At 37.4% G+C, this 288,358-nt stretch overlaps 1 pseudogene; it reads right to left on the reverse strand.

Moving 5' to 3' along the window:
* Positions 1-102,500: 102,500 nt before the first annotated feature.
* On the reverse strand, positions 102,501-230,006 carry LOC147357328 (peptidyl-prolyl cis-trans isomerase A pseudogene; annotated as a pseudogene).
* Positions 230,007-288,358: the final 58,352 nt, after the last annotated feature.

Raw genomic sequence — 288,358 nt, forward strand, 5'->3', positions numbered from 1 at the left:
AATAAGCATACAGTGTAAGCTCACTGATACTTATGTAAGTAATACTATTTTGGATATGGCTTCAATGGAAAAAAAAAGAAAAGTCAAACACAAACAAATGGTACTACCTCAAATTAAAAGCTTTTGCCCAGTGAAGGAAACTATCAATGAAATGAAAAGGCCACCTACTGAACAGTAGAACATATTTGAAAATAATATATTGTATAATTGGTTAACATTTAAACATACAAAGAAATAATTCAACTCAATATCAAAAAAAATTCAATTAAAAAGTGATCAGAGGTTCTGAATAAAGTTTTCAAAGAATACATGTAAATGAATAACAGTCTGGTAAAAAGATGTTCAACATCACTAGTCATCTGAGAAATGCAAAACCACAATGAAATATCACTTAATACATATCACAATGGCTATCATCAAAAAGACATCAAATAACAAATGTTGGGCAAGGATGAGGAGCAAAAGAAACTCTTGTGCAGTGATTTTTGAAATGTTTACTTCTGCAGCCACTATACCTCAAAAAATTAAAAATAGAACTCTGATATAAGCCAGTATTTCAACTTCTGGGTATTTATCTGAAGAAAATGAAAGCAATGTTTGATAATATATGCACCTTTATATTCATTACAGTATTACTAAAATAGCCAAGATATGGAAGCAACCTAAGTACCCATCAAGGAACAAATGAATAAAGAACATTTCTTGTCCAAATCATTCTGTCTTTGGTCATTGAGAGCTCTTTTGGTTGGCTTATTTGTCTCTCTGCTATATCTCCATCAAAACACATGTTATTTTTTCAAGTATTTCATTATTTTCAGGTATTTTGTTACTGCAGGCTCATCCTGTATATTTTATGCCGCATTGCCACAATCAGCTATCTTTCTTTCCTGAGAAATTCTGATTCATTTTTTGCAGAATGTTATTAGAAACCAAGGCCTAGGTGCTGGGATGTGCTCATTTTTAATGAGATAGCATTTCTTCTAGGCTTTCTCAGAACAAAAGCAAAAAAGTGACTGTGTGCATCCTAACAAGTACATGTTCACACACACAATATGTTTCTATATATAACCATTTATGTCCATGAATTCACACTGATATCTTCTAATGTAATCCATTAACACATGGATTACTCTGGCTTCCTCCCTGCCTATGTGTATACTCCCACTCTAAGACTGAAAAGCCAGGCTTCCATTATCTACCATTTGCTTAACTGATCAGTTCTAATTTACATATATAAAATTTGTATCAATATTGTTAACCTGTACCATCTTGGTGAAGGGGAAAATCTATATGCTAAGCTAGGGTATAGAAAGAAACAATACTAAAGATCAATGAAACTAAAAATTTCTTCTTTCAGAAGATAAAGAAAATTGATAAATCTTTAGCTAGACTCGTCAAGAAAGAAAGGAGGAGAACATAAATCAGTAATAATAGAAAAGAAAACGGAGAAGCTACAAGTGACTCCACAAAAATCCAAAGGATCATAAAAGACTATTATACACTACTAATATAGTCAATTTGGAAGAAATGGATAAATTCCTTGAAAATTGCAACCTTCTAAAACTGAACTGAACTGAACTGAAGACTGAACCAAAGAAAGGCAATGTCAAAGAATGCTCAAACTACCGCACAATTGCACTCATCTCACACACTAGTAAAGTAATGCTCAAAATTTTCCAGGGCAGGTTTCAGCAATACATGAACCATGAACTCCAAGATGTTCAAGCTGGTTTTAGAAAAAGCAGAGGAACCAGAGATCAAATTGCCAACATCCACTGGATCATCAAAAAAGCAAGAGAGTTCCAGAAAAACATCTATTTCTGCATTATTAAGTATGCCAAAGCCTTTGACTGTGTGGGTCACAATAAAGTGTGGACAATTCTGAAAAAAACTGAAAGCATTTACTCTAACAAGAGGAACAAGATAATTGTGTCCACTCTCACTACTCTTATTCAGCATAGTTTTGGAAATCTTAGTCTTGATAATCAGACAAGAAAAAGGAACAAAAAGGAGTGCAAATTGGAAAAGAAGTAAAACTGTAACTATTTGCAGGTGATGTGATCCTTTACATATAAAATTCTAAAGACATCACTGGAAAACTACTTGTTGTTGTCCAGTTGCTCAGTCGTGTCTGACTCTTTGTGACCCCATGGTGCAGCATGCCAGACTTCCCTGCCCTTCACCATCTCCCATAGCTTGCTCAAACTCATGTCCATTGAGTCAGTGATGCCATTAAACTGTCTCATCCTCTGTCATCCCCTTCTCTGCCTGCCTTCAATATTTCTTATTCAATGAATATAATAAAATTGCAAGATACAAAGTTACTCTTCAGAAATTTCTTACATTTCTATATACTAACAACACATGATTAGAAACAAAAATTTAGGAAACTATCTCATTTATGATTGAAACAAGAAGGGTAAAATATCTAGGAATAAACTGACCTAGAGAAACAAAATAACTGTACTGCAAAAATTATCAAAGAATGGTGAAAGAAATCAAAGACAAACAGATGAAGAGATATACTGTATTTTTTCAAATTATCAATAGTATTTTTTCAGAGAATTAGAACAAAAAGTTTTACAATTTTTGTGGAAGCACATAAGGTCCCAAATACATAGAACAAACTTGAGAAAGAAAAATGGAGGTAGAGGAATCAGACTCCCTGACTTCAGACTATATGAAAACCTACAATAACCAAGGCAGTGTGCCACAGACCATAAAAGAGAGATATAGATCAATAGAACAGGATGAAAACCCCAGAGATAAATGCACACTCCTACTGTCACCTATCCTCTGAAAATTTATCAAGAATATACAGTGGAGAAAGAAGTCTCTTCGATAAGTGGTGTGGGGAAAGCAAAAAAGCTACATGTAAAACAATGAGATTAGATTGCTATCCAATAGCATCTTGCGGCTGTTCTTCAGTCGCTCTGTCATGTCCAACTCTTTGCGACCCCATGGACTGCAGCACAGCAGGCTTCCTGAACTTCACCATCTCTCAGAGCCTGCTCAAACTCATGTCCATTGAGTCAGTGATGCCATCCAACCATCTTGTCCTCTGTCATCCTCTTCTTCTGTCCTCAATCTATCCCTGAATCAGGGTCTTTTCTAATGAGTCAGCTCTTCACACCAAGTGGTCAAAGTATTGTAACTTCAGCTTCAGCAACAGTCCTTCCAATTCAGGATTGATTTCCATTAGGACTGACTTGTTTGATCTCCTTGCAGTCCGAGGGATTCTAAAAAGTCTTCTGCAAGACCACAGTTCAAAAGTATCAATTCTTTGGAACTCAGCCTTTTTTATGGTCCAACTCTCACATCCACACATGACTGCTGGAAAAAAACATGCCTTTGATCAGACGGATCTTTGTTAATAAAATAATGTCTCTGCTTTTTAATATGCTGTCTGGTTGGTCATAGCTTTTCTTCCAAGGAGCAAGCAGCTTTTAATTTCATGGCTGCAGTCATGGTCTGCAGTGATTTTGAAGTCCAAAAAAATTAAGTGTCTCACCATTTCCATTGTTTCCCCATCTATTTTCCATGAAGTGATGGGACCAGATGCCATGATCTTCATTTTTTGAATGTTGAGTTTTAAGCCAGCTTTTTCCTCTCTCCTCTTTCACCTTTCTCAAGAGGCCCTTAGTTCCTCTTCATTTTTGCCATAAGTATGCTATCAATTGCATATCTGAGGTTATTGATATTTCTCCCTGAATTCTTGATTTCAGCTTGTGCTTCATCCAGCCTGACATTTTGCATGATGTATTCTGCATATAAGTCAAATATGCTGGGTGACAATGTACAAACTTGGTGTACTGCTTTCCAAATTTGGACCCAGTCCACTGTTCCATGTCAGGTTCTAACTGTTGTTTCTTGACCTACATTCAGTTTTCACAGAAGGCAGGTAAGGTATCCCCATCTCTTGAAGAATTTTTCACCGTTTGTTGTGATCTACACTGTCTAAGGCTTTAGCACAGTCAATGAATCAGAAATAGATGCTTTTCTGGAATTATCTTGCTTTTTCTATTATCCAATGGATGTTGGGAATGTGATCTCTGGTTCCTCTGCCTTTTCTAAATCCAGCTTGTATATCTGGAAGTTCTTGGTTTATGTACTGTTGAAGCCTAGCATGGAGAATTTTGAGCATTACTTTGCTAGCATGTGAAATAAGAGCAATTATGTGGTAGTTTGAGCATTCTTTCCAATATATCTAATAGCATACAGACAAATAAAGTGGATTAAAGATGTAAATGTAAGACCAGACACTGTAGAACACTTAGAGGAAAGCATAAATGGAACACTCTTTGACATAAATACAGCAAGATCTTTTCTGACTTACTACTAGAGTAAGAAAAATTAAAAAATAAACAAGTTGGACCTAACTAAACTTAAAATCTTTTGCATAGCAAAGGAAACCATCAGTTCAGTTCGGATCAGTTCAGTCACTCAGTCCTGTCCAACTCTTTGCAACCCCATGAATTGCAGCATGCCAGGCCTCCCTGTTCATCACCAACTCACGGAGTCCACCCAGACTCATGTCCATCGAGTCAGTGATGCCATCCAGCCATCTCATCCTCTGCTGTCCCCTTCTCCTGCCCCCAATCCCTCCCAGCATCAGAGTCTTTTCCAATGAGTCAACTCTTCGCATGAGGTGGCCAAAGTACTGGAGTTTCAGCTTTAGCATCATTCCTCCCAAAGAAATCCCAGGGAAGGAAACCATAAACAAGACACAAAGACAAACCAGAGAGTGGGAGAAAATATTTGCAAATGAAAAATCTGACAAGGGATAAATCTCCAAAATATACAAACAGCTCATTGCAGCTCAAAAAAAAAAAAAAAAAAAAAAAAAAGCAGCCCAATCAAAAAATAGTCTGAAGACCTAAATAATTATTTCTGAAAGAAATACATACAGATGGCTAATAAACACATGAAAGATTCTCAACATCACTTATTATTAGAGAAATGCAAATGAAAACTACAATGAGTTATCATCTCATATTTGTCAGAATGACCACCATCAAAATATCTATAAACAATAAATTCTGAAGAAGATATGGAGAAAAAGAAACCTTCTTACACTGTTAGTAGGAATGTAAATTGATATAGCCACCATGAAGAAAAGTACGGAGTTTCCATAAAAACTAAAAATAGAACTATTATATGACTCAGCAACCCATTCCTGGGTATATAACCAGAAAAAAAAAAAGATTCAAAATTATGCATACACCCCAATTGTCATTGCAGCATTATTTGCAATAGCCAGGACATGAAGTCAGCTTAAATATCCATAAATAAAAGAATGGATAAAATAGATATGGTACTTATATACATGGGATATTACTTAGCCTTTACTATTACTCGTAAACATAGAACAAAATTGTGTCATTTGCAGAGACAGGATGAACCTAGAGACTGTCATTCAGAGTAAAGTATCTCACAAAGGAAAAATATCTGCACATATATGTGGAATCTAGAAAAATGGTATTGATAATCTTATTTGTGAAGCAGAAATGGAGACATTGATGTAGAGAACAAATCTATGCTACTAAGGGGAAATAGGGACGTGGGATTAATTAGGAATTTGTGATGGACATATTCATACTTCTATGTATAAGATAGATAACTATTGAGAGCCTACTGTGTAGCACTCAATGCTGTATGGTAATCTAAATGGGAAGGAAATCCAAAAAGATAGGTTATATATATACAAGAGTACATCATGAGAAATGCTGGGCTGGAAGAAGCACAAGCTGGAATCAAGATTGTCGGGAGAAATCTCAATAACCTCATATATGCAGAAGACACCACCCTTATGGCAGAAAGTGAAGTGGAACGAAAAAGCCTCTTGAAGAAAGTGAAAGAGGAGAGTGAAAAAGTTGGCTTAAAGCTCAACATTCAGAAAACTAAAATCATGGTATCTGGTCCCATGACTTCATGGAAAATAGATGGGGAAACAGTGAAAACAGTGGCAGACTTTATTTTGGGGGGCTCCAAAATCACTTCAGATGGTGATTGCAGCCATGAAATTAAAAGACGCTTACTCCTTGGAAGGAAATTAATGACCAACCTAGATAGCGTATTCAAAAGGAGAGACATTACTTTGCCAACAATGGTCCGTCTAGTCAAGGCTATGGTTTTTCCAGTAGTCATGTATGGATGTGAGAGTTGGACTGTGAAGAAAGCTGAGCACCAAAGAATTGATGCTTTTGAACTGTAGTGTTGGAAAAGACTCCTGAGAGTACCTTGGACTGCAAGGAGATCCAACCAGTCCATTCTAAAGGAGATCACTCCTGGATGTTCTTTGGAAGGAATGATGCTAAAGCTGAAACTCCAGTACTTTGACCACCTCATGCAAAGAGCTGACTCATTGGAAAAGACTCTGATGCTGGGAGGGATGGGGGGCAGGAGGAGTAGGGGATGACAGAGGATGAGATGGCTGGATGGTATCATTGACTTGATGGATGTGAGTCTGAGTTAACTCTGGGAGTTGGTGATGGACAGGGAGGCCTGGCGTGCTGCGATTCATGGGGTCACATAGAGTCGGACATGACTGAGTGACTGAACTGAACTGAACTGATGGCTGATTCACTTTGCTGTAGAGATACAACTGACACAGCAGTGTAAAGCAACTATAATCCAATAAATAAATAAAAGATGGATTGCATACATTCAGTGGAATAATACACAGTCAAAGAAATAATAAAATAATGTCATTTTTAGCAACATGGATGGACCTAGAGATAAGAGAAGTACAAATATCATATGATATTGGTTATATATGAAATCTTTAAAAAATGGTACAAATTAACTTATTTGTAGATCATAAATAGAGTTATCAATGTAGAAAACTATATTATAGTTTCTGAGGGAAATGAAGGGAGAAATATATGGGAGATTAGGATCAACATAGGCACACTACTATATATATATATAGATATAGATATATAAAACTGATAACTAATAGATAAGGATCTACTGTATATCAAAGAGAACTATACTCAGTAATCTGTTATGTCCTATATGGGAAAATAATCTAAAAACCAGTGGATATATGTTCATGCATAACTGACTCATTTTATTGTACCATGGAAAGTAACACAACATTACCAATAATCTATACACCAATAAAAATAAAAAATTAATGAAAATTATTTTTATTTCCCTATTCATGAAAACACTTTTACTCGAAACACAAAAAATTTAAAACAAAAGCAATTTGCCACTTAAACCCTTCTTACAATGTATCATAATTTTATTACTATTCCATTTTTTACTTCTGCTTGGAGTCAAATAATCTTTGATTCAGTCTGTTCTTTAGTTAACTTTTATAAGAAATTTTGTCACATGTCAAGCATTAGATGCTAACTGGAAATATAATTAAAATAGCAATACTTGAAAAAAGCATTTTCTTTCTCAGCTATTTGACTCATGTTTGCTATATCAACTGAATGCAGCAATATTATTTCCTACCTTTTAAATTCATTCACATTATTCATTTGTGAGTTCATTAATTATAGAAGGACATTATTTTATACCTCTTTTTAGGCCCCAGTACAATTTGTTATGAATTCCATGTGATATAATCTAATTTCCAATTAGAGACAAAATTAAAATTACCTAAGAGGTTTATAATTTCTTTGAAAACGGTGAAGACAATACAAAGCAATCAGTAGGAGCAGGAACATTAATTAAAATGATGGTCAAATAATTTATTAATCCTCATTCAATAAGACATTGCATTTTTATCATCAAGAATTTTAATTATAAATAATAAAAGATTTGTATACATACCACAATAAGGAAGTATTATTAGACACAAACACTATCATGAATTTTAAATCCCAAATCACAATATGAATACTTACATATGCTGTGTGGGTGTGTTCATTAGTTAATCTAATGCCATTATATATATATATATATATATATATATATATATAAACTCACTAAAGCACTGCATACATTCATATCAGTATACATATAGATATATAATATATATATATATATCTTATAGATATATAAATATACATATAATTTAGTATACTCATAACATATATAATAATCACAAACACTGAATGTTGATGTAAAATCAATATGCCTTTATATTTGACATTTGTCACATCAACCATTTCAACTGTATGAACTTATTGCATTCTTTACCCTAATCCATCCCATCTCCAGGTCCTTTGCTTTGTTTTCACATATATTTCTGAAAAAAGACTAAGAAAATCATCTTTTGGGAAGCCTTTCTCACCATCCCACTTTCATTATGAAATTCTTTCAAGGTAATCTTAGTATCTCTCTATGTTTAGATGTATCTGAGGACAGGTATCTATTTTCTACATCAGAAATATCATCTAACTGAAAACACTGTTTTGCATCACAATTTGCTTATCTTCTAGAGCAATGTTTCTCAAAGCTTAATTCTCATACCAAAAAGCATACACCTTGTTACATAGGAGGCAAGAATATAAAATGGAGAAAAGATAATCTTTTTAAAAAGTTGTTTTGAGAAAGCTGGACAGCTAAATCAATGATATTGGAACATTCCTTCACATCATCTATGAAAATAGACCTACATGTAAGAAGTAACTATAAAAGACATAGAAGAGAACATAGGCAACACTTTCTTTAACAAAAACCATGGCAATATTTTCTTAGAGTCATCTCCCAAGGCAAAAGGAACAAATATAAACAAACAGGACATAATGCTAATCAAACTTAAAAGTTTTATTTATTTATTTATTTTATTTTTTACAGCAAAGGAAACCATCAACAAAACAAAAAGATAACCTATGAAATGGGAGAAAATATTTGTAAATGAATTGAGTTACAATGCATTAATATCTAAAATATACAAACAGCTCATACAACTCAATGTCAAAAAAAAAAAAGCCCTATTTAAAAAAAAAAGAGAGAGAGAGAGAGAGGGAGAAAAGATTGGGCAGAGGACCTAAATAGACATTTCTCCAAAGAACACATATAGATGGCAGCACATGAAAAGTTGCCCAAATTATTAATTACTAGGTCAATATTAATCAAAACTACAATAAGCTATCACCTCACATTAGTTAGAATGGCTATCATCAAAACGTCTACAAATAATAAATGCTGGAGAGGGTGCGGAGAAAACTAAACCCTTCTACACTGTTGGTAAGAATGTAAACTGGTGTAGTCAATTAATTAAGTAGATAGTCTGTGTAAAGCAAAATGCCAAAGGATAAAGGAAAAGATGGTTAGAGCACAGGGCATTTTTAGGACACAACATATTCTGCGTGACTATAGTGATAGGAATGTATCATTGTACATTTATTAAAAACCACACATGTACTACAACCAAGGATGACTTTAGATGATGATCTGTATTAATGTTGTTTCATCAATTGTAATAAATGCATCACTCTGGTAGGGTTGTTTAGGTCATGAAGTTGAAAATTGTACATGTATGGGGGAAGGTGGGGTATGGGAACTGTCTGTGCTTTCTAATCAGTTTTGCTGTGAGCATAAAACTTTACTTTAAAAACTCTATATACTAAAAAGGGAGAGATCCCTAAGTTTGATTGATGTTTATGTTTTTTGTCCATAGCTATGCATGGCAGTCCACTCCAGTATTCTTGCCTGGAGAATCCCATAGGCGGAGGAGCCTGGTGGGCTACAGTCCACGGGGTTGCAAAGAGTTGGACATGACTGAGTGTCTTCACTTTCACTTTCATGCTTTAACAAACTAATTAATTTTGAATATTAGCGACTGAACTGAACTGAACTTGTCAGCCTGTTGGTTCTGACTTGTGTAATAGCCCCATGCCTTTTCAGAATACTCAACCTAAGTGTTTCTGCTTTATCTACTGAGTTTCATACTTATGCTCCAAAAAATAAGAAAAGGGGAGATGTTGGGAGCCGCATTAGGCATTACTGACAAAATGGAGGCATGGCCCTAACTCCCTCTCCTCATTCCACAGGCACCGTCCCAGGATAAAGGAGTTAGGTCTTGTGATTCTGACTTGTTCTTTCCTTTCTTTGGTTGAGTTGGCTGGAAAGAATGTTAAGGTGCTTACTGTTCTTGAGAGAAGCATGAGAAAGCACAAAGCCTTCTGCAGTTGTGCCCAGAAAATAATCTATAAAGTAACCATTGACATTTGTTCAAGGATCTTTACAAAGAATGTTCCAGGATGAGCACGTAGGCTGCAGCTTGAGACCATGGGAAGGATTGTTATCTGAGACCTGTTTGTGAGGGGAATGTTTATGGCAAAGGAAGTTTGCTGAGCTTAGGGTTTAGGAATAATTAAAAATAGCTAAAAGCCTTTTTAAGAGACAGTGAGCTTAGGATACTAGGGACAAAAAAGATTTAAAAAGATAAAAAATAAACTGAGGGATGTGGTACGCAGGGTAGACATAAGCATGAGTTACAATGTAACTCTGGTTGAAGGACAACAATGATTTATGGAGACAATTAATCTGGGTGAGGGGGAACTGAAAATGTAAAACCTCTGACCGGATGCTTTTTTCAAAGTGTAAAAAAAGACCTGATGCTTAAAATAAACATGCAGTCTGGCACCTTGAGTCAGAGGCTGCATTATTCTCTGCCGACACCGCTCATCTCTTCAGGCTGATTCCCTGGATACTGTAGCTGGACTCTCACATGAACTGATAAATAAAATTCAATTAAATTCAATTTAGTCTCTCAGTCATGTCTGACTCTTTGAGGCCCCATGAATTGCAGCACGCCAGGCCTTCCTGTCCATCACCAACTCCCGGAGTTTACTCAAGTCCATCAAGTCGGTGACGCCATCCAGCCATCTCATCCTCTGTTGTCCCCTTCTCCTCCTGCCCCCAATCCCTCCCAGCATCATAGTCTTTTCCAATGAGTCAACTCTTCACATGAGGTGGCCAAAGTATTGGAGTTTCAGCTTTAGCATCAGTCCTTCCAAAGAACACCCAGGACAGATCTCCTTTAGAATGGACTGGTTGGATCTCCTTGCAGTCCAAGGGACTCTCAAGAGTCTTCTCCAACACCACAGTTCAAAAGCATCAATTCTTTGTGCTCAGCTTTCTTCACAGTCCAATTCTCACATCCATACATGACTACTGGAAAAACCATAGCCTTGACTAGATGGACCTTTGTTGGCAAAGTAATGTCTCTCCTTTTGAATATGCTATCTAGGTTGGTCATAACTTTCCTTCCAAGGAGTAAGTGTCTTAACTTCAGGGCTGCAATCTCCATCTTCAGTGATTTTGGAGCCCAAAAAATAAAGTCTGACACTGTTTTCACTGTTTTCCCATCTATTTCCCATGAAATGATGGAATCAGATGCCATGATCTTCGTTTTCTGAATGTTGAGCTTTAAACCAACTTTTTCACTCTCCTCTTTCCCTTTCATCAAGAGGTTCTTTAGTTCCACTTCACTTTCTGCCATAAGGGTGTTGTCATCTGCATATCTGAAGTTATTGATATTTTTCCTGGCAATCTTGAGTCCAGCTTGTGCTTCTTCCAGCCCAGCGTTTCTCATGATGTACTCTGCATATAAGTTAATTAAGCAGAGTGACAATATACAGCCTTGACGTACTCCTTTTCCTATTTGGAACCCAGTCTGTTGTTCCATGTCCAGTTCTAACTGTTGCTTCCTGACCTGCATATAGGTTTCTCAAGAGGCATGTCAGGTGGTCTGGTATTCCCATCTCTTTCAGAATTTTCCAGAGTTTATTGTGATCCACACAGTCAAAGGCTTTGGCATAGTCAATAAAGCAGAAATAGATGTTTTTCTGGAACTCTCTTGCTTTTTCCATGATCCAGTGGATGTTGGCAATTTGATCTCTGGTTCCTCTGCCTTTTCTAAAACCAAGTTTATCATATGGAAATTCATGGTTCACATACTGCTGAAGCCAGGCTTGGAGAATTTTGAGCACTACTTTACTAGCATGTGAGATGAGTACAATTGTGCAGTAGTTTGAGCATTCTTTGGCATTGCCTTTCTTTGGGATTTGAATGAAAACTGATCTTTTCCAGTCCTGTGGCCACTGCTGAGTTTTCCAAAATTGCTTGCATATTGAGTGCAGCTCTTTCACAGCATCATCTTTCAGGATGAAATAGCTCAACTGGAATTCCATCACATACATAGCTTTGTTCATAGTGAATCTTTCTAAGGCCCACTTGACTTCACATTCCAGGATGTCTGGCTCTAGGTGAGTGATCACACCATCGTGATTATCTTGGCTTGGAGAATTTTGACAGAAAAGTGAGTCAGTTAAGCATATACTTTTAGCCACTCTTTTATAGGTTACTTTCTTACATAGGCAAACACAAATACATGGAGTTCTCAGAACTCTACCCAATACTTTGTATTTGCCTATGTAAGAAAGTAACATATAAAAGAGTGGATATATGTATATGATTAACTGGCTCACTTTTCTATACACCTCAAGTTAACATAACATTATAAATCATATGAACTCCAATATTAGAAAATAAAATAAAAAGGAAAAATGAAACATTCAAATATATGAAAGTTTACCATTCCCAATTTTGCAATACTTATATTATTCTAATTTCCTAGCAGAATTTCAGCTTCTCTATATAGCTCACCCACTTCATCTTAACCATATCTATTATACCTGCATAAGCTTTTCTAATTTAGCAAAAAAGTTTTATTAATGTGGAGACGTGACTTAATACAGATTATTAAATAAAGAAATTGCTTTTCTTGTTCAGTTGTTTGTTAAAAATCAAATAGTTTTAATGTCAGTACATTTCTCATCTCGCAAGTCTTAACTACATGCATTTATTTCATATCTGGAATGCCATACCTGATAATACAATGTAGGTGACAGAGCAAAGCTTATAAGACAGAAGACAAAATGACTAAAATTCATAAAGCTTTTATTTGAATACAGGCGATTTCCTTAAGATTTTTGAGAGTGATTGTTAGAAAAAAGTTAGTTTACTTAATGATATAGATTCACATTCATTTGAATCCCAAGCATAAATTTTATTATCTGCATAACTCTGTATACTGTCTTTTAGAAGAATAAATCTGAGATATTATGAAGACAACAACCATAATTTTGTTCTATGTGACACTTCAAATGTTCATGCTCGATAAATGTTTGTTAAAAATAACATGTCTGCAATCACAAAACATTTGCAGTGTTCAGTAGGACAATTAGCCTGCTGTTATCCATTTACAAATACAGGGTGATTTAACTGGGTGCTAAGTTTAACACACTCATCATGTAAAAATAATTTCTTATCCCTGCATAACCATAAAAGCTAATCAATCATTTCCACAATCAAAAGCTAATTGATACATAATAGTTTAGATTTATGTGTGCTTAACTATGTATATATAAATAAGAATAAAATTTAAATGAAAAGTGTCTATTCTACTCTGTCAGTATTATTATTATTATAAGAACTGCCCGTTTTCAAAACTCATCTCCATATTTCCCAGTTAACATCATGATCAAGACATAATTTTTGGTATCACAACTGCTTGTGATAATGAGATGTCATCTCTTGCTCATTTTGTAGTTTATATTTTTAAAAATAATTGCTCAATTTTGCTATAATGTCAACAGTACTTTCTCAGTAAACAACTCCAAAGGCTTGTTGATAACAAAAGTGTTTCACAGTTTGTGAGCCTCTTAGAATTGTTTTAACCCTTTCTCATTCAAGCTTCTCACATCCAGCAAGAGGAAGCTGACAGGGGCTACGTCTAGCTAGTTTTGCATAAAAAGTTCATCCTTATCAGAAAAACTGTGCATCTATAATTTTCTCCCTGTAATTTTCTTTCCTTGGTCTAACTCCTAAATAGAAACATTAATTGAATGCCTTATTGTGCAAGCCATATGTTAAGCATTGATCATGTAAATATGAAGAAAATTTGTTCCTCCTCCAAGAATTCATAAACTAATGGAATAAAAAGTAAAGTTGCAGACTTTTCTGGTGGTCCAGTGGTTAAGAATCCACCTTCCACTGCAAGGGACACAGGTTTAATCCCTGGTCCAAGAAGATTCAGCATGTCCCGGGTAACTAAGTTCCTGTGCCACAATTACTGAACCCATGCACCTAGAGATTGTGATCTACAACAAGGGAAGTCCACCCACCTCAAGGAAGAGTAACCCCTGCTCATGGCAACTAGAAAAAGCTTGCACACAGCAACAAAGACCCAATGCAGCCAAAAATAAATAAATGGGAAATAAAGTTGCAAAACTAGTGGTAGAGCAAATAAAATACATAAGTAATAAAAGTAAATCACAACTAATAGCAGCCAAATGTCTAATATTGAGACTCTCTTTAAGTATGCAAATTAAGCATGCTAAGAATGATGTCAAAGAAACCAAAGCAATCTAATGATTGTAAGCTTATATATATAGACCTATGGCACCCACAAAACTTTCATGATTATTGCTTTGTACTCATTTGTCAAAATGTATGTTTGAATATATTGAAGTGAACCTTCATGTGTGTGTTTATATTCATAAATATGTGCATTAGTGAACTCTTGCTGAAGGAGCACCTTTGTTTCCTCATATTTATAAACTTTAGTCTTTGGAAGGAAGTCAATATAACAAAAATGATGTAAATCTGACTTTTAAAAGTTTTTTCATTTCATTAATAAAATAAACGATCATAATCAAATGAAGCTTTTTTATTGATGACCTGTTTAAAAGACTGAACAGAATCTGCTAAATGCTTGTAAATTCAAGTTCTCTAATTTTTTCCTTCAATAAATCAAAATTATTGATACCTCAATTTTAAAAGTTAAAATAGCATTAAAATTCAGGCCTAACTAAAATTTTATAGAATTTTGATGGCTAAAATATCCTATGTTTAAAGACTTTAGAATTCCTATAGATAGCATATCTGACAAATAATTTACTTAATATTAACAAAAGATAGGAGAAGGCAATGGCACCCCACTCCAGTACTCTTGCCTGGAAAATCTCATGGATGGAGGAGCCCGGTAGGCTGCAGTCCACCCGGTCGCTAAGAGTCAGACATGACTGAGCAACTTCACTTTCACTTTCATGCATTGGAGAAGGAAATGACAACCCACTCCAATGTTCTTGCCTGGAGAATCCCAGGGACAGGGGAGCCTAATGGGCTGCCGTCTATGGGGTCGCACAGAGTCGGACACAACTGAAGCAACTTAGCAGCAGCAATATAAGATATATTTAATATTAAATGAACATATAGCATAATCAGTTACTAAAAACAAGTGTTTTTCACAAGTCATTTTCCAGTCTGTCCCTCTACTTCATTCCTGCACCATATACCTTAAATAGTAAGGTGAATAGTACAGGAAAGATATACAAACCACCAGAACACTGAAAAAGTACGGTCTCCAAATTCACTCAGTTTTCCGACGTCTTTTAACATGTTCCAAATGTCTTCTGCTCTGCTCATCAAAATTTCTATTCTAAAATATCTCTGCTCTCTTTGAACTCTCTGTCCTACCATTATGCCCACTTAATTTTATCAATGATTTCACTTGCAAATTTATGAAAGAAGTAATATCTGAGACACATATCCAAAAAGGTCTCTCCCCTATTTAAAGCCAATTATATACCTAAAATGGCTGCATTTTCAAACACTACCTGACTGATTTCATGAAATTCATGTTTCAGAAGTTTGGCAACCATGGAGGCATTATCTAGCTTTCCTGCTATTCTTTGATACACTTTAATGAATATAAGAGATTTCCTACTTTCTGGGCCTCATGTCTTGAATATTGAAAAAAGAATCAAAATTTATCTTGAGTAGTTAGAGTTTTGGTCTCAAATTTAGCTTTCCTTCTTCTGTTTTATTTCTTAAATTAAGTTACTTAACAAAACTTTTTTTTTATCCCCCATAGAGGAAATAATAAAGAGCAAAAATGGATTCTGAGTGATGTCACGTTAGGTTCGCTCTTCAAGTCAGCTACCAGTTTACAGTAGTAAATTGGATTTGCCCAGGTTTCAGGTAGTAACCCGTTAGGTTTTGTTTTTGTTACAAATGCATACCAGTCCCTGAGGACCACGAACAATCTATTTTTGTAATGCTTTGACACTTCTCATTTATTGAGTGACCCAGTGACAAGCAGTAAAATCTGTACTACTGATGCCACATGGTATATTTAAAACAAAAAAAGTAGTACATTTAATATTTAACAAAAAAGAAGTAGTACATCTTACTTTAAGATATACAAAATTACAGCATCCTTCGTATGTACAAAATCACAAACAAAAGTCCTTTCTTAGTTCTCTTTCAATTATTATTTCTGTGAAAGTTGTACTACAAACCTAGTTCCTTCAAAAGGTCCATGAACATTAATTTAGGGGATGAAGGAGCCTTTTCCTAAGAATGATGTGAGAGCCAGTTTTAGACTTCTGGATCACCTGACTAACTGTACAGTTTGTCATTGAAAATATCATCTAACAATTGAGTATTAGGACCCAGAAAATAACTAATTCATTACAAGAAAAGAAAGAAAGAAACAGAGGCCAACAAACAAACAAAAAACACAAAAACTGTTACCAAGGGAAGGCACAAAACACCCATTAGAAAATGTGTAAAATATCACCAGTTGCATTGTATACTTTAATCCTTTCATGAGCAAATTTGAGCCAGATATTGTTTTCAAATCAGGAGAGATTAAGGAGTCAGAAAAAAAAAAAAAATCAGTTGTTGTTAAGTCACTCAGTCATGTCTGACTCTGTGACTCCATGGACTGCAGCACACCAGGCTTCCCTGTCCATCACCATCTTCCATAACTTGCTCAAGCTCATGTCCTTTGAGTCAGTGATGCCATCAACCCGTCTCATCCTCTGTCCTCCCTTTCTCCTCTTGCCTTCAATATTGCCCAGCATCCTGGTCTTTTCCAATGAGTCAGCTCTTCTCAACAAGTGGCCAAAGTATTGGAGCTTCAGCCTCAACAGCAGTCCTTCCTCTGAGTATTCAGGGTTGATTTCCTTTTGGATTGACTGGTTTGGTCTCCTTGCAGCTGAAGGGACTCTGAGTCTTGTCTGACACCAAAGTTTGAAACCATCAGTTCTTTGGTGCTCAACTTTCTTTATGCTTCAGCTCTTACATCCATACATGACTACCAAAAAAAAAAACATAGCTTTGACTATAAGGAACTGAGAGGTTAATAGGCAGGAAGGCCAGGGGTCTCCAAACAGAGGAAATAGGCTAAAAATGTCAGACATTTTTTCCCTCTCTCTTAGGCAGCAAGAGGAAACAAACAAGTGTTATATTTTTCCCCCCTCTCTATACAAATTTAAAAAGAAGTTTCTTTTAAAATTCTATGTTGCCATAACTACACCTGGTTCCACCTGAACTTAACTTTTCTCAAACACTGAGCTAATCAATGCTTTTTTCTTATGGAAATGTTTGTCTTAAGCTATGTTAATGAACTTTGTGTTTACCCTAGACTTTGTCTTCAAGTAGGTTTCACCTAAGATTCAGAACTGACTTGACAAACCAGTATATCTTACTCATACATTGTTCTCCTAATCTATGTTAATGAAACTCTATATTTACTTGGAAACCTGTAATTTCTTCAAGATTTGAATTTCTTCAAGATTCATGTCAATCATTTTATGACCCAGGATGACTCACCTAATGCCAATATTATCTCAAAATGCATGTTGTGGGTGAGGGGCCTGGTGCCACTCTGAGTTTTGAGACATCTCCTTTCTATAACTAACAGCTTGCCCTAGTGGCTAAGATGGTAAAGTGTCTGCCTACAATGCGGGAGACCCGGGTTCCATCCCTGGGTCGGGACGATCCCCTGGAAAAGGAAATGGCCACCCACTCCAGTACTCTTGCCTGGAAAATCCCATGGACAGAGAAGCCTGGTAGGCTACAGTCCATGGGGTCGCAAAGAGTCAGGCACAACTGAACAACTTCACTTCACTTCAGTAGCTATATAACATGGGCCTAAAGACTAGCAGAGGGGCACTCTTTCTGCCCCTTCTGATGTCTATGTCATAAGCTTTCTCTATCTCTTTTATAATTCAATAAAACTTTATCACACAAAAGCTCTGAGCGATCAACCCTCATCACTGTCCCTGGATTGAATTCTTCTCTTCTGGAGGCCAAGAATCCTGGTGTCTTTCGTGGTTCAGCAACAACCTTTCATCTTGGGGGCTCATCTGGGATTCTTCAGGACAAGGTAAGGATGCTTGGAGCTTTAGTTCATTGTTCTCCTAGCAAACACATTTTCTGCTGTAGTTTACTAAGTCTACTGTGTGCTTATGTGAATGAATGACATGTCCTGTGGGAAGCGAGTGAGAAGCCCTGCTCTGCAGTACCTTGATGACCTCATATGGCTTATGGCAGAAACCTTTTGGGTAATTATACCGACCTGCAAATGCCAAGAGACACCCAACCTCCCTGTGAGAGGAGAAGCAAGAGATGGACGAAGCATGTGGACTGAACTCTCATTTCTCGGTCAAACTTTCAGTCTCTTTGACCATTTCATAACTTTCTGGGAATTTTAACTACTAACCTAATCTGTCAGATCATAGACTTTCAAGGGACTTGTGATCTATGCTGTTACTGGGTACTGTGACTTAGGTGCCAAACTTGGATTGGTAGTTAGGAGGCATGTAGCCTCACTAGGACTCAAAAGTTTGAAAGCTAGATGGAGCTCTAGCTCCAAGAACATCTTTCAGGTTAAAGGTTACTCAGATAGGAACTACAGTGAGCTTCTTACTTTAGTAACACTAGCTCTTAGTGGACCTGAGAGGCTCTCCAGTAACTTTTGTCACAACTGCTCAGATATTCTTTCTGTGGAATCTGTGGGAATGAACTGAAGGACTGGCCCTAATAACTCTAGGGCAAAAATCTCTTTTTCCTCACTGGCCAGCCCTTCACCATCTCTTTTGCTATTGCTTATACTGGTGTGGTGATGCTTGGAAGGAACATATCAGTTTTATATTCATACCGGTCTTATTGTGGTCAGGAATATACTCAGAGTCATGCAAAGGCAGGAGATGAATGTTTCTCCTACCGGTCTTAGCTCAGGAGGTATTCTAGAAGGTTATTCTCATTGAACCCTGGGTGACATCAGAGGCAACCAAGGTTTTAATGGTGAGGAACTGGACATCAGTCTGGGATGCCATCAGGTCTACCCCTGGTGCATCTCCACCCCACCTCAGTGGTAGAACCGGGAGGGATGAGTACAGGACCTATGTCAGTAATGGACTAAGTCCAACCAGGGAAGGAAAGTTTCAGTGTAAAATCTGTCTACACCCTCATCTAGAGCAGAGAGGGATGCCTCTGGTAGAAAGAGGGTACTGGTCCCTTTTTTTCTCTCTTACATATGGGAGCTAACAATTTTAACCTCACTCCTTTGAACTGTATCCTGAAAATCTGGGATAGATTTGATCATCAGAGCTTAAAGAAGACATACCTTGTCTTCCTATGTGATACTGCATGACCATGGTATCCACTGAAGGATGAAAAACGGTGGCTGGTTGGAGGGTCTCTTAATTATAACACTGTTTTACAATTAGACCGGTTGTAGAAAACAAGGGAAATGGGTAGAAGTAGCATATGTATCAAGTAGTCCATGATCTCTCTGTGAGACATGCCAGACTTGTGTCCTAAGGATACAGATTTGGGTATGAAACCTTCAGCTCCCTCCTGCCCTCCTACTTTGCTCCCTTACCTGAGGCTCCAAGCTGACCAATCTGAAAGTCAGAGAACACTCCCACCTCCAGGAAGGGTTTCCTTGGTCTCAGTAGAAACTCAAGTTCAGTTCAGTTCAGTCGCTTAGTCGCGTCCGACTCTTTGCGACCCCATGAAACGCAGCATGCCAGGCCTCCCTGTCCATCACCAACTCCAAGAGTCCACTCAAACTCACGTCCATCAAGTAGGTGATGTCATCCAGCCATCTCATCCTCTGTCGTCCCCTTCTCCTCCTGCCCTCAACCCTCCCAGCATCAGAGTCTTTTCCAATGAGTCAACTCTTCCCATGAGGTGGCCAAAGTACTGGGGTTTCAGCTTTAGCATCATTCCTTCCAAAGAAATCCCAGGGCTGATCTTCAGAATGGACTGGTTGGATCTCCTTGCAGTCCAAGGGACTCTCAAGAGTCGTCTCCAACACCACAGTTCAAAAGCATCAATTCTTCAGTGCTCAGCTTTCTTCACAGTCCAACTATCACTTCCATACATGACCACTGGAAAAACCATAGCCTTGACTAGATGGACCTTTGTTGGCAAAGTAATGTCTCTGCTTTTCAATATGCTATCTAGGTTGGTCATAACTTTTCTTCCAAGGAGTAAGCGTCTTTTAATTTCATGGCTGCAGTCACCATCTGCAGTGATTTTGGAGCCCCCCCAAAATAAATTCTGACACTGTTTCCACTATTTTCTGATCTATTTCTCATGAAGTGATGGGACCAGATGACATGATCTTCGTTTTCTGAATGTTGAGTTTTAAGCCAACTTTTCACTCTCCTCTTTCACCTTCATCAAGAGGCTTTTTAGTTCCTCTTCACTTTCTGCCATAAGGGTGGTGTCGTCTGCATATCTGAGGTTATTGATATTTCTCCCTGCAATCTTGAGTCCAGCTTGTGCTTCTTCCAGCACAAGTATTCTCATGATGTACTCTGCATATAAGTTAAATAAATAGGGTGACAATATACAGCCTTGACTAACTCCTTTTCCTATTTGGAACCAGTCTGTTGTTCCATGTCCAGTTTTAACTGTTGCTTCCTGACCTGTATACAAATTTCTCAAGAGGCAGGTCAGGTGGTCTGGTATTTCCATCTCTTTCAGAATTTTCCACAGTTTATTGTGAAACTCAAACTGAGATTCAAATGGCCCAAGTAGAGGTCCAAACAACCCTTTCTCAGTACGACCTCAATCTACTCTGGTTTAAATAGAAACTCAGACAATTGAAGTAAGAGACGCTCAGACAGCAAAAACTAAGTGTGAAATACAGGATGAGATGGAAGATAGGGGACAAAGAGATAAAGAAAAGCAGGTTTCTCCAATCTATCCCTGGAATCATATGCACTGAGCAGCCAGAGAGCCTGAGGAACAGTCACACAAGCTGTTGCCTCTTCATGAAGCGCCCACCGGGAGAAATAATCAATCTATGAGAGTTAATAAGCCCTTTTCTTATCAAGAAATACAAAGAATCAAGGAGGGTATGGGAGATTATTTAGAGGACCCAGAAAAATATGTATAATATAGTTTTTAAGGGTGTTACTCTGCTTTATGACCTTACTTGGAAAGACGTGATGTATATACTGGGACAAATGCTAACACCCAACTCAAAAACTCGAGTTTTGGGGGATAGTGATTGCCTATGGAGATGAATGACTTGATAATGAATCAGTAGGGAAGAGGGTGGATGAGATAGCCACCCTCTCCATTGGGAATCAGGTAGTCCCAACTATAGAACCAGATTGAGACTATAATATGGCTAAAGGAAGATGGGATCAGAGTCATTTTGTCAGATGTGTTCTTGAAGGACTCACGCAAGCGCTTGCTAAGACTTTAAACTATGTCAAACTGGCAAGCATAGAACAGGAAGAGAAGGAAGTTCCTGGTAAATTCCTAGATAGACTGAGAGAAAGTGAAAGTGAAGTCCCTCAGTAGTGTCCGACTCTTTGCAACCCGATGAACTGGGACCTACCAGGCTCCTCCGTCTATAGGATTTTCCAGGCAAGAGTACAGAAATGCGTTGCCATTTCCTTCTCCAGGGTATCTTCCCAACCCAGGGATTGAACCCAGGTCTCCAGAACTGTAGGCAGATGCTTTACCATCTGAGCCACCAGGGAAAAGCCCTTCACAAATTTCACTGAGATTGATACCAAAAGTGAAGAGGGAAGAGTGATCTTAAAAGATATATTTCTCACTCAGTCAGCTCCAGATATATGTCATAAGCTATACCAAATCTGTCTTTAGATAATCTGTTGCAACTGGCTCAGTCTATTATGGTAGGGAATATGAGGAAAAGAAAAAAAGCAAAGAAAGACAAAGGAACAGGTGAAAGCCCTTGTAATGGCTGTCAGAACCATTCTTAAACAGCCTGAGAAAAATGCTCAGAGGGACCCAGGTGAAAAGGGATGGGCTTGCTATTACTGTGGAAAGGAGGGGAACCTCAAGCAGGATTGTTCTCAGCATCTAAGCCACCCCTGGCTCCACGTCCAGTGTGCAAGTGACCACACTGGAAGAGAGACTGCCCACAGAGGTGTAGATTTCCTACCCATGAAATCTCTCAGGACAATCAGGACTGGAGGTGCCTGGGGGTCCCCACACAAGCCCCTATCCTAATTACACCTGAGGAACCCTGAGTATCAATAACTGTGGGTGGGGGCAGTCGCTGATTTCCTTTTAGACACTGGGGCAACTTACTCTGTGCTTACTGATGCCCCTGACCCACTTTCTTTCCTATCCACTTCCATAATGGGACTGTCTGGATGAGCCAAATGGTATTATTTAAGTTGTTCTTTAAGCTGCAACTGGGACTCTTTGCTAGTTTCACATGAGTTTCTAATCATGCTGGAGTCTCCCTCACCCTTTTTGGGGAGGGATATACTGAATAAGGTCCATGCCTCTGTTTTCATGAATATGGAGTCCTCCCTTTCTGTCAGGAGCCACGTTAGGCATTACTGACAAAATGGAGGCATGGCCCCAACCCCCTCTCCTCATCTCACAGGCACGGCCCCTGGATGAAGGAGTTAGGCCTTGTTATTCTGATTTATTCTTTCCTTTTTTCAGTTGAGTTGTCTGGAAAGACTGTTAAGGTGCTTATTGTTCTTGAGAGAAGCATGAGAAAGCACAAAGCCTTCTGCAGTTGTGCCCAGAAAATAATCTATAAAATAACCATTGACATTTGTTCAAGGATCTTTACAAAGAATGTCCCAGGATGAGCGCTTAGGCTGTAGTTTGAGGCCATGGGAAGGATTGTTATCTGAGACCTGTTTGTGAGGGAAATATTTATGGCAAAATCAGCTTGCTGAGTTTAGGGTTTAGGATTAATTAAGAATAGCTAGAAGCCTTTTTAGAAGATGGGAATACCAGACTATCTGACCTGCCTCTTGAGAAACCTATATGCAGGTCAGGAAGCAACAGTTAGAACTGGACATGGAACAACAGACTGATTCCAAATAGGAAAAGCAGTACGTCAAAGCTGTATATTGTCACCCTGCTTAATTAACTTATATGCAAAGTTCATCATGAGAAACGCTGGACTGGAAGAAGCACAAGCTGGAATCAAGATTTCTGGGAGAAATATCAATAACCTCAGATATGCAGACGACACCACCCTTATGGCAGAAAGTGAAGTGGAACTAAAAAGCCTCTTGAAGAAAGTGAAAGAGGAGAGTGAAAAAGTTGGCTTAAAGCTCAACATTCAGAAGACGAAGATCATGGCACCTGGTCCCAGGACTTCATGGGAAATAGATGAGGAAACAGTGGAAACAGTGGCGGACTTTATTTTTGGGGGGCTCCAAAATCACTGATGATGACTGCAGCCATGAAATTAAAAGACGCTTACTCCTTGGAAGGAAAGTTATGACCAACCCATATAGCATATTGAAAAGCAGAGATATTGCCTTGCCAACAAATGTCTGTCTAGGCAAGGCTATGGTTTTTCCAGTGGTCATGTATGGATGTGAGAATTGGACTGTGAAGAAAGCTGAGCACTGAAGAATTGATGCTTCTGAACTGTGGTGTTGGAGACGACTCTTGAGAGTCCCTTGGACTGCAAGGAGATTCAACCAGTCCATTCTGAAGGAGATCAGCCCTGGGATTTCTTTGGAAGGAATGATGCTAAAGCTGAAACTCCAGTACTTTGGCCACCTCATGGGAAGAGTTGACTCATTGGAAAAGACTCTGATGCTGGGAGGGATTGGGGGCAGGAGGAGAAGGGGACGACAGAGGATGAGATGGCTGGATGGCATCACTGACTTGATTGACGTGAGTTTGAGTGAACTCTGGGAGTTCGTGATGGACCGGGAGGCCTGGCATGCTGCGATTCATGGGGTCGCAAAGAGTCGGACATGACTGAGTGACTGAACTGAACTGAACTGAACTAAACTGATCTTAAGATGCTAGGGGCAAACAGGATTTAGAAAGATAAGAAATAAACTGAGTAATGTAGCATGAGTTATAATGTATTCACATGTTAAGTACAGTAAATCTGTGCGGGGAAAACTAAAAACTTCAAACCTCTGACATAATGCTTTTGTCAAAGTATAAAGGAGAACCTGAGGCTTGAAATAAACATGTAGTTCCATACTTTGAGTCAAAGACTACATCATCATCGTCTGCTGACACCACTCACCCTTTCAGGCTGATTCCCTGGTTGCTGGAGCTGGACTCCAGCACCTTTCTCTCCCTTTAATTGAGCAAAATGTAAGTCCTAGAGTGTGGGCTGATGGAAAATCCATGCGTCATGCACAAAATATTACTCCTGCAGTTGTCAAGCCCAAAGACCTTTACTTATTTCCACATATAAAGCAGTATCCACTGAAACCTGAGGTTAAGGAAGGGTTAAAATCCATCATTGGGAATTTAAAAGAGCAGGGGCTATTAATTCCCTGTACCAGTCCATACAACACTCCTATTTGGGGTATAAAGAAATCAAATGATGAATGGAAACTAATTCAATATTTATGAAGAATAAATGAGGCTGTAGTTCTTTACACTCTATGGTGCCTAATCCTTATACTCTATTGTCTGATATTCCTGAATGAGCCAAATATTTTTCAGTATGCTTTCTAGAATTAAACCTACACTAAATCATCCCCCACCTATGACTTTAAGACAATTGAGAGGATTCTTAGGAATTACAGGCTACTGCCGCATTTGAATTCCAGGTAATAGGGAATTGTCCAGCCTTTATATAAACTTATAACTGAAACTCAGCAAGCCCAAACTGACAAACTGGTTTGGTCTCCAGATACTAAAGCCTTTTAGGGCTCTTCAGGCTGCTCTCCTGCAAGCTCCTGCTTTGAGTTTGCCCACAGGCTCAGAATTTAATTTGTCACTGAAAGAAAAGGTATGGCTTTGGGAGTTTTGACACAACCCTGAAGGCCTCACCAGCAGCATATAGGAGTGTATTATTAAACTCTAAAGTTAATATTTCAATGACAGACAGTCATCTTCTTAAATATCAGTCATTGTTGTTAGGAGGACTAATAGCTATGTTTAAAGTTTGTGGAAATTTAATTCCTGCCACTTTCCTTCCTGAGAAGTAAAATTAAAAACCTGATCACGATTGTTCCCTATTTCTAACTTTAAACTATGCAGTTTGGGAAGATCTGATGGATACCCCATTAGGCAATCCTGACATGGAAATATATACAGCTGGTAGTTCTTTTGTTCGGGATGGGAAGTGTAAAGCAGGTTATGCCGTGGTGATGGCTGAACAGGTTTTAGAAGCAAAATCTCTCCCTCAGGGAATGAGTGCTCAGCTAGCAGAGCTTGTGGCTCTGACCTGAGCTTTAGAGTTAAGCAAAGGGCAGTGAGTAAATATCTACACTGATTCCAAGTATGCTTATTTGACTTTACAAGCTCATGCTGCAATATGGAAAGAAAGATAGTTTAAAACAGCAACAGGAGAACCTATAAAGCATTTCAGAGAGATCAAGAGACTTTTAACTGCTATATATTGTCTTAAAGAAGTAGCTGTTATGCATTGCAAAGGGCATAGCAGGGACAGGAGTAAAGTAGCTGAAGGGAATCAGCTGGCTGACTGTCAAGCCAGAAAAGTGGCACTTTATGAAACCCCATCACTGCAGATGCCTTTGATCTGGACAGGCCCTGTAAAACAGGAAGAACCCTAATATGCTGAGGAAGAATTATAAAGAAATGAGAAAAGAGGAGCAAAGATTACTGATAAAGGATGGTTACAGTCCAAAAATGGACAATTAATAATTCCTGAAAATGCTCAATGAAAAAGTTTTCCTAAAGCCTTGGAATTAACTAATTATTTAACTTAGCTCTCAGCTTTTCAACAGGCATTAACAGAACTCTGGGAGGTGACTCCTGACCCTGACTCAAGCAAGCCTCTGAGTAAAACAAGCCTCTATTTGAGCCAGGAACCGAGGTCCTGATAAAAACACTGGAATCTGGGGGCCAAACCCTGGAGCCCCTCTGGGAAGGCCCTTACCAGGTTATTTTTTCTTCTTGTAAGAATTGATTGCATCACACTCAAGTTAAAAAGTCTCACCTTGACCAGAACTAAGTGATGTCATTTTATGTCTTTACTTTCTATGCTCTGACATTGTACTCTTCAGATGGGCCTGATAATCTATATGAGCCTGTTTCTGCTGTCTCCAAAAACCCTGTGTCTGCCATTTGATCCTCAAGACAATGCCTTTCTGTCCTGGGCTCACTTCTATGCACATTCCACAATCTGTCTAACTCCTGGGTCTGTGGAACACTCCCCTCTTCATCAGAGGAAGACTTCCCGTGGTGCACATCTCCACTTCAGGGAAAACACTTTCTCCAAGTTTGTGACTACCTTCAATAACCACAATCATATGTGATGCCTCTTATTAATCTGATGACATCTAACAATCTTAAAACTGGCTGGTGCAACAATTTGTACCTTAAATATGGATATAATGTGACTTTTAACTTTGCTTATTGTTCTGTTTTTGCTGTTTGCTCCCTGCATCTGTAACTGTGTAGCTGGATTTGTTTCTAGTCACATGAAGTCTTTTAAGTTACAAATGGTTGCTCAAACTCCTATGACTGCAGCAACTTCCTCCAACTACTACTTGGGGCCCCGGGATCAGAGACCCTCAATATGAGGGTTAGGAGAATATGTCACCTCACTAATTTAGGGACAATGCCCCTTATCAGCTCGGGAGCAGTTATAGAATGAGAACGATGACCCTTTCCCTAGGCAACATAGTTCTTCTAAAAGAAATGGGGGAATGAGAGGGTAACAGACAGGAAGGCCAGGGGTCTCCAAACAGAGGAAATAGGCTACAAGTGTCAGACATTTTTTATCTCTCTCTTAAGCCACAGGAGGAAACAAATAAGTGTTAGGATTTTTTCTTCTTCTATATACAAATTTAAAATGAGGTTTATTTTACAATTCTGTGTTGTTATAATGATACCTGATTCCACCTGAACTTAACTTTTCTCAAACATTGAGCTAACCAATGCGTTTTTCTTATGGAAATATTTGTCTTAAGCTATGTTAATGAACTATGTATTTACCCTAGACTCTGGAGAAGGCAATGGCAACCCACTCCAGTACTCTTGCCTGGAAAATCCCATGGATGGCAGAGCCTGGTAGGCTGCAGTCCATGGGGTCGCTAAGAGCCGGACACGGCTGAATGACTTCACTTTCACTTTTCACTTTCATGCATTGGAGAAGGAAATGGCAGCCCACTCCAGTACTCTTGCCTGGAGAATCCCAGGGATGGGGGAGCCTGGTTGGTTTCCATCTATGGGATCGCACAGAGTTGGACACGACTGAAGCGACTTAGCAGCAGCTGTCTTCAAGTAAGTTCCCCATAAGACTCAGAACCAACTTGGCAAACCAATATGTTTTACTCATATATTGTTCTCCTAATCAATGTTAATGAAACTATATTTACTTGGAAACCTGCCTTTCTTCAAGATTCATGTCAATCATTTTATGGCTCAGGATGACTCACCTGGTGCTGATGTTATCTCAAAATGCATGTTGTGGGTGAGGGGCCTGGTGCCACTCTGAGTTTTGAGACATGTCATTTCTATAAATAACAGCTTGCTAGTAGCTATATAACATCTGGCTAAAGCCATGAGAAGCAACTGAACTGGACTGAACTGAACTGAAAGACTACCAGAGGGGTATTCTTCCCACCCCCTTCTGATGTCTATGTCAGAAGCTTCCTCTATATCTTTTATACTTTAATAAAACTTTATTACACAAAAGCTCTGAGCAATCAAGCCTCATCACTGGCCCCAGATTGAATTCTTCTTGTCCAGAGGCCAAGAATCTCTGTCTTTCATGGTTCAGTGACAACCATTCAGAACTCTGTCAGCAAAGTAATGTCTCTGCTTTTTAATACGCTAAGTTTGTCATAGTTTTTCTTCCAAGAGGCAAGCATACTTTTATTTCATGGCAGGAGTCAATGTTTGCAGTGATTTTGGAGCCCAGGAAAATAAAGTCTGTCTCTGTTTCCACTGTTTTCCCAACTATTTGCCATGAAGTCATGGGGATCTTAGTGTTTTGAATGTTGAGTTTTAAGTCAGTTTTTCACACTCTTCTGTTTCACTTTCATCAAGAGGCTCTTTAGTTTCTCCTCACTTTCAGCTATAAGGGTGGTGTCATCTGCATATCTAAGGTTATTGAGATTTCTGCCAGCAATCTTATTACAACTTGTAATTCATCTAATCGGGCATTTCTCATAATGTACTCTGAATATAAGTTAAATAAGCGGGGTGATAATGTACAGCCTTGATATAGTCCTTTCCCAATTTTGAGCCAGTCTGTTGTTCCATGTCCAGTTCTAACTGGTGTTTCTTGACCTGCATATAAGTTTCTCAAGAGACAGGTAAGATGGTCTGGTAATCCCATCTTTTAAAGAATTTTCCACAGTTTGTTGTGCTCCAAACAGTCAAAGGTCTTAACATAGTCAATGAAGCACAATTAGATGTTTTATTTATTTATTTTTTTCCTGGAATTATCTTGCTTTTTTGATGATCCAAATAATGTTGGCAATTTGGTCTCTGGTTCCTCTGCATTTTCTAAATCCAGCTTGTACATATGGAAGTTCTCTGTTATGTATTGATGAAGCTTGGATAATTTGAACATTATTTTGTTAGAATGTGAAATGAGTGTAATTGTGCAGTTGTTTGAACATTTTTTGGCACTGCCTTTCTTTGCTATTTAAATAAAAACTGACCTTTTCCAGTCCTGTGGGCACTGCTGAGTTTTCTACAATTGCTGACATATTGAGTGCAGCACTTTAACAGCATTATCTTTTAGGATTTTAAATAGCTCAGCTGGAATTCCATCACCTCAGCTTGTTTTGTTTTCAGTAATGCTTCAAAAGGCCCCTCTTGATTTCACACTCTGGGATATTTGACTCTAGGTGGGAGATCACACCATCATGGCTATCCAGGTTATTAGGATCTTTTTTTGTACAGTTCTTCTGCAGGTTCTTGCCACCTCTTCGTCATATCTTCTGCTTTTTTAGATTCATACCATTTCTGTTCTTTTTTGTTTCCATGTTCACATGAAATGTTCCTTGGTATCTCTAAGTTTCTTGAAGAGATCACTAGATTTTCCCATTCTATTGTTTTCCTCAATTTCTTTACATTATTCATTTAGGGCCTTCTTATCTCTCCTTGCTATTTTCTGGAGGTCCACATGCAGTTGGGTATATCTTTCCTTTTCTCCCTTGCTTTTTCCTTTTCTTATTTCAGCTAGTTGTAGGGCCTCCTCAGAAACTGTTTTGCCTTTCTGCATTTTTTTTTCTTGGGGATGGTTTTGATCACTGCCTCCTGTATCACACCAGGGCTTCTCTGGTGGCTCATCTGCAGTGTGGGAGAGAGGGTTTGATCGCTGGGTTTGAAAGATCTCATGGAGAAGGGAACAGCTACCCACTCCAATATTCTGGCCTGAGTAATTCCATGGACTATATAGTCCATGGGGTCCTAGAGTTGGACATGACTGAGCAACTTTCACTTCACTTCCTGTACAATATTATGAACCTCTGTCCATAATTCTTCAGGCACTCTGTCTATCAGATCTAATCATTTGGATTTTTTTTTTGTCACTTCCACTGTAAAATTTTAAGAGATCTGATTTATGTCATACCTTAATGACCTAGTGTTTTTTCCTGCTTTCGTCATTTTAATTCTGGATTTGGCAATAAGGATTTCATGATCTGAGCCACAGTCAGCTCCTGGTATTATTTTTGCTGGTTGTATAGAGCTTATCCATCTTTGGCTCCAAAGAATATAATAAACCGGATTTCTGTTGACCATCTAATGATGTCTATGTGTAGCAATGTCTCTTGTGTTGGAAGAAGGTATTTGTTATGGCCAGTCCATTATTTTGGCAAAACTCTGTTGGCCTTTGCCCTATTTCATTTTGTACTCCAAGGCCAAGTTTGTCTGTTACTCCAGATATCTCTTGAGTTCCTACTTTTGCATTCCAGGCCCCTCTGATGAAAAACACATCTTTTTTTGGTGTTAGTTCTAGAAAGTTTTGTAGATCTTCATAGAACCATTCAACTTCAGCTTCTTCAGCCTTTCTGGTTGGGGCATAGACTTAGATTACTGTGATATTGAACAGTTTGCCTTGGCAATTAACTGAGATCAATTAGACATTTTTGAGATTGCACTGAAGTTCTGTATTTGACTCTTTTATTAACTATCAGTGTTACTTCATTTATTCTAAGGGATTCTTGTCCATAGTAGTAGATATAACAGTCATCTGAATTGAATTCACCCATTCCGGTCCATTTTACATCACTGATTCCTAAAATGAACATTGCAAGATGTTCACTCTTGCAATTTCCTGCTTGACCATTTCCAATTTACTTTGATTCATGGACCTAACTTTCCAGATTCCTATGCAATATTGTTCTTTACAGCCTCACACTTTACTTTCACCACCAGACACATCCAGAACTGGGGATCATTTCTGCTTTGGCTCAGCCTCTTCATTCCTTCTGGAGCTATTTCTCTTCTCCAGTAGCCTCTTGGACACTTACTGACCTGTGGAGTCCATCTTTCAGTGTTATCTTTTTTGCCTTTTCATACTGTTCATATGCTTCTCAAGGGAAGCATGCTGAAGGTGTTTGACATTCCCTTTTCCAGTGGACCACGTTTTGTCAGAACTCTCCACCATAACCTGTCTGTCTTGGGAGCCCTACGCAGCATGGCTCATAGTTTCATTTAGCTAGACGAGGCTGTGAGCCAGTTGATTGGTTTGGCTAGCTTTATTTGATTGTGGTTTTCACTAGCCTCCCTTCTGATGGATGAGGATAAGAGGCTTGTGGAAGCTTCTTGGTCAGAAGGACTGGTGATATTTATGCATTAAAAGTAAGCACATAAGCATTAAAAGTAAGATACATAAAGGAAGCTTTAGACTAGAAAAGCACAAGGATTCATAGCAGAAAGAATAAATTAGTGCATACTAAACTATCACTCTCTGTGTTAGTGCTTCATGAATCTTGGATGGAAAATGCCTACATCTACTGTAGTTGTTGAAATCTGGAAATTTTGGATAGAAACTACCTCTTTCCAAAAGTATCTATTGCTGTAGAGTTCTTAATAATGTTCAGTTTGAGGTCTCTGGTAGGAATCAACTTTTTGTGATTCTGTGAGAAAAACACGTTTATTTTAATTGAGATATATAAACCCAAGGACTGATTCATTAGAATATTACTATTACACTAATGATTACTGTTTGACAGGATCTTCTCTGTCAAAATTCATGAGGCTTGAATTTTGTTTTTCACTGATTTATCTTACTTGAATACAAAATTTTGATAATTTATGAAAAATTGCACATACATATGTGTTTCAACCATATATTAACTCATAGGGGAAAAGTTATGAACAGAAGGATTTATCTTATTGTCTGAAAAACCAGTGTAAATATCTTAGTTAGGTCAGAAGTCAGAAAACTGCAACCCACATGCCAAATCTGACTTGTGTCCTATTTTTGTATGACCCTACCTCTGCATCTAACTCTTCATGAGTACTCTTTCTTAGCACTTAGAAATCCTTAAAGTTCTCTTTATGTTATACTTCCTCTCCAATCAAAGCTGAAGAATTAATTTTATTAAATTTCACATTTAATTCACTATGAGGTTTCTTTTTCATGATTGGAATCAAACTAATATACTAACCAAAATTTGTGGAGGGTGCAAGTAATTATTTGACAATTTTTGCCTGTGGTTAGGGATATTATTCTGGTAAAGTGACATCTAATACAAAACATCCTGCTTAATATTTTCATGTTTCAGTCTTCACATATGACCCATCAACAAACACCTTAAATCTATGTAACACAAAGGAATTTCTAATAAACCTACTTATGGCAGGAATAGCTTGCAATCAGAGGCCAGACAGTTATGAGTTTTCTCTTTATCCAACAATAGAAGAAGAAATTCTTTAAATGTTACAATATGGAAGGAAATGTAAAGAAACGGAAACACAATTTCATTGGAGGTAAGCTTATTTATTGAATAATGTGGTATTAGTTTCAATAAGCAGCAGAAAAAAAGTCAGTCTTAAGAAAACAAACAACAGCAACAATAACAGCCTAAAATCCAGCTAGCAAATACATCCGATAGTTTGATGTTTTTGGGTATTGCCTTTGGCAAGATGGATGAAGAGTGAAACTATAGTAAAATTCTGGTTTCTAATGGCTATCGCGACATTGAGCCAGAGCTGCAGTGGCTTATCCAGACCTCTAATATAAGAGATAAGAATATTTATGATAATTAGAGAAAAAGGAAGGAGGGTCGCGGCATTGAGCCAGAGCTGCAGTGGCTTATCCAGACCTCTAATATAAGAGATAAAAATATTTATGATAATTAAAGAAAAAGGAAGGAGGGAATAAATCAGAGCTTGGATCCAATAGAAGTGTATGTCACCAGCACAGCCATAATGTCTCCTAGGTGGGAGGCTCAAGGAGACTCAGACGAGTGTACTATTTCCCAGACAGGACCTTTGAGAAGGTTTTGGTTACAATTTTATGGAAGTTGGGATTTGTCAAACATTTGTCCCCACAAAATACCACTAAAATAATTTGTCAACAATGTAATTATAAGCTTATTTTTAGTACAGAATGGGAAAGAGCAGCCTGGATAGATTCTTAATGTCTTAGGTAAGGTTGGGCAAATTTGGGATATTTACATCACTTTCAATTCTGCTGTAAAATGTGCATTCCAACATGAAATCGTGATTAGGATTGAGAAAAAGATCATGAGAGAGTTGTTACATAGTGGAGAACAGAGAGAAAAGGATTTTAAAACAAGGGTTTTTAAGAGGCTTGGGAATAAACAGTCATTTAATGCTGTCTAGTCCAGGCTATGGTTTTTCCAGTATGCATGTATGGATGTGAGAGTTGGAATGTGAAGAAAGCTGAGCACTGAAGAATTTGTGCTTTTGAACTGTGGTGTTGGAGAAGACTCTTGAGAGACCCTTGGACTGCAAGGAGATCCAACCAGTCCATCCTAAAGGAGATCAGTCCTGGGTGTTCATTAGAAGGACTGATGTTGAAGCTGAAACTCCAATACTTTGGCCACCTCATGCGAAGAGTTGATTCATTGGAAAAGACTCTGATGCTGAGAGGGATTGGGGAGCAGGAGAAGAAGGGGACGACAGAGGATGAGATGGCTGGATGGCATCACTGACACTATGGACATGAGTTTGGGTAAACTCCGGGAGTTGGTGATGGACAGGGAGGCCTGGTGTGCTGTGATTCATGGGGTTGCAAAGAGTCAGACACGACTGAGCAACTGAATTGAACTGATAGCATATTGAATAAATTTTGCTGCTGACAAAATTTTGGAAGGGAAATTGTTAGAGAAAACTTTTTCATGACACTTGTTAAAAGCAGCAGAAATGACTTTATTAAAAAGTGACTATTTCAATGAGGGTTTTGTAGGAAAGAGTCATTAAGCTTAAATTTGCATATAATAAGGACAAGTAAGAATTTATAGACACGGAACAGGGTCTGTGGATGGAAAATTACTAAGAGGAAATTTCAGGAGTAGGGAGGGTTCTTACTAAACTAACTTCACAAAATCCTTGCTGCAGGTAGGCCAGAGCGATAAGATATCCAGGGATAAGCAATTTGACCAGATGAAGTGGGGATCATCTCAACTTAGCAAGATTCTTGCTAAACTGGACTAACTGGGCAAGGGACAGAACTAAACAGGGCTAAGAGGAGCTGGACTCAAGTTTGGTCCAAGAGAGAGTCTTCACAAGGGTGACTGAGGGAGTTGGAAGGGTTATGTATAATGGACAGTAAAGTCATTGACAATTATTTATCTTTCTTAGAAGAGTTTCCAAAAAAAAAAAAAAAAGAATTTCCTGAAGTACTCAAGTCAGGTTATTAGATATGGTGGAATAATAAAATTATGTGACTGTCATGGTCTGTACATGGGTTGGAAAAGAATTTACAGAAATGAGACAGAATGAGAGGGAAATAAAATTTATTAGAGTGGGCGACACTGTTAGAACAGTGGGCCAGCTCAAGGGCGAACCGATGTTGAACAAGGGTCCTTTATGCATTTTTATACCCAGGGTACAAGGAGCAGGATAGGGTCTTTGCAGATCATTGGCTGATTGGAAAAGGCAGGTATACTGGGTGGGGGGGGGGGGGCGGTGTGGGGGAAGTAAGGCAAATACTTTCTCCCTATGGGGTAGAAAGGAAGACAAGTCATACTACTCAGCAGAACCTTGAATCTGTTAATAGTTACAACATGGTTGGGGGCTGTCGGGAGAAGTACTATAAGGGTCTGTTTTTTTCTGTTCCTGCATTCTGCATTCCAAGGTCCTCGTTTTTTTTTTTCTCTCTTTTTTTCCTTTCTTTCTTTCTGTTCTTTCGTCCTTGGGACCGCACAGTGACTAGCTGAAAGTTGAAGTAATATAATGTAAATAATATGTTGCCTGGGAATAGATGATTTCTACGTTTAAGACTCATATAAATAGCATTTGACAATCCAAATTAAGGGGAATAAGAATACCTTTCAGTGCTTCACTTCAGGGCTCATTGGCTGGGAGTGGAGAAGGTCCTTTTAATCCCGCCTTATATACTAAAGTTGCATGTTAGGCTAAGTGTCTCAAACTCATTTTTTTTTAAATAATATTTTATTTATTTAATTTAATTTTTATTTATTTTATTTTTTAACGTTACAATATTGTATTGGTTTTGCCATATATCAACATGAATCCACCACAGGTATACACATGTTCCCCATCCTGAACCCTCCTCCCTCCTCCCTCCCCGTACCATCCCTCTGGGTCGTCCCAGTGCACCAATCATAAGCATCCAGTATTGTGCCTTGAACCTGGACTGGTGACTCGTTTCATATATGATATTATACATATGCCATGCTCCCAAATCATCACACCCTCTCCCTCTCCCACAGAGTCCATTTTAAATGTTTGTTTTGAAATACTGTAAAAATGGTATAGCCGCTCACTTTAGAATGAAGACACACATTGCAGCAATTGCTTCGTTTTCAGGTTCAGGAGCTAGGGAAAACCTAGCTAAGAATCAAGCACTAATATCCTTTAATAAAAACTGGACTGATAATTTCACAAGAACATCATTACTGGAATACAACTTCCCCTAATTTCTTGTCTCATTCAGTTCAGTTCAGTCGCTCAGCCGTATTTGACCCTTTGAGACTCCATGAACTGCAACACGCCAGACCTCCCTGTCCATCACCAACTCCTGGAGTTCAACCAAATCCATTTCCATTGAGTCAGTGGTGCCATCCAACCATCTCATCCTCTGTCGTCCCCTTCTCCTCCTGCCCTCAATCTTTCCCAGCATCAGAGTTTTTTCAAATGAGCCAGCTCTGTGCATCAGGTGGCCAAGGAATTGGAGTCTCAGCTTCAGCATCAGTCCTTCCAAAGAACACCCAGGGCTGATCTCCTTCAGAATGGACTGGTTGGATCTCCTTGCAGTCCAAGGGACTCTCAAGACTCTTCTCCAACACCACGGTTCAAAAGCATTAATTATTCTGTTCTAAGCATTCCTTATAGTCCAACTCTCATATCCATACATGACCACAGGAAAAACCTTAGCTTTGACTGGATGGACCTTTGTTGGCAAAGTAATGTCTCTCCTTTTCAATATGCTGTCTAGGAAGATCATAACTTTCCTTCCAAGGAGTAAATGTCTTTTAATTTCATAGCTGCAATCACCATCTGAAATGATTTTGGAGTCCCAAAAAATAAAGTCAGCCACTGTTTCCCCTGTTTCCCATCTATTTGCCATGAAGTGATGGGACCAGATGTGATGATCTTAGTTTCCTGAATGTTGAGCTTTAAGCCAACTTTTTCACTCATTCACCTTCATCAAGAGGCGTTTTAGTTCCTCTTCACTTTCTGCCATAAGGGTGGTGTCATCTGAATATCTGAGGTTATTGATATATCTCCTGGCAGTCTTGATTCCACCCTGTGCTTCTTCCAGCCCAGAGTTTCTCATGATGTACTCTGCATATAAGTTAAATAAGCAGGGTGACAATATATAGCCTTGACATACTCATTTTCCTATTTGAAACCAGTCTGTTGTTCTATGTCCAGTACAAACTGTTGCTTCCTGACCTGCATACAGGTTTCTCAAGAGGCAGGTCAGGTAGTCTGGTATTCCCATCTTTCAGAATTTTCCACAGTTTATTATGATCCACACAGTCAAAGGCTTTGGCATAGTCAATAAAGCAGAAATAGATGTTTTTCTGGTATGGCAACCCATTTCAGTACTCTTGCCTGGAGAATCCCATGGATGCAGGAGCCTGGTAGCCTGCAGTCCATGGGGTCGCTAAGGGTCGGACACGACTGAGTGACTTCACTTTCACTTTCACTTGCTTTTTTGATTATCCCTTGGATGTTGGCAATTTGATCTCTGGTTCCTCTGCCTTTTCTAAAACCAGCTTGAACATCTGGAAGTTCACGGTTCACATATTGCTGAAGCCTGGCTTGCAGAATTTTAAGCATTACTTTACTACCATGTGAGATGAGCGCAATTGTGCAGTAGTTTGAGCATTCTTTGTCACTGCCTTTCTTTGGGATTGGAATGAAAACTGACCTTTTCTAGTCCTTTGGCCACTGCTGAGTTTTCCAAATTTACTGGTATATTGAGTGCAGCACTTTCACAGCATCATCTTTTAGGATTTGAAATAGCTCAACTGGAATTCTATCACCTCCACTAGCTTTGTTCATAGTGATGCTTCCTAAGGCCCATTTGACTTCACATTCCAGGATGTCTGGCTCTAGGTGAGTGATCACACCATTGTGATTATCTGGGTCATGAAGATCTTTTTTGTACAGTTCTTCTGGGTATTCTTGCCACCTCTTCTTAATATCTTCTGCTTATTTTAGGTTCCTACCATTTCTGTCCTTTATTGAGCCCATCTTTGCATGAAATATTCCCTTGCTATCTCTAATTTTCTTGAAGAGATCTCTAGTCTTTCCCATTCTATTGTTTTCCTCTATTTCTTTGTATTGATTGCTGAGGAAGGCTTTCTTATCTCTTGTATCATTAACACATAGCTATTAATGCTTCTTAATTAGTCTAGTTAAGGAAGATAATACCTAACTTGCTGACCTAAAATTTTAATGCTGTTAATTGAGGATACCTGTTTTAAAGCCACTTATAATTGCATCTTTATATTTGAAATTACTGTATGCACAGTTACAAAATTTGCATTGTTTTAACTTAGTTATATAATTTCTCAATTGCAGTAAGTATATATTTATTTTGACTTTAAGATGTTAACTTATCTCACAAGCCTTTATAACATGTGACAATATTTAAGGAATTTTCATATACATCAACTCATTTGAACCATACAACAGTTCTTGACACAGGAAAGGAAGGAAGATTTTTGTACTCCAGTGTACAAGGCTGAACTGTGAAATACAGAATAAAAAATATCATATCTGACCAGCAAAGTATTAAATAATAAAGTGCTTTTCATATATTTATTCTTCATCTATACCTCAATTCTATAATTTTAAAATTAACATGTATGATAAATGAAGGACTCTTCATAGGTAGTTTTATAAAGATGTTTTTCTCAAGAAAAACATGCACATGTATATGGTGAAATTTAAAATGTGCTCTCTGATCATAAAGAAAGTTGGCAGATTTCCAGGTTTTCTCAGGACTCTAAGATTTCAACAAAAACTGCCAATAAAAATGAAAGAGATTTCCATTTTCCCCCCTATTAATGTCAAGCTTTTTTTGTATAATAAGAAAGCAGACTAAGTTTCTTAATCATTATTATTATTCTAGAACTTTGAGGTGGACACATAATTAAAATTTTATTTTAAATTGCAGACACTACTATAGCAAAGCATTTAAAGAACTCATTGAAATTCCTTACTCTTTCAGGTTGTTACCATTAGCTAGACACATTCATTGTCAATGAAAATGAAGAAGAAGAAAAATTTGGGTTTTGACATGCAAATGAATCCCCTAAGCTCCTCACTTTGCTTTAGAAATTATATATCTCAGATGTCACAACATCAATTCCTGAAGCAAAGTAGATGTATTGTGGCATCACTTAATATAGGGATTCTAAGTTAAATAAGGTGTGTGATGTGGCTATTTGTACATAACATGCAAAATATTCATCCCAGTTTTTGCTTGAATCTAAAAGATTTAGAAGGACAGGCCTAAATGTAAATGGATTACCATGCTAAACCAGAGCCATGGTCCATCTAGTACTGCAATAAGTAATCAACAGAAGCTTTAAATATCTTTATGTTTGCCTTCCCTCAAGCAATATTGAATGCTAAACTCCCAGGGTATCAATGTATGGAAGCAACATGTATGGAAAAAAGCCACCATCAATTTTCAGATATAAACTGAAGTCTGAATTTTCTAGTGAGTTACACTGGTTACTTCTCACAGACCGTTTTATGTAGATGATTTTATTATAATATTATTTTTTTTCTTTTTTGCTTTCAATACTTTTTATAACATTATACCAATGGAGACTCTATGATACAATTTAAGGAATAGACACATTCATCATTAAAACATAGTGGAGAGTCCCGAAAAAACAGACTTATTCAAATAAAAGATTAGTGTATAAGAATGCCAACACTGCAGATGATTTTTAAATTACTTTTTCATATTCTTTTCCCATTTAGGTTGTTACATAATATTGAGTATAATTCCCTGTATATAATATTTTGATAGATGAGGAAACAGACATTTGGGGAAGTCAGGAAAGTATCCAGTGTCTCAAAGTTACTCACGTGGCAGAGTAAATATTCAAATCATATTTGTATTTTTCACCACAAAATTCCCCAATTTCCTCCTTAAAGTTCTTTTATCTAGAATGTTCTTCCCCATCATCTTAATTGGACTAAAATTTAATCTCTCTATGAAATTAAAAATAAATCTGATACTTATATCTATACCCATATATATGCTTTCTGATAAAACTGTCCCTAACTCCAGTACTCTTGCCTGGAAAATCCCATGGACGGAGGAGCCTGGAGGGTTGCAGTCCATGGGCTCGCTGAGGGTCGGACACGACTGAGCGACTTCACTTTCACTTTTCACTTTCATGCATTAGAGAAGTAAATGGCAACCCACTGAAGTGTTCTTGCCTAGAGAACCCCAGGGACAGGAGAGCCTGGTGGGCTGCTGTCTATGGGGTCACACACAGTCAGACACGACTGAAGTGACTTAACAGCAGCAGCAACTTCCTACAAAGGAGTTGATGCTTCTTTTTGATGATCTCATGTTCTTAATAAACATATAACATATTTAATAATAGTTAAGTGTATATGCCTTTCTTTCTCACTAGATAGTTTGTTCCTTGATTGCTAGAATAGTCAGTCTCAATCTTTAATCACGATTATGTTAGGTAGTTAAAATAGGAAAAGGAGTTCAAAATGGTTGTGGCTAAAAAACAGGGGAAAAGCCCAAGAAAAGGAAACAAAGAAAAAGTCCCCAGATCTGAATGAAAACCTCAGGTGAAACAAACACACCCCCTTCCCTGCTAACCCTAATGTTCATAGGGCAGGCTCAGCGGGGAGAAAACCAAACATATAAAAAGAGGGGGCTAAAACAGGTTGAGGCCTCTCCTTCATGGTTAGTCCAATCTCAGGCCTCAAGGGTATACTATGCTTTGTTTACTGAATAAAACTCAAGATGCAACTTAGCTGTAACATTTGTCCACCATTTCAAATATTTGTTTGGTGAGGTTGAACCAAGGAAATTAAACACTCTCCTGACAATTATACTCCAGTTAGCTAACAGTAGTTTGTCACTTAGAAGATACTCATTACATGTTTAATTTATGAATGAATGAACTAATGTCTCAAATGTGTTGTAGAAGAAACTGCACCACTTTATTAGCTCTGATAAATTTCAGTTTTTCTTTTTTAAACTAAATGTGGAATTAAAGACCATCCACCATTCATTTGGTTTGGTCATGTCATTTAAGACTTACATGACTCATCAATTTCCTTTTAATTTATATATGAAAGAGTTCTGTTATGAGAGTGTATTCATGAGTATTATTTGCTTGTAAGTCCCACAGAGTTAGCCTAGACACTCAACTAACACATTCAGCTATATCAGTTCAGTTCAGTTCAGTCGCTCAGTCGTGTCTGACTATTTGTGACCCCATGAATTGTAACACGCCAGGCCTTCATGTCTATCATCAACTCCCAGAGTTCACTCAGATTCGCGTCCATCAAGTCAGTGATGCCATCCAGCCATCTCATCCTCTGTCGTCCCCTTCTCCTCCTGCCCCTAATCCCTCCCAGCATCAGAGTCTTTTCCAATGAGTCAACTCTTCGCATGAGGTGGCCAAAGTACTGGAGTTTCAGCTTTAGCATCATTCCTTCCAAAGAAATCCCAGGGCTGATCTCCCTCAGAATGGACTGGTTGGATCTCCTTGCAGTCCAAGGGACTCTCAAGAGTCTTCTCCAACACCACAGTTCAAAAGCATTAATTCTTCAGTGCTCAGCCTTCTTCACAGTCAAACTCTCACATCCATACATGACCACTGGAAAAACCATAGCCTTGACTAGACGGACCTTAGTTGGCAAAGTAATGTCTCTGCTTTTGAATATACTATCTAGTTTGGCCATAACTTTTCTTCCAAAGAGTAAGCGTCTTTTAATTTCATGGCTGCAGTCACCATCTGCAGTGATTTTGGAGCCCAAAAAATAAGGTCTGACACTGTTTCCACTGTTTCTCCATCTATTTCCCATGAAGTGATGGGACCAGATGAGTACTGTACTATAATATGTTTATAATATTTTTTTCACACAAATAATAAATGAAAAGCAAACACAAAAATAAGTAAAACATTTTAAACCTTACAGTACAATATTTTGAAAAATACAGTAATACAGTACCAACAGCTGGCATACATGGGCTGACATTGAGTGAATAGGCAAAAAGAGTTACGACTAGAGAAGGGAGGAGATGTGGGAGATAACAGAGCTAAAGGATCATGAGAAATAGGAGATGGGCAAGCTATAATTTCACTTATGCCTGAAATTGATGGAATGCATGCTCACATCTTTGAAATTTCACAACTTGATGGTTCATACATAGGGGATTTATTTTACCAAGACACTCAGGTCCCCTCCAGGTTGTCAGCTATTCATGTTATTCATCCATGAACTCTTGTAAAACGTATTCCAGCCTCTCTAATCCTTATCCTGCAACAACTTATGTAGTGCTCAACAAAAAATTTATAGCTCGATACTCATGATTTGGTGCTATTTTTAAGGTATTTATCTGGTGGCAAATGTAAGGATGGTAAGTATAATGAATCAAGCTGAACATTGAATATCTTTTTACCACTTAATTGATAAGAACACTACAGGATTTTACTGAGTGATGGCATTAACTTCATAATTAGACTAATGAATCCATTTGAAGTACAGTGTATTGTATGACCTAGGATAAATAAAATGAAATCTCTTCAACCTCACTTTTCCAATATAAAAACAGAAAGACAAATAACTATAGCTCAGAATTGTCTTGAAAATTAATAAATAATGTGTGTGTAACTCTGTGCTCCAAAGATGGTACTCAATGTCATGGTTCTTTTTCTCAAAAATTATTTTTAATTTAAGAGGTCTCTTTGTTCAGAATTTCTGGTTTATAACAGCCTTCGTTGTAGGTAAAGCCAAAATAAATACTGGCATTTTTAAATACTTTTTTCTCCACTTCCACACACTACTGTTAACAATATTCTCCTCCCTTTTATTTTCTTTCCCAAAATTTCATATTAAAAGTGGTCATTGTGTCTCCATCTTGAGCTAGACCAGAGTGAATATGTGGGGCGCAAGAGGAACTGATGAGGCTGCTTGTCCTAATATTTTTCCTTCAACATTTCTTTCTCTTCATAGATTCTCATTTACACAGCTTTTTCTTACTGTTCTCTTTCCCCTCTCTTCATTTGTATTGATGCTTGCAATATCTCCTAAAGTAGCCAAGCTTTTCCAGAGATTTCTCTCAGTATGTACCCTTCATTTGAGAAAATAAAAGTGATGAGTGTAGTTTTTTAAAATATGAAGTCATCCCAGTTGTAGGGCAATTATTATTTATAGATCCCAAACTTGCTCAGATCCACCAAACTATTTACTGGCTGACAATTCCAGGCCTTTCTTCCAGGTCAGTTGATCAGTAAGTGTCAAAATAGTTTAATGATGTATTTTCTTCTCTATATTGTACCAGAAATCCTCACTTTTCATTAAGTCAAATATATAGAACTTGAGACTCTAGTTCTTCATTTTCAATTCTAGGTGATCCTTAATGTTATTATGTCTAGATATTGAGACACTATCAAATAAGAAAGAGAATGTTGGAAGAAGGAGATATGATTCAAACAACTGGGCAAATAAATGCAACAAGAAAAGAAAAAATATTTCTATAGGCATCTCGGTTTGTTTAAACGTTGTGGTCGAGTTAGTGTTACACCTGACTGTCAGGAGATGTCAATATTATCACAAGCAGGGAATACACCTTATTAAGCACAGTTAGTATGTGTAGTCCTCTTCATGGATCATAGCCTTGTCATGGTGAAAGAACTTGCAAAATTCAGGTAACTTGGATGGGGTCAAGCAGGAATATCTGAGGAATCAATGAACTAAAATGAATGGAAATGAGTTAATTTAATTCAGAAGAACATTATATCTACTACTGTGGACAATAATCTCTTAGTAGAAACAGAATAGACCTATTAGTCCACAAAAGAGTCTGAAAGGCAGTACTTGGGTGCAATCTCAAAAATGACAAAATGAACTCTGTTCGTTTCCAAAGCAAACCATTCAACATCACAGTAATCCAAGTCTATGCCTCAACCAGTGATTCTGAATAAGCTGAAGTTGAATGGTTCTATAAAAACCTACAAGACCTTCTAGAACTAAAAAAAAAAAAAAAAAAAAATCCTTTTCAACACAAGGGATTGGAATGCAAAAGTAGGAAGGCAAGAGATAACTGGAGTAACAGGCAGGTTTGGCCATGGAATACAAAATGAAGCAGGGCAAAAGCTAACAGAGATTTCTCAAGAAAAGACACTGGTCATAGCAAATACACCTCTCCAACAATGCATGAGACAACTCTATACAAAGACATCACCAAATGGTCAATATTGAAATTGGATTGATTACATTCTTTGCAGCTGAAGATGGAGAACTGAATTTGGAAATCTCAGCAGTGGCCACAAAACTGGAAAAGTATAGTGTCATTCCAATCCCAAAGAAAGGCAATGACAAAGAATGCTCAAACTACCTCACAATTGCACTCATCTCACACACTAGTAAAGTAATGCTCAAAATTCTCCAAGTCAGGCTTCAACAATACATGAACCATGAACTTCCAGATGTTCAAGCTGGTTTTAGAAAAGGCAGAGGAACCAGAGATCAAATTGCCAACATCCACTGGAATACAGAAAAAGCAAGAGAGTTCCAGAAAAATATCCTGCTTTATTGACTATGCTAAAGCCTTTGACTGTGTGGATCACAATAAATGGTGGACAATTCTGAAAGAGATGGGAATATCAGACCACCTGACCTGCCTGTTGAGAAATCTGTATGCAGGTCGGGAAGTAACAGTTAGAATTGGACATGGAACAACAGACTAGTTCCAAATAGGAGAAGGAGTACATCAAGGCTGTATATTGTCACCTTGCCTATTTAACTTATATGCAGAGTACATCATGAGAAACACTGGGCTGGATGAAGCACAAGTTTCATCTTGAAGCACAAGCTTCAGGATTGATGGGAGAAATATCAATAACCTCAGATATGCAGATGACACCACCCTTATAGCAGAAAGTGAAGAAGAACTAAAGAATCTCTTGATGAAAGTGAAAGAGGAGAGTGAAAATGTTGGCTTAAAGCTCAACATTCAGAATACTAAGATCATGGCATCCGGTCCCATCACTTCATGGCAAATAGATGGGGAAACAGTGGAAACAGTGGCTGACTTTATTTTTTTGGGCTCCAAAATCCCTGCAGATGGTGACTGCAGCCATAAAATTAAGACACTTTCTCCTTGGAAGGAAAGTTATGACCAAACTAGACAGCATATTAAAAAGCAGAGTCATTACTTTGCCAACAAAGTTCCGTCTAGTCAAGGCTATGGTTTTCCAGTAGTCATGGATGGATGTGAGAGTTTGTCTTTAAAGAAAGCTGAACACCAAATAATTGATGCTTTTGAACCATGATGTTGGAGAAGACTCTTGAGAGTCCCTTATACTGCAAGGAGATCCAACCAGTTCATCCTAAAGGAAAGCAGTCCTGAATATTCATTGGAAGGACTGATGTTTAAGCTAAAACTCCAATACTTTGACCACTTTATGCAAAGAGATGACTCATTTGAAAAGACCCTGATGCTGGAATAATTGAAGACAGTAGGAGAAGGGGAAAACAGGATTAGATGGTTGGATGGCATCACTGACTCAATGGACATGAGTTTGAGTAAACTCTGGGAGTTGATGATGGACAGGGAGGCCTGGCGTACTGCAATCGATGGGATTGCAGAATCAGATATGACTGAGCCACTGAACTGAACTGAACTGAGGATGGAGAAACTCTATACAGTCAGCAAAGCCAAGACCTGAAGCTGAATGGCTCAGATCATAAATTCTGTAGAGTAAATATCAGATTTAAATTGAAAATGGTACAGAAAACCACTAGGGTATTCAGTTCAGTTCAGTTGCTCAGTTCAGTTCAGTTCAGTACAGTCACTCAGTTGTATCTGACTCTTTGCGATCCCAAAGAACCGCAACATGCCAGGCCTCCCTGTCCATCACCAACTCCTGGAATCCACCCAAACCCATGCCCATTGAGTTGATGATGCTCAGTTCAGTTCAGTTTATTCGCTCAGTAGTGTCCAACTCTTTGCGACCCCATGAATCGCAGCAAGCCAGGCCTCCCTTTCCATCACCATCTCCTGGAGTTCACTCAAACTCACGTCCATCGAGCTGGTGATGACATCCAGCCATCTCATCCTCTGTCGCCCCCTTTTCTTCCTGCCTCCAATCCCTCCCATCATCAAAGTCTTTTGCAATGAGTCAATTCTTTGCATGAGGTGGCCAAAGTACTGGTGATGCTCAATTATGTCCAATTCTTTTACATGCCATGGACCTCAGCATACTAGGCTTCCCTGTCCATCACCAACTCCTGGAGCCTGCTCAGACTCACAGCCATTGAGTCAGTGATATGATCCAACCATCTCATCTTCTGTTGTCCTCTTCTCCTCCCACCTTCAGTCTTTCCCAGAGTCAGGGTCTTTTTCAATGAGTCAGTTCTTTGCATCCAAAGGTTTCCAAAGTACTGGAGCTTCAACTTCAGCATCAGTCCTTCCAATGAATTTTCAGGACTGATTTCTTTTAGGATTGACTGGTTTGATCTCCTTGTAGTCCAAGGGACTCTTATGAGTATTCTCCAACACCACAGTTGAAAAGCATCAATTTGTACAGCACTCAGTTTTCTTTACAGCCCAACTCTCACATCCATACGTGACTACTAGAAAAACCATAGCTTTGATTAGATGGACTTTTGTCTGCAGAGCAATGTATCTGCTTTTTAATATGCTGTCTAGGTTTGTCATAGCTTTTATTCCAAGTAGCAAATGTCTTTTAATTTCATGGTACCAGTCACCATCTGCAGTGATTTTGGAGCCCAAGAAAATAAAGACTCTCATGGTTTCCACTGTGTCCCCATCTATTTGCCATAAAGTGATGGGACCAGATGCATGATTAGTTTTTTGAAAGTTGAATTTTAAGCTAGCTTTTTCATTCTCATCTTTCACTTTCATCAATAGGCTCTTTAGTTCCTTTTCACTTTCTGCCATAAGCATGGTGCATATCTGAGTTTATTGATATTTTTTCTAGCAATCTTGATTCCAGATTGTGCTTCATCCAGCCCTGCCCACCTAAGCAAGCACAAGAGACTTGCTGGCCTTCACCTAAGAGCTCTCATACTTTTTTTTCTGTACTCAGCTTTGTAAGAGGGTATAAAATATACTCACTTGTGAACTGCTTTTCATACTATATTCCTCTAGTTATCAAATCATAAGTTTTCTTTGTTTTAAGTGTTGCCTTTTTTGATAGCTCAGTTGGTAAAGAATCTGCCTTCAATTCAGGAGACCCTGGTTTGATTCCTGGGTCAGGAAGATCCCCTGGAGTAGGGATAGGCTACCCACTCCAGTATTCTTGGGCTTCCCTTGTGACTCAGCCAGTAAAGAACCTACCTGCAATGAGGGAAACTTGGGTGCGATTCCTGGGTTGGGAAGATTCCCTGGAGAAGAGAAAGGCTACCCACTCCTGTATTCTGACATGGAGAATTCCATGGACTGCTGTATAGTCCATTGGATTGCAAAGAGTTAGATATGAATGAGTGACTTTCACTAGGATATTCAGGTATGACCTAAATCAAATCCCTATAATCATGCAGTGGAGGTGACTAATCAGTAAGATCTGGTAGACAGAGTGACTGGAAAGCTGTGGACACAATGGAGTATTACTCAGCCATTAAAAAGAATACATTTGAATCAGTTCTAATGAGGTGGATGAAACTGGAGACTATTATACAGAGTGAAGTAAGCCAGAAGGAAAAACATAAATACAGTATACTAACGCATGTATATGGAATTTAGAAAGATGGTAACGATAACCCTGTGTACGAGACAGCAAAAGAGACACTGATGTATAGAACAGTCTTATGGACTCTGTGGGAGAGGGTGGGAAGATTTGGGAGAATGTCATTGAAATATGTGAAATGTCATGTATGAAACGAGATGCCAGTCCAGGTTCAGTGCACGATGCTGGATGCTTGGGGCTGGTGCGCTGGGAAGGCCCAGGGGGATGGTATGGGGAGGTTGGGAGGGAGGAGGGTTCAGGATGGGGAGCATGTGATTTTTTTTTAAATATTTAATAAACAACAACAACAAAAAAATATTGTACAGGAGGCAGTGACCAAAATCATCCCAAAGAAAAATAAATGCAAGAAGGCAAAGTGGTTGTCTGAGAAAGTTTTATAATAGCTAAGGAAAGAAGAGAAGTGAAAGGCAAGGTAGAAAGGGAAACATATCAAATCAATGTGAATTTCCAGAGAATAGAAAGGATAGATAAGAAGGACTTCCTAAGTGAACAATGCAAAGAAATATAGGAAAACAATAAATCGGAAGGACTAGAGATATCTTCAAGGAAATTAGAGACAACAAAAAAATATTTCAAACAGGGATGGGCATGATAAAGGAAAGAAATGGTAAGGAATTAACCAAAGCAGAAGATATTAAGAAGAGGTGGCAAACATACACAGAAAACTGTATAAAAAGGGTCTTAATGACCCAGATAATCACAATGGTGTGGTTACTCATCTAGAGCCAGAAACCTGGGTTGTAAAGTCAAGTGGGCCTTAGGTAGCATTACTAAGAACAATGCTAATGGACGTGATGAAATCCCAGTTAAGCTATCTAAAACCCTAAAAGAGAATGTTGCTAAAGTGCTATACTACATATGTCAGCAAATTTGGAAAACTTAGCATTGGTCATAGGACTGGAAAAGTCCAGTTTCATTCTAGTTCAAAAGAAGGGCAATGACAAAGATTGTTCAGATTGCCATATGGTTGTCCTCATTTCACATGCTAGTAAGATTATGTTCAAAAACCTTCAAACTGGGCTTCAGCCGTATGTGAATGAAGACCTTCCAGATGTACAAACTGCGTTTAGAAAAGGTAGAGAAATCACAGATCAAATTGCCTACATTCATTGGATAATACAGAAAGCTAGGGAATTCCTGTAAAATATCTACTCATCCTTCACTGACTTTATGAAAGTCTTTGACTGTGTGGATCACAGCGGAGTGTGGAAAATTCTTCAAGAGATGGAAATATCAGACCATCTTACCTGTCTCTTGAAAAACCTGTATACCAGTCAAGAAGCAACAATTGGAGCCAGATATGCAATGATGGTCTGGTTCAAAATTGGGGATGGAGTATGACAAGGTGTATATTGTCACCTTGCTTATTTAACATATATACAGAATACGTGGTGCAAAGTGCTGGATGAATCACAAGCTAGAACTGAGATTGCCAGGAGAAATTTTGACAACCTCAAATATGCAGATAATAGCACTCTAAAGGCAGAAAGTGAAGAGGAATTAAAGAACCTGACTTAATATTAAAAAAATTAAGATAATGGGATTTGTTCCCATCATTTCACAGCAAATAGAAAGAGGAAAAGTGGAAGCAGTGGCAGATTTTCTTTTCTTGAGCTCTAGAATCACTGCAGGTTAGACTATAGCCATGAAATTAAAAAAAAATGTTTGCTCCTTGGAAGAAAAGCTGACAAACCTAGACAGCATATTAAAAAGCAGAGACATCACTTTGCCAACAAAATCCTTCTAGTCAAAGCTGTGTTTTTTCCAGTTGTCATGCATGGATGTGAGATTTGGTCCATAAAGAAGTTTCAGCGCCAAAGAATTGATGCTTTCAAACTGTGGTGCTGGAGAAGATTCTTTTTTTTAATTTTTTAAAACATAAATTTATTTATTTTAATTGGAGGCTAATTACAATATTGTATTGGTTGACGTAAAAGATTCTTAAGAGTCCTTTAGACTGTAAGATCAAACCAGTCAATCCTAAATGAGCTCAACCCTGAATATTCATTGGAAAGACTGATGTTGAGGCTGAAGCTCCAATACTCTGGCCACCTGTTGTGAATAGCCTACTCACTGGAAAAGACTCTGGTGCTGGAAAAGATTGAAAGAAAAGGGGAAGGTGGTGGCAGAAGATTAGCTAGCATCATTGACTCAGTGGAAATGAATTTGTGCAAATTCTGGGAGACAGTGAAGGACAAGAGAACCTTGCATGTTGCAGTCAGGGGTCACAAAGAGTTAGACACTACTTAGGGCCTGAAAAGCATCAATAATCCCTGGTGGCTTAGTGGTAAAGAATCTGCCTGTGATGCAGGTGACATAAGAGAGGTGGGTTTGTTCCCTGGGTCGAGAAGATCCCCTGGAGAAGGAAATGACAAGTCATTTCAGCATTCTTGCCTGGGATATCCTATGGACAGAGGAACTTGGCAGGCAACAGTCCATAGGGTCACAAAAATAGACACGAATTAACAACTAAACTACCATCACCACCACCACCTAGAATAATGATTTAAAAGTCAAAGGCCTCAGTTCTGAGCTTTATTTCAGTGAATTCCTTAATTGGTGTTATACTCTATTTGCCAACAGACTTGAGTTCACCTTCATGAAGACCTAAGGAAACATCAGAGCACTTTGTTCACTCATTTGTTTCCTTATCTAGTCTGCTTATTTTCCTGTTTGGTATTAAAGTGCAGCAAACATTAATTGAGCCTAAGATGTCATTCCAATCAACTTTTGATTAGAAACCAGGTTCATGAACTGGTTTGACTCATTCCTTTTGTTAGCACCTTGGTTTACTTTCTAAGTAAACTTTAGTGGAGCCTCTGTTTCTTTACTTGTGAAGTAGGTATATTATCTTTCTGCCTTTACTACTTTCATTTGGGAAAATAAAAATTAGTGTGCATGTATTAGTATACCTATTTGTTGAAAAAGGAAATGGCAACCCACTCCGGTGTTCTTGCCTGGGAAATTCCAAGGATAGAGGAGCCTCAGTTCAGTTCAGTTCAGTTCAGTCGCTCAGTTGTGTCTGACTCTTTGCGACCGCATGAATCGCAGCACGCCAAGCCTCCCTGTCCATCACCAGCTCCCGGAGTTCATTCAGATTCACGTCCATCGAGTCAGTGCTGCCATCCAGCCATCTCATCCTCTGTCATCCCCTTCTCCTCCTGCCCCCAATCCCTCCCAACATCAGAGTCTTTTCCAATGAGTCAACTCTTCGCATGAGGTGGCCAAAGTACTGGAGTTTCAGCTTTAGCATCATTCCTTCCAAAGAAATCCCAGGGCTGATCTCCTTCAGAATGGACTGGTTGGATCTCCTTGCAGTCCAAGGGACTCTCAAGAGTCTTCTCCAACACCACAGTTCAAAAGGATCAATTCTTCAGCACTCAGCTTTCTTTATAGTCAAACTCTCACATCCATACATGACTACTGGAAAAAACCATAACCTTGACTAGATGGAACTTTGTTGGCAAAGTATTGACTCTGCTTTTTAATATGCTGTCTAATTTGGTCATAACTTTCCTTCCAAGGAGAAAGTGTCTTTTAATTTCATGGCTGCAGTCACCATCTGCAGCAATTTTGGAGCCCCCAAAAATAAAGTCTGACACTGTTGCCACTGTTTCCCCATCTCTTTCCCATGAAGTGAGGTGGGTTGCAAAGAGTTGGACATTACTGAGCACACAAGAACACACATACATATTTGTATATTAGTGTATCATAAAAGGAAGCATTAGCTTTGAGTTTTACTTTGAAAATCCTTAAAAACAAGCAAATTCAAATAAAGAAGACCTGTACTAATGTTCAAAGAACATATAATCTAATAAAGAAAAGGAACACTGAGCAATGTGGTATGTTGTATTTCTGTTAAAGCTCACATGTTCCTTATTCTGCCAGTTATGCTTTTGAATAACTCAGGTGGATTTTTAATTTCACTTATTGCATCTGTCACGTCTAGAATTTACATTTTGTTCTTTTTTGTAAATGCTAAATATTCATTAATAGTCTCCACTTGTTTGTGAATTGTCTTCATGCCTGTCTTTACTTCTTTATCTGTATTTGACCAATTTTATAGTGGTTGCTTTTAAAATCTAAAACAGGCAGTTTTAGTTGTCTACATGTTTATCTTGTGTATGTTTCACATGTTCCTGTTTCTGTGCATGTCTCATTATTTAGTTGAAAGCTGGGCCTTTAAGTAATATCTTATAGAATCTCTGGATACTAGCTCCACCCTCTTCTTTCTGGTATTGTTTACCTGTTTAGTGACTTGGCTAGACTATTTTATTGAAGTACATTTTACCTACTCGATGAAGCTTTTGATCTTGCTCATCAAAGGTCCTAGTCTTGGCTATATACACAGTCTCCTTGGGATGATTGTAGTTTCAGTAGAGGATCTCTGATTGTCTTTCTCTTGAACCTCTCCATTAAGCAGTCTGCTTCATTTGGCATTGCACCCCACATGTGCATCTCAACTAATCATCAGTGCAGTACTCTATCATTTTTGACAATGCCCTGGAGCACATATTTCTCAGTAATCTAATCCAACAAAATTTGGGCAAAGGCCAGTCTATGAGAATTTTTTCCTGACTTCATCCTGTTTCTTCATCACTGTCTCACTGGTTCTCTCTGATGGATTAGCTAACCTATGGTTTAGTTTATTGCTCTTAATTAACACAGAGTGTTGTTTTTGTTTTGGCTTCCCTGGTGGCTCAGATGGTAAAGAATCTCCCTGTAATGTGAGAGACCTGGGTTCAATCCCTGGGTTGGGAAGATCCCCTGGAGGAGGGCATGGCAACCCACTCCAGTATTCTTGTTGGGAGAATCCCCATGGACAGAGGAACCTGGCGTGCTACAGCCCATGGGGTGGTAAAGAGTTGGACACGACAGCTACTAAGCACATTGTTTTTGAGAATGATGTTAGTCTTCACCTTCCTCACATTCTGTTTCTAATGAAGTTAGTTCCTTTGGGGAGAGTATTGGAGTTCTCTTTCTTATGGACAACTTTCTTCCTATAATTTTTCTTTCTTCCTTTCTTCCTTCCTTTTCCCTTCTTTCTCTTTCTCCCCTTCTTTCTTTCTTCTTTCATACTTTCTTTCCTTCTATGTTTCTTTCTTAAGGGATGGGACTGACAAGACCACATGAAGGCAATTGGTCCCAATGTGGAACTGTTGGAACCAAAGAGATCCTAGCCCATATTGCAAGTGTGTGTAAGTTCAAGTGTCTTTCTTGTGTCCAGTGCCCGCCTCCCACATGACTTCTGGAATCATCTTTGAACTTTTACCTTAAATAATACTTTGAGCACTAGACAGGGAAAAAGTCTCTGGTATTCTTGACCTTGGATGAAGCCTTTACTCTATGAGATGAAAGTATTCAAGGTCTCATTTTTATCAGCTGGCCTTACATGGGGCTGTTGCTGTTCAGTCACTAAGTCATGTCCGACTCTTTGCAACCCCATGGACTCCAGCACACTAGGCTTCCCTGTCCTTCACTGTCTCCCAGAGTTTCTCAAACTCATGCCCATTGAGTCAGTGATGCTGTCCAACTATCTCATCCTCAGGGGTAGGTCCTCAGTCTTGTGGGTAATGGGTGATCGGTAGAAAGAAGCTCCCAACTCTCAACTGCACTCACCAGGAATTTAATCTCTTTAAATTGGAACTGGAGGAGATGAGAAATACTGGTATTTCACTTCTTCTGGTGATACAGAGTAAGCTTTAGCTTAGAAAAGAAGACAGTGAATCCTTTGGCCACATCCACCCAGATCTAGGGTGCAGTTTCTGTCAGTCTGAGTTGTCTGTTGCAGGAGAGAGTAATGTATTAAGCACCAAAGAATCTTGTTCTCCTTACTGAGTCTCAGTAGGATTTTTTGATTTTTTTTTTTTTTCATTTTCTGCATATCCTTCGGATGATTTTGAGAGGATTTGAATGGTTGCTTTTTTATTTTTTTTTAATAGTTTGTTAGTTTTACTTGCTTTGCAGGTGAGTGGGTCTGTGGAACTCTTTATGCTGAGATCCAAGAAGTGGAACTCCTAGTACTAGTTTTCATCATTTATGAAATGGAGAAGCAATACCTACCTCACTTATTTAATTTATACTTAAATGTGATAATATATGGTAAAGATTTTATAAACAAACAAACAAAAAAAAAAGGCACATGAATTAATATATTATTGTTGGTGAGCCAGCATCTGTAAAACATTTATAAAGGCAAGCATTAACGTTTTTATATTGATAAATGTGAATGTTTGAGTCAGACTTTAGAAAGAATGATGGCAAATTACCAATTAGGTACAAGAATTTAAGCTAAAGATCACATACCTTCTTCCTATTTTTAATAAAGGTAAAATAAAACTGTTCCAGTACTTGTTTTCTGGAGCTTAAGATGGAACATTTGAGTAAATGTGTCCTTTCAAAGAACTATTTTATAGATTTTGGTAAGATTTTCATAGAGGAGAAAGGATATTAAAATCACAAAGAATGCATTGCAGGATTTCTTTATATTCTCATCAGTTGAATTAGAGATAAAATTATCTTTATTAGACAGAGATGCATATTAAATCATTTTTGAGTGGAATTACATTTGTCAACGTTCAAACGCTAAGTCATGTCTGGCGACTTGCAACCTCATGGACTGCAGCATGCAAGGCTTCTCTGTCCACTGTCTAGCAGAGTTTGCTCAAATTCATGTCCACTGAGTCGGTAATGCTATCTAATTATTTCATCCCCTGCTGCCCCCTTCTCCTTTTGCCTTCAATTTTTTTCCCCAGCATCAGGGTCTTTCCCAATGAGTCAGCTCTTTGCATCAGGTGGCTAAAGAAAGTATCGGAGCTTCAACTTCAGCACAGTCCTTGAAATGAATATTCAGGGTTGATTTGCTTTAGCTTTGACTGATTTGATCATGCAGTCCAAGGGACTTTCAGGAGTCTTTTTTACACCACAATTCAAAGCACCAATTCTTTGACACTCAGCATTTCTTATGGTCGAATTCTCACATCCATACATGACTGCTATGTAGGATTTTCCTCAAATACTTTCACAACACCAAAGGTATGTTGGAGGAAGAGGCATAAACAAAATTGTTTGGCAAATCTTGGATGATTATGGAAGAGGGATGGTGGAAAAATAGACTTTTATTGTAAAATTTTCTCTATTTCTGTATATGTTGAGATTAAAAAAGAAATAGCTTTAAGAGCATAGAGTAATTCCTGGAAATTGGGACACAAGATAGACCTTTTAAATCTAGAGGCCATGACAAAATATGCCAGACATCTTCCAGTCATGGAAGGGTTTTCTTTTGTTTCTTTGTTTTTATTGTGGTAAGGGTTCAAGATGGCTACTTACTTTGTTCCCTTGTTCTCTTTTACTGGTATACAGACTTTATTCACAAATAATCAGATGCAAATTTACCAGGGTCTTCATTTTCAAAACCCACAAATTTTTACACACTAGATACTAATGATGTTTACAGAGCACAATAAAAGCTTCTTATATTTTACTTTATTTAGTTAGTTTTATATATTTTATTTAGTTTTACTTTATTTGATATTTGGTCTGAGTTGCATGCTGAAGGAATTAGCTTGCAGTAGTATACAGACTTAAGATCAACACATAATTTGTCATTTAAACTGAGACATGTAATTACTAGCTATACAAAAACATAGATGTAGGTTGGACAAAGTGGGTCATTGGGTCATATGAACACCTACACATTCTTGATAGGAGAAAGACAGCATATAAAAATATTCCTCCAAAAATTAAATAAAATATTAGATAGAATCAAGTATATAATCTGATTCAAATCACTCACTATCTCTCTGTCTCTGTCTCTCTAGTTCAATACATTAATACATTTCAAAACTGGGTCCCAAGATGTTGGATTTTTTTTGTTGTTGTTGTTAAAAGTCATATAACTCACAAGTAACCCAAGATCATAATTTCTGGATTTTTATAACCAATACAATCCTTTTTCCACTCAGTGAATAGAAACAATAAATTTGAAAACATCAAAAATCTATTTATGAGTTCAACTTTACAACAGCAATTACATATTTTAACTAAGTGATAGCTAGAAAGAAATTTTATGTGCTGATGATTAAAGCACATAAATTCTACCTGCTGAATATAAATTTAAAGTTTTATAATTAAAGAAAATTGGTAAGGAGTTGATATAACACATAAAAAGAAATTTCAAGCTCAATGTCAGAAATTATTTCTGTCAATGGACACATTAGGTAAATTAGGACAATATAAACATGCAGGATAGAGCAGTTTATTTTCATGTGATCTCATGGATATTGCTCTTTATTTCCTATAATTTCATAATAAATTACTTAGAACCTTCTTATTTAGTAAGTGTTCTTTAGTGTAAGCAAGTACTTTTTTTTTTTTTTCATAATTGTTAAAACAGTATGCTCAGAATTCTAACATTACTTCCAATATTTCCTTGACAGAGCTTTGTTTCAGGGATGGATTCCATTTTATGCAGCTCTGAGAAATTGTTCTGACAAAGAATTAGAGTACAGGTCTAATAATCCCTTCCTCCTGCAAAGAGAATTTGCCAGAAGAGCTTCTTTTCCAAATAGTCTATGGTATCATCATTGGTACTGACAGTTTTCTCTTTGCAGCACTGAAGGATTGATAGCAGCAGCAGCCATATTCCCTGTAATCTGAAAATCAAGACAATGTTACTGATCTCAAATAACTAAAAATACAGAAGAGCTTTGTCTGCAAAATCTGGTTCATTCTCACAATTTCAAGTATTAGACTTGAATCTAAATTACTTGTCCTATGAAAGTGCCACATTCATTCAATGTCTGACTTTGATACCCATGGTGCATACTACATAGTAAAATGACAATAACTGAGAATCTTAATCGTACACCTTCTACCTGGGAAATGGATTAAACACACACACACACACACACTCACACACTTCTCCATGAAAAAAGTAGTAATATTTTTAATTTAATGACATGATGGGAAGTAAGGCTAAATTAGTCAAAGTACACCCCTTCATGTTATGGGTCAACTGGCTCAATTTAGTAGGGTAAGCCACTCCAGTAGGCACACTGGAAACGTATTCCCCCCTCAATTTGGACTTTTCCTTTACAAGGCAAGCCAATTTGTTTGTGGTACCCTGTTGGAGGGGGGAAGTGTTGTTGGACTACCTAAGTTGGAATCAGTATTTTGGGAACTAATTCTTATGGGGGTAAGCCTATCCTAGTTGGAACTAGTTCATTTTTGTAGGGTAAATTTATTTACCTGATTTGAGAACCAGTTAATCTGTGCATTGATACAATTTGTTTGTTCTAGTTTTGTTGAAATTTGCCTAGGTCTTTTGTGTTTTGGTGTTATCAAACCTATAAAAATGGGAAATATTTCAACTATTCCAAAGGAAAACTCTTTGTGGTGTATATTAGATATATTAAGACCAAACAAGCAATGGCACCTGAATGGCTCAAATTGTACAATCTGACAGTTGGAAGTGCTTTGCAAGGGAGAGGAACACATTGATAATAAATGAAGAGGCCCTTGGATATGAGGCGTCTGATTCTAATTTCCTTATAGGAGTCCCAGGTAACTTTGACAATAGGGAACTTCAGCTCCACTTTGGGGAGCTTCCCCTGTGAAGGAGAACTCCAAGCTTTTGGAGAAAAGTCTCAGCTGAATGGACAAAGAATCCACCTGCAGTGCTGGAGATGTAGGAGACATGGGTTTGATCCTTAGGTCAGGAAGACCCCCTAGAGGAAGAAAATGGCAGAGGAACCTGGTGAGTTACAGTTCAAACGGTCAAAAGAGTCAGACATGACTAATTAACAATTTTTTTTTCTCAAGAATGAATATGACATTGATTATAATTGATTAAATTATATATTTATGGCCAAAAAGTTTATACTGTTAAAGAGTTCAAAAAAGGATAAATCATCAAATGATATTATTTACAATCTAGATAACCCTAAACCACCAAAACAGGAAAAAAAAAAGTAGCTTCATTCATCAAATAACTGATTTTTATGGAAAAAATATAGTATCTTAAAGAGCTGTTGTATGATTTCTAATACTGGTAAATTATATTTTACTTACTGACAGGTCTATATTTCTTACCAGGCTTGACAGGTTTAGTATTTCTTAAATAGAAAAAGGAGGGGGAAAGAAATGTTGAACAAGAAGAGTACTGATGACTTTTGTTTCCTACCAAAATTCTAAATGACAACAAGCAAGAATTTCACAACTCACCTATAGAAAGGTTAATAAATATTTTGAATCTGTTATTCATTTATTTATCCTAAACTATTTTATAGAAAGTCTGCTTTGTATTGAGTACTCTGTAAATCAAATACTCTGTAAATCACTTCCAGACACCATGCATTTAAAAAGGTCACATGGATATCCTAGTATATACCATCATCTTGCTTCTGCCAAAAAAAGTTACACATAAAAATTAAGCTAAGCTTTACTTTCCCACCATTAGTCCTTGTTCCACAAAACATTCTTTGACTCGCTCATTTCTTCTCTTTAGCTCCCACACAATGTGATTTGGTATCTTTTAAGCATCTGTTATCTTCCCTCTTTAAGCATATATGTTTTTTTTGTTTGTTTGTTTGTTTTCTAAGAGACGTGAATCAACCTTCAAATCTTAGAGTGACTTTTCAGAATATAACTCTTGTTTCAGTTTTTGTTTTCTTTTTTTCTTTTCCCTAGCCCTTGCTGGAATACTGGAATCTGAATGAAATGGTAAATCTCACTCCTTGAAGTCTAGTGATGTCTGAATGAAATATAAGATCCTTTTTATTCCCTCTCATTTTATAGCACTTAACACTCATGGAAGGAACATAAAATAAATAAAAGATATGTGGTTAGTTCATAAACAGTTCACATTTTAGAAGAATCCAAATATACTGATTTTTTTTTTTAAACTAAGAGTTAAGGAGGTTAAAATCCTGCCTGCTGAAAAGAAGTCTTTTTTTCCTAATTATTATTAATTGATGTTTCATAGTTGCAAAGTTAATATGATCATTTATGCAGAGGAATATGCAAAACTAAAACATGACAGGTTGAATGTATCTGCCTTCTAGGAACTTCAATCAGCAAAATTAAACATAACATTAACTGAAAGTCATTTTCAATGGGTACATTTACTGGGTATATTGAAGCAACCCCATCTCTTATGTAACAAATATATTTTAAAACAAGTCTGTAGCAGTGGAAAATTGAAAAAATTATCCTGCTGTTCAGGTATTTAAAAACATAGATGATTTGAAAGTATTATGCAAATTTCTTGAAAATAATACTGCTTGGCTATTTAATTTAAAATAGAGCATATTTTAAAGTGATATAATGTGAAACTTATATAGGAACAAATTAAAGATTGTGAAAATATTTGTGACAATTTAGAATAATCAACATAGAAGAATTCAGATTGTGGTTATGAAATGACATGAAATAATGATGGTGAAAAATAACCATTATCTACAATATACCAATAAAAATATTTTGATCATCATAAGTGCAGAAAATTTAATATGTATATATATATATATATATCTTATCTTTGCATAAGTTAAACTGGGTCAAAATACTGATGGGTTGATTTTGTACATTGTATTTTTAAAACTCATCAAGTGATTCTTGTATCAGGCAATGATTATCGACTAGATCTGATAGACAGAGTGCCTGAAGAACTATAGACGGAGGTTCATGACATTGTACAGGAAACAGGAACCAAGACCATCCCCAAGAAGAAGAAATGCAAAAAAGCAAAATGGCTGTCTGAGGAGGCCTTACATATAGCTGGGAAAAGAAGGGAAGTCAAAAAAAAAAAAAAAAAGGAGAAAAGGAAAGATATATCCATTTGAATGCAGAGTTCCAAAGAATAGTAAGGAGAGATAAGAAAGCCTTCCTCGACTATCAGCGCAAAGAAATAGAGGAAAACAATAGAATGGGAAAGATTAGAGATGTCTTCAAGAAAATTAGAGATAGTAAGGGAATATTTCACACAAAGATGGGCTCAATAAAGGACAGAAATGGTAGGGACCTGACAGAAAAAGAAGATAAAACTGTACAAAAAACATTTTCATGACTCAGTTAATCACAATGGTATATTCACTCACCTAGAGCCAGACATCCTGGAATGTGAAGTCAAATGGGCCTTAGGAAGCATCACTATGAACAAAGCAAGTGGAGGTAATGGAATTCCATTGAGCTATTGCAAATCCTAAAAGATGATGCTGTGAAAGTGCTGCACTCAATATGCCAGCAAACTTGAAAAACTCAGCAGTGGCCACAGGACTGGAAAAAGTTAGTTTTCATTCCAATCCCAAAGAAAGGCAGTGCCAAAGAATGCACAAACTACTGCACAATTGCACTCATCTCACATGGTAGTAAAGTAATGCTCAAAATCCTCCAAGCCAGGCTTCAGCAATACGTGAACCATGAACTTCCAGATGTTCAAGCTGGTTTTAGAAAAGGCAGGGGAACCAGAGATCAAATTGCCAACATCCGCTGGATCAGCAAAAAAGCAAGAGAGAAAAACATCTATTTCTGCTTTATTGACCATGCCAAAGCCTTTGACCATGTGGATCACAATAAACTGTGGAAAATTCTGAAAGGGATGGGAATACGAGAACACCTGACTTGCCTCTTGAGAAACCTATATGCAGGTTAGGAAGCAACAGTTAGAACTGGACATGGCACAACAGACTGGTTCCAAGTAGGAAAAGGAGTATGTCAAGGCTGTATATTGTCACCCTGCTTATTTAACTTCTATGCAGAGTACATCATGAGAAACACTGGGCTGGAAGAAGTACAAGCTGGAATCAAGATTGCTGGGAGAAATATCAATAACCTCAGATATGCACTTGACATTACCCTTATGACAGAAAGTGAAGAAAAACTAAAGAACTTCTTGATGAAAGAGAAAGAGGAGAGTGAAAACATTGGCTTAAAGCTCAACATTCAAAAAACTAAGATCATGGCATCTGGTCCCATCACTTCATGGGAAATAGATGGGGAAACAGTGGAAACAGTGGCTGACTTTATTTTTCTGGGCCCCGCAATTACTGCAGATGGTGGTTTCAGTCATGAAATTAAAAGACATTTACTCCTTGCAAGGAAAATTATGACTAACCTAGACAGTATATTAAAAGAGAGAGACATTACTTTGTCAACAAAGGTCCATCTAGTCAAGGCTATGGTTTTTCCAGTGGTCACATATGGACGTGAGAGTTGGACTATAAAGAAAGCTGAGTGAAGAAGAATTGATGCTTTTGAATTGTGGTGTTGAAGGCTCTTGAGAGTCCTTGGACTGCAAGGAGATCCAACCAGTTCATTCTAAAGGAGATCAGTCCTGGGTGTTCTTTGGAAGGACTGATGCTAAAGCTGAAACTCCCATACTTTGGCCACCTGATGGGAAGACCTGACTCATTGGAAAAGACCCTGATGCTGGGAAAGATTGAGGGCAGGAGGAGAAGGGGATGACAGAGGATGAGATGGTTGGATGGTATCACTGACTCAATGGATATGGGTTTAGGTGGACTCCAGGAGTTGGTGATGAAGAGGGAGGCCTGGTGTGCTGCAGTTCATGGGGTCACAAAATTCGGACATGACTGAGCTACTGAACTGATTGGTTGATCTCTAAAAATACAGATTATATTTCATAAGGATCTTAAATAATGAATCTAGTTTTTGTAATCTCTATTGTGCATGAATAGTGGTAGCCAAATAGTGGACACAGAGAAAGCATGCTGTTTAATTTTAATTTGAGAAACAAGTGAAAGGGTAGCGCTTAACAAAGATAGTTGTGCATTTTCCTGTATTACTATTTTATATAGTACATAAGTCTTTGAAAACATTTTCTTTGTCATAAACACATCTGAGTTTACACACACAAACTCTCTCACAACACAAACAAATAGATTCTCAAATGAGCTTCTGTAGGCAAATGTCTGGAATAGGAAAATAAATGACAACATGTTAACAAATAGTAACTTAGAACACCCCAAATTGGGTGGCATGGCAAATGTAATAGAAAAAAGAAGTGAGATATGGAACAGAGAACTGAGGAATAGCTTAAGGTTTATTTACAGGCAGGGATTCTGCAATTCTATACTTACCCACGAGAAAAAACAATGTGTGTGTTTTAGTTGTGTGTGAGACTGTGACTCCAAAGACTGTAACCCATCATGTTCCTCTGTCTATGGAATTCAGTTCACGGTAATGTGTGTGTTTTAGTTGTGTGTGAGACTGTGACTCCAAGGACTGTAACCCATCATGTTCCTCTGTCTATGGAATTCAGTTCACGGTATTCAGTGATCTTCCTGACCCAGGGAACAAACCCACATCACTATGTCTCCTGCATTGGCAAGTAGGCTCTTTGCCATTAGTTCCACCTGAGAAGCCCACTGGGCAACATACACCAATAAAATTAGGGTAAAATTTACAAATATCAAACCTGATATATAAAAGAAGAGAATGAGGTAAAGAATGTTCATGACGTGACAGCAAAATAAAAAGCTTCAAAATGTCACTAAGTGCCAGTTCTCAAACCCTACCAGTCTGGATAGGAGCAGAAGGTTTTTAAGACCCCATAAGGGATAATCTTCAGGGAGCAACTAATACAAAAAATTATACAATATTATGATATGATATAGAGAAGGCAATGGCACTCCACTCTAGTACGCTGCCTGGAAAATCCCATGGGTGGAGGAGCCTGGTAGGCTGAAGTCCATGGGGTCGCTTAAGAGTCCTACAAGACTGAGTGACTTCACTTTCACTTTTAGAGAAGGAAATGGCAACCCACTCTAGTGTTCTTGCCTGGAGAATCCCAGGGACGAGGGAGCCTGGTGGGCTACCATCTATGGGGTCTCACAGAGTCGGAGATGACTGCAGTGACTTAGCTGCAGCAGTAGCAGCAGCAATAATATGAGTGACTGAGTTGAGAAATGGTTTATAGAGCTACAGGGTGTTAAGGGAAAACATTACCAGATAGCCATTGCAGGGAATATTTGAAAACATAGCTTATCAGAGAGATAAAGGGAGAGAGGATAGAGACAGAATATGAATGTTTAACTCCAGGAAAAAATGCCTAAAATTTGTGTGAGTAAGGAAATTTATTTAATATACTACTTGAGGGAAAAATAGATAACTACACCAACATAATAAAGAAAATAAATTCAACCAAAATTAAGATATAATTTATTGGGAGGATGAGGTTTAAGGAAAATGGGATATAGCTTGGTATTAATAAAGAAGAAGAATTAGGACACCTATCACCACCATCAGTTGATTGATTATCATTTGTTTGCTGCAAACATAATTGTGGTTTTAAATTATAAGTAGACTATACACATCTTTATTAATCAAAATGGGAACCATTACAATCCACACATTTTTATCTGCAAGAAACAAATTTGTTCATTCCTGTAACATAAAAGCCCATGCTTTGGGTTTCAGCAAACTATAGGAAAGCATTTTCTGCCTCCTGATGTTTGAGGAAACATTTTCCCTGCAAAAAGTTGCCTAAATGCCTGAAGAAGTGGTAGTCAGTTGGTGAGAAGTCAGGTAAATATGGTAGATGAGGCAAACTTCATAGCCCAATTTGTTCAACTTTTGAAGTCTTGCTTGTGTGACATGTGGTTGGGCGTTTTGTGGCAAAGAATTGGGCCCTTTCTGTTGACCAATGTCAACTGTAAGCATTGCAGCTTTTGGTGCATTTCATTGATTTGCTGAGGATCTTTCTCACGTATAATGGTTTTACTGGAATTCAGAAAGCTGTAGTGGATCAGACTGGCAGCAAGCAACCAAACAGTGACCATGGCCTTTTTTTGGTGTATGTTTAGCTTTGGGAAATGCTTTGGAGCTTCTTCTCCATCCAACCACTGAGTTGGTTATCCACAGTTGTTGTATAAAATCTATTTTTTTTTTTTTTTTGTCACACATCACAATCCAATTGAGAAATGGTTTGTTGTTTTGTAGAATAAGAGAAGATGGCACTTCAAAATGATGCATTCTGTAAATTTTCAGGCAGCTCATGAGGCACCCATTTCTCAAGCTTTTTCACCTTTTCAATCTGATTCAAATGGCAAATGACCCTAGAATGGTTGATGTTGAGTTCTTCAGCAAATTCTCCTGTAGTTGTAACAGATCAGCTTCAATGATTACTCTCAGTTGGTCATTGTCAACTTCCAATGGCCAGCCACAATGCTCCTCAGCTTCAAGATTCTCTTTTCCTCTGCAAAACTTCTTGAACCATCATTGCACTGTATGTTCATTAGCAATTCTTGGGAAAAAAAGCATTGCTGATTTTGCGAGTTGTCTCCACTGCTCCACCCATTTGAACTCAAAGAAAACTGTTCAAATTTGTTTTTCTGTCTAACATCATTACCTTAGACTAAAATAAATATAAAATAAATATCAAGTTTTTCAACATCAAGCAAGATTCCTTATGACCCACCTCCTACAGTAACAGAAACAAAAACAAAAGTAAACAAGTGGGACCTGATTAAACTTAAAAGCTTGGGGCTGGTGCACTGGGATGACCCAGAGGGATGGTATGGGGAGGGAGGTGGGAGGGGGGTTCAGGATGGGGAACACGTGTACACTGTGGTGGATGCATGTTGATGTATGGCAAAACCAATACAATATTGTAAAGCTTAAAAAAAAGAAAAGCTTTTTCACAGCAAAGAAAATTATGAGGAAGGTGAAGAGACAACCCTCAGAATGGGAGAAAATAATAGCAAATGAAACAACTGACAAAGGATTAATTACCAAAATATACAAGCAGCTCATACAATTCAATGCCAGGAAAACAAATAACCCAATCAAAATGTGGGGAAAAGACCTAAACAGACATTTATCCAAAGAAGACATCCAGATGGCTAAGAAACACATGAAAAGATCTTCAACATCACTCATTATTAGAGAAATGCAATTCAAAACCACAATGAGATATCACTTCACACTGGTCATAATGGCCCTCATCAAAAAGTCTACAAACAAGAAATACTGGAAAGGGTGTGGAGAAAAGGGGACACTCTTGCACTGTTGGTGGAAATGTAAATTGATACAGCCACTATGGAAGATGGTATGGAGATTCCTTAAAAGCTAGAAATAAAACCACCATGTGACACAGCAATCCCACCCCTAGGCATATACCCTGAGGAAACCCAAAATTAAGAGACACATTTATCCCATTGTTCACTGCAGAACTATTTACAATAGCTAGAACATGGAAGCAACCTAGATGTCCACTGACAGATGAATGGATAAAGAAGTTGTGGCCTATATACACAATGGAATATTACTCAGCCTTAAAAAAGTACACATTTGAGTCAGTTCTAATGAGGTGGATGAACCTAGAACCTATTATACAGAATGAAATTATTCAGAAAGAGAAAGATAAATATCATATTCCAATACATATATATGGAATCTAGAAAAATGGTACTGAAGACTTTATTTAGAGGGCAACAATGGGGAAAGAGACATAGAGAATAGACTTATGGACATGGGGAGAGGGGAGGATAGGATGAGATATATGGAAAGAGTAACATGGAAACTTACATTACCATATGTAAAATAGATAGAAAAAAATAAACATCAAGTAATGTCATTAGTAAAATAATAATAATAAAGCAAGAAGTATGTGCTAAAATGGTATATAACATAATCACATTTATTTAAGAATGTGTTCTAATATTAAATGGCAAAGTCCAACACTGAATAATAAGATTATTTTTCCATCAACTTAATATGAGTTATATAATGTTCTAGGTAATTTAAATGCATTAACTTAACCAACCCACGTGAAAGAAAGGGGTAAAGTTACTATCTCCACTTACAGATGAGGAAACATACAGAATAAAATTAAATGGCAAGTCCTATATCACTTTGGTAATAAATATCTGGGTTAAAATATGATAGACTGGTTTTTCTCAAGAAATTAATGAAGACATAGCTATACATTAATATTAATTAACAATATGAATGTAATAGCAAAACACGTGAGAGTGCTTTCCTAGTATGGTAGTGATGAGAGTAGAGTTTATAAAATGTTTGGAGATAAGGGATTGCTTCTTTCTGTTTTTAACCTTATCACAGTTTGATTTTTCTTTAATTCCATGAAATACTTTGACAAAATTTGATTTGTTAAGATTTTGTGAAACCATTAGCCATTCTAACCATTCTGCAAAGCAAATTAGGTCTCAACACATGAAACTGAGGAACATAATAAAATAAAAAGAAACTGAACTACACACTTACATAGAATTAAAGTCAGAGTGATAAGGGAAACAATAAGTTACTTTATTTCAGAAAGGCACGACTTGTACTCAGATAGCATTGAGTTCATTTATACCTCTAAAACAGTCTTTCTGTATACTAGCTTAGTTGTTTTTTCTCATGGATTTCCTATCTATACCTTAAGCACTAAATTTACAGTTGAGCATCCTGAAGTGAGTAAAGGAAATGTTCATTAGTTGCCTTCCCAGATTTGCCAGTTAGACCAATACCAAGGTTAGTAACTAAGAATCTTGACTCCAATTGTAGTGTATTTACTCCTAAAGTACAATGCTGATATCAGCTTTTAGAGATAAAAGAATGTAGGAAGTACTTAGGAAAGATGATAATTCTTATAAAATTCAAGTAATCTAAAAAGGAAGTATTCACACACTTCCTTCACAGGCCTACTTTTTGGAAGTGTTTAAGTCTTCACTATGGCAGTGTGAACTCTTTATGGAGAGCTGGGGCACTCATTTCAATAGAAATATGGATTTCTCCATGTATTTTCAGTGAAACCTTTATGATATGTAATACTTATTATTCAGTTGCTAAGTCGTATCTGACTCTTTGCAACCCCATGGACTGCAGCAGACCAGGTTTCCCTGTCCTCCACTATGTTCTGTTTCAGTTCAGTTCAGTCACTTAGTCGTGTCCAATTCTTTGCGACCCCATGAACCACAGCATGCCAGGCCTGCCTGTGTATCACCAACTCCCAGAGATTACCCAAACCCATGTAATGTTGAGCTTTAATTGTTCTGGAGTTTGCACAAATTCACTTTGGTTGAGTCTGTTGCTAGGTAACCATATCATCCTCTCAGCCCTTTTCTCCTTTTGCCTTCAATCTTTCCCAATTTCAGGGTTTTTTCCAACAAGTCAGCTCTTCACATCAGGTGGCAAAAGCATTGGAGCTTCAACAACAGTCCTTCAATGAATATTCAGGTTTGATCTCTATGCAGTCCAAGATACTCTCAAGATCTTAGTGAGCTCAGTTCAGTCCCTCAGTCATGTCCGACTCTTTGTGACCCCATGGACTGTAGCTCACCAGGTTTCCCATCCAACCATCTCATCCTCTGCCGAAAACTTCTCCCCCTGCCTTCAATCTTTCCCAGCATCAGGGTCTTTTCCAGTGAGTCAGTTCTTATACTCAGGTGGCCAAAGTATTGGAGTTTCAGCATCAGTCCTTCCAATGAATATTCAGGACTGATTTCCTTTAGGATTGATTGGGTTGCTCTCCTGGCAGTCCGAAGGACTCTCAGGAGTCTTCTTAAACCACAGTACAAAAACATCAATTCTTCAGCACTCAGCTTTATTTATGGTCCAACTCTCACATTCATACATGACTACTGGAAAAACCATAGCTTTGATGAGACAGAACATTGTCAGCAAATGTCAGCAAAGTAATGTCTCTGCTTTTTAATATGCTATCTAAGTTGGTCATAACTTTTCATCTAAGGATCAAGTGTCCTTTAATTTCATGTTGGCAGTCACCATCTGCAATGATTTTGGAGAACAAGAAAATAGTCTGTCACTGTTTCTATTGTTTCTCCATCTATTTGCCATGGAGTGATGGGACTGGATGCCATGATCTTCGCTTTTTGAATACTGAGTTTTAAGCCAACTTTTTCCCTCTCCTCCTTCACTTTCATCAAGAGACTCTTTAGTTCTTCTTTGCATTCTGCCATTATGGTGGTGTCATCTGTGTATTTGAGGTTATTGATATTTCTCCTGGCAATCTTGATTCTAGCTTATGCTTCATCCAGCCCTGCATTTCATATGATATACTCTGCAAATAAGTTAAATAATTAGGGTGACAATATACAGCCTTGATGTATTCCTTTCCCAATTTTGAAACAGTTCCATTGTTCCATGACCAGTTATAACTGTTGCTTCTTCACCAGCATACAGATTTCTCAGGTGGCAGGTAAGGTGATCTGGCATTCCCATCTCTTTAAGAATTTTCCAGTTTGTTGTCATTCACACAGTCAAAGGCTTTAGTGTAGCCAATGAAGAAAATAAAGATGTTTTTTCTGGAATTCTCTTGCTTTTTTAGTGATCAAATGGATGTTGTCAATTTGATTTCTGATTCCTCTGCCTTTTCTAGATCCATGTCAAACATTTGGAAGTTCTAGGTTCACACACTGTTGAAGCCTAGCTTGGAGAATTTTGAGCATTACTTTGCTAGCATATAGCACCGCAATTTGAAAGCAACAATTCTTTGACACTTAGCCTTCTTTATGGTCCAACTAACACATCCATACATGACCACTGGAAAAACCATTGCTTTGACTATATGGAACTTTGTGGACAAAGTGATATCTTTGCTTTTTGGTGCACTGTCTTGATTTGTCATTGTTTTCTTTCCAAAGAGCAAGCATCTTTTAATATCATGGGTGAAGTCATTGTCCACAGTATTTATGGAGACCAAGAAAATAAAATCTGTCACTGTTTCCACTTCTTTCCCTTATATTTGTAATGAAGTAAAGGGATTGGATGCCATGATCATAAGTTTTTGAATATTGTCTTCTAAACCAGTTTTTTTTTTTTTTCACTGTCCTCTTTCACTCTCCTCAAGAGGATCTTAAGTTCCTCTCTACTTTCTGCCGTTAGAGTGGTATCATCCACAAATCTGAGGTTATTGATGTTTCTCCTGTAGTCTTGATTCCAGCTTGTGCTTCATCCAGCCTGACATTTTGCATAATGTACTCTGCACAGGGTGCAGAGTAGTTAAATAAACAGGGTGTCAATATATAGCCTTCTTATACATCTTTCTTATTTTGAGCCAATCAGCTGTTCTTTGTAAGGTTCTAAGTCTTCCTTCTTGACCCAAATACAGATTTCTCAGGAGACAGGTAATGTAGTCTGGTATTCCTTCTTCTTTAAGAAGTTTCCACATTTTGTTGTGATCCACACAGTCAAAAACTTCAGCATAATCAATGAAAGAGAAGCAGAGGTTTTTCTGGAATTCCCTTTCTTTCTCTGTGATCCAACAAATGTTGGCAATTTGATATCTGGTTCCTCTGCTTTTTCTAAACCCAGCATGCTCATCTGGAAATTCTTGGTTCATGTACTGCTGAAGTCTAGCTTGAAGGATTTTGAACATAAACTTACTAACATGTGAAATGAGTATAAATGGATCATAGCTTGAACATTCCTTGGTATTGCCTTTCTTTGGGATTTGAATGAAAACTACCTTTTCCAGTCCTGTGGCCACTGCTGAGTTTTCCAAATTTGAGGCATATTGAGCACAGCACTTTAACACCATCATCCTTTTAGAATTTTTTTTCTTTTTTTTTTTTCTCTCAATTTTAATTTTATTTTTAAACTTTACAATATTGTATTTAAAATTATAAATTTATTTATTTTAATTGAAGGCTAATTACTGTATAATATTGTATTGGTTTTGCCATACATCAACATGAGTCTGCCATGGGTATAAAACATGTTCCCCATCCTGAATCCCTCTCCCTCCTCCCTCCCTGTACCATCCATCTGGGTCTATGTGAGACATCTTTTAGAATTTTAAATGGCTCAACTGGAATTCCATCACCTCCACTAACTTTGTTTTTATTAATGTTTCCTAAGCTCCATGTGTCTTCACACTCCAGGATGACTGGCTGTTACTGAGTGGCCACACCATTATGGTTATCTGAGACCTTTTTTTTGTGTAGTTTTTTCTGTACATTCCTGCCACCTCTTCTTATTCTCTTCCTCCTCTATTAGATCCTTACCATTTCTGTCTTTTATCATGCCTGTCCTTGCATGAAATATTCTCTTGATATCTCCAATTTTCTTGGAGAGATCTTCACTTTCCAATTCTATTACTTTCTTCTACTTCTTTGCTTCTGTCATTGAAGAAGACCTTATTATCTCTCCTTATATTCTCTGGAATTCTGCATTCAGTTGGGTATATTTTTGCCTTTTTCCCATGCCTTTCACTTCTCTTCTTTCCTTAGATCTTTGTAAAGCCTCCTCAGACAGCCACTTTGCCTTCTTGCATATTTTTTCCCCTTGGGATGGTTTTAGTCACTGCTTCCTGTACAATGCTAGGAACCTCTGTCTATAATTCTTCAGACACTCTCTTTACCAGATCTAATCCCTTGAGTCTTCAACACCTCCACTGTTTAATACCTGAATGGCCTAGTGATTTTATCTACTTTTTTAATTTAAGCCTGAATTTTGCAATAACATGCTGATGATCTGAGCCACAGTCAACTCCAATTCTTGTTTTTGATGATTGTATAGAGTTTTTCTATCTTTGGCTGCAAAAAATATAATAAATCTGATTTTGTTATTGTTTATTTAGTGATGTCCATGTGCAGAGTCATCTCTTGTGTCATTGGAAAAGGGTTTTGATATGCCCAGTGTACTTTCGTGACAAAATATGGCACAGTAAGTAATCCATCTCAGTACAGAGATATAATCATCAATTCCTGTTAGAGTTCAGTGAAAGATCAATGGTTATATACAGTAGTGTTCTGGCATTCTCTGGTGTAAAACAAAGTAGGAATTTCGGAAAGTCTAGAGTTTGTGAAGTATAGCCTCCAATGAATGTTTTTGTTACTGTTGTTCAGTTGTCAAGTCATGTCCAACTCTCTGTGACCCCATAGGCTGCAGCATGCCAGGCTTCCCTGTCCCTTACCATCTCCTGGAGTTTGCCCAAGTTCATGTCCATTGAATTGGTGATGCTATCCAACCATCTCATCTTCTATCTCATTCATAAACAATGAATGTTTATCCCTTCTTTATATAACAGAAAACATAGTAGGCAATGGGGCCATAGTATTGTACAAGACAAACTAGGCACTATCTTTCATCAGCTGACATTCTACATGAGAGAGAAAAGTAACAAATAAGGAAAACAAGATAAACCCAGGTAGCCTTAAACACTAGGAAGAAAATAAGGCAAAGCAAGGGATGTGATGAGTGAGTGAAGTTGCTCAGTCATGTCCAACTCTTTGCCACCCCATGGACTGTAGCCCACCAGGCTCCCCAATCCATGGGATTTTCCAGGCAAGAGTACTGGAGTGGGTTGCCATTTCCTTCTCCAGGGTATCTTCCTGACCCAGGGACTGAACCCAGGTCTCTCACATTGCAGGCTGACACTTTACTGTCTGGGCCAACAGGGAAGCTAGAAGGGATGTGATAGATGATGAATAAATTATTATTTTAGATTTGATTGTCAGACAAATCTCTCTCTCAAGCTGATATTTGACCTGATACTTGAATTGATAGAGAACTATGTAAGGTTCCAAAAAATAAGCATCCAAAGCAAACAGTAGATGCAAATACTTTAACCAGGAGAATAAGCTCAGTACATGAGGAATAGAAAGAAGGGCAGCTTCCCAAATGGACCAAGTCACAACAGCATGATGAAAACGTCTTAAAGATATATGGAGACATCAATACACTTGTTCCTCCAGACAGCTGGGCATGGTACCTGTGTCCTAAGCTCCTGGGCCCAAATTCACTGATCTTGAGCAGTGTCCACCTCAGTGTACCTTTTCTATGTGTGTCAAACTTGATGAAAAGTTGAAAAGCATAGAATTCATAAAAGAATGAACCTGGGATACAGGTGAGTGTGCAGAGTGGGCTGAGGTCAATTTATATAAAGTCTCCTAGTTCATGGGAAAGAGTTTAGAATTTGAGTGGGAAGGCATTTATAAGATTGACATAATTTAATTTGTGTTTTGATAAGATCCCTCCAGGTATTATATGGAGACTGTAGAAAGCAAGATATTAGTATCAGGAAATCTCTCATGTTCATCCTTAAAGTGACCTTGGGGTTGTCACTTGCTATCTCAGTACCTCTGCTTCTTTATCAAATCATCAAAGATAATAGCCTTTTTCCTTGGGTTTGCATCACAGTTGTCCTATAAAGGGAAGCTGGATGATGTCAGTGACTGCCCTGAGAAAGATAACATGTAAAAGGGAGATTGTTATTTGTGCTACTGACACCACACATTCCAACCTGACAACTATCTCTCACATATCAGTTTGTGAACAAGAGCAGATTAGTATATTAACTTCCCAGAAGGAGAGAGATAACAGGAGCAGTGAGTCACTGGGGATTGCTTTGACACTTATCAGTTCCCACTGGCCAAGCTACTCAGAATGAAGAAAAATGTATTCATCCTTGACCATTTTCTATCAATTAAGATTCCTGAATAAATGACAAGGACATCTTTTACCTCACTGCTCTGTTACTGTATGATAGTTAAGTACTTAAGGATAAGACATGACCTCTACCTATTCAGTTAACAGTCACACTTGTAGGTATTAAAGAGAACAAATATCACATATCTATCTTAAATGGCACATAGCAATCTGTAGACCTTATATAGATGAGGTTTTCAAGATATCTAAAGATAAAAAACCAAGAGCAAAAATTTCTGTTTTGTTTCACAGAGTCTAGCCTTTTCTTCTTGAATATATAAAATAAAATTCTTATTCCATTTCCTCAAACTCTAAAAATAAAAAAAGTATGACATCATAGTAATATCAAACTGAAAAGAGTTTATTTTATATTTATGTTTAATGTAGATACAAGCATGATTCTCTATTTCTTTCAAAATGCAAACTATTTTCAGTTGGTAGATAGCACTTGAAGGCAGTAAAGAAAGGGGTTTTAAAGTGACAAAAACCTAGAACAAAAGAATGCTGAGGAGGTGCAATGGAAGTTTTCAGGACAGAGAGAAATTAATGAGGGGTAAGATTATTCAATCTCTGGGATAATCCTGACTCAATGGATATGAGTTTGAGGAAGCTCTGGGAGATGGTGATGGACAGGGAAGGCTGGCATGCTTCAGCCCATGGGTTTCAAAGAGTCAGACAAGACTGAACAACTGAACAACAACAACAGAATAATCCATGAGATTCAAAGGAAATGAAAGGTTAATTTTAGGAATAATGTCCTTAAATAAGTGACTGAACACAATGAAATTTTTGCCTTTTGGTCATAGTAAGGATGCTTCATTATTATAGGAAGGAAGGCAAAAATCTAGTTATGCTTTCATCAAGTAGACATATGATTTAGAGAGATGTTGAGTTTCTATATCTGCCCACCTTCATTTTCTCTTCTGATTTTGAAGCAAGATTATTAGCTGTGAGTCCATTGAGAAGAGTGTCAGGGGAGATTTGGGGAGAAAAAGAGGCTGGAAATAAGTTCAAATTCAGGAACATAAGCAATCTCATTGAGTGCTGCAGTTTCAACTTTCCTAAACTCATTTCACTGGGCTATCACTGCTCACAGAACAGTGTTTTTAAATAAGAAACTTTCCAACATTAGGGGGAAGACCATTTGTTCTCATGCAGAGATTTCTCAGAAGAGTTCTGGTTATTCAAATGTGAGTAATAAAATAATGCAATGAAAATAAGTAATGAAATAATGAAAATAACACTCGTTTAAAAATCAGACTATAATTCAAACATTAATTCCACTATATGTAGGCAATGTTGATCTTTGCCAAGTTTCTTAATTTCTTTTAAGGGTAATTTGTAACTGAGCTATAATTCTGGAAAGCAGATATGCAGTTGGCCAGAGATAAGGGAAGGAGGCACTACAAAGTGCACAAGAAAACTTTTAGGGGTGATATATATTACATGTTCATTATTGGGATTGTGGTGTTGGTTCCTTGATACATACATAAGACAAAACTTATCAAATATAGACTTTAAAAGTGTGCAGTATACTGTATTCAACTACATATCAATAAAACTCAGGAAAGAAATAAAGTTAGCTTGTAGGATATGACCTGTTTAACTCATATAGAGTTTTAATAAATTCCAAATAATGGTGCATATACAAATAAGTTAAATTCTTTTTTATTTTGCATTGGAATACATTTGATTGACAATGCTATGTTAATTTTAGGTGTACAGAAAAGTGATTGACTTACACATGTATGTGTAGGTATTCTTTTTCAAATTCTTCTTCCATTTACATTACTGCAGAATATTAAAAATAACTCGAGTTCTTAAGTGCTCTAAAATGTAAATGCTTTTTTGAAAGTAGAGCTTTATAATATGAAAAGTTCCTCAACCTTAAAAACATAAATTCTTGTATCTGAGACTATACAGTTGAAGGAACATGAAGGAGGTTTCTTCTACTAGAACAAAGGAGTAGCTAAAGTGGTCTAGAAGTTCACTATCTTAGCCCAAGCTTTCAGTTAGTACAAGAAATATCCATGTATGAGGGTGCTACATAGACTGTTATTAGGGAAATTTCATGAGAGGATTTAACCGATAATTCAAATTTCAAGCTTAGTTTTACTTTCTGTGTGATTTTTTTTTTTCCTGCTCTCAACTTATTATGCATTTAAAATTGGGACCATATTTTCTGACATCTAATTACTGAAGTTCATTTTACACAAGTAAAAGATATGTCATGGTAGAACCTCTCTTTAGTTAGTATATAAAATATCTAATGCACATTACCAAACAATAAAAATATTTTCTTGAAATTAAAATTGTAATATTTATCATGCATAAAATATTATACATAATATTTCACAAAGGAAATTATGCAAGTTCTCCTGAGTCAGCTCCTTCATGTTTCAAATGTAATATTCCTCCACACTATACATTTATAATTTTTTATTGTCTTTTATATTCCCAATGAAATCAGTACATATATGTGCAGTTCCTGGCACATATTATTACATTTATGTTTTTACATTTTTATATTATGCCCTTAATGCAGGATGTATATTTTATTCATTTTTATATCCTCAGTACCAGGAACAGTTCCTAGTACTTAGTGATTTATAACTTGTAAAAACAAAATGGAGGAAGGGGAGGAGGAAGTAGAGGAAAGGTAAGAAAGAAAGGAAGGAAAAAAGGAAAGAAAGAAGGAAGGCACTATCCTATTGGTAAGATAGTTCCTTATCAACAGGTTATCAACAGAGTACATTAGGAAATAGAAATGATTAAAAAAAAAAAAAAAAAGTCCATGGAGTCACAAAGAGTCAGACATGAGTTAGCTGTTGAACAACAAAAACCTCACAGAATTTCAGAATTTACCTTCAAACTGGTCTGTTTTTGTGTGTGTGTGTATATATATATATATATATGTATATATATGTATATATGTGTGTATATATATGTATATATGTATCAGTTCAGTTCAGTTCAGTCGTGTCCAACTCCTTGAGATCCCATGGACTGCAGCCTACCAGGCCCCTCCATTCATGGGATTTTCCAGGCAAGAGTACTTGAGTGGGGTGCCATCGCCTTCTGCTTTAAACCTATTTTAATCTAAATGTATCTTTTATAGACATACAGTTGGATCTTGCTTTTTTATTCACTTTGAAACTATCTTTTCACTGAGACATATCTTTGATTCATAATTAGTGTAATCACTAATATTGTGGATTTTATCTGCCATTCAGCTAAATTATTTTAAGATATATTTATTCATTTCCATATCCCTTCTCCACTGTTTTCCTTTATTAAACAGAATTTATTTTTTGTATACCATTAAAGTTCATTTATTTATCTTTCTTATATACGTTACATTGATTTAGTAAGAAATCTCAGGATTGCTGTTAGTAATTCTTTCTTTTCAATGGCTGAGTAATGTTCCTTTGTATATATGTACTACGTTTCCTTTATTCACTCTATCAGTGAACATCTAAGTCATTTTCATGCCCTGGTTATTGTAAATAGTGCTGTATGTGCAATATTTCATGATCCTTTGCTGAAGAGAAATGAACAGGTGGTTCTTATAATTTACACAACTTACTGCTTATTGAAAGCATGAATAGGAAGATCCCCAAAGTGAGGATAGAATTCTTGTTTAGCTGATGAAAAATAGATTGGATTTCAGGGTAGATAAGGTAGCTATAAATTTCAGGATAGATTACTAGAGAGCAAGAGTTATGTAAGTGCACATACAAGCAAAGGAATTTAAAAACAATTCAATAAAGTGTTTCTCTTAAGCATTGGACTGTGAATGACTACACACTCATACAAGGAAAATATTCCAGGCTGGAGAAGAAACCATTGAAAAACAGTAGATCAAACAATTCTCAGAGCTCACACGGGGATAAGACCTTTTGGAATTTCTGTGCATGAAGATGGGGGTGCATGTGCCTTTTTGAATTAAGGCTTTCTCCTGGTATATGGTCAAGGGTGAGATTGCTCACCCTTGCTCACTCATAGTTATCAGTTATTAGTTATCAGTTCAGTTCAGTTCAGTCACTCAGTTGTGCCTGATTCTTTGCGACCCCATGAAATACAGGATGCCAGGCCTCCTTGTCCATCACCAACTCCCGGAGTCCATGCAAACCCTTGTCAATTGAGTCGGTGAAGCCATCCAACAATCTCATCCTCTGTCATCCCCTTCTCTTCCTGCCCTCAATATTTCCCAGCATCAGGGACTTTTCAAATAAGCCAGCTCTTTGCATCAGGGGGCCAAATTATTGGAGTTTCAGCTTCAAAATCAGTCCTTCCAATGAATACCCAAGACTGATCTACTTTAGGATGCACTGGTTGGATCTCCTTGCAGTCCAAGGGACTCTCAAGAGTCTTTTCCAACACCACAGTTCAAAAGCATCAATTCTTCGGTGCTCAGCTTTCTTCACAGTCCAACTCTCATATCCATACATGACAATGGAAAAATCATAGCCTTGACTAGACACCTTTTTTGACAAAGTAATGTTTCTGCTTTTTAATATGCTATCTAGGTTGGTGATAACTTTCCTTCAAAGGAGTCTTTTAATTTCATGGCTGCAATCACCATCTTCAGGGATTTTGGAGCACAGAAAAATAAAGTCAGCCACTCTTTCCACTGTTTCCCCATCTATTTGCCATGAAGTGACGGTACTGGATGCCTTGATCTTAGTTTTCTGAGTGTTGAGCTTTAAGCCAACTTTTTCACTCTCTTTCACTTTCATCAAGAGGCTCTTTAGTTCTTCTTCACTTTCTGCCATAAGGATGGTGTCATCTGCATATCTGAGGTTATTGATATTTCTCCCAGCAATCTTGATTCCAGCTTGTGCTTCTTCCAGCCCAACATTTCTCATGATGTACTCTGCGTATAAGTTAAATAAGCAGGGTGACAATATACAGCCTTGATGTACTCCTTTTCCTATTTGGAACCAGTCTGTTGTTCCATGTCCAGTTCTAACTGTTGCTTCCTGACCTGCATACAAGTTTCTCAAGAGGCAGGTTAGGTGATCAGGTATTCCCATTTCTTACAGAATTTTCCACAGTTTATTGTGATCCACACAGTCAAAGGCTTTGGCATCGTCAATAAAGCAGAAATAGATGTTTTTTTTTTTTTTTTCCTGGAACTCTCTTGCTTTTTCAATGATCCAGTGGATGCTGGCAATTTGATCTCTGGTTCCTCTGCCTTTCCTAAAATCAGCTGGAACATCTGGAAATTCACAGTTCACGTATTGCTGAAGCCTGGCTTGGAGAATTTTAAGCATCACTTTACTAGTGTGTGAGTTGAGTGCAACTGTGTGGTACTTTGAGCACTCTTTGGCATTGTCTTTCTTTGGGATTGGAATGAAAACGAACCTTTTCCAGCCCTGTGGCCACTGCTGAGTTTTCCAAATTTGCTGGCCTATTGATTGTGGCACTTTCACAGCATCAACTTCCAGGATTTGAAATAGCTCAACTGGAATTCTATCACCTCCACTAGCTGTCTTTGTAGTGATGCTTCCTAAGGCCCAATTGATTCCACATTCCAGGATGTTTGGCTTTAGGTGAGTGATCACACCATTGTGATAATCTGGGTAGTGAAGATCTTTTTGTGTAGTTGTTCTGTGTATTCTTGCCACCTCTTCTTAATATATTCTGCTTCTTTTAGATCCCTACCATTTTTGTCCTTTATTGAGCCAATCTTTGCATAAAATATTCCTTTGGTATCTCTAATTATCTTGACGAGATCTCTAGTCTTTCCCATTCTACTGTTTTCCTTAATTTCTTTGTGCTGATCACTGAGGAAAGCCTTCTTATCTCTGCTTAAGAGCATCAGATGGCAGACAGATGGGAACCACAGTCACAGACAACTAGCCAATCTGATCACGTGGACCACAGCCTTGTCTAACTCAATGAAACTAAGCCATGCTTTGTGCGGCCACCTAAGATGGACAGGTCATGGTGGAGAATTTTGACAGAATGTGGTCTACTGGAGAAGGGAATGGCAAACCACTTGAGTATTCTTGCCTTGGGAACCCCATGAACAGCATGAAAAGGCAAAAAGATAGGACACTTAAAGATGAACTCCCCAGATTGGTAGGTACCCAATATGCTACTGGAGATCAGTGGAGAAATAACTCCAGAAAGAATGAAGGGATGCAGCAAAGAAAAAACAACACCCAGCTGTGGATAGGACTGGTGATAGAAGCAAGTTTCAATGCTGTAAAAAGCAATATTGCATAGGATCCTAGAATTCTAGGTCCATGAATCAAGGCAAATTGGAAGTGGTCAAACAGGAGATGGAAAGAGTGAACATTGACAAACTAAGATGGACTGGAATGGGTGAAGTTAACTCAGATGACCATTATATCTACTAGTGTGGTAGGAATCCCTTAGAAGAAATGGAGTGGCCATCATGGTCAACAAAAGATTCCAAAATGCAGTACTTGGATGCAATCTCAAAAACGACATAATGATCTCTGTTTGTTTCCAAGGCAAACCATTCAATATCACGGTAATCCAAGTCTATGCCCCAGCCAGTAACGCTGAAGAAGCTGAAAGTGAACAGTTCTATGAAGACTTACAAGATCTTCTAGAACTGACACCCAAAAAAGATGTCCTTTTCATTATAGGGGACTTGAATGCAAAAGAAGGAAGTCAAGAAACACCTGGAGTAACAGGCAAATTTGGCCTTGGAGTACAGAATAAACCAGGGCAAAGGCTAATAGAGTTCTGCCAAGAGAATGCACTGGTCATAGGAAACACCCTCTTCCAAAAACACAAGAGAAGACTCTACACATGGACCTTACCAGATGGTCAACACCAAAATCAGATTGATTATTTTCTTTGCAGCCAAATATGGAGAAGCTCTATACAGTCAGCAAAAACAAGACCAGGAGCTGACTGTGGCTCATATCATGAACTCCTTATTGCCAAATTCAGTCTTAAATTGGAGAAAATAGGGAAAACCACTAGACCAAAAGCTACAAACAAGAAATGCTGGACAGGGTGTGGAGAAAAGGGAAACCTCCTACACTGTTGGTGGGAATGTAAATTAGTACTGTCATTATATAGAACCTTATGAAGTTCCTTTAAAAAATAAAACTATAACTAACATTCAAGTGGATGTATCTTTCCTTTCCTCTTTTGCTTTTTGCTTCCCTTCTTTTCATAGCTATTTGTAAGGCTTCCTCAGACAGCCATTTTGCTTTTACACATTTCTTTTTCTTGTGGATGGTCTTGATATCTGTCTCCTGTACAATGTCATGAAACTCTGTCCATAGTTCATCAGGCAGTCTCTCTGTCAGATCTAGTCCCTTAAATCTATTTCTCACTTCTACTGTATAATCATAAGGGATTTGCTTTAGCTCATACCTGAATGGTCTACTGGTTTTCCCTACTTTCTTCAATTTAAGTCTGAATTGAAGAAATTTGCTATCATCTATTTGCTTCTCTGTACTAAATTTCTCTTCATTTTTCATTTCTCTATGCTCTTATGTTGTACTTTTTCAGTTTCATCAAAATCTATCAATCTTGTAATGTCTATACCTGCTTCCATTGATGGATTTATTGCATTCTGATGAGTGTTCTTTGTGCTTCTCTTCATGCTTTAGAATGCTTGCTTAGATGAAAAGAGTTTTAATCATTTTTTTGTTTTTTATCTTTTAAAAAAAATATTACTCTATGCTAAATTTTGTTTAGCCAGAGTTGCTGCTGCTGCTAAGTTGCGTCAGTCGTGTCCGACTCTGTGCGACCCCGTAGACAGAAGCCTACCAGGTCCCCCGTCCCTAGGATTCTCCAGGCAAGAACCCTGGAGTGGGTTGCCATTTCCTTCTCCAATGCATGAAAGTGAAAAGTGAAAGGGAAGTCGCTCAGTTATGTCTGACTCCTAGCGACCCCATGGACTGCAGCCTACCAGGCTCCTCTGTCCATGGTATTTTCCAGGCAAGAGTACTGGAATGGGGTGCCATTGCCTTATTTGAAATCACCTGAATACTTCTTTTGTTTGTTTGTTTGTTTGCATTTCAGAGTTGCTAGTGTGGTTTCACAGCAGCTGTTGGCTTATAGCTAATTTAGTTCTATTATTAAGATAAGCCTCTGAGGATTTTATTTGATACTCTGCGTATTTGAATTCTTTCCACTCTGACAGAAATTCCAAAAGGTCTTAGCCCCGTGTGAGCTCTTAGAATTATTTGGTCTACTGTTTTTTTCTTGTACAAGTGTGCAGTCATTCACAGCCAAACGCTTGAGAGAAACCATCTATTGATTTTTTTTTTAATTCCTCTGCTTATATGTGCATTTACATAGCTCTCTGCTCTTTAGTAATCTATCCTGAAATTTATAGCTACCTTCTCCACCCTGAAATCTAATCCGTTTTTCCTCAACTAAATAAGAATTCTATCCTCACTTTGGGGATCCTTATTCTCATGCTGTAGAGAAGCAGCAAGCTGTATAAATTATAAGGCCCACTTGTTTGTTTCACTTCATCAAGGAATCACATTCCTGTGATACCTGTTATTCATCTGAAAATCATTGTGTCATGTATTTTATATTTGTTTTTTAATTAATTAATTTTAATTGGAGGCTACTTACAATATTGTAAGTTTTGCCATATATTGACATGAATCAACCATGAGTGCACATGTGTCCCCCATCCCGAACCCTTCTCCAACCTCTCTCCCCATTCCATCCCTCTGGGTTGTCCCAATACACCAGTTTTGAGTGCCCTGCTTCATCTATTGAACTTGGACTGGTCATCTATTTCACATATGGTATAATAAACATGTTTCAGTGCTATTCTCTCAAATCATCCCAACGTTGCCTTCTTCCACAGAGTCTAAAAGTCTGTTCTTTATATCTGTGTCTCTTTTGCTGTCTTGTGTATAAGGTTGTGATTACCGTCTTTGCAAATGCCATATAATGCCATATATATGCATCAGTATACCACATTGGTGTTTTTCTTTCTGACTTACTTCACTCTGTTTAATAGGCTCCAGTTTCATCCACCTGATTAAAACTGATTCAAAAGTTTTCTTTTTAACAGTTGAACAATATCCCATTGTGTATATGTACCACAACTTTCTTATCCATTCATCTGCCAATGGACATCTAGGTTGCTTCCATGTCCTAGATATTGTAAACAGTACTGTGATGAACATTGGGATACACATGTTTCTTTCAGTTCTGGTTTCCTTGGTGTGTATGCTCAGCAGCAGGATTGCTGGGTCGTATGGCAGTTCTTTTCCATGGGGATGGTCTTGACCTTGTCTCCTGTACAATGTCATGAACCTCAGTCCATAATTCATCAGGCACTCTATCTATCAGATCTAGTCCCTTGAATCTATTTCTCACTTCCACTGTATAATCATAAGGGATTTGCTTTAGCTCATACCTGAATGGTCTAGTGGTTTTCCCTACTTTCTTCAATGTAAGTCTGAATTTGGCAATAAGGAGTTCATGATCTGAGCCACAGTCAGCTCCTGGTCTTGTTTTTGCTGACTGTATAGAGCTTCTCCATCTTTGGCTGCAAAGAATATAATCAATCTGATTTTGGTGTTGACCATCTGGTTATGTCAATGTGTAGAGTCTTCTCTTGTGTTGCTGGAAGAGGGTGTTTGCTATGACCAGTGCGTTATCTTGGCAAAATTCTATTAGCCTTTGTCCTGCTTCATTCCATATTCCAAGGCCAATTTGCCTGTTCCTCCAGGTGTTTCTTCACTTCCTACTTTTGCATTCCAGTCCCCTATAATGAAAAGGACATTTTTTGGGGTGTTAGTTCTAAAACGTCTTGTAGGTCTTCATAGAACTATCCAACTTCAGCTTCTTCAGTGTTACTCATTGGGGCATAGACTTGGATTACCGAAATATTGAATGGTTTGCCTTGGAAATGAACAGAGATCATTCTGTTGTTTTTGAGATCACATCCAAGTACTGCATTTTGGACTCCAGTTGAGCTATTTCAAATCCTGAAAGATGATGCTGTGAGAGTGCTGCACTGAGTATGCCAGCAAATTTGGAAAACGCAGCAGTGGCCACAGGACTGGAAAACGTCAGTTCTCATTCGAATCCCAAAGAAAGGCAATGCCAAAGGATGTTCAAACTACCGCACAATTGCACTCATCTCACACGCTAGTAAAGCAACGCTCAAAATTCTCCAAGCCAGGCTTCAGCAATACATGAACCGTGAACTTCCTGATGTTCAAGCTGGTTTTAGAAAAGGCAGAGGAACCAGAGATCAAATTGCCAACATCCACTGAATCATTGAAAAAGCAAGAGAGTTCCAGAAAAATACATCTATTTCTGCTTTATTGACTATGCCAAAGCCTTTGACTGTGTGGATCCCAATAAGCTGTGAAAAATTCTGAAAGAGATGGGAATACCAGACCACCTGACCTGCCTCTTGAGAAACCTGTAGGCAGGTCAGGAAGCAGCAGTTAGAACTGGACATAGCCAGCAGTGGGATTGCTGGATCATAAGGCAGTTCTATTTCCAGTTTTTTAAGGAATCTCCACACTGTTCTCCATAGTGGCTATACTAGTTTGCATTCCCACCAACAGTGTAAGAGGGTTCCTTTTTCTCCACACCCTCTCCAGCATTTATTGCTTGTAGACTTTTGGATCACAGCCATTCTGACTGGTGTGAAATGGTACCTCATAGTGGTTTTGATTTGCATTTCTCTGATAATGAGTGATGTTGAGCATCTTTTCATGTGTTTGTTAGCCATCTGTATGTCTTCTTTGCAGAAATGTCTATTTAGTTCTTTGGCCCACTTTTTGATTGGTTCATTTATTTTTCTGGAGTTGAGCTGTAGGAGTTGCTTGTATATTTTTGATATTAGTTGTTTGTCAGTTGCTTCATTTGCTATTATTTTCTCCCATTCTGAAGGCTGTCATTTCACCTTGCTAATAGTTTCCTTTGTTGTGCAGAAGCTTTTAAGGTTAATTAGGTCCCATTTGTTTATTTTTGCTTTTATTTCCAATATTCTGGGAGGTGGATCATAGAGGATCCTGCTGTGATGTATGGTATGGCGAGGGAGTTGGGAGGAGGGTTCAGGATGGGGAACACATGTATACCTGTGGCGGGTTCATTCTGATATTTGGCAAAACTAATACAATTTTGTAAAGTTAAAAAAAAAAAAAAAAAAAAAGAACTGGACATGAAACAACAGACAGGTTCCAAATAGGAAAAGGAGTACATCAAGGCTGTATATTGTCACCCTGCTTATTTAAGTTCTATGCAGAGTACATCATGAGAAACTTTGGGCTGGAAGAAGCACAAGTTGGAATCAAGATTGCCAGGTGAAATATCAATAACCTCAGATATGCAGATGACACCACCCTTATGCAGAAAGTGAAGAGGAAATAAAAAGGTTCTTGATGAAAGTGAATGTGGAGAGTGAAAAAGTTGGTTTAAAGCTCAACATTCAGAAAATTAAGATCATGGCATCTGGTCCCATCACTTCATGGGAAATAGATGGAGAAACAGTGGAAACAGTGTCAGACTTTATTTTTCTGGGCTCCAAAATCACTGCAGATGGTGACTGCAGCCATGAAATTAAAAGACGCTTACTCCTTGGAAGGAAAGTTATGACCAACCTAGACAACATATTGAAAAGCAGAGATATTACTTTGCCAACAAAGGTCCGTTTAGTCAAGGCTATGGTTTTTCCTGTGGTCATGTATGGATGTGAGAGTTGGACTGTGAAGAAAGCTGAGTGCCGAAGAATTGATGCTTTTGAACTGTGGTGTTGGAGAAGACTCTTGAGAGTCCCTTGGACTGCAAGGAGATCCAACCAGTCCACTCTAAAGGAGCTCAGCCCTGGGTATTCTTTGGAGGGAATGATGCTAAAGCTGAAATTCCAATACCTTGGCTACCTCATGTGAAGAGTTGACTCATTGGAAAAGACTCTGATGCTGGGAGGGATTAGGGGGAGGAGGAGAAGGGGACAATAGAGGATGAGATGACTGGGTAGCATCACTGACTCGATGGACGTGAGTTTAAATGAACCCCGGGAGATGGTGACAGGTAGGCCTGGCATGCTGTGATTCATGGGGTCATAAATAGTCGGACATGACTGAGCGACTGAACTGACTTATGGCAGTTTTATTTCCAGGCTTTAAGGAATCTCCATACTGTTCTCCATAGTGGCCATAGTAGTTTGCATTCCCACCAACAGTGTAAGAGTGTTCTCTTTTCTCCACACCCTCTCTAACATTTATTGTTTGTAGACTTTTTGATAGCGACATTCTGACCAATGTAGGATGGTACCTCATCGTGGCTTTTGTTTGAATTTCTCTGATATTTAGTGATGTTGAGCATCTATTGATGTTTTATAATTTTTTTTTAATTATATGAAGATAAATCCTATACTTATAAAATATCTTGACCAAAGCTTCTGATTTTGACTTTTGTGAGGGTTCAATTAAAACTATAAAGAAACTGGAGGATAATTAACATCTTGATAATGCTGAGACTATCAGTCAAAGAATATTGTACTTCTCTATGATTGTTTTAATTTTATTTTTAAAAATTTTTGCTTAATTTTTGTAGCCATCTGGTCCATATGAATTTTTTTAAATTTTATTTTATTTTTAAACTTTACAATATTGTATTAGTTTTGCCAAAAATCGAAATGAATCCACCACAGGTATACCTGTGTTTCCCATCCTGAACCCTCCTCCCTCCTCCCTCCCCAAACCCTCCCTCTGGGTCGTCCCAGTGCACCAGCCCCAAGCATCCAGTATCGTGCATCGAACCTGGACTGGTGACTCATTTCTTACATGATATTATACATTTTACACTGCTATTCTCTCAAATCTCCCCACCCTCTCCCTCTCCCACAGAGTCCATAAGACTGATCTATACATCGGTGTCTCTTTTGCTGTCTCGTACACAGGGTTATTGTTACTGGCTTTCTAAATTCCATATATATGCATTAGTATACTGTATTGGTGTTTTCTTTCTGGGTTACTTCACTCTGTATAATAGGTTCCAGTTTCATCCATCTCATTAGAACTGATTCAAATGTATTCTTTTTAATGGCTGAGTAATACTCCATTGTGTATATGTACCATAGCTTTCTTATCCATTCATCTGCTGATGGACATCTAGGTTGCTTCCATGTCCTGGCTATTATAAACAGTGCTGCGATGAACATTGGGGTACACGTGTCTCTTTCAATTCTGGTTTCCTCGGTGTGTATGCCCAGCAGTGGGATTGCTGGATCATAAGGCAGTTCTATTTCCAGTTTTTTAAGGAATTTCCACACTGTTCTCCATAGTGGCTATACTAGTTTGCATTCCCACCAACAGTGTAAGAGGGTTCCCTTTTCTCCACACCCTCTCCAGCATTTATTGCTTGTAGACTTATGGATCGCAGCCATTCTGACTGGCGTGAAATGGTACCTCATAGTGGTTTTGATTTGCATTTCTCTGATAATGAGTGATGTTGAGCATCTTTTCATGTGTTTGTTAGCCATCTGTATGTCTTCTTTGCAGAAATGTCTATTTAGTTCTTTGGCCCACTTTTTGATTGGGTCATTTATTTTTCTGGAGTTGAGCTGTAGGAGTTGCTTGTATATTTTTGAGATTAGTTGTTTGTCAGTTGCTTCATTTGCTATTATTTTCTCCCATTATGAAGGCTGCCTTTTCACCTTGCTAATAGTTTCCTTTGTTGTGCAGAAGCTTTTAAGTTTAATTAGGTCCCATTTGTTTATTTTTGCTTTTATTTCCAATATTCTGGGAGGTGGATCATAGAGGATCCTGCTGTGATGTATGTCGGAGAGTGTTTTGCCTATGTTCTCCTCTAGGAGTTTTATAGTTTCTGGTCTTATGTTGAGATCTTTAATCCATTTTGAGTTTATTTTTGTGTATGGTGTTAGAAAGTGCTCTAGTTTCATTCTTTTACAAGTGGTTGACCAGTTTTCCCAGCACCACTTGTTAAAGAGATTTTCTTTAATCCATTGTATATTCTTGCCTCCTTTGTCGAAGATAAGGTGTCCATATGTGTGTGGATTTATCTCTGGGCTTTCTATTTTGTTCCATTGATCAATATTTCTGTCTTTGTGCCAGTACCATACTGTCTTGATAACTGTGGCTTTGTAGTAGAGCCTGAAGTCAGGTAGGTTGATTCCTCCAGTTCCATTCTTCTTTCTCAAGATTGCTTTGGCTATTCGAGGTTTTTTGTATTTCCATACAAATTGTGAAATTATTTGTTCTAGCTCTGTGAAGAATACCGTTGGTAGCTTGATAGGGATTGCATTGAATCTATAAATTGCTTTGGGTAGTATACTCATTTTCACTATATTGATTCTTCCAATCCATGAACATGGTATATTTCTCCATCTATTAGTGTCCTCTTTGATTTCTTTCGCCAGTGTTTTATAGTTTTCTATATATAGGTCTTTAGTTTCTTTAGGTAGATATATTCCTAAGTATTTTATTCTTTCTGTTGCAATGGTGAAAGGAATTGTTTCCTTAATTTCTCTTTCAGTTTTCTCATTATTAGTGTATAGGAATGCAAGGGATTTCTGTGTGTTGATTTTATATCCTGCAACTTTACTATAATCATTGATTAGTTCTAGTAATTTTCTGGTGGAGTATTTAGGGTTTTCTATGTAGAGCATCATGTCATCTGCAAACAGTGAGAGTTTTACTTCTTCTTTTCCAATTTGGATTCCTTTTATTTCTTTTTCTGCTCTGATAGCTGCGGCCAAAACTTCCAAAACTATGTTGAATAGTAATGGTGAAAGTGGGCACCCTTGTCTTGTTCCTTACTTTAGAGGGAATGCTTTCAATTTTTCACCATTGAGGATAATGTTTGCTGTGGGTTTGTCATATATAGCTTTTATTATGTTGAGGTATGTTCCTTCTATTCCTGCTTTCTGAAGAGTTTTATCATAAATGATCCATATTAATTTTTCATACTGTCTAACAATTGAGCTGAATTAGTTAACTGTAAAGACTCATGAAACTCAACACAGCATATTCCAAAAGATTTTAATAATGATAACATATACAATATAGTAGAAGAAAAAGGGTATGGTAATTGTTGAAAAGTTCATGAATTCCAGGCACAATCTCCTGGGTTCTCTCTCAGTATCACAGAATATATTTAATCTTTGGATTATGGACCAAAAAGTAATATGTCTGCTATATTAGTTCCAGGGATGCCTATGCACAACTTTACTGAGAGATTCTATCCCCTGATATTTGCATAGTTAAAAGTAAGCTGTGTAAATTGTTAAACCAACTGAAACTCAACAATCCATACATTTTCAATAATGTAAATAAGCTAGAACAGGGCACTATACAAGGAGTATCAACTCTGGATTGTATATTATAAATCACTAACTAGATCACCTCATCCTTATCTTGAGTCAAGATCAAGAGTCAAGATCAAGTCTTTGGGTCTACTGAAGATAAACATAAAGCTATGCCAGACACTTGCAAGATGCAAACCACTTTAATATTTCGATTCAATTGTAAGTGATATATTTTATGTTTATTTTCCTCATTGTTTATGATATACAAAAAAGTGATTTTTAACAAAAAGAGTTCATATTTAATGAATACAATTTGACAAATTTAGGCATACGTATACATCAATGACGGAGAAGGCATTGGAGAAGGAAATGGCAATCCACCCCCGACCACTCAGGGATGGGGAAGCCTGATGGGCTGCCATCTATGGGGTCACACAGAGTCAGACACGACTGAAGCGACAGCAGCAGCACCAGCAGCAGCTACTGTCTTATTGGAGAAGGAAATGGCAACCCACTCCAGTGTTCTTGCTTGGAGAATCCCAGGGACGGGGGAGCACCGTGGGCTACCGTTTATAGGGTCGCACAGAGTTGGACACGACTGAAGCGACTTAGCCACAGCAGCAGCAGCAACAGCATACATCAATGATATTATGTATTAACAAGATCAAGGTAGTAAATGCATCCATCATTTTCAAAAGTTTCCTTCGTCCTTTTGCTGTTTATACCCTTTAAACAACTCTTTCCCATCTTCTCCATTTCCATCCTATGAAACCACCATTGTTTTCTGCTTCTATAAGTTTATCTTACATATATCATACAAATGTGTAGTTATGTAGTATTTGTCCTTTTGTGAATCACTTATCTTACTTAGCCTAATGCCTTCCAGGTACATCTGTTTTGTAACAAATGGTAGAATTTCCTTCTAAGACTGAATAAAACTCCATTGTATGTATATGCCACATTTTCTATGTTTATTTTCTGTCAGCAGACATTTGAATTGTTTCCATATCTTCACTGCTGTGAATAATGCTTCTATGAACAAGGGAGTGTAGACATCTCTTTAAGTCCATAATTTCAATTATTTTGTACATAATAAGTGCTGGATCATGTAGTATGCTATTAGAAAATTTTTATGAACATTCATTGTTTTCCAGAATGGATGCACCATTTTTCATCCTATCAATACTGTACAATGTCTTAGTCACTCAGTTGGGTTCAACTCTTTGTGACCACATGGACTGTAGTGCACCAGGATCTTCTGTCAATGGAATTGTCCAGGCAAGAATACTAGATTGGTTGCCATTTCCTTCTCCAGGGGAACTTCCAGACCTAGGAATCAAATCCAGGTCTCCTGCCATGTAGGAAGATTCTTTAAATCTGAGCAACACAGGAAACCCCACCAAGAGTATACAAATGTTCCAATTTTTCAACATGCTCACCAATACTTGTTGTTTTTTATGATAATAATCACCCTAACAAGTGTGATATATTTATTGTGATTTTAATTTGAAAATGTAATTGTGTTTTGTATCTGTTGATTTTAATCAATCAGCACATTGATTAAAGTCAATAGTAATTGAAGAAATTTATCAGTAAGCTTTTTTTCTTTTTAACAATTCCTATATTTCCAATCATATCATCTGGGGGGGGGGGAATTGATAGATTTGTTTTCCAACAGTTGTGCCTATTCTTTTTCTTAATTTTTCATTTTCTTCTCTACTTATTTGTATCTGTAGCATTTAATTGAATTAAATCAATAAAGACACATATTCCTTATTTGTTCTTAATCTCAAAAGGAAAGCTTTGATAGTTCTACATTAATTATAGTGTTTGCTGTTGATTCTCTGTAGTTATAACTTATCTAAATAGTAATGTTACACCTTTATTCCTAGTTTGATGAGATCTATTTTTATCATGGATTAAAGTTGAAATTCATCAAGCAAATTTAGTTATGCCTTAAAGGAACAAAAAAAGAAAGGAATGAAAAAGAACTACAAAACAACCCCATACAATTAACAATATGACAATAAGTACATACATATCAATAACTACTTTAAATGTTAATGGACTATATTCTCCAATAGAAAGGCATAAAGTGGCTGAATGGATACAAAAATAAGACCCATATATATGCTGCCTATAGGAGACTCACTTCAGATCAAAAACTCACACAGACTAAAAGTGAGAGGATGAAATTATTTGTTCTAGCTCTGTGAAGAATACTGTTGGTAGCTTGATAGGGATTGCGTTGAATCTATAAATTGCTTTGGGTAGTATACTCATTTTCACTATATTGATTCTTCCAATCCATGAACATGGTATATTTCACAATTTGTATGGAAATACAAAAAACCTCGAATAGCCAAAGCGATCTTGAGAAAGAAGAATGGAACTGGAGGAATCAACCTACCTGACTTCAGGCTCTACTACAAAGCCACAGTTATCAAGACAGTATGGTACTGGCACAAAGACAGAAATATTGATCAATGGAATAAAATAGAAAGCCCAGAGATAAATCCACGCACATATGGACACCTTATCTTTGACAAAGGAGGCAAGAATATACAATGGATTAAAGACAATCTCTTTAACAAGTGGTGCTGGGAAATCTGGTCAACCACTTGTAAAAGAATGAAACTGGACCACCTTCTAACACGATACACAAAAATAAACTCAAAATGGATTAAAGATCTCAACATAAGACCAGAAACTATAAAACTCCTAGAGGAGAACATAGGCAAAACACTCTCTGACATACATCACAGCAGGATCCTCTATGACCCACCTCCCAGAATATTGGAAATAAAAGCAAAAATAAACAAATGGGACCTAATTAACCTTAAAAGCTTCTGCACAACAAAGGAAACTATTAGCAAGGTGAAAAGACAGCCTTCAGAATGGGAGAAAATAATAGCAAATGAAGCAACCGACAAACAACTAATCTCAACAATATATAAGCAACTCCTACAGCTCACCTCCAGAAAAATAAACGACCCAATCAAAAAATGGGCCAAAGAACTAAATAGACATTTCTGCAAAGAAGACATACAGATGGCTAACAAACACATGAAAAGATGCTCAACATCACTCATTATCAGAGAAATGCAAATCAAAACCACTATGAGGTACCATTTCACACCAGTCAGAATGGCTGTGATCCAAAAGTCTACAAATAATAAATGCTGGAGAGGGTGTGGAGAAAAGGGGACCCTCTTACACTGTTGGTGGGAATGCAAACTAGTACAGCCACTATGGAGAACAGTGTGGAGATTCCTTAAAAAACTGGAAATAGAACTGCCTTATGATCCAGCAATCCCACTGCTGGGCATACACACTGAGGAAACCAGAAGGGAAAGAGACACGTGTACCCCAATGTTCATCGCAGCACTGTTTATAATAGCCAAGACATGGAAGCAACCTAGATGTCCATCAGCAGATGAATGGATAAGAAAGCAGTGGTACATATACACAATGGAGTATCACTCAGCCATTAAAAAGAATACATCTGAATCAGTTCTAATGAGGTGGATGAAACTGGAGCCTATTATACAGAGTGAAGTAAGCCAGAAGGAAAAACATAAATACAGTATACTAACGCATATATATGGAATTTAGAAAGATGGTAACAATAACCCAGTGTATGAGACAGCAAAAGAGACACTGATGTATAGAACAGTCTTATGGACTCTGTGGGAGAGGGAGAGGGTGGGAAGATTTGGGAGAATGGCAATGAAACATGTAAAATATCATGTAGGAAACGAATTGCCAGTCCAGGTTCGATGCATGACGCTGGATGCTTGGGGCTGGTGCACTGGGATGGCCCAGAGGGATGGTATGGGGAGGGAGGAGGGAGGAGGGTTCGGGATGGGGAACACATGTATACCTGTGGCGGATTCATTTTGATATTTGGCAAAACTAATACAATTATGTAAAGTTTAAAAATAAAATAAAATTAGAAAAAAAAAATAAATAAAAGTGAGAGGATGGAAAACAGTATACCATGCAAATGAAACCCTGGATACTAATACTTACATCAGAAAACATAGACTTTAAGCAAAGGCTGTAGCAAAATAGAAGGGCATTACATAATGTCAGGGAATCAACCCAAAGAAGATATGAAAATCTAAATGTATCCCGCTTACATTAGTGGACCGATCATCCATACAAGAAATACAAAAGTGAACAGAGGCCTTGAAAGACACGTTATTCAAGATGAACTTCACAGATATATAGAGAGCAGTCCAGCCAAAAGCAAGAGCAGAAGCTGCCAAGTTGCTTCAGTCATGTCCGATCCCGTGTGACCCCCATAGACGGTGGCCCACCAGGCTCCTCCGTTCCTGGGATTCTCCAGGCAAGAATACTGGAGTGGGTTGACATTTCCTTCTCCAATGCATGCATGCTAAGTTGCTTCAGTCATGTCCGATTGTGTGTGACACTATGGACAGCAGCCCACCAGTCTCCTCTGTCCACAGGATTCTCTAGGCAATAATACTGGAGTGGGTTGCCATTTCCTTCTCCAGACAAAAGGAGAAGAAAATATATATTTTCCAAGCGCACATGGAACATTTTCCATGATAGACAGGTCACATGCTGGAACATGAAACAACCCTCAGTATAATCAACAAAATTGAAATCCTCTTAAGCAACATTTCTGACCACAACATTATGAAAGTTGAAATCAACTGCAAGATAAAAGTTAAAAAAAAAAAATACACAAACATATGGAGGCTAAATAATATGCTACTAAACAACAAATTTATCACTGAAGAAATCAAAGAACAACTAAAGAAACACTTGAAGACAAAATAAAATGAAAACACAGTGGGCAGATAAGCAGTTACAAGAGGAAAGTTTATTAGGAATACAAGCCTACCTTAATAAACAAGGAAAACCTCAATGAGCAATCTAAACTTATACCAAAAACAGTCAGAAGAAGAAGAAAAAATGAAACCCAAGCTTCGAGGAAAAGAAATCATAAAGATCAGAGAATAAATAAATAAAATGCAGACTGAAAAAATTAATAAAAATGATCAATGAAACTAACAGCTGATTATTTAAAAAGATAAACCAAATTGATGAACTTTTAGCCAGACTTATGAGAGAGAGAGCAAGGGCCCAAGTCAATCATATCAGAAACAGCAAAGAAATTACAACTGATATCACCGTAATACAAAGAATCATAAGAAATTACTGTGAAAACATTTATTCTGATAAAATAGACAAAATAGGAGAAATGGACAATCACACACAGTGGAACTTTGAGAAATAGAAAATATAAGCAAATCAATTATAAGTATGAAATTAAATCAGTAATAATAATTTAAAAACCTTTTGACAAACACAACTCAAGAATAAGATGGTTTCATCAGTGAATTTTACAAAACATTTAGAGAAGAGTTAACAGGTATAATTTTCAAACTATTTGAAAAAAGATGCAGAGAAAGGATTACTTCCAGACTCATTCTGCATGTCCTACATCACTCCGATAACAAAACTAGAAAAAGATATCACAAAAAAGTAAACCACAAGTCAATAACCTTAATGACTGTAGATGCAGAAATTCACAGGAAAATATAAACAAATGTAACTATTCAGCAACATATTAAAAGGATCATACAATGTGAATAAGTGGGATTTATCCCACAGATCCATGGATGGTTCAATATTAATAAACCAATCAATTTGAGACATGATATTAACAAATTAAACAATAAATATTTATGGTCATCCCAATAGATACACACACACACACACACACAAACTTTGACAAAATTTGATGTTGTTTCATTGATAAAAACTCTCAACAAAATGAGTATGGGGACAATACCTCAATATAACATAGCCTGTATGTTAAGCCCACATGTAACATTATACTCAATGATGAAAAGCTGAAACCATTTCCGATAAGATCAAAAACAAGACAAAAATAATCACACTGACCACTTTTGTTCAATAAAGTATTGGAAATTCTAGCCAAAATGTATAGTTCAAAAAATAGAAATAAAAGAAATTCAACTTGGAAATAAAGAAGTAAAACTGTAACTGTTTGAATATAACATGAGACAGAGAATTATAATGGCACTGCCAAAAAATTCCTAGTTTTCATCAGGAAATTTGGTAAAGTTGCAGGATACAAAATTAATATAGAGAAGTATATTGCACTTCTATAAGCTAAGAACAAACTGTTAGAAAAAGAAATTAAGAAAATGATTCTAATAACAATTGCATCAAAACTAATGAAATATCTAGCGATAAATCTAACTAAGGAAGTTAACCCAGCTTGGACATCTGGAAGTTCCTAATTCACATAAGGCTGAAGCCTAGCATGCAAGATTTTAAGCATGACCTTATTAGCATGGGAGATAAGTGCAATTGTCCAGTGTTTAGCACATTCTTTGGTACTATCCTGCTTGGGAATTGGGATGAGGCCAATTTGCAGTCCTGTGGCCTCTCCTGAGTTGTCTAGATCTGCTGATATAATGAATGCAAAACCCTGATGGCATCATCCTTAGGGATTTGAATAGTACTGCTTTGCTTTATTAACAGCTGCTGCTGCTAAGGCCCTTCAGTCGTGTCCAACTCTGTGCAACCCCATAGACGGCAGCTCACCAGGATCCCCCAACCCTGGGATTCTCCAGGCAAGAACACTGGAGTGGGTTGCCATTTCCTTCTCCAATGCATGAAAGGGAAAAGTGAAAGTGAAGTCGCTCAGTCGTGTCCGAATCTTAGCGACTCCATGGACTGCAGCCTACAAGGCTCCTCCATCCATGGGATTTTTCAGGCAAGAGTACTGGAGTGGGGTGCCATTGCCTTCTCCGTTATTAACAGCGGTGCATCTTAAAGCCCACTTGACCTCACACTCCAGAATGTCTGGCTCTGGGTGACTAACCACACCATCATAGTAATCCAATTCATTAAGATCTTTTCTTAGACAGTTCTTCCATATATTCTTTCCTTCTCTTCTTGATCTCTTCAGCATCTACTAGGTCTCTACCATTTTTATCCTTTATTGTGCCCATTTTTGGATGGAATATTCCCTGATGCTTCCAGTTTTCCTGAAGAGACCTTTAATCTTTCCCCTTTTGTTGTTTCCTTCTATTATTAAAGTTTGTTGTTGAAAGAAGGCCTTCTTGTCTCTTCTAGCTACTTTTTGCAACTCTGCATTTAAATGGATGTACCTTTTCCTCTCTTTGTTATTCCGCTATTTGTAAAGCCTCCTCAAATCACCGCTTTGTCTTCCTGCCTTTCTTTTCCTTTGGGATGGTTTTGTTTGCTGTCTCCTCTAAAATAGTACAGATCTCTGTCCATAGTTTTTCAAGCACACCGTTAACTATATCTGATCCCTTGAATCTATTTGTTACCTCTATTGTGAATTCAAATGGGATTTGATTTAAATTATATCTGCCTGGCCTATTGTTTTTCCCAATTTTCTTTAGTTTAAGCTTGACTTTTGCTAGGGGAAGCTGATGATCTGAACCAGTCAACTCCAGGTCTTGTTTTTGTTGACTGTAAACAGCTTCTCCATCTCCAACTACAAAGAATGTAACCAGTTTGATTTTGGTATTGACCATTTGGTGATGCCCATGTGTAAAGTTACCTCTTGTGTCGCTGAAAAAGGGTAAATTCTGTGACTAGTGCATTCTCTTGTGGGAATTCAGTTAACTGATGCCCTGTCTCCTTTTGTTATCCAAGGCCAAACTTGCCTGTTACTTCAGGTTTATCTTGACTTCTTAATTTTTCATTCCAGTTAACATATTTTTTACATGTTAGTTCTAGATCTGCTAGGTCTTTATAGAACTGATCAACTTGTTTCTTTAGCACTGGGTTAGGGGAATAGACATGGATTATTGTGATATTGAATGGCTTTCCTTGGAAATGAACTGAGATCATGCTGTCATTTTTAAAGTTTGCATCCAAGTACTGTATTTTGGACTCTTTTGTTGATTATTAGGGATATTCCATTTCTTCTTGGGATTATTGCCTACAGTAGTAGATATAATGGTCAACTGAATTAAATTTGTCCATTCCCATCCATTTTAGTTTGATGATTACTAGCATGTTGATCAGAGAAGGTGATGGCACCCCACTCCAGTACTCTTGCCTGGAAAATACCATGGACAGAGGAGCCTGGTAGGCTGCAGTCCATGGGGTCGCAAAGAGTTGGACACGACTGAGCGACTTCACTTTCACTTTCCACTTTCATGCATTGGAGAAGGAAATGGCAACCCACTCCAGTGTTCTTGCCTGGAGAATCCCAGGGACAGGGGAGCCTGGTGGGCTGCCATCTGTAGGGTCGCACAGAGTCGGACACGACTGAAGCGACTTAGCAGCAGCAGCAGCAGCAGCATGTTGATGTTTATTCTTACTATCTCCTGCTTGACTATGTCCAACTTTCCTTGATTTATGGACCTAATATTCAAGGTCTTTACAGCATTATATTTTACTTTCATCACCACACACATTCACAACTGAGCATTGTATCTGCTTTGGTCCAGGCACTTCATTCATTCTGGAACTATTGGTAATTCTCTTCTGGTCTTCCCCAGTAGCATACTCGACACTTTCAGACCTGGGGGACTCATCTTTTTGTGTCATATCTTTTTGGCCTTTTATACAATTCATGAGGTTCTCATGGCAAGTATAATGAAGTGGTTTGCCATTCCCTCCATTAATGAATCATGTTTTTTGTCAGAATTCTCTGCCATGACCCATCTGTCTTGGATGGCCCTGCACGTCATGGTTCACAGACTCATTGAGTTATGCAAGCCCTTTCAGCACAACAAGTCCATGAAGTGATCCATGTAGGAATCACTGAAGCATTTTTGCCTTTGAACTGTGGTCCTGGAAAGACTCTTAAAAGTCCCTTGAACAGCAAGGAGATCAAACCAGTCAATCTTAAAGGAGACCAACCCTGAATATTTACTGGAAGAACTGTTGCTGAAGCTGAAGCTCCAGTATTTTTGTCATCTTATGTGAACAGACGACTCATTGGAAAAGTCCCTGATGTTGGGAAAGATTGAGGGCAGAAGGAAAAGAGGGCATCAGAGGATGAGATGACTGGATGGTGTAACCAATGCAATGAACATGAACTTGGGCAAACTCCAAAAGATAATTAGGGACAGGGAGGCCTGGTGTGCTGCAATTAACGGAGTTGCAAAGAGTTGGACATGACTGGGCAACTGAACAACAACAACAATAAAGGAAGTAAAAAACTTACGCTTGGAAAAGTATAAGACACTGAAAGAAAAACTGAACAAGAGAAAAGCAGATATGAATAAATACTGTGTTAATGGATTGGAAGAATTAACACTGTTAAAATAAGCATACTACTCAAGGAAATCTATAGGCTTAATACAATGCCTATTTAAATACCAATGGCAGTTTTTCACAGAACTAGAACAAATGACTCTAAAATTTGTATGGAGTCACAAAATATCTCAAATAGTTAAAACCATCTTGAAAATAATGAACAAAGCTGGAGGTGTCATACTCCCTTATTTCAAAAAGATACTTTAAAGGTATGGTACTGACATAACCAGGTGCATAGATAAACGGAGCAGAATAAAGAGACCAGAAGTGAACCCACACTTTTATGGACAATTAAATCTATAACAAAGAAGGTAAAAATGTACAATGGAGAAAGACAGCTTCTTAAATAAATGGTGGTGTGAACACAGGATAGCTATATTACAAAGAATCAAACTGGACTACTTTCCATCATGCATGAAAATGCAATTCAAAATGAATTATAGACTGAAGTATAAGACCCAAAACCATAAAATTTACATAAGAAAACAGTAAGTAGTGAGCTCTTTGACACAGATCCTCAAAATAATTTGTGAATGTCTCCTCAAGTAAGGGAACAAAAGCAAACATAAACTAGTGGGACTAAATCAAACTAAAAAGGTTTTACACAGTGAAGGAAACTATTCAGAAAAAACAAAAGCCTACTGAAGGGAGAAGATATTTGTAAATGATATATTCATTAAAGTAATGATATCCAAAATATAAGAGGAACTTATACAACTCAACATCAAAAGCAAATAAAAAACCCAATTATAAATGGGGAAAGGATCTGAATAGATATTTTTTCCAAGGAAGACAGACAGAGAGCCAACAGACACATGAAAATATTGTAAGCATCCCTAATCAACAAGAATGTGCAAATCAATATTTGAGACCACTTCACACCTTTCAGAATGACTATTTATCAAAAGACAAAAAAAAAAAAAATGTGTTGGTGAGGATATGGAGAAAAGAGAAGCCTCATGTTTTGTTAATGGGGATGAGTGTTGATGCAGCCACTATGGAAAACAGCATGTATATTCCTCAAAAAATTAAAATAGAAGCACTATATGATCTGGTATTTCCATATCTTTGTGCTTATTCAAGAAACAAAAACATTAATTAGAAAAGGTATATGTTCTCCATGTTCATTGCAACAATAGTCAAGAAACTGAAGCAGTACACGATGAAATATTACTTAGCCATAAAATAAAATCTTGCCTTTGTTTACATCATTCATGGACATAGAAGGTGTTAAACTAAGTGAAATAACTCAAACAGATAAAGACACATACTATATGCTCTCATTTTTCCAGAAAGTGGGAGGTAGAGGAGGAAAAACAAACAAACAAAAAAAGATGAAGGATATTAGGAAGCATGTAGCCTGAAAAAAGATGTACAACTTGAGAGCTGTGAATTAAGTTTTGTTTGGGGCAAAATGAGGACTGTAGCTTGGGAGGCAGCATCTCTGATAGCTCTGAGAGACTGTGCCAAAGTGGCAGTGGGGGAAAGTCAATACATAAGGTTTTGGTGAAGGGAACCTTCAATACCATGAAGCACATATTTTACAAAAGGGTTTTTGTTAGGATCATGAGGATCTGATGTCACCGTGAAGGGATTTAGTGCTTCTCTCTAGATATGAGGAGATGCAAGGATCCTGGTCATGAAATCTGCTCCTAGAAACATCCAACTATCTTAAGACCTGTCCCACCAGATTCCCTGAAGCACAGAGTGCCTCACTCCACCCTAAACTCCCTCAGAAGTTGTTGAAGGTCAACAGCTATAACAGCATTGGGTTCAATCTCCATGGCAGATGGCAAATGCCTTTATAGTTCAGTCATTGGCAATGCTCTTGTAAGTGCCAATTTGTAGTTGACAAGTACATACCTGTACCTTCAAATTAAATGCTACAAGCATGAAATGTAGAGTGTGGGAAATATAGTCAATTACTGGGTGATATTTTTCATCAGGAACAGATTGTACCTAGACTCATGGTGATAATCATTTTGTATAAACTTATTCAATTACTGTGTTTTGTATGAGGAATTAACACAGTGTTGTAACTCAATTATATTTCAAAAAAAAAGCAAGCAATCTCATAGAAAAAGAGACCATATTCATAGTTACCAGAGGTAGGGAATGGGGCAATGGGAATTGGATGAAGACAATCAAAAGGCACTAACTTCTAGTTATAAGGTAAATAAGTACTAGTGGATAATGTACAACAGGATAAATATAAATAACACTGCTGTCTATTACATACAAAAAATGTTCAGAGTAAATCCTAAGAATTCTGAACCTCCCAAAATGTTTTTATATTTAATTTTTATTTATGTGAGATGATGGATGTTTGCTTAACTTATTGTTATAATCATTTTATGCTATTGGGTTCACCAAAATTTTAGTTCATTTTTATTTTTTTCATAAGATGGCTGTACCAGCAATTAGTTGTCTTTAATTTCTTTTGAAACAATTTTGTTAGATTGTATTGAGACAGCTGTATATAGATTGTATAATGTATAATTGTATATAGATCATATAATGCCATTGTGCATTAAAAAAAATAAAACATCAAAATGGATGAATTTTTGTGTAGCCACTTTATATTGAAGATGGAAGAAAAAACATTGGCCTATTGGCATATTATTGTTTATTATTTCAAGAAAGGCAAAAATAAAAGTAAAATGCAAAAAAAAAAAAAAAAAAAAAAAGATTTGTGCCATGAATGGAGAAGATGTTGTGACTGCATCAAATGTCTCAGAAGGGGTTTTGAAGTTTCATGTTGGAGATTTCTTGCTGGACAATGCTCCATTGTATGGTAGACCAGTTGAAGTTTATATTGATTAAATGGAAACATTAATTGAGAACAGTCAATATTATACACCACAGGAGATAGCCAGCACACTCAAAATATCCAAATTAAGCACTGAAAATAATCTGTAGCAGCTTTGTTATGTTCATTTTTTGATGTTTCAATTTCACATAAATTAAGTGAAAAAAAAATTGACTATATTTCTACATATGATTCTCTACTGAAATGTAACCAAAGTGTTACATTTGTTTTTGTTTTTGTTTTGAGGGGGGGTGGGTGGAGCAGCTCATAGCATGCAAGATCTTAGTTCCCAGATCAGGGATCAAACCTGTGTTCCCTTGCATTGGAAGTTCAGAGTCTTAACCACTAGGCCACCAGGGAAGTCACCTGAATATTCTGTTTTTAAAACAAACTGTGACAAAAGTGGATACTGTACAATAATGTGGAATGGAAGAGATCATGGGGCAAGAGAAAGGAACCACCATCTACCATACCAAATGCTAATCTTTATCCAAAGAAAGCGATGCTATGTATATGGTGAAATTGGAAGAAAGTCCTCTATTATAAGCTCCTTTTGGAAAACCAAATGATTAGTTCCAAAAATTACTGCTCCCATTTAGACTAACTGAAAGCAGCACTTAGTGTAAAGCATACAGAATTAGCAGAAAACACATAATCTTCCATGAAGACGATGCAAGGTCACATATTTCTTTGATGACAAGCAAAAACTTTTACAACTTGACTGGGAAGTTCTGATTCATATGCTGTATTTGCCTGACATTGCACCTTCAGATGTTCTTTTACTTCAGTGTTTACAAAATTCTGTTATTGCAAAAAATCAAAATAAAAAATAATTCCCTGAAATACTATAAATGGGACCTGGAACAGGTCTTTGTTCAAAAGATAAAAAATGTTGGGAAGATGGAATTATGAAGTTTCCTGAAAAATAGCTGAAGATAGTGGGGGAAAAAAAGGTAATTACGTTGTTCAATAAAGTTCTTGGTAAAAAGAAAATATATATATATTATTTTAACTGAAAAAAACAAAGGAAGTTTTTTCCCAGCACAAATATGTACATCAAGTAATTACACTGTGTACTTTAAAGTTTTATAGTGCCGTATGTTAATTATATCTCAATAAAATTGGAAGACAAGATCAAAATTACAGAAAACATTTTTCTTTTTTTTTTTGTTTGGTTTGTTTATTTTCTTTTGATCTTAGTTTCAGAAGACATATGTTCTCATATATCTCTCCCTTTTAAAAAGTTCGTTTTATTTTGTTCACCTATATAATGCCGTGGTTGAATTATATGATGATTTTCTAATGTTATCAGTTTAAAAATTCTATGTAGTGGATTGACATGGTTATTTACATCATAATTTTATTTTTACTAGAATATAGGTTTCATAAAACCTGAAACAGTGTGTGTTTGTGTGTGTGTGGTGTGTGTTTGTGTGTATGTGTTTGTGTGTGCATGCATGTGCAGGTGTATGTGTGCTTTTGAAGAGCTGTCCTTGGAGTCTCTAGAGATCTACTGGCACTTCGTTGGCACTCAATAAACATCTGTTGACAGGATGAATGAATTCTTACTATATCCATCCAAAATTTGAAACTTGATAATCAATTTCATACCTATAGCTCTATGATGTATGAATTTTGTTCCCAGCTTGCTTTCATGTTGGTAAATATATCAGTGTCTTTCATCAGAGCTTTGCACTGCAGTAAAAATAGGGGTCTTGCTTTTGAACAAAGTCTATTAATTCAAAATAATCATTTAAAAGGATCTAATTATATCTCAACAGTAAACTGTTTCTGTGATCAAATTTACATTCATATTCTTAATGTTGTGGCATATTATATTATATTCTAGTAGTACTAGTATATAATCTATTGTGCTTTCATTAAAGTGGATAAACATTTTAAAAATGTTGCATTGTATTCCTAAATTATGGTTTCTAAAATCACAACTGTTTATCTTTCCATTGTTCCTTTTAATCTAAAGGAACCATTCAATTATAAAGTTGTTTTTTTTTTTTCATTTTATTTTATTTTTAAACTTTACATAATTGTATTAGTTTTGCCAAATATCAAAATGAATCTGCCACAGGTATACATGTGTTCCCCATTCTGAACCCTCCTTCCTCCTCCCTCACCATACCATCCCTCTGGGTCGTCCCAGTGCTCTAGCCCCAAGCATCCAGTATCGTGCATCAAACCTGGACTGGCAGCTCGTTTCTTACATGATATTTTACATGTTTCAATGCCATTCTCCCAAATCTTCCCACCCTCTCCCTCTCCCACAGAGTCCATAAGACTGTTCTATACATCAGTGTCTCTTTTGCTGTCTCGTACACTGGGTTACTGTTACCATCTTTCTAAATTCCATATATATGCGTTAGTATACTGTATTGGTGTTTTTCCTTCTGGCTTACTTCACTCTGTATAATAGGCTCCAGTTTCATCCACCTCATTAGAACTGATTCAGATGTATTCTTTTTAATGGCTGAGTAATACTCCATTGTGTATATGTACCACAGCTTTCTTATCCATTCATCTGCTGATGGACATCTAGGTTGCAGTTTTTGTTTTTGTTTTTTAATGTAAGCTACAAATGATGTATGTTAAGTTCATCTGATCTAATACTGATATTTTCTCACTGATTTTCTTTTTGGATCATCAATCAACTGATGTAAGTGAGGTATTAAAGTATGCTATTTTTTACCGTTTCACTGTTTATTTCTCTATTTAGGTCTGCTAATGTTTCTTTTATATTTAGGTGCTCTTATATTGGAGCTTTTACATTGGTTGCATACATATTTACAAATTGTCATATCCTCTTGTTAATTTCTTTGTCACTAGGCAATGTTCTTGTGTCTTTCTTTATAATCATTGTTTTAAAGTGTATTTCATCTAAGTATAGCTACCTCAGCTATATTTTGGTTTCCATTTGTATAAAATATCTTTTTCCATCCATTCATTTTCAACATGTATGTTCCTTTACAGTTCAAGCTGACACTGTGATCAACATAAAATAGACTGCTTTACATATGTTACTGTATATATGCTTTGTGGTAACTACAAAGCAAAATGATGTTTAACTGATACTGAAGCTGAAGCTCCAATACTTTGGCCACCTGATATGAACTGACTCACTGGAAAAGACCCTGATGCTGGGAAAGGTTGAAGACAGGAGAAGAAGGAAACAACAGAAGATGAGATGGTTGGATGGAATCACTGACTCGACGGACATGAGTTTGAGAAAGCTCCAGGAGCTGGTGATGGCCAGGGAAGCCTGAGGTGCTGCAGTCCATGGGGTAGCAGAGAGTCGGACACAACTGAGCAACTGAACTGAACTAAACAAAGCAAAAACCTATAGTAGATACAAAAATGATAAAGAAATCTAAGCATACCACTAAAGATAGCCATGATACCACAAAGGGGAAGAGCAAGAGAAGAAGAAAAGTACAGAGAGGAACTACAAATTAGTCAGAAAATGATGAACCAAATGCCAATAGAAGCATTTCTTTGAGTAATTTCTTTAAATTCAAGTGAACTAAATTCTCAAATCAGCAGACATAGAGTAGCTGAATTGATAATAATGAAAAACAACAATGGCAACAATAAGAAGACATATATGCTGCCTACAGAAGACAGTGAATTATTTGAGTAGTGGAATGGGATCCAAATAGAGCCAATGATATTTAATTCTCAAAATCTTTTGACTAGTGTTTTTGTTGTTGCTTAGTTTTTATTTCATAATCATAAACTTAAATCTGCAATACAGCTAAACTTAGAGAAAGATAAGGAAAATATGGAACTCAAAGAACTTCAGTGAGAACAAAACTTATAAGATATATTGAGCAGATGGAATTGAAGGGGTGCTCTCATCAGCTATAAAAGGGATGTTTTGATGGTTAAGACAAAACACAAGTCAAATTTATGAGATTTGTACACAGTCAGCAATGGTGATCTTCTTTCAGGTTTTGCCATTCCTGGACTCAAAGCATTCCATGGCTTCCACTATATTCATGCTTTCAGCTTGCCAAAGACTACAAGCTTTGGTAGTAGTCTTTAAACCACTCGGTCTTGACAATGCATGTAAAAAACTGGAAACTGTTTGTCTAGGGGCCAGTGTTTGCCATGGACAAGGTACTAGGACCCACATGTTACAGGATGAAATTTTCATCAATTTTCTCCCCACAGATGAACTCACCACTAGTGCCATTATGGCATGTGAAGGCCCCACCCTGGCATATAATTACAAGAATTATTCTGTGAAGGCAGGAACTTTTATAATCAAATCCTCTCTCCCCAGTGCTCAGAATATGAAGGTTTCTGCTGTCTTTGGAAGTTTGTCTGCAGCTAGAAGGAGATGCAGCAGAAATGTCAAAGAACTCAGGGGGGCTGACCATGGCTGGGCAGCACAGGAGGCTGTGGGCTGGCAGTGTCTGCAAGGCCTGGAAAAGTGAAAGTGTTAGTGTCTCAGTTGTGTCTGACTCTGAGACCCAGTGGACTGCCAGGCTCCTCTGTCCATGGAATTCTCCAGGTGAGAATACTAGAATAGGTAGCCATGCCCTTCTCCAGGGGATCTTCCCGATGCAGAGATCAAGCCTGGGTCTCCCACATTACAGACAGATTCTTTGCCATCTAATTCTTTACCACCAGCAAATCCCCATGCCAGACCTGTAGGTAATGTTAGAGAGACCATTCCTTTTCACTTGTGCTGCCAATAGAGAGGTCCAACATTGGGGGAAGCATGTCTGAAAATATCTCAGACATGTGAAAGGGAAAATGGGGGAAAATACCCTGAATATATTCACTATCTGTACATCATATCTCACACAGAGCTACTACTACATTTTTTTTTTGTTGGTTGTTTGATTTATTTTCTCTTGTTTTATTCAGCTTGAGCTGGTTGTTGTTGTTGTTGTTTTGGTGACTTGCATCTAAAAGAATCCTGACAGGAGCACATTAATGACTGTAAGTTTTTAATTATTATTTGAAACTCTGGACTGCATTATCAAGAAATTTGGAGATTTTAATCCTGAGCAGAGAAACTCTAAGAGCAGGATAGAGTGATCTCATTGGGTCCTGGAAATTATTCTCTGACAAGCTAAGATATAATGACAGCAATACTGCTATTGGAAGTGAAGCTAATTGAGTTTCCCATTCTACCACTTCTTCAGTGGCATCCTGATCTTCATGTATAGTTAAGTGGAGCCAGATAGGACAGGAAACTGGGCCAGATAGCTAGTGATAATTATAAATCTACTGACTGCCTTATATTGTGTTTTGTGACAATTCCATTAGGATGTATCAAACATGGTTATTAAATGCTAATTTGTATGAAAACAAATTTAGATTATAGGATCTTGCTCTTAGATTAAATAACCAAAAGGTCTGATACAATTTATTTCTGTTATTATCAAGGACATTTATATTCAAGAGACTAAATTTTGTGTGGAGGATACAGTAGTAAGAAAAAATAGTTATAGAGCTTACAATCAAGTGGAAAAACAGAAAATGAAACATAGGGTAAAGTATATAAGGGATTGAATTTTCCACATCTGTTCCAATTTTCTTCTAATGGCTTTCCTGTACAAATTCTGAAATTAGTAGATGCATTTTCTAGTCTATCTTGATGCCAGGGATTTAGATGTAAATGTGGTTCAAATCAATTTTGTTGCTGTTGTTCAGTCACTGAGTTATGTCCTATTCTCTGGGACCCCATGGACTGCGTACACCAGGCTTCCCTGTCCTGCAGTATCTCCCAGAGTTCGCTAAAACTCATGCCCATTGAGATAGCATTGATAGTGATGCTATCTAACCATCTCATTCTCTGCTACCCTCTTCTTTTGCCATCAATCTTTCCCAGCATCAGAGTCTTTTGAAATGAGTCAGCTTTCCACATCAAGTGGACAAAGTATTGGAGATTCAGCTTTAACATCAGTCTTTTCAATGCATATTCAGGATTTATTTGCTTTAGGATTGACTAGTTTAATCTCTTTGCAGTCCGAGTCTTTTCCAGCACCACAGTTCAAAAGCATCAATTCAGCTCTCAACCTTCTATATAGTCCAACTCTCACATCCGTACAGGACTATTGGAAAAAGCATAGCTTTGATTATATGGACTTTTGCTGGCAAAGTGATTTTTTGCCATGAAGTGATGCAACTGGATGCCAGGATCTTAGTTTTTTGAATGTTGAATTTAAACCAGTTTTTTTTTTTTTTTTTTTTTTTAAATAGCATTTAATATGATGCACTCTGCATAGAAGTAAAATAAGCAGGGTGACATTACACAGCCTTGTACACATTTCACAATTTGTAAACAGTCTATTGTTCCATGTCCAGTTCTAACTGTTGTTTCTTGACCTACATATAGATTTCTCAGGAGACAGGAAATGTGGTCTGAAATTCCCATCTCTTTAAGAATTTTCCACAGTTTGTTATGAGCCACACAGTCAAAGGCTTTAGCCTGGTCAGTTAGGCAGAAGTAGATGATTTTTTTTTTTTTTTCTGGAATTATCTTGCTTTTTCTATGATCCAACAAATGTTGGCAATTTGACCTTTTGTACTTCTGCGTTTTCTAAATCCAGATTGTACATCTGAAAGTTCTCACTTAAGGTACTGTTGAAGCCTAGCTTGAAGAATTTTCAGCATAACCTTGTTATCATGTGAAATGAGTGAAATTGTATGGTAGTTTGAACATTCTTTGCCATTGTTCTTCTTTGGGATTGGAGTGAAAACTGACAGTCCTGTGGCTACTACTGAGTTTTCTAAATTTCCTGACGTATTGACCGCAGTGCTTTAATAGCATATTCTTTTAGGATTTGAAATAGCTCAGTTGGAGTTCCATCATCTCCACTAGTTTTGTTTGAGGTAATATGTCCTAAGTCAAGGCCCACTTGACTTCACATTCCAGGATGCCTGGCTCTAGGTGAGTGACTACACCATTGTGGTTATCTGGATCATAAGACCTTATATAGAACTGAACTCCATTGGAAAGGAATGGAAATTGCAGGAATGTGGTGTCCTTTCTGTTGCTGTATATTGTAGCAGGCAAGGTGTTGATTTGGAGGTAAAGACTGGTGGAAGTTTTTATGTTTGAGTCATGGATACGATTATATGTCTTTTCTCCCATAATTTTTATTTTCTAAGTATCTAAAGATCTCTTTAAAATTATTATTGCTCAAACTATGTTAATTAGACTCTAACAGATTTGGTATTAGATCTAATCCCTTCAATCTATTTGTCATTTCCACTATATAATCATAAGGGATTTGATTTAGGTTATACCTGAATAGTCTAGTGGTTTTCCCTAATTTCTTCAATTTAAGTCTGAATTTGGCAATAAGGAGTTCATGATCTGAGCCACAGTCAGATCCTGGTGTTTTTGCTGACTGTATAGAGCTTCTCATTCTTTGGTTACAAAGAATATAATCAATCTCATTATGGTATTGACCATCTGGTGTTGTCCATGTGTAGAGTCTTCTCTTGTGTTGTTGGAAGAGGGTGTTTGCTATGACCAGTGGGTTTTCTTGGCAAAACTCTGTTAGCCTTTGCCCTATTTCATTTTGTACTCCAAGGCCAAATTTGCCTGTTACTCTGGATAACTCTTGACTTCTTACTTTTGCACTCCAGTCCTCTATGATGAAAAGGACATCTTTTTTGGGTGTTAGTTCTAGAGGGTCTTGTAGTTCTTCATAAAACTGTTCAACTTCAGCTTCTTCAGCACTACTGGTTGGGGCATAGACTTGGATCACTGTGATATTGAATGGTTTGCCTTGGAAACGAACAGAGATTATTCTGTCATTTTTGAGACTGCACCCAAATACTGCATTTCAGACTCTTTTGTTGATTATGAGGGCTACTCCATTTCTTCTAAGAGATTATTGCCCACAGTAGTAGATACAATGGTCATATAAATTAAATCTGCCCACTCTAGTATATTTTAATTCATTGATTCCTAAAATGTTGATGTTCACTTTTGCTATCTCCTGCTTGACCATGTCCAATTTACCTTGATTTATGGACCTAACATTTCGTGTTCCTATGCAATATTGTTCTTTACAGAATCAAACTTTATTTCCATCACCAGTCACATATATTTTGCCTTTTCATACTGTTCATGGGGTTCTCAAGGCAAGAATACTGAAGCAGTTTACTGTTTTCTTCTCCAGTGGACTATGTTTTGTCAGAACTCTCTACCATGAGCCATCAGTATTGGGTGGCCTTACATGACATGGCTCATAATTTCATATTTATAACTAATAAGTTCCAAATCTGAAGGAAAATTTTACACATCAATGGTTTCAGAGAGGAATTATGAGGTTTAAAATCATATTTGTCATTCTTAATAGTGATTAGATATAGAGGAGACTTGAGGTCAAATATAAATACAAGCTACTACTCTTTGTGCATCTTAATTTCTCTCATCTAAGCCATATGTGGTATTTCATAATACAAAATAACTCAGAACCCTCCAACTTCTTCCTGTCTTCTCTCCCATACTTTTATTTTTAAAATGAAGTCTCCCACATGCTCCTTTAATGGAAGGGAAAGTGATCAGAATGAGACTTTTCTCTCTAGAGGAGGTGAAATGTTGGTTCTCAGCGAGAACAATTTTGAGTGGGAAATGGCCGAAGTTTCCTTTGTTTTTTGTATCTCTATTTTGAAGGAAAAGTTGATAAATGGATCAGGAAGGGCAAAAGGAATGCCATCTCTGTGAAGGAAATTTTCTTCATCATGGTAGTTATGCTGGTCATAAAAAAAGAAAGGAAAAGTTAAAATGCAGAAACAAGAAAATAGAACCTTGTTTTTATTGTCAGCTTGCTTAGTATTTTATTTCTTTTGAAAAGTATTTAGTTATGTATTACCATTTTTAAACTTATTTCCTTATCATTGATGTTCTTTAAGAGTCTCTGTGAAAAGCCAATTAAGTTTTTCCAACCAACTGGCTACCAATGTATCTTTGAAGGACAGTTACTAAAATGAGGATCTAGAGAATAGAAGTCAAGCCAGAATTTCTAATCTCTAGTTGAAAGCACCACCTACTGGGTAACAGAAACATCTACTGCTTTTAGCCTCTCTGACCACAATGCCAGTAAATGAAACCTGAGTCAAGAGGAAAGTCTAACAAAATTATAATTCTGTTTATAGAAAAAATAAATTCCTTCCATATGATTGTATCTATCTGCAAACAAAATGGCAAAAGAAACTTCTTGCATCATTCCAATTATTCTTTCTGGCATTCTTGCCACAAAAATCATGATTCCTAAAACTACTTAGAGTTTGAATAAAAACACTCAGGAAAATAGGTTTTCAAAATCATAGAACATTCTGTCAATAAATGTAATAATTCTTAAGCAATCTTTGAAATGACAGGAACATTATCAATGCATTTCCTACCTAGTCAGGAGGTATTTGATTCTCAAGTCACACTATTTTTTCTTTTATAAGCCAGGAGAATGATAAAGAGAAATTTCATAGACACATTTTGACAAAAATGAAGAAAATAGTTTTCACAATTCTATGAGTCCTAAAGGCTTTTCTTTTTACTATCGTTGGTGATGGAAAATTCCAAGTTATCCCCAGTTTATCTGGCAAACGAATATGAATCACAAATGCATTTAAATATGAACATTCTCAGGTGCAATTTAGATCTGATGTTGACAAGTACAATTCAAGGATTTTAGCTATAGCCTAAAACATTGTGAACAGACTTTTCTTTTTAGCCAAGTACAGTGTTTTGCTTTGAATAGGAAATTACTCTGGGAATTTTTACTATTAATTGGTAGAGACTGTGCTATCATACTGTCTGTTCAAATAGATTGTGAAACTGAGAGAAAATTCAATACCACTGAGCAAGACTCTGTTAAATTCAGAAAGTTGTGGAACAATCAATCAAACAGTTAATCAGAATGAACTCAGAAATAACTTGTCCTTTAAAATATCTGAGTCCCAATATTCATCACTGTCTTTAATGTATAATGATTATAGTGCAGTATTGCATTATCAGAAATTTGTAATTTCTTATTACACCTTCCATTCTAACTTCCCTCTTTCTTAGCTATGTAGTTACAAGAGTAAAGAAAACACAGAGGGATGGTACGGGGAGGGAGGAGGGAGGAGGGTTCAGGATGGGGAACACGTGTATACCTGTGGCGGATTCATGTTGATATATGGCAAAACCAATACAATATTGTAAAGTTAAAAAATAAAATAAAATTTTAAAAAAAGAAAACACATAAAAATAGTTAATCATACAAAATCTAAATTTCTTTATTTTTTCATTGTGGATAGCATGTCTTCCTCTAGTTTGGATAATATTCATTCAATATCAAATACTTATGAGACAGGTTATGAGATTTTTCCACTTCTTTCCTCTTCTCAGTGTTTCCTTTCTAGGAAGAGCCATTCACTGACACATCAATGATTTAGAATCCCACTTGTGATTTAGGTAATATTTTAAATACCAAATTTTTAAAGAAAGTGCCAGGTAACTTCTGTTAATCCCTGTTTCCTAAAATATTATTCTCTTCAACAAACTTACTCTCTTCCACCTCTCTTTTTCTTCCATCTCCTTTACCAAGTTTTCCTCTTTAATCTCACTGCTAAATATAGGATTTCTTCAGAATTTGACAAAATGGAAACTCTTTACTTATATGATTGCATCCATTCTTACATATTGTGTAGAAATTCTGTACTGAAAGTGTCGGTCGCTCAGTTATACGATTCTTTGCGAGCCCATGGACTGTAGCCCACCAAGCTCCTCTGTCCATGGGATTCTCCAGCCAAAAATCCTAGAATGGGTTGACATGACTGTCTCCAGGAGATCTTCCTGACCCAGGGATCGAACTGAGGTCTCCTGGATTGCAACCAGATTCTTTACTGTCTGAGCCACGAGGGAAGCTCTATACTGATAATACCCAAATGTATGTTTCTAGACTGTTCCTCTCATTTGAACTTCAGATACACATATACAGCAGCATAATTGATTGATGTATTTTTCAATATTTGAAGGCATTTAACATAAAACTTTCTAATTTTTCTACTATCCTGCCCTTACCCTCATTCTCCTTACCCAAATCTGCTACTTCACCAAACATTCTATCCCCATCAATGGCCCCCACCCTTAGGTATAGAGAAAAAAACTATAGCATCATCCTTAACATCATCTTCCTGGCAACATATCAGACCACCAGCAAATCTCCATTAATTCTATTGATATATCCAAAACATTACAGACCTGTCTGTTGTCTATTTCACCACTGTCTCCTTGTTAATCTGAAGTCTCAGAAGAGAAGCTTAATAAGTATTTGTTAAATACGTTTATATATGACTGAATCCAGTCAGTTAGTCAATTCCCTTCAAGTCATGCCAATCCTCTTCTTCCCTTACACATATAATTCTTTGTGCTTCTTATCAGATATTTCACTCTGAAAGACTGAATTTTACTTTCTTTCTTCATTTCTGTACTTTTACCAGTTCTCAAATTCATTGAGAATTTCTCTCTTGATATCCAGTATCTAATTCTTATTCTGAAAACCGAATTTTAAATATCTATTAAAATAAATTAAGTAGTTAAAATAAATATCCCAAACAGTGGTAACCTAACCCTTTCGGTCTCCACCAACAACTATTCTTTTCTTGCTATTTGAAAGGTTGCCAATATGAGCCATGAACGACGCTGGGATTCTTGGCCTGCACAGGTGAGGAATTCAATCTGGGGCCAGTGACGAGACTTAATCACTCAGAGCTTTTGTGTGATCAAGATTTATTAAAATACAAAAGATGTAGAGAAAGCTTCTGACATAGACATCAGAAGGGGACCAAAAGAGTGCCCCCTTGCTAGTTTTTAGCAAGAAGTTATAAACCTATTGCTATTGCTAAGCCACTTCAGTCGTGTCCGACTCTATGCGACCCCATAGACGGCAGCCCACCAGGCTCCCCCATCCCTGGGATTCTCCAGGCAAGAACACTGGAGTGGGTTGCCATTTCCTTCTCCAATGCATGAAAGGGAAAAGCGAAAGTGAAGTCGCTTAGCCGTGTCCAACTCTTAGCGACTCCATGGACTGCAGCCTACCATGCTCCTCCACCCATGGGATTTTCCAGGCAGGAGTACTGAAGTGGGGTGCCATTGCCTTCTCCTATAAACCTATTAGCAGGCTGCTAATTAGAGAAAAGAAATGTCTCAAAACTCAGAGAATAGCACCAGGTCCCTCACCCACAACATGCATTTTGAGACAACATTGGCACAAGGTGAGTCATCCTGCGCCATAAAACAATTGACATGATTCTTGAAGAAAGGCAGATTTCCAAGCAAATATACAGTCTCATAAACATAGCTTAAGACAACATTTCCATGAATAAAACATACTGGTTTGTTGAGTATGGGTTCTGAGTCTTGAAGAAAAACAGAATCTAAGGTAAATACATAGTTATTTATCATAGCTGAAGAAAAAATATTTCCATAAGAAAAACACATTGGTTAGCTCAAGGTTTGAGAAAAGTTAAGTTTAGGTGGAACCAGGTGTCATCATGGCAATATAGAATTTTAGAAGAAACCTTTTAATTTTGTATATGAAGTGAAGTCGCTCAGTTTTGTCTGACTCTTTGCAACCCCATGGACTGTACTACCAGGCTCCTCAGTCCATGGGATTTTCCAGGGAAGAGTACTGGAGTGGGTTGCTATTTTCTTCTCCAGGGGATCTTCTCGACCCAGGGATCGAACCTGGGTCTCTCACATTGTAGGCAGATGCTTTACCGTCTGAGCTACTAGGGAAGCCCAATTAGAAGGGGAAAAAATCTGACACTGGTAGTTTGTTTCTTCCTGCCTCTTTAGAGAGAGATTAAACAACAACAACAACAACAAAAAACTTCTGATGCTTGCAGTCTATTTCCTCCGTTTGGAGACCCCTAGCCTTCCTGCCTGTTACCCTCTCACTGATTATTTATTGTCCTAACTTTTGTAATAAGTATTTCCTTCATTTTTAGTTTCAACAATTATTAAGAAAATTATAAACAATGCAATTGAATTTTCACTATTGTGGTTTATTTATTCTTATAATCTTACTGTGCATATTCTTTTTTAATTTGTATAATTCACTCAACATTTTATTACAGATGTGGTCATTTTGCTTTGTGTAGTATTATCTAATTTATTTCTTTTTCAATATGAAATGCCACTGGGCAAAATTAATACAATATTGTAAAGTTTAAAAATAAAATAAAATAAATAAAAGAAAAGAAAAGAAAAAAAAGAAATTAAAGTATTAAGTGGATGTATTTCTAGTTATATTTTCTATGACTATTCCTAGTTATGTTTGCCTTCACTTCCTTTTCAGCTTTTAGTCAAACTACTTTTTTCCCCTAATGGTAAAATCGTTGGAAATGGCCTTATTCTTCTGCAGTTTCAAATTAAATATAGCAATAAAGTCACAATTAAGAAGAAGATTTTGTAACCCATGTTGATGATCTTGATCTTTACATATTTTTCATCTTTAACATTGACAGTGTAATTTCTAAGTATGCTGCAGAGCATTAAATATTGTCAGCATTTCCTTAAAGACTGAATCATAATTTCACTTTTTTCCTCGTTTGCATCATGTGTTGTTGGAAGTTAGTCTCTGTTCAAAATGAGAAAATATTTTCTAACAAAACAGTGTTTATTTTCTTGTTGACAGTTATATATAAACAATAAATTGGACAATAAATAAATAAATAAAGAATATATCACTTCTTCTTTTTATATCATTTATTCTTATTCTTTTTAAATGATCCCTTGGGTTATTCTGCTTTTAATTGTTATCAGTGATATTGAAGGAGGAAACAGTCAGAACAGGCTCCATCTTGAAAGCAAGACTCTATCTTGGGCAAGAATGTGGTCTTTGAGTTATATGCCCAGTATCTATGGAAATGACATGCCAACTGGAAAATCAGAACCCCCAGTGGAAGAGCCCCAGGGCTCATACCTAGAGTCTCCATCACCTAAAAGAATATGCTAATTATCTGTGTAACCAAATATAATAATAAATTCTATTATTCTTATTGGGGTATGGCCACAGGCCTATTGATAATTGTCCACTGTTAACTACCTAGGTTTAAGGCATACGAATCACGAGTTTAAGGCATACAAATCATGGATTAACTTTTATGGTGTCTTTCTTTTTCTTTGTTCAGACTAGTTTCAGAGAATTTGGGAGGTGGGTTTGGGCACGTACACTTAGTATATATAAGGTTTCCACAAAAACTGGTCGGGGACCTTGGCTAAGAGGAAACTCTGTAATATACTGGTGTAATAAACTGCAGTCCACTATCTGTATTGTCCTTCTGAGTGAGTTTGTTTCCCAGAATGCGTGGCTACAACAATATGTCAAAAAAACATTCTTGGATGTGTTTGCTCGGCTATTTGTATACACAAATACCTCTAGGTTATATGGAGACATCAGCTTTCAACTTCATTAGATGAGCCAAACTCTTTTCCAATTTATAGTCTATCTAGAAATGTAAAGGAGTTCTCCATCATCAATAATCCTTATTATTTTCATTTTTTTGCCAGCCTAATTTGTAGAGTGGTATCTCTTTGTGATTTTGTAATTTATATCCATGATTATTAATGCTTTTTTTTAAATGTGTTCTACTCATTGTATAGGGGACCTATAAAAGTCATGTGCCTATTTTTTTTCAAATGTTCTTAAATTTTTCTATTGATATGTAGAAATTTGTAATATATTCTGAAGCTTTTTGTCAGTGATATGTATTGTTGATATCTTTTTCTTATCTGTGTCTTGCATTTTTCTTTCTTTAAAATGTCTTTTGAATTAAAAAGATCTGTAGTTGAGTAAGCATTTTGTATATCTTATTTAAGGAACCTTACCTTACTCAAAGTAAGGAATATATCATTTTTTAGTGTATATTTTAAAAATCTTCATGATTTGGGTTTACAGGAAGATTTTTAATCCAACTGCAGTCAGTTTTGGGACAGAATGACATTGTAGTCCAGTTAGCAATTTTTCTATTGGATGTCATATTATCCTAAACAATTGATTTAAAGGTGTCTCAATTTGTTCAGTTCAGTTCAGAAGCTCAGTTGTGTCCAACTCTTTGCAACCCCATGAATCACAGCACACCAGGCCTCCCAGTCCATCACTAACAATTTGTTACTGAGAAACAGTAGACATTTGTGTTGTACATCAAATATGAAGTGAGAAATATTTGCTGAATTTAAACATGAATTGAGACATACTGCTTTCAAACAACGATACAATTTTTGATAGTGACTTATTAATAGAAACTTAAATAACCAAAAAATAGAAAAAAATTGGAATTTTATATGGAGGGATATTAGAAAGTCTGTTTAATATAAGTGATGCTGGGAATATTGAGATTCTGGATAAGTAAGAGAGAGATAGTGATACATAATCAGAAGATGAATGGATTATAATTCATAAGATCCAGTTCATGTTCCACATTCACCCCTATTACTTATATAGTGGTCAGGAAAAAAATCATTTAAGCTCAATGAGCTTCAGTTATTTTTGTTTTGTTTTGTTTTTGGTCTGCAGAATATCAGCAGAATCTGAAGACTGAGATAAAGGTGATAGAATCTTCTTAAAATATAAAACTTTACTAATACTAAAGTGGTGGCTGCGCGGGCACAGGAGGTCCTAGAGGAGCTATCCCACGTTGAAGGTCAGGAAGGATGACGATGAGGAGCTATCCCTCGTCCAAGGTAGGGAGCAGCAGCTGCACTTTGCTGGAGCAGCCGTGAAGAGATACCCCATGCCCAAGGTAAGAGAAACCCAAGTAAGATGGTAGGTATTGCAAGAGGGCATCAGAGGGCAGACACACTAAAACCATACTCACAGAAAACTAGGCAATCTAATCACACTAGGACCACAGCATTGTCTAAATCAATGAAACTAAGCCATGCCCTTGGGGCAACCCAAGATGGGCGGGTCATGGTGGAGAGATCTGACAGAATATGGTCCACTGGAGAAGGGAATGGCAAACCAATTCAGTATTCTTGCCTTGAGAACCCCATGAACAGTATGAAAAGGCAAAATGATAGGATACTGAAAGAGGAACTCCCCAGGTCAGTAGGTGTCCAATATGCTACTGGAGATCAGTGGAGAAATAACTCCAGAAAGAAGGAAGGGATGGAGCCAAAGGAAAAAAAAAAAAAAAAACCAGCTGTGGATGTGACTGGTGATAGAAGCAAGGTCAGATGCTGTGAAGAGCAATATTGCATAGGAACCTGGGATGTCAGGTCCATGAATCAAGGCAAATTGGAAGTGGTCAAACAAGAGATGGCAAGAGTGAATGTCAACATTCTAGGAATCAGCAAACTCAAATGGACTGGAATGGGTGAATTTAACTCAGATGACCATTATATCTACTACTGCGGGCAAGAATCCCTCAGAAGAAGTGGAGTAGTCATCATGGTCAACAAAAGAGTCTGAAATGCAGTACTTGGATACAATCTCAAAAACGACAGAATGATCTCTGTTCGTTTCCAAGGCAAACCATTCAATATCACAGTAATCCAAGTCTATGCCCCAACCAGTAACGCTGAAGAAGCTGAAGTTGAATGGTTCTATGAAGACCTACAATTTCTTTTAGAACTAACACCAAAAAAGATGTCCTTCTCATAATAGCGGACTGGAATGCAAAAGTAGGAAGTCAAGGAACAGGCAAATTTGGCTTTCGAATATGGAATGAAACAGGGCAAAGACTAATAGAGTTTTGCCAAGAAAATGCACTGGTCGTAGCAAAGACCATCTTCCAACAACACAAGAGAAGATGCTACACATGGACATCACCAGATGGTCAACACCAAAATCAGATTGATTATATTCTTTGCAGCCAAAGATCAGAAGCTCTATACAGTCAACAAAAACAAGACCAGGAGCTGACTGTGGCTCAGATCATGAACTCCTTATTACCAAATTCAGACTTAAACTGAAGAAAGTAGGGAAAACACTGGACCATTCAGGTATGACCTAAATCAAATCCCTTATGATTATACAGTGGAAGTGAGAAATAGATTTAAGGGCCTAGATCTGATAGAGTGTCTGATGAACTATGGACAGAGGTTTGTGACATTGTACAGGAGACTGGGATCAGGACCATCCCCATGGAAAAAAATGCAAAAAACGCAAAATGGCTGTCTGGGGAGACCTTAAAATAGCTGTGAAAGAAGAGAAGTGAAAAGTAAAGGAGAAAAGGAAAGATATAAGCATCTGAATGCAGAGTTCCAAAGAAAAGCAAGAAGAGATAAGAAAGCCTTCCTCAGCAATCAATGCAAAGAAATAGAGGAAAACAACAGAATGGGAAAGACTAGAGATCACTTCAAGAAAATTAGAGAAATCAAGGGAACATTTCATGCAAAGATGGGCTCGATAAAGGACAGAAATTGTATGGACCTAACAGAAGCAGAAGATATCAAGAAGAGGTGGCAAGAATACACAGAAGAACTGTACAAAAAAGATCTTCATGACCCAGATAATCATGATGGTGTGATCACTCATCTGGAGCCAGACATCCTGGAATGTGAAGTCAAGTGGGCCTTAGAAAGCATCCCTATGAACAAGCTAGTGGAAGTGATGGAATCCCAGTTGAGCTATTTCAAATCCTGAAAGATGAGGCTGTGAAAGTGCAGCACTGATTATGCCAGCAAATTTGGAAAACTCAGCAGTGGCCACAGGACTGGAAAAAGTCAGTTTTCATTCCAATCCCAAAGAAAGGCAATGCCAAAGAATGCTCAGACTACCGCACAATTGCCCTCATCTCACACGCTAGTAAAGTAATGCTCAAAATTCTCCAAGTCAGGCTTCAGCAGTACATGAACCGTGAACTTCAAGATGTTCAAGCTGGTTTTAGAAAAGACAGAAGAACCAGAGATCAAATTGTCAATATCTGCTGGATCATGGAAAAAAACAAGAGAGTTCCAGAAAAACATATATTTCTGCTTTATTGACTGTGCCAAAGCCTTTGACTGTGTGTATCACAATAAAGTGTGGAAAATTCTGAAAGAGATGGGAATATCAGACCACCTGACCTGTCTCTTGAGAAATTTGTATGCAGATCAGGAAGCAACAGTTAGAACTGGAAATGGAACAACAGACTGATTCCAAATAGGAAAAGGAGTACGTCAAGGCTGTATACTGTCACCCTGCTTATTTTACTTCTATGCAGAGTACATCATGAGAAACGCTGGGCTGGAAGAAGCACAAGCTGGAATCAAGATATCCGGGAGAAATATCAATAACCTCAGATATGCAGATGACACCACCCTTATGGCAGAAAGTCAAGAGGAACTCAAAAGCCTCTTGATGAAAGTGAAAGAGGAGCATGAAAAAGTTGGCTTAAAACTCAACATTCAGAAAACTAAGATCAATGCATCTAGTCCCATCACTTCATGGGAAATAGATGGGGAAACAGTGGAAACAGTGTCAGACTTTATTTTTGGGCTTCAAAATCACTGCAGATGGTGACTGAAGCCATGAAATTAAAAGATGTTTACTCCCTGGAAGGAAATTTGTGACTAACCTAGACAACATATTCAAAAGCAGAGACATCACTTTGCCAACAAAGGTCCATTTAGTCAAGGCTATGGTTTTTACTGTGGTCATGTATGGATGTGAGAGTTGGACTGTAAAGAAAGCTGAGCCCTGAAAATTGATGCTTTTGAACTGTGGTGTTGGAGAAGACTCTTGAGAGTCCCTTGGATTGCAAGGAGATCCATCAGTCCATTGTGAAGGAGATCAGCCCTGGGTGTTCATTGGAAGTACTGATGCTAAAGCTGAGACTCCAATACTTTGCTCATCTCATGCAAAGTGTTGACTCATTGGAAAAGACCCTGATGCTGGGAGGGATTGAGGGCAGAAGGAGAAGGGGAGGACAGAGGATGAGATGGCTGGATAGCATCACTGACTTGATGGACATGAGTTTGAGTAAACTTCAGGAGTTAGTGATGGACAGGGAGGCCTGGCGTGCTGTGATTCATGGGGTCACAAAGAGTCAGATACGTCTGAGCAACTGAACTGGAACTGGAGAGTGGATATCTAGTTGTAAACTCTAAATTAAAGATAGTATCTCCCTTATTTGTAATTTACAAGAAACATACTACCCTTAAGAAAATACATAGTACACACATAATTTTTTATTAGATACACAATTTAATTCCGTATTTTATAACTAAGAATAACAACCTAAAAATGATAAATGATTAAGAAATATTTAATTAACATGACAGCTTGATGAATTTTCTTTTAAGTATAAAACTTACTAAAAGGGTGTATAAACTATACTGCTGACTCAATTTTAGTCTATCTCTTTAAAAGAGAGACAGGACATATACAGAGTAAGAATCTCACAAGGGAACTCATTTTTTTTTTTTAATTTGTTTTGTTTTATTTAAGTAAGTAATTTATTTACATTAGATATTTGATTTACAATGTTATGTTTATTCCTGATATAAAGCAAATTGATTCAGTTATACAATACATGCATTCTTTTTCATAGTTTTTTTCATTCCATTGTGGTTCATCACAGGATTTTTTTAGCATAATTAATATTTATACAACTTTCACACCACAACAGGATACAAATTCTATTCACCTTTCCATGACTATAAACCAGGAGACACTGGAACACATCCAGTAACATAAAACAACATGCAAAAATGTCATGGTGTAAAGGTTTTGAAATCATATTGTGTGTTTTCATATCACTGTGGAATTATATTAGAAATCAATATGAAAAGATACTTAAAAGTAATCCTTATATCTTCAAGTGCAAATGACATTTACCAAGAGAGACCTTGGACTTGGCCGTTGAAAGCCTCATTAAAGTTAAGAGACTGAAAAATCACAGAGGGTGATTGCAGAGAGAGAGAGGAAAAAAAAAAAAAAAAAAGAAATTTAAATGAGAAATTAATATCAAACATAGTTTAAAAACTCTATATATTTAGAAAATACATATCCAACTTCTGATAGACATTTTTTACTATTGTAATTATGTTTCATTGTAACATCATTGTAACATTATTGTTCAACAGAAAATAATAGAATTCTGTGTCACTAAAACACTGATTTAATAAAAAAGTGTTTGTTCACTTTTTAAAATCCAGATGAACATTAGAATTATCTTGGAATTTTTTTGAAAAATACAAATGTCCAGCTTTTTCTCCAAAGCTCCAGATGTGATTCTATTGAGCGGCCATGTTTAAAAAACAACTGGACTATATGATGATCTTTTACTTATATCTTGTGTGTTTCATTTTTTTCTCCTTCATATTCAATGTTCCCATTTCATTTAGTTTATGTTTTCCAACATCTCCATTTTTTTCTTGTTATTCTTTCTCAAGTCTTTATCAAAAGTAGTAGAAAAGCTTTTTTATATATAGTATGGGAAACTTTTTTTTCTTTTTCCAAAGAATCAGACAAATGTAACTCTTTCATTTATGCTTGGGATGGATAGTGTTTATACTCCATTTTGAATGTGCAGGAATGGCTGGAAGCAAAACTCTCCATTCTGTGCATTTTAAACAGTCCCTGACACATTAAGAAACTATAGGAAGGATGCAATCAAATTAACCCCAGAAGAGAGTAATTGAGCCAGAATGCACATAGAGAAGAATGGGAGGATTTTTTCCTCCTTTTTCCTGTCAAATAAAGTTAAAAGAATTAATTCAGGCCCAAAGAAGTCTGTTATCAGGAGATCAATGATGTCAGTTCCTATTTGTGTCATAAGTATAGGGAATGTGTACACATAACCAAAAAGAAAAAGAAAAGAAAAAGTCAAAGCAAATAACAAATTCAAGGAAGAAAATGTGTGGCTCAGTCAGTCTAAGATAAATTTGAATTAACCTTTTCTTATACAGAAGCTAGCAACATGCTATAACAGGGTGAAGCTGGATATTGCTTGTTTAAATTATGAATGTGTTTCTAATAAAACTGCAGGTTCCATGGTATTAACATTCCATTTCACTTATTTTCTATGTCACACATCTTATTTCTATATTAATTATTGCTCTATAGATATCAGGCAATTTGTTTTTCAGAACAGTCCACTAATAATCAAGCATGAGATTCACATCTTGATTGATGGTTAATATCAGAGAGAATTTTCCTGAGCATAATCAGCCGTGATAACCTTTTGAACAGTAATATATTTACCATGGACAGAGGAGCCTGGCAGTCTACAGCCCATCGGTCGCAAAGAATCAGACATGATGGAGCAATTGAGTACACACCAAACTTTAAAATTGAAAATGTTTAGTACTGTAAAGGAAAATTCTGTATACATAAACCATGATGACCATTTATGAAAACATTACCTAATAGAGTATGAAAAAAGGAGATATTCTGATTTATCATGGTCAACAGTCTATGCTAGTTTCAGGAAAGTTGCCATACATTGACTAAACAAAATCCTTATAGCATATTTGCATGTTCTAGAAGGACAATAATTATATTTGTATTGAAACACTTTATGTAGGTAAGCAGTTAGTGGGAAGCTGCCACTATATTTGAAATTATGATCTGCTCACTCATAGTCACTACATCTAAAAATGTATTTTGATTATTGAGTTTCCAGAATGTACCAAGTAGAATGTGTTCATATATGTTTGTGTGTAGTCTTTGAAGTGGTTAGGTATTACCTCACGTTTCTATTTTATAAATGAAATGTTAAAAATAGGTAATACTTGATAAATTATTTGATGTCTTTGCTTACAGCCATGAAAAAAATACAATCTTTAAATTTTAATTTGAAAAAAAATGTACAATTGTACTCTTTTATGATGTGGTATGGGCTTCCCTGGTAGCTCAGATGGTAAAAGCATCTGCCTACAATGTGGGAGACCCGGGTTTGATCCCTGGGTCAGAAAGATTCCCTGGAGAAGGAAATGGCAACCCACTCCAGTACTCTTGCCTGGAAAATCCCATAGACTGAGGAGCGTGGTAGGCCCCAGTTCATGGGGTCCCAAAGAGTCAGACAAGACTGAGCAACTTCATGATGTGGTATACATCATAATACATATATTTAATTGGGGTATAATTCATAGATGCCATTAAGGATTTAAAAAATCAGAACCTGTCCAGCAGCAATCAGTGCTGTTAAACTTTGGGAAAAAAGCAGTCTCTATAAGTAGCCATATAGCAAAGACCCTAGACATTTGGAAAGGATGTGTGGGAATTTTTGATACTGGCCAGATTGGTGGGAACTGGGAATAGCTTCTGAAGGTGATCAGGAAGGTTGGAGGAGAGTACAGGCAGAATCTTGAGTCACATGTTTAAACAAGTTAGCAAGGAGGACCTTTGTTAAAAACCTAGAAGAGATGTTATATTAATTATTTAAAAAGACAAAATAGTGGGATAGGGAAGGTGAATCTCAAAATATACTCTGTACTAGAATACATTATCTAGAGATTTTTGACCTCTAGTACTACCACAAAAAATAAAATATTGGTGCATTTGCTGTTCTTTGGTTAGCTTTATTAACTACTTGACTTTGCTTAGCATAATCCAAAAAGAAATGTTTAGCCTAATACACAGTCTCCTCCTTAACTACTGCACCATCCGGTTTTTCATGAAAGAATGTGAAAATACTTTCATTATAGTTCTGTAGAAATTTTCTATTTATTTGCAAGATTGTCTGGTGGGTGGGGGATGGGAAGACTACCATAATCTGAGATTTTATGTCATTGTTGTTTAGTTGCTAAGTCGTGTATGACTCTTTTGAGACCGCATGAACTGTAGCTTGCCAGGTTCCTCTGTTCACAGGATTTCCCAAGGCAAGAATCCTGGAGTGAGTTGCCAATTCCTTCTCTGGGGGATCTTTCGTCTCTTGCCTTGACAGGTGGATTCTTTATCACTCAGCCACCAAGGAAGCTCTTTTGTTATATAGGACAATGGATAAAAATGAGACGAGAAACAGTCAAATCTTCCATTGAAAGAGCAGAAAAATATCAGTAGGTGAGAGGAGAGAAATACAAGACATTTAAATTAAAAAATAAATAAGTAAACTGTCCACCTAAATAAAAATGTAAATAGCAACAAGTTCAAGTTAAGTTTATTTGAAAATAACAGAGGAATGGCAATTCAGGTAACCCATGTTTTCACAAGCTATAAATGAGTCCATTGAGTGTTTAGGGTAGACTGTATTTATAGGCAAGGAATAGAAAGAGGGGAAAGTCCATCCAGAGTGCAAACAATACTTCTTTGGCTTGAGGATGGGGATAAATTCTTGGCAGATGTTCATTGATAAAGTTTGTTCTCTGTGAGTCATGTATTTATGAACAATGAGTCTCTCAGTTCTTAAGTTCCATTCTGCTGAGCATGCATGGGTAAGATTCTCCATTCTATATTGTGCAGTTCCGTTTTAGGTTACAATCCTCTCAGAAAACAAAAAAGTAAAGTAATAAGTATTCAATGAAGATTTGTTTTAACGTTTTGTAAGATGCACATTAGGATAAATATTTCATTGCTTTTCTGCTGATTACAGTAAGTTGCCTTGGTCTAAGTCATTTAAAGCCAATGAGTGCACCATTTTTCTAGTTTAGTCACTCACATTTGGATTTAAGAGCACATGCAAATTAGGATTTTTTTTTTTTAATGTGTTGTTTGAAATATCCAGAGACTTGAAACTAATGTAGTAAGTAATCATTTCCTTTGACATACATAGTTATCCACAGCTAGTTTAGTGTTTATTGTAGACTGAAACTAGACCTTCAATTTAGTGTTTATTTTTTAGTGTTTTATAATGTTTTTATTTATTTTATAGTACTTAGTGTTTATTATTTAGTTTAGTTTTTTTTTTTTTTTTTAATAGACTGAAACTAGACCTTTAAATAGCTATGGAAATGGTGTTGGAATTCACACCTCAAAACTTACCTTTTCAGATTAGAGACATCACTGTTTTTTATGACATTTATATTTGTTATCTGTATCTAAAAAATAGCTTGTGTATATGAGTGCTCAGTCTCTTCAGTTGTCTCTGACTCATTGTGAGCATTACTAAAAGCAGAAATTCTCTGTGAAACTGAATTTACTTGTCTTATTCATTCAACATGGATTCATTAAGTTATAGCTTAATTGACAAATATTTAATAGCATCTACGATGCTCCTGCTAAGTCACTTCAGTCGTGTCCTACTCTGTGCGATCCCATAGACGGCAGCCCACCAGGCTCCCCCATCCCTGGAATTCTCCAGGCAAGAACACTGGTGTGGATTGCCATTTCATTCTCCAATGTATGAAAGTGAAAAGTGAAAGTGAAGACTCTCAGTCGTGTCTGACTCTTCACGACCCCATGGACTGCAGCCTACCAGGCTCCTCCGTCCATGGGATTTTCCAGGCAAGAGTACTGGAGTGGGGTGCCTTGCCTTCTCCTATATCCATCTACTATTCTGACAGCTGCAGATATGGCAGTAAGCAAAAGAAATAACAATTTCTGACCTTTTCCAGAACAGTAAAAATGTCTCTTTGCATCTAGTTGAGTGAGGTGACTAGTAGAAATGAAATCAAAGCACTAACAAAGAAAGTGAGGATGAGGGGAGGATTCTTGAAGGAATTTGTAGTAAATTTTAGTTGTTTTATTTATTTATTTTTTCCTTTGAGTGAGATAAAATCATTGGAGAAAATTCCTCTTTTTTAAGGAGAAACATGACAGGTTTTCCTAAAAGAAGACAACTCTGACTACTCTGTGGGAACAAAAGTGAAAGCAAAAGACTAGGTAATAAACCAAAAGTAATGATAGTGGTTTGGGCTAGTTGACATTTACTGATGCACTGGAAGTACCAATGGTGGGGCAAGGCAGTGTAGAAGTGAGGAAATGGGGGATGCTCAACTACTGGGTGTAAGACATGCTGCAAGTTGTACAACACAGAGAATATAACCAGTATTTTGTAGTACTGTAAATGTAGTGTAATTTTAAAAATTGCATTAAAAGTTTTAAAAAGTAAAAAAGTTAATGATGATCTTTTTTTTTTTTTTTTCCCATGGTTGTTTTTGTGTTTGACAACTGAACTAATTTGCCATCTTCTGATAAAGGGAAGACTGTAGGAAGAACATATTTGAATGGTGGCGAGAAATATCAAAAGTCATCTTTGGAAATATTAATTTTGAAAATTTTCTAGATATCCAAGTTAAGTTATTGAGTCCGTGGTTGATTACATGAATTTGACGTTCAGGGGAACATTCTATACTAGGCATGCCTTTTGGACCTATAACCATGTAGATGACCATTAAGACTGAATGAGGCAACCATGGGAGAAGGAGCTCAAAGTAAACACTGGGTACTCCAACAATTAAGGTTGGAAGATGAAAAGTACTGAGCAGAGAAACAGAGAAAGAATGACCAGATAGGTAGGGAGAAAACTCAGGAAAGTAATATGTTTAAGGAAGAATGTGGATCAACTGTACGGAATGCTGTTAACAGAAAAGTAATAGAATTACGAATTGACTGCAAAGTTTTATAATGTGGATATCTTTGAAGATCTTGTCAAGAACAGTTTTAGAGGAGCATAGTTGGTTAAAGCCTAATTGCAACGTTTCAAAAGGTTAGAGGAGAACACAGAAATAAAGGGTAGAGACAATACTTCAAGGAATTTTAATATGAAAGGGAGCAGAAAAGTGGATGGACAGTCATTGGAGAAATATGTGGCATATAAAGAGAAGATTTGTGTTATGATTGTAAAATTATGGCATATTTGATTAACAATTTTCAGAGAGGAAAATTTTGTTCTATATTCAGAAAGATAAGCTAAAAATACTCAACATACTTAGGCAGCTTTCCCTCAGAACATTTTGACACTTTGGTGTTGTGCATAAAATAATTTTGAAAAATTTACATAACTCAAGTTTGTAAATTTCAGTTCCTTATATTTGCATTCTGAAGTACTATATGTCTTTTTTTTAATTTAATTTTTAAACTTTACAATATTGTATTAGTTTTGCCAAATATCAAAATGAATCCACTACAGGTATACATGTGTTCCCCATCCTGAACCGTCCTCCCTCCTCCCTCCCCTACCCTCCCTCTGGGTCGTCCCAGTGCACCAGCCCCAAGCATCCAGTACCGTGCATCAAACCTGGACTGGTGACTCGTTTCATACATGATATTATACATATTTCAATGCTATTCTCCCAAATCTCCCCACCCTCTCCCTCTCCCACAGAGTCCATAAGACTGATCTATACATCGGTGTCTCTTTTGCTGTCTCGTACACAGGGTTATTGTTACCATCTTTCTAAATTCCATATATATGTGTTAGTATACTGTATTGGTGTTTTTCTTTCTGGCTTACTTCACTCTGTATAATAGGTTCCAGTTTCATCCATCTCATTAGAACTGATTCAAATGTATTCTTTTTAATGGCTGAGTAATACTCCATTGTGTATAGGACATGAAGTACTATATGTCTTGTTCAGTTATTACATATTTTATTCTTAATAGAGGGCTTAGATCTCTTGTCTAGTAGGTGTTTTAACCTGTTCACCATGACTGGGGATATAAGAGTTATGTCTAATATCAAAAAAGGGGCTTCTCTGGTGGCTCAGATGGCAAAGAATCTGCCTGAAATGCAGGAGACCTGGGTTCAATCCCTGGGTTGGGAAGATCCCCTGGAGAAGGAAATGACATCCCACTCCAGTATTCTTGCTTGGAAAATCCCATGAAGAGAGTTGCCTGGCAGGCTATGGTTCATCGCGTTGCAAAGAATCAGACATGACTGAGCAGCTAACACAGAAACAACAAATATCAAAGAGGCTATCATAGCAAGTCAATGCATTCTTTATTCACTTTTATTTAGTGAATTACAATTCACTACTCAGTGGAGTAATTCACATATTATTCAGTGAAGTTTTTTGGCACTTGTCTCTCAGTCACTCAGTTGTGTTTGACTATTTGCAACCCCATGGACTGCAGCTCGCCAGGCTTTCTTTTCCATCACCAACTCCTGGAGCTTGCTCAAACTCATGTCCATTGAGTCGGTAATGCTATCCAACCATCTCACCCTCTGTCATCCCCTTCTCTTCCTGTCTTTAATCTTTCCCAGCATTAGGGTTTTTTCCAATAAGTTAACTCTTCGCATCAGGCAGCCAAAGTATTGGAGCATCTGCTTCAGCATCATTCTTTTCACTGAATATTCAGGGTTGATTTCCTTTAGGATTGACTAGTTTTATCTCCTTGCTGTTCAAGGGACTCTAAGGAGTCTTCTCCAACACCACAGTTTGAAGGCTTCCTAAGAGAACAATGCAAAGAAATAGAGGAAAACAATAGAATGGGAAAGACTAGATATCTCTTTAGGAAGGTTAGAGATACCAAAGGAACATTTCATGCAAAGATAGGCACAATAAAGAACAGAAGCAGAAGATATTAAGAAGAGGTGGCAAAATACACAGAACTATACAGAAAAGATCTTAATGACCCGGATAACCACAATGGTGTGTTCACTCACCTAGAGTCAGATATCCTGGAGTGTGGCAGTACTGTTCACTGCTATCTTAATGACTTGGATAACCATGACAGTGTGATCACTCACCTAGAGTCAGACATCCTGGAGTGTGGAGCTACTGTTCATTTAAAAGAGTGAGTGTCATGTTTGGGAAAGGACAGGAGCTGACAGTTCTCAAGATGAATGCCCTTCTTTCTTATTCAGTGAGCAGGTGAGTAAATGAATGCACACTCCAAACGTTACTCTCTCTGCTTCCGTAAGCTGTATAGTTTGCATCCCTCATATTTTCAGTTCTTAATCAAATATTGTTTGGGATTTCTGATCTTGTCATTTTCCCCAGGAAATTATTTTTTAATTTTTTTTTTCTCCAAATTTGGGGTGGCTAGAGTGTATGGGTGGGATCATTAAGTGAAAGAAAGATTTAGTTGTTCAGCCATCTCTAACTCTGAGACCCCATGGACTATAGCCCACCATTCTCCTCTGTCCATGGGGTTCTCCAGACAAGAATACTGGAGTGGGTTGCCATTTCCTTCTCCAGGAGATCTTCCCAACCCAGTGATCAAACCCAGGTTTCCTGCATTAAAGGCAGACTATTGTCACTAAAGGGAAATGATTATTTTAAAAATATAGCAAATTTGGCTTAAATCATGTCAGTTGAACTTTCGGAAAGAAAGTGTCCGAAATGTTGTGACTTAGTCACTTCACATTCAAAGATAACCCTTAAGAAATTACAGGCAGGATTTATCAATGTGTATCAAACTTAGAATCTCATTTGTTTTGGATTTTCAAACCGATTTGGTTATTCCTTTTATTTCATTCAGATAGGTTATAGGCTCTTAGATGTCACAAAAACAAACAAACAAGAAAAAAAAACAAAACTGAGAAACAGTAACACAGATTACTGCCAAGACAGAAATTTAGTTCTCAGTTTTTGTAAGCAAATTTTGAATGAGAAAGTTCAAAAAATGTGCCTTCTGTTTCTTTTTGTTTGTTTTTTAAGAAAATGATTGCTTTACAGAAGTCCAGGAAAAGTATGTTCTGTGGCTTATCTGAAATCTAGAAATTTAGGTACAATGATTCTATTATATAAGCTTTCCAGAAAATCCTATTTCCTTAAAATACCTATCAATTCTTTTTTAAGAATTAAATCTTTAGATATAATGCATAAACAAACGTGCTTGAGATTGTGAATTTTGCTCAGCAGCTTGAATAACTAAATTATGGCTAGTTACATAACAGAAAAATATGCAACATTCCCAAATTATATTTCTAAGAATAATCCTTATGAAAAGAAAATGAATAAATAATAAGCTGAAAGTTGCATCCTGATTTTATGGTGAAGTAAACTATCATAAAAACTGCTATTTATCTTTGTAATGAGAATAGGCACATTTTACTTTTGTTATATACGTATATATTTGTCAGTGTCTTACAAATAGGATATTTTTAAGCTGAAAATTAGAGAAAATGATGAAACAGAAAAGGTATAATTATATATGTGAAACTCTAAGGTGGATATTTTAGTTAGAGCAATCTCATCAAATTTAAACAGTAGTGAGTTTGGATAATTTGGCTTCACATATTCCTAATAGAAGGAGTTTTTTTTTTTTTTTTTTTAATAAATAAATATCTTATGGTGCTCCCCCCCCCCCAAAAAAAAAAGGATAAGAAAGATTTCTAAGTACATAAAAACTTACAGCTGTGGATCTGCAATTTTTCCTTCTCATAATCTTTTCTACACACTCCCCACTTTATCCTCCCTTCCTCACATTTGGAAAACTTTATTATTTATAACTTGAAATTTGTGGCTGAAAGGCTAGATAAATTTGCATAAATAACTTGAATATAGAGATGTCAAGAATACAACTTCTTTTTACCATCTGAGCCACCAGGGAAGAAAGACTACAACTTCTTTTCATTGAATAGTTAGAACTGGGGGAAGAATTAGTGTAGCACTGATGAATGAAATATAATGGCATTCTTTGGATAAAAGAATCATTCTAGTAGTTTAAAGAAAAAGGAGATCAGGAAAGGGAGATGTAAAGAAAAGAAAAAAGAGAACAGAAAAAGGAAAGAATAGGAGTCCTGACTTCAGAACTGAATTGAGTTAAACGGTCAAGGAGGACTATTCAGCCTATGTCAGTGAAGTAGTAACGGTCTTTCTGATAGCATGCTTTTGCTCCAGGGAAGTGTTTGCTTGAGAAATAGAAGGACCTTTTGCAGATCTGGAGATTCATGTGAGTGTTATACCTGGGGTAGTAGGGAACAAGTGATTTTGGACTTTTAATGTGCTATATTTTAACATGGAGCATCACATCAATTAGAAGGTAAGCCAAATTAGAGATGTTAGAATCTTAATAGAGGCCCAGAGATTACAGTCTCAATCCCTTGGAAACTCCATTATATCTGTAAGAAAACTTAATATTATGTAGAACAAAATTTGAAAACATGATTTATATCATTGATTCAGTTACATATAAATTAATGTACATTAATATCACTATGCTTGACTAGTTAAAACTATATAGCATTCCATTGGTAGGTAAGCCAGGAAAAAGGATGGACAGTGCCAGTGAAGCAAGAGAAAAAGAAGAAGAGGGTGCTATCACGGAAGCAGTAGGAAGAGTGTCTAGAGATAAGAGTAGCCAATCATTTAATTTTTTTTTTCATTACTGAAATACTCACTGAATGCTTTAAAGTACACCATACAGTGGATGAGGCACTGCAAAACACACACACACACACACACAATTTTTATGCAAAGTTCAGTCATTTTTAAATAAATATATATATATATATATTTAATATATATATGTTATATATATATAATTGCATTGAAATAGATGCTCAATAACAAAGATTTTCTACTCAGATTATGAAGACTTTTCCAGGAGAACTCATATTTACTGGTGACACAAAATTATAAGTATTTGATTTTAAATGAAAATGAAAACAAACAAACAAAAAACAGTTTCACAATTATCTAACAGGGAAAAGAACTAGAATTATCTTACTTTTTATTTGAGAAGAATCAGAGATGAAATGCAATTTTGATTTGTATTAGTATTCTTGGAAAAAGCCACTGAAGTCATTAGATACGAAACAATAGCTACAAATACAATTGTTGCTTTGAAATGTTTAAACTAAAAGGAAAGTTCATAGCAATACAGGCATACTTCAAAAAACAAGAAAAAAGTCAAATAAATAACCTAACTCTACACCTAAAGCAACTAGAAAAGGAAGAAATGAAGAACCCCAGGGTTAGTAGAAGGAAAGAAATCTTAAAAATTAGAGCAGAAATAAATGCAAAAGAAACAAAGGAGACCATAAAAAAAATCAACAAAGCCAAAAGCTGGTTCTTTGAAAGGATAAATAAAATTGACAAGCCATTAGCCAGACTCATCAAGAAACAAAGGGAGAAAAATCAAATCAATAAAATTAGAAATGAAAATGGAGAGATCACAACAGACAACACAGAAATACAAAGGATCATAAGAGACTACTATCAGCAATTATATGCCAATAAAATGGACACATGGAAGAAATGAACAAATTCTTACAAAAGCACAACCTTCCAAAACTGAACCAGGAAGAAATAGAAAATCTTAATAGACCCATCACAAGACAGAAATTGAAACTGTAATCAGAAATCTTCCAGCAAATAAAAGCCCAGGTCCAGACGGCTTCACAGCTGAATTCTACTAAAAATTTAGAGAACAGCTGACACTTATCCTACTCAAATTCTTCCAGAAAATTTCAGAGGAAGGTAAACTTCCAAACTCATTCTATGAGGCCACCATCACCCTAACACTAAAACCTGACAAAGATGCCACAAAAAAAGAAAACTACAGGCCAATATCACTGATGAACATAGATGCAAAAATCCTTAATAAAATTCTAGCAATCAGAATCCAACAACATATTAAAAAGATCATACACCATGACCAAGTGGGTTTATCCCAGGGATGCAAGGATTCTTCAAAGTCCAGAAATCAATCAATGCAAAACACCGTATTAACAAATTGAAAAATAAAAACCATATGATTATCTCAGTAGATTCAGAAAGCCTTTGATAAAATTCAACAACCATTTATGATAAAAAGTCTCCAGAAAGCAGGAATAGAAGGAACATATCTCAACATAATAAAAAGCTATATATGACAAAACCACAGTAAACATTATCCTCAAAGGTGAAACATTGAAAGCATTTCCCCTAAAGACAGGAACAAGACAAGGGTGCCCACTCTCACCACTACTATTCAACATAGTTTTGGAAGTTTTGGCCACAGCAATTAGAGCAGAAAAAGAAATAAAAGGAATCCAAATTAGAAAAGAAGAAGTAAAATTCTCACTGTTTGCAGGTGACATGATCCTCTACATAGAAAACCCTAAAGATGCCACCAGAAAATTACTAGAACTAATCAATGAATATAGTAAAGATGCAGGATATAAAATCAACACACAGAAATCCCTTGCATTCCTAAACACTAATAATGAGAAAATAGAAAGAAATTAAGGAAACAATTCCATTCACCATTGCAATGAAAAGAATAAAATACTTAGGAAAATATCTACCCAAAGAAACTAAAGACCTATATATAGAAAACTATAAAACACTGGTGAAAGAAATCAAAGAGGACACTAATAGATGGAGAAATATACCATATTCATGGATTGGAAGATCAATATAGTGAAAATGAGTATACTACCCAAAGCAATCTATAGATTCAATGCAATCCCTATCAAGCTACCAAGGGTATTTTTCACAGAGCTAGAACAAATAATTTCACAATTTGTATGGAAATACAAAAAACCTCGGATAGCCCAAGCAATCTTGAGAAAGAAGAATGGAACTGGAGGAATCAACCTACCTGACTTCAGGCTCTACTACAAAGCCACAGTCATCAAGACAGTATGGTTCTGGCACAAAGACAGAAATATAGATCAATGGAACAAAATAGAAAGCCCAGAGATAAACCCACGCACATATGGACACCTTATCTTTGACAAAGGAGGCAAGAATATACAGTGGAGAAAAGACAATTTCTTTAACAAGTGGTGCTGGGAAAACTGGTCAACCACTTGTAAAAGAATGAAACTAGAGTACTTTCTAACACCATACACAAAAATAAACTCAAAATGGATTAAAGATCTAAACTAAGACCAGAAGACATAAAACTCTTAGAGGACAACATACGCAAAACACTTTCCGACATACATCACAGCAGGATCCTCTATGACCCACATCCCAGATATTGGAAATAAAAGCAAAAATAAACAAATGGAATCTAATTAAAATTAAAAGTTTATGCACAACAATATAAACTATAAGCAAGGTGAAAATACAGCCTTAAGAATGGGAGAAAATGACAGCAAATGAAGCAACTGACAAACAACTATTTTCAAAAATATACAATCAACTCCTGCAGCTCAATTCCAGAAAAATAAATGACCCCCCCCCAAAAAAAAGGGCCAAAGAACTAAATAGACATTTCGCAAAAGAAGACATACAGATGGCTAACAAATACATGAAAAGATGCTCAACATCACTCATTATCAGAGAAATGCAAATCAAAACCACAATGAGGTACCGTTTCACGCCAGTCAGAATGGCGGCTGTCCAAAAGGCTACAAGCAATAAATGCTGGAGAGGTGGTGGAGAAAAGGGAACCCTGTTACACTTTGGTGGGAATTCAAACTAGTACAGTCACTATGGAGAACAGTGTGGAGATTCCTTAAAAAACTGGAAATAGAACTGCCAGTAGATCAGATCAGATCAGTCGCTCAGTAGTGTCCGACTCTGCGTCCCCATGAAGCGCAGCATGCCAGGCCTCCCTGTCCATCACCAACTCCCAGAGTTCACTCAGACTCACGTCCATCGAGTCAGTAATGCCATCCAGTCATCTCATCCTCTGTCGTCCCCTTCTCCTCTTGCCCCTAATCCCTCCCAGCATCAGAGTCTTTTCCAATGAGTCAAATCTTTGCATGAGGTGGCCAAAGTACTGGAGTTTCAGCTTTAGCATCACTCCTTCCAAAGAAATCCCAGGGCTGATCTCCTTCAGAATGGACTGGTTGCATCTCCTTGCAGTCCAAGGGACTCTCAAGAGTCTGCTTCAACACCACAGTTCAAAAGCATCAATTCTTCGGCGCTCAACCTTCTTCACAGTCCAACTCTCACATCCATACATGACCACAGGAAAAACCATAGCCTTGACTAGACAAACCTTTGTTGGCAAAGTAATGTCTCTGCTTTTGAATATGCTATCTAGGTTGGTCATAACTTTTCTTCCAAGGAGTAAGCGTCTTTTAATTTCATGGCTGCAGTCACCATCTGCAGTGATTTTGGAGCCCAGAAAAATGAAGTCTGACACTGTTTCCACTGTTTCCCCATCTATTTCCCATGAAGTGATGGGACCAGATGCCATGATCTTAGTTTTCTGAATGTTGAGCTTTAAGCCAACTTTTTCACTATCCACTTTCACTTTCATCAAGAGGCTTTTGAGTTCCTCTTCACTTTCTGCCATAAGGGTGGTGTCGTCTGCATATCTGAGGTTATTGATATTTGTCCCAGCAATCTTGATTCCAGCTGTGTTTCTTCCAGTCCAGCATTTCTCATGATGTACTCTGCATATAAGTTAAATAAACAGGGTGACAATATACAGCCTTGATGAACTCCTTTTCCTATTTGGAACCAGTCTGTTGTTCCATGTCCAGTTCTATCTGTTGCTTCCTGACCTGCATACAAATTTCTCAAGAGGCAGGTCAGGTGGTCTGGTATTCCCATCTCTTTCAGAATTTTCCACAGCTTATTGTGATCCACACAGTCAAAGGCTTTGGCATAGTCAATAAAGCAGAAATAGATGTTTTTTTGGAACTCTCTTGCTTTTTCCATGATCCAGCAGATGTTGGCAATTCGATCTCTGGTTCCTCTGCCTTTTTTAAAACCAGCTTGAACATCAGGAAGTTCATGGTTCACGTATTGCTGAAGCCTGGCTTGGAGAATTTTGAGCATTACTTTACTAGCATGTGAGATGAGGGCAATTGTGCTGTAGTTTGAGCATTCTTTGGCATTGCCTTTCTTTGGGATTGGAATGAAAACTGACATTTCCAGTCCTCTGGACACTGCTGAGTTTTCCAAATTTGCTGGCATATTGAGTGCAGCACTTTCACAGCATCATCTTTCAGAATTTGGAATAGCTCACCTGGAATTCCATCACCTCCACTAGCTTTTTTAATAGTGATGCTTTCTAAGGCCCACTTGACTTCACATTCCAGGATGTCTGGCTCTAGGTGACTGATCACACCATCATGAATATCTGGGTCATGAAGATCTTTTTTGTACAGTTCTTCTGTGTATTCTTGCCAACTCTTATTAATGTCTTCTGCTTCTGTTAGGTCCTTACCATTTCTATCCTTTATCGAGACCATCTTTGCATGAAATATTCCTTTGGTGTCTCTGATTTTCCTGAAGAGATCCCTAGTCTTTCCCATTCTGTTGTTTTCCTTTATTTCTTTGCATTTATCACTGAGGAAGGCTTTATTATCTCTTCTTGCTATTCTTTGGAACTCTGCATTCAGATGTTTATATCTTTCCTTTTCTCCTTTGCTTTTCACTTCTCTTCTTTTCACAGCTATTTGTAAGGCCTCCCCAAACAGCCATTTTGCTTTTTTGCATTTCTTTTCCATAGGGATGGTCTTAATCCCTGTCTCTTGTACAATGTCATGAACCTCATTCCATAGCTCATCAGGCACTCTATCAAACTGCCATACGACCCAGAAGTCCCAATGCTGGGCATACACACATAGGAAACCAGAATTGAAAGAGACACGTGTCCCCCAGTGTTCATCACAGTACTGTTTATGATAGCCAGGACATGGAAGCGACCTAGATGTCCATCAGCAGATGATGGATAAGAAAACTGTGATATATATACACAATGGAGTATTACTCAGCCATTAAAAAGAATACATTTGAATCAGTTCTAATGAGGTGGATGAAATTGGAGCCTATTATACAGAGTGAAGTAAGCCAGAAAGAAAAACACCAATATAGTATACTAACACATATATATGGAATTTAGAAATATGGTAACGACAACCCTGTATGTATGACAGTAAAAGAGACACAGATGTATAGAAAAGTCTTTTGAACTCTGTGGGAGAGGAAGGGGGGATGATTTGGGAGAATGGCATTAAAAGATGTATAATATCATATAAGAAACGAGTCGTTAGCCTAGGTTCGATGCAGGATACAGGAAGCTTGGGGCTGGTGCACTGGGATGACCCAGACGGATGTTAAGGGACGGGAGGTGGGAGGGAGGTTCAGAATGGGGAACACGTGTACACCTGTGGTGGATGCATGTTGATGTATGGCAAAACCAATACAATAAAGTAAAAAAAATTAAAAAAAGAACAACAACGAAAAAAATATATATAAACAAAATTAAAAATTCTATTAAATATTTCCATTTTCTACTTCTGCTTTGCCGGGAGCCAGCGTGAGGAACTCCGCCCATGGCAAAGGTCATGAAGAAAGAGGATCGGCATATGCAAAGGCGGGATCGAGCCTCAGGAGTCCCCCTGGATATTCTCGAGCATCTACCCCCAAAACCAGAGTCTGCCTACTTTAGCTTTGTGCTCTCATCTCTGACTTTACAGGGGGCTGTCTCCCACCACCATCTCGCTCTCTCTGAAAAGGAGTTAACTTACAGCTACAGTTAATAAAGTTCCTGGACATAATAGGAATGTTTAAATCCAAACCCCTCAGATCGCCCTCTAACTCGCCTGACAAGTTTACGTGGACTCCTACAGCTATGCATATGATTGTTTACAGTCTCCCAGCCGCAAGAAGCATGGGAAATTTAAGATGTTCAAATAGCTTAGAGCCTCTTGGAGAGTTAGAAACTGTCAGAATAAAACTAGTAAAAGATTTCATTGATGAGCCAATGCTTGCTGCCAAGTTTCCACATCCCCTGTATTGTATGCTTGAATGTGTATTAATTAATATACTTGGTATGTAGAAAAAATAAGTAGTTGCCTTGGTTAGCAACTTTAGACCCTTAAGGTAATAAATTATTTCCTTTGTTGTAAACCCATTGCACCTCTGCCCTATAGGAATGCAACTTTATCTAACACCTTAGGAGGATGGCGCCAAACCTTAAAATAATTACTCTTAGAGAAAATAAGTCTTACAGTTGACAAACCTTTGTCAGAGTCATAAAATGTTAATAGGCCTTCTGGCCAGAAGATGATGTAAATCACCTAAACCATTTGTGTACGATACATTTGCAGAAAAGAAACCCTGGTTTCGATAAGGATCAAAGACTACTGACTTTGCATGATTTCACATCCCCTATTATCCTCTATGTGCAACTTATGGCATAAAAGTCCCTGTTGAAAATAAAGTTATGGGCCTTGCTTACTGAAGCTTGGTCTCCCCATGTCATTCTTTCTCTCAACCTCTGGCTGAGTTTCCATCTGGAGTGTGGTGGTCCTCCACGACCACTTATTTGCCTGGGCTTCTAAGACCCACTTGAGAAGGTGCCTAAGGTGGGGCACCTTCCACTATTTGAGAGGGCGCCTGTGGCCTCCATGGTCAGAGCTAACCTGATGTCACAGGTTATATTGATTTTCTGCATAAACCAAGCTACTCAGCCTCTTTTCTCCACTGAATTTTCCTGCTGAGCTATCCTCATTCTATCGCTCTTTATATCTTTGATTAATATTTAATTAACGCTAGTGTAATCATCAACGCTATCTCCCTTCGAACTCCCTGGATCCCTGGACCCCAGCGCTGCTTGACACTTTTCATTAAATCAGAGGAAAATTCAAAAGTATTATACAGACATCTGTTCATGCTACATTTTCTGTGTGGTATCACATCAATTATATTTACATACATATTACAAATATAATATATATATATATTTATACATATATATACACAAATATATATACATATACATATATACACATAATATATTTAATGTAAAACTTGCTAATAATCATAGACTCTTATTATATAGGATATTATTTTAAATTTGAGCAACAAAAAATGTAATTTAAGATCAAATTTCCAGAAATATATTTCTAAGCAGGTTAAATTTAAGGCATGTCAGAAAGTGGAGAGTGAAAAAGTTGGCTTAAAGCTCAACATTCAGAAAATGAAGATTGTGGCATCCGGTCCCATCACTTCATGGGAAATAGATGGGGAAACAGTGGAAACAGTGTCAGACTTCATTTTTCTGGGCTCCAAAATCACTGCAGATGGTGACTGCAGCCATGAAATTAAAAGACGTTTACTCCTTGGAAGGAAAGTTATGACCAACCTAGATAGCATATTCAAAAGCAGAGACATTACTTTGCCAACAAAGGTTCGTCTAGTCAAGGCTATGGTTTTTCCTGTGGTCATGTATGGATGTGAGAGTTGGACTGTAAAGAAGGCTAAGCACTGAAGAATTGATGCTTTTAAACAGTGGTGTTGGAGAAGACTCTTGAGAGTCCCTTGGACTGCAAGGAGATGCAACCAGTCCATTCTGAAGGAGATCAGCCCTGGGATTTCTTTGGAAGGAATGATGCTAAAGCTGAAACTCCAGTACTTTGGCCACCTCATGCAAAGAGTTGACTCATTGGAAAAGACTCTGATGCTGGGAGGGATTAGGGGCAAGAGGAGAAGGGGAGGACAGAGGATGAGATGGCTGGATGGCATCACTGACTCAATGAACATGGGTTTTGGTGGACTCCAGGAGCTGGTGATTCACAGGGAGGCCTCACGTGCTGCAGTCCATGGAGTCACAAAGAGTTGGACACAACTGAGCTACTGAATTGAATTGAACTGAGTGTTAAGATAGTGTTCTGTGTTAGGTGATTTAGCAAGAGAGGAGGAAACAGTAAAGAATGAAGCCAGAATGCCACCTAAGATGCAGACATGCTATCTATGGTAGTCTAGCTGGATCACCAGCCAAGGGAAATTACCTACCCATAGAATCACTTGGTGAAGGAAAACTGACTCTCCTTGCTCTTGAATACATCTCTAATAAGAATAATATTAAAGGGAATGTGTTTCCTTACACTAGACATAGAAGACTGGTTGGGGAGAGAGATTTTAGTACATTGTGTAGTTATGTTGGAGCAGCTTACCTGGATCTTACTGCACTTACAAAAAAGATTGTGTGTTTGTGTGTGCATGTGTATTCATGTGTGTATATATGTGTGTGTGCACAGTCTTTTCCATATTGTATAACTTTTTTTATGTCAACAAGTTGCATTTCAGATATACCATTATTCAATAAGAACAATCTCGATTTGTTTTCACATTACGATGCATGTGAAAGTTTCCCATTGCAGGTCATAGACTATTTGTGCCAAAATATTAAATTCATTTCAACTTTTTAAACATTTATCTCTTTAAATTATTCCTCAGTTTTAAAAAAGGAGACCTTTCTCTTTTTTAGAATTGAATACTGGATAGAATTCTATCTGCTGGACTCTGCTATGTTGTAAAACACACATATTACATTCGTTATGTTGATACATAAGTTAAAATAATAGAGAGAATAATGTACATACATGCTTAAAATAGCAAATGACTTATTTACTTTTGATAGATTTTAAAACATGTCTTCAATCTTGACTGTAACTGATCATTCAAAAGTAGGGAAGCTGTTTGAATTTAAAGTCTCTGATTTGATTAATCCAAGAGTGCCCAGGCATATGTTAAGCCATTTATAACTTATAAATTAAAATTACCAATTCTACACAAGATATTAACAGCTACTTCTAATTCTACTGAAATATTTAGAGTGATGAAACATTCTGATTTTCCTGGGATAATAGGTTTTCCTGATTTGTGACTTTCAATGTTATTAAAAAACTTGCATAGTCATAGACAATTTGGACAGTTGTTTATCTTGTGTTACTGAACATTATTAAGTCATTGAATCATTGCCAAAAATAAAATATAAAACATTATATGATTAATTTTATCTGTTATTCCTATGAAATATTTATTTGTAAATTTAGATTAATGGATCTTATTCTGTCCTTTAATTTTCTGCATGACTTCTAAACAACATTGAAAGCACTGTTATAATTGCTATTGACCACCTTTATACTCAGTGTTTACAACTTTAAGTCACACATTCATGTTTCAAGAGAAGCTCAGAATTATTCTCCCAGTAAATTTCTAGGGAATATAAATAAATACCAGTAATTTCTCCCATTTTATAAAAATAGTAAATAAACTAACCTGAAATGTCAAAGTCTATTTATAATAGGGCCTGGATTTCAGTGAAAATTTGGTACATACATTCGATCTCTGTATGTGATATGAAATACATACTGAATAATCCTGAATACAACAAATACACTATTGTGGATACCACCTCCAGATGCTAGCATCTGATTATAATGTGGCATCTGGACTCCTTCAATCTCTATATGGAACCTAACTATATTTAAATTTGGCACTCCCACATCTCATGTTTTCTGAAACTGCTGTCAGATTAACATACCTGCATTAGTTCAAAGTTCTGTAAAGTTAGCCGAAAATCAGTAAAATCCCTTTCTGATTTCTGAAGTCTAAAATCCTTAAAGTATTGTTTAAAAAACTCAATGCTATTTCCCGAATTTAACTTTATATTTCTCTATTTATCTTACAAACATTTCACAAGTCTCTATTCTCTCAAAAAGTAGAGTCCTAGTTACAACACTTAACTGTCATGATTCATAACTTTTAGACTTGTCCATATCACTCTATAGTCACGGTGCCCTAACTCTCCCATATCTGCATGTCTGAATCCTAACTGACTGTCAAGGGAAAGTGCCACCTTCTTCATCAAATATTCTTGAATGTGCTAAGTCGCTTCAGTGGCTGGCTCTTTGCAACCCTATGGACTGTAGCCCACCAGGCTCCTCTGTGCATGGGATTCTCCAGGCAATAACACTGGAGTGGGTCATCATTTCCTCCTCCAGAGAATCTCCCAAATCCAGGGATTGAACCCACGTCTCTTATATCTCCTGCATTGACAGGCAGGTCTTTACCACTAGTGTCACTTGGGGCTTACTATTACCTTAATGTCCACTCTCCTGAGTGTGAACTCCCATATCAGAGAAATGGCTGCACATGTTCCTATTCTGGCATGTCTCTCTTTAAAGCTCTGGCGATAAAGCATTAACTGTTGTGTCCTCCAGGATTTCTTTATGGACGTTTTTGCTTCTTAGAAATCTCTAACGTTGATCTCCTTCCCTTGTCTTTACTTATAGGGTACTATCCAAAATTTTAATATTGAGAAATATTTAAGGTTTCATTGCTTTAAAAATGCCTTATATAGTAATGTATCAAAGAAGTACAAACCAAATGTCAGAATATTTAGGCTTTATACCCAAGCTGAGGCTTCCCAGGTGGTGCAGTGGTAAGGAATCTGCTTATCATGCAGGAGACGTAAGAGACGTGGCTTTGGCCCTCTGGGCCAGGAAAATCCCCTGGAATGGTAAATGGCAACCCACTCCAATTGCCTGAAAATTCCATGGACAGAGGAGCCTGGGGAGCTACAGTCCATGGATTGAAAAAAATTGGGCATGACTGAGCATATGGATACACGTACACACATACACATACACACACACATCCAAGCTAAACAATCTCTTAAAGAAAATTAGAAATACAAAGTGAATATTCTATGAAAAGATGAGCACAATAAAAGACAGAAATGGTATAGACCTAACAGAAGCAGAAGGTATTAAGAAGAGGTGGCAAGAAAACACAGAAGAACTGTACAAAAGAGGTCTTAATGAAGTGGATTACCACAGTGGTGTGGTCACTCACTTAGAGCCAGACATCCTAGAATGTGAAGTCAAGGGGGTCTTAGGAAGAATTACTATTAATAAAGCTAGTGGAGATGATGGAATTCCAGCTGAGTTATTTCAAATCCTAAAAGTTGATGCTGTTAAAGTGCCACACTCAATAATGCTAGCAAATTTGGAAAACTCAACAGTTGCCACATGACAGGAAAAAGTCTGTTTTCATTCCAATCCCAAGGAAAGGCTATGCCGAAGAATGCTCAAATTAACAAATAATTGCACTCGTTTCGCATACTAGCAAGATTATGTTCAAGATCATTCATGCTAGGCTTCCATAATACTTGAATTGAGAACTTCCAGATGTTCAAGTTGGATTTAGAAAAGGTAGAGGACCGAGGATCAAATTGCTGATCTTCACTGGATCATAGAAAAATCAAGGGAATTCCAGAAAAAAACATCTGCTTCATTGACTACGCTAAAGCCTTTGGCTGTTTGGATCAAACAAACTGTGGGAAATTCTTAAATAGAAATACCAGACCACTTTACCTGGCTCCTGAGAAACCTGTATGCATGTCAAGAAGCAACAGTTAGAACTGGACATGGAACAAAAAACTGGTTCAAAATTGGAAAAGGTGTATGTCAAGTCTCTATATTGTCACGCTACTTATTTAATGTCTATGCAGAATACATCATGTGACATGTGAAATGTCAGGCTGGATGAATCAGAAGCTGGAATCAAGACCACTGGGAGAAATATCAACCACCTAATGGTAGAAAGCAAAGAGGAACTAAGAGCCTCTTGATGAAAGTGAAAGAGGAGAGTGAAAAAGTTGGCTTAAAATTCAACATTCAAAAAACTAAGACCATGGCATGCAGCCCACTACTTAATGGCAAATAGATGGGAAAATAATGAAAACAGCGAGAGACTTTATTTCTTGGGCTCCAAAATCACTGAGCACAGTGACTGCAGCCATGAAATTAAAAGACACTTGTTCCTTGGAAGAAAAGCTATGACAAACTTAGACAGCATATTAAAAAGTAGAGACATCACTTTGCTGACAAAGGTCGGTCTAGTCAAATCTATGGTTTTTCCAGTAGTGATGTACAGATGTTAAGAGCTGGACCATAAAGAAGGCTGAGTGCCAAAGAATTGATGCTTTCAAGCTGTGGTGTTTGAGGAGACTCTTGAAAGTCCCTTAGACAGCAAGAGTTCAAATCAGTCTGTCCTAAAGGAAATCAGTCCTGAATATGCATTGGAAGGACTGATGCTGAAGCTGAAACTCCAATACTTTTGTCAACTTGGAAAAAGACCCTGATTTTTCAGGACAGGAGGAGAAGGGGAAGGACAGAGGATGAGATGGTTAGATGGCATTACCATTTCAATGGACATGAGTTTGAGCAAACTCTGGGAGATAGGGAACATCAGAGAAGACTGACATGCTTCAGTCCATGGGGTTGTAAGAGTTGGACAGGACTGAACCACTAAACAATATAAACATGATATTTGGCAAATTATTCAGTAATCTATGAGCCACCAATTTCTTATTTGTTAAATGAATTTCATTAATGCATTCCTTGATTTTTGTGAGAAAATATCTGTACATATTAATACCTTGTACATTGTAAGTTTCCCTACAAATTAAAGCCTGAAAGTGACATGATTTTGATTTTATAGTTTTAGTTAATTTTGTTAAATAGAGATACAGTAAACAGAATTCTTGGCTGAATGGCAGAGGAAGAAAGACTCTAGAGATGAGGAAATATAATTTGTTGTGTTGCTCAAATAATACCGTAAAGCTAGCTTTTAATCTTTGAAAGTATAGATGATTGAATAATAAGTAAATTATTTCCCACTGGGGCAGGGGGGGAAATAAGAGTAGGAGTTAGACATCTGTTTCTAAGTACTTAAACATTGAAATTCTTCTCTACTAAAGCAGCTGTCTTTACAGAAGAGTCAATACTACCACCCAACTCTCAATTAGACAGAACTTTTTCTCCCCTGAAGCAATGACCCTCCTTCCAGCTATATATTGGCCTATTCTCTGGCTCAGATATCTCAATAAATCTGTTTCTAATTACCCATTATTCTCCCACTGATCCTTATCAAACTAACAGCCAGTTTATCTGTTGTCTAAAACTGGTAATGACATATTAATAAAGTAAATACAGATAAAGGACTGAGAACTTTTATGGTTATCCTCAGGTAATATAAACTGACAAGCTAAATGTCTGAGATGGTTCAAATGTCTGTCTTGTTAGTAACAATTGTTGTAATTCAGATCCCTAGTTTGAACTTTTGTTCTACCTTGGAAGCAAAGGATTTTACTAAAGAAATATGAAGCTCACCCTATAGTTTGATAACCATTTGATATTTAGCTTAAGTTAAGCCATGCTTTTTACTAATATTCTAACTTATGAAAGGATTGACTGAACGACTCATTAATAAGAAGTTGAAATATCCATGGAAAGTCTAAGTAAACTTTTCTCATTTTATAATGCCGTTAACAGTCTATCATCAAAGTACAAACAGTTAGCTGAGTAGGAAGTTATTAGCTTGTTTGGTTGAGGTCTAAACAAAGGATAATGCAATTTCTAGGTTTTCTTCCCTAATGTAGATATTAGCAAGGAACTTTTTTTTTTTTTTTCATCAAAATCAATCTCTGAAGACAGTCAGTCTGACCAAAGAACATTAAAATGATTTCTTTTCAATAATAAGGGCTTTTAAAAAATTTGCCTGCATTATATTAAATACTCTTTAAGCTCTTTTATTCAATTTGCCTGAGAAAAGTTCTGTAGTATTAAATCACAACCACACATTTCTCAAGAAACTAGAAACTTACTGAGCATTGTAAAACAGTAGATGAAGAAATGTAAGACCTATTTAAGGGTTAGGGTTCCTCTAAGATTTTTGCTTAACAAAACAAACTGCTGTGTCAGGTGCATTGCTATTCTTGAGGAATGCTCATCACAAGCATTCTATGTTATCAGAGGATTTTTTTTTCTCATGTTACTAGTCAGTGAAATTCCATTATTTGAAGCTATAAATTTTGATATAGCAATAGTTTTCCTGTTTCTTTTTTCATCTGAACTTTCCCATATAGAAGCTAGTAAAGGTGCAGACTTCAGTCAAATTACAACGATTGGGAAGTGGAATTGCATTTTTATTTATTCTATGCAAAATAGTCTAAATAGCTGTCTAAATTTCAGGGAATTAGGAATATAATAAAATCATAAGCTTCACAGATCTTATTTGATTTTCACATTGCTTATAAACATTGTAAAGGGGTCATTATCAACTAAAATATGTTTAGATAGAGTACATATGTGGGGACTTCTAGAAATAACATTATTGAAACTTAAAGATATTATTTATTATGGTGTGTTTATAATTCACATAATTGTTCAATAATACAATTATACACCAAAGGAATAATTTCTAGAGACCAGGACAGGCACTTGAAATAATTCCACCCACTCCCTCACACTTTTTTTTATTCTTTACTGTTTAAAAGAATACATTATAAGATACACAATTATTCATTACTTCACACACAAGGAGAAAAATGGTATCAAGTATTTCTGTTATACAACTAGCTGTGAAGAGAAAGAACCAAAATCTCTAGGGCATTTAGATAGTTGAAGACATTCTCACTTAAATTGTAGGCATAACTGAAAAAAACTTTGGAACTGGACATGGAACAACAGACTGGTTTCAAATTGGGAAAGGAGTATGTCAAAGCTGTATATTGTTACCTGGTTTGTTTAATTTATATGCAGAATACATCATGCAAAATACTGGGCTGGATGAAGCATAATCTAGAATCAAGATTGCCGGGAGAAATATCAATAACCTCAGATAGGCAGATGATACCACCCTTATGACAGAAAGCCAAGAGTAACCAAAGAGCCTATTGATGAAGGTGAAAGAAGAGAGTGAAAAAGCTGGCTTAAAATTCAGCATTCAAGGTGTGGGGAGGGAGGAGGGAGGGGGGTTCAGGATGGGGAACACATGTATGCCTGTGGCAGATTCATTTTGATATTTGGCAAAACTAATACAATTATGTAAAGTTTAAAAATAAAATAAAATTTAAAAGAAAAAAAAAAGCTTGATAGGGATTGCATTGAATCTATAAATTGCTTTGGGTAGTATACTCATTTTCACTATATTGATTCTTCCAATCCATGAACATGGTATATTTCTCCATCTATTAGTGTCCTCTTTGATTTCTTTCACCAGTGTTTTATAGTTTTCTATATATAGGTCTTTAGTTTCTTTAGGTAGATATATTCCTAAGTATTTTATTCTTTTCGTTGCAATGGTGAATGGAATTGTTTCCTTAATTTCTCTTTGTTTTCTCATTATTAGTGTATAGGAATGCAAGGGATTTCTGTGTGTTGATTTTATATCCTGCAACTTTACTATAATCATTGATTAGTTCTAGTAATTTTCTGGTGGCATCTTTAGGGTTTTCTATGTAGAGGATCATGTCATCTGCAAACAGTGAGAGTTTTACTTCTTCTTTTCCAATTTGGATTCCTTTTATTTCTTTTTCTGCTCTAATTGCTGTGGCCAAAACTTCCAAAACTATGTTGAATAGTAATGGTGAAAGTGGGCACCCTTGTCTTGTTCCTGACTTTAGAGGAAATGCTTTCAATTTTTCACCATTGAGGATAATGTTTGCTGTGGGTTTGTCATATATAGCTTTTATTATGTTGAGGTATGTTCCTTCTATTCCTGCTTTCTGGAGAGTTTTTATCATAAATGGGTGTTGAATTTTGTCAAAGGCTTTCTCTGCATCTATTGAGATAATCATATGGTTTTTGTTTTTCAATTTGTTAATGTGGTGTATTACATTGATTGATTTGCGGATATTGAAGAATCCTTGCATCCCTGGGATAAAGCCCACTTGGTCATGGTGTATGATCTTTTTAATGTGTTGTTGGATTCTGATTGCTAGAATTTTGTTTAGGATTTTTGCATCTATGTTCATCAGTGATATTGGCCTGTAGTTTTCTTTTTTTTTTGTGGGATCTTTGTCAGGTTTTGGTATTAGGGTGATGGTGGCCTCATAGAATGAGTTTGGAAGTTCACCTTCCTCTGCAATTTTCTGGAAGAGTTTGAGCAGGATAGGTGTTAGCTCTTCTCTAAATTTTTGGTAGAATTCAGCTGTGAAGCCGTCTGGACCTGGGCTTTTGTTTGCTGGAAGATTTTTGATTACAGTTTCAATTTCCGTGCTTGTGATGGGTCTGTTAAGGTTTTCTATTTCTTCCTGGTCGAGTTTTGGAAAGTTGTACTTTTCTAAGAATTTGTCCATTTCTTCCTCGTTGTCCATTTTATTGGCATATAATTGTTAATAATAGTCTCTTATGATCCTTTGTATTTCTGTGTTGTCTGTTGTGATCTCTCCATTTTCGTTTCTAATTTTATTGATTTGATTTTTCTCCCTTTGTTTCTTGATGAGTCTGGCTAATGGTTTGTCAATTTTATTTATCCTTTCAAAGAACCAGCTTTTGGCTTTGTTGATTTTTGCTATGGTCTCTCTTGTTTCTTTTGCATTTATTTCTGCTCTAATTTTTAAGATTTCTTTCCTTCTACTAACCCTGGGGTTCTTCATTTCTTCCTTTTCTAGTTGCTTTAGGTGTAGAGTTAGGTTATTTATTTGACTTTTTTCTTGTTTCTTGAGGTGTGCCTGTATTGCTATGAACATTCCCCTTAGGACTGCTTTTACCGTGTCCCACAGGTTTTGGGTTGTTGTGTTTTCATTTTCATTCGTTTCTATGCAAATTTTGATTTCTTTTTTGATTTCTTCTGTGATTTGTTGGTTATTCAGCAGCGTGTTGTTCAGCCTCCATATGTTGGAATTTTTAATAGTTTTTCTCCTGTAATTGAGGTCTAATCTTACTGCATTGTGGTCAGAAAAGATGCTTGGAATGATTTCTATTTTTTTGAATTTACCAAGGCTAGCTTTATGGCCCATACCCAAAGCAATTTATAGATTCAATGCAATCCCTATCAAGCTACCAACAGTATTCTTCACAGAGCTAGAACAAATAATTTCACAATTTGTATGGAAATGCAAAAAACCTCGAATAGCCAAAGCGATCTTGAGAAAGAAGAATGGAACTGGAGGAATCAACCTACCTGACTTCAGGCTCTACTACAAAGCCACAGTTATCAAGACAGTATGGTACTGGCACAAAGACAGAAATATAGATCAATGGAACAAAATAGAAAGCCCAGAGATAAATCCACACACATATGGACACCTTATCTTTGACAAAGGAGGCAAGAATATACAATGGATTAAAGACAATCTCTTTAACAAGTGGTGCTGGGAAATCTGGTCAACCACTTGTAAAAGAATGAAACTAGAACACTTTCTAACACCATACACAAAAATAAACTCAAAATGGATTAAAGATCTAAACATAAGACCAGAAAGTATAAAACTCCTAGAGGAGAACATAGGCAAAACACTCTCCGACATACATCACAGCAGGATCCTCTATGACCCGCCTCCCAAAATATTGGAAATAAAAGCAAAAATAAACAAATGGGACCTAATTAAACTTAAAAGCTTCTGCACATCAAAGGAAACTATTAGCAAGGTGAAAAGACAGCCTTCAGAATGGGAGAAAATAATAGCAAATGAAGCAACCGACAAACAACTAATCTCAAAAATATACAAGCAACTCCTACAGCTCAACTCCAGAAAAATAAATGACCCAATCAAAAAATGGGCCGAAGATCTAAATAGACATTTCTCCAAAGAAGACATACCTGACTAACAAACACATGAAAAGATGCTCAACATCACTCAGTATCAGAGAAATGCAAATCAAAACCATTATGAGGTACCATTTCACACCAGTCAGAATGGCTGCGATCCAAAAGTCTACAAATAATAAATGCTGGAGAGCGTGTGGAGAAAAGGGAACCCTCTTACACTGTTGGTGGGAATGCAAACTAGTACAGCCACTATGGAGAACAGTGTGGAGATTCCTTAAAAAACTGGAAATAGATCTGCCTTATGATCCAGCAATCCCACTGCTGGGCATACACACTGAGGAAACCAGAAGGGAAAGAGACACGTGTACCCCAATGTTCATCGCAGCACTGTTTATAATAGCCAGGACATGGAAGCAACCTAGATGTCCATCAGCAGATGAATGGATAAGAAAGCTATGGTACATATTCACAATGGAGTATTACTCAGCCATTAAAAAGAATACATTTGAATCAGTTCTAATGAGGTGGATGAAACTGGAGCCTATTATACAGAATGAAGTAAGCCAGAAGGAAAAACACCAATACAGTATACTAACGCATATATATGGAATTTAGAAAGATGGTAACGATAACCCTGTATACGAGACAGCAAAAGAGACACTGATGTATGGAACAGTCTTATGGACTCTGTGGGAGAGGGAGAGGGTGGGAAGATTTGGGAGAATGGCATTGAAACATGTGAAACGTCATGTATAAAACGAGATGCCAGTCAAGGTTCAATGCACGATGCTGGATGCTTGGGGCTGGTGCACTGGGACGACCCAGAGGGATGGTGTGGGGAGGGAGGAGGGAGGAGGGTTCAGGATGGGGAACACATGTATACTAATTAAATAATTTTCTATTAAAGAATTTTTTAATTAAAAAAAAAAACACGTTAAAAAAAAAAAAAAAAGAATGTCACCACACAAAATTCAGCATTCAAAAAACTAAGATCATGGCATCCCGTTCCATCACTTCATGGCAAATAGATGGGGAAACAATGGAAACAGTGAGAGATTTTTCTTGGCTCCAAAATCACTGCAGATGGTGAATGCCACCCTGAGATTAAAAGATGCTTGCTCCTTGAAAGAAAAGCTATGAGAATCCTAGATAGCATATTAAAAAGCAGAGCCATTATTTTGCCAACAATGTCCATCTAGTCAAAGCTATGGTTTTTCCCAGTAGTCATGTATGGATGTGAGAGTTGGACTATAAAGAAAACTGAGCATGGAAGAATTGATATTTTGATCTGTGGTGTTGGAGAAGACTCTTGAGAGTTCCTTGGACTGCAAAGAGATCCAACCAGTCAATCATAAAGGAAATCAGTCCTGGATATTCATTGGAAGGACTGATGCTGAAGCTCAAACTCCAATACTTTGGCCACTTGATGCGAAGAACTGACTACTGGAAAAGATCCTGATGCTGGGAAAGATTGGAGGCAGGAGGAGAATGGGATGATAGAGGATGAGATGGTTGGATGGCATCACCAACTCAATGGATATGAGTCTGAGCAAGCTCCAGGAGTTGGTGATGGACAGGGAAGCCTGGGGTGCTGCAGTCCATGGGGTCGCAAAGAGTTGGACATGGCTGAGCAACTGTATTGAAAATACTTCATCAGTTTTTAAAATATAGAACTATTGTTTTTTCCTTGGCTCTCCAAGAAAGTCTGGTGATTATATGATTTTTTTTTATTTCTTCAATTTTGAAAAAATGACTGAGTGATACTTATCACTTGGCATATAGCGTTTCAAACAATTTCATAATCCATGCAACTCTGCAGGAATCTTACATCGTTTTGCAGATAAGTTTTTCAGATGCCCGGAAAACTTAATAACATGTAAATTGCATCTTCAAAATTAACATCTATAATGGATGTTTACATCTTTGTCATTCATTAAATGTCACAAATGCTGTTTGAGTGGTCATAAATGAATTGTCATCTGTATTCAATAGTAACAGTAAAATACATCTGTATATGAAGTCTCAAAGGCAGTTGTATAATTCACATTATACACATTGTTCACATTACAATTATGTTCACAAACCTTGAAACACATTTAAAATATATATATTTTTTTAACTTGGAGGGAACAATCACAAAATATCTGAAGGTGACAAGAATTCTTGGTCAACAATTTCAGCTTCCTTCCACATGAGATACTCTAATATAAATATTCTGGTTGAATTTCTTCCATTGAAGTTTCAAGGGCCCCAGTAGAGAATATAAATATTCAAACATTAGAGTGTTTAGATGTCTATTGTCCAAAATTGTGACAAAGAAAAGTTAAATTCAACCTAGCATGTTTCTGGCTTTACAAAAGCCTATTTATGTTATTATAGGCACTGAAAACACAAGAATATTTTATTTCTCAAGAGACAGATTTAGGTCATCTAAGAAAACTAATTCTGTCTTTAAATGAGTTATAATGAGACAAAACAGAGAAAAAAACAATTCCAAAGGATTTACTCTGGTAGCTTTAGAATAAAAATATTCAGTTTACAATTCCCTCTTACTTTTGATGACAAAATTAAATTTCAGAGAAGATAGAGAACTTCTGAGTGACTACGTTTAGCAGGTCCATAAATAGAATCCATCTCCCATTTGTTGATTTAGACATTTTTCATCTTACAATGTTTTTTTGTGTGCGAAGAAATATATTATGGTTGTATATTTATGTTCCATCAAAATTCATATTTTGAAACCCTACTTCATAATGTGATGATTTTAGAAGTACACCTTGGGAAGGATTAGATGAGTGGATAGGAATGGAGCCCTGGTGAATGGTAATACAGCCCTTATAAGTCCCCTTCTGGTGGATTAGAGCTTGGTTCTTCTCTCTGACCTCTTCCATATAAGGCTATAATGAGAAGTTCAGTCCAGTACAGTTCAGTTCAGTCCCTCAGTCATGTCCGACTCTTTGTGACCCCATGAATTGCAGCACGCCAGGCCTCCCTGTCCATCACCAACTCCCGGAGTTCACTCAGACTCACGTCCATCGAGTTGGTGATGCCTTCCAGCCAACTCATCCTCTGTCGTCACCTTCTCCTGCTGCCCCCAATCCCTCCCAGCATCAGAGTCTTGTCCAATGAGTCAACTCTTCACATGAGATGGCCAAAGTACTGGAGTTTCAGCTTTAGCATCATTCCTTCCAAAGAAATCCCAGGGCTGATCTCCTTTAGAATGGACTTGTTGGATTTCCTTGCAGTCCAAGGGACTCTCAAGAGTCTGCTTCAACACCACAGTTCAAAAGTATCAATTTTTCAGCACTCAGCTTTCTTCACAGTTCAACTCTCACATCCATACATGACCACTGGAAAAACCATAGACTTGACTAGATGGAACTTTGTTGACAAAGTAATGCCTCTGCTTTTCAATATGCTATCTAGATTGGTCATAACTTTTCTTCCAAGGAGTAAGCGTCTTTTAATTTCATGGCTGCAGTCACCATCTGCCGTGATTTTGGAGGCCAAAAAAATAAAGTCTGACACTATTTCCACTGTTTCTCCATCTATTTGCATGAAGGGATGGGACCAGATGCTATGATCTTCGTTTTCTGAATGTTGAGTTTTAAGCCAACTTTTTCACTCTCCTCTTTCACCTTCATCAAGAGGTTTTTTAGTTCCTCTTCACTTTCTGCCATAAGGGTGGTGTCATTTGTATATCTGAGTTACTGATATTTCTCCTGGCAATCTTGATTCCAGCTTGTGCTTCTTCCAGCCCAGCATTTCTCATGATGTACTCTGCATAGAAGTTAAATAAGCAGGGTGACTATATACTATATAAAAGACTATATAAAAGACATATATATATGTCTTTTATACTATATAAAAGACATACTCCTTTTCCTATTTGGAACCAGTCTGTTGGTCCATGTCCAGTTCTAACTGTTGCTTCCTGACCTGCATACAAATTTCTTAAGAGAAAGGTCAGGTGGTCTGGTATTCCCATCTCTTTCAGAATTTTCCACACTTTATTGTGATCCACACAGTCAAAGGCTTTGGCATAGTCAATAAAGCAGAAATAGATGTTTTTCTGGAACTCTCTTGCTTTTTCCATGATCCAGCAGATGTTGGCAATTTGATCTCTGGTTCCTCTGCCTTTTCTAAAACCAGCTTGAACATCAGGAAGTTCAGGGTTCACGTATTGCTGAAGCTTGGCTTGGAGAATTTTGAGCATTACTTTACTAGCATGTGAGATGAGTGCAATTGTGCAGTAGTTTGAGCATTCTTTGGCATTTCCTTTCTTTGGGATTGGAATGAAAACTGACCTTTTCCAGTCCTGCTGAGTTTTCCAAATTTGCTGGCATATAGAGTACAGCACTTTCACGGCATCATGTTTCAGGATTTGAAAGAGCTCAACCGGAATTCCATCACCTCCACTAACTTTGTTCGTAGTGATGCTTTCTAAGGCCCACTTGATTTCACATTCCAGGATGTCTGGCTCTAGGTGACTGATCATACCATCATGATTTTCTGGGTCATGAAGATCTTTTTTGTACAGTTCTTCTGTGTATTCTTGATATCTCTTCTTAGTATCTTCTGCTTCTGTTAGGTCCATACAATTTCTGTCCTTTATTGAGCCCATCTTTGCATGAAATTTTCCCTAGGTATGTCTAATTTTCTTGAAGTGATCTCTAGTCTTTCCCATTCTGTTGTTTTCCTCTATTTCTTTGCATTGATCGCTGAGGAATGCTTTCTTATCTCTTCTTGCTATTCTTTGGAACTCTGCATTCAGATGCTTATATCTTTCCTTTTCTCCTTTGCTTTTCACTTCTCTTCTTTTCACAGCTATTTGTAAGGCCTCCAAAGACAGCCATTTCGTTTTTTGCATTTCTTTTCCATTGGGATGGTCTTGATCCCTGTCTCCTGTACAGTGTCCCGAACCTCTGTCCATAGTTCATCAGGCAATCTATCTGTCAGATTTAGTCCCATGAATCTATTTCTCACTTCCACTGTATAATCATAAAGGATTTGATTTAGGTCATACCTGAATGGTCTAGTGGTTTTCCCTACTTTCTTCAATTTAAGTCTGAATTTGGCAATAAGAAGTTCATGATCTGAGCCACAGTCAGCTCCTGGTCTTTTTTTTGTTGACTGTATAAAGCTTCTCCATCTTTGGCTGCAAAGAATATAATAAATCTAATTTTGGTGTTGACCATCTGGTGATGTCCATGTGTAAAGTTTTCTCTTGTGTTGTTGGAAGAGGGTGTTTGCTATGACCAGTGCATTTTCTTGGCAAAACTCTATTAGTCTTTGCCCTGCTTCATTCCGTATTCCAAGGCCAAATTTGCCTGTTACCCCAGGTGTTTCTTGACTTCCTACTTTTGCATTCCATTCCCCTATAATGAAAAGGACATCTTTTTTGGGTGTTAGTTCTAAAAGATCTTGTAGGTCTTCATAGAACCGTTCAACTTCAGCTTCTTCAGCATTACTGGTTGGGGCATAGACTTGGATTACTGTGATATTGAATGGTTTGCCTTGGAAATGAACAGAGATCATTCTGTCTTTTTAGAGATTGCATCCAAGTACTGCATTTCAGACTCTTTTGTTGACCATGATGGCTACTCCATTTCTTCTGAGGGATTCCTGCCCACAATAGTAGATATAATGGTCATCTGAGTCTGCAACCTATATGTGAGCTCTTACTAGAACTGCACCAAGCTGACACCTTGTCTCAGAGTTCCGGTCTCTAGAATGGTAAGAAATACATCTCTGTTGTTTATAAGCCACCGAATCTGTTATAGCAGTCTGAGGACTAAAACAGAAATATCAAAAATAAAAATTTTAATATTATTTAAGAAACTCTTTTCTGGGAGCCAAAATCTGTTCGAATATGTATACTTATGAATATAAATATTTTGACTCTTCACATTTAAAAGAATTAATTTGATCAGTGTTAACCACATTTGAACCATTCAACATTTTTCCCTGAAATTAAAAGTAGTTTGATCCTTGCAAGGAAAGTTATGAGAAACCTAGATGGCACAATAAAAAGCACAGACATTACTTTGCTGAAAAAGGTCTGTATAGTCAAAGCTATGGTTTTTCCAGTAGTCACGCATATGAGAGCTGGACCATAAAGAAGACTGAGCACTGAAGAATTGATGTTTTTGAACTGTGGTGCTGGAGAAGACTCTAAGAGTCCCTTGGACTGCAAGGAGATCAAGACAGTCAATCCTAAAGGAAATCCGTCCTGAATATTCATTGGAAGGACTGATGCTGAAGCTGAAGTTCCAATACTTAATGTGAAGAACTGACTCATTGGAAAAGACCCTGATTCTGAGAAAAACTGAAGGCAAAAGGAGAAAGAATGTAGGGAATAAGATTGTTAGATAGCATCACCAACTCAATGGACAAAAATGTGAGCAAACTCCAGGAGACAGTAAACGACAGGGAAGCCTGGCATGCTGCAATCCATGAGGTCTCAAAGAGTTAGACGCAACTAAGCCACTAAACAATAAAATAACATTTCCCACAATCTCATGCTACGAATGGTATTAAAAAAAAAAAAAAAAAACTAAACTAAACACATAATCAGAAAGACTGAATTTAAATTCTGCCTCAGCCACCTATTAGTTTTGATTCTATCATTAATTCAACCAAGTACTGTCAATCAGATTGTGTGGTGTTTATGAACACCTCATACACATAGCACTCATAGTCGTTACACACTGGAGGGATGAGAGAAGAAATGGGTCAGGCAGTTAAAAAAAGATTTATTATGTTAGGTGTTAATATATGTTTTGGGAGGGAGGAATATAGAAAGGAAGGAGGATAAAAAAAAGTTTGAAAGGCTAAATACTGAAATTTTATACAGGGTGGCCTAGAATGTTCTTAACTGGAAGATGGCATTTGTGTAAAAATATAATATATAGCGGTTATAAAAGTTAACCATTGATATATTAAAAACAAGAGTTTCCAGAAAAATACAATAGCAAATTCAAATCCTGAGGAAGTAATGTCTTTAAATCTGTGAAATAGAAATAGAAGTACTACTTCTCAGATATCTGAGACTACTTCTCAGATCTATGAGGCTTGAAACACCATGAACAAGTAATATGCAAGCTCTGGATGGACCTTCCCAGGTGGCGCAGTGGTAAAGAATCCACTTCCAGTGCAGGGGACACAAGAGATGAGAGTTCAATCCCTGGATCTGGAAGATCCCCTAGAGCAGGAAATGGCAACCCACTTTAGTATTCTTGCCTGGAAAATTCCCTGGACAGAGGATCCTGGCAGACTATAGTCCTTGTGGTCTCAATGAGTCCAATATGATTGAGTGGCTGAGCACCCATGCACAAGCTTTAGATATCTATGTCCGTAATTGGTATTCTTAATTATTAATGCTATTATGAGTAAAATTATAATTAGAAGGTAAAGAAAACTAAAATATGAACATTTCTTGACTCCATAACTGAATGATGCGATCTGTGATTTGAGTCTCTTGGCACTCTGTCTTCAGCAGATTATTTTATCCCAGGATCTAGTTTCTTTAAGGAATTTGATTTATTCAGTTTACAAAAGTCACAACTCAAAGTTCACAAATTAAAACAACTCATTAAGAGGCCACATCTACTTTCTTTTTTGTCTTACAGTCACAGGACATCTCTTTTCCCATACACACAGATGACTAGTTGCTCTGACTCATAATGTTTTTAACTTCTTTTAGTGATTTACTTACATTACTTTAACACTTTTAAATAATAATAACCACGCTTCCTCAAAAAAGGCTGAACCACACTTCTCAATTTGCAAATGCATTCATAGCTTTATTTTCACTTTACTTTTCATTAGCATACATCTGGCAAAGTACATTGCAAAGTTTTTCATTGTTGTTTGTTTCTAAATTTATTTTGACTTCTCTACTTAATAAACCTGGGAAAGAAAAAAGGCTAACTGAAAGTTAACAGACTTCTCTTTTGATTACTTCTTCTCTGCTCTTGACTGCAAGATTTTAAGAACAGAGAAGAAGTGGTAATATGATCATGTGGTAATATGATCACCACATGATTTACCCATGTGGTGATCATATTACCTTTATATTCCCCATAGAAGGAAATATTTTTTTAAGGCATTCTCTTTGCTTTGATAAAAATTGAAAATTGAATTGGAGGTATTTTCTCTCACTTCTATAGGTACTAGTTACATTAAAAAAAAATGCTCATGTAGTTCATGTAATTCAATGCTATTATTACTAACTCACTCATCCTTTGGGACAAGCTGATGTGAGATAAAACTGTAGGGCATGATGCAAGGCAGTTCATTCAAATTTTTTTTTTTTTTTAAGAATTATTTTTCAAGAATCTGTCACAAGGAGATCTTTGGCCTCTCCTAAGCAGTGTTGCCTAAGATTAAAAAAAAAAAAAAAAATGCTAAAATGCTACTACTTGTAGCATTTTCTACACGATGAAGTAAGTTTCTAAGCAATTACAGTCAATAATAACCCCAAACACAGAGTATAAAGACTGTCTTTTTGTTACAGCCACTTCACCCTAGTTTTATCAATGTTTAAATTGTTCATAATTTTCAAAAAATATGCATTTCATTTTGCTATATTGAGTATAAATGCATCTTGGATTTGAGTCCCAGTTCCAAAAGTTTATACCCTGTGAATATGTACTCAACATATCTCTCTACTTCTCAGTCTGCTTGCCTGCCTTTAAGAGCTGCTATAAGTTTTAAATGCATTAACATATATCAAGGGCTCTAAGCAAGGACTATAATATTGTTCATACTTAATAAGGATTAATCACATTTCTCAAGTATACTGATTATATATCCAAATCATATATCTGCTTAGTTATCACCAATTCTTTCTTTGCTATATCACCTTGGCCCAGTCTCTCCCTCTAAGGAATATTTTGACACTTTCAGGACATAGTGCCGTTTATTAAATTCTGTACAGATTAACTCACATTACTTTACAACTCTATGAGCAACAATCAATTCCTTGGATAGATAAAGAAAATGAGGCTTGCAGTTTAAGGAAATTATCTGCAATCACTGAAATTATAACTGAATTAATTTAGATTCAAACTCAGGTCTCAATGCCAAGCCAATATTTCTATTAGTGAACACTTTGCTCTGACCTGAAGACCAGAAAGCAACATTGTTTTGTTTCATTCATTGTATTCATCTGAGTTCCATTAAGTGGATAAAAAGAAAACCTCAAAGGAAACAAACATAAAGAAAATAACCTTGAAGGAGGGAGGAAATAAACAAATATGAGAGAGTATACTACCTGACTGGCCACAGCGTACAATTGTACTACACCACTGTCCCATAGGACAGCTTCAGAGAGACAGTATTAACTACGTTGTGGAGCAGGGAGGATGTTCTTTTTTTGTTTCTTTGTTTTTTCCCCTCATCTCCCATTTCTCTTTGCTTTGTCATCATGTGCTTTCTGGATCATTTATTTTTTTGAACTTCCATTTTGGTTCATTGGATAATCCCAGGTAGCAAAAGGAAAAGCCAGAGCAATTGAGTACACACTCCAACCAGTGACTAGACAAAGCTGTCTCTCTTTACCAGTGACACTACTCCTGGTGTTTCTTCAACTTTAAGAACATGGCTTTAGTTTCTTGGTTACATTAAGGCACTAACAGTGAAATCCAATGCTCAGGCTATTGTGTTCAAACATCAAGGTAAATGTGCCAATCTTGAATGACGTATAAACCAAATATAATACTTTTGACACAAGACTTGTTTGCACCATGGCATTTTTACTATCTTTCTAATACTTGCCTCTTTCAGCAAGCTTTCTTTCTTTTTTGTCAGTGGTCAGAGAATAAAATGCTTATATCAGTAAACCAAAATGGAGCACAAGATCATGCATTCAATAACTCCCTTAGTTCTTATAATATATACTTTAAACTTCTTGGCATAACATATAAGGCCAATCACAGTCTAGCCTCAACTCATTATTTCAATCATATCTTCTTGCTATACCAGAAATCCACAGTCCTACACATAACTTTTGTTCCACCTATACCAAATATATCATCAGACAATAAACAACCCAGATTCTAAGTGTTTTTCAACATGAACTATTTATTCCTCATTCATAGCAGTGTACATTATCTATGACTCAGTTGAATGTAGCTGGGTTCAGATTATTTTAGATGGGTTTAGCTGTGTTTTGCTGGAGTAGATTCAGACGTGATTCAGTCTGTAAACTTGATACACAGAACAGCCTCTATCTATGATTTTCTCACATACAAAAATGAAACACAAGAAGAGATACAGAATAATATGACACCTCTAAAGTTGTTGCCCCTAATAGGTCCCACCACTTCCATACTCATGCCTTGGTCAAAGCAAGTTATGCAACCAAGCCCCAAATTAATGGACCAAATAATATACTCTAATCACATTGCAACATGGCAAAGATGGCAAAAAGATTGAAGATTTTTTAAAAAAACAATACATTCAAATCAGCCACCAAATACACCATCTTCTTTTATGCCTGTGTTTCTTTTATCTTTGGAGAAGGAAATGGCAACCCACTCCAGTGTTCCTGCCTGGAGAATTCCATAGAGAGAGGAGCCTGGTGGGCTACAACCCATGGGATCACAAAGAGTCAAATATGACTTAGTGACTAACAATTTCTTTTATCTTACTGACTAGAACATCTTTGAATTAATGGATTCCGTTGTGTAATCGTGTGTGTGTATGTGTTAGTCACTCAGTTGTGTCTGACTCTTTGCAACTCCATGGACTGTAGCCCACAGGCTCCTCTGTTCATGGAATTCTCTAGGCAAGAATACAGGAGTGGGTTGCCATGCCCTCCTCCATGGGATCTGCCTGACCTAGGGATCGAACCCAGGTCTCTTGCACTGCAGGCAGATTCTTTACCATCTTGACCACCAGGGAGGCCAGTTGTGAGGTAGAGATATCCCTATTGTAAAATGTCCATTTAAACACATGGTCTTCAGATTTATACAAACCTCAATTAGATATATCCCCTGCAATTTATCAACTTGTGAAAATATTTATTTTTAGATCTAAATTTATTCATCTATAAAAATTAACATAACAATTGCACCTAATTCAGGCTATTTTGAGAATTACACATATGTATTATTCAGATTAGACTAATTGCTATAGCATACCAACAAAAACAGAAACAAAACTAATCTTTGCAACTTTACAGTATATAAATTTATTACTCATCGACAAAAAGTCTAAGGCAGGTATTTCTGGTTAGAAGTTTATTTCTCAATCCAATCTTCTTACCACTGTGATGTAACCATTTTCATCACATCATAACCCAATTTTCTATAAAAGAAGAGGAGAAGTATCACTAGTTGTATATAAACACATAGACACAGAAAAATTCTGCTCCTATTTCAAAGATCAAAATAGTTGCATGACTCCACTTAGATGCAGGTAGACTGAGAAATACAATGCCTAGCTGAAAAAAGGTATGGACTAGAAGCAAGATTATTTATTGCTTAACTAATCTTTCTTCCATAGGATGTAGAACACATAGTCTTTTATACATATTTTTGAAACATAGTACTTTTTCCATTCCCACTCCAGTCATTAAAGGTAGGCAAGTATGTCATGGCAGAAAGCTTGTAAAACATGAATGGAGTAAAAGCTATTAGGAAGATTGTGGAATAAGTTTATAGTTAGGTAAAGAATTAACTTAGAGGTTTTTGTTTGTTTGTTGACACGTCACTGAATAGAGCAGCAGTATTTGAAAGCATTCCAATTCATTCTTCTTATTTTGTAATAGCATTCTATGTTCCTAAAAGTGCTCTAGCTGTTAGCATTTAATTAAAATGAACTAAAATTAGTGCTCTGAGAAATTCATAACACACTTTCGGTCTCTTTGGATCCATTTCACAAATATTAAGTTCTAATTAAAAGCATAATAGCTTGAAATTATAAAGTTCAGTTCAGTCACTTACTCGTGTCTGACTCTTTGTGACCCCATGAATCCCAGTATACCAGGCCTCCCTGTCCATCACCAACTCCCAGAGTTCACTCAGACTCATGTCCATCCAGTCAGTGATGCCATCCAGCCATCTCATCCTCTGTCGTCCCCTTCTCCTCCTGCCCCCAATCCCTACCAGCCTGAGAGTCTTTTCCAATGAGTCAACACTTCGCATGAGGTGGCCAAAGTACTGGAGTTTAAGCTTCAGAATCATTCTTTCCAAAGAACACCCAGGACTGATCTCCTTTAGAATGGACTGGCTGGATCTCCTTGCAGTCCAAGGGACTCTCAAGAGTCTGCTCCAACACCACAGTTCAAAAGCATCAATTCTTCAGCACTCAGCTTTTTTAACAGTCCAATTCTCACATCCATACATGACTACTGTAAAACCATAGCCTTGACTAGACGGACCTTTCTTGGCAGAGTAATGTCTCTGCTTTTTAATATGCTGTCTAGGTTGGTCATAAATTTCCTTCCAAGGAGTACGCGTTTTTTAATTTCACGGCTGCGCGCAAAACCGGCGCACCTTCTTAGGCAGATGTTAACCGTCCAGACCCCCAAGAAGTTTTAGTTAGCAAAGAAGCCTGCTTACAGTTTTATAGATAATGTCTCTCTGGGGCTGCGATTGCCCCCTTCTGGCTCTGGAACACTCTCTGACATACATCACAGCAGGATCCTCTATGACCCACCTCCCAGAATATTGGAAATAAAAGCAAAAATAAACAAATGGGACCTAATTAAACTTAAAAGCTTCTGCACATCAAAGGAAACTATTAGCAAGGTGAAAAGACAGCCTTCAGAATGGGAGAAAATAATAGCAAATGAAGCAACCGACAAACAACTAATCTCAAAAATATACAAGCAACTCCTACAGCTCAACTCCAGAAAAATAAATGACCCAATCAAAAAATGGGCCAAAGATCTAAATAGACATTTCTCCAAAGAAGACATACAGATGGCTAACAAACACTTGAAAAGATGTTCAACATCACTCTTTATCAGAGAAATGCAAATCAAAACCATTATGAGGTACCATTTCACACCAGTCAGAATGGCTGCGATCCAAAAGTCTACAAATAATAAATGCTGGAGAGGGTGTGGAGAAAAGGGAACCCTCTTACACTGTTGGTGGGAATGCAAACTAGTACAGCCACTATGGAGAACAGTGTGGAGATTCCTTAAAAAACTGGAAATAGAACTGCCTTATGATCCAGCAATCCCACTGCTGGGCATACACACTGAGGAAGCCAGAAGGGAAAGAGACACGTGTACCCCAATGTTCATCGCAGCACTGTTTATAATAGCCAGGACATGGAAGCAACCTAGATGTCCATCAGCAGATGAATGGATAAGAAAGCTGTGGTACATATACACAATGGAGTATTACTCAGCCATTAAAAAGAATACATTTGAATCAGTTCTAATGAGGTGGATGAAACTGGAGACTATTATACAGAGTGAAGTAAGCCAGAAGGAAAAACATAAATACAGTATACTAACGCATGTATATGGAATTTAGAAAGATGGTAACGATAACCCTGTGTACGAGACAGCAAAAGAGACACTGATGTATAGAACAGTCTTATGGACTCTGTGGGAGAGGGTGGGAAGATTTGGGAGAATGTCATTGAAACATGTGAAATGTCATGTATGAAACGAGTTGCCAGTCCAGGTTCAGTGCACGATGCTGGATGCTTGGGGCTGGTGCGCTGGGAAGGCCCAGGGGGATGGTATGGGGAGGTTGGGAGGGAGGAGGGTTCAGGATGGGGAGCATGTGATTTTTTTTTAAATATTTAATAAACAAAAAAAAAAATAATAATAATTTCACGGCTGCGTTCACCATCGGCAGTGATTTTGGAGTCCAAAAAAAATAGTCTGACACTGTTTCCACTGTTTCCCCATCTATTTCCCATGAAGAGATGGGACCAGATGGCATGATCTTAGTTTTCTGAATGCTGAGCTTTAAGTCAAACTTTTCACTCTCCTCTTTTACTTTCATCAAGAGGCTCTTTAGTTCCTCTTCACTTTCTGCCATAAGGGTGGTGTCATCTGCATATCTGAGGTTATTGAGATTTCTCCCAGCAATCTTGATTCCAGCTTGTGCTTCTTATAGCTCAGCGTTTCTCATAATGTACTCTGCATAGAAATTAAATAAGCAGGGTGACAATATACAGCCTTGACGAACTCCTTTTCCTATTTGGAACCAGTCTGTTGTTCCATGTCCAGTTCTAACTGTTGCTTCCTGACCTTCATATAGATTTCTCAAGAGTCAGTTCAGGTGGTCTGGTATTCCTATCTCTTTCAGAATTTTTCACAGTTGATTGTGATCCACACAGTCAAAGGCTTTGGCATAGTCAATAAGGCAGAAATAGATGTTTTTCTATAACTCTCTGGCTTTTTCGAAGAGCCAGCAGATGTTGGCAATTTGATCTCTGGTTCCTCTGCCTTTTCTAAAACCAGCTTGAACATCTGGATGTTGACAGTTCACGTATTGCTGAAGCTTGGCTTGGAGAATTTTGAGCATTACTAGCGTGTGAGATGAGTGCAATTGTGCGGTAGTTTAAGCATTCTTTGGCATTACCTTTCTTTGGGATTGGAATGAAAACTGACCTTTTCCAGTCCTGTGGCCACTGCTGAGTTTTCTAAATTTGCTGGCATATTGAGTGCAGCACTTTCACAGCCTCATCTTTCAGGATTTGAAATAGCTGAACTGGAATTCCGTCACCTCCACTAGCTTTGTTCGTAGTGATGTTTTCTAAGGCCCACTTGACTTCACATTCCAAGATGTCTGGCTCTAGGTGAGTGATCACACCATCGTGCTTTTCTTGATCATGGAGATCTTTTTTTGTACAGTTCTTCTGTGTATTCTTGCCACCTCTTCTTAATATATCTTCTGCTTTTGTTAGGTCCATACCATTTCTGTCCTTTATCAAGCCCATTTTTGCATGAAATGTTCCCTTGGTATCTCTAATTTTCTTGAAGAGATCTCTAGTCTTTTCCTTTCTGTTGTTTTCCTCTATTTCTTTGCATTTATCACTGAGGAAGGCTTTCATCTTTCCTTTTCTCCTTTGCTTTTTCCTTCTCTTCTTTTCACAGCTATTTGTAAGACCTCCCCAGACAGCCACTTTGCTTTTTTGCACTTCTTTTCCATGGGGATAGTCTTGATCCCTGTCCAAAATACAATGTCATGAACCTCCCTCCATAGTTCATCAGGCACTCTTCTGTCCTATCTAGTCCCTTAAATCTATTTATCACTGCCACTGTATAATCATAAGGGATTTGATTTAGATCATACCTGAATGGTCTAGTGGTTTTCCCTACTTTCTTCAATTTAAGTCTGAATTTGGCAATAAGGAGTTGACGATCTGAGCCATATTCAGTTCCTGGTCTTGTTTTTGATGACTATATAGAGCTTCTCCATTTTTGGCTGCAAAGAATATAATCAATCTGATTTTGGTGTTGACCATCTGGTGATGTCCATGTGTAGAGTCTTCTCTTGTGTTGTTGGAAGAGGGTGTTTGCTATGACCAATGCATTCTCTTGGCAAAACTCTATTAGTCTTTGCCCTGCTTCATTCCATATTGCAAGGCCAAATTTGCCTGTTCCTTCAGGTATTTCTTGACTTCTTACTTTTGCATTCCAGTCTCCTATAATGAAAAGGACATCTTTTTTGGGTGTTAGTTCTAAAAGGTCTTGTAGGTCTTCATAGAACTGTTCAACTTCAGCTTCTTCAGCATTACTGGTTGGGGCATAAACTTGGATTACTGTGATATTGAATGGTTTGCCTTGGAAACGAACAGAGATCATTCTGTCTTTTTAGAGATTGCATCCAAGTACTGCATTTCAAACTCTTTTGTTGACCATGATGGCTACTCCATTTCTTCTAAGGGATTCCTGCCCACAGTAGTAAATTTAATGGTCATCTGAGTTAAATTCACCCATTTCAGTCCATTTTAGTTCACTGATTCCTAGAATGTCAACATATACTCTTGCCATCTCCTTTTTAACCACTTCCAATTTGCCTTGATCCATGGACCCGACATTCCAGGTTCCTATGCAATATTGCTCTTTACAGCATTGGACCTTGCTTCTATCATCAGTCATATCCACAACTGTGTATTGTTTTTGCTTTGGCTCCATCCCTTCATTCTTTCTGGAGTTATTTCTCCACTGATCTCCAGTAGTATATTGGGCACCTACCAACCTGGGGAGTTCTTTCAGTATCCTATCATTTTGCCTTTCCATACTGTTCATCAGTTCTCAAGGCAAGAATACTGAAGTGGTTTGCCATTCCCTTCTCCAGTGGACCACATTCTGTCAAAAACCAAGCCTAAAAATTATAGGTGCCCATCTTGAATGTACCTGTAGAGTAGCTAGTTCCAAAATTTAGGAGTTGTTACTAATAATTATAGACCCATATTTTTATTGTCAAAAAATATCATTAGAGTTGAGTTTCCTGCAAAGTCATAGTAAAATTTTCTCCCTATATGACTCTGTTAGCCATTTCTAACATTCTCCATGTCTTCTTGCTCTTACTTACCAAATGTTGACTGGTGAGCATTCATGGGTGTTCACATTACTGTGGCTATTTATTAACTACTTTGGTAACTTACCTTCATGTAATTGAGAGATTTAGAAACAGATATCTGGCAATCATTGCTCTCTAGAGAATTAAAGTGTTGTGTGTCTTAAGCATAGGCCAGCTAGTCATGATCCGAGAAGCTTTCCTTAACCAAATCCTCCTTGTAGTCAGTGCTAATGTTAGGAGTTGACGTGCTATCATGAAATAAGTTCCTAGCTAGGAAATCAGGAGACCTGAGTTATATTACACATTCTGCTATTACTGGTTCCATAACCCAGACAGCTCTATGTCATGGAGGACAATACAAAGTACAAAATATTGTTGATGGAATACGGTTGCACATACAAATGAAGTAATTTCATAAAAATGACCATTGTGATTACAGAGAAGGATCAGTATAGAATGATTGGACAAGCAACATAAAGATCAGTAACTAAAAACAAGGAACTTTTCTACAGCTTACATCCAAGCAGGTACCTGTTTCATGCTCATTATTCTGTATTTTTTTCTTTTCCTATGGCATATGACATAACTTGTCAGACACACATACACATATATGCATATTAAAGTCTTTGAGACAATGCAGAGAAAGAAAAAAAAACTTTATCTAAATGGACTCAGTACTATTAAATGGACACACTTTTTTTTTTTTTTCTTTCCTGTAGAAACATCTGTGACTAAAGATGTGAATACAGTGTTTCTCAGAGTAGGTATTTTCTTAGATGACTCAGACATGATTGTTTACAAAGAAATGTGTTCTACCAAAAGATAGTGTGCTTAGAAAAATGAATTATACTCTTCAAACTGACCTCAAAGTTCAACATCCAGGGACTCAGCAATTTTTCTTATGTTCAACAATATTCAAGCTTGATTTTACAGTACATGAAGAGGTTGATGGTATAGAATAGGCATTTTTAGTTGGATGGAGAGTGTATTATATGTCCCTTTTATACTTCTTATACCACACCCAATGTTCTGTTAGCATCAAAAAACTAGTAAAGGATCAAGGAAAAAAGATGAGATTAACATAAGCAAGAGAGGTTTCCTTGACACCTATTTCAAGAGGCATCAACTCTAAGGTATATACTTGTCTTGGGTTCAACTCATAGACTTGGACTCTGGTCCAGGTAGACGATTGATCATTTCTTAGTGGCCCTTCTGAAGGTAATGTAGCATGAAGCCTCTAATACTTTTGAAAGTATCTTAAGCTTTTATTCATCTAAATTATTTTGCTGTTGCTTAACCACTCATTCTCACATAAATGCCTTTGTATATTTTTAAAGTAATGCACCTCCTTATTTGGAAGGCACTGAAAACACGAACTGTCTGGTTAAAAGTGACACTTTGATATCCATTTCCCATACAGTATTTCACATTGATTAATATTTTTTCTGGAGCTGAGGAACTGATTTCCTGTTCAGTAGAAACCTTTGTTCCCACTGGAGATTCCACATATACACATACAAACTAGGAATTGTTTCTATAAAAGTTAAACTATTTGTCCAGGACTTTTGAAATGGCCTGGGCCAGCTCCCTGAGTTAGATTCTGATTTGAAACACTGTTTTGATATACCTAGAGAAGCCAAGGATACACTGCTTTTCATTTAAGATATTTGTAGTCCAGAACAATTTTTAAGCATATTGCCATAATACAAAATTTTATTGCAATTACTAATGTAGGTCATTTTATTTTTATTTTGAAAACAGTATGTATATTTACAGTGGCTAGATACTCATTTTTTTCTTCATAAGTCTTTGAAAAAGCAAGTAAAGAAATAGATTAGAAGTAAGAAAAAAAAAATGTGTGAACTCTTCCACCTTGTCCTCCTACTCCATCTTTTATACTTCTGACACAACAATTGTTCTAAGGAACAAATCGATTTTGTCACTCCAGTGATTAAAACCAAACCAGTGGCTACCCATCACCCAGGAGAAAGGTGTCTGAACATCTAGCACAGTATAAAAAGACTCCTGAGATTTGTAACTTACCTTATCTGCAGTTTCCACTCAGCGCTTTTTAAATGATCAGCCAGTTGGTGCACAATAACTAGTTTCTTAATTGTGTCATGCTGTTCTACACTTCATTGCCTATAAACATGCTGAATATCTGGCTTGACAAAATTCCATCTTTCTTTCCAGAGCCAGTTCAAGCATTACCCCCAAAATGAAGCCTTTTTAAAAGCACTGAAATCAATGCTAAAATAGTTCTTCCAAAGTAGCACAAGGAGTGTTCTTTCTACTGATCTGAAATTACTTATTAATGGCTGCCTCCTCTATTCAGCTGCAATTTACTTGTGACAGATTTCAATGCATTTATATCATGCACTTTGCACATTCAGTTCACCTGAATATATTACATATTACACACATACAAGTTGGAGACCCAGAAGAGCCAATGATATATCTTCAGTCCATTTCCCTAAGGCTTTGGATGCAGGGGATCCAAGAGTGTAATTTCAGTTCAAGACTGACAACTGAGAAAAAGGAGAACCAAGTGTAAATTCCAGGCCAAGTCCAAGTCCAGAGTTGGGGGAATAATGATGATCCAAATGGAAGACAACAATCAAAGACAGCAAATTCTTCTTACCCAGGACTTTTGTTCTATTTAGAACTTCAGCAGACTAGATGAGACTCATTCACTTGGGAAGAGCTATCTTCCTTACTAAATCTACTAATTTAAATGCTAATTGCACCCAAAAATACCCTTAGTCACACCCAGAGTAAATTCTACTCAAAATATTTAGACAATGTGCTCTGGTCAAGACACTTAAAATTCATCATTACAAGTATGTGTGGGAGTTTCTTAGTAGGTCAGATAGTAAAGACTTTGCCTGAAATGCGGGAGATCCAGGTTTGATCCCTGGGTTGGGAAGATCCCCTGGAGAAGGGTATGAGAACTCACTCCAGTATTCTTGCCTGGAGAATCCCGTGGACAGAGGAGCCTGGTGGGCTACAGTCCACAGGGTTGCACAGAGTCAGACATGACTGAAACAACTTAGCACACAACACACACCAGTATGTGTATGTATATGCATATATATGTGTGTGTGTGTGCCATATACATACAAATATTTTGTATGTGCATATATATTTAAAAACTTTCACTTTAAAATTGTGCTCACAAATCTTTGCATGCTTTTTCTGAGAAAAAAGAAAACTGAAGAGACACAATTTTCAGATCTTTAGGGCTTTAATTACATAGAAACAGATAGAAAGTCAAGAATTTGCATCCACGACAACATAGCTTCAGACATTTGTGATTACAACATTCTGTGTCAGTTCTGGGAATATACAAAGAAAAAAGATTCCTGATAGCATTCACCACCCACATCCTTCCCAAGTTCATTCTTGCACTGCCATCACTAGAGCTCAAAAATCTGTTGGCAGAATCTGTGTAATAGTGCTGTGAGCAGAGGACAAGGAGGAGACTGCTGCTGCTGCTGCTGCTGCTAAGTCGCTTCAGTCGTGTCCGACTCTGTGCGACCCCATAGATGGCAGCCCACTAGGCTCCCCCGTCCCTGGGATTCTCCAGGCAAGAACACTGGAGTGGGTTGCCATTTCCTTCTCCAATGCATGAAAGTGAAGAGTGAAAGTGAAGTCGTTCAGTCATGTCCAACCCTCGGTGACCCCATAGACTGCAGCCTTCCAGGCTCCTCCATCCATGGGATTTTCCAGGCAAGAGTACTGGAGTGGGGTGCCATTGCCTTCTCCAAGGAGGAGACTGCTCTCCCTCAAAATTGTATTTGTTCTGATAAACGAGTACATCTAGGAATAAAATTTTGTGAACTATGGTTATCTCTATTTGAATGTGAAAACCACAAAAATGTTCACTGAACTCTAAACATCTAAGAGTTTAAAGCTGAATTTATAATAGAGGTAAGAGTATGTGTAATAGAAAATCTTGACTTGGGCGCTAACCTAGATACAGTTGTGCTTTGTAAAACCTTGCTAGCAACAATAATGCTACTACAAATGACAGTAAATAACCGATAGCTAATTCCTGGTGGTTCAGTGGTAAAGAATCTGCCTGCTAAGGTAGGAGACACATGAGATGCAAGTTTGATTCCTGGGTCAGGAAGATCCCCTAGAGAAGGAAATGGCAACCTACTCCAGGATTCATGCCTGAGAAATCCCACTGAGAGCCGAGCCTGGCAGGCTACAATTCTTGGGGTGGCAAAAGAGTTGGACACAATTTAGCAACTAAATAAGATGTTACTATATCTTACAGTTAGAGATGTTACTATAGGTAATTATGGTGCAATTACTTATACATATTATTAATGTATTACTAATTGACTATGTAGACACTATGATTAATTACATTTAGAGAAAAAAAATGAGGTTTAGAAAGCTCAGGCAATCTATCCCAGGAAAGAAATGATAATAAATGGGAAGGGTCAGATACTAACCCAATCTGGCTACAGATTTAGAGCCCAAGCTCTAAATCTACATATAGCATCTCCAGTTCAAATAGGTAAAAAGTAGTCTGCATGATTTCATTCTATCTGGGCAGCAGGATATTGACTTAAATAGGAAAATCCATCTAGATAAAACATAAATATATGATAATAACTGCTATTTTCTTCTAAATAGGTGAGAATGACCGGATTTTTGATGAAATTATTAAGACACATTTCTCAAATGAGAATAATAATAAATATAGCATAAAGAATTTGTGTAAAACACAGTCTTGGGATTATATAGTAGGTTCTGTTATAATTGCACTGTCTTTTTCTCTAGGACACTAACACTTTATGTGTATTGTTTAGTTGATATTTTATTCCAGGCTAGGTACTCATCACTTTATTCAAAACTGATCTTTTTTCCAACATGGTCTAATCTGGTATGGATCGTTCACATCTTGTTCCAGTGACCTTATTATCAACTATCAAATATTGTTTATAAATTTGTGCAAAGTATAAACTTTACGTTTAGTGTTACTATCAGATTTCCATGAAGGTGTTTCTTCCCTATTTCCTCTATTATAAACTGGCCATATCTTTGTTTAAAGATATATGAGTGCTATGTATATGTATTTTATATTCTCTTTGGCAGTCACATTCTTTTCATAGAAATAGAGCTCTCTATGAAGTAAGTGGGGAAAAAGGAAATTAGGGTAAAATTAGATTGAAAAGACCCTTCTTTCTTGGAGACTGAATTGAAATATGATCCTTCCAAGATGATTCTTATAGTAGTAAATTAGGAGTAACTCAGCAAAGTTGTTGCACACCTTTATGTCCAATTGAATAGGGTTAAAATGGTTCCTTATTTGGCTGAAATAGAATAGCTGACCTTTCTAAATATATGCATGTAATATTGTTTGTTGGTTTTATATAGTACTTATAATTCCAGGTTCAATGAATGGGTGTTTAAAACAAAAGATTACACCCTTTACGCATAGATGTTGTCTCTACTTAAACTAGAGGCAGAAAGAAAAGTAGTAGTTATATCAAGGAACCATATAGTGTTATTGAATGGTCATAGGGTTATCAATCAGACTTTATTACTATCTGCTTAATAATGTCCGAGAGAGAATTTGTTTTCTCTCTCATCATGTAATTAAAAAGCACTTTCACACAAATATGGTTAACTGATTTTTGACTAAAGAGTAAAGGCAATCTAATAGAGAAAAGAGAGTCTTTTCAGTAAATGGTTCTATACCGATAACCATAACATGCAAAAAAAAAAAAATTAGATGCAGACCTTAAAATATTTCCAAAATTAACTTTAAATGTATCATCAGATCAGATCAGTCGTTCAGTCGTGTCCAACTCTTTGCAACCCCATGAATCGCAGCACGCCAGGCCAAATATAAAATGAAAAAATATAAAACTTCTAGAAGATAATATAGAAATTCTATTACCTGGAGCTTGGTGATGATTTTTAGACTACGACATCAAAGGCACAATCCATTAAAAAAATGAATAAGTTGGACATTATTAAAATTAAAAACTTCTGTTGGGAGAAAATATTTGTGAAAGAAATATGATAAAGAACTGGTATCCATAATACACAAAGAACTCTTAAAACTCAATGATAAGAATATGAATAACCAGTTTAAAAATGGGTAGACAATATGAAGGGCTTCCCAGGTGGCTCAGTGGGAAAGAATCCACCTGTCAATGCAGGACACTCAGGTTCCAACCCTGGGTTGGGAAGATCCCCTGGAGAAGGAAATGGCAACCCACTCCAGTATTCTTGCCTGGGAAATCCCATGGACAGAGGAGCCTGACAGGCTACAAGGATCACAAAAATGTTGGACATAACTTAGCAACTAAATCAACAACAAACAATATGAACAGAGACATCACTAATGACCATAAACAGATGGTAAAGAAGCATATGTAAAGATGCTTAACATTTCATATCAATAGGATTTTACAAATTAAAAACAATAATAAGATACCACTACACATTTATTCAAAACACTCATAGCATCAAATGCAGTCAAGAATTTGGAATAACAGAGTTGTCATTCATTGACAGTGGGAATACAAAATGGTTTAGCTGCTTTTTGGCTGCAATTTCTTCCACCAGCATATTTACCCCTACAGGAAAACCCAGCAATCCCAGTTCTTGGTATTTATTCATAAAGGTTAAAAATATATGTTCATGAAAAATCTGCACACATTTTTTCATACTAAATTTCTTCATACTTGCTAAACTTGGAAGCAAACAAGATGTTCTTTGATAGGTAAATGGATAAACAGTGTTACAGCTATAAAACGGAGCGTTATTCAACAATATAAAGAAATAAGCTATTAACCCAATACAAAGAAACTTAAATGCATATTATTAAATGAAAGAAACCAATCTGCAAAGGATGTATAAGACTCCAGAAATAACTCCAGAAAGAATGAAGAGATGGAATGAAAGCAAAAACAACACCCAATTGTGGATGTAACTGGGGATGGAAGTAAAGTCCAATGCTGTAAATAACAATAATACATAGGAACCTGGAATATTAGGCCCATGAATAATAAAAAGTGAACATTGACATTTTAGGAATCAGTGAACTAAAATGGACTGAAATGGGTAAATTTAATTCAGATGACCATTATATCTACTACTGTGGGCATGAATCCCTTAGAAGAAATAGAGTAGCCCTATAGTCAACAAAAGAGTCTGAAATGCAGGACTTGGGTGCAATCTCAAAAATAACAAAATAATCACCATTCATTACAAAGCAAACCATTCAATATCACAGTAATTCAAGTCTATGTCCCAACCAGTAATGCAGAATAAGCTAAAGTTGAACAGCTCTATGAAGACCTACAAGGCCTTCTAGAACTAACACCCAAAAAATGATGTCCTTTTCATCATAGGGGACTGGAATGCAAAAGTAGGAAATCAGGAGATATCTAGAGTAAGAGCCAATTTGGAGTTGGAGTACAAAATGAAGTAGGCAAAGGCTAATAGTTTTGCCAAGAAAACACACTGGTCATAGAAAACATGCTCTTCCAACAACACAAGAAAAGACTCTACACATGGACATCACCAGATGGTCAATACCAAAATCAGATTGACTATATTCTTTGTAGCCAAAGATGGATAAGCTCTATACAGTCAGCAAAAACAAGACCAGGAGCTGGCTGTGGCTCAGATCATGAACTCCTTATTGAAAAATTCAGACTTAAATTGATGAAAGTATGGAAAACCACTGGATCATTCAGGTATGACCTAAATCAAATCCCTAAATGATTATACAGTGGAAGTGTCAAATAGATTCAATGGATTAGATCTGATAGAATGCCTGAAGAACTATGGACAGGGGTTTGCAATGTACTATGGGAGGCAGTAATCAAGACCATCACCAAGAAAAATAAATGTAAAAAAGCAAAATGGTTGTCTGAGTAGGGGGTTACAAATCCTGAGAAAAGAATAGAAGTGAAAGGCAAAGGAGAAAATGAAAGATATACCCATTTGAATGCAGAGTTCCAAAGAATAGCAAGGAGAGATGAGAAAGCTTTCTTCAGTGATCAATGCAAAGAAATAGAGGAAAAAATAGAATGGGAAAGACTAGAGACCTCTTCAAGAAAATTAGAGATACCAAGGAAACATTGCACAATAAAGGATAAAAATGGTATGGACCTAACAAAAGCAAAAAATATAAAAAGAGATGGAAAGAATACACAGGACTAAACAGAAAGACCTTCATGATCCGGATAACCATGATGGTGTGATCAGCCATCTAGAGTCAGACATTCTAAAATGCAAAGTCAAGTGGGCCTTAGGAAGCATCACTATGAACAAAGCTAGAAGAGGTGATAAAATTCCAGTTGAGCTCTTTCAAATACTAAGGTGATGTTGTTAAAGCACTGCACTCAATATGCCAGCAAATTTGGAAAACTCATCAGTGGCCACAGGACTGGAAAAGATCAGTTTTCATTCCAATCCCAGAGAAAGGTAATGCCAAAGAATATTCAAACTACCACACAATTGCACTCATCTCACATGCTAGCAAAGTAATGCTCAAAATTCTCCAAGCCAGGCTTCAACAGTATGTGAACTATGAACTTCTGGATGTTCAAGCTGGATTTAAAGAAGGCAGAGGAACCAGAGATCAAATTGCCAGCATCTGTTGGATCATTGAAAAAGCAAGGGACTTCAAGGAAAAAAAATATACTTCTGCTTTATTTATTACCCCAAAGTCTTTAACTGTGTGGATCACAATAAACAGTGGAAATTTCTTAAAGACATGGGAATACCAGACCACCTGAACTGACTCCTGAGAAATCTGTATGCAGGTCAAGTACCAACAGTTAGAATGGGATATGGAGTAATGGACTGGTTCCAAATTGGGAAAGGAGTACGTCAAGGCTGTATATTGTCACCTGGCTTATTTAACGTATCTGCAGAGTACATCATGAGAAATGCAGGGCTGCATGAAGCACAAGATGGAATCAAGATAGCTGGGAGAAATATCAATAAAGTCAGATACACAGATGACACCACGCTTATGGCAGAAACTGAAGATGAACTAAAGAGCCTCTTGATGAAAGTGAAAGAGAAAAGTGAAAAAGTTGGCTTAAAACTCAACATTAAAAAAAACAAAGATCATGACATCAGGTCCCATCACTTCATGGCAGATAGATGGGGAAAAAATTGATACAGTGATACACTTTATTTTCTTGGGCTCCAAAATCACTGCAGATGGTGACTGCAGCCATGAAATTGAAAGACGCTTGCTCCTTGGAAGAAAAGCTCTGACCAACCTAGACAGCATATTAAAAAGCAGAGACATTACTTTGCTGACAAAGGTCCACCTAGTTAAAGGTATGGTTTTTCCACTAGTAAAGTATGGATATGAGAGTTGGATTATAAAGAAAGCTGAGCACTGAAGAATTGATACTTTTGAACTGTGGTGTTGGAGAAGATTCTTGAGAGTTCCTTGGACTGAAAGGAGATCAAACCTGTTAATCCTATGGAAATCAGTCCTGAATATTCATTGGAAGGACTGATGCTGAAGCTAAATCTCCAATACTTTGGGCACTTGATGCAAAAAAACTGACTCATTGGAAAAGACTCTGATGCTGGGAAAGATTGAAGGTGGGAGGAGAAGGGATGACGGAGGATGAGGTGGTTGGATGGCATCACCGACTCGATGGACATGAGTTTGAGTAGACTCCAGGTATTGATGATGGACAGGGAAGCCTGGCCTGCTGCAGTCCATGGGGTCACAAAGAGTCAGACATGACTGAGCTACTCAACTGAACTGATGTATGGATGTAAGAGTTGGGCTCTAAGTAAAGCTGAGTGCTGAAGAATTTATGCTTTTGAACTGTGTTGTTAGAGAAGACACTTGAGAGTTCCTTGGACTGCTAGGAGATCAAACAGGTCAATTCTAAAGGAAGTCAGTTCTGAATATTCATTGGAAGGACTGATGTTCAAGCTGAAACTCCAGTACTCTGGCCACCTGATACGAAGAACCGACTCATTGGAAAAGACCCTGATTGTGGAAAAGATTGAAGGCATGAAGGGAAGGGAATGACAGAGGATAAAAATGTTTGAGGATGGACATGAGTTTGAGCAAGCTCTGGGAGTTGGTGATGGACAGGGAAGCATGGTGTACTGCAGTCCATGGGATCACAAAAAATCAGATATGACTGAGAGACTGAACTGACTTAAACCCTAGATATACAATGTGTGTGTGTGTTTTTAATAAAAGATAGATGGTGTTATCTTTCTTTTGAATTAATCACAAAATTGTTATTATTTCAGTTTTTTCATTAAATAATATAATGTAGATCTGCTTTTATCTGAATTTTGATTCCTTTTTTCTTTATAAATCACTTCTTTCTAATACTCTATCATTGCTCCATCATATACATTCCCCTCTCTATATTGTTCAGAATTAACACCGATATAGTTTTAATTTCTCTCTGGTTATAGCAATTTTGCAAATGTGTGAAGGGGATGTGGCAAGCAAAACAACAGCTTTCATTGTTCACTTATTTATTTATTACATGAAAAATAGAGAAATAAACTGCTGAGTGTCTTTTCTGAAATAATTTACCAATTTACTTTATTCTTCAAATGAGATCATATATAAAAAGGTAAAATGACTCAAGTCACACAAAAAAATTCATCAAGGACATATACTGCGTCTGTGAATTTCATATCTATTGTTATTTTTCTACTTTATTAAAATGATGAACTTTTAATCATCTAACTATACTTTACTTGAGAAAAAGAAAAACACCTGTAAGTAAAACTGCAGTTGTTTCTTTTTAAATTTTTGTGATTTTTTTCAGATATTTTTGGATGGAAAGTTTTAAATTCATAACATTCTATACAAACATTACCTTTAGCAAGTTCCACAATAAGGGTACTTATTTCTAGCCTCCTCTGTGATTCTTATTTCTACATCTATACTAGATAACTCTCAATCTCCCACTTCCTTATATTGCAATTTCTTTGCTAAGAGTCAGACTTTTAAAACTGATTCTCTACAGACATGGACTTTATGCACTCTCATTACCTATATCATGAAGGGTAAAGCTGACATATAAGCACTGCTAGTAATTAGCTTTTGCTGTTTTTTTTGTTTTTGCTTTTTTTTTTTTTTTTCTCTCTCTTTCTGCTTCCACTTCACTTGTTTTGTGTCCTTGGTGTCCATTGTTATGATACTGCTGTCAGACTCCTTGAGTTCTGAGGGCTCACTATGAATGTTAGTAGTCATTTTTTTTTTTTTTTTGCACTCCCCTCTACAGATGGTGTCATTGACACAGGCTGCTCTCTCTCTTTTGAGAGACAAAGCGCTTAAGAGATTCAACCAGATCAAAGCAAAGGAATGAATCATAGAAGTCTTGTAATATTGATAATAATTCCTGTACATTTTATGTTAATATCCCAGTGGCTAAAGCAATTGAAAATTAAATGTGCTTCCTGGAACACATAGCTCTCAAACCTTCAATTCAGAATGCTCTCTTGAAGATTCATACTTGATTGGATCATGTTTACAACTTTTCTGGATGACAGGTTCATTGATGAAAGTTCTAACTTATCAAAATACTGTCATAGTACTCATGTTTCATTACCTCTCCTTCTATATATATTGGGCTTCTTTGATAGCTCAGTTGGTAAAGAATCTGTCTGCCATGCAGTAGAGCCTGGTTCTATTCTTGGGTCAGGAAGATCCTCTGGAGAAGAGATAGGCTACCCACTCCAGTATTCTGGCCTGGAGAATTCGATGGACTGCATAGGCTTCAGAGTCACAAAGAGTGGGACATGACTGAACGACTTTCAGTTACTCACTATTCTATATATTAGACAACTTCTAAACAGGTATTATTGGGATCACATTGTCCACTCTGGTGTAAGCACAAGAAACTATAAATATTGACATGTAAGTGTTTTTTTTTTTTTTTTTTTCTTTTGAACTTTTTATTTTGTATTGAGGTATGATACACACATGACCACAGGAAAAACCATAGCCTTGACTAGATGGACCTTTGTTGGCAAAGTGATGTCTCTGCTTTTGAATATGCTATCTAGGTTGGTCATAACTTTCCTTCCAAGGAGTAAGCGTCTTTTAATTTCATGGCTGCAGTCACCATCTGCAGTGATTTTGGAGCCTAAAAAAATAAAGTCTGACACTGTTTCCACTGTTTTCCCATCTATTTCCCATGAAGTGATGGGGACTGGATGCCATGAACTTTGTTTTCTGAATGTTGAGCTTTAAGCCAACTTTTTCACTCTCCACTTTCACTTTCATCAAGAGGTTCTTTAGTTCCTCTTCACTTTCTGCCATAAGGGTGGTGTCATCTGCATATCTGAGGTTATTGATATTTCTCCCAGCAATCTTGATTCCAGCTAGTGCTTCTTCCAGCCCAGCATTTCTCATGATGTACTCTGCATAGAAGTTAAATAAGCAGGGTGACAATAGACAACCTTGATGAACTCCTTTTCTATTTGGAACCAATCTGTTGTTTCATGTCCAGTTCTAACTGTTGCTTCCTGACCTGCATACAGATTTCTCAAGAGGCAGGTCAGGTGGTCTGGTATTCCCATCTCTTTCAGTATTTTCCACAGTTGATTGTGATCCACACAGTCAAAGGCTTTGGCATAGTCAATAAAGCAGAAATAGATGTTTTTCTAGAACTCTCTTGCTTTTTTGATGATCCAGCGGATGTTGGCAATTTGATCTCTGGTTCCTCTGCCTTTTCTAAAACCAGCTTGAACTGTGAAGAAGGCTGAGCACTGAAGAATTGATGCTTTTGAACTGTGGTGTTGGAGAAAACTCTTGAGAGTCCCTTGGACTGCAAGAAGATCCAACCAGTCCATTCTGAAGGAGATCAGCCCTGGGATTCCTTTGGAAGGAATGATGCTAAACCTGAAACTCCAGGACTTTGGCCACCTCATGCGAAGAGTTGACTCATTGGAAAAGACTCTGATGCCAGGAGGGATTGGGGGCAGGAGAAGAAGGGGACGACAGAGGATGAGATGGCTGGATGGCATCAGTGACTCAATGGACGTGAGTCTGAGTGAACTCCGGGAGTTTGGGGTCGCAAAGAGTTGGACACGACTGAGCGACTGAACTTAACTGAACTGATGGCCTATTAACAATGTGGTGATAGTTTCAAGTGAACAAGAAAGAGATGCAGTCATACACATACATGTAGGATTTTGACTGAGAACTGGTCTAGTGATTAAATATACACAATTACAAACACACACACAAAAAACAAAGCATCATAAAACTGTCCATTACTTTTTTTTGTCCAAAATGTATAGCCAATCCACCAAAAACTGTGTTGACACAATCTGTGAAATATTTAAGTTGGTCAACTCATTTCTCATCCATTTTATTAAACCATTTTAATTTAAATCTTTATCTTGTTTCCATTGTTTTAATAGGTTCCTACTGAGCTTCTTATTACATTCTTCAACCCTGGTGTTATTTCCTATAAGGTAGATATCAAGATTGATACAAGTCCTTAAAGACTTCTCACTTCTCTAAGAATAAGAACCAGTGTTTTTTTTTTTTTTAAGTTTATTTCTCATAGGCCTATAAGAGCCTAAATGATCTGACACTCCTCTCACTCTCTGATCTCATTTGTTTTTTCTTTCTGATTCTGTAAGGTTAATAATGTTAACCATATCTTTCAAACTCTTCTCAAGTATCTGGTTTATCTCTTTTCCTGGGCAAATATACCTGAAAATTAATAGTGAGATGGAGTCCAGCTTTTATCACTTTAGTTGATCTTGGAGCTGTATGGATACATGCCATTTTCTCTTTCGCTGCTACTTATCTGTACACCCTTTCATCTCAGCAAGTGTCTTTGATGTTCTAGGAGGTTTACTTGAGGAGGTGATATAAAGCCTCCTATTTGAGGGGTCTGAGCTGCTGGTCACAGTGTCTTTCTCTGTCTTTGGTTGTTGCATCTATAATTTACTCTCAAAACTTGGCATGCAAGAAAGAAGAAATAGTCTAATAAATTAGCTTGAGCATCTAACAAACTTTCTCTATTACCTACCCTATCTTGATATTGATAGTCAGGAACAATTGCCCCTGCTACAATGCTGACTCTTCTCCTTGCCTTCTGGCCTCTTGGCATCCATATCATAACATTTAACAAAGGATTCATTCCATGTCAGTGGTGGAATAGTCTCCTTAAGAAAACCAGGATCTCTGCATATATACAAAGAACACAGCTACAAGGACAAGAGGCGTATGTTTCTCAAGTAGATCACTGAAAAGATGGTCAGTAGGACACGAGTGACTAAGCACACACATATTTCCTTGGCTTTGTTCCAAATCCCATATGTGCCATATGGAGGAAATAACATTATACAATGGTCATAGATTTTCGGGTGAATTCTAAGTCCTAGAGAATGGTACTTCACAGTAGAGCTGGCATTCTAACTGTAGACTCAAAAAATTATTCCATCACTTTATGATACAGAAGTCTCTGAGTGGTGCGATTCATGATAGAGGCAGTGAATTATATCATCTTTTGTCTCCTATTGCTTCTCCTTTCCTATAAATTGATTAAGCTAGACTTCGGGATGCATCATCTTCACTCTTTTTCAAGAAAGTTCCCCACCTCCAGGGGTGGGGAGGATTGTTAGTACACAGCTTTAAATTATAAGTCCCTCTAAGAACAAACCTCAGTTACAGAAATTTTCATACTCAAGGTCCTGCACTCCCAAAGACACTACATGTCTAGGTAATGATTAGCCTGAGGAATAAAGGCCCAGTCACTTCTGCTGAAAGTAGGACCACCCTTACTGAATCATTTTGTCTCCAGAATTTCACATTCAGTTGTACATGTTTATCACAGTTAGATTTCTTGCTATACCCATTTCTGCTTCCTTCCCCTCCATACACAGCTTTGAGTGTAAGGGATTTAGTCGCTCAGTCATGTCTAATCTTTGCAATCCCATGGACAGTAGTTGACCAGACTCCTCTGTCCATGGAATTCTATGGGCAAGAATACTGTAGTGGGTTGCCATTTCCTTCTCCAGGCAATCAAACCCAAGTCTCCCACATTCCAGGCAGATTTTTTACTATCTGAGCCACCAGGGAAGCCCCCTGGATTGTAAGGGTAATCCTTAGTAAATATGTTATATACCAACTCCTAACTTAGATTCTGCTACCTCAATAATCCAACATCTAACAGTTGATGACAGGAGTACTCCCCCAATATTTACTTTAGTTTTACAATTTTAGACTTACAGAGAAGTTGCAAAGATAGTACAGAATTTTTCATACATTATTCACCCAGTTTCCCCTAATGCAAATATGACTATGGTATAATTATCAAAACTAAGAAATTAACACTGCAACAATACTATTAACTATAGATTTTAGTCAGATTGTCCCCATTTGTTTTCACTGATGTCCTTTTCCAGTAACACATAATTGAGCATACCACATTACATTTAGTTTCAATAGTCTTTATTTTTTGAGATTTTTTCTATTTTTCCCATGACCTTGATATTTTTATGAGTAGTAAAAGGGCCAATGTTTCATCCTTATGGGAATAGATATATAGTTGTGTGTGAGTATTATTTTCATGCACATAAGACCCGAGCCAGTATGATTATATGATGACATATATTTGATTCACTGGTTAAGATTATACATAATGTCACAATAGCATAGGGAACTGACTTTACACTAAAAGAGATATGGGAGTGGTCCTATAACAATGGCATTCATTGGCCATATCACATTCTCCAGTTTGGAGATGATGCTTTATAAAAACGTGGTGCCATCCTATAAAATGGAGTATACTGAATCAAAACATGTGTAGTAGGCTGAATAATGTCACCCAAGATATGAGAACTTGAAACCTATAGTTAATAAATATTTTATTTTAAGCAGTGTCTTTGTGAATATGATTAAATAAAGAATTGCTCAATCAAGAGATTACCTTGAATTATTCAAGTAGGCCCTAATGTGTCCTTATAAGAGGGATGTTGAAGAAGATTAGATACACATCCAAAGAGCAGAAAGAGATTTGAAGATGCTGGCCTTGGAGATTAGAATGATGCAGCCACAAGCCAAAGAATGCCCACAATCACCAGAATCTGGAAAAGGCAAAGAATGGATTTTTCAAAAAAGCCTCCAGAAGAGCAGAGCCTGCTTACACCTTGATTTTAGTCTAGTGAAGCTAATTTATACTTCTGACATCTGGAACTGTAAAGGAATAAGTGTGAGCAGTTTTCAGCCACTAACTCTTGGTGATTTACTATAACAGCCGCTGCAATTTTTATATAGTTCTGTGTTTCTAAACGGAAACACACATGGATCCAGGAAGCAAGGTTGGAAGCAGAAGCCCACTTACTGTGAACACAATGGCCTACTTGGATAATCGAAATTCCTGGTTTTGAACTCTGTACTGTGCAGAAGTTTCAATATGTGAAACATTTCTGCTGCGGAAAAAAAGTCTCATTAGATTAGAAGATATGGCTATGACCTGGATACTTGTTTTCTGTGCCCTGGAACCAAAATGAAAATAATATACCACCATCCTGACAGGAAGATATATGGCTGTGCTATACAACAAAGAAAGGGAGGAGTATGGTTGCACCTAGGTGTTTCATTCAGGTACCTTAACCAATTGTGATTGTTAATAGGCAAGTGCAGCAAATCCAGTATGGGAGATGTACGGGACCGGAGGGCATGTCTCAAGAATATTGATCTAGGACACCTACCAGGTAGGCCCACAAAACACAGGCAAGTGAATCTAAAGTTAATAAAGAAGGAGGGAGATAATAAGCTTTAACTGAGACTCTGACTGTTACTGGATGGGTAGGTTCAAAGAGGACGCTTCCACATGAGCCTCAGTTCTTGGTAAGGACACAAAGAAGAATCTGAGATCTTACCCATGGCAAAACAAGTTTATTGAAGAAAGAACAGAAAGGGCACCTCAAAGGAGAGGTGGGCCAAGCCAAGAGAGGCACTGACACCGTAAGGATGAAGTATGGGGCTTCCAAGAAAGGACTTTTACATATTCATCTAGGTGGGTGTGGGTGAGGACTGACAGTTTTGATTGATAGTTTCAAGTTAACAACTGGCTCTATTGTGCATGGCTTTCCCATAATTCAGGCTGTTATAATCAGATGAACGTATGTATAGAATGCTTATGAACACAATATGCTCCGGCTGCCTAAGGTCACTCGAGGACACAGCTTTGCATCAAGGGTGCATTGAAGTCCCTGTGAATTCGTTTGTATCCACAGTGTGTCTAGGGTTCATGTGCTGGAGTTGGAAAAGTCTCTGGTTATTTTTTGGCACATCTGAGCTCTCTTGGGCTGCGTTCTTCCTGTATGGGGTGGGATAGTGGTCAGCTTGAATTTTTTTTTCAGCTAGGCCACTCCTCATTACTAAAGCCTAACTTGCTACCTAACAAGACCAGCTGTAATAGAAGGGATTATGGTTTTTCCTATTTTTCTTATTTTAATATTTTCCCAGGAGGTACTGGAGAAGCTGTTCCTTGAAAATATATGAAGAAATGGGTCCAAGTAGAGCACAGGGGGGACGGTTATATGCATATGGTGATATGCCATCCAGGTGTCCCTTTAGGAAGAAATGTACCACAGATTCTGGGAGCACTGCCAGCAAACATCTTTCAGCTGGCATACACTTTAGGAATTGTCTTAGATGTAGAAAGCCATATTGCTTGAATACATGCCTTTCCCAGGCTGGTCCACACTGAATGACTATATGGTATGAAGATTCAGCCATTTCAACATAACTTATGTTCAGTCTTGCAATCCACTTTAGGTCACATGCGTGTTTGTGCCTTCTCAGTCACTTCAGTCATGTCTGACTCTTTGTGACCCTATGAACAGTAGCCCACTAAGTTCCTCAGTCCATGGGATTCTCCAGGCAAGAAAACTGGAATGCGTTGCCTTGCCCTTCTCCATGAGATCGTACCAATCCAGGGATAAAACCTTCATCTCCTGCATTGCAGGTGGATTCTTTACCAGTGAGCTACCAGGGAAAATGGAGGAGCCTGGTGTCCATGGGGTCACAAAGAGTTGGACACGACTGAGCGACTTCACTTTCATTTTCACCAGGGAAGACCAGCTCTATGAAACATCAGCCTGGGCTCTAGTACAGATTTCTATTGAAGCTTGGCTTCTCCTGCCAATTATTGCTTTTTACTATTTTTTTTTTCCTACAACTGCTGATCTCAAGAGTACCACCTATTAAAAATTCTATACCCGAAATTCCATCTCAGGATCTGCTTTGAAGAGAACCCAATCTAGAAGAGCATTTTAGCACTGCCTTCTGGAATTGTGGTCAGGATGCTAAATCCTGGATCAAGGGATCTCCTGCATTGCAGGTGGATTCTTTACCAACTGAGCTATCAGGGAAGCCCTCAACTATATCAGTAAATTCTCCCTATATATTCCTTGTTGCTCTCTGTCTCCCACCTTAACTGCCTAAAATATAAGGTCAATGAGGACAGGGACCAGTGCTTTCTGCCAGATGGTACTTGTATATAGTAGATACTCAGTAAACACTAAGTGAATCATGCATATGTCACTTGAATAGATTTCTAAAAATGTGGATTCTAGTCATTAATGTGACATTTTAAGATATTTAATGAAAAAAATTCTAATAATCCATGTGCTGTGTGCTTAGTCATTCAGTTGTGTCCCACTCTTTGCAACCCCAATGGACTGTAGCCTGCCAAGCTCTTCTGTCCATGGGAATTCTCCAGGTAAGAATACTGGAGGGTATTGCCATGCCCTCCTTCAGGGTATCTTCCCAACCCAGAGATCAAACCCAGGTCTCCCACATTGCAGGTTGATTCTTTACTATCTTAGCCACCAGGGAAGCTAGTAAGCCATCATACACTCTATTGAGATGGCTTGAGTTTGGGTCACTGTTTTGTTTTTTCTCTCTGTCTCACCTGTCCTATAGTTGCAATTGTGTTGCTTGTGTGCCCAGTGAAGGTCAGAAGTGGGAGGATATTGTTCATACTGAGGTCATGTTATTTAAGAATTAGATGTGGTTCACAAGACTAAAAGCTTCTTTGTTTGACACTCAAGCCCTAGTCTAACTAGTTCTGTCATTTTAAGCAGGATGTTTCTCTAATCTACTTATTTCCCAGTCTTCCTAACACAATAAGCTGTGTGGGTTGAAAAAATATTTTAGCTCGATTTACAATATTTGCATTTTTTTTGTCTTAGAAGAAATGTAAGGGAACATTATTATAGTTGTTTTTTCTACCACAAAACAGATGTAACAATAGATGACACTACCTACAGAGAAATGATAATTAAATCATAGAGAAATAAATATCTGACACATTTTTATTTTCAAAGAATAAAAGCATTTTTGTGAACATTCAAACTTTTCACTTTAATGTTTTAAAGTATTTATATGTCTAGTGATTTGCACACTTATATCTTCTAATTGAAGACAAATATGTTCCTTGAGGAAAAGAAATATCATTAAACATCAGCCTTATTTTAACAAAAAAATGAATATTTGTATATACTGTTGCTACCCAGATCCCTGTCTTTTCTGTTACAAAAAAAAAAAAAAAAAAAACAGTTGTCAGCAAAGTGACAAGAGTATTTAAGGTGGGTACAGGCATTCAACTTGCTAGGAATTTTGAAATGTTAAATCTCCATAAATCAGCAGCTATAACAGGGACTGGTCCATCTGCACAAGAGTTAGAAATACTCTAATCGTTAACCTTTTTGATAGCAAAGACTATTAAATTGGTAAGAAAATGGTTTTGGAATCAGGACTAGGGGATTGGTGTCACAATTTAGGCACTTAAGAAATATGGATCTCGGTGAAATTATTTAACCTTTCCTTTCAGTGTGCTAAGTGTCCAGGTGGCCAAATAGGACAATTAGAAAAACTGAAAATAGCCATCAAACTTTTATTCACATACTGTAATAGGGTAAACAAGAGCCATTTCCCACCACTGAAGGGTACCAGGTGAGGGTCAGATGGATCAGTGCAGGTGAAGGAAGTTGGCTTACTACTGAGGAGCCCTGAACAAAAGGATTCATTATGTGTTTAAGAGGAGGAAGAGAGAGAAGGGCTGAGTAGAAAAGCACTGAATCAGAGAGAAGTGTTTTAGCCAAAATTCCTTTAGAAGAAGGTCTCCACAGAGGCACCTGACAGTGCCTGAACTGAATCCCCAAAAAGGAATTTCCAAATGAAGGTGACTGAGCTAGGATGCAGATATGTGTATGAGCATGCTGGCCCAGAGGGCCTGAATCTTCAACTGAAACCTCCTCCTGAATACTGTAGCTGTGAACCCAACTTGTATGAGGAAGGCAGCTTTACCCATGAGGCATGGCAGGAATAGCCTCAGCAATTGTCTGTGCTTGGTTATGGATGTTTTTACATAGGATTTTCCATTAGAACTGGACTCCTCACTCACAAGTAGTCAAATAGACTTTAGTAATATATGCACTCAAAAATTCAACACAAACTTCTAATTTCTCTTTAATATTGATCAGGGAGCACTTTTCCAAATGAAGGCTTAAACATCTGGGCATTTCCCAGTGAATGGCATTGTCATGATATTGTGACTGTTTGAAGTTGAATGGAAATAGATAACATAAAAAACCCTCAGAAATATATGACGTGATCTAAAAATGGCATTTATCTCCCCTGCTCACATCTCATGACAGGAACCCAGTCATCTACATCCAAACTATTTAACAGGAATACTTGGTAACATAGACTCTTCTGTGCTCAGAAACAAAAATCAGAGGTTGATTAAAAAAAAAAAAAAGTCTCTGTAATACCCTCTGAGGTTGTTTCCTCACCTGTAAATACTTGTAATAATACTTAATATTTTTAAAGAGGTAAGTGAGATTACCACATTGTGTCCTTTTTTTGGATGGGGGGTGTTTCTATGATTTTCTTCTTAGTTTTAGTATCCAGAAGTTGTAGTATGTTCATGCTAAGTTGCTTCAGTTGTGTTCAACTTTTTGCAATCTTGTGGACTGTAGCCCATCAGGCTCTTCTGTTCACGGAATTCTTCAGGCAAGAATACCCGAGTGAATTGTTATTTCCTCCTCCAGGGGGTCTTCCCAATAGAGAGACTGAAATCACATCTCTTATGTCTCATGAATTGGCTGGTGGGTTCTTTACCAACAGCCTTGACTAGATTTGGTTTTTCGTTTGTTCAGATTATGGTTCACTGAGCTTCTTGAATCTATAATTTTTATTTTTTCATCAAATGTTGGAAATTTTTAAATTTTTATTTCATATTATTTTTAACTTCAATATCATTTTTCTCTTTTTGAGACTCCCATTATAAATAGTTAGACAATTAGTTTATTGCCTCACAGATCTCTGAAGTTCTGTTTATTTTCTGTAAATTTTTATCTTTACCCCAGATTGGGTAATTTTTCAACTGTCTTCAAGTTTACTGTTTAAGAAGAGGTGGCAAGAATATACAGATGAACTATACAAAAAAGATTTTCATGACCCAAAATGGTGTGATCACTCACCTAGAGCCAGACACACTGGAATGTGAAGTCAAGTGGGCCCTAGGAAACATCACCGCAAAAAAAGCTAGAAGAAGTGATGGAATTCCAGCTGAGGTATTTCAAATCCTAAAAATTATTCTGTGAAAGTGCTGTACTCAAAATGCCAGCAAATTTGGAAAACACAGCAGTGGTCACAGGACTGGAAAAGTTCAGTATTCATTCCAATCCCAAAGAAAGGAAATGACAAAATATTAAAACTACCCCCAAATTGCAGTCATCTCACATGTTACTAAAGTAATGCTCAAAATTCTCCAAGCAAGGCTTCAACAGTACATGAACCATGAACTTCCAGATATTCAAGCTGAATTTAGAAAAGGCAAAAGAAAAACAGATCAAATTTCCAACATCTATTGGATCATATAAAAAGCAAGAGAGTTCCAGAAAAACATCTGCTGCTGCTGCTAAGTCGCTTCAGTCGTGTCCGATTCTGTGCGACCCCATAGACGGCAGCCCACCAGGCACCTCCGTCCCTGGGATTCTCCAGGCAAGAACACTGGAGGGTTGCCATTTCCTTCTCCAATTCATGAAAGTGAAAAGTGAAGGTGAAGTCTCCCAGTCAGCTCCAACTCTTAGTGACCCCATGGACTGCAGACTACCAGGCTCCTCCATCCATGGGATCCTCCAGGCAAGAGTACTGGAGTGGGGTGCCATTCCCCTCTCCCAGAAAAACATCTACTTCTGCTTTATTGACTACACTAAAGCCTTTGACTGTGTGGATCACAGCAAACTGTGGAAAATTCTTCAAGAGATGGGAATACCAGACCACCATACCTGCCTCCTGAAAAATCTGTATGCAGGTCAAGTAGCAACAGTTAGAACTGGACATGGAACAACAGACTGGTTCTAAATTGGGAAAGAAGTACGTCAAGACTGTATATTGCCACCCTACTTATTTAACTTCTTTGCAGAATATATCATGCAAAATGCCGGGTTGGATGAAACACAACCTGGAATCAGTATTTCTGGGAGAAATATCAAAAACCTCAGATATGCATATTACATCACCCTTATGGCAGAAAGGGAAGAACTAAACAGCCTCTTGATGAAGTGAAAGAGGAGAGTGAAAAAGCTGGCTTAAAACTCAACATTCAGAAAACTAAGATCATGGCATGGTCCCATCACTTCATGGCAAAGAGATAGGAAAACAATGAAAACAGTAAGACACTTTATTTTCTTGGGCTCCAAAATCACTGCAGATGGTGACTGAAGACATGAAATTAAAAGATGCTTCTGCATTGGAAGAAAAGTTACAACCAACCTACACAGCATATTAAAAAGCAGAGACATGACTTTTTCAACAAAGGTCCATGTAGTCAACGCTATGATTTTTCCAGTAGTCATATATGGGTGTGAGAGTTGGACTATAAAGGAAGCTGAGCACCGAAGAATTGATGCTTTTGAACTGTGGTGCTGGAGAAGACTCTTGAGAATCCCCTGGACTGCAAGGATATCCAACCAGTCAATCCTAAAGGAAATCAGTTCTGAATATTCATTGCAAGGACTGATGCTCAAGCTGAAACTCCAATACTTTGGCCACCTGATGTGAAGAACTGACTCATTTAAAAAGACCCTGATGCTGGCAAAGACTGAAGGCAGGAGGAGAAGGGGACCACAGAGGGTGAGATGGTTGGATGGCATCACCGACTCGAAGGACATGAGTTTGAGTAAACTCAGGGAGTTGATGATGGATAGGGAAGCCTGGCGTGGTGCAGTGCATGGGGTCGCAGAGTCGGACATGACTGAGCTACTGAACTGAACTGACAAGTTTGTTGACTGTTGTAATTCTCCAGATGATCTTATGCTGTAGAGTCAATTTTTAATTTGTTCCTCTCATTTTCTGAAGTCTATTAACTTTTTGATTTTTTTTTCAACTAATATTTTTGAATATATACTATCCTACAAGATACTTATGTAGTTTCTGGGAATAATGAACAAAAATGTCAAAAATTTCTGCCATCCTGTAGCTTTTACTATCTTGGGGGAGATGATATTTATAGCAATTATTAACATAAATAGTGTGTCAGTAGCAAAGTATTACTGTAGAGAAAAACAAAGTAGAGAAGGGTGAAAGTGAGGGTGTGGTATGAAATTACTTTTTAAAATATTTTATTTTTATTATTTTTCACAGAAATATATATATATTTGTTATGCAATATAATGTTCTGATATATGTATACATCATGAAATGAACTCTCAAACTATTTAACATATTCATCACTTTCTTCAGTTCAGTTCATTTCAGTCACTCAGTCGTGTCTGACTCTTTGCAACCCCATGAATTGCAGAATGCCAGGCCTCCCTGTCCATCACCAACTCCCGGAGTTCACAGACTCATGTCCATTGAGTCAGAGATCCCATCCAGCCATCTCATCCTCTGTTGTCCCCTTTTCCTCCTGCCCCCAACCCCTCCCAGCATCAGAGTCTTTTCCAAGGAGTCAACTCTTCACATGAGGTGGCCAAAGTACTGGAGTTTCGGCTTCAGCATCATTCCTTCCAAAGAACACCCAGGGCTGATCTCCTTTAGAATGGACAGATTGGATCTCCTTGCAGTCCAAGGCACTCTGAAGAGTCTTCTCCAACACCACAGTTCAAAAGCATCAATTCTTCGGCTCTCAGCCTTCTTCACAGTCCAACTCTCACATCCATACATGACCACAAGAAAAACCATAGCCTTGACTAGATGGACCTTTGTTGACAAAGTAATGTCTCTGCTTTTCAATATGCTATTTATGTTGGTCATAACTTTACTTCCAAGGAGTAAGTGTCTTTTAATTTCATGACTGCAGTCACCATCTGCAGTGATTTTGGAGCCCGCCCCTGCAAAAAAATAAAATAAAATCTGACACTGCTTCCACTGTTTCCCCATCTACTTCACATGAAATGATGGGACCAGATGCCATGATCTTAGTTTTCTGAATGTTGAGCTTTAAGCCAACCTTTTCACTCTCATTCACTTTCATCAAGAGGCTTTTGAGTTCCTCTTCACTTTCTGCCATAAGGGTGGTGTTATCTGCATATCTGAGGTTATTGATATTTCTCCTGGCAATTTTGATTGCAGCTTGTGCTTCTTCCAGCCTAGCGTTTCTCATGATGTACTCTGCATAGAAGTTAAATAAACAGGGTGACAATATACAGCCTTGACGTACTCCTTTTCCTATTTGGAACCAGTCTGTTGTTCCATGTCCAGTTCTAACTGTTGCTTCCTGACCTGCATACACGTTTCTCAAGAGGCAGTTCAGGTGGTCTGGTATTCCCATCTCTTTCAGAATTTTCCACAGTTGATTGTGATCCACACAGTCAAAGGCTTTGGCATAGTCAATAAAGCAGAAATAGATGTTTTTCTGGAACTCTCTTGCTTTTTTGATGATCCAGCGGACGTTGGCAATTTGATCTCTGGTTCCTCTGCCTTTTCTAAAACCGGCTTGGACATGTGGAAGTTCACGTTTCATGTATTGCTGAAGCCTGTCTTGGAGAATTTCGAGCATTACTTTACTAGCGTGTGAGATGAGTGTAATTGTGCAGTGTAGTTTGAGCATTCTTTGGCATTGCTTTTCTTTGTACTTGGAATGAAAACTGATCTTCTCCAGTCCTGTGGCCACTGCTGCATTTTCCAAATTTGCTGGCATATTGAGTACAGCACTTTCACAGCATCATGTTTTAGGATTTGAAATAGCTCAACTGGAATTCCATCACTGCCACTAGCTTTGTTCGTAGTGATGCTTTCTAAGGTCCACTTGACTTCACATTTCAGGATGTCTGGCTCTAGGTGAGTGATCACACCATCATGATTAACTGGGTCGTGAAGATCTTTTCTGTACAGTTCTTCTGTATATTCTTGCCACCTCTTCTTACATTAGATTTCCAGAATTCTGTAATTCCCCTCTGAATGTCAATTATATTTACATTTTTCTGATGAAAAAATTTTTATACTAGTTAAAATTATGCATACCTTTATTAATTTTTAAACATACATAATAGTTGCTTTAAAGTTGATGCTGTATGATAAAATATAATCTTGTTTTTTTTTTCTTTATATGATTTTCAAATTTGACTGAATAGTGGAAATTAATAATATGTCATATAGAGTCCAGACTGTGTTATTGCTCTTGATTAACTTTGTTTTCTATTTATGCTCATGTACAATGAAAGATTAACTTTACCCAAAGAGAGGTTTGCCTTTGTCTTCAACTCCTAGGAGATAACTTCTAAGTGCTTGGAATGCCCCTGCTGATAAAAGTCTGTCAACTTGACTTCCGGAGAGACTGGAGAATAAAATCAGTCATGGGCATGTCCTAGCCCAACAAAAGTGCTGACTACCAATGCTTGGGTGAGTTCCCCTGACTGGCAATATTCTGTGCATTTTGTCAAGCAGTTTCTAGGAGAATCAGACACTGTCTGCATGACTCACATGGGAGAAGACGGCTGGGAGCTCTGTGCGTTTTGTCTTCTGGTGCTCCATCTGTATACTTCTATCAATTGATTAATCTTTATCCTTAGGTAGTGGTTGCTTTTCTGAGATCTGAAGTCCATCTACTGAACGTGATATTGAAGGTCCCCAAACTTGTATTTGTTGCCATTGGTGTTGGTCTTGAGGACTCCTAAATTTTAAAGACAACTAACTTATGTCTGATTACTATGAATTCATGAAACTCGGCTTCAAACATCCATTCTTTTTTGAAACGATGGTCTGTGAAAGGCCTAAGGCATTTCCCAAGCCCTTCTAATTTAGCAAAATTCCCAATGAATTTTTTCTGCAGTGTATTTTTGGGGGCTTAATTTGGACTTTTTTTTTTTTTTTCTTTTTTAGCAAGGATGCAGAATATGTCCTTTGTAGAACATTTATTCTTATCATAAATGTAATAAAATCCTACATTAAGTAAAATTGATATGCCAGAATTTCCTCCCTTTAACTTAGAATATAATATCATATGGAATGTATGCATGCTAAGTTGCTTCATTTGTGTCTGACTCTTTGCAGCCCTATGGACTGTACCTTCCAGGTTCCTCTGTCCATGGGATTCTCCAGGCAAGAATATTGGACTGGGTTGCCATGCCCTCCTCCAGGGGATCTTCTTGACCCAGGGATTGAACCTGCCTTTCTTATGTGTCCTGCATTGGCAGGTGAATTCTTTACTACCAGCACCACCTGGGAAGCCTTCCTATACAATAGAGGTGGGCAAATATTTTGTTAAGGACATTATCTTCACCAAGACACTGTAATAGATCCTATTAAAGATATCATCATCATTAAAAGGCTCTGTAGTGTCTGTTTCTGGACTTCACTAATGATAGAAGAAGGTACAGCAAGATTCTGATCTTAATGGAAATTATGATATTCTAGAGTGGCAAAAGTCAGACCATAGTTCTCAAAAACCAGAAGCAAGGTATACATAATAACTATATTGAATAGTAGAACTGGAGTGATGGCCATAATTATGTGACCTGTGGAATGTTTGGTGATGGTGTATAAGTCATGGTATTCCCAGGTTTGAAATAGATAATTGTTGTTTAGTAGCTATGTCACGTGCGACTCTTTTGCCTCCACATGGACTGAAGCCCTCCAGGCTCCTCTGTTCATGTAATTCCCAGGCGAGAATATTGGAGGAGGTTGTCATTTCCTTCTCCATTTTCTTCTCCTTCCCCAAGAAGACCTGATCCTAGGATGGAATGTGCAAGTGAACTCTTTACCACTGAGCCACCTGAGGAGCTCTGACACAGCTAGGTGGCCATCTAACTACTTTCCTGATCTGAAGTAAAAGCTTAAAAAAAATCTTTTGTGTCATAGAAATAGGACATTTACCTATTTGAAATATAAGCCATAGAATGTAATCAATTTTCTAGAATGAAGACTGTCTTTAGATTTAGAGACTCTTAATAAAAAGGATCACAATAAACTGTGGAAAATTCTGAAAGAGATGGGAATACCAGACCACCTGAACTGCCTCTTGAGATATTTGTATGCAGGTCAGGAAGCAACAGTTAAAACTGGACATGAAACAACAGACTGGTTCCAAATAGGAAAAGAAGTACGTCAAGCCTGTATATTGTCACCCTGCTTATTTAACTTCTATGCAGAGTACATCATGAGAAATGCTGGACTGGAAGAAGCACAAGCTGGAATCAAGATTGCAGGGAGAAATAACAATAACCTCAGATATGCAGATGACACCACCCTAATGGCAGAAAGGGAAGAGAAACTAAAAAGCCTCTTGATGAAAGTGAAAGCAGAGAGTGAAAAAGTTGGCTTAAAGCTCACTATTCAGAAAATGAAGATCATGGCATCTGGTCCCATCACTTCATGGGAAATAGATGGGGAAAGAGTGGAGACAGTGTCAGACTTTATTTTTGGGGGCTCCAAAATCACTGCAGATGGTGATTGCAGCCATGAAATTAAAAGATGCTTACTCCTTGGAAGGAAAGTTATGTCCAACCTAGATAGCATATTCAAAAGCAGAGACATTACTTTGCCAACAAAGGTCCATCTAGTCAAGGCTATGGTTTTACCTGTGGTCATGTATGGATGTGAGAGTTGGACTGTGAAGAAGGCTGAGCACCAAAGAATTGATGCCTTTGAACTGTGGTGTTGGAGAAGACTCTTGAGAGTCCTTTGGACTGTAAGGAGATCCAACCAGTCCATTCTGAAGGAGATCAGCCCTGGGATTTCTTTGGAAGGAATGATGCTAAAGCTGAAACTCCAGTACTCTGGCCACCTCACGCAAAGAGTTGGCTAATTGGAAAAGACTCTGATGCTGGGAGGGATTGGGGGCAGGAGGAGAAGGGGACAACAGAGGATGAGATGGCTGGATGGCATCACTGACTCGATGGACGTGAGTCTGGGTGAACTCCGGGAGTTGGTGATGGACAGGGAGGCCTGGTGTGCTGCGATTTATGGGGTCGCAAAGAGTCGGACATGACTGAGCGACTGATCTGATCTTATCTGAATACACTATAATCTTTCAAAATGACATCATTCAAGGCTCATTGTGATTATAACATCAGGTACCTTGAATCTACTGAGAATTAAGTAACATGAATATTTTAGGCAGCTTTCTATACTACAGTGATGCCAAGAAGTAGGTAATAAATATGATATAATATCAGAAGCTTGTCATCTAGGTTGTAAGGCTTCTAAACTATAGTGTTTGGAGCTGGAATATTTATGAAAAGTAACAAGACCTTCTAGAATTAACACCAAAAACAAATGTCTTTTGTATCATAGGGAATGGGAATGCAAAAGTAGAAAGTCAAGAGATACCTGGAGTAACAGGCAAATTTGGCCTTTAGTACAAAATGGAGCATGGCAATAGCTAACTGTTTTCCCACCAGAGGGCACTGGTCATAGCAAACACCCTCTCCCAACAACACAAGAGACGACTTTATACATGGACATCACCAAATGATCAGTAAATATCAAAAGCAGATTGACTATATTCTTTGTAACCAAAGATGGAAAAGCTCTATAGAGTCAGCAAAAACAAGACCTGGAGCTGATTGTGGCTCAGATCATAAAATCCTTATTGAAAAATTCAGACTTAAACTGAAGAAAGGGAAAAACACTAGAAAATTCAGGTATGTCCTAAATCAAATCTCTTATGGTTATACAGTGGAAGTGACAAATAGATTGAAGAGATTAGATCTGATAGATACAGTGCCTGAAGAACTATGGATAGAGGATCGTAACACTGTACAGAAGGCCGTAATCAAAACCATCCTCAAGAAAAGGAAATGCAAAAGGCAAAATGGTTGTCTGAGGAGGTCTTACAAATAGCTGAGAAGAGAAAGACAAAGGAGAAAATGAAAGATATATCCATCCGAATGTAAAGTTCCAAAGAAGAGCAAGGAGAGATAAAGTCTTTCTAAGTGATCAACGCAAAGAAATAGGGGAAAACAATAGAATCGTAAAGATTAGAGTTCTCTTCAAGAAAATTAAAGATACCAAGGGAATATTTCATGCAAGGATGGGCACAATTAAGGGCAGAAATGGCATTGGCCTAACAGAAGCAGGAACTACTAAGAAGTGGAAAGAATACATAAAAGAACTATACAAAAAAAAAAAAAAAAAGATTTCCATGACCCAGATAACCATGATGGGGTGATCACTCACCTAGAGCCAGATATCCCAGAATGCGAAGTCAAGTGAGGGTTAGGAAGCATCACTATGAACAAAGCTAGGGGAGGTGATTGAATTCCAGCTAAGATATATCAAATCCTAAAAGATGAAGCTGTGAAAGTGCTCAACTCAGTATGCCAGCAAATGTGGAAAACTCGGCAGTGGCCACAGGACTGGAAAAGGTGGGTTTTCATTCCAATCCCAAAGAAAAGCAATGTTAAATAATGTTCAAACTACTGGACAATTGCACTCATCTCATACACTAGCAAAGTAATGCTCAAAATTCTCCAAGCTACGTTTCAACAGTATGTGAACAAAGAACTTCCAGATGTTCAACCTGGATTTAGAAAAGGCAGAGGAACCAGAGATCAAATTGCCAACATCCGTTGAATCATAGAAAACTCAAAACAATTTAGAAAAACATCTACTTCTGCTTCATTGACCACACTAAAGCTTTTGACAATGTGGATCACAACAAACTGTAGAAAATTCTTAGGGAGATGGGAATACCAGATAACCTTACCTGCCTCCTGATAAATCTGTATGTAGGTCAAGATATAACAGTTAGAACTGGGCATGAAACAAGAGACTGGTTCCAAACTGGGAAAGGATGATGTGAAGGCTGTGTATTGTCACTCTGCTTATTTAGCTTATATGCAGAGTACATCATATAAAATGCCTGGCTGGATGAAGAACAAGCTAGAATCAAGTTTGCCAGGAGAAATATCAATAACCTCCAATATGCAGATGACACCACTCTTATGGCAGAAAGTAAGGAGGAAATAAAGAGCCCCTTGATGAAACTGAAAGAGGGAAGTGAAAAAGTTGTCTTAAACTTAGCATTCAAAAAACTAAAATCGTGGCATCAGGTCCCATCACTTCATGGCAAACTACCGTACAGATGGGGAAACAATGGAAACAGTGAGAGACTTTATTTGGGGGCTCCAAAATTACTGTAGATGGTGACTGCAGCCATGAAACTGAAAGACACTTGCTCCTTGGAAGAAAAACTGTGACAAACCTAGACAGTGTATTACAAATCAGAGACGTTACTTTGCTGCCAAAGGTCTGTCTAGTCAAAGCTATGGTTTTCCCAGTAGTCATGTATGGATGTGAGAGTTGGACTATAAAGAAAGCTAAGCACTGAAGAACTCATGTTTTTAAACTGTGTTGTTGGAGACAACTCTTGAGAGTCCCTTTGACTGCAAGGAGATCAACCAGTCAATCCTATAGGAAATCAGCCCTGAATATTCAGTGGAAAGACTGATGCTGAAGCAACAATATTTTGGCCACCTGATGAAGAGGACTGACTCATTGGAAAAGACCCTGATGCTGGGAAAGATTTACGGAAAGAGAGGGGGTGACAGAGGATGAAATGATTGGATGGCATCACTGACTCAATGGACAAGAGTTTGAACAAGCTCCAGGAGATGGTGATGGACAGGGAGGCCTTCTTTGCTGCAGTCCATGGAGTCACAAAGAGTCAGACATGATTGAGTGACTGAACTGAACTAAACTGAACAAGTAGAATAACATTTAAAAAAAATGATCAAGTATTCACTTCAAGATTATGTCCTTACGTCAAAGCATCAAAAAAGAAGCAGAAGACTTTAAGATTGTGGAGGAGTAGGTGCATGTGGAGTATATCTCTCTTCACGGCTACAACAGGAATGCACCTTCAGACACAGAAGTGCATTCAGAACACCAGCTGAGAGTGGACAGGAGTACCTGACCAGCAAAAAGAATATATAGACCCATACAAAACTCGGTAAGATGAAGGAACTAGGGTGAAAAACAGTAGTGAGTAAGACTGGACCTGCCATCGGCAATTGGGGGAATTGAAGCAGGGGTCCAATTCCCACATAGGGAATATTTTCTGAGTCAGAGGAGAAACATTTAAGGCTGAGAGTGAAACATCTGATCTGTGGCAGCCTAAATTGAATGAGAATCAGACAGTCTTTGCCACAGCCATACATACCCTGGACAGGGACACAGGTGCCCTGGAAGTCTCAGGGGCTGGGAACTGGAGTTTAGGGATTGTGGAGCAATCCCATGGTGAGGGTTGCTGTTGACTGTGGAGAGATGGCTTGAAGGGGTGTGAGAGAGGAGATTGTAGTGGGAAATGCCTGTGGAGGAAAGCCAAGTGGCCATGGAAGCAAGTTGATACTGCTGAGTTAGGGGGTGGAGCCATCACAATAGCCACTCTCTCCCCACTGGTAGCTGAACAACAGAGAGGCTGGACCACCAAACATCTGATGTACTGAATGAAGGAGTAGGACCCCAGCCAGTGAGGCCCCTGAACAACAGAGAAGGACCCCAGGCAAGGGAGCCCTCTAAGTGCCTGAGTGGGTGGAGCTACGGAGAAAGACTGGCCAAAGAGGTCTTCTGACCGCCATTACAAGAGGCTTGAAAAAAGACTCAGATCGGACCATAACTCTTACAGCAGAGACAGTCCCTGCACACTTGGCGCTGCCAGGGTCCCCACAAGCCAAGCAGCTGTGCCACCTTCACGCTCAAATCTCACTGGGGCAGAGGTGACACAGAAAAAAACAAAGTCTTGTGTCTATGTACATAAGGTTGCTTCAGTAGTGTCCAAACCTTTGCGACCCTGTAGACTGTGGCCTGCCAGGATTCTATCAGGGAGGGGGTTCTCCAGGCAGGAATACTGGAACGTACTGGCCAGTACTGGTTGCCATAGTCTTCTAGAGCACGATATTTCCTGCTGCCCCAGCTGCCAACTCCCCTGACTACCTAGTGCTGCCAGAACTTCTGCAACCAAAGCAGCTGCACCACCTCCACACCTGGCCCTCACAGGGGCAACCCAAGTCCTCCAGGGCAGCCTCAGGAGCAAACCACAGTGGATGACCCACATGCAGAGATGGAAATAAAACCACAATTGAAACACAGGGCCAGTGTGGCTAAGGAAGAAGACCTAAAATCTTCCCATCAGCTGTACAAGCTGCAGATTAAATCTACACGATCAATTAGACAGACACTGTGTATATGGAATATATGAAAGGTCATTGAGAGCTCCCACAAAAGAAAACACACTGGTTCTGATAGCTGTGGACATTGGAGGCAAGAACACACAGAAGCAGGACCAGATTAGAATATGAGTTGCCCCCAGAGCCGGTCCAGATATCAGCAGAGTGTTGGAGGGCATCCTAGGAAGGTGAGGTGGACTGTGACTCCGAACAAGGGAAAGGACTCTGACAGCAGTGACTCAATAAAACATGTATTATTCTTATGTTTTTACTTGTTCTGTAGATTCTTTTGAATATTTTTCTTTTCTTTTTCTTCTTTTTTTTTTCTCTCCCCCCACCTCTGCCATTGTAGTTGTCGATTTTATTGGCACTATGAAATCTAATTAAGCTTTTGAGCATGTTTTTTTTTTTTTTTTTCTCTCAGTCACATTTTTCGTTGTTATAAACCTCTGCCTCTATGTTGGGCTTTTGCAGTTCTGTGGAATTTTTGTTGTTGTTGTTTCTTTCTTCTTCCATATTCTTTCTTCCTTTCACTTTTTATAATTTCAATTTTTATTTTTTTAATCCTATTATACTCTTTCTACATTTATTCCCTTGTTTGCCTTTCCTACTGTTCTTTTCCCTTGCAGTTAACCTTTAATGTATATAAATCTTCTTCATTTACCTCTATTTAACTTTGCATATATAGTCTTTCTTTCTTTTCTTTATTTCCTTTCCTGTCTACATACTTGTTAGGTTTGTTTTCATTGATTTATTCGTCATTTGGCATCTTGCTTCGGTATTGTTTTCCAGTTTGTGCTTTAGTTAGTTTTGTTCTTACCAGGTAAATATACTTTTTTATTTCCTTTGTTTTCCTGGTCAGTCTACTGTACTTTATTTTAGTTTGACTGTTTTGACTACTTATGTCTATATATGTATATGTGTATGTTTCATTATTTTAATCATTATTTGCCTGATTTTGCAACTGCCATTTGTCTGGGGCTCATCTTTGGTTTCTCACTTTTGGGTATTTGTTTTAAGCTCACTTATTACAATAACAAACCATTTATGGAATCTTTGTTCCTGACCAGAGATCAAGACCTGAGACTTTGGAGTAGGAACACTGGCTCCAAGACCCTAGACTACCAGGGAACTAACCCTAGGGGATATCAAATAGTGAGAACTAACACAAAGGAAACCACTTGAAAATAAGACCCAACATCACCGAACAACCAGTAGCACCCTGTGGAGGAGGCCTCATCTAAACAACAAACAAAACAAAAATACAAACTCAATAATAAGCAGACAGGATTACCACCTCACTCACCCTTGCCCTTCAGAGGGAAACAACAAACAAACAAAAATTCAGCACAAATCTCACCCTACATGAAGTTTACACAAATCACTGGACCAAACTTAGAGATCAGAAACCAAAATAAAGAAAGAATTCAACCTTGAAGCCTTGGAAAAGGATATCTCAAACATAATACGTTAAAAAATTAATAATAAAAAGGCAGAGAAATACTACACAAATGAAGGAACAAACTAGAAACACAGAAGTCCAAATAAATGAAGAGGAAATAGGCAAACTACCTGAAAAAGAATTCAGAATAATGATAGTGAAGATGATCAAAAACCTTCAAAAAAAAAATGGAGAAAATTCAAGAATCAAATAACAAAAACTTAGAAGAGGGAGAATGGCATTGAAACATATATAATATCATATATGAAATGAATCACCAGTCCAAGTTCGATGCATGATACTGGTTGCTTGGGGCTGGTGCACTGGGATGACCCAGAGGGATGGCATGGGGAGGGAGCAGGGAGAGGGGTTCGGGATGGGAAACACATGTATACCTGTGGTGGATTCATGTTGATGTATGTCAAAACCAATAAAATATTGTAAAGTAATTAGCCTCCAATTAAAATAAATAATTTATATTAAAAAAGAATAAACATACAGAGACAAACAATACAATTATTGAAACTAAAAATACTCTAGAAGGAATCAATAGCAGAGTATCTGAAGCAGAAGAATGAATCAGTGAGCTGGAAGATAAAATGGTGAAATAACTTCTGAAAGGCAGAATAAAGTAAAAAGAATGAAAATATATAGGAATAGTCTCACAGATCTCTGGGACAATATCAAACGCACCAGTTTTCGAATTATAGGGGTCCCAGAAGAAGAGAAAAAGAGAGGGTATGAGAAAAATTGTAAAGAGATTATAGTTGAAAATTTCCCCAACATGGAAAAGTAAGTAGTCAGTCAAGCACAAGAATCACAAAGAGTTCAATACAGGATAAACCCAAGGAGAAACACACCAAGACACATACTAATCAAACTAACAAAGACTAAACACAAATAAAGAATATTAAAAGCAGCAAGGGAAAAGCAGCAAGTAACATACAAGGGAAACCCCATACACTTTACAGATAATCTTTCATCAGAAACTGTGCAGGCCAGAAGGGAATATATTTAAAGTATTTAAAGGGGAAAATGTACAACCAAGATTATTGTACCCAGCAAGGATCTCTTTCAAAACTGATTGTGCAATAACAAGCTTTTCAGGCAAGCAAAATTAAGAGAATTCAGTACCACCAAGCCAATGGTGTCCAAACCACTGTTATCCCTTTACAACAAATGCTAAAGGAACTTATATAGTCAAAAAATACAAGAGAAGAAAAATGATCTACAAAATCAACCTCAAACAATTAATAAAATGGCAATAGGAATATTGTCATTTATTGCCTATATATATATATATATATATATATATATATATATATATATATATATATATATATATATATAGCGCCTATATATATATAACTACTTTAAATGTAAATGAATCAAATTCTCCAACCAAAAGATGCAGACTGGCTGAATGGGTACAAAAACAAGACCCATATATATGCTGTCTACAAGAAATCCACTTTAGATCTAAAGACACATATAGACTGAAAGTGAGAGGATGGAAAAATATATTCCATGCAAATGGGAAGCAAAAGAAAGTTGGAGTAGCAATATGCATATCAGAAAAATAGACCTTAAAATAAAGAAGATTACAAGAGATAAGGAAGAACACTACATAATGATCAAGGAATCATCTCTTGTCTTCCAAGAGGAAGACATAACAATTGCAAAAATATCTATGCACCCAACATAGAAGCACCTCAGTATGTAAGACAAACACTAACAGACATGAAAGGAGAAATTGACAGTAACACAATAATAGTAAGAGACTTTAACTCACCATTCACATCAATGGACAGATAACCAAAACAGAAAATTAATAGGAAAACACAAGTCTTAAATGATGTATTAGATGACATGGATCTCATTGATATCTTCAGGACATTCCACCCAAATGCAGAATAATACACCTTCTTCTCAAGTGTGCATGGAACATTCTCCAGGATAGACCACATCTTGTGTTACAAATCAAACCTCAGTAAATATAAGAAAATTGAAATCATATCAAGCATCTTCTCTGACCACAATGCTATGAGACTAGATATAAATTAAAAGAAAAGACTATAAGAAACAGAAGCACATGGAGAGTAAACAATATTTTTCTAAATAACCAACAGGCTACTGAAGAAATCAAAAGGGAAATAAAAAATTTCTAGTAGAAAATGCCAATGAAAACATGACAACTCAAAACCCATGGACGCCGTAAAGCCATTCTAAGAGGGAGGTATATAACAATACAATCCTACCTCAAGAAACAAGAAAAATGTCAAATAAACAACCTCACTTTACACCTAAAACAACTGGAAAGAGAAAAACAAAAAAGCCCCCAAATTAGTAGAAGGCAAAAATAAAGATCTGAGTAGAAATAAATGAAAAAGAAATGAAAGAAATAATAGTAAAGATTAATAAAACTGAAAACTATTTCTCTGAGAAGATAAAAAGAATTGACAAAGCTTTAGCTGGACTCATCAAGAAAAAAAGAGAGATGAATCAAATTAACAAAATTAGAAATGAAAAAGGAAAGGTTGCAACAGACAATGCAGAAATATGAAAAATTATAAGAGACTATTATGAGCAACTCTATGGCTCTAAAAGGGATAGCCTGGAGGAAATGGACAGATTCTTAGATAAGTTCAGTCTTTCAAGACTGAACCAGGAAGAAATACATATTATGAACAAGCCAATTACAAGCACTGAAATTAAAGCTGTGATCAAAGATCTCACAAAAAAACAAAAGCTCAGGACCAGATGGCTTCACAGGAGAATTCTGTCAAACATTCAGAGAAGAGCTAATGCTTATCCTTTTAAAACTCTTTCAAAAAATTGCAGAGGAAGGAACACTTCCAAACTCATTCTACAAATCCACCATCACCCAGATACCAAAACCAGGCAAAGACAACACACACAAAAATAAAACTACAGCCTGATATCACTGATGAACATAGATGCAAAAATCCTTAACAAAATTTAGCAAACAGAATTCAGCAACACATCAAAAAGCTCATACACCCTAATCAAGTTGGGTTTATTCCAGGGATGCAAGGATTCTTCAATATACTCAAGTCAATCAATTTGATACACCTTATTAAACTGAAAGATAAAAGCCAAACTATAATCTCAATAGATGCAGAAAAAGCCTTTGACAAAATTCAGCACTGATTTATGATTGCTGCTGCTGCTAAGTCGCTTCAGTTGTGTCCAACTCTGTGCGACCCCATAGATGGCAGCCCACCGGGTTCCTCCATCCACAGGATTCTCCAGGCAAGAATATTGGAGTGGGTTGCCATTTCCTTCTCCAATGCATAGAAGTGAAAAGTGAAAGTGAAGTCACTCAGCTGTGCCCAACTCTTAGCAACCCCATGGACTGCAGTCTACCAGGCTCCTCTGTCCATGGGATTTTCCAGGCAAGAGTACTGGAGTGGGTTGCTATTGCCTTCTCCGGATTTATGATTAAAACATTTCAAAAAATGGACACAGAAGAAACCTACCTAAACATGGTAAAGGTCATATATGATAAGCCTACAGCAAACATTATTCTCAATGGTGAAAATTGAAAGCACTCCCCCTAAGATAATGACTAAGACAAGGGTGTTCACTTTCATCACTGTTATTCAGCATAGTTCTAGAAGTCCTAGCTGCAGCAATCAGAGAATAAAAAGAAATAAAATAAATCCAGGTCAGAAAAGAAGAAGTAAAGCTCTCATTGATGCAGATGGCATGATACTACACATAGAAAACCCTAAACATAGTATCAGAAAATTACTATAACTGATCAGTGCAGCAAAGTCGCAGGATTCAAAATCTACACAGAAATCACTTGCATTTCTATATACTAACCGTGAAAAATCAGAAAGAGAAATCAAGGAGTCAATCCCATTCACCAATGCAACAAAAAGAAATACATATCTAGGAATAAACTTACCTAAGCCTTGGAAGGAAAGTTATGACCAATCTAGATAGCATATTCAAAAGCAGAGACATTACTTTCCCAACAAAAGTCTGTCTAGTCAAGGCTATGGTTTTTCCAGTAGTCATGTATGGATGTGTGAGTTGGACTGTGAAGAAAGCTGAGCACCGTACAATTGATGCTTTTGGACTGTGGTGTTGGAGAAGACTCTTTTGAGAGTGCCTGGGACTGCAAGGAGATTCAACCAATCCATTCAAAGGAGATTGGTCCTGGGTGTCCTTTGGAAGGAATGGTACTAAAGCTGAAACTCCAGTACTTTGGCCACCTCATGTGAAGAGTTGACTCATTGGAAAAGACTCTGATGCTGGAGGGATTGGGGGCAGGAGGAAAAGGGGACGACAGAGGATGAGATGGCTGGATGGCATCACTGACTCAATGAACGTGAGTTTTAGTGAACTCTGGGAGTTGGTGATGGACAGGCAGGCCTGGTGTGCTGCAATTCATGGGGTCACAAAAAGTCAGACACGACTGAACAACTGAACTGAACTGAACTGAAGGAGACAAAATAACTATACACAGAAAATTATAAGACATTAATGAAAGAAATCCAATACGACATAAACAGATGGAGAGATATCCCATGTTCCTGAGTAGGAAGAATCAATATTATGAAAAGGACTCTGTTACCAAATGCAATCTACAGATTCACTGGGATCCCTATCAAATTACCAATGACATTTTTCATAGAACTAGAACAAATATTTCACAATTCATATGGAAATACAAAAGACCTCAAATAGCCAAAGTATTTTTGAGAAAGAAGAATGGAGCTGGAAGAATCAACCTACCTGACTTCAGATTATACTACAAAGCTACAGTCATGAAGGCAGTATGATACCAGCACAAAAACAGACATATAGACAAATGGAACAAAATAGAAAGCCTAGAAATAAATCCAGGCATCTATGGGTACCTTATTTTTGGCAAAGGAGATAAGAATATACAATAGGGCAAAGGTAGCCACTTCAATAAAGGGTCCTGGCAAAACTGGACAGCTACATGTAAAAGAATGAAATTAGAACACTTCTTAACACCATACACAAAGACAAACTCAAAATGGATTAAAGACCTAAATGTAAGAACAGAAACTATAAAACTTAGAGGAAAACATAGGCAGAACACTTGATGACATAAATCAAAAAAGATCCTCTATGACATACCACTGAGAATAATGGAAATAAAAACAAAAGTAAACAAGTGGGGCCTGATTAAACTTAAAAGCTTTTGAAGGAAACTATAAGCAATGTGGGAAGACAGCCCTGAGAATGGGAGAAAATAATAGCAAATGAAACAACTGACGAAGGATTAATCTCCAAAATATACAAGCAGCTCATACAATTCAACACCAGGGAAACAAACAACCCAATCAGAAAGTGGGAAAAAGACATAAAAACACATTTCTCCAAAGAAGACATACAGATAGCTAACAAATACATGAAAAGATGTGCAGCTTTGGTCATTGTTAGAGAAATGCAAATCAAAACTACAATGAAACATCACCTCACACCAGTCAGAATGGCGATCATCAAAAAGTCTACAAACAGTAAATGCTAGAAAGGGTGTAGAGAAAAGGGAACCCTTTGCACTGTTGGTGGGCGTGTAAATTGATACAGCTACTATGGAAGATGGTATGGAGATTCCTCAAAAAACTAGAAATAAAAACACCATATGACCCACCAATCCCACTCCTAGGCATATACCCTGAGGGAACAAAAATTGAAAAAAACACGTGTATCCCATTGTTCATTTCAGCACTATTTACAATAGCTAGAACATGGAACCAACCTGGATATCCATCGAAAGATGAATGGATAAAGAAATAGTGGTACATATATACAGCGAAATATTATTCAACCATAAAAGGAAAGACCTTCTGGTCAGTTCTAATGAGGTGGATGAACCGAGAGCCTATTATACAGAGTGAAGTAAGTCAGAATGAGAAAGATAAATATCGTATTCTAATGGACATATACAGAATCTAGAAAAATGGTACTGAAGAATTTATTCACAGGGAAGCAATGGAGAAGCAGGTATAGAGAACAGACCTACAGACATGGGGAGAGGGGAAGAGAGGGTGAGATATATGGAAAGAGTAACATGGATATTTACATTACCATGTGTAAAACTGATGGCTGATGGGAATTTGCCATATGGCTTAGGAAACTCAAAAAGTGACTCTGTGTCAACATGGATGGGTGAGATTGGAGGGTGATGGGAAGAAGGTTCAGGAAGGAGGGAATATATGTATACCTATGGCTGATTTATGTTGAGATTTGAAAGAAAACAACAAAATTCTGTAAAGCAATTACCCTTCAATATAAAAATAATAATAATTTTTAAAAAAAGAGGCAGATACTTCCAGAACCAAACCTATCATAACTCTATAAAATAAAGTTTTAAAGTAATCAACAAAATGCTGAATCAAAGAAAAGGAAACAAAAATGGCAGGAATGTATTTGTTCCATTTTTAGTCACATTTGACCTATACTCTCTCTGACTGGGTGGTGATCTTTATGATGGAATTTCCTGTTCCCATTGTGGAAACCTAATCTCTGGTTCTGGAGGAGTATTAGAGAACTTATTTGTGAAATATTTAGTTTCTGTCTTCTACATTTTGGAGAATACCTGAAGAACTAATGTAAGGTTCTCATAACTTTTGTGCCCAATTTAGAACTGTCTCAGGCCATAGAAGTGTATATATTGCTTGAAAACATGGTAAGTGAAAATGAAGTCGCTCAGTCATGTCCGACTCTTCACAGCCCCATGGACTGCAGCCTACCAAGCTCCTCCATCCATGGGATTTTCCAGGCAAGAACACTGGAGTGGGTTGTCATTTCCTTCTCCAACGCATGAAAGTAAAAAGTGAAAGTGATGTCGCTCAGTCGTGTCCGACTCTTTGCAACCCCATGGACGGCAGCCTACCAGGCTCCTCCATCCATGGGATTTTCCAGGCAAGAGTACTGGAGTGGGGTGCCATTGCCTTCCCCATGAAAAAATTATCAGTCAGAGTCAGAGTTAAAAAAAAAAAAAAAAAAAGGTAGAGACATACAATTAATAATCTAAATCCGTGGAAGAACAACTGGGGAGGGTTTCTTTGAGAAATTCAGATATTCAAAAGTGCTCATGTATAATTGGGAATATCACTCATAAACCCATGGCAGGATACATGCTCAGTGAAACCCCAGGAGGATACTAAATTTGCACCTCTAATTAATCTCTAGATTCAGTGGAATTGGGAGCACACCTATCTGAGTTGTAAATGGACTGACTAAATATTGGAATACCAGGTCACAGAGCTGATCCAAGAAAATGGTAAGAATTGTTTTTGTCTTCTGTCTCTTAGAAAATGAGGAAATTTGTAAAACACTAGACGAATATAAACTGAAGGAACAGAAACTTCAGTGACTCACATGACAAAGAATATACTTTGAAAAAGTATATGTATATTCATGAAAAAGTACTAAGAAAATAGATTATAGCTATCAAAAATATCAAACCCTGGAGAAGGGGGACAATCTGATTTCCAGATTTAACACATTATAATATTTATTGTCCAGTTTTCAAAACTGATCCAAACTCATGTCATATAAAGAAAGAGAAAAGTGTTCACTAGTCAAAGGAAGAAAATAATTGACAGAAACTGTCCCTGAGGAAACCCAGGCATTGCGGTTACTAATTACTTTAAAACAACTGTCTTACATATGCTCAAGAACTAAAGTAAATCATGGACAAAGAACTAAAGGAAATCAGGAAAAAATGATGTATGAACAAAATAAAAGTAAAGAAATATTGATGTTAAAAGGAAACAAACAGAAATTCTAGGGTTCTGAAACATAGCAACTGAAATGAAAAATTCCCCAATGAGATTGGATAGTAGATTTAAGCAGATAAAATAAAGAATCATCAAGCTTTGAGTATAAGGAAACTGAAATTATTAATTCTGTGAGCACTTGAAACTATCACAACATTGTTAAGAGGCTGCTGCTGCTGCTGCTGCTAAGTTGCTTCAGTCGTGTCTGACTCTGTGCAACCCCATAGATGGCAGCCCACCAGGCTCCCCCGTCCCTGGGATTCTCCAGGCAAGATCACTGGAGTGGGGTGCCATTGCCTTCTCCTTTACACCACCAATTTAAATTTTAAAAAATAAAATAGAAGAAGATATAGTGTGTGTGTGTGTGTGTGTGTGTGTGTGTATATATATATATATATATGCAATGGATGTATACATATATACAATGAAATATTACCCAAACATAAAAAAGAATGAAATATTGCCATTTGTAGCAACATGGATGGGCGTACAGATTAGTGTTGGTTTAGTCACTAAGTTGTGTCCAACTCTTGGAACTCCATGGAATGTAGCCTAGCAGGCTGCTCTGTTCATGGGATTTCCCAGGCAAGAATACTGGAGTGGGTTGCTGTTTCCATCTCCAGGGGATCTTCTTGACCCAGGAATCAAATCCACCTCTCCCACATTGAAGGCAGCCGCCTGCATTGCAGACAGATTCTTTACAAACTGAGACACCGGGTGCTCTCAAAACGGAACTCATTCATATTTAGGGGACCTAAAGTATATTAGAATATTTTGTAATTCCGATAGTATTTCCACAGAAAATATTTTCGAAATGTATACATAAGGAAATGAGAAGAGAACTTGAACAATTCACTATAAAAAAATCAACTGGACACAAAATAAGGCAGTATTGGAGGCTGAAAGAGCCAAAAAAAGTGTAGTATGTAAAGCAAACACATATCAAAATGACAAAAAATTTTCCTTATGAATATTTGTTTGAAATGTAAATAGACTGAACTGCAATCAAGATAAAACATTTAGGGAATGGAATATTAAACATGATTCATTGGCATTCTGTCTACAAGAGCCTCATATTATATCTATAAACACAACTAGATTGAAAGTAGATGGATGTAAAAAGACATTCCATGCAAGTAGTAACACAAAGAAAACTGAGGTGACTAAATTGTATTACCCAAAATAGTCATTAAGTCAAAAACTCTTAACAAATTCAGACTTAAATTGAAGTAGGGAAAACCACTAGACCATTCACGTATGACCTAAACCAAATCCCTTACAATTATACAGTGGAAGTGACAAATAGATTCAAGGGATTAGATCTGATACACAGAGGGCCTGAAGAACTATGGACAGAGCTTTGTGACACTGTACAGGAGGCAGTGATCCGGGCCATCCCCAAGAAAAAGAAATGCAAAAAGGTAAAATGGTTGTCTGAGGAGGGCTTAAAATATCAGAAAAGAAGAGAAGTGAAAGGCAAAGGAGAAAAGGAAAGGTATACCCAACTGAATACAGCACTCCAAAGAATAGCAAGAAGAGAAAAGAAAGACTTCCTCAATGATCAATGCAAAGAAATAGAGGAAAACAATAGAATGGTAAAGACTTCAGGAAAATTAGAGACACCAAGGGAACATTTCATGCAAAGATGGGCTCAATAAAGGACAGAAATGGTATGGACCTAAGAGAAGCAGAAGATATTGAGGTGGCAAGAAGACACAAAGGAACTATGCAAAAAAGATCTTCATGACCCAGATAATCACGAGGGTGTGATCACTCACCTAGAGCCAGACATCCTGAAATGTGAAGTCAAGTGGGCCTTAAGAAGCATCACTACAAACAAAGCTAGTGCAGGTGATGGAATTCCAACTGAACTATTTCAAATCCTAAAATATGATGCTGCGAAAGTGTTGCATTCAACATGCCAGAAATTTGGAAAATGCAGCAGTAGCCACAGGACTGGAAAAGGTCAGTTTTTATTCCCATCCCAAAGAAAGGCAATGCCAAAGAATGCTCAAACTACCTCACAACTGTACTCATCTTACACACCAGTAAAGTAATGCTCAAAATTCTCCAAGTCAGGCTGCAACAATACATGAACTGTGAACTTCCATATGTGCAAACTGGTTTTAGAAAATGTAGAGGAACCAGAGATTAAATTGCCAACATCTATTGGATCATTGAAAAAACAAAGGAGTTCCAGAAAAACGTCTATTTCTGCTTTATTGACTATGCCAAAACTTTTGACTGTGTGGATCACCACAAACTGTGGAAAATTCTGAAAGAGATGGAAGTACCAGACCATTTAACCTTCCTCTTGAGAAACGTATATGCAGGTCAGGAAGCAACAGTTAGAACTGGACATGGAACAACAGACTGATTTCAAATAGGGAAAGGAGTATTTCAAGGCTGTATATTGTCACCCTGCTTATTTAACTTATGTGCAGATTACATCATGAGAAACGCTGGGCTGGGAGAAGCACAAGCTGGAATCAATATTACCAGGAGGAATATCAATAACCTCAGATATGCAGATGACACCACCCTTATGGCAGAAAGTGAAGAGGATATAAAAAGCCTCTTGATGAAAGTGAAAGAGGAGAGTGAAAAAGTTGGCTTAAAGCTCAACATTCAGAAAATGAAGATCATGGAATCTGGTCCCATCACTAGATGGGAAATAGATGGGGAAACAGTGGAAACAGTGACAGACTTTATTTTGGGGAGCTCTAAAATCACTGCAGATGGTGACTGCAGCCATGAAATTAAAAGACGCTTACTCCTTGGAAGGAAAGTTATGACCAACCCAGATAGCATATTCAAAAGCAGAGACATTACTTTGCCAACAAAGATCCATCTATTCAAGGCTATGGTTTTTCCAGTAGTCATGTATGGACGTGAGAGTTGGACTATAAAGAAAGCTGAGCACTGAAGGTTGGAAAATACCTTTGTGAGTCCTTGTATAGCAAGAAGATCCAACCAGTTCATTCTCAAGGAAATCAACCCTAAATATTCATTGGAAGGCCTGATGTTGAAGCTGAAACTCCAATAATTTGGCCACCTTATGTGAAGAACTGACTCATTTGAAAATATCCTGATGTTGGGAAAGTCTGAAGGTGGGAGAAGAAGGGAACAGCAGAGGATGAGAAGGTTGGATGCATTACCAACTCAATGGACATGAGTTTGAGTAGCCTCCGGAAGTTGGTGATGGACAGAGAGGCCTGGTGTGCTGCAGTCCATGGGGTCACAAATAAATACCCCTCGTCCAACATAAGGAGCAATGGCTGTACTTTGCTGAAGCAGCCGTGAAGAGATACCCCACGCCCAAGGTAAGAGAAACCCAAGTAAGACGGTAGGTGTTGCAAGAGGGCATCAGAGGGCAGACACACTGAAACCATAATCACAGAAAACTAGTCAATCTAATCACACTAGGGCCACAGCCTTGTCTAACTCACTGAAACTAAGCCACGTCTGTGGGGCAACCTAAGATGGGCGGGTCATGGTGGAGAGATCTGACAGAATGTGGTCCACGGGAGAAGGGAAAGGCAAACCACTTCAGTATTCTTGCTTTGAGAACCACATGAACAGTATTAAGAGGCAAAATGATAGGATACTGAAAGAGAAACTCCCCAGGTCAGTAGGTGCCCAATATACTACTGGAGATCAGTGGAGAAATATCTCCAGAAAGAATGAAGGGATGGAGCCAAAGCAAAAAGAATACACAGCTGTGGATGTGACTGGTGATAGAAGCAAGGTCCAATGCTGTAAAGAGCAATATTGCATAGGAACCTGGAATGTCAGGTCCATGAATCAAGGCAAAATGGAAGTGGTCAAACAAGAGATGGCAAGAGTGAATGCCCACATTCTAGGAATCAGCGAACTGAAATGGACTGGAATGGGTAAATTTAACTCAGACGACCATTATATCTACTACTGTGGGCAGGAATCCCTCAGAAGAAATGGAGTAGCCATCATGGTCAACAAAAGAGTCTGAAATGCAGTACTTGGATGCAATCTCAAAAACGACAGAATGATCTCTGTTCGTTTCCAAGGCAAACCATTCAATATCACAGTAATCCAAGTCTATGCCCCCACCAGTAACGTTGAAGAAGCTGAAGTTGAACAATTTTATGAAGACCTACAAGACCTTTTAGAACTAAACCCCAAAAAGATGTCCTTTTCGTTATATAACACTGGAATGCAAAAGTAGGAAGTCAAGAAACACCTGGAGTAACAGGCACACTTGGCCTTGGAATACAGAATGAAGCAGGGCAAAGACTAATAGAGTTTTGTCAAGAAAATGCACTGGTCATAACAAACACCCTCTTCCAACAACACAAGAGAAGACTCTATACATGGACATCACCAGATGGTCAACACCAAAATCAGATTGATTACATTCTTTGCAGCCAAAGGTGGAGAAGCTCTATACAGTCAGCAAAAACAAGACCAGGAGCTGACTGTGGCTCAGACCATGAACTCCTTATTGCCAAATTCAGACTTAAACTGAAGAAAGTAAGGAAAACCACTAGACCATTCAGGTATGACCTAAATCAAATCCCTTATGATTATACAGTGGAAGTGAGAAATAGCTTTAAGGGCCTAGATCTGATAGATAGAGTGCCTGATGAACTATGGAATAAGGTTCATGACATTGTACAGGAGACGGGGATCAGGACCATCCCCATGGAAAAGAAATGCAAAAAAGCAAAATGGCTGTCTGGGGAGGCCTTACAAATAGCTGTGAAAAGAAGAGAAGCAAAAAGCAAAGGAGAAAAGGAAAGATATAAACATCTGAATGCAGAGTTCCAAAGAATAGCAAGAAGAGATAAGAAAGCCTTCTTCAACGATCAATGCAAAGAGATAGAGGAAAACAACAGAATGGGAAAGACTAGCGATCTCTTCAAGAAAATCAGAGATACCAAAGGAACATTACATACAAAGATGGTCTCAATAAAGGACAGAAATGGTACGGACCTAACAGAAGCAGAAGATATTAAGAAGAGATGGCAAGAATACACAAAAGAACTGTACAAAAAAGATCTTCACGACCCAGATAATCACGATGATGTGATCACTTACCTAGAGCCAGACATCCTGGAATGTGAAGTCAATGGGCCTTAAAAAGCATCACTACGAACAAAGCTAGTGGAGGTGATGGAATTCCAGTTGAGCTATTCCAAATCCTGAAAGATGATGCTGTGAAAGTGCTGCACTCAATATGCCAGCAAATTTGGAAAACTCAGCAGTGGCCACAGGACTGGAAAAGGTCAGTTTTCATTCCAATCCCAAAGAAAGGCAATGCCAAAGAATGCTCAAACTACTGCACAATTGCACTCATCTCACACGCTAGTAAAGTAATGCTCAAAATTCTCCAAGTCAGGCCTCAGCAGTATGTGAACCATGAACTTCCTGATGTTCAAGCTGGTTTTAGTAAAGGCAGAGGAACCAGAGATCAAATTGCCAACATCTGCTGGATCATAGAAAAAGCCAGAGAGTTCCAGAAAAAACATCTATTTCTGCTTTATTGACTATGCCAAAGCCTTTGACTGTGTGGATCACTATCAACTGTGGAAAATTCTGAAAGAGATGGAAATATCAGATCACCTGATCTGCCTCTTGAGAAATCTGTATGCAGGTCAGGAAGTAACAGTTAGAACTGGATATGGAAAAACAGACTGTTTTCAAATAGGAAAAGGAGTACGTCAAGGCTGTATATGGTCACCCTGTTTATTTAACTTCTATGCAGAGTACATCATGAGAAACGCTGGACTGGAAGAAACACAAGCTGGAATCAAGATTGCCAGGAGAAATATCAATAGCCTCAGATATGCAGATGACACCACCCTTATGGCAGAAAGTGAAGAGGAACTAAAAAGCCTCTTGTTGAAAGTGAAAATGGAGAGTGAAAAAATTGGCTTAAAGTTCAACATTCAGAAAACGAAGATCATGGCATCCAGTCCCATCACTTCATGGGAAATAGATGGGGAAACATTGGAAACAGTGTCAGACTTTATTTTTCTGGGCTCCAAAATCACTATAGATGGTGACCGCAGCCATGAAATTAAAAGACCCTTACTCCTTGGAAGGAAAGTTATGACCAACCTAGATAGCATATTCAAAAGCAGAGACATTACTTTGCCAACAAAGGTTCGTCTAGTCAAGGCTATGGTTTTTCCTAATGTCATGTATGGATGTGAGAGTTGGACTGTGAAGAAGGCTGAGCACCAAAGAATTGATGCTTTTTAACTATGGTGTTGGAGAAGACTCTTGAGAGTCCCTTGGACTGCAAAGAGATCCAACTAGTCCATTCTGAAGGAGATCAGCCCTGGGATTCCTTTGGAAGGAATGATGCTAAAGCTGAAACTCCAGTACTTTGGCCACCTCATGCGAAGAGTTGACTCATTGGAAAAGACTCTGATGCTGAGTGGGATTTGGGGCAAGAGGAGAAAGGGACGACAGAGGATGAGATGGCTGGATGGCGTCACTGACTCGATGGACATGAGTCTGGGTGAACTCAGGGAGTTGATGTTGGACAGGGAGGCCCGGCGTGCTGTGATTCATGGGGTCGCAAAGAGTCGGACACGACTGAGCGACTGATCTGATTGGATCTGATCTGAGCGACTCAGCTTGAGTGAAGTGAACTGAACCAAGGTTATTTATAGGAAAAGAATAGTCTGTTCAACAAAGTGCTGGGACAACTGAATTTCCACATGCCTAAGAATGAAGGTGAACCCATACCTCATACCATAAAGAAAATTATCCAAATTGGGTCAACAACTTCTTAGAAGGAAAGATAAGGGTAAATCTTCATCACCTTTGGTTTGTTATTGTATTCTTAGGTATGACATAAAAATCTAAAATAAAGCAAAACAGGAACAACAAGAAGAAGAAAGAAAATTCATCAAAATTAAAATTTTGTTCATCAAAAGCAGTATTAAGAAAGTTTAAATATAACATACAGAATGGGAGAAAGTATTTGTATATGATTTATCTGACAAGGGTTTAACACTTCTAATAAAAAAAAAATAACTCTTACAACTCTATAACAGAAAAGACAAAAAATGCACTAAAAACTAAGCAATGCACTTGAATAGATATTTCTCTAAATAGAATTTCAAATGGCCTACAAAAATATTAAAAAAATATTCAATATCATTAGTCATTAGGGAAATGTAAGTAACAATACAATGATATAAAATTTCACACATAGGAAGATGGATGTAAATTTAAAAATGGTAAATGATAAATTTGGGGCAGGATGTATTAGTAGATAAATTAGAACCCCTATGCATTTCAGTTGGATATGTAGCATGGTGCAGCCAATGTAGCAAAGTCTACACGGCTGCAATAAGTTAAATAGAATCACCATATGACCTAGAAATTCCACTCCTAAGTTAGGCATATACCTGAAATAATGGAAAAGAGGAACTTGATATTGATATGCCAATCTTCACTACAACATTGTTCACAATAGCCAAAAGGTGGAAAAAATTCAAGTACCCATCAGTAAATTAATCAATAAATAAAATGTGGACATACACATATGTGTGTATGTGCATATGTAGTAAAGAATACTATTCAGCCACAAAAATGAAGTTCTGAAACATGGATGGATCTTGAAAACATTATAAAGAAAACACAAAAGGTCAGTTTTAAATAATTATACTATTATGAAATATCTAAAATAGGTAACTTCATACAAACAAAAAGTTTTAATTGATTAGAGGTTATCTGCAGTAAAAGAAAGAGAGGAAAGGAGAGTTATTGTTTAATTGGTGTAGAATGTCTGAGGTGATGAAAGAGATTTAGAAATAATAGTGATAATTGCATAACATTATGAGTGTAACTGATGCCAATGAATTGTACATTTAACAAGGCAAATTTTGTTAGATAGATTTTACTACAATAAAAGAAAATAGAAATAATGATCAAATCTCTGACTAGATTGTGGTGAAAATGTGTAATTCCTATGTCTGTGATGCTTTGATCTATTGAATAATTTATAAGGTTACAGGTTTAAAATGGTTTCAAGAGAAAGAGAAGGATTTGTAACAATTCTAACTTGCAGAGAAAACTGGTTTGCCTCTTGGTATTTATGGTCCAGCTTTTTAAATAGTGTTCTAAATGTGTTGAGTATATTCGATGCTCTAGAGATTTTCTGGTAATCCCCGTTCTGAGAAACACAGTGTTTATTCTGCCAGTGCAAAGCAGTCATGCCCTCTTCTACAAAAATAAAACAAAATATTTTCTCTTTGTGAAACAAGACTCATTTAGCTTTTGGGCCTAGCAGGGACTAAGTACTCAGATGCTCAGTTGTGTCAAACTCTTTGCAACCCCCCTGACTGTAGCGCACCAGGCTCCTCTGTCCATGAGATTCCCCAGGCAAGAATACTGGAGGGGATTGCCGTTTCCTCCTCCAGTGGATCTTCCTAACCTAGGGACTGAAATCACATCTCATATGTCTCCTGCATTGGTAAGAGGATTTTTTTTTTTTTTTTTTTTTTTTACCACTAGCATCACTGGGAAGCCCTCTAAGGACTAAGAGTTTGACCATTAGGATGAGTGAGGGTGTAACTTGGACTGTTCAACATGGAATAGATAATCAGACCCACCAAATCATAAAGCCGTGCTACAACACTGTATCTTTAAGTGGAAGTTGTATATAGGATGTAGAGTCCAAATTTTTCTAATGTGATAGTAATTTGTATCAATAGGTGTTCCAAAGTAAATGGCACCGACTTCTACCACGTTGACCCACTATTCCTTCAATACACTCCTATAGTTCCTTGAAAATGTTCTGTAAGTAGGTAAGTGAGGAATTAAAAATACAACTCATTTCACATATATTGGGAAAAGCCACAAATATATGACAGTACAGTACAGTAGACATACAATTATACAACAGTATCATTCAATGGAGTAAGAGTTATGGTTTGAAGAACACCAGGCAAGGTAAATCCTCTCAGGAGGCCATTGTTCAAGTACTTTATATATTTAACTCAGAAGTAGTCAAATTCAGGGCTCATAATCTTGGAAAGTAATTATAGTTTGGATGAATGCACAGGGTCTAGAAAAGTAAAAATCTTGAGGATAAATGGATCTGTGAATGTGGAATATGGACGGAACTCTCAGAATAAATAGAGATGTAAGGATGTTTATGTCTCATGTGGCTATTAACAAAAGGGCACCAATAACAGATTTCTCAGTAATTTAATGGACAAAATGGCCTGTTATGGATATCAGTCAGTATAAATTTTTAGTTGAACTTATTCAGTAGATATGTTCAACAGGCTTGGGAAAAATGTGGCCAAGTTTGCATAAATTACAAGCACTGGCTTAGCAATAGAATTTCCTCTCAATTAAACATATCTGGTAATTGCTACTGCTGAGTACCAACATGACAACATTGGAGATTAGTGATTAACCTATAGTATGGGAACAGTCAGCAGGATTCTTTTTTTAAGTCACCTGGTGGCAAAGTCAGTTACATTATTTCCCTTGGGAAATGGATCTGAGAGCAATTTGTCAGTAAAACTGATAATTATTTTGCATTTGAATTTGCCTTTCTTGGACTGCCAAACATAATCCTGGCAGACACCAAAATTTGTTTCTTACAGAATGATTTATTCACTATCATGATATAAAATGCTCCCTTGATTTTGACCAAAGAACATATTTTACTGTCCCAAACTAAGACAATATGAATATACAAATAGAAGCCACTAATATTACTATATTCCAAATCACAGAGAAATATCTAACTTGTTAGAATGGTGCCACAGAATATCAAAGTCTTCCTGACAGAACCATCAGGGAAGCAATTACTGGAAAGTTTGCAGTGCTATCTTTCAAGATATGTTATTATGTTTTGAACAGCAACCGATATAAGATGCCAGTCTTCAAATTACACAGGTTCAAAAATTAGAGTGAAATTTGACAAGTTCTTTGTGTTGATGTCCAATAACACAACTGTGAACATTTTTTCTCCCATTCTTAACTCTGTCAATTAATGCACACTAGTTGTCAACATGGTTTTATTTCTACCATGGTAAAAAAAAAATATATATATATATTTCTATTGAGCTGGTACATGACTGTGAATACCATTCAGTTTTATTTCCTTATACCATTGAAATGCATGGCAAAATGCTATGCCTTGGAGTACTAAACCTGATGGTTAACTGAAAGTATTGATACTGCTTCATAAGGGGGATGGATTCTGAAATTCAATGAGGGTGCATATTCATATTCCCACAGCTAATACTGTGGAAGTAGTGGAGGTGGGGATTAATGAAAGACTATTACAAACTCAGACCTTGATGACTCAGATTCACCAGCAAGGAGATTTTTAATCATGTCTTTTAATAATGAACCAAATCAGCTGAGAAGTTGAATAATCAGATCAGATCAGATCAGTCGCTCAGTCGTGTCCGACTCTTTGCAACCCCATGAATCGCAGCAGGCCAGCCCTCCCTGTCCATCACCAACTCCCGGAGTTCACTGAGACACACATCTATCGAGTCAGTGATGCCATCCAGCCATCTCATCCTCTGTCTCCTCCTGCCTCCAATCCCTCCCAGCATCAGAGTCTTGTCCAATGAGTCAACTCTTCGCATGAGGTGGCCAAAGTCCTGGAGTTTCAGCTTTAGCATCATTCCTTCCAAAGAAAGCCCAGGGCTGATCTCCTTCAGAATGGACTGGTTGGATCTCCTAGCAGTCCAAGGGACTCTCAAGAGTCTTCTCCAACACCACAGTTCAAAAGCATCAATTCTTCGATGCTCAGCCTTCTTCACAGTCCAACTCTCACATCCATACATGACCACAGGAAAAACCATAGCCTTGACTAGACGAACCTTTGTTGGCAAAGTAATATCTCTGCTTTTGAATAGGCTATCTAAGTAGGTCATAACTTTCCTTCCAAGGAGTAAGCGTCTTTTAATTTCATGGCTGCAGTCACCATCTATAGTGATTTTGGAGCCCAGAAAAATAAAGTCTGACACTGTTTCCACATCTATTTCCCATGACATGGTGGGACTGGATGCCATGATCTTCGTTTTCTGAATGTTGAGATTTAAGCCAACATTTTCACTCTCCACTTTCACTTTCATCAAGAGGCTTTTGAGTTCCTCTTCACTTTCTGCCATAAGGGTGGTGTCATCTGCATATCTGAGGTTATTGAGATTTCTCCTGGCAATCTTGATTCCAGCTTGGGATTCTTCCAGTCCAGCATTTCTCATGATATACGCTGCATAGAAGTTAGATAAACAGGGTGACCATATACAGCCTGGACGTACTCCTTTTCCTATTTGGAACCAGTCTGTTGTTCCATGTCCAGTTCTAACTGTTGCTTCCTGACCTGCATGCAAATTTCTCAAGAGGCAGATCAGGTGGTCTGATATTTCCATCTCTTTCAGAATTTTCCACAGTTGATTGTGATCCACCCAGTCAAAGGCTTTGGCATAGTCAATAAAGCAGAAGTAGATGTTTTTCTGGAACTCTCTGGCTTTTTCTATGATCCAGCGGATGTTGGCAATTTGTCTCTGGTTCCTCTGCCTTTACTAAAACCAGCTTGAACATCAGGAAGTTCACAGTTCACATACTGCTGAAGCCTGGCTTGGAGAATTTTGAGCATTATTTTACTAGCATGTGAGGTGAGTGCAATTGTGCGGTAGTTTGAGCATTCTTTGGCATTGCCTTTCTTTAGGATTGAAATGAAAACTGACCTTTTCCAGTCCTGTGACCACTGTTGAGTTTTCCAAATTTGCTGGCCTATTGAGTGCAGCACTTTTACAGCATCATCTTTCAGGATTTGGAATAGCTTAACTGGAATTCCATCACCTCTACTAGCTTTGTTCATAGTGATGCTTTCTAAGGCCCACTTGACTTCACATTCCAGGATGTCTTGCTCTAGGTGAGTGATCATACCATCGTGATTATCTGGGTTGTGAAGATCTTTTTTGTACAGTTCTTCTGTGTATCCTGACACCTCTTCTTAATATCTTCTGCTTCTGTTAGGTCCATACCATTTCTGCCCTTTATCGAGCTCATCTTTGCATGAAATGTTCCTTTGGTATCTCTGATTTTCTTGAAAAGATCTCTAGTCTTTCTCATTCTGTTGTTTTCATCTATTTCTTTGCATTGATCGCTGAGGAAGGCTTTCTTATCTCTTCTTGGTATTCTTTGGAACTCTGCATTCAGATGTTTATATCTTTCCTTTTCTCCTTTGCTTTTCGCTTCTCTTCATTTCACAGCTATTTGTAAGGCCTCCTCAGACAGCCATTTTGCTTTTTTTGCATTTCTTTTCTATAGAAATGGTCTTGATAATGGTCTTGATCCCCGTCTCCTGTACAATGTCACCAACCTCATTCCATAGTTCATCAGGCACTCTATCTATCAGATCTAGGCCCTTAAAGCTATTTCTCACTTCCACTGTATAATCATAAGGGATTTGATTTAGGTCATACCTGAATGGTCTAGTGGTTTTCCTTACTTTCTTCAATTTAAGTCTGAATTTGGCAATAAGGAGTTCATGGTCTGAGCCACAGTCAGCTCCTGGTCTTGTTTTTGCTGACTGTATAGAGCTTCTCCATCTTTGGCTGCAAAGAATATAATCAATCTGATTTCGGTGTTGACCATGTGGTGATGTCCATGTATAGAGTCTTCTCTTGTGTTGTTGGAAGAGGGTGTTTGTTATGACCAGTGCATTTTTTTGGCAAAACTCTATTAGTCTTTGCCCTGCTTCATTCCGTATTCCAAGGCCAAATTTGCCTGTTCCTCAAGGTGTTTCTTAACTTCCTACTTTTGCATTCCAGTCCCTTATAATGAAAAGGACATCTTTTTTGGGTGTTAGTTCTAAAAGGTCTTGTAGGTCTTCATAGAACCGTTCAACTTCAGCTTCTTCAGCATTACTGCTTGGGGCATAGACTTGGATTACTGTGATATTGAATGGTTTGCCTTGGAAACGAACAGAGATCATTCTGTCGTTTTTGAGATTGCATCCACGTACTGCATTTCAGACTCTTTTGTTGACCATGATGGCTACTCCATTTCTTCTGAGGGATTCCTGCCCACAGTAGTAGATATAATGGTCATCTGAGTTAAATTCACCCATTCCAGTCCATTTCAGTTCGCTGATTCCTAGAATGTGGGCATTCACTCTTGCCATCTCTTGTTTGACCACTTCCATTTTGCCTTGATTCATGGACCTGACATTCCAGGTTCCTATGCAATATTGCTCTTTACAGCATCAGACCTTGCTTCTATCACCAGTCACACCCACAGCTGTGTATTCTTTTTGCTTTGGCTCCATCCCTTCATTCTTTCTGGAGATATTTCTCCACTGATCTCCAGTAGTATATTGGGCACCTACTGACCTGGGGAGTTTCTCTTTCAGTATCCTATCATTTTGCCTCTTAATACTGTTCATGGGGTTCTCAAGGCAAGAATACTGAATTGGTTTGCCATTCCCTTCTCCAGTGGACCATATTCTGTCAAATCTCTCCACCATGACCCGCCCATCTTAGGTTGCCCCACGGGCATGGCTTAGTTTCAGCGAGTTAGACAAGGCTGTGGCCCTAGTGTGATTAGATTGACTAGTTTTCTGTGAGTATGGTTTCAGTGTGTTTACCCTCTTATGCCCTCTTGCAACACCTACCGTCTTACTTGGGTTTCTCTTACCTTGGGCGTGAGGTTTCTCTTCATGTCTGCTTCAGCAAAGCGCAGCCATTGCTCCTTACCTTGGACGAGGGGTAAATCCTCACCTCTGCCCTTCCTGACCTTCAATGTGGGATAGCTCCTCTAGGCCCTCCTGCGCCTGCCCAGCCACGACTCCATGGATGTTGGGTTGGTTCTCCTGGCCACTGCCCCTGGCCTAGGGCGTGGGGTTGCTTCTCCTGGCTGCCACCCCTGGATTCGGGAGTGGGGGCCTGGGGTAGCTCCTCCTGGCCGCCGCCCCTGACCTTGGATACTGGGTATCTCCTCTCAGCCGCACCGCCTGATCTCGGACGCAGGGTAGCTCCTCTCAGCCATTCCTGCGCCGTCGCAGTCTGATACTCTCAGCCGCTGCCCCTGACCTCGGACCTGGGGTGGCTCCTCTCGGCCGCACTTTGGCACGCCCGTTGCAGCCGCCTTCGCTATGTGGAGTTGAATAATAAATCAAAGCAATTATTAATAACAATCAAGTCCTCATTAACAATTCAAACAAGATCTATAGTAACTAAGCACATTTTCTGTATATTTTTGTACATAGTAAACATGTGTATCCTCCTTCTTTGCCCCTTACTATGTTACATAAGGGAGAAGGCAATGGCAACCCACTCCAGTACTCTTACCTGGAAAATCCGATGGACGGAGGAGCCTGGCAGGTTGCAGTGCATGGGGTTGCTAAGAGTCAGACATGCCTGAGTGACTTCACTTTGACTTTTCACTTTCATGCATTGGAACAGGAAATGGCAACCCACTCCAGTGTTCTTGCCTGGAGAATCCCAGGGATGGGGGAGCCAGGTGGGCTGCGGTCTATGGGGTCGCACAGAGTCGGACATGACTGAAGTGACATAGCAGCAGCAGCCCAGCAACATGTTATGTAAGATGTGCTGCTTATGTAACCAGGCTCCTCTGTCCACAGGACTCTCTTGGCAAGAATACTGGAATGGGTTGCCATTTCCTTCTCCATAAGATGTGCTAATGATAGCTAAAATAATGAGTCTTCTAGTAAATCAAAGGAAGATTTTGACTGAAAAATGAATAAAAGAAACAGCATATTAAGACAGAAACAGTGATTGTGCCTTGATCTCTTCTATTCCAAGAAGAAACTGAATGCATCTTAGTTTGTGCAAGGCATAATTTCATCCCTTTATAAAGAAAAACACTCTAGTTAACATTGCTCTTTTAAATTAGATATTAATAAAATACTGTGAAGGATGCTTGATAGGAAAGGGTGAATGAATGTTTCAGACTATCTTTTAGCCATTTAGCTCTCTGTATCAAGGGAATTGGATATTAAAAACTGACATAGTTCAGAAACCCTTGTATAGAATCTTAAATTTGAAATTACCAATAAAACGTATTCCCTATAATATTTTGAAAAGTACAAGATAAGCAGAAACAATTACTTCTGCTGTAGCATTGATAAACACACACTTTTTTTTTTTTTTTAATGCAAGTAACTTTGAGTATCCTGTGGCAAATTAGCCACTTTAGTGCTGCAGACAGTTCAAGTTATCAGTAATGATTTCTGCAATTTTTACTCTTGGTAAATTTCTGAATATTACTTTCTTTACCTTTACCTTTATTCTTTCTTTATCTTCACTACTTCTGTCCTTCCAAAATTCTGTAAGTTTCTCATTTTCTGACATAAATCCTATTTTTTGTTTCTTTTTGATAGGTAAGAAGTGGATTTATTTAGAGTAAAACACACTCCACAGACAGAGTGTGGTACATCTCAGAAGATGAGTTGTTGTTGTTTAGTCACTAAGCATGTCCTACTCTTTGTGACCTCATGAGTTACAGCATGCCAGGGTTCCCTGCCCTTCACTATCTCCTGGAGTTTGCTCAAACTCATGCCCATTGAGCCAGTGATGCTATCTAACCATCTCATCATCTACTGCCCCCTTCTCCATTTGCCTTCAATCTTTCTCAGCATCAGGGTCTTTTCCAATGAGTCAGCTCTTTATATCAGGTGGCCAATGTATTGGAGTTTCAGCTTCAGCACCAGTCCCTCCAGTGAATATTCAGGACTGATTTTCTTTAGGTTTGACTAGTTTGATTTCCTTGAAATCAAAGATGAAATTGACCTGAAAATATTATGTGGTTAGTTTTTACAGGTTGGGTAATTTCATAGGCTAACGAGTGGGAAGATTATTCCAACTCTTTCAGAGAAGGAGGAGTTTCAAGGAATTGGGCCACTACTCACTTTTTGCCGTTTAATGGTTGGCCTCAGAATTGTCATGGTGCTGGTAGCTGTCATTTAGCTTGCTGATGTATTATGATGGGCTTATACTGAGGCTCAAGATCTGAGGCCCAGTCTTCAGCCATCTTGGACCTATTTGATTCTAATCAGTTTATATCATGTTCTCGGGCTATGTCATTCTTTTAAAGTTAGTGCCCTGCACCCTTCCCTCTTGTTTCACTCCCCAGTCAGAGATTTTACTCCCATATTCTTATGGGAAGCAAAGGAGTGATATCTATCTTCAGTAACTGCTTCAAGGCTGAATAACGGTGTCAAAACTGCCTCTCAGGGAGTAAAAAAATCTCTAGATGCCTGATCTACGAGTCCTAGGGACAGGACAGTTCCTTATTTTAAGGGCTGGAGCCCTTACACAGCCATTATCTTGGTGTGAACCTGTTGTAACTACTTCCATAGATTTTCTATGAATCTCCTTGATGATGAAGCACTTTTTGTAATATAATCAGAGTGCAAAAGTATCTATAAATGACAAAAAGCTTAAAAGACATGGTTAAATATCTGATTACAGTATAATAGACAAAGAAACTGGGTTACAATACCCAGAATTACAAATTTTTATTTTTAACTTAACATCTCAAGCAATCCTACTTAAATAATTTTTATTCGAGATATCTCAGGGGGCCTGTAAATTATCCCTTCAGAATCTCTGAAAACAGGGTCTCAAACATGAAACTGCCAATGAAAGATATTCCTTAGAATATTAAAAAGGTACAAAATTAACAGAAATTATAAGTTCTGCTATATCACTGACAAGCATACATCATTAATTTTTTTTTTCAAATAAATGAATATCCTGTGCAAGTTAGTCATTTTGGTGTTACAGAGAGTTGGGTTTATGAGAAGTGATTTTTAGAATTTTTTCTTTTCCTAAATTCTGAATGCTAAATGTTACTTTCTTTACCATTATTCTTCCTTTATCTTCACTATCTCTGTGCTTCCAAAGTTTTCTAGGTCTCTCATTGTTTTATATAAATCCTGTCTACTATAAAAACTTGGCTCAATCCCTTTATACTTAACAAATTAGACTGTATTCTTGATTGATTTTATGCTGACATGCGTTCTTCAGAAATTCTGAAAACAATCATTATTTTCCTTTAAATAAAGGAGCATTATTTTCCTTCAAATAGAGGAGATGCATGGCCATAATTCCTTATAAATGCTTTTATGTTTAATACACAGAAAAAATATAAGAATTAAAAAAAATAAGTACATTTTAACATTTTTTGGTATAGTTTGGTTAAAATTATGCTTTCAATGATTGAAAATGTGATTATTCACTTGGTTATAATGATTCAAGACCTGGGACAATGAACACATCTGGTACATTCTTTAATCATGTTACCCTGGGTGAGGTATGGTGAGGCCTGGTGCAGATCAAAAAGGAGAAAATGGAAAGAGCTCTAAAATTTTATTATGCTCACAGTTGCCTGGGGAAGACATAGGACAACATGCTGAGGCAGGGGAAATACAGTGACCTATATTCAGTTCAGTCGCTCAGTCATGTCCAACTCTTTGTGACCCCCATGAAACGCAGCAAGCCAGGCCTTCCTGTCAATCACCAATTCCTGGAGTCCACCCAAACTCGTGTCCATTGAGTCGGTGATGTCATCTAACCATCTCATCCTCTGTCATCCCCTTCTTCTCCTGCCTTCAATCTTTCCCCAAATCAGGGTCTTTTCAAATGAGTCAGCTCTTCACATCCGGTGGCCAAAATACTGGAGTTTCAGCTTTAACATCAGTCCTTCAGAATGGGAGAAAATAATAGCAAATGAAGCAACTGACAAACAACTAATCTCAAAAATATACAAGCAACTCCTGCAGCTCAATTCCAGAAAAATAAATGACCCAATCAAAAAATGGGCCAAAGAACTAAACAGACATTTCTCCAAAGAAGACATACAGATGGCTAACAAACACATGAAAAGAAGACATACAGATGGCTAACAAACACATGAAAAGATGCTCAATATCACTCATTATCAGAGAAATGCAAATCAAAACCACAATGAGGTACCATTTCATGCCAGTCAGAATGGCTGCTGTCCAAAAGTCAACAAGCAATAAATTCTCAAGAGGATGTGGAAAAAAGGGAACCCTCTTACACTGTTGGTGGGAATGCAAACTAGCACAGCCACTATGGAGAACAGTGTAGAGATTCCTTAAAAAACTGGAAATAGAACTGCCATATGACCCAGCAATCCCACTGCTGGGCATACACACCGGGGAAACCAGAATTGAAAGAGACACATGTACCCCAATGTTCACTGCAGCACTGTTTGTAATAGCCAGGACATGGAAACAACCTAGATGTCCATCAGCAGACGAATGGATAAGAAAGCTGTGGTACATATACACAATGGAGTATTACTCAGCCATTAAAAAGAATACACTTGAATCAGTTCTAATGAGGTGGATGAAACTAGAGCCGATTATACAGAGTGAAGTAAGCCAGCAAGAAAAACACCAATACAGTATATATGAAATTTAGAAAGATGGTAACAATAACCCTGTATGCAAGACAGCAAAAGAGACACAGATGTATAGTCTTTTGGATTCTGTGGGAGAGGGAGAGAGTGGAATGATTTGGGAGAATGGCATTGAAACACGTATAATATCATACAAGAAACGAATCACCAGTCCAGGTTCGATGCAGGATACAGGATGCTTGGGGCTGGTGCAATGGGATGACCCAGAGGGATGGTATGGGGAGGCAGGTGGGAGGGGCATTCAGGATTGGTAACATGTGTACACCCTTGGCAGATTCATGTTGATGTATGGCAAAACCAATATATTGTAAAATAATTAGCCTCTAATTAAAATAAATTAATTTAAAAAAAAATCAGTCCTTCCAATGAACACCTAAGACCAATTTCCCTTAGGATGGACTGGTTGCATCTCCTTGCAGTCCAGGGGAATCTCAGAGTCTTCTCCAATATCACAGTGCAAAAGCATCAATTCTTCTGTGCTCAGCCTCTTTATAGTCCAACTCTCACTTCTATACATGGACACTGGAAAAGTCCAGTTCTCACATCCATACAAGGCCACAATAGCCTTGACTAGATGGACCTTTGCTGACAAAGTAATGTCTCTGCTTTTTAATATGCTATCTAGGTTGGTCATAACTTTCCTTCCAAGGAGTAAGTGTCTTTTAATTTCATGGCTGCAATCACCATCTGCAGTGATTTTCGAGCCCAGAAAAATAAAATAGGCCACTGTTTCCCCATTTATTTGCCATGAAATTATGGGGCTGCATGCCATGATCTTGGTTTTCTGAATGTTGAGCTTTAAGCCAAGTTTTTTACTGTTCTCTTTCACTATCATCAAGAGGCACTTTCTGCCATAAGGGTGATGTCATTTGCATATCTGAGGTTATTGATATTTCTCACTGCAGTCTTGATTCCAGCTTGTGCTTCTTCCATACCAGCGTTTCCCATGATGTACTTTTGATATAAGCTAAATAAGCAAGGTGACAATATACAGCCTTGACATACTCCTTTTCCTATTTGGAACCAGTCTGTTGTTCCATGTCCAGTTCTAACTGTTGCTTCCTCACCTGCATACAGGTTTCTCAAGAGAAAGGTCAGGTGGTCTGGTATTCCCAGTTCTATCAGAATTTTCCACAGTTTATTGTGATCCACACAGTCAAAGGATTTGGCATAGTCAATAAAGGAGAAATAGATATCCTTTCTGGAATTCTGTTGCTTTTTTGATGATCCAGCAAATGTTGGCAATTTGATCTCTGGTTTCTCTGCCTTTTCTACAACCAGCTTGAACATCTGGAAGTTCACGGTTCACATATTGCTAAAGCCTGGCTTGGAGAATTTTTTTTAAATATAAATTTATAGGGATGTGGGAGGAGGGTTCAGGATGGGGAACAAGTGTACACGCGTGAAGGATTCATTTTGATATATGGCAAAACCAATACAATATTGTAAAGTAATTGGCTTGGAGAATTTTGAGCATTACTTTACTAGCGTGAGATGAGTGCAATTGCATGGTAGTTTCAGTATTCTTTGACATTGCCTTTCTTTGGGATTGGAATGAAAACTGACATTTTCCAGTCCTGTGGCCACTGCTGAGTTTTCCAAATTTGCTGGCATATTGAGTGCAGCACTTTCACAGCATCATCTTTCAATATTTGAAATGGCTCAGCTGGAATTCCATCATCTCCACTAGCTTTGTTCGTAGTGATTCTTCCCAAGGCCCTCTTGACTTCACATTCCAGGATGTCTCACTCTAGGTGAGTGATCACACCATCGTGATTATCTGGGTCATGAAGATCTTTTTTATACAGTTCTTCTGTGTATTCTTGCCACCTCTTCTTAATATCTTCTGCTTCTGTTAGGCCCATACCATTTCTCTCCTTTATTGAGCCCATCTTTGCATGAAATATTCCCTTGCTATCTTTAATTTTCCTGAAAGGCTCTATAGTCTTTCCCATTCTGTTGTTTTCCTCCATTTCTTTGTATTAAAATCTTGACTCAAGTTTTGAGGCCAGTCACAAGGTAAAGGAAAAGAAACTGTGTACAAGAAATTTTATTGTATTTTGATAAGAAAGAAAGTAAAACAGAGGAAATAGACTTAGGATTGTCTAATTTGAATAACTTCAGTATACTTGGGTGAGCAGGGGTTGTTCCTGGTGTAGGGTCCCTTGCCATGATGTGAATATGGCTGGCACATAGTGACCTTGATTGTGAGAGTACAGGAGAATGTAGACATAATAGTTTCTCAAAAAAAGCAACTGACTGGGTGTCTTGGTTCAGGGCCTCAAAACCAAGGCAATACAGGATTTTTAAAAAACTATCTTAAAGCATGCCATACTGGGCTATAACAACAATAATAATAATTATATACACATATATATATACAATCTGTGAATTTGTGTGTGTATCTATATATATAGATACACACACAATGATTATTTTGGTGTGTGTATATGTGTGCAAATATATATGTTTTTGCATTCACTCAAAAATAATTGAAGTTAGCCTTCAATCTAAAAATCTTCATCGATTTTTCCATTGTTCTGTGAGGAGTGATAGCCAAGATTAACTGGTAAAGTTTCTGAGGATTAAATGATCACTAGGATTTTGAATAATGACTATTCATAATACAAAGAAAGCAGTTGGTGAGATGACAAAATGCATTGTAATTTCTTCATTACACTTTCTGGGTATCCATATGCTTTATAGTATATGCAGATTTCTAGAGGTAAAAATATCATCTCTGAAATAAAAATTGTACTGCAGTATATAGAGATTATATAGGATATGCAGAATAGGCCCCATGGAAGAAGCAACTCAGTGAATTTGGAACCATAAAGAATGTGTAAAGTAAATGAGATAATTGACAAAAGATTAATCTCCAAAGTATACAAGCAGCTCTTGCCACTCAGTACCAGAAAAATAAACCATCCAATCAAAAAATGGCAGAACACATACACAGGTATCTTTCCAAAGAAGACATACAGATGAATAATAAGCACATAAAAAGATGCTCAGTATCTTTCCTCATTCAGTTCAGTTCAGTTCCTGAGTCGTGTCCGATTCTTTGCAACCCCATGAATCAGAGCACACCAGGCCTCCCTGTCCATTACAAACTGCCAGAGTTTACCCAAGCTCCTGTTCATCGAGTCAGTGATGCCATCTAGCCATCTCATCCTCTGTCGTTCCCTTCTCTTCCTGCCCCCAATCCCTCCCAGCATCAGGGTCTTTTCCAATGAGTCAAACCTTCACATGAAGTGGCCAAATTATTGGAGTTTCCGCTTCAGCATCAGTCCTTCCAATGAACACCCAGGACTGACCTCCTTTAGGATGGACTGGTTGCATCTTCTTGCAGTTCAAGGGACTCTCAAAAGTCTTTTCCAACACCACAGTTCAAAAGCATCAATTCTTCAGTGCTCAGCTTTCTTCACAGTCCATACATGACCACAGGAAAAAACATAGCCCTTAAGTAGACGGACCTTTGTTGGCATGGTAATGTCTCTGCTTTTTAATATACTATCTAGGATGGTCATAACTTTCCTTCCAAGGAGTAAGCATCTTTTAATTTCATGGCTGCAGTCACCATCTGCAGTGATTTTGGAGCCCAAAAAAATAAAGTCTGACACTGTTTCCACTGTTTCCCCATCTATATCTCATGAAGTGATGGGAACAAATGCCATGATCTTCATTTTGTGAATGTTGAGCTTTATGCCAACTTTTGCACTCTCCTCTTTCACTTTCATCAAGAGGCTTTTTAGTTTCCCTTCATTTTCCGCTTTAAGATTTGTGTCCTCCGCATATCAGAAGTTATTGATATTCCTCCTGGTAATCTTAATTCCAGTTTGTGCTTCTTCCACCCCTGTGTTTCTCATGATGTACTCTGCATATAAGTTAAATAAGCAGGGTGATAATATACAGCCTTGATGAACTCCTTTTCCTATTTGGAACCAGTCTGTTGTTGTTATTGTTCTGTGTCCAGTTCTAACTATTGCTTCCTGACCTGCATACACGTTTCTCAAGAGGCAGGTCAGGTGGTCTGGCATTCCCATCTCTTTCAGAATTTTCCACAATTTATTCTGATCCACACAGTCAAAGGCTGTGGCATAGTCAATAAAGCAGAAACAAATGTTTTTATGGAACCCTCTTGCTTTTTTGATGATCCAGCAGATGTTGGCAATTTGATCTCTGGTTCCTCTGCCTTTTCTAAATCCAGCTTGAACATCTTGAAGTTCACGGTTCATGTATTGCTGAAGCCTGGCTTGGAGAATTTTGAGGATTACTTTACTAGCGTGTGAGATGAGTGCAATTGTGCAGTAGTTTGAGCATTCTTTGGCATTACCTTTCTTTGGGATTGTAATGAAAACTGACCTTTTCCAGTCCTGTGGCCACTGCTGAGTTTTCCAAATTTGCTGGCATATTAAGAACAGCACTTTCACAGCATCATCTTTTAGAATTTGAAATAGTTCAACTGGAATTCCATCACCTCCACTAGCTTTGTATGTAGTGATGCTTTCTAAGGCCCACTTGACTTCCATTCCAGGATATCTTGCTCTAGGTGAGTGATCACACCATCATGATTGTCTGGGTCATGAAGATCAGTTCTCCTGTATATTCTTGCCATCTGTTCTTAATATCTTCTGCTTCTGTTAGGTCCATACTATTTCTGTCCTTTATCGAGCCCATCTTTGCATGAAATATTCCTTTGCTATCTCTAATTTTCCTGAAGCAATCTCTAGTCTTTCCCATTCTGTTGTTTTCCTCTATTTCTTTGCACTGATCGCTGAAGAAGGCTTTCTTATCTCTTCTTGCTATTCTTTGGAACTCTGCATTCAGATGTTTATATCTTTCCTTTTCTTCTTTGCTTTTTGCTTCCCTTCTTTTCACAGCTATTTGTAAGGCCTCCCCAGACAGCCATTTTACTTTTTTGCATTTCTTTTCCATGGGGATGGTCTTGATCCCTGTCTCCTGTACAATGTCATGAACCTCTGTCCATAGTTCGTCAGGCACTCTGTCTATTAGATCTAGTCCCTTAAATCTCTTTCTTCCACTGTAAAATCAATCATAAGGATTTGGTTTAGGTAGTACCTGAATGGTCTAGTGGTTTCCCCTACTTTCTTCAATTTAAGCCTGAATTTGGCAATAAGAAGCTCATGATCTGAGCCACAGTCAGCTCCCTGTCTTGTTTTTGATGACTGTATAGAGCTTCTCCATCTTTGGCTGCAAAGAATATAATCAATCTGATTTCGGTGTTGACCATCTGGTGATGTCCATGTGTAGAGTCTTCTCTTGTGTTGTTGAAAGAGAGTGTTTGTTATGACCAGTGCGTTCTCTTGGAAAAACTCTATTAGCCTTTCCTCTGCTTCATTCTGTACTCCGAGGAAAATTTTGCCTGTTCCTCCAGGTGTTTCTTGACTTCCTACTTTTGCTTTCCAGTCCCCTATAATGAAAAGGACATCTTTTTTGGGTGTTAGTTCTAAAAGGTTTTGGAGGTCTTCATACAACCGTTCAACTTCAGCTTCTTCAGCATTACTCTTCGGGGCATTGGCTTAGATTACCATGATATTAATTGGTTTTCCTTGAAAATGAACAGAGGTCATTCTGTCGTTTTTGAGATTGCATCCATGTACTGAATTTTGGGCTCTTTTGTTGACCATGATGGCTACTCCATTTCTTCTAAGGGATTCCTGCCCACAGTAGTAGATATAATGGTCATCTGAATTATATTCATGCATTCCAGTCCATTTTAGTTCACTGATTCCTAGAATGTCAATGTTCACTCTTGCCATCTACTGTTTGACCACTTCCAATTTGCCTTGATTCATGGACCTGACATTCCAGGTTCCTATACAATATTGCTCTTTGCAGCATCAGACCTTGCTTCTATCCCCAGTCACATCCACAACTGGGTATTGTTTTTGCTTTGGCTCCATCACTTCATTCTTTCTGGAGTTATTTCTCCACTGATCTCCAGTAGCATATTGGGCACCTACTGACCTGGCAAGTTCCTCTTTCAGTATCTTATCATTTTGCCTTTTCATATTGTTCATGGGGTTCTCAAGACAAGAATACTGAAGTGGTTTGCCATTCCCTTCTCCAGTGGACCACATTCTGTCAGACCTCTCCACCATGACCCATCCATCTTGAGTGTACCCACAAGGCATGTCTTAGTTTCCTTGAGTTAGACAAGGCTGTTATCTCTGTGATCAGTTTGGCTAGTTTTCTGTGATTATGGTTTCAGTGTGTCTGCCCTCTGATGTCCACTCGCAGCACCTACCACCTTACTTGGGTTTCTATTACCTTGGAATTGGGGTCTTTCTTCATGGCTGCTCCAGCAAAGCGCAGCCGCTGCTCCTTACCTTAGATGAGTCACCCCTCCTGACCTTGAACGTGGAGTAACTCCTCTCAGCCCTCTTACTCGAGTGCAGCTGCCATTCCTTGGACGTAGGGTAGCTCCTCTCAGCTGCCACCCCTGACCTCAGATGTGAGTTTGCTCCTCTCCTTTACAGCCCCTGACCTCGGGCATGAGGTAGCTCATCTCGGCCGCCGCCCCTGACTTCAGGTGTGGGTTAGCTCCTCTAAGCTGCTGCCCCTGACCTTGAACGTGGTATAGCTCTTCTCGGCCTCTGTGGTTCATCACAGCTGCCGCGCCTCCTGTACTTTAGAGGTCTAAATAAAGACATCTTTCCTCATTAGACAAATGTAAATCAAAACTACTCTGAGGAATCACCTCACACCAATCAGAATGACCATCAACAAAAATCTACAAATAATAAATGCTGGAAAGGGTGTGAGAAAAAGGAACTTTTTGCATTGTTGGTGGGAATGTAGATTGATACAGCCACTATGGAGAACAGTATGCTACTGTTGCTGCTGCTGCTAAGTCGCTTCAGTCGTGCCCTACTCTGTGCGATCCCATGGACTGCAACCTACCAGGCTCCTCCATCCCTGGGATTTTCCAGGCAAGATTACCAGAGTGGGTTGCCATTGACTTTTCCGGGAGAACAATATGGAGAGTCCTTGAAAAAAACAAAGAATAAAACTACCATATGACCCAACAATCCCCTTACTGGGCATATACCCTGAGAAAACCATAATTGAAAAAGACACAGGTACCCCAATGTTCATAGCAGTAGTATTTACAATAGCTAGGACATGGAAGCAACCTAGGTGTCCATTGACAGATGAATGGATAAAAAAGTTGTGATACATATATATAATGAAGTCATTAAAAGGGATTGCATTTGAGTCAGTTCTAATGAGGATGCTGAACTTAGAGCCTGTTATACAGAGCGAAATAAGCCAAAAAGAAAAAAAAACAAGTATCATATATTAACACATAAATATGGAATCTAGAAAGATGGTACTGATGAACCTATTTGCAGAGCAGCAATGGAGACACAGACATAGAGAATAGAGTTATGGACACAGTGAGGGAAGGATAGGGTGGAACAGGTTGAGAGGGTGGCATTGAAACATTACATTACTATATGTAAAATATTAATAGATGGCCTGTGAGAATTTGTTGTATGATGCAGGTAGCTCAAACCTGGTACTCTCTGACAACCTAGAGGGGTGATATGGAATGAGAGGTAGGAGGGAGATTCAAGAGGCAAGGGACATATGTATACCTATGGCTGATTCATGCTGATGTATGGTAGAAATCAACACAATATTGTACATATGTATACCTATGGCTGATTCATGCTGATGTATGGTAGAAATCAACACAATATTGTAAAGCAATTATCCTCCAATTAAAATAAATAAACTAAAAAAAAAAAACATATTCTAGATCTTCCAAAAATGCCTGATTAACTTTTTTTAAATTTAATTTTATTTTTTAACTTTACAATATTATATTGGTTTTGCCATATATCAACATGAATCTGCCACAGGTATACACTTGTTCCCCTTCCTGAACCCTCCACCCTCCTCCCTCCTTGTACCATCCCTCTGAGTCATCCCAGTGCACCAGCCCCAAGCATCCAGTATCGTTCATCGAACCTGGACTGGTGACTCATTTCATATATGATATTATTCATGTTTCAATGCCATTCTCCCAAATCATCCCACCCTCTCCCTCTCCCACAGAGTCCACAAGACTGTTCTATACATCAGTGTCTCTTTTGCTGTCTCGTATTCAAGCCTATCATTACTTTTGAAAATAAAAATTTATAAGATTAAAAAAATATGCAAAGTAAATGATAATAAACACAAGGAAATCACTTTAAGCATCTGGAATAATAGGGGAAAAGATCAGACCTACTTGAGATATATTTATAGCTAAAATAAAATGTTGTTTGTCTAAAGTTCAAATTTAACTGAATGTCTGAATTGTATGTGGCCTCCCTATCACTAACCAAAAAAACAGACCACATATTGAAAATATGGGAATGTTCTCAGAAAACTTTAAGTGATGAGTGGATAAACTGAAGATGAGAATAAAGAATAGCTCAATGAGAAAGATTGCTCATGCATGAGTAGGGAGGAGAATTTGAAACTTATTTTTGCATTATTGCTGTTGGCTTTCACATGCTTATTAATTAACTTATTATTTATTTTATTGAATAGTTTTTAATAATATAGGGGATAATAACATGAATCCTCGCATTGTAGCATTTCTCTGCCACAATCTTGTTATTTCCTAATAAGACCTAATAAGATATTTGTTTTCTTAACAGTGTACCTTTATTTGTTTCTTTCCTTTTCCTTTTGTTTAGTCACTGTATCCTACCCTCTTTTGGATCAGGTCTGTTTGTGTTGTTAATGTAAATTATCCTGTAAAATTTTCACAAGTTCCAAAAGCATATCACCATAAAAGAGAAATATTTAGAGATAACCTAAGTTTTCCAGTACCAGTCTTTCTCAGTAGTCTAATTACTTTCCATAATTAACAATACCATTAATAATATAGTGTTCCTGTCATTCAGGGACACTTTTTTTTTTATTTATCCTGTCATGATAAAATAATGGATAATTGCTATACTACAAGTACACAAAGACTGGTAGATCATTAACTGACATAAATTTGCTCAAAATGTGGGCTCAATAAAGTTACATTTATAGGAAAGATAATGTTTAAAATCTTTGTGATGGGCCCATAGTTTACTGACTTTGTGCTAACAAAGATAAAGGGCAACTTCTGCTATACTTCCTGGCCAGCTTCCTCATACAAAAGGATATACAAGTATTTGAAGGAATTGCTGCTTGGTTCTTGGGAGAATTTATTACTGGGTTTAGCAAATGTGCTTGTATAGATCAATGGACTGTTATGTTGACCTTTCACTGGTTGTTCTGATTCAGGCATTTACAATAAACTATGTTCTCAACATTTCAACTTTGCTCTTCAATTCCTTTTTAAAAATGTTATGGCACCTTTGTCAATAGACATGGCTAGAAAACCCAGTTGATGCTTTGTTTTTACTATTTGGCTTTATCTTTAGTGATGAAAATGTGCATTTGTCTCAAAAATGGCAGAAATTCAAAACTGTCTCTAAAGAATATTATTGTCATCTATAGGATATTTTTGTGTGTTGTGCAAATATAACTGGGTGTGATCAGAAACCAGAAACTCCAGGGTGACATAAAATTGTACTGTAAAAATGAAATGCCAATAAGCACAATTATAAGAAATGTTAGAGTTGAATGATGTTTCAACTTCTCAGAATTAAAATATTTTTTGTGCATATGTCTATGGAGCACACTGACTAACAACACATAAACAAATAATTCAAATATTTTTATCTAGATGTATATGTACCTAGATATACATTATCAAGGTAGTATAAATGTGTATATTCATGTACATATTGTTTTTATATAAATGTGTATATGTATACGTACATATAGATATCTTTCTGTGAAATTATCTTTTTGGTTAGTTGTAAAGATAAAGCTTACAGTAAGTGAAGATATCCTTCCATCATTAATAATTTTGATTCCAGGAACTGAATAAATTTGTAATAAGAATAACTACTAATATATATTGAGTTTCTACCCACTAGTTCTTTCCTAACTTCTTTTCACACATTGTCTCGTGTAATCTACCCAGCACTAATGAGCTTTATAAATAGAGGAACTGAAGCCTGAAACAGTTAAATAACGTGCCAATTGCAGTATAAATAGAATTTGAATGCCATTCCTATTCTCTGAAACCATGGCAACTTCTTCTCCAGCCTTCTATGGTGTTTTATAACATCAACAAGAAAGCAGAGTTTATGGCTGAAGGAAAAAATGTGCAGTAAATACAAGAAACCAAACTATAACAAATGTTGTAAGATTATTTCAGTGACTGATGTTACAGGAGCCCAATGATGTTACACATGGGATGTTTTTCAGATGAAGCAATCTAGCCTTATGTTACAGTAGATGATGTAAAGGAATAGATTCCTTTAACTATTTGACAGCTATTTATTGAATGTTGATATTCTACTACCAGCTGTGGTAGTAGAATGCATAGATTTAAAGGTAAAAACACTGCACTCAAAGTTCTATAAGGATGTATAGATAATAAACAAATTAAAGGAACAAGATAATTTCAGAAAATGAAGACAATGAAAGCTGAGCGATGTAATACAAGCACTAAGGAACTACTTCTTTGGATTAGGTGATAGGTAAGACCTCACACAAATAATAAAGACCTGAGCCCTAAATGGCAAAACACAGTTTGGAAAATGGCTAAGTGAAGGCTTTCTAGGAAGAAAGCATATGGATGATAATAATCCTAAAGTGGAAGAAAATTTGTCTTAGTAGAGAAAAATAAATGTTTAGTATGTCTAGAGCATAATAAAAATGGTCACAGACATAATTATCAGGTCATATGCAAAATGTTGACTATGCTAAAGTCTTTCACTGCATGGATCACAAGTTGTGGAAAATTCTTAAAGAGATGGAAATACCATACCACCTTACCTGCCTCCTGGGAAATCTGTATGAAGGTCAAGAAGCAGCAGTTAGAAGGGGACATGGAATAATGGAATGGTTCCAAATTAGGAGAGGAGTGCATCAAGCCTGTGTATTGTCACCCTGCTTATTTAACTTATTTGTGGGGTACATCATGTAAAATGCTGAGCTGCATGAAGCACAAGCTGGAATCAAGATTGTGGGGAGAAATATCAACAACTTCAGATATGCCAATGACATCACCCTAATGGCAGAAAGGGGAGAAGAACTAAAGAGCCTCTTGTTGAAGGTAAAATAAGAGAGTAAAAAGGCTGGCTTAAAACTCAACATTCGGATATGGAAGATCATGGCATACAATCCTATCACTTCATTGTAAATAGATGGGGAAAAAATGGAAGCAGTGACAGATTTCATTTTCTTGAGCTCCAAAATCACTGTGGATAATGACTTCAGTCATGAAATTATAAGACATTTGCTCCTTGGTTGGAGGTAGGGGGGCCTCTGACAAATATAATGTATTAAAAATTAGAGACATCACTTTGCTGACAAATGTCCATCTAGTCAAACATATGGTTTTCCAATAGTCATGTACAGATGTGAGGATTGGACCATAAAGAAGACTGAGTGCCAAATAATTGATTCTTTTGAACTGTGATGTTGGGGAAGACTTTTGGGAGTCCCTTGGACAGCAAGGAGATCAAACTAGTCAATCCTAAAGGAAATCAGTCCTGAATATTTATTGGAATGACTGATGTTGAAGTTCCAATACTTTGTAACCTGATGTGAAAAGCAGAGAAAGATCTGGGAAAGACCCTGATGCAGGGAAATATTGAAGGCAAGAGGAGAAGTGGGCAGCAGAGGAGAAGATGGTTGGATGGCATCAATGACTCAATGGACATGAGTTTGAGCAAATTCTGGGAAATCGTGAGGGATAGGGAAGTCTGGAATACTGCAATCCATAGGGTCACAGAGTTGGGCACAATTTAATGCCTGAGCAATAATTGTTTGCTTTGAGTTGAGTTTGTTCTTTTGTTTCTAATGTGTAAAGTGTATTAGGTTGTGTTAGCAATTTGATTTTTTTTTTCTTTTTTACTATAGACTGTTATACCTATAGAATCTACTCAACAAACTCCTTTAATGATTTAACTGCTTAAACTAGTTCAGTCATGGTGTTTCTTTCAATGTACATTCAATATACATTTGACTATACAATTCCATATATTCTTTCAATGTATATGTTTTTATTTTATTTTTTTAATGTATATTCTTATTTCCTTTCCGATGTCCTGTTTGATCATCTGGTAAATTTAAAATAATGCATTGTTTAGTATCCACAGATTTGTGAATTTCCCAAATTTCCTTCTCTTATTAATTTGTAATTTCACTTTTGTGTGTGGGGCATATGTACTTTGTATAATTTCAATTATTTTAAATTGATTCAGGCTTGTTCTATGGCCTAACATATAGTCTATCAAGGAGAATGGTTTATATGGATTTGAAAATAATGTATATTTCCTTGTTTCCAGTGGAGTATTCTGTAGATGTTTGTTAGTCTAGATGGTGTATAGTGTTGCTCTAGTCGTCTTTTTCTTTTTCCTTTTTTATCTTCTGCCTTGTTGTTAGATCCACTTTAAAAATGAATTATTGAAGTTCCCAACTCTCAACTTGAATTGTCTATTTCTCCTTTTTATTCTTTTTTGGTCTTTTATTTCAAAACTTCTTTATATGTACTTATATGATTTTGATTTTATGTCTTTATGATGAATTGATATATTTTTGTCTCTCGTAACAGGGTTTGTCTTAATTTGATTTTTTTCTAATATTAGTAGAGACACTCTGTTATCCTTTGATTATTTTTTTAAATTTTATTTTATTTTTAAACTTTACATAATTGTATTAGTTTTGCCAAATATCAAAATGAATCCACCAGAGGTATACATGTGTTCCCCATCCTGAACCCTCCTCCCTCCTCCCTCCCCATACCATCCCTCTGGGTCGTCCCAGTGCACTAGCCCCAAGCATCCAGTATCGTGCATCAAACCTGGACTGGCAACTCGTATCATACATGATATTTTACATGTTTCAATGCCATTCTCCCAAATCTTCCCATCCTCTCCCTCTCCCACAGAGTCCATAAGACTGTTCTATACATCAGTGTCTCTTTTGCTGTCTCGTACACCGGGTTATTGTTACCATCTTTCTAAATTCCATATATATGCGTTAGTATACTGTATTGGTGTTTTTCCTTCTGGCTTACTTCACTCTGTATAATAGGCTCCAGTTTCATCCACCTCATTAGAACTGATTCAAATGTATTCTTTTTAATGGCTGAGTAATACTCCATTGTGTATATGTACCAAAGCTTTCTTATCCATTCATCTGCTGATGGACATCTAGGTTGCTTCCATGTCCTGGCTATTATAAACAGTGCTGCAATGAACATTGGGGTACATGTGTCTCTTTCAATTCTGGCTTCCTCAGTGTGTATGCCCAGCAGTGGGATTGCTGGATCATAAGGCAGATCTATTTCCAGTTTTTTAAGGAATCTCCACAGTGTTCTCCGTATTATCCTTTGATTAATATTTGTATAGTGCATCTATTTCCAATCATTCAACCTATGTGTTCTTTTGAGTCTAAAGTATGAGCCTTACAGAAAATATAGTTAGACAATGTTTTCTGTTACTTATTGTACTATCTACAGTATCTGATTTTTATTGGTATATTTAGCCAATTTGGGGTTTCCCTGGTGATAAATGGTAAAGAATTTACCTGCCAATGCAGGAGACCTGGTTTCAATCCCTGATCATGTAGATCCCCTGGAAAAAGGAATGGCAACTGACTCTGGTATTCGTGTCTGGAGAATCCTATGGACAGAGGAGCCTGGCAGGCTACAGGTTATGGGGTCACAAACAGTGTTGCTCAGTCGTGTCTGACTCTTTTTAGTTTTATCTATATATTTTATCTACTATTGCTTTTCTATATATCTTATACCTTTCAAATTTCTCCATTCACATTTTCTTTTGTGTTAAATAAATATTTTATAGTATCACATTTTAATCCCCTTGCTGTATATTTTGCTATATATATATATATATATATATATATATATATATATATATTTAGTTATTTTCTTAGTATGCTGCTCTGTGAATTACAATTAACATCTTAAATTCAAATCATTTATTTGAGGTTGACACCAGGTTAACTCCAACTGTACACAAAAACTTTGCTCCAATATCACTCTGCTCCTTTCCTGCTTTTGTAGTTTGATGGTGATAAAAACTCCATCTTCATATAGGTTCACCAACTTTTAATTCAATTATTCATTTATCGTGTTATACAATTGTCTTTTAAATCAGATAAGGGGAAAAGTTATAACAAAGATATATTTATGTTATCTTTTATATTTATCTATATATTTACTTTTAGCAGTACTCTATATTTTATTTTCCTGAAGGATTTCCTACAATTTCCTTTTTTAGATAAGTTCTATTATTGATAAATTCTCATATGTTTTTCTTTTTTTTTTTCTTTTCTTGGAAGTCTTAATTTGTTTATTCTTTGGTGAATATTTTTGCTGGATATATATTGCCTGTGTTGAAGGTCTTTCTTAAAACACTTCAGATATGCCATCTCACCATCTTTTGCCCTCCCTAATTCCTGACCAGAAGTTAACTTTTAATCTATTCATATTATGTGTAGTGAATCACTGTTATCTTGCTTTTTTTTTTTTTTCCAGGATTCTATCTTGTTTTTATTGTTCAACAATTTGACTAAGATATTGCTTAGTATGTATTTCCTTAAGTTTATCCTACTTGAATTGACTGAGCCTCTTTGATTTGCAAATGACTCTTTCATTCAATTTTGGAGTTTGGGGCAATTATTTCTTCAAATATCCCTTTGCCCCTTACTTTTCATCTCTCTTCTCATTCTAGAATCCCCCTTTGAATGGATTGTTTATGATTATTGGTGGCTCTCAGAGTTTTGTTCATTTTATTTATTCTTTTATTTTTCTATTCCTCAGAAAGGATCATCTCAATTGTCCTTTCTTCAAGTTTATTGCTTTTTCTTCTTTCAGTTACAATCTACTATTGAAATTTTCATATGAAAATGAAATTTTCTAGTGAAATTTTCATTTATTTATTCTTTTTAACTCCAGAATTTCTGTTTATTTAGAATCTCTATCTCTTTATTTACATTATATATTTGGTGTCATATTATCTTAAATATCCCATAGAAATTCAAATATGATTCATTCAGTTATTTGCATATATTTAAACTATCTGATTTTAAGTAGGTTATTAGTAATTCCAATATCTTCCTCCCTCAGGATCAATTTCTATTGATTCCTTTTATTCTTGTTTGTGTGCCATAATTTAACAATTATTTGTGGATGTCTCTCAGTTTTTATTTAAACTGAATAGTTAAAATAATAATAATAATGTTCCTCTCTGCAAATCAAACCAACCACTCCAGGGTTTGTGATTCTCACTGGTTATTGTTTGCTTTATGACTTTCCTGGTATAATTTTGTAAAATATATAATCTTTGTCATGTGAAGTTATAGAATTCTTCCCCATTAGCTTAGTTATCAGACGGAGATTTCCTAAGATGCCTTAAAACAAGTCTCCCAGCCTTTCTAAGGTGATGCATGTGTTCTGAGGTATGCCTTCAGTACTCCCTTGTGCAGTTTACAACTCTGTCTTGACATTGTCATTCTGGTTATGCAGAGCCTCATGTCCCCAGGTACAAGAAATTAGGATTGAAAGCATAGAAATACATCTAGTGGGGCACCATGGATATCCATTTCTTTATGTCTCAGTGTAGAAAGAATTCAGTGAGAGGTAAAGTGATAGATTAGTAAATTATTAGCATAGGATGCTTATGAGTTTTCCAAGAAGGTAATCAAGTGAGTGCTTATTAGGTTATATTTTTATAATCAAAGGAAAGGGTGGGGAGGCAGAAGACCACTTTCTTCATTGTTCTTCATGTCTTCCATAATTAATTTTTCACATACATTGAGCAGGGGAGTTTTTGATCCTAAATAGCCCATCCAAGACTGTCATGGAACTATGGAAAAATTATTTCAGGTCTCAGTATAAAGAGAGTTGTTCACATTGAAATGTCACCTTTCCCAAACTTTTGTTTTTTTGTGTGTGCAAAGAACATGTCCTAGAAGTCATAGCTTATTGATATCATTGGGCAGGTTATAGGCTTTAGTTTTCCATGATTGTTTTATTGTTACAAGGAATGACTCATGCCTCCATTGCATGATTTCCTTGCTAAGCAGGTTTGATTGGTTTTGTTACTATGAAAGCTTGTCTGCCTTTGTTGCTAAACTTGATCTGCTTTACGTGTCAAGCAAGCCCACACTGTTTCAAGAATTTCCCATTGTGTTCTTCAGTGATCATTAACTTACTGTGGTCTCCGAAAGGCCCCTAAAGTTCCTTGTCTATCTATATCCCTAGTGGGATTCTTAAACTATCTATTTGATTATATTATGCCACCCCAATCAGAAATACCTACCCTATCTCTACCCAGAAATGCCAGTCTGGATGAAGCACAAGCTAGAATCAAGATTTCCAGGAGAAATATCAATGACCTCAGATGTGCAGATGACAACACCCTTATGGCAGACAGTGAAGAGGAACTAAAAAGCCAGAAGTAAAAAAGCTGGCTTAAAACTCAGCATCCAAAAAACAAAGACCATGGCATCCAGTCCCATCACTTCATGGCAAATAGATGGGGAAACAATGGAAACAGTGACATACTTTATTTTTTTTAGTCTCCAAAACCACTGCAGATGGTGACTGCAGTCATGAAATTAAGACACTTGCATGTTGGAAGAAAAGCTATGACAAACCTAGACAGTGTATAAAAAAGCAGAGATGTTACATTACCAACAAAGGTCTGTATGGTACAAGCTATGGTTTTTCTAGCAGTCATGTATGGATGTGAGAGTTGGACCATAAAGAAGGCTGAACATAAAAGAACTGATGCTTTTGAACTGCAGTGCTGGAGAAGACTCTTGAGAGTCCCTTGGACTGCAAGGAGATCAAACCAGTCAATCCTAAAGGACATCAGTCCTGAATATTTATTGTAAGGACTGATGCTGAAGCTAAAGCTCCAATACTTTGGCCACCTGATGCAAAGAGCTGACTCATGAGAAAAAAAAGAAAAAAAAACAAACCTATGCTGGGAAAGATTGAAGGCACTAGAAGGGGATGACAGAGAATGAGATGGTTGGATGGCATCACTGACTCAATGGACATGAGTTTGGGCAAGTTCCGGAAGATGGTGAGGACAGGGAAGCCCAGTGTGCTGCAGTCCATGGGGTCGCAGTGTTGGACACAACTGAGTGACTGAACAGTAATAAATTGCTATCAGAATCTTTCTTGAGTGTATGTAAAGCCTTGAACATGCATATCACTTTCTCTATTACCAGAAACATATAGAAAATTTACAAAGCCCCACTGGATATTTCATTCTCTAACTTTTCCTTGTACTTTTTTGCCAACCATTTGTTAATCCTAGCCTTGTGTGTGTCCTAGCCTTAGTTAGCTGCAATGTTAAATTATTGCCACTAATTGTTTTCTAAATATGCCCTTAGGGTTAGGGTTATTTCATAGAAAGCTTAAATTCTGATCAAATAAAGAATATCTTAGAAAATGGACTTTTCTAGGGTCTGCCACATAGGTCAAATAGTGACAATTCTCTTTGAAAGAAGCTCCAAATCCACTGTAACCCCATAAGTAACTGCTATAAGGCTGACTTTCATAGCTACCATGGTTTTAAGTTTTCACACTTACTACTGATCTAGGAATAAATAGATGGAAATAGGACAAGTTAAGTGCCGCAAGGCTCACTGTTCTTACTACAGTCCAAACTTTTTATTGAATAAAACTGTCCTCAGTTTGTTGCAAATCTGGTTAATTTCCAGAGCTCTGAAAAAGTTGATTTTGACAAATTTTGCTCTTATTCTCATTGCATTTATGAAGGATAGGATTTTTAAAAGTATTCACTCTCTCATTCTAGAAGTTTGTGCTTTCTATGTTCATTCCTTAGTATGCAAATGAAATGAAAACTATTTCTTATATGTGATCTGGATGATAACATCACTTACTACAAGCATTCACACATACAAATGATAAATTTGTATAAGTATCCTCAATAATTTAGATATTATTTTAAACAAAACATTTTGACTAGGCAAATGAAATACCAAATTTCCTGAACAATTTACATCCTTTCTACAATTACCCAAAATAAACCCAGGTTGAAAAGATTTTTCACTTAATATCACCCGAATATCCTCAAAATGGTGTGCTTTGTCTATGAGAAATACACAGTTTTGATCTGAATCCAAAGCTTCTCATTTCCAAATCTTAACAAAGTCTTTCTGAAACAAACCGTTTGTAGTCATATTTTTAGTAGCGTCACAATATATATAGTCCCTGACAAACACAAATATTATTGTTCTTTCCCAACTTTGCAAAATATCTCTTAACTAAAGAAAAAAATATATTACTACTTTGTGAGCATATACTTTGTACAAGGCACAGTTCTAAATTATTTTTACATACAATTTAACAGTACAGCAACCCTGAGATAATTACTCAAAGATGTTATATAACTTGGCAGAAATTTCACAGCTACCAAGGGTTAGAACAAAGATTTAAACCTATATCTCTATGATTCAAAGCAAGTGCTATTAACCTTTATGCTATTATGCATGCATATAAAATATGCTCCCAAGAGAACCTACCTAATGAATATAATTTTTATCATATCCATTTTCCACAGCAAAATTACCATCATTACTCTGAAGTGAATGAAACAACCCAAATGGGTGACAGGCCTACAGGAGACAAAAAACTCAAGGTGTGACTCATAATCTTAAGTAACCACAGGTAAATCATACTCTGAAGTCTGCAGTAACAGTCATTTGCATTAGAAATATATCCAAGGAGAAACACTTCAAATTAGAAGGACATTGGTATAATTTACATATGAGTGACTGGTGAGGGCATTACTTTCTCAGCTACATATTTTATATACTGTAATAGGTAGTTGTCTTCTTAATAGAAGTAGGTTTAGAAAATGCTAGCAGTGTATGAATTAAAATTTCATATGCTTATATTATATTCACAAGGATTCCATAATAAACATCAAGGGAAAACTCAAGTTTATCAACAAATGCTTTAAGGTGAACTATTTCTTCAGTGTTCTGGGTCCTCTGTGAAATCAAATCATATGGGAGCAATTAAAAAGAAAAGGAGCAGTATGCTTTTCACACACTGCTGAAACTTGAAGTTTCCCACATGCTATGTTCCAAGGGAATACGACTTGTTTGAATAAGTCTTTAGGACATGTTCCCTACACAGTTATTCCTGCATTTTGCATTTTTGAATCACATTTGCTTATCTGGGATAACTTTTCTCCAAAGCCTCTAAATCATAAGCGTGCTACATGATTTGCTAAAATACACTGCAAAGTGATTCACACACCCAAGGGCAAGACCAGGTATTAAATCAATGTCAGGTTTTGTGTATTTTCATAAGAATTGATTCCATAATAGGTAATTTAGCTTGAAGATATTTTTGTACTTTCAAATTCTGACAAATACAGGAGGTCAAGGAGGAAAGTATTAGAGATTGCCTTGTATGTATATGTGTATATATGAATATATTGTGTGTAGAGGTAAATAAAAGAATTTATATTAATAATAGCTGCCTTCTATTGATTCTTTGTGCTTCCCAGCTGGTGCTAGTGTAAAGAACCAGCCTGCATATGCAGGAGATGCAAGAGATTCAGGTTAGATCCCTGGGTGGGGAAGATTCCCTGGAGAAGGGCATGGCCACCCACTCCAGTAGTCTTGCCTGGAGAATCCCATGGATAGAGGAGCCTGGCAGGCTACAGTCCCTATGGTCACAGAAAGTTGGATGCAACTGAAGTGACTCAGCACACACATTAATTCTTATTACACTGTAGGTACTCTAATGTTATAACATATATAATATTTTTAATAAATAAAGAAATGTCTCGATGACTATAAGCTCCATGAATATATTATGTTGTCTCTCTCGTTTGTTCTTGTATTTCTAGAACATAGTAAAATGCCTGGAGCATAATACACAATCAATATTTTTAATGAATAAAATAGCTGAAAACAATTAAAAATTTATCTAATAGTCATGAGTCAAACAGTCCCAATTTACAGATCAATTAATAGTCTCTTTTGCTGTTAAGTAAATTGCTATTAACTGTTTATACTGGTTAGTAGACAGAAAGTGAAAGTGAAAGTGTTAGTCTCTCAGTCATGTCCCACTCTTTGTGACACGGAGGACTATAGCCCACTGGACTCCTCTGTCCATGGAATTCTCCAGGCAAGAATACTGGAGTGAGTAGCCATTTCATTCTCCAGGGGATTTTCTCCACCTGGGAATCAAACACAGGTCTACTACATTGCAGGTGGATTCTTTACCATCAGAGCCATAGAGAGATCTACTGCTTAGTAGATCTGTCACTAAATGAGCTCTCATCTGTTAAATGAATAGTGAGCATTCAATTTATTTTGCATCAAGTTAATGTTAATAGGATAGTGAATTGAATCTTTCAGGTCATGTTTATTTGACCTTATACACAAAGCTGAGAGACCATCTCCAAAACTTATACCACTGATGCTTAAGTTCAATCAAATGATGCTTTTTCAGGTTCCTAAGTAGTACCTGGCACAGATTAGACAACTCATCAATGGCATAATTTCAAAATATTTTTACATTTAACACTGCTATCACTCTATCTTATACAAGGTATTAGCTTTTATGTAAACAAAGTGCAGTTCAGAGTGTATTTCTTCATATAACCTTCCTTTCTTAACCATTAATTCTGTGTGCTACTTCTTTTCAATCAGTACCTGTAACATTTAGCATATACTTCTAATGCACAATTAATTAAATATATATATATTTCTTTAACTTTTATTATATTAAGATTTCAAAAAGAAGAGACATTACTTTATCAAACAGGTCCATCTAGTCAAAGCTATGGTTTTTCCAGTAATCAGGTATAAATGTGAGAGATGGGTATAGACTATAAGAAAGCTGAGCACCAAAGAATTGATGCTTTTGAACTGTGGTATTGGATAAGACTCTTGAGAGTCCCTTGAACTGCAAGGAGATCAAACCAGTCAATCTAAAATAAATCAACTCTGAATATTCCTTGGAAGGACTGATGCTGAAGCTGAAACGCCAATACTTTGGCCACCTGATGTGAAGAACTGACTCACTGGAAAAGACCCTGATGCTGGGAAAGACTGAAGGCAGGAAGAGAAGGGGACAACAAAGGATGAGATGGTTGGATGGCATCATCGACTTGATGGACATGAGTTTGAACAGGCTCTGGAAGCGGCTGATGGACAGGGAAATCTGGTGTACTGCAGTCTATGGGATCACAAAGAGTCGGATATGACTGAGTTGAATTGGATGGTTACTATTGTGTCAACTTGGTTAGATCACAGTACCCAGGTATTTGGTTAAATGTTATTCTAGAGGTATCTTTGAAGATATTTTCAGATGATGTTAAAACACTAGAATTTGAATACAGCATATTATGTTCAATCACAGGTCAGAGCTCATCCAATTAGCTGAATCATAGGAAAGTGACTGACCTCCGTGGAAGAAAGAATTCGGCCACAGATGGCCTTTAGGCTTGAACTACAATTTTTCCCTCAGTCTCTAGCCAGAATTAGATTTTATGTTTACCAGCCTCAACAATTACGTGTGCCAGTTCCTTAAAATAAATCTGTCTCTTGCATCTCATTAACTCTTCTCGAGAACCTTGACTAATACACCTCCTTAGGAGAAGGGGACAACAGAGGATGAGATGGTTGGATGGCATCACTGACTCAATGGACATGAGTTTGAGTAAACTCCAGGAGTTGGTGATGGACAGGGAAGCTTGGTATGCTGCAGTCCATGGGGTCACAAAGAGTCAGATATGACTGAGCAACTGAACTGAAATGAATGAAAAAGTTTGCTTTTTATAGAAAAGTCTGTAGTATCACATTTTTGTGTATTTCTCCAAGACTCTTCCTTTCTTCTATCATTCTTCCTCAAGTATTTACAAAATATATACTATGGACTCAAATAAAAAGCACACGTACAGACTTATGTGTATATCAATTCAGTTCAGTTCAGTCACTCAGTCATGTCTGACTCTGCAATATCATGGACTGCAGAATGCCAGGCTTCCCTGTTCATCACCAACTCCTGGAGTTTACTCAAACTTATGTCCATGGAGTCAGTGATGCCATCCAACCATCTCATCTTCTGTCATTCCCTTCTCCTCCCTTCAGTCTTTCCCAGCATCAAGGTCTTTTCTAAGGAGTCAGTTCTTCACATCAGGTGGACAAAGTATTGGAGTTTCAGCTTCAGCATCAGTCCTTCCAATGATTATTCAGGACTGATTTCTTTAGAATTAAATGGTTTGATCTCCTGGCACCTCAAGGGACTCACAGGAGTCTTCTCCAACACCATAGTTCAAAAGCATCAATTCTTAGGTGCTCAGCTTTCTTTGTGGTCCAACTCTCACATTCATACATGACTAATGGAAAAACCATAACTTTGACTAGATGGACCTTTTTTGGCAAAGTAATGTACATATAGCCAATACATATACTTTTCTGGGTAAGCATTATTTTTTTTAATATAAATTTATTTATTTTAATTGTAGGCTAATTACTTAACAATATTATATTGGTTTTGCTATACTTCAACATGAATCCACCACGGGTGTACACGTGTTCCCCATCCTGAACCCTCCTCCCACCTCCCTCCTGGTACCATCCCTCAGGGTCATCCCAGTGCACCAGTCCCAAGCATCCTGTATCATGCATCTAACCTGAACTGGCGATTCATTTCATATATGATATTATACATGTTTCAATTCCATTCTCCCAAATCATCCCACCCTGTCCCTTTCCCACAGAGTCCAAAAGACTGTTCTATACATCTGTGTTTCTTTTGCTGTCTCGCATACAGGATTATCATTACCATTTTCTAAATTCTATATTTATGCATTAGTATACTGTATTGGTGTTTTTCTTTCTGACTTACTTCACTCTATATAATAGGCTCCAGTTTCTTCCATCTCATTAGAACTGACTCAAATGTAGTCTTTTTAGTGGCTGAGTAATACTCCATTGTGTATATGTGCCACAGCTGTCTTATCCATTCATTTGCTGATGGACATCTAGACTCCTTCCATGTCCTAGCTATTATAAACAGTGCTGTGATGAACATTGTGGTACACGTGTCTCTTTCAATTCTGGTTTCCTCAGTGTGTATGCCCAGTAGTGGGATTTCTGGGTCATAAGGCAGTTCTATTTCCAGTTTTTTAAGGAATCTCCACACTGTTCTCCATAGTGGCTGTACTAGTTTGCATTGCCACCAACAGTGTAAGAGGGTTCCCTTTTCTCCACACCCTCTCCAGCATTTATTGCTTGTAGACTTTTGGACAGCAGCCATTCTGACTGGCGTGAAATGGTACCTCATTGTGGTTTTGATTTGCATTTCTCTGAAAATGAGTGATGTTGAGCATCTTTTCATGTGTCTGTTAGCCATCTGTATGTCTTCTTTGGAGAAATGCCTGTTTAGTTCTTTGGCCCATTTTTTGATTGGGTCATTTAATTTTCTGGAATTGAGCTTCAGGAGTTGCTTGTGTATTTTTGAGATTAGTTCTTTGTCAGTTGTTTCATTTGTTATTATTTTCTCCCATTCTGAAAGCTGTCTTTTTCACCTTCTTATAGTTTCCTTTGTTGTGCAGAAGCTTTTAAGTTTAATTAGGTCCCATTTGTTTATTTTTGCTTTTATTTCCAATATTCTGGGAGGTGGGTCATAGAGGATCCTGCTGTAATGTATGTCAGAGAGTGTTTTGCCTATGTTCTCCTCCAGGAGTTTTATAGTTTCTGGTCTTACATTTAGATCTTTAACCCATTTTGAGTTTATTTTTGTGTATGGTGTTAGAAAGTGTTCTAGTTTCATTCTTTTACAAGTGGTTGACCAGTTTTCCCAGCACTACTTGTTAAAGAGATTGTCTTTTCTCCGTTGTATATGCTTGCCTCCTTTGTCAAAGATATGGTGTCCATGAAGTGAACTCAGTCGTGTCCAAGTCTTTGTGACCCCATGGACTGTAGCCTACAGGGCTCCTCTATCCATGGAATTTTCCAGGCAAGAGTACAGGAGTGGGTTGCCATTTCCTTCTCCAGGGGATCTTCCCGACCCAGGGACCCAGGTCTCTGGCATTGCAGTCAGACGCTTTACCGTCTGCACCACCAGGGAAGCCCCAAACTTAGTCCTAACTGTCAGGCAAGTGTATGCTCCTCACTTCTGTCTTGTCCACAACAAAGATTTGTAGTGACGGACAACAAAGCCCTCGGTGCATCACAGCTCTTGGGTCTTGGACAAACAGTGTTATAGCTCTTAGACAAATCATTGTTATGGCTCTATTTTATTTAGAAGATAGCAGGAGAATCCATCCTCAAAGTGTGAGGGCATGCCAACCCAAAGACGTGAAGAGAAGAGATTGGAGGAGCACTCCAGCACGCAGGAGAGAGAGAGAGAGCAAGCGCTTTGGCTCCTCTTTTTATATGTTTTTTCCACCCCCTGGGCCTGCCCTATGCAAATTGGACTTAGCCAGGAGTGCTGTTTGTTCTACTTGAGGTCTTCACCCTGGTCCTCGGACCTTCCTTTGTTCTATATTTGCGGGCTTTTCCCTTCCTTGTCTTTTAGCCACCACCATTTTGGACTCTTTTTCCCTATTCTAACTACGTAACATAACCATATACAAAACTTTTCCTCAGGGTTGACTTTTTACAAACCTCATCCCCTTCTGTACCCATTACTGTCATCTTCCATCCTAAAGAGCCACCTGTAAGTCAGGCTTACTTCCTTTTCCCTTCAGAAAATGCAATTTCATTCCTCATACCCTTTTTACCGAAAACACACTTCCTACTTCCCTTAAGCAACCAAAAACTGACTTTTATATTAGCATTTTATAGATTGGTGAGCATAAATACCAGTGATAATTTCTAAAACCTTTGTTTTCTTAGAGAGAACATTTTAGGATGGCACCAAACATCATTTATTTTTAATCCTAAATCTCTTTAATTTCTCTATAAGAGGTATTGTTTAGTAGTAAATGTTTCAAATTCTTATTTTATTTGGAAATGACTTAGTTATTCAATAGACTTCAAACACTTAGTTTAGCACAACCGTTAGAGGTTCAAGTTACCCCAATCTGGATAGACTATTTTAGACAGACATCCCTAATAGAGTTCTTATTTCATGTACACTTTTTTAGAAGTTTCTTCACGTGAGGTAATTTCCTTGTCTGTTAGTGTCCATAGGTGCATGGATTTATCTCTGGGCTTTCTATTTTATTCCATTGATCTATATTTCTGTCTTTGTGCCAGTACCATACTGTCTTGATGATTGTGGCTTTGTAAGAAAGCCTGAAGTCAGGCAGGTTGATTCCTCCAGTTCCATTCGTCTTTCTCAAGATTACTTTGGCTATTCGAGGATTTTTGTATTTCCATACAAATTGTGAAATTATTTGTTCTAGTTCTGTGAAAAATATACCATTGGTAGCTTGATAGGGATTGCATTGAATCTATAGATTGCTTTGGGTAATATACTCATTTTCACTATGTTGATTCTTCTGATCCATGAACATGGTATATTTCTCCATCTATTAGTGTCCTCTTTGATTTCTTTCACCAGCGTTTTATAGTTTTCTATATATATAGATCTTTAGTTTCTTTAGGCAGATATATTCCTAAGTATTTTATTCTTTTTGTTGCAATGGTGAATGGAATTGTTTCCTTAATTTCTATTTCTATTTTCTCATTAGTAGTGTATAGGAATGCAAGGGATTTCTGTGTGTTGATTTTATATCCTGAAACTTTACTATATTCATTGATTAGCTCCAGTAATTTTCTGGTGAAGTCTTAAGGGTTTTCTATTTAGAAGATCATGTCATCTGCAAACAGTGAGGGTTTTACTTCTTCTTTTCCAATTTGGATTCCTTTTATTTCTTTTTCTACTCTGATAGCTGTGGCCAAAACTTCCAAAACTATGTTGAATGGTAGTGGTGAAAATGGGCACCCTTGTCTTGTTCCTGGCTTTAGGGGAAATGCTTTCAATTTTTCACCATTGAGCATAATGTTTGCTGTGGGTTTGTCATATATAGCTTTTATTATGTTGAAGTACCTTCCTTCTATTCCTGCTTTCTGAAGAGTTTTTATCATAAATGGATGTTGAATTTTATCAAAGGCTTTCTCTGCATCTATTGAGATAATCTATGGCTTTTATTTTTCAATTTGTTAATGTGGTGTATTATATTGATTGATTTGAGGATATTGAAGAATCCTTGCATCCCTGAGATAAAGCCTACTTGGTCATGGTGTATGATCTTTTTAATGTGTTGTTGGATTCTGATTGCTAGAATTTTGTTAAGGATTTTTGCATCTATGTTCATCAGTGATATTGGCCTGTGGTTTTCTTTTTTTGTGGCATCTTTGTCAGGTTTTTGTATTAGGGTGATGGTGGCCTCATAGAATGAGTTTGGAAGTTTACCTTCCTCTGCAATTTTCTGGAAGAGTTTGAGTAGGATAGGTGTTAGCTCTTCTCTAAATTTTTGGTAGAATTCAGCTGTGAAGCCGTCTGGACCTGGGCTTTTGTTTGCTGGAAGATTTCTGATTAGCATTTCAATTTCTGTGCTTGTGATAGATCTGTTAAGATTTTTTATTTCTTCCTGGTTCAGTTTTGGAAAGTTGTACTTTTGTTAAGAATTTGTCCATTTCTTCCAAGTTGCCCATTTTATTGGCATATAATTGCTGATAGTAGTCTCTTATGATCCTTTGTATTCTGTGTTGTCTGTTGTGATCTCTCCATTTTCATTTCTAATTTTATTGATTTGATTTTTCTCCCTTTGTTTCTTGATGAGTCTGGCTAATGGTTTGTCAATTTTATTTATCCTATCAAAGAACCAGCTTTTGGCTTTATTGATTTTTGCTATGGTTTCTTTTGTTTCTTTTGAATTTATATCTGCCCTAATTTTTAAGATTTCTTTCCTTCTACTAACCCTGGGGTTCTTCATTTATTCCTTTTCTAGTTTCCTTAGGTGTAGAGTTAGGTTATTTATTTGACTTTTTTCTTGTTTCTTGAGGTATGCCTGTATTGCTATGAACCTTCCCCTTAGCACTGGTTTTACAGTGTCCCACAGGTTTTGGGTTGTTGTGTTTTCATTTTCATTCGTTTCTATGCATATTTTGATTTTTTTTTTATTTCTTCTGTGATTTGTTGGTTATTCAGCACCGTGTTGTTTAGCCTCCATATGTTGGGATTTTTAATAGTTTTTCTCCTATAGTTGAGATCTAATCTTACTGCATTGGGGTCAGAAAAGATGCTTGGAATGATTTCAAATTTTTTTTTTTTTTTAATTTACCAAGGCTAGATTTATGGCCCAGGATGTGATCTATCCTGGAGAAGTTTCCGTGTGCCCTTGAGAAAAAGGTGAAATTCACTGTTTTGGAGTGAAATGCCCTATAGATATCAATTAGGTCTAACTGGTCTATTGTATCATTTAAAGTTTGTGTTTCCTTGTTAATTTTCTGTTTAGTTGATCTATCCATAGGTGTGAGTGGAGTATTAAAGTCTCCCACTATTATTGTGTTATTGTTAATTTCCCCTTTCATACTTGTTAGCATTTATCTTACATATTGTGGTGCTCATATGTTGGGTGCATATATATTTATAATTGTTATATCTTCTTCTTGGATTGATCCTTTGATCAATATGTAGTGTCCTTCTTTGTCTCTTTTCAAAGCCTTTGTTTTAAAGTCTTATTTTATCTGATATGAGTATTGGTATTCCTGCTTTCTTTTGGTCTCTATTTGCGTGGAATATCTTTTTTCCAGCCCTTCACTTTCAGTCTGTATGTGTCCCCAATCTTGAGGTGGATCTGTTTTGAGATGGGTCTCTTGTAGACAACATATATAGGGGTCTTGTTTTTGTATCCATTCAGCCAGTCTTTGTGTTTTGGTTGGGGATTCAACCCATTTACGTTTAAGGTAATTATTGTAAGTATGATCCCATTGCCATTTACTTTATTGTTTTGGGTTTGAGTTTATACACCTTTTTTGTGTTTCCTGTCTAGAGAAGATCCTTTAGCATTTGTTGGAGAGCTGGTTTGGTGGTGCTGAATTCTCTCAGCTTTTGCTTGTCTGTAAAGTTTTTGATTTCTCCTTCATATTTGAATGAGATCCTTGCTGGGTAGAGTAATCTGGGCTGTAGGTTATTTTCTTTCATCACTTTAAGTATGTCCTGCCATTCCCTCCTGGTCTGAAGAGTTTCTATTGAAAGATCAGCTGTTATTCTTATGGGAATCCCCTTGTGTGTTATTTCTTGTTTTTCCCTTGATGCTTAATATTTGTTCTTTGTGTTTGATCTTTGTTAATTTGATTAATATGTGTCTTGGGGTGTTTTGCCTTGAGTTTATCCTGTTTGGGACTCTCTGGGTTTCTTGGACTTGGGCAATTATTTCCTTCCCCCTTATGGCAACCCACTCCAGTACTCTTGCCTGGAAAGTCCCATGGATGGAGGAGCCTGGAAGGCTGCAGTCCGTGGGGTCGCTAGGAGTAGGACACGACTGAGCGACTTCACTTTCACTTTTCACTTTCATGCATCGGAGAAGGAAATGGCAACCCACTCCAGGGTTCTTGCCTGGAGAATTCCAGGGACGGGGGAGCCTGGTGAGCTGCCGTCTCTGGGGTCGCACAGAGTCGGACACGACTGAAGCGACTTAGCAGCCATTTTAGGGAAGTTTTCAACTTTTCTCATGGTCTTTCTTTTTGTCTTCTTCTTCTGGGGCTCCTATGATTCTAATGTTGGGGCATTTAATATTGTTCTGGAGGTCTCTGAGATAGTCCTCATTTCTTTTAATTCATTTTTCTTTTTTCCTCTTTGATTCATTTATTTCTACAATTCTATCTTCTACTTCAATAATCCTATATTCTGTCTCCCTTATTCTACTCTTTGTTCCATCCAGAGTCTTTTTTTCTCATTTATTGCATGATTCGTTAAATACTGACTCTTTTTTATTTCTTCTAGGTCATTGTTAAACCTTTCTTGCATCTTCTCAATACTTGTCTCCAGGCTATTTATCTGTGATTCCATTTTCATTTCAAGATTTTGGATCATTTTCACTATCATTATTTGGAATTCTTTATTAGGTAGATTTCCTATCTCTTCCTCTTCTTCCTCTTTTGTTTGGTTTGGTGTGCATTTATCCTGTTCCTTTACCTGTTGGGTATTTCTCTATCTTTTCATCCTGTTTCTATTGCTGTGTTTGGGGTGGCTTTTCTGTATTCTGGCAGTTTGTTTGGTTCTCTTTATTGTGGAGTTTCCTTGCTGTGGGTGGGATTGTACGGGTGGCTTGTCAATGTTTCCTGGTTAGGGAAGCTTGTGTCGGTGTTCTGGTGGGTGGAGCTGGATTTCTTCTCTCTGGAGTGCAGTGAAGTGTCCAGTAATGAGTTATGAGATGTCAATGGGTTTGGAGTGACTTTGAGCAGCCTGTATATTGAAGCTCAGTGCTGTGGTTCTGTGTTGCTGGAGAATTTGTGTGATATGTCTTGCTCTGGAACTTGCTGGCCCTTGGGTGGTGCTTGGTTTCAGTGTAGGTGTGGAGGCACTTGATGAGTTCCTGTAGATTAATGTTCCCTGGAGTCAGGAGTTCTCTGGTGTTCTCATAATTTGGAATTAAGCCTCCTGCTTCTGGTTTTTAGTCTTATTTTTTACAGTAGCCTCAAGACTTCTCCATCTATACAGCACCATTGATAAAACATCTAGGTTAAAGATGAAAAGTTTCTCCACAGTGAGTGACACCCAGAGAGGTTTACAGAGTTACATGAAGAGAAGAGGGAGGAGGGAGTTAGAGGTGACCAGGATGAGATGAGGTGGAATCAAAAGAGGAGAGAGCAAGCTAGCCGGTAATCACTTCCTTATGTGTGCTCCACAGTCTGGACCACTCAGAGATGTTCATGGAGTTATCCAGAGAAGAGAAGAGGGAGGAGGGAGACAGAGGTGGCCAGGAGGATAAAGGGGGGAATCAAAAGGAGAGAGACAGATCCAGCCAGTAATCAGTTCCCTAAGTGTTCTCCACCATCTGGAACCCACAAAGAGATTCAGAGTTGGATAGAGAAGAGAAAGGGGAGGGAGGAGATAGAGGCGACCTGGTGGAGAAAAAGGAGAGTCCAAAGGGGGAGCTAGCAGTCAAGCCAGTAATCTCACTCCCAAGTAAAAATGGGTACTGAATACTGGGTTTTTAAAGGTACAAAACTGATAACAAATACCAAAAAGCAAAAATTAAAAATCTAGAGTAGAGGTTGGATTGTCAAAAATACAATATTAAAGAAAAGAAAAGAAAAGTCACAAAAATTATAAAATATATATATATGAACTTTGCTTTAAAAAATAGTCTCTTTTTTTTTTGCAAAGTAATAGTAGGTTATAAAAATGAAAATTAAAGGAGTAATAGAGGACTTAAAAATAAAAAAAATGATAGTAAAAATAGTAAAAGTATATCTAGGATTTTCTCTGGTGTTGTTGTGGGCAGTGTGGGGTCAGTTCATTTTTGGATGGTTCCTTGGTCCGGCTTATATTTCTCAAGGTCTATAAGCCCCTTCCTATGTAGTCGGTACTAACTACAGGATTTTAATCTATTGCACCTGTCACTTCCAAGGCGGTCGCTCAATTTTAGATTCTTCTGTTTGCTAGTCTCTTAAGTGTCTGATTTCTGCCCTAACACAAGGGGGCGGTGGTGGACACTTTTTTAGTCTCACTTGTTCAGTCGCGCTGTGGGGAGGGAGGGATGCTGAAACCAGTAACACTGGCGTGTGCTTACAGTGTCTCAGCCACATTGGGCCTGCCCCCACTCACGGCGCATGTGCTCTCCCTGCCCACACTGCTCAGGCTCTAGGTTGCTCCACTGGGAACCATCCGAGGCTGGCCCTGGGGTGCATGCACCTCCCAGGTCTAAGCCTCTCAGGTTCAGGCACTCAGGTAGTCCTCAGAGGCTCAGACTCAGTTGGGCCTTCATTTTGTTCCCTTCCCAGATCCGAGCAGCTCAGGAGATAAGGTGTTTGGTGAGCGTGGTTGCTGCGACTTATTGCCTCCTCTGTCCCTGCCACTCAGTTTTCTGAGTGGACAACCAGCACACCTTCTTACACGGATGTTGACCGTCCAGAACCCCAAGAAATTTAGTTAGCAAAGAAGCCTGCTTGCAGTTTGGTAGGTAATGCCTCTCTAGGGCTGCAGTTGCCCCCTTCTAGCTCTGGCTGCCTGTCACCAGAGGGGGATGGTCTGCAGCCAACTAGCTTTGTTCAGTCCTTTGTTCTGTGAGCGGGCCTGGTGGTGTCTTAGGTTAGGGCTTTTCATGTGGTAGCAATCCCACAGTCTGGTTTACCAGCCCAAGTTAGTTCCCTCAGATTGCCCTTGGGGCATTCAGGCCCGGTCCTTACTCTAAGCAATGCAGCCTGTGCCTCCTTGCCCAGCCCCCTTCTTGCTAGTGGTGGGTGCAGGTGTCTGTGCTGCTTCTCTGCTGGGGGAGTTGCCGTTGGGCATGTAATCTGTGGGTTTTAATTATTTATTTATTTTTCCTCCCAGTTATGTTGCCCTCTATGGTTCCAAGGCTCACCACAGACTCAGCAGTGAGAGTGTTTCCTGGTGTTTGGAAACTTCTCTCTTTTTAAAACTCCCTTCCCGGGACAAAGCTCCATCGCTACCTCTTTTGTCTCTCTTTTTGTCTTTTATGTTTTTTCCTACCTCCTTTTGAAGATAATGGGCTGCTTTTCTGGGTGCCTGATGTCCTCTGCCGGCATTCAGAAGTTGTTTTGAGGAATTTACTCAGTGTTTAAATGTTCTTTTGATGAATTTGTGGGGGAGAAATTGGTCTCCCTGTCCTATTCCTCTGCCATCGTAGGACCGCCTCCAGTAAGCATTATTTTTACATTTACTCCATTAATGTACATAACAACTGCTTTTATGACCGAACTGTTGGTCATGAGCCTAAAATTTATATTTTTCAAGGTGACTAACTTGGGTTAAGGAGTAACTTTGGTATTAGGAGAATATGATTCAACCTGAACCTGTAGGAATGAATTTTGTGCTCCTTCATATTGATTAAAGTGATATAATTATGCCATTATTGAATATAATGGCTTCAAAATAAGTTCATTTGAATTGAAATAAATTTCAATCCTGATTGCTATCTTTGTTGTGAAAGTATCTTTTATCATATTAAATGATTTGGGTATTTTTAAGAAGTCTGTTAATGATAAGAAGAAGTTAGATAGCAGTGGTATACTAGAACATAAAGAAAGAAAATGCAAAATCTAGTCCTTATATTTCTTTCAGAGGAAGTATTTTCCAGTCATAAATTCAAACAAAAATTAATAGGCCTGATGAATTGGAAACAAATTGCATTGTCATTGAGGTAATAGGCAGTCTAAATTACACCTCAGATTCTGAAAAATATGCTAGACATGGAAACATAAAGTAAAAAGAAAATCCTTTGGTGTCAAATAAAGTATGAGTACTAAATACTAATTACGCTTGTAACAGTCAGTCCATAAAGCTTTTGCATGACTGTTAGATATCTTAGAAATCTAAATGACTGCAGTTTGAAAGCAAAAAATCCTTAAACAAATGTATATCATCACTCTGGCTATAGTTTCTACTTCAACTTCAGGATATAAAAGAACTCATCTTGTCAGGAATAACACATGTCTTGAAACTAGGGGGAAAAAAAAGTTGTTTTCTCTACTGATCTTAGTGTATATAAATATATCTAGTGATATATTTAGACTCTAGAGAGTCTATTTTGTTGACTCTCAAATGCCAAATCTCCCACAGCCAGTTAAAGTTCGTGTCCAGTGGCATACTGGTAAATATTTAACAACTGGATCTTGAAACAAAGTATTCCCTGATCTGCAATATATTGATATCCTCGGTGAAATACTCTATCAAGGGCAATTTGAAGCTAATTGTATGAGGTCACTGAATTTGCAACTGGAAAGAGACAGACACAGTCAGCTATCCAGAACTGCTATGAACTGGCATCAGCCATTGCTTGTGCCTGCTGGCCCTCAGTTCTATGTCTTGTATGTGTGCATGCCCAGTCACTTCAGTCCTGTCCAACTCTTTGCAGACCTGTGGACTCTAGCCTGCCAGGCTCCTCTGTCCTTTGGATTCTCCAGGCAGGAATAGTGGAGTGAGTCGCCATGCCCTTCTCCAGGAGGTGAAGGAACTCAGGCTTGCGTTTGAGCACAAAGTCCAAGACAAGGAGAGATTCTACTTGAAACCAGAATTTCTGCATCTAAAGTTCATATTTGCACTTAGTCATACTCCTCTATATGTTTGTACATGAGTGTGTAGTCATTTACTTTGCATAACATTTTAGAATTGATAAAGTAAATAAATGGACATTTTAGAAGATTTTGATATATATTATGAATCATCTTCTTGAAAAGCTGTACCTACCTAGACTTAGGCAGCAAGACTGTAACAAGGGAAGCATCAAATGTGAATTAGGTTTATTCAAGATTTGTCCTGTTCTTGTGTTTCCCACAAAAGAATTTCTTGGCCATCCTGACTGCCTTACTTAAAAATTAAATGTCATTCAAGTAATTGGCACAGTCAACCTAAAAGAAATGAAACTACTGGAAAGATGATTGAACTCCTCCTTCAGAGTGCACAAGATGCAGAGTAAGCATGCCATGTGTGACTAACAAAACCATATTTAAAGAGTCCCTAAGATTTTCCGCTATAGCCTTTGCATTCTCTGTGCATTATCCTCTTTTGCTTCCTCAAAGTGCTGCCAATTTATTTCGAATTCTAAATACAATGAAAACTTACCAATCCATTATTCCTACCCCTTTGTCTTAGCTATAACTCAACTTAAAACGAAAGAAAAATCTCTTTAACCATCTCCACCCATTTGCTTTCACTTGTTTCTTTCTTTAAGTCTCCTTTTTGAGAAATCTCTCAGTAAGTAAGTGCAAATATGAACTTTAGATGCAGAAATCCTGGTTTCAGGTAGAATATCTCCTTGTCTTTGACTATGTGCTCAAATGCAAACATGAGTTCCTTCACCTATCAGTGATAATATCTTCCTAAGCATGTTTTTATAAGATTATTCATAATGATGTTTAATATAAATAAATATAAATGAAAACTATTTTAAACCACTCACTCTGACAGTCACTTTTCCCAGTTCTATCTGCCCTTTAGTCTTTTAGTAAATTCTTGGAGGCAAATACAAAATAATTGATGTTTCTTGTTCTATAGACAATAAACAGAGTAAATTTGCCGCTTAGAATCTTCTGTGTTCCTGTTAAATGTGTCAAACATCATTGTATTTTTAGGCCTTTTCAAATAACCATTTTTAATTGATGAAACATATTGATAATTTTTATTGAGAATTTACAAATCCTAAATAATATTTGTTTTTATATTAAAGTTATTGCTTTCATACAATCAATACTTAATGCAATTTTTTAATGTTTATTTTTCTGGAAAAAGGGAATTTCTGAACTTCAAATCATTCATAGCTATATGCAATGACTTTTTTTTTAATTGCCTGTTTTTCTCCTTCTATGATAAAAAAGGTAGCAATAATAAGAGAAAAGATTTAGCACTGAAGGATAGTCCATTAGACAATCATATGTCATGTGAACTAAATTTAAAGAAGGATATCTCTTTCCTTTTCATACCAGTCACTCTTCTGTCAGCTTAAAATTTTAAATCTAAAGTATATCAACCAAGAGCTCTTTAGCATGATATAAAAATAAGTACATTTCAAAATATTTTCCCTAAGGCTTAGAATTTAAGAAATATATTTACTTCAGTGGAAAGTATTTACAGGTTTCACTTTTATGCTACTAAAAATCATAGCTTAATGAAAAGTGTATTGTCTAGAGTCATTTTGTTAACAAATTAGTTAAACTGAGGCTCAGTGTTTTTTTGTCTTTCTTAATATTTTTTTTATATTCTCATTAAAGTGTTAATATTTTAGAAATATTCTGGCTAAAGTTTATCCAGATCCCTTAAACTCACTCCTGTGTTTTTGGTTTCATGTTGAAAAGAAAAATGACACAGAAGCCAGTATTTAATGAGACTATCAAACCACCAGTTAACTCCTTTCTTTGACTTGTATGGTTTTCTTACAGCAAAAAGAGAGAGAGAGAGAGAGAGTAAGGAGGTATATAGAAATGTTAAGAGAATATATCTTTAGATAAATTTGAAAATCAACCCTTCATAATTAACTTTTATTAAAATACAAACATGAGAAAAAATGACTGGAAAAGATTAGATAAAGACTTTTCATTTATGTAAATTTATAAACACAAAACGCAATCATATCACAACTGCAATGCTGAAAAGAAATGTATTGAAATAGATATCTGATTTCACTGGGGTAACAGATGTTTGACTAATTTAAGATATCAACAAGGATGTGAAAACAGTAGGCTATTAAATTACTCCATGATGTGTCAAAGCTTGAAATTTGGAAAAGATGCAGTTCAGTGAATTACTGGCTTAATTGTGTGAACTGCTGTTGTTATGAAAACTTGATTTTTAAATTTTTATTTATCTATTGCATCACTACCTACAGTTTAAAGTATACAAATTATTGTTATAACTTTAAAACACCATGCACTGAAAATCTTGCAATACTAATAATAAAATATGAAATTGAAAGGACGTCTGTAAATCATAGAAAATAATTATTATGATTTTGCATGCAACAACTTTTTTGGAGGGGTGGGGGTGGGGTGGTGATTCTTGTTTCTTTTTTTCCAGATTCACTCTCATTGTTTTCATGTTTCAGGGGATGCTAAGGCTGGTTACATAACTGTGTTAATCTAGGCAATCTAATTATTTCAGTCTAATCTAATCTCAATTAAATTATTTAGCAGGCAGAAACCACACAGAGTATCCTGTCAGAAGGCTTAAAACCTAAATTATCAACAACAAAACTTTCTGTTATGGGATATCAAAAGGGATAGAGTAAGAACCACAAGAAAGGAGAATCTAAAATATTGGTGGATGAAACTGGAGCCTATTATACAGAGTGAAGTAAGCCAGAAGGAAAAACACCAATACAGTATACTAACGCATATATATGGAATTTAGAAAGATGATAACAATAACCCTGTGTACGAGACAGCAAAAGAGACACTGATGTATGGAACAGTCTTATGGACTCTGTGGGAGAGGGAGAGGGTGGGAAGATTTGGGAGAATGGCATTGAAACATGTAAAATATCATGTATGAAACGAGATGCCAGTCCAGGTTCAATGCACGATACTGGATGCTTGGGGCTAGTGCACTGGGATGACCCAGAGGGATGGTATGGGGAGGGAGGAGGGAGGAGGGTTCAGGATGGGGAGCACATGTATACCTGTGATGGATTCATTTTGATATTTGGCAAAACTAATACAATTATGTAAAGTTTAAAAATAAAATTAAATAAAAAAAAGAATATATGAGAAAAAATAAAATAAAATATTCAGTATTTTCCCAGGAAATATTCACTATATGTCTATGGACTAACAGGTAAACTGAGCACCTAACTGAGTGCTGGCACCAAGATTAATTCTGAAAAGTCAAGACTTGAACCTCTCAGGTTAATGGTATTTGTATACAAGTTTTTCCTTGATGCTCATGAATTCTTTTGTCACCTCTGTCTGCCCTTGTCCTCCTTAGCTTCCTATCACACCAGGTTAATTGCATTCCTTTTACCGAGGAGTTTCTGAACCCACTGTGTGTCAAGGTGTGCCCTTTATGTTAAGAGGTAGCATATGTCAAGTATGTTTCCATGCTTTAATAGGCTAGACTCAAATCAAATGCAGGGAACTTTAAACAACCCCTCCAAATTCCAAAGCCCAGATAGAGAAGGAGCTCTGATAGGCATCACTGGCAAATTTAGATCATGATTTTCATTGTTGCTAAGGATGGTAGCTTTTGGGGAAGATACACTGAAACAATACCTTGACTTTAGTTTATGGTTTATTTGCCTTTTTATTATGTTGGTATCTCTATGTGTTGCTTTTGTGATCTTTTGGATCCATCTTCCCTTCTATTCCATTCTTTAGAACTCCCTGAGGAATGTCTCCAGATGGACTTGAACTTTCCATTATAGAAAGTGCCCCCCCTTGGCAAGCTCCAGGGCATAAGAATAGATGAGTTGAAGGGGGAGAGAGGGCAGGCTGATATTACTTGCCTAGGTTAAACGAGTTTGGCTAATACAAATGTAACTCATGAAATCTGAGACAAAGCATAAACAATAATTGTGATATGCCACATTTTTCAGATATATTCTCTGGACCTAGTGCCCTCAGGATCAGTGTCCCAGTAAATGGCAGGTGCCTCTCTTTGCTTCTGGCACCTTCTCTCTTTAGATGCACTCACTCTCTTTAGACACACACACTCATGCATACATGCACACAGGAAATTTTGAGTAGTTGATACTAGAGACAAATCATTAATTCACAAATAGTGTTTTTGTTTACATGTTTTGTTGGTAATTTGGACAATTCAATAATATTCCAGCTTTTTATCCCACTTTGTAAGTTAATGAACATACAGTTTGCTATGCTTTATTATATTGCCTACCAAGGTAGCTGTCAGTATTCCAAATTGTGACAGCCTTTGCTTTGTTATGCTGGTCCCCAATGTGAGGAAGACGACCAAACACACAAAAAGATATCAACCAATCCATGGCATATATATCAAAAACATATACCATGAGTTAGAAATAAAGAAATAGTCCTTTGCTGTTTTAAGCAAATGAAAGTTTGGCTTTGTTTGTTTCCAAACTATAATGTAGCCTATCCAGACAGTTACATACATGAAGAAAGTATGTTTGGTTCTTAAATACTAACACAAGTAGGGGAAAATATGGATGTGAGCTAGTTTTATGGGCTTTAATGCAAACTAAGCGAGAAGATGTTAAGAGATAGGATGCTGTGATGTTACATAGTAGAATTAAACTTGATTATTAGTGTCAAAAATGTACATGTTAAACTCATATAGTACATTTATTTTTTTCTCAAATAAGAAAGTGGGAAATAAACAGTGGTTTTCATGTAACAGATAAAAATACTGTGTTTCATAACATTCTCAAAGTAAATCATATGAGAAATATGATAAATGAAAACATCAGGTTCTTGTGTAGGGGAAATACCAACAAAGCACATGAGGGAAACCAAAATAAACTTAAAATGACATACTGTATGAAACATGTAAGCAGTGAATTTTAAGTGGTTCTTGAAAACAGCTTCAAATTTCTCTCAAAATAAGTTCCCTGAGACCTATGTGGAATGTATTTCCAACAAATGTATTTTCCCCCTTTAAAATGCCCACATTGCTCCTCATTTCCACATTCTAGGTTAAACACTTTCTTGTTGTTATTTTTTGGCAACAACTGTGGAGAAAATTTCATTGCATTAGTTGTATGTTGGAAATGTTGTAAAATAAGAATCCCCAAATAAGAGTGAGTTTTATTAAAGTGATTGTTGCATAATTTTTTTTCCTAAATACTGTTCTTGGAAACTATGGAAAACCAATTGAACATTATCAGCCAAATTGGTGAATATATCTAGCAACATGATAGAATTGGATAATGTAAAAATTGAATTATCCCTTATAAATTTTCAAGCCAAAATATACCTTATCAATTTTAATTTATTTATAAAGTTATTTTCAGATCAGTCACTCAGTCGTGTCCGACTCTTTGCAACCCCATTAATCGCAGCAGGCCAGGCCTCCCTGTCCATCACCAACTCCCGGAGTTCACCCAAACTCACGTCCATTGAGTCAGTGATGCCATCCAGCCATCTCATCCTCTGTCAGCCCCTTTTCCTCTTGCCAATCCCTCCAGCATCAGAGTCTTTTCCAATGAGTCAATGCTTCCCATGAGGTGGACAAAGTACTGGAGTTTCAGCTTTAGCATCATTCCTTCCAAAGAAAGCCCAGGGCTGATCTCCTTCAGAATGGACTGGTTGGATCTCCTTGAAGTTCAAGGGACTCTCAAGAGTCTTCTCCAACACCACAGTTTAAAAGAATCAATTCTTCAGTGCTCAGCCTTCTTCACAGTTCAACTTTCACATCCATACATGACCATAGGAAAAACCATAGCCTTGACTAGACGAACCTTTGTTGGCAAAGTAATGTCTTTGCTTTTGAATATGCTATCTAGGTTGATCATAACTTTCTTTCCAAGGAGTAAGTGTCTTTTAATTTCATGGCTGCAGTCACCATCTGTAGTGATTTTGGAGCCCAGAAAAATAAAGTCTGACACTGTTCCCACTGTTTCTCCATCTATTTCCCATGAAGTGATGGGACCAGATGCCATGATATTCGTTTTTTGAATGTTGAGATTTAAGCCAACTTTTTCACTCTCCACTTTCACTTTCATCAAGAGGCTTTTGAGTTCCTCTTCACTTTCGGCCATAACGGTGGTGTCATTGGCATATCTGAGGTTATTCATATTTCTCCTGGCAATCTTGATTCCAGCTTGTGTTTCTTCCAGTCCAGCATTTCTCATGATGTACTCTGCATATAAGTTAAATAAGCAGGGTGACAATATACAGCCTTGACGTACTCTTTTTCCTATTTAGAACCAGTCCGTTGTTCCATGTCCAGTTCTAACTGTTGCTTCCTCACCTGCATACAAATTTCTCAAGAGGAAGATCAGGTGTTCTGATTGTCCCATCTCTTTCAGAATTTTCCACAGTTGATAGTGATCCACACAGTCAAAGGCTTTGGCATAGTCAATGAAGCAGAAATAGATGTTTTTCTGGAACTCTCTTGCTTTTTCCATGATCCAGTGGATGTTGGTAATTTGATCTCTGGTTCCTCTGCCTTTTCTAAAACCAGCTTGAACATCAGGAAGTTCACGGTTCACATACTGCTGAAGCCTGACTTGGAGAATTTTGAGCATTACTTTACTAGCGTGTGAGATGAGTGCAATTGTGCAGTAGTTTGAGCATTCTTTGGCATTGCCTTTCTTTGGGATTGGGATGAAAACTGACCTTTTCCAGTCCTGTGGCCACTGCTGAGTTTTCCAAATTTGCTGGCATATTGAGTGCAGCACTTTCACAGCATCATCTTTCAGGATTTGGAATAGCTCAACTGGAATTCCATCACCTCTACTAGTTTTGTTCATAGTGATGCTTTCTAAGGCCCACTTGACTTCACATTCCAGGATGTCTGGCTCTAGGTGAGTGATCACACCATCATTATTATCTGGGTTTTGAAGATCTTTTTTGTACAGTTCTTCTGTGTATTCTTGCCATCTCTTCTTAATATCTTCTGCTTCTGTTAGGTCCATACAATTTCTGTCCTTTATCGAGCCCATCTTTGCATGAAATGTTCCTTTGGTATCTCTCATTTTCTTGAAGAGATCTCTAGTCTTTCCCATTCTGTTGTTTTCCTCTATTTGTTTGCATTGATCGCTGAGGAAGACTTTATCTCTTCTTGCTATTCTTTGGAACTCTGCATTCAGATGCTTGTATCTTTCCTTTTCTCATTTGCTTTTCACTTCTCTTCTTTCCACAGCTATTTGTAAGGCCTCCTCAGACAGCCATTTTGCTTTTTTGCATTTATTTTCCATGGGTATGGTCTTGATCCCTGTCTCCTGTACAATGTCACGAACCTCATTCCATAGTTCATCAGGCACTCTATCTATCAGATCTAGGCCCTTAAATCTATTTCTCACTTCCACTGTATAATCATAAGTGATTTGATTTAGGTCATACCTGAATGGTCTAGTGGTTTCCCCTACTTTCTTCAAGTTAAGTCTGAATTTGGCAATAAGGAGTTCATGGTCTGAGCCACAGTCAGCTCCTGGTCTTGTTTTTATTGACTGTATAGAGCTTCTCCATCTTGGCTGCAAAGTATATAATCAATCTGATTTCGGTGTTGACCATCTGATGATGTCCATGTATAGAGTCTTCTCTTGTGTTGTTGGAAGAGGGTGTTTGTTATGAGCAGTGCATTTTCTTGGCAAAACTCTATTAGTCGTTGCCCTGCTTCATTCTGCATTCCAAGGCCAAATTTGCGTGTTACTCCAGGTGTTTCTTGACTTCCTACTTTTGCATTAAAATCCCCTATAGTGAAAAGGACATCTTTTTTGGGTGTTAGTTATAAAAGGTCTTGTAGGTCTTCGTAGAACCGTTCAGCTTCAGCTTCTTCAGCATTACTGGTTGGGGCATAGACTTTGATTACTGTGATACTGTATCATTTGCCTTGGAAACGAACAGAGATCGTTCTGTCGTTTTTGAGATTACATCCAAGTAATGCATTTCAGACTCTTTTGTTGACCATGATGGCTACTCCATTTCTTCTGAGGGATTCCTGCCCGCAGTAGTAGATATAATGGTTGTCTGAGTTAAATTCACCTATTCCAGTCCATTTCAGTTCACTGATTCCTAGAATGTCACATTCACTCTTGCCATCTCTTGTTTGACCACTTCCAATTTGTTTTGATCCATGGACCCGACATTCCAGGTTCCTATGCAATATTGCTCTTTACAGCATCGGACCTTGCTTCTATCACCAGTCACATCCACAGCTGGGTATTCTTTTTGCTTTGGCTCCATCCCTTCATTCTTTCTGGAGTTATTTCTCCACTGATCTCCAGTAGCATATTGGGCACCTACTGACCTGGGGAGTTTCTCTTTCAGTATCCTATCATTTTGCCTTTTCATATTGTTCATGGGGTTCTCAAGGCAAGAATACTGAAGTGGTTTGCCATTCCCTTCTCCAGTGGACCACATTCTGTCAGATCTCTCCACCATGACCCGCCCATATTGGGTTGCCCCACAGGCATGGCTTAGTTTCATTGATTTAGACAAGGCTGTGATCCTAGTGTGATTAGATTGACTAGTTTTCTTTGAGTATGATTTCAGTGTGTTTGCCCTCTGATGCCCTCGTGCAACATCTACCGTCTTGGCTTTCTCTTACTTTGGGCATGGGATATCTCTGCACGGCTGCTCCAGCAAAGCGCAGCCATTGCTCATTACCTTGGATGAGGTGTGTCTCCTCACCACCGCCCTTCCTGACCTTCAACATGGGATAGCTCCTCTAGGCCCTCCTGCGCCCGTGCAGCCACAGCTCCTTGGATGTGGGGTTGGTCCTCTCGGCCATTGCCTCTGGCCTCAGGCGTGGGGTTGCCCCTTCTGGCCGCCGCCCCTGGTCTCAGACGCGGGGTAACTTCTCTTGTCGCAGGCCCTGCGCTCGGACGCTGGGTATCTCCTCTCGGCCGCCCCCTCGACCTCAGATGCAGGTTAGCTGCTCTCGGCCGTTCCTGCACCATCGCAGTCTGGTACTCTCCACTGCTGCCCCTGACCTCACACGTCGGGTAACTCCTCTTGGCCACTGCCCTTCATGCATGTTAGATACATTCAAAACCACAATTTGACCCCTCAAAAAAATCTAGATAAGTTTGATGTAACATGGGTGAAACTATGTAAACTTAAGACAATTTCCCTCAGTTATAATTCTGTAAAAACTTGTAGTTAGTGAGTCCTGTTAGAATACATCCTTGCTTCACTTTAATTCCACCCCTTGAGTGAATTTCTTTTTGTTTACATACTATCAGTGTAGGTTGCACCTGCACCTCATTAAGGTGGATTATTCTTAAAAGTTATTTCCTGTCTCTGTTGTTGTTCAGTGGCTAAGTCATGTCTGTGACTTCATGGACTAGAGCACACCAGGCTTTGCCATCCTTCATCATCTCCCAGAGATTCCTCAAACTCACATCCATTGAATCAGTGATGCTATTCAACCATCACATCCTCTGCCACCCCTTTCTCCCCCTGCCCTCAATCTCTCCCAGCATCAGGGTCTTTTCCAATGAGTTGCCTCTTCCCATCAGGTGGCCAGAGTACTGGAGCTTTAGCTTCAGCATCAGTCCTTCCAATGAGTATTCAAGGTTGATTTCCATTAGATTGACTGGTTTGATCTCCTTGCTGTCCAAGGGACTCTCAAAAGTCTTCTCTAGCACCACAATTCAAAACCATCAATTAATTTTTTAGCTCCCAGCCTTCTTTATGGTCCAACTCTCACATCCATACATGATTACTGGAAAATCCATAGCTTTGACTATACAGGCCTTTGTCAGCAAAATTATGTCTCTGCATTTTAATCTACTGTCCCGGTTTGTCATAGCTTCTCTTCCAAGGAGCAAGTGTCTTTTAATTTCAAGGCTGCAGTCACTGTCAGGAATTATTTTGGAACCCAAGAACATAAAATCTGTCATGATGTCCACTTTTCCCTCATATATTTGCCATGAAGTGACGGGACCGAAGGCCATGAAATTCATCTTTTGAATGCTGAGTTTTAAGCCAGCTTTTTCACCCTTTTCTTTTACCAAGAGGCTCTTTATTTCCTTTCCACTTTCTTCCATTAAGGTAGTGTTATCTGCATATCTGATGTTGTTGATATTTCTCCTGGCAATCTTGATTCCATCTTGTTTGTCATCCCACTCAGCATTTCACATGATGTACTCTGTATAGAAGTTAAATAAGCAGGGTGACAATATACAACCTTGATATACTCTTTTCCCAATTTTGAACCAGTCAATAGTTCCATGTCCCACTGCTGCATCTTGACCTGCTTACATGTTTCTCAGGAGGCATTAGGTGGTCTGTTTCCCCATCTCTTGAAGAATTGTCCACAGTTTGTTGTGATGCACAGAGTCAATGAAGCAGAAGTAGATGTTTTTCTGGAATTCCCTTGCTTTCCCTATGATCCAGCAAATGTTGGCTATTTAATCTCTGGTTCCTCTGCCTTTTCTATATCCAGCTTTTACATCTGTAAGTTCTTGGTTCATGTATTGTTGAAGCCTGGTTTGAAGGATTTTGAGCATTACCTTACTAGTGTGTGAAATGAGCACAATTGTGTGGTAGTTTGACCATTATTTGACACTGTTTTTCTTTGGAACTGAAATGAAAACTGACCTTTCTGAGTCCTGTAGCCACTACCAAGTTTTCCAACCTTGCTGGCTTATTGAGTGTAGCACTTTAACGCCCTCATCTTTTAGCATTTAAATATTTGCATAGTTTTTCACCCTATGTCTTATGCTTTACTTACAAAACTTAGTGCTAGAATGCACAGACATTGTTGTGTTGTTGCACAGTTATTGAACACTGGGCTGTTCAATTTTTTCTTCTTTGTTTTAAATATTATATTTGGAATCATTGCCCTTCTGGACCAAAATGTGGACACGTTTTCACAAGAAAAGTAGACTAGATGCAGCTTATTTTCTCATCATCATTCTACCTGCACTGCTTTGGCTATATGTAGAAAAAGTTATTGTCCCTGTCTCTTGCTACAACTTAAAACAAAATGCATCAGATCAGATCAGATCAGTCGCTCAGTCGTGTCCGACTCTTTGAGACCCCATGAATCACAGCACGCCAGGCCTCCCTGCCAATCACCAACTCCCGGAGTTCACTCACACTCACGTCCATCGAGTCAGTGATGCCATCCAGCCATCTCATCCTCTGTCGTCCCCTTCTCCTCCTGCCCCCAATCCCTCCTGGCATCAGAGACTTTTCCAATGAGTCAACTCTTCACATGAGGTGGCCAAAGTACTGGAATTTCAGCTTTAGCATCATTCCTTCCAAAGAAAGCCCAGGGCTGATCTCCTTCAGAATGGACTGGTTGGATCTCCTTGCGGTCCAAGGGACTCTCAAGAGTCTTCTCCAACACCACAGTTCAAAAGCATCAATTCTTCGGCGCTCAGCCGTCTTCACAGTCCAACTCTCACATCCATACATGACCATAGGAAAAACTATAGCCTTGACTAGATGAACCTTTGTTGGCAAAGTAATGTCTCTGCTTTTGAATATGCTGTCTAGGTTGGTCATAACTTTCCTTCCAAGGAGTAAGCGTCTTTTAATTTCATGGCTGCAGTCACCATCTGTAGTGATTTTGGAGCCCAGAAAAATAAAGTCTGACACTGTTTCCACTGTTTCCCCATCTATTTCCCATGAAGTGGTGGGACCGGATGCCATGATCTTCGTTTTCTGAATGTTGAGCTTTAAGCCAACTTTTTCACTCTCCACTTTCACTTTCATCAAGAGGCTTTTGAGTTCCTCTTCACTTTCTGCCATAAGAGTGGTGTCATCTGCATATCTGAGGTTATTGATATTTTTCCCATCAATCTTGATTCCAGCTTGTGTTTCTTCCAGTCCAGCATTTCTCATGATGTACTCTGCATATAAGTTAAATAAACAGGGTGATAATATACAGCCTTGACGTACTGCTTTTCCTATTTGGAAGCAGTCTCTTGTTCCATGTCCAGTTCTAACTGTTGCTTCCTGACCTGCATACAAATTTCTCAAGAGGCAGATCAGGTGGTCTGATATTCCCATCTCTTTCAGAATTTTCCACAGTTTATTGTGATCCACACAGTCAAAGGCTTTGGCATAGTCAATGAAGCAGAAATAGATGTTTTTCTGGAACTCTCTGGCTTTTTCCACGATCCAGCGGATGTTGGCAATTTGATCTCTGGTTCCTCTGCCTTTTCTAAAACCAGCTTGAACATCAGGACTTTCATGATTCACATATTGCTGAGGCCTGGCTTGGAGAATTTTGAGCATTAGTTTACTAGCGTGTGAAATGAGTGCAATTGTGTGGTAGTTTGAGCATTCTTTGGCATTGCCTTTCTTTGGGATTGGAATGAAAACTGACCTTTTCCAGTCCTGTGGCCACTGCTGAGTTTTCCAAATTTGCTTGCGTATTGAGTGCAGCAAAATGCATCACTACTATGCAAAGTACAGAAGGATATAGATTCAATGAGTATGACATCCATTAAGAAAACTTTTGCAAGTGCGTTGGAAACATAGGGAACCCAAACAATTTTTCAATCATTTATCAAAAATCACAAACATATCATATCAAGAATGAAACAGTACGCATTAAAGTTAGAGAAGAAACCAATATACAGAGTTTTCCTCTTCTTTATTTAATGTCCTTTTACATTCTTCTTAGGAAGAAAGAAAAAAATATATAGATTGATCTTGATTGATACCAGGAATGAGTAGAATGGAAGCAAATAAATCCATGTAATCAGCAAATGGAGCATAATTTATAAATCTGCTTCTTATTAATTTGATAATGTTATTAGTTTGATAATAGATATTAGAATTTATAATTTTAAAGGTTGTGTACATTATGTGGCTATACATAATTCAGAAAAAATTCTTCACATTTATTTTCCCAAATTTTATTGATGTATTTGTTTTTATAGGAGACCATGGAAAATTTATGGAAGCATCATTAAATGTTTTAGTAATCCTAAAAATAATGGTATTATAATTGTGTGAATTTATTTAAAAACATACATAAAGTCTCAGACTCATTATGAACTGATATTCAACTAGTACCCTTTGAGATTTTTTTCAAATAAGCATATATATATATACATATATATATGTGTATATATATATATATATATATATTTTTTTTTTTTTAATATCTGTGTTTCTTGACTATTCAGTGGTGGTTATTTACACAGGACCTTAAAACTCAAGATATTACATCAAGGTACCCTATTTTCTGGATTAAAAAAAAAGCTTTTAATATTTCATTTAATCTGGTGACCATATCCTATTAGCTAATTCATATCTCTATCTTCTCAAATTAATATGTATATATATATATATATATATATATCTTGTCAATCATCATTCAATCTTCTTGCTATATAAGACCAATGACATGCAAATTTTTGTGATTTACAACCCTTATCTTATTCCATTAATTTCTGCATCTTCAATTTCAGTTCCTGGCTGCCTCCCAACTCCATCTAACTAAATTGTTTTAAGATGACTATCGGATATCTAGGTAGTCATTATTTCTGGAAGCTGTCTCCTACCTTTCAACCTTTAAATGATATATACAGCTGTCAAAAACCTGGACATAATCCCAGCCAGGCACTGAGTTTTCTACTAAGATGCATATTAAGGCTGTCACTGGGATACTTCTTGAGAAAAGAACCAAAAGATGCTAAATAATCATCACAATCTCACTCAAACTCTAATTTTTTGTATGTTAATTAATAAAAGGGAAAGCTGCCATGTTTGTTTTAAGGCCAGTGAGAGTAAATTTTTTTTTTACTTTTTTTTTTTTTTTTAATGAGCTATTAGCAAATACATCCCTGAAAATATCAGCCTGGTTCCCCTATAGTGCAATTTTACTGAAATTCCCAAAAAGGATGAAGAACTAAAAATTTGGAAGATATTCTGAATCCTCTAAAAATATGAAACATGTCAAAAAAAAGTGTCAAGTTCATTTATACTCTTGAGACTTTTCTTCTTTTTTGAAACCTGTTAAGGGCAATGAGAGCCATATAAACATAAAATGGCATGTTTATTCATAGTTTGATTTTGTGTTTAATTTTAATACCTTTCATAAAAAAGAACAGCAATACCTGTTCTTTTTTAAAAATTTTTTTCATTTGATTTGTAATTACCTCGCTGAGCTTTGATTTTTTAAGTTGTTGGAAATCTCATAAGGATCAAGTAACTCCAACCCCCCTAGTAAACATCCAGCCACATTCTCAACCTTTTTTTCTTTTTTCCACTGGAGAGATTTTTTAATTAATCAAAAAATGACCTAACTTGTAGAAACCCAGAAAACCTCAAAATTATGTTTTTCATATTTTAAGTTAAATTCTAAGGATATTTTTAAAAACTCAGCTTAAATGATTCTTCTAAAATTTAAAATAACATACTAAATAGCAGCAATCAATAAAATTGAGTTTTAAGTTATCAATAAGGAAGCCATGTTGATTTAAAGCATGTTTTTCTAAATATTTTAAAATACTTGTATAAATCTTCACCGTTCACTTTCCATTTTACTCAAATATTTTAAAGTTTATTTGGAAGTATGAGTTATAAAAATTTTAGTCCAATTTAAAGAAAGATTGAAGTACTCTGGGTAAAAATGGACCTAACATAGCTGGAAGTCTACTCCTCTAAGTCACAAATGAGGAAACTGACTCTTAAAAATGTGATTTCCCTAATATCCCAAAGTTATTTCAGATCAAAACTAGAACTAGTACTCAAATATTTTAATTTTTCTCCTAGTACTCTTCTTACAATTATACCAAGGTCAAGAGCTTTTATAATAAAGCCTTTACATACCTGAACACACAACAGTAACAAACTGATTTCTAAGGTGTTTATTTGTTCATCTTCATTAAGTTAGAGAGGTGTATGTATATGTGACATATATTATAAATGCTATATATAGTTTTAACACATTTACAAATGTATGTGTTATATATAATTCGACAATATTCAGTAAAATTACTACACATATGTTTGCATAAAGTCATTATTGGTGCAGAAAATTAGAAGTATTATAAACTACACCTAGTTTTCATCATATAAATAATTGTTTTATTCTAAAGAGAAGTTTTTGTTAATCTTAGTAATGCACACAGCATCTTTGGAATTGATTTTCTATAATAAAAATAAATACCAGTGACTAACTGAATAAAATATAGTAATATAAATGGTTCATCTAGTAATTTACCATTTCTTTCAATCAACAGACACTTTTAATTTCCCATTTACCTGTCACTATGGCTAGATCACATAAAAACAGGAAAAAATAATGATGATACCAGGATTATGTGGGAGTATTAAATACTAACTGAGCAACTAGTGAAGCAAATATTTTTAAACTATGACAAATTCAATGAAGATAAAGTACAGTGTGCTAAAATACAATATAGCAGACAGATCTGACCTTGTCTTGGGGATCACAAAAACCTTTTCCTGAGAGAGCACTGGTTCATCTGACACTAAAAGGATGGCATGAAAAGTGCATTTTAAGAAAGAGTCGTGGAAGGGTGGGAAAGATATGGCAGCAAGAGTGGCAAGAGGGTGGATTCCAGACATACAAATCAGGACTGGAAAGGATACTGGGTTTGAAGAGTGCAGTCTAACCTGAATGAGGCAGTGTCAGAGGAAACGATGAGGAGCAGACAAAATCAAGAAATGTTTAGAAAGAAAATATTATATATTTAATGGAAAGGATTTTGTGATTGCTTACATACTGAGAATAAATCAAAAGAGAGGTTTAAAAATTATACCTAAGCTTTGACCTTTTAAATCAGTGTTAATAATACCATCATTTTTTTTTCATATCCACCATGATTTTAGTAAAAGTATCATCTGTAGCAGATTTGAATGCTAAAAAAAGTCATTATTAGTTTATGAGTTATTTTTCTTTTTCCATAATTACTGATAAGTTATAATTATCTTCTGACTAGCCCATAACAGCAGTAAGTTTGCTTGGTGAATCATGTTTGAATTCAGAGAAGACGAAGGGAGGGATTAACAAGAGCTTTCAGCTAATATTGCTCAGGGATGCTTTCATTCATGACAGAAGAGAAATTAGCACAGTATCCAACTGCATGTAATTATATGCAATTTATAAATTTATTATTTTCACCAATTACTCTTTACTTTGTCATAAATGCAATTCCACTTTATAACTGTTGGACTAGATGACTGTTTGAACTTTTCAAAAGCAAAAGTTATTGTTAGAAATTTAGTGATTTTGAAAGAACCAAAGTTGACATTCATACATTTCTGGGCTTAAAAAAAAAAAAAAAGTGAGTCCTAAAATACATTCAGCCAATTCCAGAACCACTATGTTTGCTGCTTTCCATTTTTGTCTTTATTAGATGGAAGGTTCAATAAGGTCAAACGAGGGAGGGTACTGACAGGCAAATTGTATTGGACTCCTTTAAGAAAGATCAACAATACCTTTAGAAGGTCAGATGAGTTATTGCATTTGACTTAGCTTTGATTTTGATTTAGAAATAGAAGAAAAATCTAATAAAATAGTGAAAGGCCAAAGTAAAAATAAAATAATTTGCTGGTTGTGGTAGTAAAAAGAGAAAGAGAGGGGAAGGGAGAGGAAGAGGGAAAGAGACAGAAATACACATACTTATAAGCTAGTCTTACAAAAATTTTCTGGAGGAGAGGGAAGGAAATTAAAAAGGAAAAAGAAGTAAAATTACTATCTAATGTGTATGAACTGTGCATATATTCTGGTAAGCTAAATAATTTGTGCTTGTGGAACAATTTTAAATAAGCATATTAGACAGACTTTATTTTATTGGGCTAGTCTTACAATTCCCCCATCCAACTACCTCATCCTCTGTCTTCCTCTTCTCCCAGCATCAGAGTCTTTTATAATGAGTCCATTCTTTGCATCAGGTGGCCATAAGTATTGGAGCTTCAGCTTCAGCATAAGTCATTCCAAAATCACTGCAGATGGTGACTACAACCATGAAATTAAAAGATGCTTGCTCCTTGGAAGCAAAGCTATGACCAACTTAAACAGCATATTAAAAAGTAGAGACATTACTTTGCCAACAAGAGTCTGTCCAGTCAAAGGTATGGTTTTTCCAGTAGTCATGTATGGATATCAGAGTTGGACTATAAACAAAGCTGAGCACCAAAGAAGTGATGCTTTTGAATTGTGGTGTTGGAGAAGACTCTTGAGAGTCCCTTGGACAGCAAGGAGATCAAACCAGTCCATCCTAAAGGAAATCAGTCCTGAATGTTCATTAGAAGGACTGATGCTGAAGCTCCAATACTTTGGCCACTTGATGTGAAGAACTGACTCATTTGAAAAGACCCTTATGCTGAGAAAGACTGAAGGCAGGAGAAGGGGGTAACAGAGCATGAGATAGTTGGATGGCATCACCGACTCCATGGACATGAGTTTAAACAAGCTCAGGGAGTTGGTGAAGGACAGGGAAGCCTGACCTGCTGCAGTTCATGGGGTCACAAAGAGTCGGACTGAGCTACTGAACCGAACTGAACTGAAGCATATTAGAATATTTAAAAACATGCTTGAAGGATTTCCAAACTCAAAATTACATTCCTCAAGTCACCCATAATTCCAATCTTAATATTGCTACATCATAAACACACTTCACAATGTCTACAAATACATCTGTATCTATCATACACTCATCCTTGAATTATATGTTGTTAGGTATGGGTTTTTTTTTTTTTTTTCATTGCCCATATGGTATTTTTAAGTAATTAGAAGATAAATGTCTGATATGTTTCAGTTAACATCTAATACTGTTCTAGAGCAACTGAGACATCCTGCTATACATCAAAATGCATGTCCAGCTCTACAGAACATTCCAATGGCAAATATCACAGCGTGTATGACTTCTTCATTGTAGGGGGGTGGAATAAACGCTGTACATGGTTCAAAATTTAGTGGTGTATTCAAAATGTATTCATGGTATTTCAGGGACCCATGGCAACTCATTAAGAATTAATATTCCAGTTCATCTTAAAACAAAAGATGTTTAATTAAACCCACCAATAATCCATTGATGAATTATCTATTCCACCATTTTTAGAGATGGGGGAAATGACATTTGGGGAGGCTAAATAAAAGTCCAACATCTCGAAGGTAGGATACATCATGTGGAAACAAGAGCATTGAAAGTTTAGGTTTTATTCTGTTTATTTTTCCTCCATAAACTGGGGAAAAAATATTAGTAACAGATGTGTATGTACACATGCACAGACTAATCTAGAGAGTCAGAAGAACTGAAATATGAGCATACATAAAAGCAAACCTGATAAAGAGTACACATATAATGTCTCCTTCTGGAAACATTTTAAAGTTTTGCAAAAGAGGAAAAAGTTTTTTTTTTTCCCCTTTTTCCTCACTTACAGAAATTAACAGGTTAAATTACAACCTGAAACAGTTTTCCGTAATATATTAAGATATATTTTAATAATTCCCAAAGAAAATACAGAAGTCCTCTTATGTGTTGAAATATGAACACATAACTACTGTCCCCTTGCATCACTAATAAAATGGTTGGTCTCATATGGCTATCCCAGGGAGCATAAAATGAAATTCATATTCATATATCCTCTATTTACTAATTTATAAGGCAGGCATTGAATATTTAATGTCTGTATGAATTAATAGAAAAGCTATAATGCCAAGAAAATGGATAGGCTATGCTTGAACTACTCTTCATGTGCCTACCTCTCTCAAGGCAATCTATCTGCAGGAGAGGTAATAGATAACAACTGGGATTTTAAAAGGCCTTGTATTTTCTTTAGCTCAAGAGCCTCTAATAAGAAGCATCTGTCCAATATCCAAGATTCTATGACATAGCATTAACTAAAATGTTGGATTACTTGCTAGGGAATCAGTGAAAAGAGGTGATACTATATTTTAAAATAAAACCCCATCTGATTTCAGCCTGAAAGAAATACCAGTATAAAGTTCAGTTACCTCTCACAAATTTCGAATGAACACCTTTTTTCATTAAATCTCTAACTGATCCTGCTGGAGTGACAAATGGTTCAAGAACATTCACGAAGAGTTTAGCTTGCAGGATGTAGGAAACAACCTTGGTTAAAGTTGCAAAGGACAAGTAGAGAGCAGAACTCATATGCTTGATATACATTTTCTGTAAATACCGAAGATTTAAACCAAAGTGGGAAGACTGCAGCTGAATATTTCACTTTCTGCCTCTGAGTGTGGCATCTGTGTGCCTAAGGCTTCCACTCCAGACCACAGATTTATTTGCCCTGTTTGAATCTCTAAAGATTCCTCTCTGTGATTCATTTCCCTCTCAACTGCTCTGTAGAAAACTAAATTCATTTTCACCTGCTACAGAAAGTTTTTATCAACAAAAATACCACAGTACAGAGATTATTGCTTTCAGCTGCATGGGCAGATGTAGGCACACTCATGTCTAGCTTGCTAATTGAATAGATCCATAAATTATCTATGAGTCACAAATAGACATCCTGCAAAAGAAAGAAATGGTGTACTTGAATTAGCTTTCCTATGCTCCTCAGTCTCTTACATTTTTAAACTTTCCTTCACATCCTTATAGAACTTCATACTGCTGTTATTTCTGCTTTGCTTTCTCTTTTTCAGTGTTTTTTAACAAATGATCTCTTTTGGTGTTACAATTTTACTGTTAGAGTCAAAACTGTTGTATACTGTAGTCTGCCAAGACTCCTCTGCCCATGGAATTTTCCAGGCAAGAATACTGGAATGTGGTGTAATTTCCTATTCTGGGGGATCTTTCTGAACCAGGGATTGAACTTGCATCTCTTGTGCCTCCTGCATTGACAGGTGGATTTTTTGCCACTAGTGTCACCTGGGAAGTTCCCAAACTATTACTTTAAAATCAACGTGTGTGTGTGTTTGATGTTGTTGTTGTTGTTTAATTAGAGTATAATTGCTTTACAATATTGTGGTGTTTTCTGCTTTACCATGAAGTGATTCAACTATCAGTTCAGTTCAGTCGCTCAGTCGTGTCTGACTCTTTGTGACCCCATGAATCGCAGCACACCAGGCCTCCCTGTCCATCACCAACTCCCGGAGTTCACTCAGACTCATGTCCATCGAGTCAGTGATGCCATCCAGCCATCTCATCCTCTGTCGTCCCCTTATCCTCCTGCCCTCATCCTTCCATATACATATATCCCCACCTTCTTGCACCTCCCTCTCAACTCATCCCATCCCACTCCTCTAGATCATCACAGAGCACCAGTCTAAGTAAGCTTTTTGTTCTATATAGGAGGTTCCAATTAGCTAGCTATTTTAATAATGGCAATTTATATATGTCATTCTTAATCTCCCAATTCGTCACACCCATCCTTTCCCCCATCCCCTCATGTTCATTCTCTATGTCTGCATCTCTATTCCTTCTCTGCAAATAGGCTCATCTGTACCATTACAGAAAATATCTACTGAATATGTGTTTCAGTCCTGTGTTGGCCATCCTCTCATTGCTTGTTAGTTTAATATATATATATATATATATATATATATATATATATATATATATATTCTTAAAATATTCTATGAGATGAATATCTTGCCCTCATGAAGATCCAAGTTACATTTTTAATACATAGCTAATTTTCCTTTGATATTTTGAGATCTTTTCTTCAGTAATTCCCAATCTTATTTGATTCAGGAAGCCGTATATGAATTCTATCTTTGGGGAAACTGAGGTATAGAAATTGGGGCTATAATCTCAAACATCTATATGAGTAGATAGAAATCCCACACTAGACATATCAAATTCCTTTAATCCCTTCATTGCCTGAAGAGCATACCTTGATAGGAGGTTTAAAAGGAAGAGGGCTTCCCTTGTGGCTCAGCTGGGAAAATAATCCACCTGCAATTCAGGAGATCTTGGATGATCCCTGGATTGGGAAGATCCCCTGGAGAAGGGAAAGGCTACTCACTCCAGGATTCTGGCCTGGAGAACTGCAATGACTACAGTCCATGGGCTCACAAAAAGTCAGACATGACTGAGCAACTTTCACTTTCTTAGAAAGAAGGGGACAGGGGCAGGTATTGATTTTTTTTCACTTGCAATCTTCCAAACTCCAATCTTTATGGCATTGTGGAATTTTATCCCTTAAATAAAGTCCTTAAAATTCTACTACTCTGTCTCAGAAGAGAAAATATTTTATGTATAGAAATAAGAATTTTGAAGTTAAAAACTTTGTATATGACATACATATTTACTCAGTTATTGTTAAGCAAGTTCAATTGAGTCACTTAACCTTTCAAGGCATCACATCTCATGTCTGCAAAAAGGCACAAATAAATAATGGTCAGTGCCTAGGTCAATTCCTGGAATTTAGTAGACATTTTAAAAGTGATTTCTCACAGATTTCTTTCTCAGAATCATTATAAGAAAAATTATATAGTGTAGATTGATGTATGTTTTCTATTGGCTTAAAGCAACTAGGTATGGTTTTCACTTATACTTCATGTTGATTATGTATTTTCTTAGCTTTATCCTCTAGGCAATCTTTATTCTGTGGCCCAAGGTTATAGAATATCACCAATTGGAGCACTGATTATCTTAGTCTTAGATTGTCTTGTCTTAGTCTTTCTTGCTTCTATAACAAATAAGGGTACTACAGACTGAACAGCTGACAAAGATTAGAAATTCAGTTTTCAGAGTTCTAGAGGCAGGAAATCCAAGATCAAGGTGACATCATAATCACATTCTGGTGGGAGCCCTATTCCTGGTTGATAACTGGCAACTTCCTGCTATGTCCTCACTTGATGGAAGGGTGAGGTATTTCTGTGGGGATTCTCTTTTAAGGGCACTGATCCCACTCATGTAGTTTGCCACATTCATGTAAGTACCTCTCAAAGGCCCAACCTCCTAGTACCATCCCCTTCCAGAGTTAGAATTTCAACATTTGAATTTCAAGAGATCATAAACAAACAAACCATAGTACTAGTTGATTGTAATTGTACTCAAAGACCAAAGCCAGAAAAAAATGGTTTCAAGTGTTGAAGATAAAAGTGAGGTGAAGTCACAAATGGGAAGATAATGAAAATAGGGTGGTTTATAAGGGGATTCCCTTGTAGCTCAGCTGGTAAAGAATCTGCCTGCAATGTGGGAGACCTGGGTTCAATTTCTGGGTTGGGAAAATCCCCTGAAGAAGGGAAAGGCTACCAACTCTGGTATTCTGGCCTGGAGAATTCCATGCACTTTATCGTCCATGGGATCGCAAAGAGTTGGACACGACTGAGCGAGTTTCACTTTCACTTTGACAAAAAGCTTGGAAATTAATAAATCAGTGGCTTCCCTTGTAGCTCAGTCAGTAAAGAATCTGCCTGCAGTGCAGGAGACCCAGGTTCAATCCCTGGGTTGGGAAGATCCCCTGGAAAAGGAAATGGCAACCCACTCCAGTATTATTGCCTGGAAAATTTCATGGACAGAGGAGCCTAGTGGGCTGCAGTCCATGGGGTTGCAAAGAGTTGGGCACAACTGAGTGACTAACACTTAAGAGGTGACTAACATTATGGTCTGTATAAAGGTTACAGAAATTATGGAATATTTGAAGCTAGGTTTGAAATTCATCTTGATTCTTGAACTGAAGCTTCCTAGGAAGCTGAGCAGGAAGATATTTGAAACAATTTACATGGGAACTAGGGTGTCCAGGACTGAACCTTCAGCTAACCTGAAAAATACACCAGACATGAGAGTAATCTACAGAGACTCAGATCTCCCACACATAATCTTAATACAGGCCACTGACTATTGCTATCTATAGCTTTGAGGAAACTGTGTATGACCAAACCAAAGTATGCAGTTAACATGCTATGTTCTGTTGTGTCCTCCAGAAAGCAGGCATCAGCATGGAGTTAGAAATACAAGGAATGTCTGAAATAATGCTTGTAAAGAACAAAAGAGAGTGGGGAAAACTCTCATTGTAGATAGGGTAAGCCTTTAAATTGCAATGCTATTCTGAGGCATGTAAATGGAGAGGGGGAGGGGAAAAAAATGGATTGGAAGTGTCTCACACTTGGTCGCAGCTGAGAAAGTCCCCTTCAGCCCAACAGGGAGCTCAGGTACACAGATTGCCTACAGAGGAGATCTGCATTAAGCAGCAATGACCAGGCCCTAGTACTTTACCAAGTTCAGTCACTAGCCAAGGTTGACAAAGAACCTGGACTCAGCTCAAATTCTGCTACAGGTCTCAAACTTGCTACAGCTAGAGCTGCCAATTAAGTTTCTCCTCACTTCTGATTGACAGGTTCCTTTATTTAAAGGAGTCAATTGACAAACTTCCATGGTGTCCAAACATGCCTACAATCTTCTATGTGTGCATGCTAAGTCACTACAGTTGTGTCTGTGTCTTTGCATTCCTATGTAGTCCACAAGGCCCCCATGGGCTGTAGCCCACCATGGGATTCCCCAGGCAAGAATACTGAAATGGGATGCCAAGGCCTCCTCCAGGGGATCTTCCCAACCAAGGGATCAAACCTGGATATCCTGAATTGTAAGAGGATTCTTTACCACTGACCTATCAGGAAAGCCCACAATCTTTCATAGGGCTGGATTAAGTTTTGCAGACTACATTTTACAAAACTGGCTACAAAGAACAGGAATCAGAATAGACAGAGAAATGAAAAAATAGGGATCTTTAATCAGGATCACAGAAGAATATTAAAATGTCTGACAGTGCCTGCTTGGGTTGGAAAAGAAAAATGATAGGTTGAGGGGAAAAGGCAAAGGAGAAAAGGAAAGATATACCCATCCAAATGCAGAGTTCCAAAGAATAGTAAGGAGAAATAAAGCATTCCTAAGTGAACAATGAGGAGAAATAGAAGAAAACAATAGAATGGGAAAGACTGGAGATCTCTTCAAGAAAATTAGAGATACCAAGGGACCATTTCATGCATATATGGGCACAATAAAAGACAGAAATGGTATGGACCTAACAGAAGCAGAAAATAATAAGAAGAGGTGGCAAGAATACACAGAAATATTATCCAAAAATATCTTCATGACCCAGATAACCATGATGGTGTGATCACTCTCCCAGAGCCAGACATATTAGAGTGTGGAGTCAAGAAGATCTTAGCAGGCATCTCTAGAAAGACAGCTAGTGGAAGTGGTGGAATTCCAGTTGAGCTACTTTAAATACTAAAAATAATACTGTTAAAATGTTGCACTCAATATTCCAGCAAATATGGACAACTCAGCTGTGGCCATGGGCCTGGAAAAGATGTTTTCTTTCCAATCCCAAAGAAGGACAGGCCAAAGGATGTTCAAACTACCACACAATAGCAAACATTTCACATGCTAGTAAAGTAATGCTCAAAATTCTCCAATCCAGGCTTCAACAGTATGTGAACAGAGAATGTCCAGATATTCCTGCTGGATTTAGAAAAATCAGAGGAACAAGAGATCAATTGCCAGCATCTGTTGGATCATAGGAAAAACAAGATAAATGCAGAAAAAATATCTACTTCTGTTTCATTGACTATGTCAAAGCCTTTGACTGTTTGTATCACAACAAGATGTAGAAAATTCTTAAACAGATGAGAATACAGACCACCTGCTATCACTTGCTTCCTGCAAAACTTGTACACAGGTCAAGAAGCAACATTTATAAATGGACATGGAACAAAGGACTGATTCCAAATTGGGAAAAGAGTATGTCAAGGCCACCCTGCTTATTTAACTGCTATGCAGATTACATCATGCAAAATGTTGGGCTGGATGAAGCACAAGCAGGAATCAAGATTGCTGGGAGAAATATAAATAACCTCAGATAGGCAGATGTCACCACCCTTATGGCAGAAAGAAAGAGGAACTAAAGAGCCTCCTGATGTAGGTGAAAGAGGAAAGTGAAAAACACTGGCTTAAAACTCAGCATTCAAAAAATGAAGATCATGGCATTCAATCCCATCAATTCATGGCAAATAGATGGAAAAACAGTGGAAACAGTGAGAGACTTCATTTTTTTGGGCTCCGAAATTACTGCAGATGGTGACTGCAGCCATGAAATTAAAAGACACTTGCTTCTTGGAAGGAAGGCTATGACAAACCTAGACAGTGTATTAAAAAGCAAAGACATTATTTTGCCAACAAAGGTCCATATAGTCAAAGCTATGGCTTTTCCAGTACTCAGTTATGGAAGTGAGAGTAGGACCATAAAGAAGGTTAAATGCCAAAGAATCGATGCTTTTGAACTGTAGTGTTGGAGAAGACTCTTGAGAATCCCTTGGATGGCAAGGAGATCAAATCAGTCAATCCTAAAGGAAATCAATCCTGAATATTCATTATAAGTACTGATGGTGATGCTTAAACTACAATATTTTGGCCACCTGATGTGAAGAACTAATTTGTTAGAAAAGACCTGATGCTGGGAAACATTGAAGGCAAGAGGAGAAGGGGTTGACAGAGGATGAGATGGTCAGTTGGCATTACTAACTCAGTAGACATGAGTTTGAGCAAGCCCTGGGAGATGGTGAAGGACAGAGAATCCCAGTCTATAGGGTTGCAACGATCAGACATGACTGAGAGAGTGAACAACAAAAAGAAGAGAAGAAAGAAGAACATATTTATCATGGCTTGTAAGGAAGATCCAGTTCCATGAATGACTGAACTTTGTAACCTTGAGTGTTGTCCAACAGTGACAGTTTTAGAAAGTAGTTCTACTCAAGGAGATATTACTTTACCATCTGCCAGAGATGGTACTACTTGCCAGGCTTCCCAGCGGCCCTAATGGTAAAGAATGTACCTGCATATGCAGGAAATATAAGAGGCACAAGTTCAATCTTTGCATTGAGAAAAATCTCCTGGAGAAGGGCATGGAAATTCACTTCAGTATTCTTGCCTGGAGAATCCAATGGACAGAGGAACCTGGTGGCCTACAGTCCATAGTCACAAAGAGTTGGGCATGACTGAAATGACTTAGCAGACAGAGATGTGTATGAGATGGCTGCAATACCAAATTCTGGTCTAGATGCTTTCTACTTTGAACAGTCAATGTTGTTCTACTAGTTTTCTTGATTTAGTTGTTGCCAACATTGGAGAAAGCCTGTTTGTTTCCCCCACATTATTCATCTCTTTATGTGAACTGAACAATTATGAAGCAGAGAAAGCTTTGTGTAAGTTTTTACTGAACTCTTGAAACTGCAGTATAATGCCACATTATATAGTCATGAATTACATCTCATGAGATTAATCGAAATAAAAAATTGATGTCATTCTTTATGCACCAAGTACTTTTACGCATGTGATCACAGTAGTCCTCAGGGCATTCCTGTAAGGTAAGTCGGAGGGCAGATATTCTTCCTTATCCTCATGACAAAGACAGCAAAATGAGCAGGGAGAGGATGAGACTGGCTCAGAGAGGTATAACTAGACATTGAAATCAGGGTTTCTGTTCCAGATATCTAACTGGAAAACTCTAAAGTTGTTTTTCAAGATATACAACTTAAAATTCAGACAGATGCAATCTAAGAATGATGTGAGAAAGAAGCGGTATTCATCCTGTGTTCTCTAACCTACATTCAGGATGAACTTCCATTAGCCTCTTCATGAAATGTAACTGCATGCAAGCTGATTTGGTGATGGGACTCCAGGGTTTTAATAGAAATACTCATCAGATCGCAGAATGTAAAGCTATAAAATCATAATCTCTCCTCTGAGTCAGGATTGCAGAAGAAATTAAATGTGAGCCAGAGAGATAGATTCCTATATAACTCAACCTGGCAAAACACAGATGCCATTATTATCACAAATTAATGTAATCACCCACCATGTACTAGGTATTGCTTCTTACAACCAAAAGGAAAAAAAAAAAATCTGAGCAGAGAGAAGACAAAAGAAAAAAAAAAAAAAAGGCTTAGCAGAGAGAAGACAGCAGACCAGGATAGTGGTTAAAAAAAGGAAAGAAAAAAAAAGAAAACATGAGAAGAAAAAACCCACTTCATTGGAAGTGGGAAGACCTAGATTTTCATTGTCATTTCAATTTCATTCTCTGTGACCTTGAACCTTCTATTTAATATCTCTGTATATAAGTTTCCTATTTTGAAAAGTGTTAATTAATAAATATTATGAGGCCCATCTAAGTTAAAAGTGTCTCTTAAAGATAACTCATATCCTTATACTTTTATATTTTAAGGAAACATTTCCTGAACTACTTCGTGTTGACTAACAGGCTCCTGAGAATGACATTTACAATATCACTCCTTCCATAGTACAATAATCCTGCATATTAGTTAACAGAGAGGATCCTTTAAGCTCAACACACAACAAAGATATACCATATTTTCTATGGTATACTTTGATATAGATCATTCTTATTTAGCAGATTTTTTTTTAAGGAACACAACCATATGAAGAGATTAATGAAAGACTAGGCATCAAGCAGAAACGGTGCCAAGTGAAACAATTTAAGACTGGAAGATGCACTCATTTCTCTTTCAGAGATGTTTCAGGAACTGAAAGTCAGAAAATAGCCAGGTTCCAGAGAAATATCATAGAAAGATAAATAACTTATATTTGTGATGGCAAACAATAAAAAAAACTAAACAGTTGTTATGTATTGTCACAAAAAAATAATATGTCAGGAGAAATGTATTTCAGTCCAGAACTTTCACTTACTTGTGAGGCACTGTAGATGTTTTCTTCATCAATTCATCCATGTGACAATATAACTGAGTACCTACTATAAGCCAGGAACTCTTTAGAGTATAATACAAGTGAATGCCATCAATTTTTTAAAAAAAAGACTTTGCTTAATATTTAGCAGAAAAGTGGGTAGGTCTTGGTTTCTTTGCCTTTTAAATATAAAGACAACTTATAGAGAGGGGAGGGGAGGGAGGAGGGTGGAGGGTTCAGGATGGGGAACGTGGGTATACCTGTGGCAGATTCATTTCAATATTTGGCAAAACTAATACAATATTGTAAAGTTTAAAAATAAAATAAAATTAAAAAAAAAATAAAGACAACTTACAATTTCTTCTCTGAAAATGAGAGCTTGAAAGTAGTCACTGCTGTCTTAACAGCAAGAGTAAAGCTCAACAAATTGAAAAACAATGTATTTTATTACATCTATTAGAGAATTGAGGTCACAGGGCAAGCCACAACTTCAGAAATTGGAGAAAGAGGTAGGTACAGAGAGTCACAATTTACCTGGAGCCCCAAAGTGGAAACCTATGGGTGAAGTCATTACCAGTAGAAGCAATTAAACTGCAGTTGATAAAATACTGGAGGCTCAGGGTAGATTAGTTCTAACATCACTGTAATGATGACTCTATAATTGTTAAAAGTGTAGATTCACTTAAGCATCACTCTAATGATGAATGCTATTGTTTAAAGAGATAAATGGGTAGGACTTAAGCATGGTGACAGTAAAGACATCATTTGTTTTTTCTCTACTACCTCAAAAACAGAAACTTGGCCCTCATCCACAGCAAAAATGCCCTGTTGGGAATAGTGTTAGCAAAGATACCTGTGTGGACTTTAGTCCACCTGTACATCAGGTGACATATAGACAGAACTTGAAACTGGCTGCAGGCCCTGCAGTAGCCTGTGACCAGTTCTAACCCCTCTTGACTGTGGTCTAGAAGCACATGGAGACCACTGATCTGGGCAGTCACCCATTTATGAGAAAATGTCTGTGGATGTCTAGGTTTCCAGAGGAGTTCCAGGATTCCATTTGAGCAAAAATATATAAGTTTAAACGCATTGGAGTGAAGAGGAAGAGTTTGACTTTATGACCTCTTTCCAATGGCAGCACAGCTTAATGCTAAATGAGATTTTAAGGCTGTGACTTCTCTGGCAGGAAATGGTAGAGCAGATGAGTGAATGCCTGGCTTCCCCAGCTGTACTGAATGCTGCCAGAGACAGTCATTTCTCTCTCACATCGTCTACTGTACTAAATCAGGAGCTTCAAGGGAGGAGGGAGGAGACTGGGAGAGCAGCAGATGAGATACACCAAGGACATTAAGGGGAAATAATTTCTGCCGACCGCATTGTGGACTCCCATCAAGAAGCAAACATAGAAGGGTCTACCATGGTGGCTCAGATGGTAAAGAATCTCTCTGAAGTGTAGGAGTTGTTGTTCTGTCATTCAGTCATGTTCAACTCTTTGTGATCCCATGGATTATAGCATGCCAGACTTCCCTGTCCTGCAATGTAGGAGACCTGGGTTCAATCTCTGGGTTGGGAAAATCCCCTGGAGAAGGCAATGGAAACCCACTTCAGTATTCTTGCCTAGAGAATTCCATGGACTCACAAAGAGTTAGACATGACTGAGTGACTAAGCCCACCCACAAACCTCTGGGAAAGCTTCACCCATGGATTCCTCCAAGTGGCTCACAGACACCCCTAGAAACCTGTTTGTCTTATCCATACTTCCACCACTCTGTGACCTGCTCCCTGTGCACAATCACATGGCAGTGATAAAAGTGAGCTTTAAAAGATGGACAAGGAGGAAATAACACAAACTTGAGCTATAGTACTACCTTCAGGAAACAAAAGTAATACTATCAGTAGTTGATATAGTGCAATGTAGGATCAAAAGAAGACAAACAAGCACACCTAAGAATTGTGCCATAAGAAGGATCAAGAAACATAAAGCAAATGTATCTACACAAGGTCTAAGAAAGATTGAGGGCAAGAGAAGAACAGAACGACAGAGATGAGATGGTTGGATGGCATCACTGACTTAATGGACAAGAGTCTGAGCAAACTCATGGAAATAGTGAAGGACAAGGAACCCTGGTGTGCTGAAATTCATGTGGTCGCAGAAAGTTGGACATGACTTAGTGACCGAACAGCAACAAAGAAAGCATCTGAATTGCTAGCAGGACTGATGGAAGGCATTTCTCACCTGAAGGCAGTTAGTAAAAATTGGAAGAGATGACCACTACTTCAATTATAGAGGCAGCACCACAAATACCTAAAGAGCATTAAAAATCAAGAAAACATAGCACTGTCAAACCAATACAATATTGTAAAATAATTAACCTCCAATTAAAATAAATAAATTTACATTAAAAAAAAAAGAAAAAAGAAGCAAAATAAACTTTTAGTAAGAAAATCCAAATACATGGAGGTCTTATCCAAAGCCAAATCCAAAGACAAAAAATTCAAAAGGGCTATTCTACAGATGGCTAACAAACACATGAAAAGATGCTCAACATCACTTATTATCAGAGAAATGCAAATCAAAACCACTATGAGGTATGATTTCACACAGCCAGAATGGCTGCAATCCAAAAGTCTACAAGCAATAAATGCTAGAGAGGGTGTGGAGAAAAGGGAACCCTTTTACACTGTTGATGGGAATGCAAACTAGTACAGCCACTATGGAGAATAGTGTGGAGATTCCTTAAAAAACTGGAAATAGAACTGCCTTATGATCCAGCAATCCCACTGCTGGGCATACACACCAAGGAAACCAGAATTGAAAGAGACACATGTACCCCAATGTTCATTGCAGCACTGTTTATAATAGTCAGGACATGGAAGCAACCTAGATGTCCATCAACAGATGAATGGATAAGAAGGCTATGGTACATATACACAATGGAGTACTACTCAGCCATTAAAAAGAATACACTTGAATCAGTTCTAATGAGGTGGGTGAAACTGGAGCCTATTATACAGAGTGAAGTAAGCCAGAAAGAAAATCACCAATACAGTATAGTAATGCATATATATGGAATTTAGAAAGATGGTAACAATAACCCTGTATACAAGACAGCAAAAGAGACACTGATGTATAGAACAGTCTTTTCGACTCTGTGGGAGAGGGCAAGATGATTTGGGAGAATGGCATTGAAACATGTATAATGTCATATATGAAATGAGTCGCCAGTCCAGGTTTGATGCACGATACTGGATGTTTGGGGCTGGTGCACTGGGATGACCCAGAGGGATGGTATGGGGAGGGAGGAGGCAGGCAGGTTCAGGATGGGGAACACATGTATACCTGTGGCAGATTCATGTTGATATATGGCAAAACCAATACAATGTTGTAAAGTTAAAATAAAATAATAAAAAAAGGAAATTACCATAAAAAAGGGCTATTCTAAGAAATTCAATGAGATATAAAACAACACAAGATGACAATTTGATGAAATCAGGGAAAGATGCAGAAGCAAAAATGAGGAATTTAACAAAGAAGAATCATAAGAAAGAACCAAAGGAAATTCTGGAGCTGAATAACTCCATGAATGAAATGAAAAATACAAAAGAAAGCAGCCATCAGCAGAATAGATAAAACAGAAAACAAACATGTAAGTTAGAAAATGAGAGCTTTGCAATTACCCAGTTAAAACATAAAAAAGAAAAATAATTTTAAAAGTGAAGAAAGTCAAAGTGATCTATGAGATACCAAGAAAAGAACCAATTTGCAAATTAATCAATTTCTAGAAAGACAAGAGATGGAGAGGGTAGCAGAACTTTTTTAAAAAAATGGCTAAGAACTTTCTAAACCTGAGGAGATATTTGGACATCCAGGTTCTTGAAGCTAATAGAACATAGATTCACTTCAAAAAAAGAAAAAAAAAAAAATTATCCAAGACATATTATAATAAAACTGCCAAAATTAAAGCAAAAGAAAAGAAGATTGTAATCT

The sequence above is a fragment of the Bos grunniens genome, chromosome 15 (genome assembly GCF_055505025.1).
Source record: "Bos grunniens cultivar Pamir isolate PY7600 chromosome 15, Bosgru_T2T1.0, whole genome shotgun sequence".
Classification (NCBI taxonomy): domain Eukaryota; kingdom Metazoa; phylum Chordata; class Mammalia; order Artiodactyla; family Bovidae; genus Bos; species Bos grunniens.